Source organism: Furipterus horrens, unplaced genomic scaffold (genome assembly GCF_987537825.1).
Source record: "Furipterus horrens unplaced genomic scaffold, mFurHor1.1.pri manual_scaffold_13, whole genome shotgun sequence".
Taxonomy (NCBI): domain Eukaryota; kingdom Metazoa; phylum Chordata; class Mammalia; order Chiroptera; family Furipteridae; genus Furipterus; species Furipterus horrens.
In genome coordinates, this window is record NW_028327183.1 from 33,116,823 (window position 1) to 33,402,999 (window position 286,177).

At 43.6% G+C, this 286,177-nt stretch overlaps 8 protein-coding genes, 1 long non-coding RNA gene, 1 other non-coding gene and 1 pseudogene across 15 annotated transcripts; 7 read left to right on the forward strand and 4 right to left on the reverse strand.

Moving 5' to 3' along the window:
* Window positions 1–224: 224 nt before the first annotated feature.
* SPG7 (SPG7 matrix AAA peptidase subunit, paraplegin) lies at window positions 225–45,655 on the forward strand. The gene is made up of 17 exons (XM_090259317.1): window positions 225–426; window positions 2,508–2,610; window positions 4,892–4,981; window positions 8,208–8,449; window positions 14,630–14,769; window positions 15,801–15,903; window positions 17,400–17,525; window positions 17,889–18,051; window positions 18,444–18,617; window positions 30,779–30,903; window positions 31,804–31,906; window positions 32,818–32,928; window positions 34,641–34,756; window positions 38,070–38,226; window positions 39,262–39,428; window positions 40,109–40,186; window positions 43,758–45,655. The coding sequence occupies exons 1-17, from the start codon at window positions 244–246 to the stop codon at window positions 43,956–43,958; spliced, it is 2,382 nt and encodes a 793-aa protein (XP_090115443.1). The 5' UTR covers window positions 225–243; the 3' UTR covers window positions 43,959–45,655.
* Window positions 24,244–24,687, reverse strand: LOC149994426 (dnaJ homolog subfamily C member 15 pseudogene; annotated as a pseudogene).
* A 2,531-nt stretch (window positions 45,656–48,186) lies between the features above and the next one.
* RPL13 (ribosomal protein L13) lies at window positions 48,187–50,744 on the forward strand. Its single transcript, XM_090260507.1, has 6 exons — window positions 48,187–48,271; window positions 48,433–48,553; window positions 48,851–48,992; window positions 49,197–49,370; window positions 50,009–50,065; window positions 50,557–50,744. Exons 2-6 carry the CDS (start codon window positions 48,450–48,452, stop codon window positions 50,713–50,715), a joined length of 636 nt encoding a protein of 211 aa, XP_090116633.1. The 5' UTR covers window positions 48,187–48,271; window positions 48,433–48,449; the 3' UTR covers window positions 50,716–50,744.
* LOC149994428 (small nucleolar RNA MBII-202) lies at window positions 49,056–49,139 on the forward strand. The gene has a single exon (XR_016507945.1). It is a non-coding gene; the product is annotated as a small nucleolar RNA MBII-202 (small nucleolar RNA).
* A 7,553-nt stretch (window positions 50,745–58,297) lies between the features above and the next one.
* PDCD5 (programmed cell death 5) lies at window positions 58,298–65,792 on the forward strand. Its single transcript, XM_090260077.1, has 6 exons — window positions 58,298–58,478; window positions 59,387–59,424; window positions 61,472–61,533; window positions 63,582–63,673; window positions 65,099–65,170; window positions 65,586–65,792. The coding sequence occupies exons 1-6, from the start codon at window positions 58,413–58,415 to the stop codon at window positions 65,631–65,633; spliced, it is 378 nt and encodes a 125-aa protein (XP_090116203.1). The 5' UTR covers window positions 58,298–58,412; the 3' UTR covers window positions 65,634–65,792.
* Window positions 65,793–70,281: 4,489 nt separating this feature from the next.
* On the reverse strand, window positions 70,282–73,026 carry LOC149994430 (uncharacterized). Its single transcript, XR_016507858.1, has 2 exons — window positions 72,852–73,026; window positions 70,282–71,759 (listed from the first exon to the last, which is right to left on the reverse strand). It is a non-coding gene; the product is annotated as an uncharacterized LOC149994430 (long non-coding RNA).
* Window positions 73,027–73,075: 49 nt separating this feature from the next.
* ANKRD27 (ankyrin repeat domain 27) lies at window positions 73,076–125,994 on the reverse strand. Of its 4 annotated transcripts, none has more exons than XM_090261095.1 (27): window positions 125,911–125,994; window positions 116,911–117,042; window positions 110,646–110,756; window positions 108,732–108,888; window positions 107,857–108,011; window positions 106,904–106,963; window positions 106,763–106,816; window positions 106,601–106,666; window positions 106,437–106,513; window positions 105,627–105,748; window positions 104,509–104,587; window positions 103,887–104,019; window positions 100,492–100,584; window positions 99,307–99,434; window positions 98,650–98,732; window positions 97,650–97,765; window positions 97,140–97,232; window positions 95,769–95,966; window positions 93,431–93,490; window positions 93,214–93,333; window positions 91,451–91,495; window positions 89,342–89,464; window positions 78,670–78,867; window positions 77,680–77,799; window positions 75,101–75,262; window positions 73,938–74,049; window positions 73,076–73,178 (listed from the first exon to the last, which is right to left on the reverse strand). In XM_090261095.1, the coding sequence occupies exons 2-27, from the start codon at window positions 117,010–117,012 to the stop codon at window positions 73,096–73,098; spliced, it is 2,850 nt and encodes a 949-aa protein (XP_090117221.1). In that variant the 5' UTR covers window positions 117,013–117,042; window positions 125,911–125,994; the 3' UTR covers window positions 73,076–73,095. The 4 variants fall into 4 exon arrangements, with proteins under 4 accessions (XP_090117221.1, XP_090117223.1, XP_090117220.1 ...); XM_090261097.1 differs by lacking the exon at window positions 125,911–125,994 and adding an exon at window positions 124,951–125,084 and having other exon boundaries at window positions 107,857–108,008; XM_090261094.1 differs by lacking the exon at window positions 125,911–125,994 and adding an exon at window positions 124,951–125,084.
* RGS9BP (regulator of G protein signaling 9 binding protein) lies at window positions 125,769–127,128 on the forward strand. The gene has a single exon (XM_090261099.1). It carries the CDS (start codon window positions 126,163–126,165, stop codon window positions 126,868–126,870), a length of 708 nt encoding a protein of 235 aa, XP_090117225.1. The 5' UTR covers window positions 125,769–126,162; the 3' UTR covers window positions 126,871–127,128.
* An 11,186-nt stretch (window positions 127,129–138,314) lies between these two features.
* On the forward strand, window positions 138,315–147,914 carry NUDT19 (nudix hydrolase 19). The gene is made up of 3 exons (XM_090260549.1): window positions 138,315–139,255; window positions 146,415–146,622; window positions 147,471–147,914. The coding sequence occupies exons 1-3, from the start codon at window positions 138,542–138,544 to the stop codon at window positions 147,674–147,676; spliced, it is 1,128 nt and encodes a 375-aa protein (XP_090116675.1). The 5' UTR covers window positions 138,315–138,541; the 3' UTR covers window positions 147,677–147,914.
* A 22,011-nt stretch (window positions 147,915–169,925) lies between these two features.
* On the forward strand, window positions 169,926–245,719 carry TDRD12 (tudor domain containing 12). Its single transcript, XM_090259064.1, has 34 exons — window positions 169,926–169,949; window positions 177,933–178,091; window positions 179,029–179,165; window positions 181,029–181,148; window positions 183,877–183,932; window positions 185,166–185,251; window positions 192,279–192,468; window positions 194,987–195,079; window positions 199,362–199,459; window positions 199,979–200,055; window positions 202,663–202,743; window positions 204,427–204,487; window positions 204,842–204,949; window positions 207,665–207,850; window positions 212,006–212,162; window positions 212,883–213,010; window positions 218,712–218,903; window positions 219,151–219,279; window positions 220,456–220,573; window positions 221,165–221,304; window positions 221,409–221,629; window positions 223,424–223,523; window positions 227,736–227,923; window positions 228,660–228,870; window positions 230,483–230,575; window positions 232,667–232,839; window positions 234,188–234,358; window positions 238,430–238,539; window positions 239,525–239,585; window positions 239,676–239,789; window positions 239,878–240,031; window positions 240,116–240,182; window positions 240,612–240,722; window positions 245,495–245,719. The coding sequence occupies exons 1-33, from the start codon at window positions 169,926–169,928 to the stop codon at window positions 240,707–240,709; spliced, it is 4,101 nt and encodes a 1,366-aa protein (XP_090115190.1). The 3' UTR covers window positions 240,710–240,722; window positions 245,495–245,719.
* On the reverse strand, window positions 240,790–263,856 carry SLC7A9 (solute carrier family 7 member 9). Of its 3 annotated transcripts, XM_090259431.1 has the most exons (14): window positions 263,767–263,856; window positions 263,032–263,181; window positions 259,937–260,084; window positions 259,395–259,637; window positions 258,895–259,020; window positions 258,562–258,661; window positions 257,506–257,550; window positions 256,882–257,005; window positions 255,994–256,097; window positions 248,214–248,310; window positions 247,101–247,250; window positions 246,000–246,174; window positions 244,073–244,181; window positions 240,790–242,604 (listed from the first exon to the last, which is right to left on the reverse strand). In XM_090259431.1, the coding sequence occupies exons 2-13, from the start codon at window positions 263,116–263,118 to the stop codon at window positions 244,117–244,119; spliced, it is 1,464 nt and encodes a 487-aa protein (XP_090115557.1). In that variant the 5' UTR covers window positions 263,119–263,181; window positions 263,767–263,856; the 3' UTR covers window positions 240,790–242,604; window positions 244,073–244,116. The 3 variants fall into 3 exon arrangements, with proteins under 3 accessions (XP_090115557.1, XP_090115556.1, XP_090115558.1); XM_090259430.1 differs by lacking the exon at window positions 240,790–242,604 and having other exon boundaries at window positions 243,689–244,181; XM_090259432.1 differs by lacking the exons at window positions 240,790–242,604; window positions 255,994–256,097; window positions 256,882–257,005 and having other exon boundaries at window positions 243,689–244,181.
* Between the last annotated feature and the right edge of the window lie 22,321 nt (window positions 263,857–286,177).

The following is a 286,177-nucleotide window of genomic DNA, read 5'->3' on the forward strand; positions in this document are numbered from 1 at the left end:
ACCTTCCCGCTCGGGCTCACCAGCCTGCAGCTATACTCGCGGCCTCCTGCACCGGGTGGCACCACAATAAACCGCTAGGAAATCCCAGTCAGACCGGCGCCAATAGGCCGCGTAACCTCGGAAGCCGGGTGCAGGGGAACCTGAGCGTTAGGGGAGGCAGCCGCGCAAGCGCCCCGCTGAGGCCCCGATCGCGCAGGCACACAGAGATAGTTCCGACTGCGCCGGCGCCGCTTCTGGCCCAACATGGCGGCCGCGTGGTTGCTGTTGCGTTCCCTCCGCCAGAGCCAGGGCCCGGGTCCTGAGCGACTATGGGGCGCGTGCCCAGGCTGGCGCCCAGGCCTCTACGCCGGGGCCGGGAGCAGGTGGCCGTACTTCCTCCACAGGACTCCGATGGGTGTCGCCGGGGCTGGAGGCCGAGCCTTGCAGGTAACCCCGGTCGCGTAGATGCCTCTCTGGTCGCTTCCTGGAGGAGGCAGCGCATCCGCAAAGGCCCCGGCTTGGGTGTTTCCAGCCTGTACTTAGTGTGTTGGTATTTTTTGTCCGTCTTCCTTGCATTTTAAAATTGAAAACAATAAGAGTTTCACCATTATATACCAGAGAAGTATTTTACACTTGACTCACATAGATCAGAACCCATCTGGATGAATTCTAGCGCTTTCCATACAGTAGCTGGCCACACAGGTCTGTCTGTGGACGCCTGAGGGATTTGTGTGAGCAAAACACCACGTAGTCGTATTTAACTTTTGTCGTGTAGCTGCAGACGTTATCGACACAAATTCAGGAGCACCCTCTGTGTGAGGGCTGTGTTTCAGGCTCTGCTAAGGTTGACATTTCATCCTGAAAGCAAACCCTAAGTCCTGGTGCGTTTCTTACTTTTTTTTTTTTTTTTTTTTTTTTTTTTTTAACCAGCCCTCTCTTGGGAGGTCAGCCCTCACATTTTAGGTCGAAATTTATTATTGGTATTACATTTTTACGTAATTTGAGGACCAGTTTTAATTACAATGCTATTCTAGATTACTGGCCACTTCCCTGAATCTGAGAGCAACTATAGATGTATTACACTTAAAAAAGATTTTATTATTTATTTTTAGAGAGAGAAGGGAGAGAGAAAGACAGGGAGAGAAACATCCATGTGAGAAAAATATCTATGGGTTGCCCCTCCTACATGCCCCTACTGGGGACAGACCAAAACCCAGGCATGTTGATTCCCTGACTAGGAATCAAACTGGTGACCTTTTCCTTTGTGGGAGGATGGCCCAACCAAGTGAGCCACACAGGTCAAGGTCAGGGCTTTTTTGCTTTTAATTTTACTGAGAAGGAAATAATTATATTAAATCTAATCCTTTGTTTAGTATATAAAAGTAAGGGCTGAAATAGACAATTTACGCATACTTATGAAATCTAAGTAAATTATCTCACCAATGGCTATATTAGTAATAAATTAAGCTAATTTAAACAGTCTTTGGAGCTGACTTTGAAGAATAATGATATTTAATACACCAATGTTACTTATTAGGCCCAGTTCACACTCTGTGGCCCTCCCTTATATAGCTTTGGTCATTACTGAGCCAAGAATAGTAGTATTAATTAAATGGGGCAATAATTGTATAGACTGAGAATTTTTATTCTATTGCTAAAAGAAAGTGCATGTAATGTACTCCTCATGGAAGAGCAATTGAGCAAGGCAAGGTTTTACTTTTCACCACAGCAACAGCAGACCAGGAATAAGCTAAAGAAAAAAATTAAAAATGAAACAAATGAAGAAATTGCTGACACAGAAAAATTTAAATTGGCTCTTCAAGAACATGAAACCCATTCAAATGGGAGAATTTTCATCTTGAAAACAGAACTTTGGAAACAGAGACTGGTAAACAGCTATGGTACCTGGAAGTGTTTTGCAAGGAGTGGTTGTCTGGAGATGGCAGGAGCAAAGGTTCTGAGCAACCACTGTGTCCTTTAAGAGCCCTCTGCTCTTTTTGTCCTGCAGGGGAGTTGTCCTACAGAAGAGAGGCACAGAGTGGTAGTCAGTGCTCTGTTCCTTTAGTTCAGCCGTTTCTTTGACTTGCTCACTTGCTTTTGATATCTTTTTTTTTTTTTAATTCTCACCTGAGGATATGTTTTTATTGATTTTAGAGAGAGAGGAAGGGAGAAAAAGATAGAAACATCAGTGTAAGAAAGAAACATGGGTAGTTTGCCTACTGTATGCACCCTGACCAGGGACTGAACCCACAACCCATGTATGTGCCCAGACCAGGAATCGAACCTTTTGCTTTGTGACGCCCAACTAACTGAGCCACAATGATCAAGGGCTTTTTTTCTTTTGCTATTATGTCAGAACTTGAAATAATGATCAGACTATTACCTCACATTTCAGGGCAACATAAACATTACAAATAAATAAATATTTGAGCTTTTAGAAAAGATTTTGCATCAGAGAATTAGTCCACATTGCTTTGGTGTGCTGTGATGTTGATGTGACTGATCCTGGATATGTTCTTTTTTTTCAGAGTTCGCAATTGCGACTGATAACCCCTACCTTTGAAGGGATCCATGGATTATTATTGAAACAGCATCTAGTCCAAAATCCATTCAGACTCTGGAAGCTTTTAGGTGTGTATCTGTTCAAAGACAAACGTGACAGACAAAACCTGTGTCATTTGTGAATAAATTAGGCTAATGTTGATGGTTTGACATTGACAGAAAAATGACATCACTAATAGGACCTTTGGCTTCTATTTATTGTGAGCCCTTCGGTGCTCTGATATGAAGTTTACAAAAAGGAAGATGGTCTAAGGTCAGAACAGGCCATTTTGCTTATTTTGATCTTTTTCTTTTTAAAGATTTTATTTACTTATTTTTAAAGAGAGGGGGAAAGGAGGTAGAAATACAGGGAGAGAAACACTGATGTGCAAGAGAAACATTAATCTGTTTTCTCTTCCATCCACCTCCACTAGGGACCAAATCTGCAACCCAGGCACATGCCCTAACTGGGAATCAAACCAGTGACCTTTCAGTTCTCAGGCCAGCATTCAATCCACTGAGTGACACCAGCCAGGGCTATTTTGAATCTTTAAATAAAAAATTTTTTTTTAGTTATTGATTTAGAGAAAGGAAGGGTGAGAGAGAAAAACATCAATTTGTTGTTCTACTTATTTATTCATTGGTTGCTATTTTTATGTGCCCTGATCAGAGATCACCTTTTTGGGGGGGGGGGGCGGTTCTGGTGTATAGCAATAATTGGGCTGCTTGAAAAGTTTTGTCATGTTCTCTAGCCAACTCCAAGAAAGTTGGTAAGGATCTATAGAGTGGCTTGTATGTTCTATATTCAGAAGGCAACTAAAGCAGCCTGGAAGTAATTTGATCTTACAATAGAGTTGCACTGTTCAGTGAGACCCTGTACATCTTGCTCTCTTGACCTTAGCTCAAAGGATCTTAAGAATTGACATGTATAATTTTACCCCCCCTTTATACAGTTGGAATAGGGAAAAAGTAAAATCTTATGATTCCTAATGTACATTAAACAGCCTGATGCCCACACATGGTCGGAAAGAGCTATGACTTGGGGGCAGTTTGCACATCTGCTGTCCGTGTTTTCTCATTTGAATCTGCACGTGCACCCAGTGGCAGACTCTTCACCTTCCAAATAGTCAGAACTGTGTCAAGTGGCCATCAAGATAGTTTTCACTTGTGATTCTGTTAATGTCTGTGAAGAAAAATATAGCTCAGCCATATTTTGAGAATCTTTTCTCTCCATTTTTTTAACACTGATTTGTTCAGACCTTGGGTAAGACAGAGCTTTTTGTTTGAGGAGTGTTATGTGGTTCTGTCTTAGTGATGGTGACAGTGGCTTGCTGCCTTGCTGCATGTGTCAAAGTCACTTGTGTCATTCATTTGTTTAAGTTCATTTAAAGTGACTGGATAGGCCCTAGCCAGGTCACTCAGTTGGTTAGGACATTGTTCTGATACATCAAGGTTGTGGCTTTAATCCCTGGTCAGGGCACCTATAAGAATCAACCAATGAATACAGAAATACAGTATTCCCTCACCGTGGGTATTACGTTCCTTAGCCCCCTGCGAAGTAGGAACCTTACATTTATTCTACACTCTTAAACCTACGTAACTTTTAACATACATATACAGTACCGCAAAATCCCGCAATATAGTGAAAAATTCGCGATAAATAATTACATATGTTTTTTAAAATCCCGTGATCCAGTGAGGCTGCGATAAGTGAACCACATTACAGTGAGGGACTGCTGTAAGTGGAACAGCCCTGGCTGGTGTGGCTCAGTGGATTGAGTGCTGGCCTGTGAACTGAAAGGTGTCTAGTTCAAATCCCAGTTAGGGCATGTGTCTGGGTTGCAGGTCGGGTGTTTAATTAGGGGTGTGTAAGAGGCAACCAATCAATGTATCTCGCACATTGATGTTTCTTTCCCTCTCTCCTCTTTCCCGCTCTCTAAAAGTAAATAAAATCTTTTAAAAAGAAATAAGTAAAACAATTAATTGATATTTCTTTCTCTCTCCCCCGTCCTCTCCCTTTAAAATCCATAAATAAAAAAAATTAAAGCGATTATATTAAAGGGATTGTTTTCCAACAAACTTGACACTTTCTCAAATTTATGTTCATAACTAATTTTCATTTCCTCACATTGACTAATTTAAAGTACAAAGACACTTCATAAGTTGAAGTAGTTTATTATTCTATGATTTGTAAACTCTACGAAGAATGATGGAAGAAAATGCTTTATCTCAAACTTGCAAATCTTATGGATATAGGTTTTAGATAGTTTCTCTTTTGATTAGGTTATTCAAGAATATACTTTTCTCTTAACTGTTCCCCTATAGTTGCAGATCTTGATTTTTAAACAGTTTCCCTATTCCTTCCTTATAGGTGGCACTTACTATTTTAACACCTCAAGGAGGAAGCAGAAGACTAAGGACCATGATAAGTCTAAGGCGAGGACCCCTGAAGATGATGAAGGTAGCTCTGTTGGATCTTCTGGAATAATGACTAGTTTGGTTGTCTTCCCATGTACATTCTAAGCAACAGGAAACCAGTCTTAACAGGAGGGCAAACCCAGGCACCTGTGTTCTCCTTGCCCTGAGCACACCTGCCACAATCTCTAATGCCATTGCTGGATCCTTCCTGTTGGTTCTTTTAGAGACATTGCTATCAGCGCCTGTGTCCCTTGTCTTCTTCAAAATGCCTAAAGGCCGGTGGCAAATTTGTTTTCTGTGTGGAAAAAGTGAATCTTGGATCTACCCTGAATTCATAGAGTTCTGGGGTGGGAGAAAGGCACCAGGACTCCTTGGCAGAACCCACCCCCCTATACACCTGGTTAGTATTGCCACTGCCCCAGGCTTGAGAAGCAGCCCCCAGAGGGGAGGAGGGTGCGTTGTGTAGCCTTGAAGGAAGTAGATCACCGTCCTATAAGAGGACCACTGTAATCCTACGTCAGCCCCAGCCCCAGCTCACAGTGAACTCACTTGCAAATCTTAAATCTCATTTCTACTTTGGAATTAGGACTGGATGATCATGTAAAGGGTGAGGGAAATAAAAAGGTAAGCTTGAACTGAGTTGATCTCTAAGGTGAAAGATGGCTGCTAGGAGGTGATAATAATGAAAATGAATGAATGGAGGGCAGCCTGTGCTAAGGGTATGGCTGTGTGTGTGTGTGTGTGTGTGTGTGTGTGTGTGTGTACACACCATGCTGGTTTTTATTTGAGAAGAACTGGACTTTTGTGAAGAAAACAGAACAGGTGTTTTTTGGAGTCCAGATCCAAGCTTTTCTTGTATTGTTTTTAGACATTCTTGCAAAGCTGTCTTATTTAACACCAAGCCGTATCTTTTGAAAATTGTAGACACTCTATGAACAGATGGTTGTGAGTCACAGAATTGCTTTAAATCCCTTTCATGTGGGGTGTGGGTTATATGCAGAGGATGGAGGTATAACAGTTGATTTGTAAGCTGCAGCCACCCATCCAGGAACAGGGGACTGACTCACAAATTCAGCATCTTAAACGTATTGAAAATAGACATTTTGATCATATAAAGCTTCTAAAGGATAGATGTTAGCATGAGCCTCATTCGTGTCAATGCGTTGTAGTTGGTTTAATGACTATCAACATTGTTAATTAGAAAACAAGATTGAAAATATTTGAAGTACATGGTTTCTAAATAATTAGTACTCACTTGAGAACATAAATTCGCTTTTCAAAATAAGTGGTAGCCTTTATTTAGCTGCCTTTTGTGAATATGAGCTTTACATATTAGTTACATTACTATAATCTATTATAACAAGATATGATATCTCAGATTTATTTTCATGTTTTCAAAATGATTACTAGGAGCCTCAGTAGTTCTTGTTTTTTTTTAATTGATTAATTTTTTGAGAGAGAAAGCGGGAGGGAGAGGGAGAGAGAGAGAAACATTCATCTGTTGTTCCACTTATTTTTGTATTCACTGGTTGCTTCTTGTATGTGCCCTGACTGGAGATCAAACCTGGAACCTTGATGTATCCGGATGACACAGTAGCCAACCTTGAGCAGCCTGACTAGGGCCTCGATAGGTTTCATTTGTGCCCTTTTTTTTTCCCCATAGCTTTTGAATTTCTTTATTTGTTCTACTGTTCTCTGTTTTGTCATTTATGTTTTTAAGCTGATTTTAAAAACCTTTTGAATTCCTCTAAACTAATTGTTGGAGAGGAAGGTGATGTGTTTGTGGGTGACACCTCCAGGCAGTACAGAGAGGAGCAGGTGCACACTGAGTTCCAGCGGTGCTCTTGTCCTTGGAGAAGTGACCACATGTGCAGCTTGGTGTGGACTTTTCACCCCAGGCTTTGGGCTGAGCCCTACGTCTGTCTTGGCTCCTCTCTGCTTTTCCCCTGAGCAGACGAACATGTTTGTGCACAAAGGAGCACGTGGATTGTGGGGAGGACAAATGAATGCTTGAAACTTGGCTGTTGAGGTAGGTCTGGACCCCTCTTGGTCAGAACTGGTGAAGGATTGTGCTTATATTTCTCAATGGGCATCATTAACAATAAATCTGGTAAAATCTAGTCATAATATTGGGAAGGGTGGCCCACATTACACAGATGAGCTCCACAGGAATAGTTCTAGGGCCTCCTTGTTGTAAACACAGGTACCTGATGATTGTAAGGACTGGGATAAGTTGGGCCACAACCACAGAAAGAACCACATAAATAAAATATAGCACCTCCCCTCCATCTCAGCAGAGGAAGTGACTTATCTGATTGGGGGATTTGGTCTAGCCTTTGGTGGGTCCCTAAAATCCAGCTGTGCTCTGGGCCAGAGGGAAGTGACCACGGTACGTGTTCCCTGTCCCTCTCCAAAAGTCTTTCCCTTGTTCCCTTCTTCCTGGATTGTTATTCTCTCCACAGCCTGTTGAGGTCAGCTCACTTCCTCTGAGATTTCCTTATGTCTTTAGATCAGAGGCGGAGTCCTCTGTCTTTTTCTATCCCCAAGAACTGAGCTTGAAGCTATCTATATTCTAAGTAGGATATTAATAACCGAGTAATGTTATTTGGGAAGGATTCATTTGATCGATCTGAGAAAGAATTGTTCAAGAATATTCCAGAATTAAGTGGTCCCTAATATATGTCTAAAGACTAAATGATACTATTTTCAAATGTTATTGTGATGAATGACGTATAACCTATTTGCCACTCATGATAAATAAGTTCAAAATAGTGGTTGGGGGGAGGGCACATAGGGTCTTCAGAGGGATCGAGAAGGTATTTCTTAAGGCAGGTGGTGGTAAAGGTATTTGTTTTAATGTTATTAATAACTTACACATGTATCAGGCACTCTACTGATGATGTTTAGTATCTAATCAAACCTGGAGTACCTGATTTCTTTATAGCTTGGGTCAGATGTGTTTTCAGTGAAGGGTTCACTGTGTAGCTGCACTGTGTGATGGTCCTGGGAAGCTTTTTCACTTTAAACATGGTTTCATGTTATCTGAGCCAGTGGGACTTCTAAGTGGAATGTTGGTGACTTTGAGTGGCTTATGATTAGTGTTTGTCTCAAATCACTTTGTTGAAAAATAGGCCAACATGTAGGATCTTATGGGAGATGAGACACTGTCATCTCATTGTTGAGCTTTCCTGACAAAACTGAATGTAAAGCATTGAGGATGGGCTTGGCCTGCAGCCTGTGTCTCACACTCCTCTGGTCCCTGCTTACAGAGGAGAAGAGGCGGAAGGAGAGGGAGGACCAGATGTACCGAGAGCGACTGCGCACCTTGTTTGTCATCGCCGTTGTCATGAGCCTACTGAATGCACTCAGCACCAGCGGTGGCAACATTTCCTGGAATGACTTTGTCAACGAGATGCTGGCCAAGGGCGAGGTACAGCGGGTCCAAGTGGTGCCTGAGAGCGACGTGGTGGAAGTGTACCTGCACCCTGGAGCTGTGGTATTCGGGCGTCCTGTGAGTGATGGCAGGGGCACAAGCTTGAAAAGATCTGGAGACGCATGTGTACCCTCTTTTCACTCAGTCCCTTCCCACCAGCATTTTTTTAAAAATCCTCACCTGAGGACATGCTTATTGATTTTAGAAAGAAGGGAAGGGAGGGATAGAGAGAGGGACAGAAACAGCTATGTGAGAAATATCGATCGGTTATCTCCCGTACACACCGCAGCTAAGGATTGAACCCACAATGCAGGCATGTGCCCTGACTAGGGATCAAACCCATGACTTTTTGGTCTATTGGATGATGCTCTAACTCATTGAGCTACGTGGCCAGGGCCACCCTCATTTTTTTGGTTGTCATTTTCATTGAAGGTTTACAAGTGGTGGCTCATTAAGAGCTTGAAATGGGAAGAGGCAGTGTTGTCTTCAGATAGAAGCTAGTGGGGTTCACAGCTGCCATGTGTCTGCACACCAGGAGGAGGAGATGGAAGTAGTGACAAGAGTGGCCACAGTGGTGGACTCTGGTACTAGAGACTAAGGAGAGAAGAGCCAGCTGCAGTCCTGAGGTTTTGCTCAGTCAGTCTGGGTAGGTGGTGTGGTGCTGGCCAGAGGTCAGCAGACAGGGTAGCTTTGGCAGATATAAGTGAGATGAAATGACTAGGGGTTGGTCAAGCAGAAATCTCTTGTGGGGTAGCGGTGTGGGCAGGAAACTAACAGCACTGCAAGGAGGTGACTAAAAGACTAGAGTCGGCAAGAACTGGCCCTTGGACAGGAACAGGAAACAAAGAGAACGAGGTACCTATTTCATCTCCCAGCTCAGGTACCATCCCCCACCCCAGGAGAGAACTCCAGCATGGTCAGAACTGGAGCTTGGTGCCCTAGCCATAGGAGAGGTGGCAGATACAGCAGAAGGGTCAGGAGGGTGGGATTTCATGCCAGGCAGGGAGTTGGGCATAAAAGATGGGAAGAGACATACCTAGTGACAGTGGCCTGCTTGTCTGGCACTGCTGGGAAATGAGGTGGGCATATGGAAACTAGGCCCCAAAACTTGCCCACGAAAATCCTGGGGGAAGATGAATCACTCTCCAATCTTCGATTTCCCCCTTCTCATTTTCCATTAACCACAGCACGGTAGTTAGGCCCAAGAAAGGTCACATTGATATCAGAATATTTTCTTTTTCTTTTTTCATTCATGACTGTAAATTCTTTTTTAATTAAAGTATAGTTGACATACAATATTATGTTAGTTTCAGGTGCACAACACAGTGATTTGACATTTATATACCTTTCAAAGTGATCACCACAAAAGAGTTTAGTATCTTCTCTCACTGTACAAAGTTACTGTGCTATTAATGACTGTATTTCCTATTCTGTACTTGACATCCCCATGACTTATTTATGCTATAACTTCACATTTTAGTTCATTCTTGCACTTCCCCAGCAACTATCAGTTTTTCTGTATCCATGAGTCTGCTTGTTTTGTTTGTTCATTTGTTTAGTTTTTTAGATTCTACATATAAGTAAAATGATACAGTATTTGTCTTTCTCTGATTTGCTTCACTTAGCATAATACCCTATAAGTCTATTTATGTTGCCACAAATGGCAAGATTTCATTCCTTTTCATGGCTGAGTGATATTTCTGTATGTGTGCATGTGTGTGTGTTTGTACACACACACATATATTCATTTCTTCTTTATTCATTCATCTACTGATGAGCACTTATGTTGCTTCCAAATCATGGCTATTGTAAGTAATGCTGCAGTGAATATAGGATTGCATATATCTTTTCAAATTAGTGTTTCATTTTCTTAAGATAAGTGCCCAGAAGTGGAATTGCTGGGTCCTTCTTTGTCTCCTGTTTTAGCCTTTGTTTTATAGTCTAATTTGTCTAAGATAAGTATTGCTAGCCCAGCTTTTTCTTTTTTTTTTCATTTCAATTTTCATGAATATCTTTTCCCATTCATTTACTTTCAGTCCATGTGTTTCTTTGGATCTGAAGTGAGTCTCATATAGGTAGCATATGTAAGAGTCTTGGTTTTTTAACCCAGTCATTTTGTGTCTTTTGAATGGAAAACTTAGTCCATTCACACTTAACATAATTATTGATGAATATGTACTTATTGCAATTTTAATTGTTTTCATACTAAATTTGTAAGTGGTTGGTCTATTACCTTTACTATGTTTGCCTTTACTAGTGAGATTCTTTTTCTTTCATATATTTTTTTATTTCTAGTTTTGGCCTTTCCTTTTCCACTTAAAGAATTCCCTTTAACATTTCTTATAATACTGGTTTAATGGTGATGAACTCCTTTAGCTTTTGCTTGTCTGGGAAAGTCTTGATCTCTGCTTCAATTCTAAATGATAACCTTGCTGGATAGAGTATTCTGGGTTGTAGGTTTTTCCCTCTCATCATGTATAATATGTTTTGACACTCCCTTCTGGCCTGCAGAATTTTTTATTTTTATTTTTTATTTTTTTACTGATTTTTAGAGAGAGGAAGTGGGGCAGAGATAAAAATATTTATCTGCCATTGCACTTATTTATGCATTCATTGGTTGATTCTTGTATGTGCCCTGACTGGGGATCAAACCCACAACTGTGGCATGTCAGTACAAGCCTCGAACAAACAGAGGCTGCATGGCCAGGGCTGGCCTGCAAAGTTCCTGTTGAAAAGTCATCTCTTCATTTTATGGGCATTCCCTTGTATGGAACTAGTTGTTTTTTTCTTACTGCTTTTAAGCTTGTATCTTTAACTTTTAGCAATTTATGTGTCTTGGTGTGGGTTTCTTTGGGTTCTCCTTGTGTAGACCTCTCTGTGCTTCCCAGACTTGGATGTCTGTTTCCTTTGTTAGGTTAGAGAAGTTTTCAGCCATTATTTTTTCAAATAGGTTTTCTGTCCCCTTCCATTTCTCTTCTCCTCTGGGACCCCTATGATTAGAATATTAGTACATCTGATGTTGTCCCAGAGGTCCCTTATGCTATTTTCATTCTTTTGTCTTTTTGATCTTACAGTTGGGTGATTTCCACTACCCTCTCTTTCTGATTGCTGATCCATTCTGTATCACCTGATCTGCTCTTGATTCCCTCCAGTGTATTTTTATATTTAAGTTTTTATATTCTTCAGTTCTGATAGGTTCTTTTTATCTCTTTGTTGAAGTTCTCACTGAGTTTATCCACTTATCTGCAGAGTTTGATGAGCATCTTTATAACTACTTGAACTCTTTATCTAGTAAACAGGTGGCATTTGTTTCATTTAGGGTTTTGTCTTTTTGTTGTTGTTGTTTGGAACATATTCTTTTCTCTCATCTTGCCTATTTGTTTCTATATATTAAGTAAATCAGCTGCATCTCCTGGTCTTGAAAAAGTAGCCTTTTTTTAGAAGGTGTCCTCTGGGCCCCAGTGGTGGAATCCCTTTTGTCACCAGAGCCAGGTGCTCCAGAGGTATGGACTAGTGTGGCCTCCTGGTGTGTTTGGGTCACACTGTTGACACACTGGTAGACGAGGCTGGTCCCTGGCCCACTGGCTGTGAGGCCTGGCCACAACTGTTGTGCAGGGCAAGTCTTCAGAATGGTTGTTGGCTGAGAGGCCCAGCCACACTAGTGCAGACACACTGCTGTATGCAGGTGCCGACTGAGGTCGCCCACTGGCTGTGGCAGGGCACAAACCACTTTGGAGGGGTAACAGCCTGGATGAGTCCTCAGAGAAATGCCAGGGTGGGGTGAACAGTGTTAGCGAGGTTAATGGAGAGTGTCAGAAATGGTTCCTGCCCGCGTCAGACCAGCTAGGTGGAAGGAGAGTCAAGATGTGGGGGGAATGGCACTTTCCAGCACCTCTGACTCAGGAGAAAGTTCCAATAGTCACCCTGTCCCTCCAGCACACAAACTAAAATTAGTCAGTGTATCACCTTCGCGCATGACTTAGATGCTTTTCAAACTGCTGCCTCTGTACTGAGACTCAGGAAGAAACCTGGGTTTCCTACAGCTGGTTTCCAAGGCCCGATGCTATGGAGGCTCCTGTTCTGTTGTGGGTCCCCCAGGCTAGGGATTGGACCCCTCACTCTTTGGGGATGACTTCTGCAGTTGTGCTGTCCCTCTCACTTTTGAGTCACCACATGAGGAGTTTGGAGGTAGGGTGATCCTAACTAGTCTTAGTCTCTATCCCTCCTGCCCATCTCAATGCTGTTTTTTCTTTGTATCTGTAGTTGTAGAAAATCTGTTCTGCCAGTCTTCCAGTCATTCTTAGAGATAGCTGTTCTATATGTAGTTGTAGTTTTGGTGTCAGTGAGAGGAGGTGAGCTCAGGATCTCCCTACTCTGCCCTCTTGAACCTGAGGCCAGGAGCCTTGCTCCTGGATGCCAGTTTAGCTTGTCTGTGAAATTTTCCTTATGATTGGTGCACTACTTCTGCAACCCAGAATATTTTCTAAAGTACTTCCCCTGTTCATGTTACTCAGTTGCCTCTGTACTGGCCTTAAGAGCTGTTTTTATTAGTGTCTTAATCCAGGATCCAATCAAAGATTATGAATTATATTTAATTGTCATGTTTCTTTAGTCTCCTTCCTATTTTTTGTTAAAAGTTTGGATGTTAGGAAAACTAGACCAGGTAAGAGACAGATGGGTGTCCTGGTTTTGATTCACTCGGTTCGTATAGAACACGGGAATACTCTTTTCCATGGTGTATTCTCTCCCTTACAACATGCTCCCAGTGCATGCCCTCTGTGCACTCCAGTATTTACTGCAGTTTTTGAATAGGGTTAAGATGTCAGTGGAGTGCTTATTTGACCTTAAGATGCTCGGCTCTGGGTCCAATGCAACCCAGCAGGTTTCTCTTTCAGATCAGATTGCAGGTGTGGTGTTTGCAGCTGCTTGGCAGTTTACAAGGCTTGTAATTTAGTTGGGGGTGATAGGATCAACACATAGTTTGCTAAATAGCAGAAGTTAAATTCCAGCACAGTTCAGAAATGAGCAGTGATGATGGATGCTGCCTGTCTCTGAGTACTGAGTGATCTGGCTGGCTACTGCAGGGCCTTGCAGAAGTGGGAGGGTGATCCGGGCCCAGGTGACTGAAGAAAATTTCACGGAGGACATGGGCATTGAATTGGTTTTTGGAATCATACATTGTGCTCTTGGGTCTTAACATAGAAAGAGAGTCATTTCTACATTTTTCCCTTCTATGCCAGTTATGACCCCATTTACATGGCCAGGCCTGTGATTGAGGCATTGAAGTAGTCCAGATCAAACATTTGGGGTCTTATTAGGTTAATTCAGCAACCGAGGCCACTAGGTGTTCCAGCACAGGTCATGGTCACTATGTTGTGACTTGTGGGTCCTCTTGTGTACCTTTTCATCTGGCCTGTTGCCCCCCGAAGTGGAGCCTAGCTGGCTGCTCTCATAGTGACAGTTATTCCCCAAGAGATTTTCTGAGGCTCTTAAGAGCCAGAGGAAATCTGGTTCCTCAATTTAGATTACAAGAGTGTGTTTAGAATCTGAGCTTGGAACAGTTTATCTTTGGAAAGCATGTGGACTGGGCTCTTAGGAAAGTGATGTGGGATCGGTAATGCCATAGTCCATGTTGGTGGGGAGAATGAGGAGTACCCTACCTGTGCTCCTCTTGTGGGTTTCACAGAAATGATTGATCCCTTTGACGAGGTCAACTCACTGAGATGGGACTTGGGAACTCAATGTGGACTCCTAGACTGGTTTTGAGCTTCCTTCTCCATGATGCCTGTATACTTGGGGTAGGTGCTGAGTCACTTTAGGAAACTTTCCATCTGCTCACTCTTCCTTAGTCTCTTCTCTATCCAGGAAAGGTTTACTGAGAAAAAAGACACCCACTTAGTTGAATTTCAGATTCAGCCAGTGCTTAAACACAGCACCTGCATTTTTTGCCTTAGTAAGTGGACTCTGCATCCCCAACCCAGTACTGCAGACTTGTCACTGCATCTCTGTGCTCTGCACACACGGTTGAGTGGGACAGAGTGCTGAGTTTAAAGTTCAATGCCTCCATCCATTTTCTAAAATGTTCCTATTTGTGAAAATAAGAGAAAGTATATCTATTGAAATTTTGTTGTAATTGTGTTTTAGACAGTTACAATTTTTTAGATATAGAAAGTTTCTGAATGACATCTGTACGTTTGAGGGATTGGCAGTCTGTCCTCTTCATCACTCTCACCGTCCCTCTCTGCCTTCTGCCCCCAGAGGCTGGCCTTGATGTACCGAATGCAGGTGGCAAACATCGACAAATTTGAAGAGAAGCTTCGAGCGGCTGAAGATGAGCTGAATATCGAAGGCAAGGACAGGATCCCGGTTTCCTATAAGCGTACAGGATTCTTTGGAAAGTATGTTGGTCAATTTTATTAGCCCTTGAATTAGACCATGCTTGGCTTTATAATGTAAGAAACAAACCACAAACAGAAATCTGAAACTGGCCTTCCTACAGCTAACTAGACCCCCTTGTGGGAGGGTAAATAACCTATGGGTGAATGACATAATGCTGGGAAATTTGGAAATGTATGAGCCTGTTGGAATTTGTTGTAGTCACTTGCTTTAGTTTTCTGGTTGCGTTTTTGAACTTAGCACATTGTGGGGTTCGTATCTTCTACCAATAGGAAAATGGAATAGAGAGGGGAGAAACACAGATATCCTGCAGAAATTCTTGGTTCCATGAGAGACTGTGGGCCATGGGCCTGCAGACTCCTTAGTGGGAGCAGATCAATCAGGGGGCTTCAACTGCATTCTGGGACCAACAGTGGCTAAAATCTGGGTAGAGAGGTTTGCTGTTGAGTCGTGGACATGCTTTGTAGTTCTGATAATACTCAGTGACTGGCGAGCACATCTATGAAGTGATGTGTCTCTAAATTCTACAATCCACTGACTCCTGAAGGCTCAGGGCTCTGAGGCTGCACATCTGGTTTATTGTAGGAATAACAAGGGTATAGAGCAGTTGGGTGGCTTCCCCTCTTCATGCGGAGGGCTGACATCCCAGGGTCTACTCTTTATTCTAGGCTAATTCTGCCTTACCAAAATTAATGGCCTCCTTTTGAAAACAAAATTTATTGAACATGGATCTTTAATTATCACAAGACTCTAGGTACCAGGGTGAGTGTGAGGCATCAACTGTTCTGGCTTCATGCCAAGATTACATACTGTATCTCCAGCATTTCCACACTCCATGTGATAGCTTGGGAAACTTTATGAAAGAGGGCAGTTGGTGAGAACTGGACAAGGAGATCCATTTTCACAAACATTTGTCCTACAAGTTGCTCTCTTGAAATGTCCATGGTCCCTGGTCCCTGCCTTTGTAAGGCGTGACTGTCAGCTGCCTGGCGGCCACTTTTGAGCCTGTAACTGCCTCTCTTTCTCTCACTAGTGCCCTCTATGCCTTGGGGATGACAGCGGTGGGCTTGGCCATCCTGTGGTATGTTTTTCGTTTGGCTGGAATGACAGGAAGGGAAGGAGGATTCAGTGCTTTTGTAAGTTATACAAATGACATCTTGCTGACCCAGCAGTCTTAGGATTTGTGTGTATGTTCTTGTTGAATGCTTTTCTCATAAACAACAGAATAAGTGTATAGTGGAAATTAACCTCTTGCAGAGGCCAGCCTGGAGCCATAATTAGGCAGTTCATCTTTCCTTGTGCTTGACTCACTGGAGGGTGTACAGGAACCATCTTTAACTGGGGCCCCTTTTCCTTGACTTGTGGGGTGGCTGAGCCCAGAGAGTTTATGGGGCAGCTTTTTCTGCATTTTCAGCATTAGTTGGGCATGACTGTTTTTGGTTTCCCTACTAGCTACACTGAGAAATTTTAAAGGTTGTCTTTAAAAGAACATCCACAGTACACTTTAAAAATGTTCTATTATTGTGGCATTCATCATAACATGCACTTCTTCTTCCCATTAGGTTGTAGATAGCCAATTAGCCGCATCAACAGAGGGGCCGGGGAGTTGGGGCCAGATCTGCAGAAGGCATCTCCTGCTTCCTACCTGTGCAGCATGGTGTCCCAGTTTGATAATTCTTATGTATTTTTGGCTTTTTTTTTTTTTTTCCTAAGATTCTTATTTATTTATTTTTACAGAGAGGGGAAGGGAGGGAGAAGGAGGGAGAGAAACAGCAATGTTGGTTTTCTCTCTCATGCCCCCAACTGGGGACCTGGCCCACAGTCCAGGCATATGTCCTTACTCGGAGTTGAACTGGTGACTCTCCGGTTCGCAGGCTGGCGCTCAATCCACTGAGCCACACTAGCTAGGGCTTGGTTTTTTATTTTTATTGTTGTGTTTAAATAATACTCTGATGAATTCCATGCACATGCCTCTTTTGAGAGCCTGTCTAATTATTTGCCTAGTGTGTCTTCCTAAAAGTAGATTGGTTGAAGTTTACGCACCTCACTAAGACTTTTAGTTCTCTTGCCTGATTGCTGTCCAGAAATTTACCAACTAACATTTCTACCAAGACTCCCCAGAATTGAGTGTTATTACATTACTTTTAAAAAATATTTTTATTGAATTTATTGGAGTGACATTGGTTAATATAGGCTTCACATGTGCAATTCTATACTATATCATCTGTATTTAATTACTTTTATAATCAGAAAAATAAACTACACAGTAGTGGGGAAAATCTTATAGAAATATAAGATAATTTATGCAAAAGACGTTGTTAAATTACCTAGTTTGTGGGGGAGAGTTTTTAGGCTTTTTTTAAAGCCAAATTGTTAGATGCTAGGTAGCTTTCTTACTTTTGATAGTGTAAAATAAACATTTCTTCTTATATGTCTGAAATGTGACCTTAACTGCCATCTGCATGAGTGGAGAGGCTGTGGGTTGGTCCCTCTGGGTGGTGGGAGGAGGGTCCATGAGATCCTCTAGCAGAGGGGATGTGGGGACGCAGGGCAGGACAGGTGGAGCCAGCACTGAGGCTCTCATCTAGCTCTGGGAGTGCACAGCACCCTGCCCTTTGTTCTTTCTGCCCAGAATCAGCTTAAAATGGCTCGTTTCACGATTGTGGATGGCAAGATGGGGAAGGGAGTCAGCTTCAAAGATGTGGCAGGAATGCATGAAGCCAAACTGGAGGTCAAAGAGTTTGTGGACTATCTGAAGGTACGTAAGCACATGTGCGGAGCAGGAGATGGGTGTGAACGCTCTCCCAGAAGGGAGAGCTACATTGATCAGGCAGATGTGCTGCGTGGTAAGCTCTCTGTGCTGAGGTGGAGACACACATGTACAACACGTGCTGATGCCTGTTAAACTGGCAGTGCAGGCTAGTGGACAGTTGCTGACCAGAAAGGCTGAAAGTTGATCATTGATCATACTCAGAACCTCTGGGACGCAGCCTTTTCCCAGAACCATGTGCATCATAGCTAATTTATGTCAGCACATGAATTGATCTTCAGGGGATTCATTTCTTGAAAATTCTGTTAGAAAAACCTGTAGTTACTGTAACATTATCTGCTGCGTTTCTAGAGCCCAGAGCGCTTCCTTCAGCTTGGTGCCAAAGTTCCGAAGGGTGCACTTTTGCTTGGGCCCCCAGGCTGTGGGAAGACACTGCTGGCCAAGGCTGTGGCGACAGAGGCCCAGGTGCCCTTCTTGGCGATGGCTGGCCCAGAGTTTGTGGAGGTCATTGGAGGTAGGTATTGCTTGGAGGGCTGCAGACAGGCTTGGCTGACCAGTTGTCCCAGACGGCCCTCCTTTCACATATTCTCCCTCAGATGGCTAAATTAATGAGGAAATGGGGAGAATAGAGAAGAAAAAACGAAACCTGTATTTTGGGGAACATCATGTTTTTATTTTGAGAATTGGGTGATGATGTTTTCTGGAGCTCCTTCTTTTTGTGGTCCAGAAAGGCCAGGAGGGTGAGCATCCCCTAGGGTGATCTCTGCTGGGACAGGACCTGGTTTTGTTTGCATGAGTGGATGCTTGCTGAGATTCTTCATCCTTACGGAGCAGCTCCGGCCTTTGGCCCAAGAGTAGGGTTCATCTCTCATGACATGTCTGCTTCCTGGTCCTCTGTCCTCTCAGGCCTTGGCGCTGCCCGTGTGCGGAGCCTCTTCAAGGAGGCTCGTGCCCGGGCCCCCTGCATCGTCTACATTGATGAGATTGACGCTGTCGGAAAGAAGCGCTCCACCACCATGTCTGGCTTCTCCAACACAGAGGAGGAGCAGACTCTCAACCAGCTTCTGGTGGAAATGGATGGTGAGCACTCTCCCTGGCTACTTCCGCACAGGGAGAAGGGTTTTAACTCAAAAACATTCGTTTTCTAGTTGGATCGCACTGCTTATATTTGTTGTTCCAGAACTTTACACTAATGCTCATAGGCATTTTATTTTTCTCCATTCTCTGGTCTGTACCTTTTCTCCACCTTACTGCCTGCCACAGATGATGGTGATAGTCAGCACACCGAGAATTATTGTGTAGCAGACACGTAATAAGTAGAAACAAGGTTGGTTTAAGAAGTGCTCTTCATCTTGCTGTACTTAAGAAACACAGCTTTTTAAAAAGTCAAGGGAATAATAGAGAAAAAAAAGAAAAACTGCTAGGAGTAGAAGTGGCAGGTCAGACCTTGATGAAGTTTTTCAGTCTTGATTGATCCCAGTGGATTGTGCTGTTTTCTGTGTCTCTATATGCTCTCCTGGTTGAAGGGTGACCCAGATGGAGGGTGGAGTAGGAAATTCATGGAAACCGATGTGTCTGTTGCACTGAGGGAGGTTCTGGGTTTGCCACCCTTGAAAATGACCTCTAGACTGGCTTCTACATAAACCTTTCCTTCCTTCCTTCCTTCCTTCCGTCCTTCCGTCCTTCCTTAATTTCTTCCTTCCTTCCTCCCTCCCTTCCTCCCTTCCTTCCTATGACTCAGTAAAGGTTATGTGGAATTGTTTTCTTTTGAGCTACTTTGGTAAGATCCTCTTTTTGTGTTTGTATGTGTAGATATGGTATGTTTATAATTTAAAGATTCTACTTATTCATTTTTTAGAGAGAGAGAAAGAGAGGGAAAGAAACATCAATTGGTTGCCTCTGGCACACTCCCAACTGGGCACCTGGCCTGCAACCCAGGCATGTGCCCTGACTGGGAATTGAACTGGTGTCCTTTTGATTCTCAAGCCAGTGCTATATCCACTGAACCACACCAGCCAGGGTGTGGTATGTTTATTTTTATTGTGGTGAGATGTATAATTATTTTCAGTGTACAGTTCAGTGGGATTAAGTACATTCTTCTTGTTGGGCAGCCACCACCACCATCTATCTCTAGAACTTTCTCATCCCAAACTGAAACTCTGTCCCCATTAAATACTAACTTTCCATTCCCTTGCCCTTGTCCCTGGCACCCACGCTTCTAATTTCTGTCTGTGAATTTGACTACTCAAAGGACTTCATATAAATGGAATCATATAGTATTTATCCTGTTGTGACTGGCTTATTTCACTGTGCATAATGTCCTTAAGGTTCATCCATGGTGTTGCATGTGTCAGAGTTTTCTTCCTTTTTAAGGCTGAATACTCCATTGAATAGGTAGATTACATTTTGTTTATCTATTCATCTGTTGAGGAGCACTTTTGGCTATTGTGAGTAATGCTGCTATGAACATGGGCATGCAAATATATCTTCATGTTCCAGCTATGTAAGGTCCATTTTTAGCTTTTCTTTTAATCAAGATTCTATTTGTATTTTAGTTATTGTAGGTGAGGGAGACACTTTTTTCTCATTATTTTTGGTTTTAAAAGACCCAGTCATTTTTATATTTGTTTTCCCTTTTAAAGTGTTCTTGGGCCATGGCTGGTGTGGCTCAGTAGATTGAGAATTGGCCTGCAAACCGAAAGGCTACCGGTTTGAGTCCAGGTCAGGGCACATGCCTGGGTTGTGGACCAGGTCCCTAGCTGGGGGCGTGTGAGTAGCAACTGATCAATGTATCTCTTGCACATCGATGTTTCTCTCCTTTCTCCTTCCCTTCCCCTGTCTCTAAAAATAAAAAAATTAATCTAAAAAAAGAAAAGTTTTGGGGATGTATGTCTGTTGTCTGTGAGTCTAGCATACAGGCAGGTGAGCTTGCTTGTATGTGACCAAAGGCAAAACTTTTTTTTAACCTATTATTTGGAAATAATTCCAAACTTAATAAAAGCACTGCAGAAACAGTCAAAAGAGTTCCTTCATCCCTTCCCCCGAAGCTTTTGAAGGCTCACGTGGTTGTGACCAGGATGTATGTGTCCATGAAGGCTACCTCTGAGCCCACCGTGTGCCTTTTCTGGTCCAGGATCCAGTGTAGCCAACATGACACATTTAGTTGTTTCGTCTCTTCAGTCTGTTCAAGCCTGGGACCCGTTCTTGTGACCATGACACTTTTATAGTCCAGTCCCATTAAAGGACATCCCCACTGAGGCTGTGCTGTATCCTTGGAGTTAGGTCTAGTTGGGCATTTTTGTCAGGAAAACACAGCAGTCTTGGTGGCCTCGCTGCACGTGGCATTGCTGGTGCTGAGACTCTGACTGAGACAGCTTCTGATGGGCATGGCGAGGCCTTTGTTGAGCAGGTCAGAAGGACTGATGAATATAATATGGAAGCGTTCTGTAAGCTCTGTAAGCTCTCCAGTTTTAAAATTAAAGTAGAACTTCTAGCTGAGGAAAGGACTGTGTTGTTACACTGTAAGAACGGTTCCCCCTCCAGCTGTTTTGCGGACCTCCTGCATCCCCTCTCTGTCTTTCATCCAATAGTCTGTCTTACGGCACAAATAGTCAAAATCTGAAGAGCCATCTTCCACGTGAAGAGCAAGCTTTCCTGAGAAGGAGTTTTCCAAATACCTCAGTGTCTTTAGAGATGTAAGTGAAGCGAGCTGTCGAGAGACACACCCTCAAGGATGGGACCCTTCAAGAGTGCTTTCCAGTCCAAGTTCCAGGGAGCCCGACCCTAAAGTCATGTGTGCCTGACCCACTCGAACTGTTCCTCCAACCAATGCCTGAATGTGGCAAATGAAATCTGCTTTTCAAATGAGACACTATTTTATAGTTTAAAAAGTTACGTTCTGCCCTGGCCGGGTAACTTAGTAGATTAGAGCATTGTCCCAAGGTTGCAAATATGATTCCTGGTCAGGGCACATACAAGAATCAATCAACGAATACATAAATAAATGGAACAACAAATCAATGTTTCTTTCTTTCCTTATCTTTCTCTCCCTCTTCTCTTTAAAATCAATGAGTGAAAAAAAAAAATTAAAACATTACCCTCTGGGTCTCCAACTTTTTCTTGGTTATTTATCTTTTATTATTATACAACTTAATGGTATGATATTATTTATAGTTAGCACATGCATGAACATGATGACAGTGGTGGTTTAGATTAAATTTGCAGGACTTGCCCTGGCTGGTGTGGCTCAGTGGATTGAGCACAGACCTGACATGCCTGGGTTGCAGGCCAGGTCCCTAGTTGGGGGCATGTGAGAGGCAACCACACAGTGATGTTCTGTCTCTCTCTTTCTCCTTTCCTACCCCTCTCTCTAAAAAATAATTTAAAAAAATAGTTTGCAGGACTTTATTTTTTAAGCCCTCCCTTTTTTTCCTTCTCAGTAGTCCTTGAGTATCAGTCAGTGTTTTGTGGTTTCATCTAGCAAGTCTTTTGCTTCATTTTTTAAAGTATATTTTATTGATCATGCTGTTACAGTTGTCCCAATTTTTCCCCCTTTGCATCCCTTCACCTGGTATCCCCCTTCCCTCCAGCAATACACCACCCCTTAGTTCATGTCCACGGGTAGTGCATATAAGTTCTTTGGCTTCTCCCTTTCTTATATTATTCTTAACATCCCTCTGTCTATTTTGTATCAACTGATTATGCTTCTTAGTCCCTGCACCATTTCCCCCTTTCTCCCTCTTCCCCTTCCAGCTGATAACCCTACATATTATCTCCATACCTATGATTCTGTTCCTGTTCTGGTTGTTTGCTTAGTTTATTTTTGTTTTTGTTTTTTTAGATTTTGTTGTTGATAGTTGTGAGTTTGTTGTCATTTTAATGTTCATAGTTTTGGTCTTCTTTTTCTAAGTAAGTCCTTTTAACATTTCATGTAATAATGGCTTGGTGATGATGAATTCCTTTAGCTTTACCTTTTCTGGGAAGCACTTGATCTGCCCTTCCATTCTAAATGATAGCTTTGCTATACAGTGGAATCTTGGTTTTAGGTCCTTGCTTTTCATTACTTTGAATACTTCTTGCCAGCCCCTTCTTGTTTGCAAAGTTTCTTTTGAGAAGTCAGGTGATATTCTTTTGGGAACTCCTTTGTAGGTAACTCTTTGCTTTTCTCTTGCTGCTTTTAAGATTCTTTTTATCTTTAGCTTTTGGCATTTTAATTATGATGTGTCTTGGTGTGGTCCTCTTTAGGTCCAACTTGTTTGAGACTCTGTGCTTCCTGGACTTGTATGTCTAGTTCCTTTGCCAAATTAAGGAAGTTTTCCTTCATTATTTTTTCAAATAAGTTTTCAATTTTTTTCTCTTCCTCTTCTCCTTCTGGTATCCCTATGATTCAGATGTTGGTATGTTTAAAAGTTGTCCCAGAGGTTCCTCATTTTCTTGAATTCTTATTTCTTCTTTCTGTTCTGGTTGAATGTTTATATCTTCCTTTTGATCCAAGTTGTTGATTTGAATCACTGTTGGTTCCTTGTATATTTTTCTTTATTTCACTTTGTGTAACCTTCATTTTTTTTTTTTTTTGCCATACTCTATGAGTTCTTTGAGCATCCTTATCACCAGTGATTTGAACTCTGCATCTGATAGGTTGCCTATCTCCATTTTGTTTAGTTCTTTTTCTGGGGTTTTGTTTTGTTCTTTTATTTCGGTGATATATCTTTGCCTCCTCAATTTGGCGGCCTCCCTGTGTTTGTTTCTGTGTATTAGGTAGAGCTGCTTTTACCCCCTGTATTAGTAGCGTGGCCTATGTAGCAAAGACACATGTAAATTGTGTGGGGTGGAGCCTTAAGTAATTGCCAGGGTGGGGCCACTCGATTAAATGCTTTCTGGCTCCTTTTGTGATGGGGCATTAGAGAAGGGACAAGGCAGCTGCTTGGCTTCTGACGATTTGCCCTGCACTCACCCTGTTTGCAGTCACCTCATTCACTTCTTTTATGTGATTTGGCACTCTTCCAGTTGCTTCCCTGGGGTTTGCTATGTTCTAAGACCAGGCAGGTCCTCTATGTAGCAAAAATCTGGCAGTTTCTTCTGCCGCTCCAACCCCCACTGGTTTTTAGAGCCAGAGGTAATGAGCGTTTATATTCCTGTTGCTGGAACCGTGGGCTGTGCCGTCTGGCCTGTGGCTGGGATCACTCGCTCCCAAGGTATCCCTCCCGATTTTTATCCCCCACATCTGAATGAGGGACTGTCCGATCCACCACCGCTGCTGCCACTTGTCCAAGCCACACCACCTCTGTGCCCTGTGTCTGCAACTCTGCTCCTTCTACCCATCTCAATCAATGTGGCTTCTTTAAATACTTGGTTGTCAGACTTCCATGTAGCTCGATTTTCTGACGGTTCTGGTTGTTATTTGTTTTTGAGATCTGGTTGCAATTCTTTCTTCGGTTGCATGAGAAGGCGAAGCATGTCTACCTATGCCTCTGTCTTGACTGGAAGTCTGCTTCATTTATTGTTGATTGATGTATTTATTTCTGTTCTCACCTGAGGACATTTTTTTTCCATTGCTTTTTAGAGAAAGAGGAAGGGAGAGAAGGAAACATTGATGTGACAGAGAAGCATCTATTTGGTGCCTCCCATACACACCTATACTAGGGCACCTGGATGAGGGATCACAAGCATTCACAACCAGATAGGGATCGAACCCACAACCTTCTGGTTATGGGACAACACTCCAACCAACTAGCCACACTGGCCAGTGCGCTTCATTGATTTTGGTTGCTAAGTAATGATATCCACCTTTATCTGGGTGATTCACAATCATGATTCTCCTGTGAGCTGTTCTAATTTTGGCCTTGCTAGCAGATGGGCTTACACCCAAAATAAGACTAGCTGCTCACCTACTCATTTTTTGTTCAAATCTTAGATGAAAGGCTAGAAGTTGAAGTCTTTGAAATTTCTATGATTACTTGTTCTAGAGGTTTCCAAATTTGAAATGCATAGGGAACTGCAAATGCAAAAGCTGCAACAGCAGTCTTTCAGCCATTAAGCTTCTTGCCAGTCCCTAGCTGATTTCCACATCTTGCCTTTTGGTTGAGGGTGGTGAGTACTCAGTATAGTGCAAGCCCTGGCTGGCCGGGGTGCTGCCACGGAGGGCAGCCATGGCAGTGTGGCCAAGGGAGACATGGTGTGCCTCAGCGCTGCCTATGAGTGCGTTCCAACTTTTTATTTTAAATTTTTTAAAATTGATTTTAGAAAGAGAGAGAGGAAGTGAGGAAAGAGAGAAGAGAAAGAAAGACCTTGATTTGTTGTTCCACTTATTGATGCATTCATTGGTTGATTCTTGTTCGTGCCTTGACCAAGGATCAAACCTGCAACCTTGGCATATTGGGATGTCACTCAGACCAGCTGAGCTACCCTGCTAGGGTCCACGTGGGTCTCCAACTTTTAAGAAACTGTATTGAGACCTGGCTGGTGTGGCTTAGTGGATTGAGTACTCACCTGCGAACCAAAAGTTCTCTGGTTTGATTCCCAGTCAGAGCACATGCCTGGGTTGCATGTGCGAGAGGCAAGCAGTCAATGTTTCTCTCCTTCTCTTTCTCCCTCCCTTCTCCTCTCTCTGAAAATAAATAAATAAAATTTTTAAAAGAAAAAAGAAATGTATGGAATTGCTTTTCTTTTGAACAGCTTTCCATGATCTCTTAGTGGTGTTTCACCTTCAGTGTGGCTTTGGTGATTGCTTTGAAGGTGTTTTTTGAGTCCTAAAGGAATCTGAAAGACTCCTCTGGTACTGGCCATTGATGGGTCAGGTGTGCAGATGGCAGAGATGGGCCAGGCCTGAGGGTGCCAGAGCCTGAGGTCTGCTGTCAGCTGTGACAGACCATTCTGGGACTCAGCACTGTGCATGTGATGACTACTATCAGAAGTGCCAGATTTTAACGAAAACTTCTGGTTATCTCTTTAAGAGAATGAATAATCTTTGTGAAATTGAGTTGACAAAAGGGAGAAGTCATTTGAAAGTTGTCAGATGATTAGTTGGCTGTCTAATCCTGATGTGTCATCAAGTCCCATTGCCCTGCCTGATACAGTGATGGCTGTCCAAGCCTTGGACCCCAGGTGTGCTCGTGGACTGTGGAAGGATGCTGTGGGGTTCACACTGGTCTTCTTTTCTCTGAGCCATGATTTTCTAATATTACAATGAGGTTAAAGTTCATAACCTCACTTGTGGTTTTGTGCCCTTCTGAGTGTGACAGTGTCATTCCTGGTGATTACGAAGAGATTCCCACTGGCTGTTACTGTGACTGAGCACTCAGGACCATGGGAAGCGCTGCACGTCTGTCTCTTTCTGCTTACATTGGTTTTTACACTGAAGACAGAGACCACCTTTTTAGGCAGGCTTGAGCCCACCAGGAAGCATTTACCAGATGGCATCTTCCTCTGAGCTGAACTTCTCTTTGCTGCCGTAAAAAGAACTGCTTCTGCCCCAGGATTTGCTTATGCCCGGAATCCCTGACTGAAGGCCTCTTGTTGGGCTAGGCCAGTAGCAAACAAGTCTCTGTGTGCACAGACACAGCTGAGCATTCTCAGCCATTCAGCTGTGTCTGAAGAGTCTTTGTTACTCCTTGGGGAAGAGCAGTTTCTATTCATGGAAGTACAGAACGCAGAGCAGATGCTGTGCTGGTCGTGGGAAAACCTCGCTAGGGAAGAGAGGTCCCCACCCCATGGATCAGGCAGAGGAGGCCTTGCAGGACCACCAGACCATGTGCAAAGGGCACCTGCATCTAAGAACACTGGGCCCAGCTGAGCGACCTACAGGCAGTCACCTTTTTACAGTTCAACTGGCAGAAAGAAGGCTTTGCACTGAGTGTCTTGTGATGGATGTGTCTGTCCGAACCTCTCTGTTAGAAAGTGTGGGAGGACGTAAACTGTGGTTCTGCATGGAGTCTTTAGAAAACCCCAGCTACCGTGCACGTGGCCCTTTCCATTCTAATCTAGGATCTGTTTTACCATAATACTTGTATAAGGTGTGAAGTTTTGGTCATGGTTCATATTTCTGCCCATGTGTCATGCTGATGCAGCATTACTTGTTTAAAACACTACTTCCTCCACTGAACTGCTTTTGCACCTTCACCAGAGCTCAGCTGGCATATTTAGGAATGTCTGTTCTGGGCTCGTTGGCCTATTTCTTGGTCTCCAAGTCTGTGCTGCACCGCACCACACAGCTTCTTCACTGACAGCCCAGTGAGTCTCAATGGAGAGGGAGGAGTCCTCCCGCTTTGTTCTTGGCCAACAGTGTTGAAGCACTTCTTTCTTTGCCTTTTTTCCTGTAACTTTTTTTTTTTAGATTTTTTTTATTCATTTATTTTTAGAGAGACGGGAAGAGAGGGTTATAGAGAAGGAGAGAAACGTCAATGTGTGATTGCCTCTCACACTCCCGCAACTGGGGATCTGGCTCGCAACCCACGCATGTGCCCTGACTGGGAATCGAACCAGTGACCCTTTGGTTTGCTGGTCGGCACTCAATCCACTGAGCCACACCAGCCAGGCCTCCTGTAACTTTTAGAATAAGCTTGTTCATATCTACCAAGTCATCTTGCTGAGATTTTGATAGAAACACTCACCTAATAGGACAGCTAGAGTAAAAATTTCTGGCAACACCAGGTGTTGGTGAGGACATGAAGGAATTGGACCTCCTACACTGCCAGTGGGAATGTTAAATGTGTAGCCTCTCTGAGAAACAGTCTGGCAGATTCTGAAAAAATTAAATATATATTTGCCATATAACACACTCCTGGTTGCTCATCCTAGAGAAATGTTTACACAAAACACCTGTGCAGCAATGTTCATTTATTTTTAATAGCTGAAAACTGGAAACAACCCAGATGTCCTTCAGTTACATGTATAGTTAAAGTCTGGTATGTTCTCATCATGGTTTCCATGTAGCAATAAAAAGAAACTTAACTGTCCTTTTTTTTCTTATTTTTTAAAAGATTTTATTTATTTATTTTTAGAGGGAAGGGAAGGAAGGGAGAAAGAGAGGGAGAGAAACGTCGATGTGCAAGAGATACAGTGATCGGTTGCCTCTCGCATACCCCCAGCCAAGGATGTGACCCACAACCCAGGCCTGTTCCCTGACTGAGAATTGAACCAATGACCCATCATTTCACAGGCTGGCAATCAATCCACTGAGCCACAGCAGCCAGGGTGAAACTCATAGTCATTATACACAACTGCTGGGATGGATCTCAAGGGAACTATGCTTAATGAAAAAAACCTACCTCTATAGGCTTCGTATTATATGATTTAGTTTATATGAGACTGTGAAAAAGGCAAAATTCTCAGGGTGGAGAACAGATTAGTGGTTACTAGGGGTCAGAAAGGCAGGAGAAGAGGAGAGTGGGACTGTAAAAGGAAGGTCTTTGTGGTGGTGGAATCTACCTGGATCGAGGTGGAGGTTAGAGGAATCTTGTGATAAAATTGCAGAAAACAAGGTGCATACAGAGAAATAAGTGCATGTAAGACTGTTGATATCAAATAAGGCTTGTGGACTATGTATGCATTGTGCGTTTTGACATTGCACTGTAGTTACTTAACATGCCACCTGGGAAAATGGGGTAAGGGACTTCTTTGCACTATTTTTGGACTTTGCTGTGTACCTACAACTATGTCAAAATAGAAAGTTTTTTTTTAATGTATTGATTTTAGAGAGGAAGAGAGAGAGAGAAACATTGATTTGTTGTTCCACTAGTTTATGCATTTGTTGCTTTATTGTTTTATGTGCCATGACTGAGGATCAAACTCACAACCTTGGTGTATTGGGATGATGCTCTAACCAACTGAGCTACTTGCGTAGGGCTGTCAAAATACAAAGTTTCAAAAACGAAACCCTTGTGTTCCTTAGGACCAGGCCCTGGAGTGAGGGGTCTGTTATGGAGGGAGGTCAAGGTGACTTGTGATGGCAGAACTGTGAGTGTCACTGCATTCCTTTCTGCTTGGAGCTCACTGATGTGGTGTCTACCCTTGCCTTGCTGTTGTTTTTCTTCTACACCCACTGTTCCTACTATTTTTTAACATTTTTTTTGCTGCGTGTATAACTTCAGATCTCTGTATTTATAACCTTGATCTGTGGAAGGAAGGAATTTCAGAAATGTGAATGGTGAGCCCTGGCAGGTCCTCCCAACCGGCACTTGGGGAGGAGTGGCATAGGCTCCTCCTGGCACCAGGGAGGCTCCCGGGAAGTGAAGCTGCATCTGGTGGAGGCGCCTCCCTCCAACTGCTTCTCGTTCCCCATGTCCGTGTTTCACTTTTCCTAAAACAAGAGAGTGAGCAAATGGAGCAGAGAGGCTGCTGTGTCACATGTGTGGGCGGTGCTCGCTCTTGTTTCTGAATTTGTTTCTAAAGTCAGAGTGATTTTAAGACATCATCTTTACATTGGCAGAGTGGATACTTCTCTGCACGTTTCACTCTTGGCACATGAATGGGACTGGGCTCATTGTGGCATCCTGGCTTATCCCATTCCATAGTCCAGATTCAGATGAGAGTGGTGTCACATCTCTGTGAGACATTTCTTTGATGTTGTGGAGTTATTTTCTTGGGAATGACATGTAGTTTGGGCTATTCTGGTGGCTGCTTTTTAGTGACACGGGTGGCAGCCCCTCTGTTAGGTGAGTGCCGTCCCTGTACTGGTGTGCTCGGCTGGAACCCTCGCCGTTGTCATGGGATCCTGGAGTGGAGTGAATGACAGTCTGCTGTGAGGTGTCAGTGCCTGATGTGCTCTCAGGATTTAATTCTGTAATATTTCTTATAAATTTCACTTTTGTTAAAAGACTTTATGGGTGTTTTAAAATTGTATTTGTCAATGTCAGTATATTACGGACTTTTTTAAGTTAGGAAAAGATAGGTCATGGCATCTTTATTTTTTAAACTATATATTATGGAACTTTTCAAACATCCACACAAGCAGAAGTGTGCAGTGAGCTGCTATGTCCCAGGCCAGCCCAAGTCCATGTCCACTGCCCTCTCTGTCCCCTCTCCCCAGTGGGTTATTTTGAAGCCAGCCCAAAGCTCTGAATCGTACATACTCTGAATGTATTTCTCTACATTCAGAGAAATATCATGTAACTTAAATTAAAAATAAGTTCTTCAGCCCCAACTGATGTGGCTCAGTTTGTTGGGTGTCATTCTTCAAGGCAGAGGTCGCCTGTTTGATTCCCCGTCAGGACACGCGCCTGGGTTGCAGGTTCGGTCCCTGGCCGGGGCATGTGCAAGGAGTAACTAGTTGATGTTTCTGTCTCACATCAATGTTTTTCTCCCTCTTCCTCCCTTGCCTTCTCTCTAAAACTAACTAAATAAAATCTTTAAAAAAAAAAAGTTCTTCAGCCTTGGCCAGGTAGTTCAGTTGGTTGCAGCGTCATCCCGTACACCAAAAGGTTGCCTGTTTGATTCCTGGTCAGGGCACACACCTACATTGTGGGTTGGATCCTCAGTTGGAGAGTGTATGGGAGGCAATGAATCGATGTTTCTCTCTCTCTAAAAATAATAATAATAATTTCTTCATAGCATCTAATATCCACTGAGACTCAAGTTCCCAGTTGCTTCATAAATGTGTTTTTCCAGTTATAGATCTGGACCATTTATTGGGATGGTTTCCGGACACACTTAAATTCTCATGTGAAAAACCTGGGGTAGAAAACGCAGGCCCTCAGACCAAGTATTAGAAGGATGTAGGAAGTCCCAGCTGTCACTGTAGTGGTCACTGAGGCCCAGGGAAAATGCAGTGATGAAGCAAAGGAGGATGTCCCTTGCTCCCGGGGATTGCCCTATTAGCAGTTCCCTTCAGGGCTGCCTCTGGGGAAGTAAAACAGGCAAGTTCTTGCTCTTGCGATGATGTTGTAGAAAGCTCTCAGGCCCTGGCCAGGTAGCTCAGTTGGTTAGAGCTTTGTCCTGATACACACCAAGGTTGCAGGTTCGATCTCTGGTCAGGGCACATATAAGGATCAGACAATGAATGTATGAATTAATGGAACAACAAATTGATGTTTCTCATTTCCCCTCCCCTGCCTTCTCTTCTTTCCTCTCTCTTTAAAATCAGTAAATACAAAAAAAGTTCTCAGGGAAGGATCAATACTGGATCAATGCTTATGGCCCTCTCATGGACCCTGGCAGAAATTTTCTCCTGTCCTGTGTCTTGAACCTCATGGGGAAGGCCACAATGTTGGGGACCCTCACCATAAAGGCCACTGTCTGTCCCTCAGGAATGGGCACCACTGACCATGTCATCGTCCTGGCATCCACCAACCGAGCTGACATTTTGGACAATGCTCTGCTGAGGCCTGGCCGACTGGACCGACACGTCTTCATCGACCTCCCCACACTGCAGGTCGGTGTGCCCTGAGACTGCCCTCCTTGGTGGGGATGCAGCTGCTTGTTGTGGTGCTTGTCTGTCCAGCCCTCCTTTAGCTCGCTGCTCTTCTCACGGTTTTGCAGCTTATTTTTTGTTTATCCACATTGTTTTTTCCTTTATCCTTAAGTGTCTGGGATTGAATGGACTGGTCTCCGTTGAATTTTGTAGCACATTCTTTGGAGAGCCTCAGAATTCTCATCTTGACCAGCTTAGGTCCTTGGTGCCACACGGTTGTGGAGCATGAGCTGTGCAGCTGCCCTGAAAGCAGGTGGAAGGGGTGGAAGCAGTGACCTTTCAGCCCCACCAGCCTCCTCTGTCTCAGGCCTCTGGTGGAACATTCACCTCTGTATGCCCAGGCCTTTGTGGTGGCCCCTGAGGGCGCAGGAACCCAGGGTGTGGTGGGGACCAGCATGGATAGGGACAGGGCTTGGAGGGTGAGCCTGATGGCTGGTTAGCTGGTTATTGTTCCTGGAGGTGCACACATAGGGACGCAGGGCTGGGGCTCCTGGCATACCCAGTGCTCATTCTGGGATCTCCTCTCAAACTGTTGCTCTAAGAAGCGGTGGGAGGCTGCCCTCTGACACTGCCTACGCAGGAGAAAGGCTGTCCGTCTTCTGACTGTGGGAGATGTTTACATCAGGATGAGTGTGAATCAGAGGTTCCACAAAATAACGTTGTTGTTTTGATGTACTTTATTATCTATTCTGTTATCTTTTTTTTCCTTTTCATTTTGCAATGCTGCTTGCAGCTCTAAGTGGGTTTCCAAACTACAGTTGTGACTGATGATGAAGAAACTCTGGAGAGTCCTCCCAAGTGGCCCCTGTCTGCATGGCGGGTGTGCTGGCCCACACCTATGTCCTCCCTTGTCTTTGGTAGGAAAGGCGGGAGATTTTCGAGCAGCACCTGAAGAGCCTGAAGCTGACCCAAGCTAGCAGCTTTTACTCGCAGCGTCTGGCGGAGCTCACGCCGGGTTTCAGCGGTACGGGGGCCATTTTCCGTTGGTCCTGAGGGTGGAGGTCAGGTGGTCTTTACTTGGTGCACGAGTGCAGGCCTCCCCCTGGTGCCCGCCATCCCCTCCTCTGTGCAGCACAGCCTGGCTGGGAGTGAGGTAGTGCACGCAGAGCCAGCAGGAGGTAGAAGAACTGCATGGCACTTGACTTTTCCTCTCCCGGTGATGGAAAACCCAACAATGGCTCTGCCACCTGCATTAGTCCTAGAAGTTCTGCCTTTAGGGCTCTGCACACAGGCTCTTCACTTCTGTCCATCTCGGGTCGCGAGATTCCACTGCCCCCACTGGGTGCCACCATGGCTAGGCCTTGTCACTGCCTGGTGTACCGCTGCCCTCTCTCACGGTCTCAGTTTTCATAGACACCGACATCACAAATCAAGATATTTTGGGAGCATTTTCTCGATCTTGACATTTTGCTTCCCAACAGTTGTCAGTTTGGTTCAAACTCATAAAATTTCAAAAGAAAAGAAAAAGTATTTTTTTCTGTATGGTTCTCATTTTTTTCTTTTTTGAGTTTTTTAATATTCTTAATGAGAACCTTTTGGATACTAGAGAACCTTTAATTTCTCATCCGTACACTCAGAAATTATTAGGGGATAAAACACCAGATGGTACATGGAAGCCGGCTGGTTACAGTTGTGGAGCACAGCAGTGGGGAGGGCGGGAAGGCTGAAGGAGGCTGGAGTGAATGTGAAGAGATGGTTCTTTGGGTCCAAGAGAGCCTAAGCACTGGCACCTGGCCCCCGCCATGCCTTCCCCTCCTGCATCACTCCCCTGGACCTCTCTTCTTCATTTGCCTGTGTGCCCCCCCCTTTCCTTCCCTCCTCTCAATCTTTGAGGGGTAGAGCCAACACCTCTGCTCTCCCCTCTTGTGCTGACAGGTGCTGACATCGCCAACATCTGTAATGAGGCTGCTCTGCACGCTGCCCGGGAAGGTCACACGTCTGTCCACACATTTAACTTTGAGTACGCCGTGGAGCGCGTCATTGCAGGTGGGAGGCACAAATCCCAAAAGTGAACTTGAGAGGGGGGGTGCAGGGAACAGGTTCTGCTTAGATGTCATAGGGTGGACCTTATTGGCAAAGAGGGAGATACGTAAAGTATTTCTGTGTTTAATAAGTCAGGGCTTTACAACGTGAGTTACTTTTGCATAGTTTAAAATACTGCAGATTTGCTTAAGAACAGACACTTTTCAAACAGAAATATAAAAGGATCTTGCAAACCCAAATGTGAGTGGCGCTCAGCCCACTAGCCATCATGTGATGCCTGAGAGGCAACTGCAAACGTACATGCCAGTGTGCATGTTGTCAGGGGTCCACACTGCTGCTGCCTAAGGCCGAGGGCTCTCCCTCTGCTGAAACTCGTGTGCTCTGCTCAGACAGGAACGGGAGAGGTGTTCAGATCATGGAGGGCTGGGGTACTTCTGGCAGTACCTAGCCATTGCTGCTCAAAGTGGGGTCCATGGGCTTCTAAGAGGAGAGCAGGACTGAAACTGAAAGAAAGTATCTAGAAGCTTTCTTAACTCCATGTGGCAACATCTAGACATGAGTGGTGCATTTTGTCTTTGAACAGGGTTCAGAACAAGAGTATTAGTCCAAGACACTGAAAATTTTTTTAAAAAGGGAAACTGGTTCTTCCTATAGGTCTTTGAGAAGCACCGGCCCTGCACGTAGATAGTGAGTCCTCTGTCATAAGCCGTTCCTGTGCGAAGCGTGTTCCCATCACCCTCAGTTTTGAGTTAAAATCTAGGTCAATGTCACCAGGTTCCCAGGCTGCAGCTTTGGAAAGAAGCAAACTTGCATAGATAGAAGGAACTAAAGTTGCTGTTTCTTACTATAAATTTGGGTTTTGTGTAAGTCATTTATTTTCACATAGAAATTGATAGCTTATAGTCATATTATCAAAGTGGGAAAGACCAAAGAGGATACTAGTAGAATACTATCCCTGCCCCCTCCAATGTATGCAGCACTTATAACGAGACAAGCTCTCTTGTCCTTACTTGTGAGTGGTCTGCCTGAGCTGGAACACATATGTGTTCAGGTTGTATAATCAGCTCTGGTTCAAATGGTTTGTCTGCCCCAGCCAGTGCACCTTATGGTAACTGTGGTAAATGATCCTACTAGCATGATATAGTTAATGCCCTGAACCTAGACCTTATTCAGGTTGCATAAAACAGAAACTTAAGGATATTTGGCAAATTTGGGGCAGTGAATGAAACCTCAGCAGTAATTTGAACAGGGGAAATGTAAGATAAAGTCACCAAGGCAAGAGGTAGTCAACTCCTAAGGGTGAAAGAAGTGTAGAGTCGCAAAGGCTGCACTTACCCCTGCTAGTTCTGGGAAAAGGGTCAACAAGAAACCTAGAGCTTGGAGTGGACCCCTTACTAATCTTTAAGCCCTGCAGCCCCACCCACAAAGCCTGCAGGAGCTTTTTTTGGCCTGTTCTACCATTTATGGAAGTGGGAACAAACATGGCCCCCTCCAACACCTCTCTTGCCTAATGAGTTTTCCTTCAAATTGGAGTAATAGTAAGGTTAGTTGTGGAAGGGGTCAGCCTGAGGCAGAAACACAGGAGTTGAATGTCCTAGGAGGATCTCAGTTTAATAACACAGTAAAAAACTTGAAAGGTTGAGCAAGGAAGGTTACTGCATGCTTACACAGGATGATTAGTGGGCCCAAACTCAGAGTTCTGGGTTTTCTTCCAGGGACGGCCAAAAGGAGTAAGATTCTCTCAAAGGAAGAGCAGAAGGTAGTTGCATTTCATGAGTCAGGCCATGCTTTGGTTGGCTGGCTGCTGGAGCACACGGAGGCTGTGATGAAGGTAGGGTGTTGGAGGGTGGGAGCCAGGGAGGGTCTGGGGTCTTGGAGGGTGGGAGCTCAGCTGGCCCTTGAACAAAGCTGACTTTAGGAGCTCCGTGTGTTTGTGCTTGGTGAAGAGAAAGCGCAGCCTGAGGTGGACCTGGGGACAGGTGGAAGGTGAGACTGTGCAGGAGCCCTCAGCTAGGGCAGAATGAGGTCTTACATCTAAACCAGTGGGGTCCAGTTAGGAGCATGACCATTGGAAAGCCACATGACCATTTGGTGTCTTGCTCCCATCTACAGTCAGCCTTGGAATTAAGAACTACCAAGTTTACTATCAGCTATAAAATGTGTTGATCTAATGATTCCTAATCTTAAAAAGAAGTAACTTGAGTACACTTTTTATTTTTTAAGATGAAAGACATTCTCTTTTTCTTAGATTTTATTTATTTTCAGTGCGAGGGGAAGGGAGGGAGAAAGAGAGGGAGAGAAACATATATAGATGTGTGAGAAAAACAATTGTTGCCTCCTGTACACCCCTAACTGGGGACCTGGCCCGCAACCCAGGCACGTGCCCTGACCAGGAATAAAACCAGCAACCATTTGGTTCACAGACTAGCACTCAGTCCACTGAGCCACACCAGCCATGGTCAAGTACACTTTTTAAAAAACACTACTCTTATAGACACTGTGAGTTTGATGAAAATTTATTTGTATCAAATGGTAGTATAGATAGTCCCCCCAAAATGTGTAGGTTTGTGACCATGAGATCCTTGAATGATCATTAAGGAAAATGTAAATGTTTGGGATGTAGGTGTCTGGTCTGTAAAGGTAAGGGCGTGGATTATAATTTTACCCCCCACCAGAGTGAGTGAAGCCACTGGCAAATGCAGGTGGTTTGGTTTTACTAGCTGGGAAGGAGCTGCATTGCAATTCCCTAAAACCCAAACATGGGAACAATGTAGCAATTGCCAGCCTGGTACATTAGTGTTTAATGTCTGACAATCAGTGTTAGTCTGGTTATGTTTGATGATGTCCTGCTGATCAGGCCAGTTCCTTTTATGTGCTCATCAGAGGGCTGAGTCTAGTATTTTGTGACAGAGATCAGTGGATGCAGCAGTCACTGAGGTAGGGGATTGGGACTGGGCCCAGGTTGAGGCAGGTGGGACAGACACCTAGGGTGTGATATTTATAGGACATTAAAAAAATTCAGTAATCAGAATAAATATTTTAATGCAATATCTCAAAAAAATATTAGTGCAGAAATATCCACAATGAAGTAAAAACCACAATTTTAAACTTCCTTTTCTCAGAAATGTTGCTTTATTTGATGGCTGAAAGTCATAAACTGGTCATAATGTAACTGCACACAGGTCTGACTACCTGCCACAATGAAAGCCAAACTCATGAGACAGGTACTAGTGAGAAGGAAAGTGGTTTATTCAAGTGCTGATCACCTGAGAAGATAGGGGACTCATGTCTCAAAGTCCATCTTAGCATTTCAGTGCAGGCAGAAGTTTCTGTAAGGAGTGGGGGAGGTGATTGATGAGCACAGTCCACTCTGATAAAGCAAGTGATGTTGCGGTGTGCATCATCCTGGCTCTACAATTGAAGGTCAGCAAATATTCCAGAGCTGGGATGACTGAAGAAGGTCAGAGTCTGTATCTTTTGAAGTTAGTTCCCAGGATTGTTACACAAACATGCAATTTATGTACAAGCTACATATTAGGCAGTCAGCACTTAACAGAAACAATGTCAAAACAATGGTAGGTCCCTGGCTGGTGTGGCTCAGTGGACTGAGTGCCGGCCTACAGACCGAAAGGTCACTGGTTCGATTTCCAGTCAGGGCACCTGCCTGGGTTGTGGGCCAGGTCCTCAGCTGGGGGTGTGCAAGAAGCAACTGATGGATTGTTTCTCTCATATATCAATATTTCTCTCCATCTCTTTCTCCCTCCCCACCTCTAAAAATAAAGAAAATAATTTTTTAAAAAATGAATGGTAGTGTGGGTTACAATTCCCCACTATTACAATAATGAGAAAACCTCCCTCCTGCCCTGGCCGGTGTGCCTCAGTGGATTGAGTGCTGGCCTGTGAACCAAAAGGTCACAGGTTCGATTCCCAGCCTGGGTTGTAGGCCAGGTCCCCAGTTGGGAGTGTGTGAAAGACAACCAATTGATGTATCTCTCACACATCAACGTTTCTCTCCCTCCCTCCCCTGTCTAAAAATAAAGTCTTTTTAAAAAAAGAAGGCAAAGCTTTCTCCTGAGGCTCAAGGCTCATACTTTGCTAGGGAAAAATGAAGTTCCCATTGCTCTTTGGTTTGGCTTTTATTTATAGCCTTTTCAGTTGTAGTTTACTTTAGTGTTGGATTTAAGCTCCCCCTTCAATTCTCAGGGCACTGTGAGGTGGTTCTGCTGCTGTAACCCTCAGAAACGGCATCTGTAGCCCAAGTCTCTCCTTGTTGCTCAGGAGCACACCTTGTCCTGCTGGGCTGTACACACACCTGGTGTTGGGCTGTGGGGGGAGGCTAAGGCAAGGATGGTTCCATGTCCTCCATATAACCTCCTGGTGAGGGATAATGGTGGGGGTATCCTTGGTGGCGTTGGTCCTTGCACCTTTTTGTTGGTTTACCTAAGAGCTCCTATCTTTGTTTTGTTTACTTCATATATACCTAGTAATGTGCAAGGAAGACACGCCCACCATGTGTGAGCTGCTCTCTTCAATGATAGGATCTTCTTGTTATAAAAATGGGGATAGTGTAAATGTGCTTAATGGCTTTGAAACCTTCTGATTAAAGACTTTTTTTTTTAATCCTCACCCGAGGACATTTTTTTCATTGCTTTTATAGAGGAAGGAAGAGAGAGAAACATCAATGCGAGAAAGAAGCATCAATTGGTTGCCTCCCATACATGCCCAGACCAGGGATCTTATGTGCCTGGACTGGGGATCAAACCCTCAACCTAGATATGTGCCCCATCTGGGAATTGAACATACAACCTTTCAGTTATGGGATGATGCTCCAGCCAACTGAGCCACACCAACCCGAGCTGAATATTGCTTTAGCTTCATCCCTAAACCCCACATTCTGCCCTGGCCAGTGTGGCTTGGTTGGACGTCATCCTGCAAAGCAAAAGGTCATTGGTTCAATTCCCAGTTAGGATACATGCCTGGGTTGTGGGTTCGGTCCCCAGATGGCTCAAGTGCAAGAGTCAACCAACTGATATTTCTCTCCCTCTCTTTCTCCCCCCCTTCCCCTCTCTCTAGAATCAATAAATGGAAAAAAACAAACAAACCCACATACTGTCTGCTAACTCGGGCCATCTGACATTCTATAGGTCTCCATCGCACCTCGAACAAATGCTGCACTGGGCTTTGCTCAGATGCTCCCAAGAGACCAGCACCTCTTCACCAAGGAGCAGCTGTTTGAGCGGATGTGCATGGCCCTGGGTGGCCGTGTATCGGAGACCATCTCCTTCAACAAGGTCACTTCTGGTGAGGAGCTGGCCCTGCAGGGTCTGGAGTTCTCACAGTACTTTCACATCTATTATCCCTCCGTGGGGGGACGGCGGGGGAGGGCAGTAAATCTGATGGAAAGATTTGAATAGTAAGATACAAATATACTCTGAATTTCATTAAGTGGTTTTTTTTTTAATTAATTTGTTTTATTTTATTTTTAGAGAGGGGAAAGGAGAAAGAGAGGGAGAGAAACATCACTGTGTGGTTGCCTCTCACTCACACCCCCAACTAGGGTCCTGATGTGCAACCTAATAATGTGCCCTGACTGGGAATCGAACCAGCGACACTTGGCTCACAGGCCGATGCTCAATCCACTGAGCCACAGCAGCCATGGCCCTCATTAAGTGTTTTTTAAAAGATGAGCTATGGTCAAAGGAGATTTGAAACTAAGCAAGACTTTTTAAATAATTTGTTACAAAAAAATTTACATACATGTAGACTATAAATGCATTTAATTGATAATTATTGGTAATTCAAGCAACCTCACTGTTCTCAAGTTGCTATTTCACTGTTATGTCCAGAGAGCAGGTGGAAGATGTTCCCTGCTTGATCCCTGTCATTGGGGTTCAGTGTTGACAAGTGTGCCTCATGTACACCTGGACTTGTGCTGGAGAACTAACTGTTGGTGAAATGAATGCAAATATGCACCCCAAGTACTTTTTTATTTTTATTAAAAAATTTTTATTCATTGATCTTAGGGAAAGGAATATCGATTTCTGTTGTTCCACTTATTTATGCATTCATTGGTTGATTCTTGTAAGTGTCCTGACCGGGGATTGAACCTGCAACCTTGGCATATCGGGGTGACATTAACCAACTAAGCTATGTGATCAGGGCCAGAGTAATTTTTTAAACAAAACAACATTTCTAAAAGTTTTGAGACTCTTTTAGGAACAGTAACAGGATACAGTTTTCCTCTGGGGACTCTGCTCTCAGGCTCAGGTGTGTGCCAGTGCAGACCCTGACTCTGCATCTCTAGCAAAGAAACCTTTTCTTGACCTCATGCTCCAGGGGCCCAGGATGACCTGAGGAAGGTCACTCGTATTGCCTATTCCATGGTGAAGCAGTTCGGGATGGCACCAAGCATTGGGCCCATCTCCTTCCCTGAGGCTCAGGAGGGCCTTTTGGGCATTGGACGGCGCCCCTTCAGCCAGGGCCTCCAGCAGATGATGGATCATGTGAGTATGCAGACCTCACTGCTGCACCTTGTGTGGGACTCTGCTCCATCCCACCCCACAGGGGTGGTGGGGGGAAAATCTCTATTCAGAGGAGGCCTCCCACTGAGCTTAGGCCTGCCCATATGCCCCGACATTGTGGCTGTTCCTCTTGGCTTCTGTCGCTCTGACATGCTGAGTGTGTGTTCTTAGATGAGGACCTATGTGGCTCCTGATGAAACCATAGATGACTGTGAAGAGAATCAAATAAATGCATCAAATTACAGAGCCAGTGCCAGTGATCTCTGTGGCCAGCAGGGACGTGTGGCATTGTCCACAGGAGACTGGAGCAGCACAGTGTTTGGCCTGTTCCGGGGCAGCTTTAGTTGGCCTGGTGCACGAGCATGTGAGGCAGCTGCGGGCATGAAGGGCTGACACAGGGTCCCTGGCCTGCAGGAGCGGTGGGGCACCTGTGGGTGTAAATGGCTGCTGATGGGCCAGCATTCTGAACTAGGGTATTCCCAGAGTGTGGGGTGGGGGCGGGGAGCTGTTGGCAGCTGAGCTCTCCTGGTCATTGTGAGAGACAAAAGGTTCTGTTTCTGAACCGGTCATTTTCTGGTGAGATTTGGTGTCAGAACCAGCCTGTAGACACTTTGAGCAGTGGTCAGCTGTGCTCATTACAGATCTCTCCTTTAATCACACAGGAAGCTCGACTGCTGGTCGCTAAGGCCTACAGGCACACTGAGAAGGTGCTGCAGGACAACCTGGACAAGCTGCAGGCGGTGAGACTTACTGCTTTCTGACCTCTTATCTCCTGTCTGTCTCTCCAGAAGTTGTGGGGGGGAGGGGGGGAGTTGCCGACCATCACTACCCTGTACTGGCACAGCTGGTCACTCTTCCATGGACTAGTTCAAATGAACACAGAGCTTTAGGAAACACCAATGTGTTCCACCCAGCTCAACTGAAATATTATATTTTCCATTTTTTTACTATTTTATAATGAACATGTCAAGCCAATTCCTTTAAAGTAGAAGAACGTAGTAAACCCTCATGTGTCCATTAGCCAGCATCCGCAATTATTAATGTCAGGCCAATTTTTTTAAATCTTTTTCTTAACTGTATTTTATTGATTATGTTGTTACAGTTGTCCCAATATTTTCCCCCTTTGCTCCTTTCTGCCCACTACTCCCCTTCCCTCCAGCAATCCCAACCCCCTTAATTCATGCCCATGGGTCATACATATAAGTTCTTTGGCCTCACCCTTTCCTATATTATTCTTAACTTCCACCTGTCTATTTTGTACCAACCAGTTATGGTTTTTAGTCCCTGCACCATTTCCCCATTTCTCCCCCTCCCCCCTCCCACCTGATAACCCTCCAAATGATCCCCATACCTATGATTCTGTTCCTATTCTGGTTTGCTTAGTTGGGTTTTGCTTTTATTTTTTAGATTCAGTTGTAAGTTGTGAGTTTGTTGTCATTTTAATGTTTTTAATTTTGATCTTCTTTTTCTTAAGTTCCTTTGACAATTCATATAATAATGGCTTGGTGATGATGAACTCCTTTAGCTTTACCTTGTCTGGGAAGCACTTTCTCTGCCCTTCCATTCTAAATGATAGCTTTGCTGAATAGAGTAATCTTGGTTGTAAGTCCGTGCTTTTCATCACCTTGAATACTTCTTGCCAACCCCTTCTTGCCTGCAAAGTTTCTTTTGAGAAATCAGCTGATAGTCTTATAGGTACCCCTTTGTAGGTAACTCTCTGCTTTTCTCTTGCTGCTTTTAAGATTCTCTCATTATCTTTCCCCTTTGGCATTTTAATTATGATGTGTCTTGGTGTGGTCCTTTTTGGGTCTAGCTTGTTTGGGACTCTCTGTGCTTCCTGAACTTGTATGTCTATTTCCTTCACCAAATTTGGGAAGTTTTCCTTCATTATTTTCTCATATAAGTTTTCAATTTCTTGCTCTTCCTCTTCTCCTTCTGGTACCTCTATGGTTTGGATGTTGGCACATTTAAAGTTGTCCCAGAGATTCCTAAGCCTCTCCTCATTTTTTTCAATTCTTGTTTCTTCATTCTGTACTGGTTGACTGTTTTTTTTCTTCCTTATGTTCCAAATCCTCGTCACTGAGTTGTCCCATTGGAACCTTGATCCGTTCCCCCTTTTGGGCCATACTTCTCTCTCTCCTCATTTTGATGGACTCCTGTGTGTGTTTGCCTCTGTGTCTTAGGTAGAGGTGTTGCTCCTGTTACATTGTGAGGGGCGGAGCCTTAGGTATTCCTCAGTACAGGGCGACCCGTTTCACCACGTTGTGGTGCTGCATGTGGGGGAGGGGTCTGAGAGGGAACAATGCTTAGCACTCACCCCTTTTCCAGGCACTTCTCCCACTTCTATATGGGACTGGCGCCTCTCTAGCTGTTGCCCTGGCTGCTGTTCCCAGAGTGGGTGGGTCTGCGGACATTCTAGGACTGGGGGGCCCTTTAAACAAACAGACTCTGGCATGTATGTCCCTGGCTGGCTGTGCGCCTGACTCTGCAGACTTGTGAATAAATGCCGTGCTTTGCTGCTGAAAAAATACATAAATAAAATAAATAAACAAACAAGCAGACTCTGCTGAGAGACCAGCAGTTTCTTCCTCTGCCCCAACCCCCACTGGTTTGCACAGTCAGAAGCAATGAGGCTTTATTTTCCCTGGTGCTGGAACCGTGAGCTGCGCGGTCTGGTCTGGTGCTGGGAGTGCTCCCCGGTGTCCCTCCCAACTTTTATAACATGTGACTGCACTTTCCACCAGCCTGCCACTGCCACCGCTGCTACCGCCATCATACTGCGTCCTCTCCGCCCCATCTCCACCCCTCCTACCTGTCTGGATGAGTATTGCTTTTTTATTTCTTTGTTTTTTTGACTTCCATGCAGCTTGGTTTTCTGGAACTTCTGGTTATCTCTAGTTTTGAGGTAGTTGTATTCCTTCTTAGTTGTGGAGCGAGACACAGGGTGTCTGTCTAGGCCTCCATTTTGGCTGGAAGTCTGTTTAGTCTTTTTTTACCTCAATCTTTTCCTTAAAATTTTAAAGTAAATTTTAAAGTTTAGAATAGTTCTGGATTTACAGAAAGGTTGTAAATATAGTAGAGTTCCTTTTTACCTCACACCCAGTTTTCTCTATTGTTAATATCTTCTGTTAATATGTTGCCTTTTTCACAACCCAGTGAACCTATATTGATATATTATTATTAACTAGATTTCCTTAGCTTTTCCCTAATGTTCTTTTCCTGCTCCCTGCCATACTTACATTTATTCATCATGCCTTTTAGGGTCCTCTTGGCTGGGACAGTTCCTCATTTTTCTGTTATTGATGGCCTGCTATGGCAGTGTTAGGAGGATGGGTCTGCTGTCTCACAATAAGACTAGGTGTTGGTTTGGGGTCACCTCTTGACACCAGAGGTGAAGTTAATGCATCCCTAGTTCAGGTAGGCAGCGTTTGGTGAATGGGCTATTGTTTCATTAAGGTGAGGCTCTGTCAGCCTGCGAGTTGTACATGCTAGGTCCCCCAAGTGTTGCCACAGACCAGCAGCTGTGGCTTCCCCGGAGTTGGGAGCAGTGTAGAATGTCAGGCCTACCTGACATGCTGAGCCATAAACTGCCGTTAACAGGGTCCTTGTATCACATGTGTGCATTGTCACTGACCCTGGTTAGGACTCAGGCTCCCTGTGGTGGGCCGAGGATATCCTGCCTTGTTTTGCACTTTGATCAGCTCACACCATCAGTGGGATACAGTGCTTAGCAATATATTAGAGGAACCACACAGAGGAAGTGATCACCCCACTCTGAGGATGACAGAAACAGTCCGAATGACTGTGGCAGCATTCCTTGTAGTTGGGACTGAGCAGCACCATGCTAACAGGGTTCACTCATCATGTTTTCCACCACCATATCCAGAGAGGCAGAGGTCCCTTCCCAAACTGAGCTTCCCCAGCTCACACCTCAGCGCAGGCATTCCTCTCCCCAAGGGGTTGAGAATATTTTGCATTTTAGTCCCCCACCCCCATACAGACACACATACCTTGTTTGATAAAGGAAGTCAAAGTTGCCCAAAATAAGCAGGGATTTGGAAGGGAAGCAGAAAATTAATGAGGCTGCAGCTGGGAAATCATCTCCAAAGTTGAAACAGGGAGTGATTCTTTGCTTAAGCTGCCTGTGTGTGCTGCTTCCCTGGGAAAGTAGCCTGTCTTGGGGCATCCTGCTCATAGACATCCCTTCCTGGGAGGCTGAGGGGCCCCTCCTTCTCAGTGCTCTGCTCTCAAAAGGCTCTTGTCTTCTGTGTCCTTGTCCTCCTGGGTTCACACACTGTCCTTTGTTCCTAGCTGGCGAATGCCCTGCTGGAAAAGGAAGTGATCAACTACGAGGACATCGAGGCCCTCATCGGCCCACCTCCTCACGGACCCAAGAAGATGATTGCGCCTCTGAGGTGGAGCGACGCTGAGAGGGAGAAGCAAGATGCTGGAGAGGAGGAGGCGCCTCAGCATCCCCCGCTTCGAGGCGAGGACTCATCTTGGCCCAAATAGCTGGACCCAGGCAGTGAACTCTTTACCTAGCTGTCCCTCAAGTTCCTTTTCACCTGAGACTTGTACCTTCTCATAGCCCTTACCTGACCTTGCTGAAGGTCTTAGGAGATCTGTTGGTTTCTCTACTTGTGATTAGTAAAGACTTTGCAGAGGGGAACCATTTAGTTTTGCTTTTGTAGATGGTTTTCCCTTTGAGAAGGGCTGTCGGTACTTGTTATAGGTGTGTGTGGAGGAATTCCCAGGTTTATGATACTACCGTTTTGTGGGTGTTGGGTGGATCTAGGAGCAGCCCAGCAGTCAGGCTCATGCTGGAGCTTGTGCAGGGGCTCTTCCCAGCTCCTATGACTTTGTCGCTATGCTAATGGGATCCTCTATGAAAGCACATTCTGAGCCAGTGTCCTCATCCTCAGTCATCAATGGAGTTACAGAATAGGGGACAGGCTCTAGAGGATTAAAACACTGCCACCTACTGCCATGCAGACAGATGCATGCAAGAACCTCTCATTGGTCTGGTGGCACTATGTGGGAAATACCTGAGGACTATTGATACTTTACAATGGAGAATCCAACCTTGTACCACATGGCCAGCTCTAACCTAGAGGGGCTATTGGGTCTGTCCTGGATCATGGGATTGTGTGTTTGCAGGTTATAACTTCAGCAATTGACGAACCCCTTTTGTAGGAATCTGGGATAAAGGGCCCAGGATACCCCATCATTGCAAGTGCACCCAGCTCCCTTCTCCTTGGGTGTGTGAAACACACAGGTCCTTGTACATGCTGCGCTCATCACTTCCGCCCTCCCAATTTGGTGGCATTTGGAGCCATGGATTATGGGTATTTCCTGGCGGAATGGTTGTTCTGTTCCTACTCCCACACTCAGTGCCAAGGAAACGCCTGCTGAGCTGTAGGTGAGCAGACGCAGGTGTGGTTATACACCCGAGGGTGGGCAGCTCTGAAAGAGCATGGCTTTTTGAGGACACTTTGCCTTTGCCCCAGGTCCTCAAATTCATTTCCAAAGATCAGCATGTAGTGAGGAAAATTGTTGCTGAAGTCTTTGAGTACAATATCCTTTGTAACTTGTAACAGTGAATTTGGCCAAGTTCATCTCTTCTGTTTTATCCATTATGTCTGTACATCCTTTGGAAAATAATTTGCTGAGCACCAGAAGATGCTTAGCCAGGAATAGGATGTAAATATATGAAAGGGATGCCTTGCTGTAGTGGGGAGAGGGGTAGTTGGCTTCCTAGCACTTCCTGGCCTGAGTGGGCTCATGGCTCCTCAGCCCAGTGGGGGGTTGCTTTGTGCTCTGATTGATAGGAGTTGTTTGCCAACTTTGGCCCTCTAATTGATCAAATTATGTCACCTCCCTGTCATGAAACACATGGCATTTGAGAAGAGTGCCAGGAATTACCCCTCTGTCTCATGTGTGGATGATGCTTACACCTCCTTTAAAGTGGATCCTAGAGATGAAGAGGCTTCAACAACCTCATATCGTCCCTGGAGCAGCCAGATCAAGCCCTGCAACCTGTGTGCTTGATGCTGGCACCAAAACCTTGACCCTCTGCCTTCCACCCAGCAGAGTGGGTACATCAGAGCCTGATTATAGCTTCTGGAACTGTCTTTGTCTAAGTTAGGCATTTGAGATCTCCCATTGAGATAAACACCTGTTACTTAAATAAACCTGTATATTTAACACAATCAGAGAGAGCCTCAGATCATTAAATAGTAAAAAAAATTAACTTGTAGTTCTTAAGTCAATGCAAATTGTTCTTCATTCTGATCTATACTCACAAATATGATTTTTTTGGTTTTGCTTTTTAAAAAATTTTTATTTTGGTATAATTGACACATTTGTTATAGGTATACAATGTAATGATTCGGTATTTGTATATATAGCATAATGATAGGCACAGTAAATCAACGTTCAACATCACACATAGTTAAAGAATCTTTTTTCTTGTGATAACTTTTAAGACTGACCCTCTTAGTTACTTTCAAACAAAACATTTATAATTATGATAATGTGCTTCCAGTTGTCTTTCACTGATGTGTTGCTCATTACAGGAACCTGAGTTAGCCTCTCATTTATGTTTAGGCCATAATTTTGTAGTTTAGAAACTGGATGGTGATAAGTTCTGTGATGAAGCAGTATAACATTATCCTGTTCTTGTTATTAGGCTACTGCTTTGCCTAATTTAATCATCAGCCCAGATTTATGGGACAAAATTAACATGTTAAGTTTTGCAAAGTGCTATAGGGGCATGACTCACCCCTCCACCCCCCCAAAAAATTATCAACTCATTTTTCTGCTATGATAATAATTTAAAAAATCAAGACTCAAAGGATTCCAGAAGCTATTGTTGATTATTAGATTTCCTTGAGGTTGACCCTCAAAGCACCACATGAAGGAGGCCAGTCAGGTGTGGGTGTGCAAGGAGCAGGCACTGCTATGAGTAACTGGGACTCAGTCTTGCAAGGAAATTCTGGGTGTGCAGAGTATACTCCCAACACCTCGAAGGGCACATATCCAGGAATCTTTGGTCCCCTTAGTTAAGCGCTGCTTCCAGGAGCATTAGATAGCACTTTCAGGCCGAAACCTGGGACAAAAGCCCTTGAGTTGTGGCTGTTGAGCTTTTGTGCCAAGGGACAAGTTGGCCCTATAGGTAAAGGTTTTTAAAACCCTTGAGCCAACCAAGTCTTTGTATAGTACTCCTGCGTGACAGTTCCTAACAGTTCACTTTATCCTTTCTTAGTGGGAAAGCTGAACATGTTTTCAGCAGAATTTTCCTATTTGAAAATTTTTTGGCTCACTACTTTGCACACTTCTTAAAGGAAATAAGTATGGAGTATTCAAGCATGAAAAATTGGATTCTATGTCTGGCTTGGTTATGTGCAGAATAGTAAGGTCCTCAAATGATAGCTTCACCTTACTATACCACTATGTTCTTAATGGTGTTTCCAATTTCAGACCTCTAACCTTCACCCAGTGACCCAAGACAGCTCAGGTGGAGGTGAGGGTTAGGGCCGGTGGAGTGGAATGACTGTCCAGAGAGAGAAATTGGGAATGGAGACAAATGTTAGATTACAAAGCAAGGTATCTTGGTCCATGGTGAGATCATTGAAAGGAGTCTTAGATATTTTAAGAAAAGTATGGCTGCTATTGCCCTTGTTTCATAATTGAACACATCTATTAAATGGCACAGTCAGGGTTTGAACTTTCCATGTAGGCTCAGTGCATTTGTCTGAAAAGACTGTGCCTCATATGTTACCCATGTTCTGTCTTCCTGGTCATAAACTGAGTTTTTCTAACAGCTATGGATGTCCCAATAGGGAAGAAAACTATCAGCAACCTGTTTCCTCAGTGCAGGTCACAGACCCTCCAAGTCTCAATTTTTGTGTCATGAAAAAAAAGTTTTTTTAAATCTTATTTTCAGAGAAATGGGGAGGTTGCCTCTGGCACGCCCCTAACCGGGGACCTGGCCCGCAACCCAGGCACAAGCCCTGACCGAGAATCCAGGTGACTTACCGCTTGGCGGGAAGTTGCCCAACCCACTGAGCCACGCCAGTCAGGGCTGTCATGAAGTTCTTAAATGTTTTGCTAGAAGGAAGCTTGGTGATTGGGGTGAGGGTGGGAAAGAATGAGGTTTACTGGGATGTAAAGGTTTAGATAGCAGTGGGGTTTTGGAGAGTTCCCAGACTTGTCCTGGAGGACAGAAGACGATGCCTGGCTACCTACTGTTCTGATGTTCCTCTCTGTGAAGGAGGCAGTATACATAGTGGCACGTGTGACGTCCACAGTGAGCCACGTGGATTCTTAGTGCCACCACTTACTACTACTGCCCTTCCTCAGAGAAGTTACCCAATCCCTCCGCCGAACAGAGGCAGTTGTACGGTTCCGCGTGACGTTACTGGCTGCCCACACAGCAAGCGCTCTTAGTTTTGTCTAAAGAATGAAGCACAGAAAAAAAAAACACAAATCTACCAAATGGATGAGAGAGACCAAAGACTAGGACACTAGGCTTTAGGTGTTGGGGAAAGGTATCGAATCCTGCAACGTGCGTGACTGTAAAGGCTCGGCGCTCCCAGGTACTCACCAAACCTACCCCACCCGGCCCTCTCCGGACCGGAATTACATTTCTTATCCATCCGGTGGCCGCAAGGGCACCTGGGAGTGTGTTTACGTCACTTCCGTGATTCCCGGCTCTGATTGGTTAGAACACCCCAGGGCTTCTGATTGGCCCGGCCCACTGCCATCCCGGGGAGCTTTGCGCCTCCACTTTCTTTCCGGTTGCTGTTCTCCTACGGAGAAGTGGGGTATGTGTAATCTTGGTTCTGGTGTAGGCCATCGGGTGCCATCGGCCTCCATCTGCCGCAGTCGGCGTAAGGCCCTGCCACAGCCGGTGCCGGGCCGTGGCCAGGTACCGTGGCCACGCCGTCCGGCCGGAGTTCGAGCCCTGACTCGCTTTCCTCCCTAGGACCGTAGGCAGTAGCCATGGCGCCCAGCCGAAATGGCATGATTCTAAAGCCCCACTTCCACAAGGACTGGCAGCGACGCGTTGCCACGTGGTTTAACCAGCCGGCGCGGAAGATACGCAGGTGAGCAGGGCGCGTGAAGCACACAGCAAGGTGACTAGTGTCCGGAATCGCTGTACCCTGCACTCAAGCTCTTTAACCACCTGATAACCATGAAGCCCTGTAGCTCCACGTTAGAGCCGACGTTGTGATGGTGTATTTAGGGGCGAGCGGGTGGTGACTTCGGGATTGGGGTCGCAGGCTGACTGCATAGTCTGCGCTCTTCGCGTCCCCGCTGTGGTACAGGGTAGTAGAGAACAAGCCTGAATGGGAGGTAGGCCTTGGGGCGCGGTAACTGCCGCCTGGCTTCTGTCTGCTTAGGCGCAAGGCCCGGCAAGCCAAAGCGCGCCGCATCGCCCCGCGCCCTGCGTCCGGACCCATCAGGCCCATAGTGAGATGCCCCACGGTGAGGTACCACACCAAAGTGCGCGCCGGTAGGGGCTTCAGCCTGGAGGAGTTAAAGGTGAGTAGCTGCAAAACCGCATTGTCAGAGACGCATGTTTTGCCTGCTGGGCTCACAGTCAAGTGATGACATTCTCCGGAATCGCTGTACTGCCTTGATGAAAGTACGCTTGAACCCTTTTCCATCTGACGACTGAGCCCGTTTATTAGGGTATGGAAATGAGAGGCTCCTTGGGACTTCATTGTGCCTTGTCTCCGAGGGCAGGCGGCCGGCATCCACAAAAAGGTGGCCCGGACCATTGGCATCTCAGTGGATCCGAGGAGGCGGAACAAGTCCACTGAGTCCCTGCAGGCCAACGTGCAACGGCTGAAGGAGTACCGCTCCAAGCTCATCCTCTTCCCCAGAAAGCCCTCGGCCCCCAAGAAGGGCGACAGCTCTGTGAGTAGGGCGCTGCGGGCTCCGGGTGGGGCAGGAGTGGGTGGTGGAGGTCCCAGCCTGCGGATCCGCAGGGTGGGGAAATTTGGTTCAGGTAGTGGCGCCTGTCAGGTCCAGCTGGAGTGGAAAAGGAAACATTTGCCTGTAACCATTTTATCCCCCAAAACTTGGCCTTCGTGTCTGGGTCGTGGAGAATCGTTAATGAGAAGAGCAAGCCTAAGAATTCCCAAATTAATTCGTCAGACCTGCCGAGATTCACTTTTGTGCTTCCCAACAGGATCTTTATGATTTGTGGTAATGGCTAAGGCTTTTTTGAGTTGGAGGTAGTTTTTTTACATTGAAAGTGTTTTGCTCTCTAAAATCCTTTATATACAACACAAATGTTTCTTGAAGAATGTTTTAGAACAGAGCTGACAGTGTCCATTCATGTGGGCTTCCTGGGAGTTGTGTTGGGGGGGTGGCTTCAAGCTTGACATTTTGCTCTGTCTGCATCTCCCATTCAGACATGGGTGCTCTTTTGCATGTGTCTGCCAGTGAGACAGAACAGGAATTCCATGACTTGCCATTAGAGGATGATAAGCTCTGAGCCCTTAGGGAAATCAGCTGAGCCCACTTGATTCTCCCTTCTCATTAATAAACAGGAAAAAGAACTCAAATTGGCCACCCAGCTGACAGGACCAGTCATGCCCATACGGAATGTAAGTGGGGGTGTTGGGATAATGCCCAGTGAATGTTTCTTGGGGTTGGGATTGGCTTGAGGGAGTGAAGGGTGGCAAGAGCATCCTGCATTCTTAATAGATGGATTCCTTGAGGGATGGCCTTGCCCTCCCTTTTGAGGAAGCTTTGGAGATCCATACTTTTCTCCCTCTTTTGGGTTGTTTTCCCTTCTTGCTGTTTGGAAAGCACAGGGCATCAAGGGGCTTGGCCCAAGCCTTCCTTTGTTCAGGTCCTTTTGTGTCCGAGCACAGCAGCCCACTCATCCTTCATATCTAAGGAGGTTGCTTCTGCCTCTGCTCTGAGTTTGGGTCTGTTTCTGTTTAAATCCAGAGGATATTTCTTCTTTGGCAGCCTCTGTGTAGCCTTGAATCCCCCCCTCCAAGGCCTCTCCAGATTCTGGTAACATTTGGGCCCTGGGCCTTGTTACAGGCCTCACTGCAGGCGAGGGTTTGACCCCTTTCGCCCCTTTCAGGTCTACAAGAAGGAGAAAGCCAGAGTCATCACAGAGGAGGAGAAGAACTTCAAGGCCTTTGCCAGTCTTCGCATGGCCCGCGCCAATGCTCGGCTCTTCGGCATCCGGGCAAAACGAGCCAAGGAAGCAGCAGAACAGGATGTTGAAAAGAAAAAATAAAGTGCTGTTGGCAATTTCTGATAAATTTAGTCTCCATGTGACATCTGTCTGGATAAAGAATGGGGACGGGACCTATTTTTCTGGAGGAGATCCTGGGAGTTGGGCAGGGGGTGAGAGTGTTATTGCAAAGCAGCCCAGAGACTGGATTTCATTCTACTTCCTTTGTTTTAGGACTACTGCTTGATTAGTTGATTGAAGATTTTTAAAAGATTTTATTTACTTTTGGGGGGGTGGAGAGGGAGGGAGAGAAATGTTGTGAGAGAGAAACTTAAGTTGGCTGCCTCAAGCACACCCTGAACAAAGGACCTGGCCCTCAACCCAGGTGTGTACCCTGATGGGGAATTGAACAGGTGACCTTTCGGTTCACAGGCCAGTGCTCAATCCGCTGAGCCACGCCAGCCAGGGTGTGGTTGAATACTTTAATAGCTTTAAGATTCCATTTATTTTTAGAGAGAGTAATGAAGGGAGAAAGAGGAGAGAAACATCTGTGTGTGGTTGCCTCTCACGTGCCCACAGCCCAGGCATGTGCCTGACTGGGAATCAAACTAGCAGCTTTTTGGCACTCAATCCACTGAGCTGCACCAGCCAGGCCTTTTTTTTTTTTTTTTAAAGCCAGGGTAGTTCCTACTGATATTAGCACCTCAGGACTTGGGGCCACAGCCTTGCTTTTTGATTCACACCCAGCTTGTCCCTGGGCTTGTCTGCACCCTTGCTGTACTGAGTAGCAGTGGCAGACTTGTAGGGCTTGCATGCTCTGGTGCATCAGGCTGTCCCTTCACGCAACTGCCTGGCCGTCAAGTGGCAGCCAAGGAAGGTATTCCACTGCCCACCCCAGACGGAGGCTGGAGCCTAGCCAAGTGGCCCCCTTTTGCTTTGCCTGAACACCTGATGGCAGCATGGTGCCCAAGTTTCTTTGAAACCAATCTGGTTTCTCTGCAAGTGAGATGCCCGTTCTCGTCCCTGGTCACAGCAGGGCCTACTGTGAAAAGCAACATGGAGACAGTTGTGTGCTTAACATGTTTTCTTGCCTGGATTGTCCAGGTGCAGGTCTTAGTAAATCACAGCTGATGTGCGTTCCTGTACCTGACTGCTACAGGATAATTTGGGGCACTTTTAACATCTAAAATTAACAGTTTATAAGGTACCAATTTCTTTGGGAATAGTGTACTATATAAAGGTTAGTTGAGGTGGAGCTGTGGGAGTTTGAGCCTAAGCTGGGTCCGACAATCCATCTATGGAAGGGACAGCCTCATGGCACCCGTACTATTTGCTTTGTATTTGGCCTGGTGAGTCAGAGTCACAAGCAGCTCTGCCCATCTGCCAGAGCTCTGGCTGTGGTCTTCGCAGGTTGGAAGCACAGGCCCCCACTGCACTAGTACCAAGTTCTGCCTTGGTGGGTGAGGGGAAGAAACACCTGCCTCCCCTTAGACGTGGTTTCCACCTTCAGTCACCTGTGCACACCTGTCCACCTTCCAGCCCTGTGCCACCAGCCAGACCACACCAGAATATAGGGTGTGCAGTGCCAGTGAACAAGTAAATGTGCTCAGGGTAGGAGTTGGGTGTGGAACCCATGGGTTAGAACCCTGTTACACAGCCCATTGTCTACATTTGTGTAACCTGGTCATGCCTAGTAGTGGTGGCAGCGTTACAGCATCATGCTGAAAAAGCTGTTTCTTTGGGCCCTTTCCACCCTGTTAAGTAAGCCGGATGGGCCCTTTCCAGCAGCAGGTAAGCTGGATGTGCCACCTGATGGAGCCAGGCAGGAAACAGGTCTGATCCCTGCATTCAGAGGAACCTTGAAAGGTGCTAGGGTTCTAGCTTGTTCTCCCAAATCTGCTTGGTCCACTAAAATCCCTGACCTAATGGCTGAAGGGCTACTATCCCCTGCAGTCTGGGAATGCTTTTGATGTGGGTTCATGGATTTATTTTTAGTTTCCTTTAGGTGAGCCTGATACAGGAAGTGATGTGATTGGGCAGCTCTGCTCCTGTCCCTCCAGGAAGGAGTGAGGCTGAGGAGGCTCCTGAAGGCAGAGCTGGAGGTCTGGAGGGTCACTAGTGAATGAAGCCTGTGGGTTGTGACCAAGACCTTGCAGCTGGGGAACAACAGGAACAAACTCATTCTTGGTAGAGGATGTGGCTCCTGCAAGGGGGCAGGGGCCTTCCCCAGGGCTTCCTGTGTGTGTGACCACTACCAGGATGGGGTCCTTTGTCCACTGGCCATCCCCTGGCACTGGGGTAGCAGGATACTAGGATGGTCCTGGGATTTCCTCTTGAGCATGGGCAGAAATGTGAAGAGGAGGAGAGACCAGTCCCGATTTGGTGATATACCCAATGAAAGGCAGAGGACCTCTGCAGGCCTTGCAGGAGCCACAGAAGAGCAAAAACACAAACAACCTCAGTTCTCACCTCGAGGAATTGAATTCTGCCATCAACCAGGACCTCCAATGTGATGGCTTCTGAGCAGAGAACCCATGTTGCTGTGCCATGATCCTGCCCGCTGTTTTAGCCACTACATTTGTGGTACTATGTAGCATAGAAAACTAACCCTAGTACACATACTGATTCCTTATCCCTTTCTACAGCTGGGTAATTCCATCAGCAGATGTGTGCTCTTTATCTACCCATCTCCTCTAGGCACACTTGGCTGGGGTCTGAAGCATATTTAAAGGATTACACACTATGAACAAGTGAGATTTATTCCTAGAATACAAGGAAGTTTCAACACATGAAAATTAATACATCACAGTAAAAGAATGAAGGGGAAAGAACCACATCATCTCAATTGATGTAGAAAAAGCACTTGACAAAATTCACTTTTTTCATGATAAAAACACTCAACAAACTAGGAGTAGAAGTAACTGCCTCTAAATAATAAAGTCCACATATGAAAAACCCACAGCTAAAATCTTACTCAATAGTGAAAGACTGAAAACTTGCCTCTAAAATTAGGAACAAAGTGCCCTGGCTGGTGTGGCTCAGTGGATACTGACCAATGTTTCTCCCCCTCTTTTTTGTTTCCTTCCCCTCCTTCTAAAAATAATAAATTTTTTTAATTAGTAAACTTAGGAACAAAGTGTAAGAATGCTTATTTTCACCTTATCTATTCACCATAATACTGGAAGTTAGCCAGAGCCAGTATGCAAGAAAAATAAAAGGAATCTAGATTTGAAAGAAAGAAGCAAAATTATCTCTGCTTGCAAACAACATAATCTTATATGTAGAAAAGCCTAAAGATTCCACTAAGAAAAAATTAGAGCATATTCAGCAAAGTTGCAAGATACAAAATTAACATGCAAAAGTCAGTTTTATTTTCCTGGCTGGTGTGGCTCAGTGGATTGAGTGCCAGCCTGCGAACCAAAGGGTCACCAGTTTGATTCCCAGTCAGGGCACATGCCTGGGTTGCAGGCCAGGTCCCCAGTTGGGGGTGCACGATAGGCAACCACACATTGATGTTTCTCTCCATCTCTTTCTCCCTCCCTTCCCCTCTCTCTAAAAATAAATAAAATAGATATTTTTAAAAAGTGAAGGTCATATCTGAAAAAGCTATTTTAAACTTTTAGAATCAACCTATAGACAAACCACAAACAATTATAATTACAGATCAGAATATAATAAGATATAGAAATAAAACACATAATAGAAGCTAGGAATGCAGAAGAAAGGATATTAAAATTACTGGATGGATAGAGAAGCTAGTATCTCCATCTTGTAGAGAGATGGGGGTCAAGAGACACCATCTGGGGGTGGTGAACACACTGCAATATACAGATGATGTAGAGCTGTATACCTGACACCTATATAATTACATTAACCAGTGTCAGCCCAATAATTCAATTTTTTAAAAAGAGACAGCATCTATACTTGATGGAATAAGAAACTGATGTACCTATATTACTTACAGATATAACAATAACCAACATTAGAACTAAAAATAGTCATGTATTTTAGGAAACTAAGAAGGACGGGAGATAGGGGTTCTGGAAATGTGTTAAATCTTTATTCATCATAGGAGGTCATTTATAAAATGTCTGAACTATACAAATTAGGAAATAACAGCCCTGGCCGGGTAGCTCAGTTGGTTAGAGCATTGTCCTAATACAACAAAGTTCCAGGTTTGATCCCTGGTCAGGGCACATGCAGAAAGGAATCAACCAATGAATGCATAAATAAGTGAACAACAAGTCAATGTTTCTCTCTCAAAAAAGGAAATAACAATATAGGTATATTATTTAAATATATAGCCTCTTAACTCATTTCCTGATTCTGCTTTGCCTTCTTCTCTACTCTCAAGTTTACAGTCTAGCCTCAATGGCTCTCTTGTAGTTCCTTAAACATGTCAAGACATGCTCCTACTGCAGGGTCCTTGTATTTCTGTTCCCTCTGCCTAGAATATGCTTCCCTAAGATACCTTTGTGATTTTCTTATCCTCTTCTTTCAGAACTTTATTCAAAAGTCACCATCTCAATGAAGATTTCCCTGACATACCATTCCCTATTCCCACTACCTGCTTCATATTTTCCTCTGTAGCACTTCATTTATCACCATCTAATAGTCTGTCTTTTACTTATTTATATATTTATTTGATTCCTTCATCAGTACTATGTAAGAGGGGATAGGCAGTGATGTTTGCCTGTCTTTATTTACCTCTATATACACTGGTACATAGAATAGTTGTTTGGCACCTAGGAGGAGGCAGGCACTGGATAAATAGTTGTTAAAAGAATGCATGAAGATAATACTAGAGGAACAGCTAAACAGCAAGCTACAGGAAAGGTTTTTACCTTTGGGAACTGAGACTGGATTGGTTAAGAGTGGGCCAGGCAATAGCTGTCTTTCCTCACATATCACTGGCTTAAAAAACAAACAAACATTTTATCAAGGTTTAAAGAAATGATTATTACCTCAAAACAACAGAAAAATGTTTTAGAACATTATGATAGAGGAAAAATGTGAACTCTGAAAACTATATATGGGATGTGACTAAAACTGTACTCACAAGTAAATTAATTCCTTAAATGTTTTCATTATTCAACAAGAAGAAATAAAGAGAAACAAATAGAACATCCATCTGAAGGAACTGAAAGAAAATAATGAAAATTTAAAGAGGTAGAAATAAAGATAAAAGCAGATAGTAATCAATTATGAAAGAATATTGATAAATTTGAGTTCTTTGGGGAAAAAAAAACAAACAATGAAACGTTAAAATGTCTGGAAAGCATAATCAAGAAAAACAAGGAGCCCTGAGCAGTGTTGCTCAGTTGGTTGGGTGTCATCCTGGAAAGTGAAAGGTCGCTGGTTTGTTGCCAGCCCCAGCACATGCGTGGGTTACGGGTTCAGTCCAGTTCAGGAGTATATAAGAGGCGACTGGTGGATGTTTCTCTCTCACATTGAGGTTTCTCTACCTCTCTTTCTCCCTCCCTTCCCCTCTCTCTAAAACTAAGTAAAAGAAAACAGAAAAGAAAAACAAGGAAACAACAACCTAAATAAATCAGCAATCAAACCAAAAGTCCCTAAAAAGGATCTAACCACACATACAGGTGTGATAGCCAAACATTTCTAAAATGTGAAATCCTGATGGAAATGAATGATTCTCTAGAAATTAAAATTATCTGGAGAAGAAACAAGAAAACCTGAACAGGCTGATGACCCTAGAAGAAAACTAAAAGCTGTCAGAATATATTTAAAAGGCCCAATCCAGATCGTTTTATGAAGATTCCTTTCATTTCTGCCATTAAATAGTCACACGAATACATACAAATTCATCATGGTTTTGTAATATATTTTTTAAACTTTTAAATGTTTGATCCACTGGGAGTGTGTTCTGATTTAAGGAATGACATGACAATACCTGTTTGCTGATTTTCTTTTCACATGATTCTGCTTTCCTCCCTTCCTTGTGAGTGTCACTCAGGCATCAGCCCAGGTATGGCTGTATCCCTCCGGACCTAAGGCTGACATTTATGAGTGGAAATCATGTGAGCCATCCCATAACCCATTTCACAAACGGTCCACAAAGGGTTCCAACTATGACACACTGAAATGGAAGACTTCAAATTACCATTTTAACACCCCCTCCACACCCCAAATCTTGCCTATTGATTTACATATTAGAGAAAAGGCATTATTAATGTTTAAGAATGTCGAATTCGCCCTGGCTGGTGTAGCTCAGTGGATTGAGCACCGGTCTGCGAACCAAAGGGTCGCTGGCTCAATTCCCAGTCAAGGCACATGCCTGGGTTGCAGGCCAGGTCTCCAGTTGGGGGCGCACGAGAGGCAACCACACATTGACGTTTCTCTCCCTCTCTCCCTCCCTTGCCCTCTCTCTAAAAATAAATAAAATCTTAAAAAAAAATAAAGAATGTCGAATTCAAAACACCTGGATTCTCTATCCCCAAGAATTGAAAAAGATATTTATATTCCAAATAATGTTCATGGCAGCTTTATTAACAATAGCCAAAAAGTGGAAACAACCCAAGTATCCACTAATGGACAAATGGATAAACAAAATGTGATATATACATACAGTGGAATATTTTTCAGCCTTAAAAGGAAGGATATTTTAACACATTCTATCACATGAATGAACCTTGAGGACAGTATGCTAAGTAAAAATAAGCCAGTCACAGAAGGACAAATATTGTATGATTCCATTTATGTGAGGTAGTCAGTCAAAATCATAAGGGACAGAAAATAGAATGGGGGTTACTAAGGTTTGGGGAGAGAGGGGAAGGGGATTGGGGAGTTGTTGTTTAATGGGTATAGAGTTTCAGTTTTACTAGATGAAAAGAGTGTATGTGAATTTACGTAATGGCACTACTGAACTGCACATTAAAAATAGTCAAAATGGAAAATTTTGTACTATACTTATTGTCAAAAATTGAAAAAACAGCAGGTGTATAACTTAATAACAGGTTACTTCACATAGACCAATGCCCCACTCCAAAGCTGCTCCCTCTCCACACCACCCCCGCCAGGGGCTTCATGCAACCACAGTTGCCCACCTCAACAGCATCTGACAGGCCCTCTGGAAAGGGGTGTCCAGAAGTTGGCTTCAAATCTGGGAGGAAAGGGCCGTCTGTGCCCAAGTCTCACTCTCCAAGTTTGCCTTAACTTGGCTTCTTAATGACTGGAGCGCTGGTGCCCCTTTAACCCAATCTAAGTGTACAATTTAATGTCTTCTTGGCAAACTTAAGAGTTGTGCAGCCCTCACTACAATCCAGTTTTAGATAATTTCCATCACTCCACTTAGCCTTTCTAAGCCCTCGGATACTCATCTATAAATGGAGATAACACCAGCCTAGCAACAGACCACCAACAAATTTTGCCTATTATTACTTGCTTATGACGGCCTGCTTTTAGATTTCTATCTTATCCCATCCGCAGCCGGGTCCTAGCCCGGGTGATACCAAGTGCAGAGCTTCGAATCGGGGAAGGGAGGTGGGGCCGCGCTGGAGAAGGCTCCCGCCTCCGGTTCTGTCTCCCGCCCCGCCAGAGGCGCGACCCCTGCGATCGCGGAATCGGGTCTCTTCAGGCGCCCTGGCTGCGTCCGGCGGCGCGGCTCCGGGCTGGATTGGTGATGCCTGGGATTGCGGGCGCCTGCGCAGTGGGGACGGCCGCGCTGTCCCCGCGAGGTTGCGGGAGATAACTCCAAGCGGGCCAGAGTCGGTTTGCGGCTGTTCCACCGGGACGGTCGCACCATGGCGGACGACGAGCTGGAGGCTCTGCGGAAGCAGAGGCTGGCCGAGCTGCAGGCGAAGCACGGGGTGAGTGCCCCGCCGCCCGCCCTGCCCATCCTCCTTCGGGGCGCCGCCCTCGCCCGACCGCCGTCGCCCGAGGTGGAGGGCGCGGCCCCAGGCGGAGGCTCTGTGCGCCGGGGCCGTTGCGGGGCCCCCTGGCGGGGAACCGCGCCGCTTTCCCTGAGGCCGTCCTGGGCCTCTCTCCCTGTCCGGGTCGCGTGGGGTGTCAGGCAGCGAGCCGACCACGTGCTGTCCAGGGTGGGTCCGGCTCGGGGCCCCTCTCGGGCAGAGTTCGTCTCACCCCACAGTTCGCGCCGGGGCCAGAAGCAGAATGTTTAGGTTCTCGGGTCTCGGTACTCCTTGCTAGCCTGTTTTGGCTACTGGTTCCAGCGGAATTGTTTTCTAGAACTCTGACTGCAGTAGTCGACCAACATTTGTTGAGGGTCTGCTGTGTGCCAGGTACTGAGGTACAGTGGGGAGCATCCCATCGCGTGGCTGAATGACAGCCGCGGGGAGGAGCCAGACACTGAACACTAGTCTCATAGATAGAATACTCAAGTGATGACTGGACCGTCAAGTGAAGGAGAGACTGTGTAAGGGGTGGAACGTGATAGTCTCCAAGGAAGCGCCATTTGAATCATCAGCGTCCCCAGAAATTATTCTTGCCTCGTAAAATACGTTTTCATTGTACAGGGACTCCCCTCCCTAATGGTTGTATTCTAAAACATTCCATTAGATTGTGACCTGAGAAGCTTATCATAGCATTTTAATAAGTGGAAACCATCCCATTGACTTTTGGGAGGCCTAGCTTTTAATTATTTGGCAATAATTTGATCTCTACCACTGCAGGACCCTATTAGGTATCTGAAACAAAATACCTTGTTCTTTTCCTCTGTTAAATCAATAACTTGACTAAGAGAAAATTATTTTTTCAGGATCCTGGCGATGCAGCACAACAGGAGGCAAAACACAGGTATGGGCTGGAGCTCTGAGGGGTCGTTTCACCAAATGTCTTTTTACTTTATTTATTTTAATAGTGTGTTAGTCTTAAATTTTTCTTCAGTCACCAGATAAATATTAACTATTATATCATTCTCACTGTTATTTTATCCTAGCACATGGCAAAACACCTTGCACTTGGCACGTTTATTGAATAGTTATCCCATCATGCTACCTTCTTATTTTTGTGATGAAAGAACGCATAACATTTTATCTATGTTCTCATTATTGTGCAACAGATCTTTAGAACTTTATCATCTTGCAAAATTGAAACTATGCTTATCGAACTCCCCATTTTCCCCTCTCTCCATCATGCTCCCTTTTAACTCATTCAGTGAGTATTTATTGAGCACCTGCTGTAGATCAGGCGCTATGCTGGGTCTATAGAATTTGGCAAGGCAGAGAAGGTTCCTGTGCATACATGGCTTATTTTAGGGGGGAAGACAGTTGGAAACACCTGGGATAGTGCTTAGAAGAAAGTGAAACTACGTGAATTTCATTGATTCTAAGATGTTCCTTTTTTTTACATTTTAACATATCTGAAATTGGAGTGGGTTTCATGATCAGTTACTGTTGTCCTGGATTCTTCCAGAGAGGATTTACTTTGCTTCTGCCATCACTTGGGTACATTTCTAATCTAAGACATCTTAAAATTAAATTTTATTCTTGCAGTTCCCACCCCCTCCCTCCACCTTCCCTGGTGATGTGAATTCAGATGGTAAATCTGCATGACTAAAGCTTGAAGTTCAAATCCTCAAAGGGACTTTTTCTTCCTCCACTCAGGGCCAGGTCTGATGCACACATCCTTACTTGCTGTCCCTTTCTGCATGGCAGGTTTATTTCCTGTTTGCCTTGTGGTTGTTGTTCTTTGATGCCCCACTTTGAGTGCGGGGTCTCCTATTAGACTCCTTCCTCATTTAGGCTCTATTTTTTTGTTCTTAGAAGTACACAACACTGTGGTCCATCTTATAATCAATGGTATCTTAGATACAGTGAATATAGTAACAGGTGTGTTTGATAGGGTTGAAGTACTCAGGTGCAATAAGGAAATGCCCCATGGAAGTGGACTTCAAATTGTGTTCCATGAGCCCTAGTGCTCCTCTGATGGGGGTGGATAGGGCATAGCCAGCCCCATTTCCCCCTCATTCAGCCAAAGAATTCCTGCTTTTGTCTCTGTTGAGTATTAAGTTCCTTAAAGGACTTCACTTAAAAGAATTGTTGCTACTTAAAATAAAGTTTGAAACCACTGTCCTATGAATATGAAGTAGTTCCTACTTGGATAGGTAGGAAGGTGCAAAGATAGTTGCAGAGTTATGATATCACTCCCCCTTCTCACCCCAAAAATAAAACCGAATCTTGAAACAATGGGATTTGGTTCTAGCTTTGCCGCAATTACCTATACAGTATCCCCTTATAGTTTCCCTAGGTCTCAGATTCTTCATCTCTGAGATAATTACATGGATTAATCATTTAGTCTTTTAATCTCACTACAAATTTCTAGTACCTCTCACACAGTAGGTACTTTATAAATGTTGGTAATGGTGGTTGAACTAAAACTCTTCCATAAATTATGGAAATGTAAACTTGTACCTTTCAGCCTGGTAGGTTTATACCCACACCTATAAAGCTGGCTTTTGAGGGTAAGCATGGACTCCTCTTTTTTAAAAAATTGAATCTTTATTGTATTTTTTTTCCATTACCATTTAGTCCTCTCATACCTACCTCCCCTCAGCAATCACCACACTGTTGTCCATGGCCATGAGTCCTTTTTCCTTTTTGCTCCATCCCTCCACCCCCTCACCTCCCCCCGACTAGCTGTCATCCTGCTCTCCGTCTGTGAGTCTGTGAGTGGACTCTTCTACTGTAATAGCCGCTGCCATCCACACAGCACCTACTATAGCACAAGCTGTATGCAGCAACCTTCCGCCTTGGGAAACGTATTGAGTGAGTTACATTTTTGTGTGTTCAGTAGGAATGCTGACAGCTTAGTTCTAATTTTGCTTGACCTGTTTTTGTTGTAGAGAAGCAGAAATGAGAAACAGTATCTTAGCCCAAGTTCTGGATCAGTCAGCCCGGGCCCGGTGTAAGCATCTTCAGTTTTCTTTTAAGTTATTTCCATAAAATTGACTTGGTTTAGTTGAATGGGGAGACATGAAATTATTGCTCTCTCTAGATTAAATACTTATTTAACCTAAAAAACATTTAAAATGCTGATATTTGTAAGAAATGTGAAGTTTATAAGCCTAAAGAAATGGACTTAAATTATTAAATGTATCAGCTTGTTTCTCTACCAAGGAGATGATCTCCCCAGTAATTAGCAAAATTTACAGGCAGCAACTGTTAAGTCAGTTACAAAGTGTTGCTGGTAGTTGACCTCGGTGATAGGAGCTGGAGGGGTTGTATTCTCTGTTTTAGTTAATAATTTTTCATAATTAAAAACCAAATAGAAAACCATGTGTTTGTTTAGTTAATTTTTCATAATAAAAACCAAGAAGAAAACCGTGTAGAAAAACAATTAAATTAGCCAACTGGAATGAACTAGTATTGTAACTTGAAGCCCAGCTTCGAAGAGGCAGCCTTAGATGAATACTTATTAAATATGTAGTTATATCTAGCTTATTTCATAATTGGTTGGCCAAAAAGTTCCTTCGTTTTAGTGTGAAGATGGCTCTAGTAGCGCTTAGTTGTCTTTAACTTCATTCCAGTCAGTCTTGTTAGATTGTATTGTGACAGCTATCATATCAATGTGCATTCGAAAAAAATTTATCAAGCCCTGGCTGGTGTGGCTCAGTGGATTGAGTGCTGGCCTGCAAACCGAAACGTTCACCAGTTCCATTCCTAGTCAGGGCACATGTCTGGGTTTTGGGCCAGGTCCTCAGTTGGGGGTATGTGAGAGGCAGCATCCCTCCCTCTCTTTCTCCCTGCCTTCCCCTCTCTCTAAAAATAAATTTAAAAAATCTTTTAAAAAAAAACCTTATCAAAATTGGTGAATTTTTGTGTAGCCATTTTAATATGGAAGATGGAAGAAAATGTGCAACAGTTTTGGCATATTATGCTTTATTATTTCAAGAAAGGTAAAAATGCAACTGAAACAAAAAAAAAGATTTGTGCAGTGTATGGAGAAGGTGCTGTGACTGAACGTGTCAAAAACAGTTTGTGAAGTTTTGTGCTGGAGATTTCTCGCTGGATGATGCTCCATAGTCGGGTAGAGTAGTTGAAGTTGATAGCAATCAAATTGAGACATTAATTGAGAATAATAAACATTGTACCATGCGGGAGATAGCTGACATACTCAAAATATCCAAATCGATTAAGTTATTGGTGAAAATTAAAAATGTGCCCTTTACAGAAAAAAAAAAAATGTGTCCTTTAGGGAAAAAACTAAATGGACTTTTTGGCCAACCCAATATATATATATATTTTAAAAGCATGGGGCTTAGACTCTGAGGACCCAAGTTTAGTCTTGTCTCTGCCACTACTTGTGTGGCCTTGACTGAGATTGACATGGCTGAATTTTAGTTTCCTTGTGTTTTTTTTTAAACACCAAGAATGTAGAGGCTTCTCCCTCATTTTATTTTTTTAAATATTTTATTTATTTTTAGAGAGAGGGGGAGGGAGAGAGAAAAAGGGAGAGAAACATTAATGTGTGGTTATCTCTTGTGTGCCCCCAACTGAGTATCTCTTCTGCAACCCAGGCATGTGCTCTGACTGGGAATCGAACTGGTGACCCTTTGGTTGTAGGCTGGTGCTCAGTCCACTGAGCCACACCAGCCAGGGCTCCTCTTTTTTTTTCTTTTTTTAATCCTCACCTGAGGAGGATATGTTTATTGATTAAAGAGAGACGTGGGGGAGGGGGAGAGACTGGGGATCAAACGTACAATTTATGTATGTGCTCTGACCAGGAATTGAACCTGCAACCTTTTGTTGTATGGGATGATGCTCCAACCAACTGAGCCATCTGGCCAGGGCAGTTTCCTCATTTTTATGAGCGTAACAATACCTTCTGCCATTGTTACCTTGGTAGTCTCAAGACATAAATAAGGCCTGTGAAGTGCTGTGGAAATGTTGCTTAATTTTAAGTTATAAGTACATATAGTTTTGATGTCTTTTCATATATCTCTTTCTTTTTAGTAAGTAACTTAGCACTTGTAAAGCCTGAGAAAACTAAAGGAGTAGAGAATTACCTTATACAGATGGCAAGATATGGACAACTAAGTGGGAAGGTAAGCTTGGACTGCTTTGAGGCAGTTTTACCTGTTGTTACCTACTTTATGAAAACATGTCTTCAGAAGGTCAGTTTTGTCCTGGGTGGGTAGCTCAGTTGGTTAGTGTTGTCCCAGTATGCCAAGGTGGGGGTTCGATCCCCAGTCAGGGCACATAAGAGACCCAATCAACCAAAGAATGCATAAATAAGTGGAACAACAAATTGATGTTTCTGCCTCTCCTTTCCTCTCTCTCCAAAATTTTTTTTAAAAAGTCAATTTCATCTTCTGGGTACAGAAATCTTGACTATTTCAAGGAAGCAATTTTTAAAAGGGAGAATAGTTGTATCAACCATAAATCCTAAAAAATAACTAATTGCCTTTCCTAAAGTCCTTTGCTTCTTTTCTTTCCTGACATTGTTGTGGAACCTTGTAGGTGTCTGTTTGACCCAATGACTTACTGAAAGGAAGGTTTCTCAATAATACGTATTGAAACACTACCAATGTAGGTAGATGTTACGCTTGTTTTGCAAATGAGGAGGCGCTAAAATTCCTGGTTATTATGTGTGTTGTTGTAATGTCATGATGGGTATATTCTTGCAAGACTGTCCCTTAAGATGCAGATGTGCCCCACCTGCACTGGGAAGCCATTTGCTGCCACCCCACCCCCGCAGGGGTTGGTCCTGCCCTGAACCCCTAACACTGAAAGTGGTATGTGGAAGACTCAGTGACTGGTTCATTTATTTTGAGTGACTTACCTCCTGCATTTAAGCTTCTCAGGGTCTCAAGGGCAGAGGTGGTGTATCTTATCACCGACACAGCAGAGGGGTGTAGGTGGTTGTCCCTTTCTGCTAGTGGTGGTATAGGTGTTCTTAAATACCTGTTAACTTTGGATTTTTCTGGATACTTTCCCCTCAATTCTACTTGAAACTTAAACTAATACAGGTATACCTCAGAGATATTGTTGAGTTTGGTTCCAGATTACTGCAATAAAGCAAGTCATAATCTTTTTTTGCTGGAGGGTCTCGTTTTCACTTTGTAAAATATGCAACACCTGTGAAGCACAATGAAGCAAAGCGCAATAAAATGAGGTATGCCTGTAATATGTATAACTGGTAGTTTCTTTCTTTCTTAATTTTATTTACTTTTTAGAGAGAGGAGAAGGGAGGGAGAAAGAGAGAGAAACATCAATGTGTGAGAGAAACATCAATCAATTGCCTCTCGCATGCCCGCAATTGGGGGCCTGGCCCGCAGCCCAGGCATGTGCTCTGACCAGGGATCAAACCAGCAATCCTTCAGTTTGCAGATCAGCACTCAACCCACTGAATCACACCAGCCAGGGCAGTTATAACTGGTAGTTTCAACCTCTTTTCCTGCCCCTCCTCTTTTTCTCAATCTGCTGAGATAAATTCTTTGCTTAACTGTTTTTCTTTCTGGTTATCCTAGGTAACAGAACAAGGTTTAATAGAAATCCTTGAAAAAGTAAGCCAACAAACAGAAAAGAAAACCACAGTAAAAGTAAGTCTCCCCAAATGCATATGGTAAAAGAGAAAGATTGGTATTTTAAATGTTGTGTTCAATGTAATCTGCATCAAAATATGTTCCAGCCCATAGACATTCCCATCGTGTAACACATGGGAGTTTGGGTAGCAAGGCTGCATATGTTGAGGGGTCTAATTTGTAAGGCTCTGTGTCATCGTTCCCTCTCCCCTTGGATCTAAAACACTTAAGTTGTTTTATTTTTCTTATTTTTTGAAGAAGATGGTTTGTTGAGTATTTGACATGGCGGGCTGGGGTCTTGGAGTCAGACTCCAGCCACTAAGTTGTCTTAAAGACAGATAAAAATGACTTGTTGTAGTACATAGAAATATTTCTTCTGAGAAAATAGGAGTTATGCTTTATTAAACACTTGTTTAATCTCTCCTACCCCCAGTTTAACAGAAGGAAAGTAATGGACTCTGATGAAGATGATGATTATTGAATTTAGGATCCTTAGGCACTGGGACTTCATGGAACAATTGCAGGACAGATGATGCTTGGCAGAAGTTAAGATCCAATTGAATGTTTACTTTGTTAATTGTTTATATACCTTTAGAAAAATAAACTTGTTATGTAAAATAAAACAATTTGGGCAAAGTTATTTTAGTACTGTAGCTCAATAAACAAGATCTGTATTTTACATTTTTTTCCTTTCCTACCAAAAACTTCTTAAACATGTAGCAGCACGAATGCACCCTTAGGTAGGAAAATGGCTATAGCAGAAATAGAAGTTGCTTGAGTAGTCTTTGGTAAGAAGAAAATAGTTAAAACCCATGGAGTAAGCTGAACCAACCTTTTTTTTTTAAAATATATTTATTGGTTATGCTATTACAGTAGTCCCAATTTTTTTCCCCTTTCCCACCTCTGCCTGGTACCTTCCTTCCCTCCAGCAATCCCCCATCCCTTAGTTCATGTCCATGGGTCATGCATATAAGTTCTTTGACTTCATTCACCCTTTCCTATATTCTCAACTTCCCCCTATTTATTTTGTACCTACCAGTTATACTTCTTGATCCCTGCACTTTCCCCCCATTCTCCCCCTTCCTGCTTCCCACTGACAACCCTCCATATCTGTGGTTCTGTTCCTATTCTAATTGTTTGCTTAGTTTTTGTTTTCTTAGATTCATTTATTGTTACATGATTTTGTTGTCATTTTACTGTTCATAGTTTTGACCTTTTTCTTAATGTGTCCCTTTAACATTTCATATAATAAGAGCTTGGTGATGATGAACTCCTTTAGCTTTACCTTGTCTGGGAAGCAACTTATCTGCCTTTCCATTCTAAATGATAGCTTTGCTGGATAGAGTAATCTAGCCTGTAGGTCCTTGCTTTTCATCACTTTGAATACTTCTTGCCAGTCCCTTCTGGCCTGTAAAGTTTCTTTTGAGAGATAAGCTGACATTCTTATGGGAACTCCTTTGTAGGTAACTCTTTTCTTTTCTCTTGCTGCTTTTAATTATGATGTGTCTTGGTGTGGTCCTCTTTGAGTCTAGCTTGTTTCGAACTCTGTGCTTCCTGGCCTTATATATATGTCTGCTTCCTTTGTCAAATTAGGGAAGTTTTCCTTCATTATTTTTTCACATAAGTTTTCAATTTCTTGCTCTTCCTCTTCTTCTGGCACCCATACGATTCAGATGTTGGTACGTTTAAAATTGTTCCAGAGGTTCCTAAGCCTCTCCTTTTTTCAGTTCTTGTTTTTTCATTCTGTACTGGTTGACTATGTTTCAAATTGTTGATTTGAACCCCAGCTTCCTTCTCTTTACCATTGGTTTTGTGTGGATTTTTCTTGATTTCAGTTAGCATAGTCTTCACTTCTTCTCTTATGCGTTTGCTGTACTCAATCATGTCTGTTATCTCTGTGACCATCATTATCACAAGTGTTTAGAACTCTGCACCTGTTAGGTTGGTTATTTTCTCCTCACTTAGTTCTCCCACTGGAAGCTTGATCTGCTCCCTCTTTTGGGCCATACTTCTCTGTCTCCTTAACTTCACAGTCTCCTGTGTTTGCCTTTGTCTTAGGTATAGCTGTCACACCTGGCATGTTGTAAGGGGCAGAGCCTTAGGTATTCCTCAGTACGGGGTGACCCGTTTCATTATGTTGTGGCGCTGTATGTAGGGGAAGGGTCAGAGGGAAAAATGCCGCTTGCTCAGCACAGGCCCTTTTTCCAGTCACTTCACCCGCTTCCCGTATGCGACTTAGCACCCTTCTAGCTGGTTTCCAGAGTAGGTGGGTTTGCGGACGTTCCAGGACCATGAGGGCCTGTAAACAGACTCTCATGAGAGATGGGCCATTTCTTTTTCCGCCCCAACCCCCACTGGTTTTCACAGCCAGAACCAATGAGGCTTTATTTTCCCAGCACTGGAACCATGAGCTTCATGGTCTGGCCTGAGAGTAGGATTGCTCTCAGGTGTCCCTCTGGGCTTTTATAATGTGTGACTCCTCTTTCTGACAGCTGGACACTGCTGCCACACTGCATCCTCTCTACCCCAACTCTGCCCCTCCCACCCATCTGGATGAGTATTGCTTCTTTATATATTTATTTGTTAGACTTCTATGCAGTTCAATTTTCTGGTAGTTCTGGTTGTTTTTTGTTTTGAGGTAGATATGGTTGTGGAAGGAGGTAAAGTGTTTCTGCCTATGCCTCCATTTTGGCCAGAGGTCTGAATCAACTTTAATATCTAATATTTCCAGGACAGATTCTGAAAGCAAGTAAGCTATTTTCCTTCCTGCAAATATTACTTACATTTAATGTAAGAACATTCTTATCTTTAGCTTCATTTTATAATCTGCTTTTCAAAGGCATTGAGATATATTGTTATCTAACAAATATTACTTCTATCTAAAAACCTCTATAACTAGAATGATACTTCCATTGAAAAGAATTCCCAGAATAGCCCTGGCTGGTGCAGCTCAATGGATTGAGTACCAACCTGCAAACCAAAGGGTTGCTGGCTTGATTCCTGGTTGGGGCACATGCCTGGGTTGCAGGCCAGGTCCCCAGTCTGGGGCACGTGGGAGGCAACCACACATTGATGTTTCTCTTCCTCTCTTCCTCCCTTCCCCTATTTCTAAAAATAAATAAATTGAAAAAGAAAATCTTAAAAAAAAGAAAAAGAATTCCCAGAATAACTAGGACATACTGGTAATAATACTTAAACAATAATAAACATGTTTTAAGTAAGATAAATAACTTCTAATGATTAAAATCTTGTTCAGACAGTAATAACAGTTAAACATTTTGGTATAAATGTTCTGGGTTCTTCAATAAAGTTTCAGCTAGCTTAAAGCAAATGTCATGTCTTACACTGTGCTTCACTCCCCTTTGCTCATAAATTTAAGTTATGAATTTAACTCTCAAGTGAGCTGTTTGATATAATCTTTTAGATGTCTTAGTTCTGTGAAACCCAGACCAAGAGGAAGTTAACGTTTAACGTGATGAATAGAATTAGTCGCAGAAAAGTGATGGGAGATGTGGCTCAAAGTTCCAGTCTCTGCTTAGCTAGTGTACTGCCAGGTTTAAACTGTTGTACGTTTGAGAATTTACTCAGAGTCTTGAAATTTCTAACTGTAGTCAACAAACAAAGTCACTGTTGGAATTAAGTGACTAGCATTCTTTTTTTTTAATTTTTAAAAAGATTTTATTTACCTTTTTAGAGGGAAAGGAAGGAGGAAGAGAAGGAGAGAAACACTAATGTGAGGTTGCTTCTGGCATGTCCCCAACTGGGGACCTGGCCCACAACCCAGGCATGTGCCCTAACTGGGAATTGAACCAGCGACCTTTCAGTTTACAGGCCGGTTCTCATTCCACTGAGCCTCACCAGCCAGAGTAGTGACTAGCATTTCTGAATGAGCAAATAAGTGAGTAGGACCATTAAGAACATCAACATTTTTAGAAGGAACAGTATTTAACAGTCAAAAGTAAATTTTGATCAAGGATTTTTAAAAATCCAATTACAGGTAAATTTTGCTTTAAGTCTCATTTATATAAAAATACTGGAGGGAAACTAGACAATTCTCAGGAATTATTGTTAACCACTGTCAATTGTCAATGTGAATGTGTTTATAAATATTGTCAAACTACTTCAAAGACACTTTAGAATGGAGAGTGGTTTTGTATACAGGGATAGAAGTTCTTGAAGATGGGTGGAATACATTTTGGTCTAGGGAGTGGGCAGTGGTTATTCTAAACTGACAATACTTTGAATTCAAAACATTCAAAATTGAAATTTGGGCATTAGCAACTTCTAAGTTGCCAAATCAAGTTTAGTTTTAAGTGCAAAAGCGACAGGAGGAAAAAACAAGTGTTTTTAAATAAAATCAGGAAATCACTTCAGATGGCTCACCTTGCTGATTACCAGAATAGCTCAAGAGGGAACTCCTCCCCTAAGATTGACAGTTCCATTCAGGCTATTTCTATCTCCAGGTGAAGGATACAGCAAGCTTGAAACTGCCAATTCTGATGATACTGCCAATTATTGCCAATTGTGCTTTCTCCCCAGCTCTTGATAGTGCAAGCAAATTAGCCCCCTTATTTCTCTGAACTTATTTTCTCACTTGACTATTCTGCCTGCCAGAGCAATTGTTAAAATTATATTGGACCATCCAAAAATGTGGTGGTATCGCTGCATACTGGAAATGCCTGTGTGGGTAAACTAGAGGCTATAGTTTCTTAATTAGGATGGTGAAGAACCATAGCAACTTAAGTCAATGAGTTGTTTTGTTCAGAAGTGGAGAAAAGCATGAAAAATGAATTAAATTGGCAAAACAACAGTGCTCATTTCCTGAGTGGGTGGACTAAGAAGCTGTGATATATTCATTTCTGTTCTGAGTTTAAAAGAAATCATTTTTGTGGGCCCTAGGTACTGTGTCTAATATATTATTGTCAGCCCTACCAGGGCAGATGGGTAATGATCTGCTTTGAATGATCCAGTTTACTTTTCAGTCACAGACCTATAACTGAAAAGTAAAATGTTTATCCATCCAATGGGGAGAGATTTTCCACACACAAAGCACATCCTTATAGCAGAGAGGCTTAGAAACATTTATCTCCATAGCAAAACATAAACTAAAAAAGTACACCACAACATACTCAAGAATCATAAAGTTTACTGTTTCTTTTCCATCATTTGGCACATACCCAAGGCACATTAGAAAATTAGAAATCATAAATTACTTTGTAGAAAAATAATCAGCCCCTCCCTTCTGTACACACACAAGTATTCTTATGAACATGCACAAAACCATTTCCGTATTAAAAAGTTATTTGAAAATGTACTCAGGACAAACTCATGTTTGTGGATCTATACCAATTAACATAAAAAAATAAAGAGTATAATTTATAGAAGTTCATAAAAAGGAATAAATGGCATTAAATTCTAACTGAAAGTTACTTTGACCTGGTTTGTGCTGTAAGTTTTGAATCTGAATCAAAAGACTTAAAAGATGTGCCAAATATACTTTCTGTTACCACCATCCTCAGATGTGACATTTAAGGAAAGGTTCTTAATGGAAAGGGATGTTTCTAAAGACATTACTACAGGTGCACATGTGCAGTGATCAATATCTGTACTCTGTTGTTATAAAGATTATACCCACCTTTTCCCACATACATAGCGTAGAACAGGTCATGTCTGTCCTTTTCACTAAAATGAACATCAAAATGGCATTTAGGCATGTTGCTTTGCAGAGGAACGTTTTCCAGGCCCTATTTTCTTCATTCAAATGTGACATTTCTGCCTGGCCTCCACAGTACCGTAAAACCTAAACTGCCTCTCTTCAGTTCATCCCAGATGGAGGAATTCTTTTAGTTTGTGGCTAATTTATATATGTCACAGAGGTTTAGCACCTTTCAGTAGGAGGAGGTCAGAATGCGGTGATGAAGCCTCTCACTGTAACCAAGGAACTCTAATACTCAAGAAGAAACAGCCCTGGCTGGGTAGCTCAGTTGGTTAGAGCATCCCAATATGCCAAGGTTGTGGGTTTGATCTCCAGTCAGGGCACATAACAAGAATCAACCAATGAGTGGAACAACTAATTGATGTTTCTCTCTCCAAAGCAGTTTAAAAAATAATTTGAGAAGAATCATACACCTTGGTCTTAAGGATCTAGACACCACTGGAATTGTCCATTCCTTTTCAGGTGTATTCATTAGCTCCGAAGAGGAAAGAGATGGTGATCATTTTCTTTGTTGTATTCTTTCAGTCACAGGAAAACTTTAAGGAACTTCCTGCTTTCTTTCAAGCCAAACAGAAAGTACATTTAGTTCTAAGTTGTATTCATGCTTGGCATCTTGTTAAGGACTCACTTCTTGGCAGCAAAATTAATTCCTTATTCCTGTTAAGACTGGGAAACACTAGCCTCTTAGGGAACAGTTAGGTTGCTGGCTGTCCCCAGGGTCTTCGGCACAATTGCATCGTTGACAGTGTGTCTGCGGAGCATTCGCCTGTTTCCAGGAGCAGTTGGTTTCAGTCCACGTCTCTCGGGCTGATCACCATCTCCTTTGTCAGCAGCCTGAGATCTGTTCTGGTCTGACAGGTTCTGTTGCTCTGTGACTTTTTGCCTCCCTGGCTAAAGAGAAGGTACAATTCAAACCGTTCATGTGTGCACTATACTTTAAACAGCCTCCACGACAGTAACAGCTCCCCTTGAGTGCTTGTATGTGCCATTCAATGTGCTCAGTGCTTTTCAGACATAATGTCAACTCTAGCATCCCTGTGGTGTGTCTGAAATGTACACACTCCATGTGTAAGACACAGCGTAAGTGCTTCATGTGTTTTCACATTTAATCTTTACAATCCCAACAAGTGTGGACCATTGTTATCCCTGTTCTACAGCTGAGAAACAGGACCAGCGAAGTTAAGCAATGTGTCTAAAGTCCCATGGCTAGCTAGGGAAGCACTAGCACTGACTGAACCCACACAGGTTTCCAAGTCTGCCAGTTTCCCCCTCAGCAGCAGGTCTATTAGCAAAGCCATGGAAGATTAAATATGAACTCAAAATGAGTCATGTTAACAAAAATCACTTTAATTCTCTAAAACAAGAATTGAGAACATTTGTAGCCTGTTCTAATAAGCCTATGCCACACATGCTATAAATTCAAATTTTCATCAATAGTCATGTATTATTATATTGGCAAGTAGCAAAGAGAAAAGTCATGTTTTTGAGAAAAGTCACCTATCAGCACCACAGAATGTAAAACAGGCTTCTTTTTATGACTGACTGATTAAATAGTGCTGTAGGAAGATGGCCACATACAGAATTGTCTACCTGAGCAACATGACACCATATTTAGAGAAGTTTTTTACCCATTTATATACAAACTTGTTTTCTTCCTCACATTACTGGTTAACAAATTAGCTAATTTGCTTAGTGAAATTTGAGATATTTCACCAAGTATACACACCACGAACTGCAGTGTCTTTCCATGCGTGTAACTATTTTCCACTTTTCCCTCACTTTCCTTTCTCAGCTCGGAAATATAGTTAAATATAATGATAAATGAAGTCTATGCTCTTGACCATCCCACTGAGAGCTTGTTTTAATTGTTATTAACTCTTACAGTGAAGGGAATAAAAAATGAGAAATGTGTTTTCCATGGGTTAGTTTTGAGAAAGTCAAGCTTTAAAAAATATGATCATAATCCAGTGTTTAACAACTCACCTCATGCAAAGAATCTTCAGTAAAATTAGGGACACTTTTATCTCTTGCTATAATCTCCCTTGAAGTCCTTCCCCTGAAACCCAAAACAAACTAATTTAATGTTTGAGATAGTGGTGCAAGTTTTGTGGTTGGCCACAAGGCGGCAGCACTTGATGAGCAGATTTGTCAACTGCATATACGCACGCTGCTTCTGTTTTCAGTAAAGTTAGGGTCAAAAGCATAGGAATCAATTCAAATTTTATACTCACTTAAAATGACCAAGTGGGTGGACAAAGTAAAACTGTCTTGTGAAAGGTTCATCTTGTAAATTATACAGTTTTGAGTTCCCTGTAGAGAAAAGATAAACATCTGAAAACTTACAAAATACTTTGAATTGTTTTAATATTATGGTATAGACAAAACCTTTCAAATTTCTTCAACAAAATTTTGAAAATAAAGTACTACATTTGTTTAAAGAAACATATTTATCTGTTACTGTGTGAATCCCCATGGAACAAAGAAAAATCCTTAATACACTGATACTCACTAGCCAATAATAGTGAGATAGCCTCGGGATTATCCAGATATGTGCATGGGTTTACTCACATTATTGCATGGCAGACTCACATTGTAATTTAAAAAACAAAACAAAATAACCCACATCTAAACTATAACAACTTAAACAAAATAAATGAAGGAAATACTGAGCCCTACCTGTTTGGCAAATGCTGTTCTAATTACCATTAACGAAAAAAATTATTTAAAGGTTAGCATTTATCCTGATGTTCAGGAAATGCTTAGGGAAAGGGCTGGCTTTGGAACATGAGGCAGGAAAGAACTACCAGAGGTTGTGCCTCCCCTCCAGTTGGTAAGTGGAGGCCTGACCTTCAAGGTAATGCTGAGGGATGTCATCACAACCAATCAGAAAACCAGTATCAAAATACCTGATAAATTAGGATATAACATACATTTTTTTGGTGCCTCATCCCACCAACAGTCATCATTATAATTACATTTTACATTCACAATTAAATGAAAACCAGCAACAACCCATGAACTTTCAAATAAACCCAAGTTGAGAATTACAGAAAGAATATAACTTCTTACATTTTTTCCTGATCTTAACTGTAACGTACTCCTTGTGGTCTGTTTCACCAACATCATCTAACGTGGCCACACAGCTTGGTACTACCTGAAGTAATTCCATTATTTTTGAATTCTACAATTTGAAAGGGAAGAGTTAGCAGTAATATTTTTTATTCTTTCTCAGCAGATAATTGCATATTTTTTATCTAAATGTCCGTATTAGTGTAGCTGGACAGAAGAGCTAAGAAGCAACTACAGATAAAATTTGGACGTTGCAAAGCCGAGTGGTCAAGAGCAACCCTGCATTTGGAGCCTAGCTCTGCCCCCCGCTTGGTGCTCAGGGCCAGGTATTTCACTGCTCTGTGCTACTAGGTTGACAAACAGGATCTATAATTTTAGAATTGTCATGAGGTTGTTGAGGACTCAACGTATAGTAAGCAATCAATAAAAACATTCACTAGTATCATTTTTTGAGAAAGTGCTAAATTGAAAGTTTAAAATATTTGAATACTGTTAAGAAATGTCTGAAACTTAAAAGTTAATATAATTAGCCCATGAATAGGTTGGTTTATGATAACTTTAACATGTCAGTAGTATCATTTGGCACCTTACTAGCTGTCTACCCTGAGTAGAAAACTAGGTAAAGATTCAACATGAAAACAGGAAAGTAAAGAGCTACCTTCTCCCCAGGAGAAAAAGACTCTCCCCTCACCATCTTTCCATGGCAAACGTGCACAGGAGAGTGTACACTGGTCATCACACTTCTCCATGCAGAACTCAAGGAGTTTAGAGCCACCGCTGAACACACTTTTTCCATCATGCTGCTTGGACCACAGGTGTGTTCCCAGTGCAGGGAGGGTGCAACCAGAATGCTGTCTCAACTTGCTCCTTCACTGTGAGGACCTGACTGTTCATTAGGGGGCCAGACTAAAACCCCAGACCTGCGGCTGGTGGGGGAAGCCTCTCTCCTCAGGCTTTTGAATACTGCTTTGAAGGACTGACTCCTGGCTCCCAAGCAGCCCACTTTTGACCAGGTGACCAAGGACCAGGTATTCAACCACACTGGCAGACTTCAGGCACAGCAATTCAACGGTCTTGCTACTGCAAATTCAGATCTGGTTTCAACACAAGGATTATCCGAATGAAGTGAGATGTGAGGGAGCTTGGGATGTCCTCCCACTCACCTGCTCAGCACAGTCTATAGCTGTGCACTGTCTCTTGTTCAAGAGCTGAACTGATGCTCCATGAAGCAGTAGCAGCTCCACAACGAAGACATGCTTCTCTATCACAGCCTCGTGCAGTGCTGTGTTGCCCTTGTTGTTAGAGGCATTGATGGAGGCCCCATGCTAGAGGGAGAAGCAGTACAATCACAAGGAATGCTAAGGGCTGTTAATGCAGAATCTAGATGAGGGTTCACTATAAAATTCTTTCAACTTTTCTGTATGTCTGAAATTTTTCTTATAATGTTGGGGTTAGAATAATATTGAGAAAAAGGTTTATGTACAGAGATTTATCATTATGGCAGAAAAAAATAGAAGTAACCTAAATGTATAGATTAGGAACAGTTAAACAAACACTATATGGTACATCATTGGTTATGCAACAATTAAAAATAGGTTTTTAATGTCCATACTACCCAAAGCAATCTATAGATTCAATGCACTATTTCACTGATCTAGAAAAATACTCCAAAAATATATATGGAATCAAAAAAAGACCCTGAATAACCTCAGCAATCTTGATAAAGAAGAATAAATTTGGAAGTATCACAATACTTGATATAAAACTATACTACAAAGCCACTGTAATCAAAACAGCCTGGTACTGGCATAAGAACAGACACAGATCAATGGAACAGAATACAGATCCCAGAAATAAACCCACATCTTTATGATCAATTAATATTTGACAAAGGGCAGGAGCATAGAATGGAGTAAAAATAGCCTCTTCAATAAATGGTGTTGGGAGAACTGGATTGGTACATGCAAAAAATGAAACTAGACCAACAACTTACACCATACACCAGAATAAAACTCAAAATGGATAAAAGACTTAAATATCATAAAAGTCCTAGAGGAAAACATAGGCAGTAAAATTTCAGATATCCCATGTAGCAATACTTTTGCTGATACATCTAGGGCAAGAGAAATAAAGGAAAAAATAAACAAATGGGACTACATCAAATTAAAAAGCTTCTGCATAGCTAAAAAAACCATCTTCAAAATGAAAAGAGAACTGACTGACTATATGGGAGACTATATTTGGTAATGATACCTAGGACAAGGATTTGATCTCCAAAATATATAAAGAACTCCTATGTCTCAACACCAGTAAGATAAGACAAACAATCCAATTAAAAATTGCTCTATTTATCAGAAAGGACCTGAATAGACACTTCTCCAAGAAAGACATACAGAGGGCCCATAGACATATGAAAAGATGCTCAACATCACTAGCCATCAGAAACATGCAAATTAAAACCACAATGAGATACCACCTCACACCTGTCAGAATGGCCACCATTAACACATCAACAAACAACAAGTGCTGGTGAGGATGTGGAGAAAGGGGAACCCTAGTGCACTGTTGGTGGGAATGCAGACTGGTGCAGCCACTGTGGAAAACAGTGTGGAATTTCCTCAAAAAACTAAAAATGGAACTGCCTTTTGACTCAGTAATTCCACTGCTGGAAATATACCCTAAGAATCCTGAAACACCAATTCAGAAGAACCTATGCACCCCTATGTTCATAGCAGTGCTATTTACAATAGCCAAGTGCTGGAAACAGCCTAAGTGTCCATCAGTAAATGAGTGGATAAAAGAACTGTGGTACATTTACACAATGGAATACTATGCATCAGAAAGAAAGAAGGAACTCCTGTCTTCTGGGACAGCATGGATGGAACTGGAGAACAGTATGCTAAGTGAAATAAGCCAATCGATTAAAAACAAATATGATATGATCTCACTTATAAGAGGAATATAATGAGCAAAACAGAACCAGAGACATGGAAACATGGAACAGGCTGACAGTGGCCAGAGGAGAGGTGGGAGAGATAAGGGGAAGGAAGGGGAAGGGACTAATTAAAGAACAAGTATGACTGACCCATAGACATGGACAAGTGTGGGGATTGATTGTAGGACTGGGCAGAGGAGGGCAAAGGGGGAAGAATTGGGGCAACTGTAATAGAATAACAGTTTTAAAATCCTAAAAAGTAAAAAAGTGGAAATTAAATTTCTTGCATAAAATAGAGGTGTTAAAAAAATCTATACCTTAAGTGAAAATAAGCAAAACAAAAAACAATACTGATCTAAATTATACACATTTCTTATAGTACACCAACATGAGTTGCCTTTGAGTAACAGGGTTTTATGATAGGCAAGATGGGTTTTCCCCTCCTCTAAATCCTTTGTTCTACAATCAACACATATAACCTTTATCAAGAGATGAAAAAAAGGGACAAAGGACATTCAGTCACACTAAAGGTAACAGTTCAACTTACCTTCACACAATTCAATCTACCCTGAAGGTAAATAAGGCAAGATCCAAACCTTCAGCAAAAGCAGTGTCTGTGTCCTTCACTCTGCACCCCTGATGCAGCGCAGTCACTGAGACCCACTTCCCATCAGGGAACCACCGTATGGAAACCATGTGCAAAGCTCCTCTCCCCAGGGGCAGCTAATGGAAAGGGGCAGCTGGCCAAGTGACGAGATGCCCGTCCCTGACCAGGGTCAGCAGCTCCTGGGCTGTGGGGGCCCTTACCTGTAGCAACAGTGCTGCGACCTCATGGTGGCCACGGGAACAGGCATACAGGAGGGGTGTGTTGCCACTTACATCCTTTTCATCAGGTTTTGCATTGGAATCTAACAGATACTTCACCACCTAACCCAGAGAAGGACAATTTTCAACCTTAATTAAAACTGGCAGGAAGAAATTCTCTAACTTGGTATTCTTTGGCCTCTTCTCTAAGTTTACCTAGAAGGCTCTGTAGACATAAGTCTGACCTCAGGAGAAAGCGGACCAGCTGAAAGGGCCTGTGGGGTGGGGGGCGGGCTTGGGGGGGCTTGGGGCAGTTAACATTTGCTGAGGGTTGCCTGTGTGCCAGACACTTTTTTAAAAAAATTTAATCATGCTATCTACTGCATGGAGAGCTGGAATTACTACTCCTGTTTTACAGATGAAGAAATTGACTCTTGAAGCACTATGTGAGGTATCAGGAGAGAGATGGAAGACCTAAAATGTGGTTCCTGACTTACATACATTACATTACATTAGCTTACTTACATTAGAATAAGGAGAAATGAAAATATACAGGTAACTTTCAAAATGGAAAATGGGACTTTACAAAAGGCAGTCACTCCACGGCTCCCTCCTGGCCCTCCTCCAGGCTGAGCTCTGCAGTGCTGACCTGTCTGGCACAGGCCACAGGCTGCAGAAGCGCCAACGAGCTAACATGTAGCCAGACCCTCAGTGAGCAACACTCAAGCACCAGGAAGAGCCCCTCTGGGGTCAAAATCAGAATGACAGCCTCTGGGCAGTGGGAGGGGGGTTAGCTCCACCCCCAGAAGCATCAAAATTCTGTGCTCTGTGGCTGAGTGGTCCATCCATGTGCACCTCTGAACCTCGGGGCTGGGAGGAAGGAAAGGGGCCAATGCTCTGGGCCAGCTGTCACACCCTTGCCCCTCTGCAGCATTCCCAAGTGAGGTTCTAACTGAAAGCAGGCACCCTAACACTGCTCGGGAGAGCCCGTACCTGAAAGTGGCCTTGCTGGCAGGCTAGGTGGAGTGGGACGGCTTGGTTTGTGTTCCTGGCACCCACACTGGCACCGTGCTTCAAAAGGAGGGGCATGAGGTCCGCCCGACCATTCAGGGCAGCAATGTGCAGTGGGGAGGAGCCATCCTGGTTGGTCACATTCACACCGAGCCCACTGGCAGGAATCTTTGCCAGCTTCTAGTAAGGCAGAAGGTGGAAACGGAAATGTCATTAGTATTTAAGAAACCAGGCTGAAGGGACTGAAGCCATGTGCCCCCTACAGCCCCTCACAAAATCTGAGCTCAGGGAGATCCAGAACCAGGCTGCCCACAGGTGAATTCCAATGACTTTAGAAAGGTATGGAAGTCAAAGGATTAACTTTCATTTTCAAGAAAGCAACCCCTAAAATAATACCGTATTATGCCAAGGCAATTCAACAGGGAAGAGCAAGTCTGTTCAACAATGATACTGGAACAACTGAGTATCCATACATGGAAAAACTGCCTATCAACACTTACCTCACACCAGAGCAAAAATTAAAATGTATCACAGACCTAATGTAAAAGCTACAGCTATAAGACCTAAAGAGGCCCTGGCTGGTGTGTCTCAATGGATTGAGCCCTGGCCAGTTTGATTCCTGGTCAGGGTGCATGCCTGAGTTGCAGGCCAGGTCTCCAGTTGGGGGTGTGCGAGAGGCAATGGATCGATGTACCTCTCCCCTTTCTCACTTCCCCTCTCTCTAAAAATAAATAAAATCTTTAAAAAAACCTTGAAGAGAACACAGAAAAAAAAATCTTTGCAACATTGAGATAAGCAAAGATTTCTTAGACTAAGACACAAAGCGAAAACATAAAAGAAAATCTTGATAAAGTAGGCTAAAATATTGTAAATCTTTGCTCTCTAAAAGAGACAATTAAGAAAATGAACCTTCCCGCTTTCCATGGGAGAAACGTGGCTGGGAGCAGAGGTGCCAGACTATGGGCCAGGTAGAGATTATGGATGACGACTGGCCAGGGTATCCCTGAATTTATTCATGTACCCATAGCACTGTTCTGGAGATGTGGAATATGTCCTCATACCTCATGGCATCATTGTGGACAGAACTGAGTGGCTGGCTAAGGATGTTATAAAAGATGTAAGATACTGTGACATTACAGTCCTGTGCGTGCTCAGAGGAGGTTACAAGGTCTGTGCTGATCCTGTAGAACACTGTAAGAACATCAGTCCAAATTCAGATAGATTTGTCCCTGTGAAGGTTGATTTCATCAGACTAAAAAGTTACAGGCAATACATTCATATGGATGAACAGACCAAACAGAGCCAGAGATCATTTGATTGTGGCAATTTTATGGAATAGACAACTTGAAAACTCTCTTGTTACAAAAATGCTATGTAAAATATAATTTAAGAGCCCTTTAAATGCTTACTGGAGCTCACAGAAGATAAAGAAACTGAGATCTGATATGTTAAGTTACATGTTCAAAGTCAAACATCTTGTAATGGGGGATCTAATATTCAAACCCTAGGTCAACTCCAGAGCCCAAGACTGAGAGCTTTAAAACATACTGTGTCTCTGGAGATGTGTTTGATGTATTGAGCTATATTAGGCTACAGGGAAGAAAACGTCACAAATAAATCAGCATCATTTTTCCCTGAGCTTAACTTTGAAATTTACTGAACCTGATTAAGCTAACTCCCATAATTTCTTGAAGAATGGCAATATCCATAAATAGTAAATTGCTCATTTTTCTGAAATATTTTATTATATTAATAAACTATGAAAAATTACCTTCTGAGAAAATAAATAATATTAACCAAAAACAATAATAATAATAAAAGAAAGAAAGAAAGAGAAAATCAAAAGGTAGGAATATTTGAGATCCTGACTTATGGTGTCAATTCGGCTCAAATAAACTCAAAAAATTCTCACTCCCGGCCAAGCTGGAGGCCTAGACAGATACACTGTGTCTCCCTCCACAACTAAAAACAAATAAAACTACCTCAAAACTAGAGACAACCAGAAGTTCCAGAAAATCGAGCTGCAAGGAAGTCCAACAAAGATATAAAGAAGAAATATTCATCCAGACAGGCAGGAGGGGCGGAGCCGGGGCAGAGAGGATGCGGTGTGGTGGCAGCAGCAGTGGTGGCAGTGGCAGGCTGGCAGAAAGCACAGTCACTTAAAAAGTCAGAAGGGACACCTAGGGAGTGCTCCCAGCAGCAGGCCAGACCACGCAGCTCACGGTCCTAGCACCGGAGAAAATCAAGCCACATTGTTTCTGACTGTGCAAACCAGTGGGGGTTGGGGAGGAGTAAGAAACTGCCAGTCTCACAGCAGAGTTCTAGAACATCTGCAAACCCACCCACTCTGGGAACGACGGCCAGGGCGACACCTAGAGAGGCACTAGGCCCGTATGAAAGTGGGAGAAGTTTCTGGAAAAGAGGCGAGTGCTGAGCAAGCAGCATTTTTCCCTCTCAGACCCTTCCCCAACTCACAGAGCCACAACATGGTGAAAAGGTCACCCTGTACTGATGAATATCTAAGGCTCTGCCCCTTACAACGTAACAGCTGCGACAGCCCCACCTAAGACACAGAAGCAAACAAACACAGAAGCCTGTCAAGATGAGGAGACAGAAAGGTATGACCCAAAAGGGGGAATGGATCAAGGTTCCAGTGGGAGAACTAGGTGAGGAGATAAGTCAACCTAACAGACGCAGATTTCAAAACACTGGTGATAAAGATGCTCACAGACTTGACAGATATGCTTAAGTATGGCAAATGCATAAGGGAAGAAGTGAAGACTACGTTAAATGAAACAAAGGGAAATCCACACAAAACCAATGGTGAAGGGAAGGAAACCGGGGTTCAAATCAACAATTTGAGACATAAGGAAGAAAAAAATAGTCAACCAGTACAGAATGAGGAAACAAGAATTTTTTAAAATGAGGAGAGGCTTAGGAACCTCTGGGACAACTTTAAACGTGCCAACATCCGAATCATAGGGGTGCCAGAAGAAGAAGAGGAAGAGCAAGAAATAGAAAGCTTATGTGAAAAAATAATGAAGGTAAACTTCCCAAATTTGGCAAAGGAAATAGACATACGAGACCAGGAAGCACAGATAGTCCCAAAGAAGCTAGACTCAAAGAGGACCACACCAAGACACGTCATAATTAAAATGCCAAAGGTGAAAGATAATGAGAGAATCTTAAAAGCAGCAAGAGAAAAGCAGAGTTACCTACAAAGGGGTGCCTATAAGACTTGACTGATTTCTCAAAAGAAACTTTGTAGGCAAGAAGGGACTGGCAAGAAGTATTCAATGTGATGAAAAGCAAGGACCTACAACCTAGATTACTCTATCCAGCAAAGCTATCATTTAGAATGGAAGGGCAGATGAAGTGCTTCCCAGAAAAGGTAAAGCTAAAGGAGTTCATCATCACCAAGCCATTATTATATGAAATGTTAAAGGGACTTATTTAAGTAAAAGAAGATCAAAACTATCAACATTAAAATGACAGCAGACTCACAACTATCAACAACTGAATCAAAAAAAATAGAAGCTAAAACAAACTAAGCAGACAGCTGGAACAGGAACAGGAACAGAATCACAGGTGTGGGGATCATTTGGAGGGTTATCAGCTGGGAGGGAGAAGGGGCAGAAATGGGGAAATGGTGCAGGGATTAAGAAGCACAATTGGTTGGTACGAAATAGACAGGGGGATGTTAAGAATAATATAGGAAAGGTTGAAGCCAAAGAACTTATATGCATGACCCATGGACTGAACTAAGGGGGGTGGGATTGCTGGAGAGAAGTGAGGTGCTGGGCAGAGGGGAGCAAAGGGGAAAGAAATTGGGACAACTGTAACAACATAATCAATAAAATATACTTTAAAAAAATAAAAAGAAATAAAAGAAAAAATTCTCAAAAAAGAAAAGAAAAGAAGCCAAGTCATTGAATGGTAGAAAATATTTGCAATATGTATATCTGACAAAGGACTTGTACCAACCAGAATTTTAAAAATACCTCTTACAACTCAATAACACAACCCACTTTTATTTTTAATTTTTAAATATCTAACTTAAAAAAAAATTGGCAAAGATTTTGAAAACACTTTTTACAAAAGAAGACAGGTGAATGGCTGGTCAATGGTCCATAACCGTAAAATAATTCTTTAATTCTCAGGGAAATGCAAATCAAAATCAGGAATGACAAACCTAAGGGTAATGCCTGGCTAGTGTGGCTCAGTGGTTTGACTGCTGGCCTCAAACCAAAGGGTCACTGGTTTGATTCCCAGTCAGGGCACATGCCTGGGTTGTGGGTCAGGTCCCCAGCTGGGGGCATGGGAGAGGCAACCACACCCTTGATGTTTCTCTCCCTGTCTTTCTCCCTACCTTCCCTCTCTCTAAAAATAAATAACTAAAATCTAAAACAAAACAAAACAACAAAGAGTCAGAAAACAGATCAATGATTATTGGGGCGGGGTGGGAGTTGGGGATAACTACAAAGGGGCAGAAGGGACTATTTTGGGGTGATAGAGATATTCTGTATCTTCACTGTGCTACTGGTGGTTATGAGACCTTGATTTCATTTGTCAAACCTCATAAAATTGTTTGCATCTTATCTCCATAATTCACCTTCATTTTTGAAATGGAACTACCTTATTATTCACACTGGTTTTAAAATCAATCATGTGATATAGAATAACCAATCAGTAATTAAAAGGGTAAAATAACTGACTTATAAACCATGTAACTAAAAAGAAACAATTTGTGATGTTGAATCATACATTTTCATAATGGAATTAATCTGTCAATGTTCTCTGTGACTGATCAAGGATTAAAACTTTGGTTATCTAGCTCACTTTCCGATGATTATAAATGTCATCACTTAAAAAACTAAGCTAAATTTAAAGGGTGAATTTTACTGTATGTAAATTATATCTCAAAAAAGCAAAACAACTTAGGTTGGTGATGAGAACACAACAAAAAAATGCCACTGCACTCTTACCAGGATGCTGACTAAAGTTAAAACGTCAAAATACCACGTGCTAACAGGATGTGGGGCAACTAGGACTCTCACACACTGCTGGCTGGAATGGAAAAAGGCTACAGTCACTCTGGAAAGCTCACTGTTTCTTATAAAGTTAAGTGTATGACCCAGCAATTACACTCCTAGGTATTTACCAAGTAAACATATTTATACAAAGATGTACACAAATTATTCACAAAGCCAAAAACAGGAAACTACTCAAATGTCCATCAACAGGTGATTAGATAAACAAATTACAGTGTATTCAACAAAATGCTATCCAACAATAAAAAGAAATGAGCTACTGATGCAACATGGATCTCAAGAACATTCTGCTGAGTAAAGAAAGCCAAACTCAAAAGAGTGTGTACTGTACAGTTCCATTCACAGACAATTCTAGAAAATGCCAATGAGCCTGTAAAGATGCAGAGCAGATCAGTGGTTATGTTTGCAATCCCCATACCTGACGAACTGTCTGTGCCTGGGACAGGGAGGAAGGGAGGAAGGAAGGGAAGAGCTGGCTGCACAGCAACACAAGGACATTCTCGGAGGCGATGTGAATGCCCTCTATTTTGACTGTGGTGATGGCTTCATGGGTATCACATCTGTAGGAACTCACCAAACTGAATACTTCACATGGATATATAGTAAGTGCTCACTTAACATCCGATGCTAGGTTCTGCGATGCTAAGCAAAATGACATATAACAAAACCAATTCTACTGTCGGCTAATTGATATAAAGAAGAGTTAAGTTCCTACAGCACTTCATCAGTGTTATATTGAAATGACATTTTTTTGAGGATCTGCTGTACTTTATTGTATGTGAATTCACATACTTCATATACTTCAATAAAGCCTTTTTTAAAAAAAACTAAATACACCCGAGAATGGGGTTGGGGAAAGTTTTAATTTAATCACAGACATGAAGCAATTTAGTTTTGTGTCTCTTTGAGATATTATAGAAAGAAGAAAAGTTTTTTAAAATGCAGGGAACATCAGACTTTATCTAATAAATTCAACAGATATTATAATGTGTTTTAAGCTTCTTGTTATTGTCCAATGAATGAACTGAGGTGGGAAAGAACAGTGTAGAAAAACAAGAAAAGAACAACAGAGAGATACAGTAACTGCCTCTAGCTGCGCGCACTCACTGACTGCATCTGGGGGCTTTGTTATGTCCCATCATATCTTTTAAAACAACATCTGGACTTCCGGCCAAGATGGAGGCTTAGACGGATGCGCTAGGTCTCCCTCTACAACTAGAGAGGAATACAACTACTTCAAAACAAAGGATAACTAGAAATTCCAGAAAATAAAACTACACGGAAGCCCAACATATGAAGTTATAAACCAGCGGCGCTCTTTGGGCAGGTAGGACAAGCGAAAGGGGGCGGTGCTGTTTGCGGTCGCACCTGGGACAGCGGCAGGGAGAACAACCCCGGCTGCAGTCGAACCCCCGGCAGCTCGCGACCCCAACGCTGGGGAAAGCAGCCACCGCATCGCCTTGAACGGTGAGGCCCAGGGGGGCGGGAGGACGGATCCCGGTCTCCTAGCGGAATAACTGTGTGAATCCATCTTGGACCCCCGCCCCCAAAGAAAGCGCCACAGGGCTGCGAAATAGGTCGCGGACAGGCGCCGGTCGCTGGCTTGTGACGAGTACACAGGCACTGCCCCCTACAGGCGGCCCAAGAAAACAAAACGCTTCTGTCAAAATGAGGCAGACAACTATAGAAGTCCCGGTGGCACAGCTCACCAGGCAACAGATGGAGAACCTGACAGATGAACAGATAAGAAACCTGTCAGAGGCTCAGTTCTGGGCCATTGTTATCAGGTGGCTTACAGAATTCACAAAAGATCTGGAAAAAGATGAGAAAGAAGCGAAAAACACTCATAACGAAAGGAACAAAACCACATACGAGACAGATGGTGAGGAAATAAAATCCAGAGTTCATTTCAACAAACCGGAATATGGAGAAGGAACAAGCAGTCAACCAATGCAGAGAGAGGAAATGGGAAGCAACGATGAGAGGATCAGAAACCTCTGGGACAGCTATAAAAGGCCCAACATAAGAATCATTGGTTTGCCAGAGAGTGAGGAAGATGATCTAGAACTTGAAAAATTGAGTGAAAATATAATAAAGGAGAACTTCCCAGACTTGGGGAAGGAAATAGACTTACAGGTCCAGGAAGCACAGAGAGTTCCAAAAAAACTGGACCCAGGGAGAACCACTCCAAGACACATTATAATCAAAGCAGCAAGAGAGAAGAAAAGAATTATGTACAAAGGGGTCCCAATTAGACTATCAGCTGACTTCTCAAGGGAGACCCTGCAGGCAAGAAGGGACTGGCAAGAAATATTCAAAGTAATGAAAATCCAAAACCTACAACCACGAATACTCTATCCAGCGAAATTGTCATTCAGAATAGAAGGACAGAGAAAGTGTTTCCAGGACAAAATAAAACTGAAAGAGTTCATTAGATCCAAACCACTGTTATATGAGATGTTAAAGGGACTGGTTTAGAAAAAGGAGGATCAAGACAATGAAATCTAAAATGAAAACTGCATCACAAGAAACAACAGAAGCTAGGGAATTGAAACAAAGGCAAAACTAAACAGGCAACGAGAGTGGAAAAAGAACTATAGGTACGGGGAACATATTGGGGGGAGGTCAACAGGGAGGGGGAATGGGGAGAGGGAGGGAGATGATATAGGAATTAAGGATTATGGTAGGAGGGAATGGAATAGACAGAGAGAGGTTGTGAAGAACTGTATGCACAACTAATGGACATGATCTAAAAGGGGGGGACAACTGGAGGGAGGGGGGCCACCGGGTGGAGGGGAGCAGAGGGAAGGGAAATTGGCACAAATGTAATATTATTATCAATAAAACACAAAAAAATAAAAAATAAAAAAAATAAAACAACATCTGCCCTTTTAATCCTATGTTTTTCATAGCCACCCACCTACGGAGTCAGTTTTTGGACTGTACATATCCAGCAGCATGGGAACAGAACAAGAGTTGCACAGACCAGTACACACATCACCCTGCAGCCAAAAAGCTACACATGAATGAAAAATATAGTCATTTCAGTATTCTTAGGTTAGAGAAACCCACAGTGAAGCTTTTAAGTTAAGGTAGTATAATTTTGCAATTCAAAGGATAACACCATTATATTTATTTTGTAAAGTCAAATTGATTTCTTAGTATGGAACTCATATTAAGTTAGAGAGCTAGCACACAAGTGCATACTATGTATACAGTGGTATTTACAACTGCTCAGAAGAAAATGAAATACTTAGGTACACATTTAACAAAACATGGACAGCCCTGGCTGATGCGGCTCAGTGGATTGAGCACTGGCCTATGAACCAAAGGGTCACTGGTTTGATTCCCAGTCAGGGCACATGCCTGAGTTGTGGGCCAGTTCCCCAGTTGGGAGTGCACAAGATGTAACCACACATTGACGCTTCTCTCCCTCTCTTTCTCTCTCCCTTCCCCTCTCTCTAAAAATAAATTTAAAATATTAGGAAAACAAAACAAAACATGGCCAGGACCTGTATACTGAAAATCACAAAATGTTGATGAAGAAATCGAAGAAGGCCTAAACCTAAACACTTGAGAGATATGCCATCTCCATAAAGACTCAACCTAGTAAAGATGTTATTTCTCTCCAAATTCGTCTACAGTTTTAATGCAACTTCTATCAAATTTTAACAAGGTTTTGTGTAGTAATATACAGGCTTATTCTAAAATTTATAGGAAAGCCACAGGCTGTAAAATAGCTAAAACGATCCTGGCTAAGAAGAATAAATTAGGAAGAATCATTCTACCCAATATTAAGGCTTACTTCCTAGCTGCAACAATCAAGACAGGGTGGCACTGGTGGGGGGAAGAGACACACAGCTCAGTGGAACAGAATAGAGAGCTCAGAAATAGACCCACACCACACATAGTCAGCTGAGGTCCAAAAAGCAAGTCAGTAGAGAAAGGCTGGCCTTTCAACAAATGGTGCTGGAGCAAGTGGACATAAACTGCAACCTAAATTTCACACCCTGTACAAAACTGAACCCAAGCTGCACTAAGAACTTAAATTATAAAACTTTTAGGAAAAAAACAAAACAAAACAGGAGAAAATTTTCAGAATCTAGAGCTAAGCAAGAAGTTCTCACAAAAGCAGAATTTATAAAAGGAAAAATTGATAAACTGGACTTCTAAATTAAAAACTGGTTCTGTGAAAACCCACGTGAAGAAGCTACAGGCAAACTACAGACCAAAATAAAATATTTGCAAACCATGAATCTGACAAAGAGCTGGAATCTAGACTATATACAGAACTCCTATAACTCAATAGTAAAGAAAAAAAAATAAAAACCCTAAAAAAGTGGGCAAAGGAAATGAACAGGTATTTCATCAAAGAACACATACACATCGCGAACACATAAGAAGAGGTGCGATGTCATCACCCATTAGGAAATGCAGGAATGGCTAAAATAAAAAATAGTGACCACACCAAACATAGGTGAGGAGGGAGAAACTGGACCGCTCATACATCACTGCTGGGAATGTAAAATGGTACAACCACTCTGGAAGTTTGTCAGTTCCTTACAGAACTAACCAGAGAATTACCATGTAATTACCATGAGTCAGCAATTGCATTCTTGGGCATTTACCTTAGAGCAATGAAACTGTTATGTTCTCACAAAACCCTGTACACAAATGTACATATCAGCTTTATATGTAATATCCCATATCCAGAAACAACCCCCATATCCTTCAACACGTGAATGGTTAAAACAGCAGGGGCACGTGCGTACCATGGAGTGTTGCTGAACAATAAAGGAATAAACTGTTAGCTACATGCAGCAACTTGGAATGATGCTCGTGAACAGAGCCAGTTCCAAAGGTTCTATGCGTTTGATTAGATTTACATAACACTTTAGAAATGGAGAACAGTGGACGGTGGGGTGGGGGCATAGAGAGGTGGGTGTGGTTACAAAATGTGAGTGATTCTTCCTGTGGTGAGTGAACTGCTGTGTACCGTGAATGTGGTGGTGGATACACAACACTACATATGTGATAAAACTGGACAGAACTACACGTACACACACACACACACACACACACACATGAGCACAGGTAGAACTGGGGATATCTGAATAAGGTGGGTGGACTTTAGTAACCATGTCAATATCCTAGCTGTAACACTGCTCTGTGGTTCTGCAAGCTGTTGCTGCTAGGGAAACTGGGTGGTGCAGGGGACCTGTCTGCCACAGAAGACATAGCAACCCGGGCAAAGGCAGTGGCAATGAAACTTGAGTGCAGCCTCCCTAGGGGAATGCAGCCACATGCACGGAGACCCTTGGGCATGTCTCTTTGTAACTCCTGCCTGTGACTCAGGGACCCAGAGGGCAGGCGAAACAGTAGGCACATGTGGATGTCCCTGCTCACTGACCTCCTGTTCAGTGAGCAGGTCCTGTACTAGCGTCAGCTTCTCTCCACGCTGAGCTAATAAGCCCCACCACATCCCAGGAGTACCCAACACCAGCCACTCAGAAATGAGCTGGCTGAGAAACAGACAGCTTTTCCAAGGGGGGAAAACGATTTCCCTCCTAGCACCACCTCCCTCAACAGAAGCAAAGCCAAACCTTTTGAGCTGGAGCACATTTTGGGCATTGGCACAGGGGGTGACAAAATTCGAGATCTGTAGCACTGACAGCATCGTCCATGTCATCCATGTCCTCCTCTGTCCACTCCAAAAGGTAACGCACCTGGGTTGCATAGTAAAGAGAAATAGGAACTCAAAACTCATCCTCTACTCCTTTACAAGCTGCAGTACCTTAATCGATCTCTCTCTCCCTCCTACATCCCTCCCGCTCGCTCGCTCTATTTCTCAGGGCCTATATTTCTTTAACCATTGAAATAATTAAAAAACGACAGCTGCTGCTCACAAAGACTCCAGGGCGCCCACATAATCAAGCCTTTCTAAATCCTTTCCATGGTGATACAGAGAGCTTAAGCTACCATTTCTGTAGCTTGTGTTAGTGGTTCTCCTCCTCTACCTTAAGAAAGGGCCAGGGTGGTGTTGCTTCACACCCCGGGCCTGGAGCATTTCGAAAGCACGCTCTCCTCTACATAGCTGTACACTTTCAAAAACCAGCCCCGCCCTTGTCCCCTGGGAGGAAACTCACTCCAAGAGGTCAACCACTTGTTCAGGGCCACACAACCTGGAAGTGGTGGCTGTAACTCCATGCCACTGTCCTTTCCATTAGCATGCACTAGCCCACAGGTGGGAGCACTGAAAAGACCCCCAAACAGTGAAGACTAGTTTCTGGGATATTAAATTTGAGAAAACAAACAATCTAAATACATAGCTAGGCATGGTTCTAAGCCCTGAGGAAGTCAGCACATGCCTGCAAGGACTGTCAAAGGGTTCCAGCGACCCCTCTTTGATCCCAAGCCTCTCTTCTCCAGATCCCTGCATGTCCCAGACAACAGACGCTGGTCAGGGTGGAAACACCGAGGCCTTGACTCAGAGGCCTCACTGGCTAGGCTAGCTGAGAGAGACCAAGGGCAAAGGGAACAGGAAGAGGGGCAGGTGGGCCCAGGCAGGGGGTAGGAAGCCCTCCCATCAGTAAATTGGTTTGGATGGGTCCCCAGGGCACTGGGCAGTGTGTCTCTGCCAGCCCCCTTCACATGACCTCAGCCCCCTCACCCTCCCACAGAAGGAAGAAGAGCAGATATGTCACGACAGGGACAGTGGTACTCTCTCCTCCACAGAGGCTATGGCCCTGGCTCACACCGTGACTCTCGGGGTGTCTGACAGTATCCTCCTTTGTTTCCCTGAAAGAACACTGGGTTCTCCTGGGCTGTACTCAGGAGAGGAACAGTGCAACACCAGCCAGATGCAGACACCGCGTCAGCCCCACGGATTAGCAGCTGCCTCTGGCAAAGGCTAGCACTCCAGTCACCATGCTCAGGTTCTTGCCATCTGAGGTGTTAGAATCAGACCCCAGCACTTTCTGTCTACCACTTCAAACCTTCAGCCATCAGCGAAAAGCACTCTTGAAATACACATCATGGTAAAGCTCTCCTGTAAGCTCCTAATTTGCTGAGCACCTAATTGACTCCTTCTTCTAAAGTGGAGGACGAAACCCATCCCTTCAGGGAACTACAGGCAAGCCAGGGAAACTGCCTGTGGGAATCTCATGGAGAGGGCCTCCGCTCTCCAGTGGTCTCATCACAGATGTTCCCTGTCCCCTGACACTGAGGGTTAAGACAGACACCTTCCCTCCTGCCAGGATGTCCTCAACAGGTGCAGCCCAGATCAGTCAGCACCATGGCATCCAGACACCTGCTTATGACTCCTTGGAGCCCCGAGCCTCAGACCCCAGGCTCCTGGCCCCAGCTTCCCGCTGTCCACAACTTTTGCAGGGCCGTGCAAACACCCTCTTGCGCTCTGCCCTTGCTGCCCCCACCTCCTCCTTGCCCACAACCCTGTCTGCTCACCCTGCTCCTGGCCAGTGGGCCAGGCTTTGAGCCCACACTCTGTGACCTCGACATGCTGTGACCTTGCATCTCACCCCCCTCCCATGTGAATCCCTAAGGGGCAGGGACATGCCCACTGTGCTGCTTTCTGTCCACTTGTCTCATTACTTGTGGCGGAAACGTCACACTGCTGTTACCGAGACAAGAACACAAGTATGGCAGTTTTAAGCTGAGGACAAGCTTTTAAAAATGAACTTTTATAAACTCACCATTTCTAGATCTCCATCAGCAACTGCTCTTAAAAGTTTTTCTACCTTAATAAAAGGAAAAAGAATGTTATAAAAATACTTTTAATAAAATAATAATAAAAACAATAAATCCCAGTCAGGTAGCTCAGTTGGTTAGTGTTATCCCAATATGCCAAGGTCGTGAGTCAGGGCACACACAAGAAGCAACCAATGAGTGCATAAATAAGTGGAACAACAAATCAATCCCCCCTCACCCTTCCTCTCTCTCTAAAATCAATAAATAAAAAATAAAAATAAAAACAATGTTCTGAAAGCCTAGTAGCTGTCATTTGTCTTTAAAAAAAAGATTTTATTTATTTATTTTTAGAGAAGAGGGGAGAGAAGGGAGAAAAAGAGGGAGAGAAACATCAGTGTGACATAACATCAATCAGTTGCCTCTCGTGCACCCCAACAAGGGATCTGGCCTACAACTCAGGCCTGTGCCCTGACTGGGAATCAACCAGCAACCTTTCGGTTTGCAGGATGATGCTCCAACCACTGAGCCACACCAGTCGCGGCTCATTTGTGTCTTGATTTATGGAGTGTTGATTCAGTATTTCTTAAAAAATTTTTTTAAATGTGATTATTGATTTTAGAGAGAGAAGAAAGGTGGGAGGAGAGAGAAACATTGACTGGTTGCTTCTGATATGCACCCTGACCAGGGATTGAACCTGCAACCTAGCTATGTGCCCTGACCAGGAATCAAATCCCCAGCCTTTTGGTGTATGGGATGATGCTCCGACCAATTGAGCCATCCCAACTAGAGCTTGGATTCAGTATCTTTCAAAGATGTCCTTAATACTGCTCAGACAAGGACATCCTAGGAGGGTGCCAGTGTGCACCGAACCCATTCAAGGTATATAAAATGACACTGCTATTTATGTGGCAAAGTGAGATGACAGCCACCTTGAAGCACAAGCCCTCCCTAGGAGGCCAGCCACCTTTTGGAACTGCATATATTCAGCTCTCATTATCTGGTAGCTGAGGCACACAAGGCGGATACCCCTCCCAAGAATGATCTCAGGTCTCTGTTAGGATCCGGAGCATGTCTCCTGATCTTCTTTGCTGTGCTTTTGCATCAAGCTAAGCTTGCTGAGCCCACCAAGAGCAAGTCAGGGCTTGGGAGTGACACAGGAAGAGGGGTCTTAGGCAGAGTCAGTGAGGGTCCCCTCCTCAGGAGAGTGAGCAGAGGAGCTGTGGCACACCATGCAAAGGTCTGTTCTGTGGGCTGGCGACAAGTGCTAAGACAGACTAAATGGAGAAAAAAAACCCAGGCTATAAATCAGCTTTTACAAAACTCAGTGTATGAGTGCATATACATGTCTACATACATTTTTTTACAAGAAGTCAGGAAGGACCCACTTCAGTTTAACAGGGGTGCTCATGGAGTGGGAGGTAAGGGCAGAGAAAATGTACTTAGTAAAATGATTTTACATCAGTGGATCTATAGATGACTTATACTTTTCTAAGGATTCTCATTCTCTCTCTCTCTCTCTCTCTCTCTCTCCCCCACACACACACTGTTCACAAAGCAAAGAGCCGCAGAGAGAGCAGACCATAAAGGGCAAGCAGGGTGAGTGGCTTGGGCTTCTCTCCAGGCACTGATTCCACTGCCGCCGCCGAGGCCGTCGCAGTGATGGCGAGGAGGCCGACTGGGTGGCCCACGTCAGGCCCTGGCCATTTAACGAGCGCCATAACACAGGGCCACGCTGCCCTCCTCTTGCCCTCCCATCTGGGGGCCTCACCTCTCTGTAGTCCTTCTTGGGCTCCTCTTGTCTGGAGGTGGCAGACACAGAGGATAAGCTGGAGGTGGAAGATCCCTGGCTGGTGGAGTCCATGGAACGCTGAGGGGGCAGCACAGGGACCTGCAGCAAGGGAGCCCGACAAGAGAAGAGATAGGTGAGGGTGAGAGAGGATGCACTGGTCATAAATGGGCCAGGGAGTACAGCCCCGGTCACTTACCTCTGAAGCCTGTTGCCTCCTTTCAAAGGACGGATGGTGGGCTTCCATTATAGACAGAATCTAGGAGAACCAAGGGGACAAGCAAAGTACTCAATGAGATGCGTCACAAAAGCACCATCATCCGTAACACCCCAGTGATTGCCCATCTCCTGGAAGGTCAGGCAGCTCAGCCATGCCCATGGAGAGACAGAGAAACGGGGGCCTGGACTGGGTGGGCACCAGCTCAGGATCACACTGATTACGTCTGAGCTTCCTCCGCTGTGCCATCGTGCCTGCTGCCTCAAAGGAGCAGCTGCTGCTTCGCATGAAGGGGCTCAGAGAACACGAGAAGCCATACACAGAAGGGGCCTCAGAGGCTGCCCTGTCCAGCCCCTGGGCTACTTGTCCACAGGGATAAATTGTGACCTTTTCACTGGCATCCATGAGCAGCCCCAAGCAGGCAGCTGTCTCCCTCCCTCTGCAGACCTCCTTGGGCAGGGGCCTCTGATAGAAGACACGGGGCAGGGGAGCCTGCAGGTCCTCCAAGGCATCGCAGGCCACGGGCCGCACCACCCAGTCCTGTCAGCTGCGGGGGCTGCAAAGCAGAGACCCTGTGAGGGCATAGGAAGTTGGGCTCAGCGCCCCCTGGGGCCAGGGGCAGGGGTTTCGCCTTCAAAAACTGCTACTGTGGATCGTCAGTGTTCTTGTCACCCACAAACATACTAATAAAGAAGACAAGGGGAAACTTTTCAAGGTGATGGATATATATATTTTAAAAGGTTTTACTTTTATTTGTTTTTAGAGAGAAGGGAAGGGAGAAAGAGAGGGGGAGAAACAAAAAATTGATGTGAGAGAAACATCCATCGGTTGCCTCTCGCACACCCCCAACTGGGGACCTGGCCTGAAACCTAGGCATGTGCCCTGACCAGGAATCAAACTGGTGACCTTTCACCTTGTAGAATGATGCCCAACCACTGAGCCACCCAAGTCAGGGCAGGGATGGATATGTTTATAGCACAGATTGTGGTGATGGTCTCACAGGTGTGTGTTTATCCACAAACTCATCAAGCTGTACACAGGCACACCTAATTTTATTGCGCTTTGCTTCGCTGCACTGCACAGACGCTGCATTTCTTATAAATTGAAGGCAAGACCCTCCACCAGCAAAAAGACTATGACTCATTTTTTTGCAGTGGTCTGGAACTGAACTTGCAATATCTCCAAGGTATGCCTGTACATTAAATATGTTCAGCTTTTTATGTGTTAATACCTCAATAAAGTGATTTTTAAAACTGTGCTACTCCTAAAAGATGACATGAATAAACTGAAAGGCCTCCCTGGAAGAGTCGGAAACTGTAAGGGGAAGCTGATAAAACATCAAGCAGCAGGGAGGAGGGCCTGTGCAGAGACCCAACTGGGGATCTGTATTAAAATGGAATCGTTTATGTGAGTCGCGAATCAGCAATGTTCTAGACACTCAGCCTGACGACCTGGGGCTTCCCTGCACATGGCTCTGTGCTTCCTCTGCCCAGCTGGCCGAACACGCGTCTCTGAACACATGCCTTCAACCCACTGGGAGACGCAGTACAAAGAACTGGTCTCTCTAGGCCCCCAACTCCCCACCCATTCATGAAGCAAGCACTTTTACATGTTGCCAAAAACTACATGTTCCCAGAAATTACTCCCAGGAAAGGATGAGTAGCTCATTAACAAATCACTTACGAAAGAAACAATACCCTATGATGTTCAAAATTGGCCAGATAGGACAAGGATTTTAGGAGCTGAGGATGAAGTAACAGGAAAACAGAGCTCTGACCCTTCCTGCCGCCATGTCCCATTCCCTTTCCCCACTTCCAGGTAGAACTACTGTCTGGTTTTCAGCTGCTGTATCTGCTCAGCACTCAGAGGCCAGGGCAAACTCTGCTGGGAGTAGCTCTTGGAACAACACATAAAAAAACCTCAAAAATAATATAAATAAATAAAACCCATTAACAACCAGGTTCCAAATGCAGCAGAGAGGGTATGGGCCAAGTTCTGCCCTTGGGCGCTAATGCAATTTGTCCAGCATGGCCAAGACCTAATCTGTGGACACTGACTTTTAAATTTATTTTTACTTTATAGAGGAGGGGAAGGAGGGAGAAAGAAATTGAGAGAAACATCTATTGGCTGCCTTTCATATGCACCCCAACTGGGGAATGAACCTGCAACCCAGGCATGTGCCCTCACTGGGAATTGAACCGGTGACCTTTTGGGTTGTGGGACAATGCCCAATCAATTGAGCTACACCAGCTGGGGCGACACCAATTTTTTCTTTTTAAGTCATATTTCTTCTCTGAGATTAAAAACAGAAAAGATCTACCTTTGAGTTTAATGCACACTTGAGGGGCGTTTCTTTCAGTCTGTTCTGGATCTCTGTGGATGCTCCATTTTGCAGCAATGTCTCTATGATGCCTTGGTAACCCCAGCGTGCAGCTATGTGGAGGGGAGTGTCTCCTTTTTCGTTGCCAATATCGAGTCTGCACAACTGCACATCATAGTAGACCAAAGCTTTGACACACTGCAAAGAAATTGGGAGATGCCACCATTAACTCCCATGCCAAGCCTCGGGCAATATCTGTGCATTCCACATGTCCCAGCTTAATCCAGGCTCCACTAACCAAGCAACTGTGCAGTAACTGAGAGTTAGAACTCGCCGGTTCCAGGTTACCTGATCAGAACACATTGCTTTTCCAAAAGAACTCAACTGTCCATCCATAAGAAATGGTTGAACAAATTGTGACGTATCCACATGAGGAAAGGAGTTACCATAGCAGGCCGGAGACAATCCCTTAAAAGGCCTGACTGCAAGGTTGGCCCTTGACCTGCAGTATTCCTTGGGAGCTTGGATTTGGGAGTGTGTCCATAGTCCCCAATCTGATACAAGGGGCTCACTGCGCCTAACCTGTTTGTACAACAATGTGGTTTGTGCTGAACACCTGCTCTCCTCTGAGAGTCTGGAATTTTGATTCATGCCAGGCAGAGGGTGCTTACATGACTAGCCTCCAATAAAATGTGACCTGAGTGCCCCAGTGAGCTGCCCCGGTAGACCACGCTTCATAGGTGTTGTCACAACTCACTGAACAAGGGATAGTCTTAGGAACACTGATGCCACAGACAGAATTGATTATTGTAGCTATTAAAAAACGGGCTAGACCTACATTTACTGCCCTAGAGGATGTCCATAAGGTACTCTTAAGTTAGGAAAGCAAGTTGCATACGAATGTGTAGGGATGACCTTGTTTTTGCACATCACCCACCTAACCCAGCCACAACTCCGTGTGTTTATAAATCTACCTGTATGTTGCAATGAAGAGAATGGGGAGAGAGAATGAGTAGGAACAATAACATACACTGTTAAATATTAAGTGAAAATGGAGATTATAAAAATTCCTTGATAGTACTATAAAAAAGTAAAAGGTAAAACTGAATATGAACAAAGGTAAGAATCAGATGGTAGCAGCAATGAATGAAAACAACTTAATTTTACAATAAGATAATGGGCAATTAAGCTTCTGGTTTGTTATTTCAACACAGCATCTATAATAAACTTAAAAACTTTAAATTAAACATATTACACACCAAATCTTCCAATAATTATCAACACAAAATACTACACTGAACCCATTAGCAAGTCACAGTCCTTCTTGAGCCAGAACGGGTAAACACAGCCAGGGGCAGCAAGCACACTTACGTCTTCGTGGCCGTAAGTGCAGGCCAGGTGGAGCGGGTTGTTGCCATTATTGTCTTGCACGTCGGTGCCGGCCTTGTAGTGCAATAGCAGCAGCTTCCAAAGGGGAGGAGAGAGTGGATGAGCAGCAGCGAGACCAGGGCAGGCGCACGCTTCCTCAGGAAGCCTGACCTGCAGTCTCACAGGCGGAAGCCACTTGTTTCCATTCCCAATTTACTTACCTATTCTATAATTAAATGATATCGTCACTCTCATCCTTCCTTACAAAAAGTTTAGAGACTAAAGAAAAAACGTCACAGCCCCACCTCTCTGTGCCCAGGTTATCCGGACACTTCAAATACAGACCTCACATTTTTGTCCGGGGTGGAGGGGCCTCAGACTCACAGCCCCTCCTGTGTAGCCACAGCACAGTCAGTGTGGGACAGAGGGGCACAGCCAGCACAACTGAAGTTAAAATGCAGAGGCCAGCTCACCTGAGCATGTGCATGGGGTGGCACCGTCCCCCCTGCTCACCGTCACGCTCTGATAGCCCTTCTGACACGCAAGATGGAGTGGCGTTGACCCATGATAGTCCGTGGCATTCACCACAGCGCCTTTGGAAACCAGGAGGTCAATGAGGGATGCCTGTCCTACAGAACAGAAGGACTTCACAATGGAGAAGGAAGAGAAGAGGCTTTTCAAACCCTAAGCGTGGAGCCACAGAATATTTTACCCTCTTATTTCCCAGCATGAGCCATGCCAGGAGGAACTTTTCTGCTTAAGAGAAACCAGAGCTAACATCAAGTCAGACTCTGCAGATTCCGGGCACTTTGGGGTGGCTTTTAGAGGGGACTCAGCTCCAAGGCACTTATTAGCAACAGAAGGTGGTAGAAAAGAACTTTAGAGGCCCACAGAAGATTCCATGGTTCATCAGTTCATAAGAAAGAATACTGTACAGCCATTTAAAAATACTGACAAGGAGAAATGTTCTTGTAATTTCCAACTGCAAAAAGTACAGTACAGAACAGTGACCCCCACAATATCATATACTTCATATTCACATACACACAAACACGGGGAAATTCCGGATACTCATAAGTCACAACTTTCTCTGGGAGACAGAGGATGGCAGGTGATACTGAGAAGTCTGTGTTTTCTACTTTGAATGTGCACTTTAAAAGACAGTGAAGTTATTTTTAAAGTGGCTTATGAGATCCCCAATTCTAAGTTCATCTTCATAGCACAGATTATAAAGCCTTCCCTCCCTGGACCGCTGGCCCAGGGCAGCATTAGAGGTCCACACAGTGAGAGCATGGGTAGGTGCTCTTTCATCCCGAGAGCAGCACAGGAAGGCCTGCAGAATGTCTGCTATTCTTCTGTTCCAGTGAAGCCCCTGGGGGTGGGCCCATGATGCGGCCCCTTCCACATTCCCAACTCCACTGCACCCCGTCAGCCAGGCCTCAGTCCCCTACTGGGCCATCCTTGGCTCCTCTTTGCCTTGACAACCACAATAGGCCAACTTAAGACCACATACCACAGAGGGCAGCCACATGGAGTGGAGTATGACCCTTGTCATCTCTGGAGAATGGAGTGACAACTGAGGGATCATTCAGCCTCCTAAAATAGAGAAGGTTAAAAAAAAGACACCCTAGGAATGACATGGCAAACTCCCTCCTGAAAGGCTGGCCATGCCAGGGTCTTGGGACCACAAGACAGATCTCAGGGTGTGATCTCAGCTAGGCCTCTCCTGTGGTGTCTTAGAGATAATCCAGCCCCTGCTCACAAGGTGAGGAACTGAGCATCTAGTGCCAGCGTCCCTCCCCGCTGCCCCACTCCTGTAGGCCTTGACACCCAGCAAAATAGCCTGACGAGGTTAAGGGGAGACCAGAAAGATTACTGGGGGAAGCTGGCATTCCTCCCATCCTAAGCCCACTTGCCAAGGCTGGGGTAGGCCCTGTATCTGCCTACCCTAGTATCCAGCCCAGCAGTTTGCTAAGGACTTTTACAACCTTTATTCTATCTGATGCTCCAAAGAGGCAGAGGTGAGTGCCCCCACTTTACAGCAGAGAAAGCTGAGAGCAGCCAAGGTAAGTGCCTCATTCAAAATCCCATGGGAAAGAGGCAGAAAAGTTCCAGCAAGGCCCCGAGTACCCTGCTTCCTGGCGTACTGAGCCTCCACGAGGACTCTCACCCAGAGAGCAGTTTCTCACAGTCATCGCAGAAGCACAGAGGGTGGCACATCTCTTGGACGGCATCTTTGTCTTGGTCTTCTTGGCTGAGAAGTCTTTCCACTTCTTTTTGGTTACCTGAAGCAATGTGCTGAAAAGTGACATCAAAGGTACTACCAATATTAAGAAATTATTTGCTTTTTGAGCCATGAAATTTTTGAGTGTCCTTATAGAAACACTTATGTATATGTGGATGATGAGTTGATTTGCTCTCTGGGATTTGTTTCAAAATAATCTGGATGGATGGGGAAAGTGGGTGGGGTAGAGATGAACTAAAATGGAGAGATGCCTATCTGGGAGTTTGTTCATTACACTACTCTTTTATTTTTTGTAATTTGTAATGCAGGAAATTTCCCATAATTAAAAAGCAACAATATGACAGAAGTCCCAAAGCAGCAGGAGTAGGGAGGCAATACATCAAGAATCTCAGGCTGGATTTTGACACCTCACTAGAACAAGCCTCGGTCCTGTGCTCTGGTATCTGCTAGAGCCTCAGTTTGGTGGGGAGGGAACAGCTGCAATTCGCAAGAGATCCCATCAACAAGCAGACCCACAGGGCTTACTCCTCTGGTTCCTGGATGTGTCCCCCCAGGAGTGAGATGTTCTGGGGAGAAGGAGCACATTGCCCCAGGAGGCGCTCTGCGTGGCCTCTTGAGATTTGCCCCCACCCAGTCCTCGCTGACTGCCAGCAGGGCACCTCGACAGCCTCCCAGGGGGACCTGAGAGGAGAGCTGCATGCACATGCTGCCACACGATCAAAACGCCACTAGGTAGTATACCCCCAAAAGCCTGCAAAGAGGGTCTTCTGGAGGCGAGAAGAGGCATCAGTGCTGCAGGGGCCACCAGTAAAGTGCCACTGCCACTGAGCTGGCCTAAAGAAAAACTGTGTTTTTCTGAAAGGAGGTCAGGTGGGCAGAGGGTTCCCTGCGTGGAGGCCCAGGGCCCCCAGTGAAGTGACCAGAACAGCTACAGCATGGCGCAGGCTGTGGAGATGAGAGCACACTCTGATTCCACCTGTAATACCTCAGCATCTTACCACCCACTCAGCGCGAGGTGAACTTGAGTGCTGAACTACGTAGACTACCTGTGGATTCTGTCAAGAGGCTGAAAAACGGAGGGCTTCTCACAAAGACTTACTGGTGTCTTACCTTAAAGAGGCAGTCAGTGGGAGTTGAAGTCATCTGAGACAGTACGCTCATTCTCTGCTTAAGGAACAGCCTGTCACCAAATCCCTCAGACTCCTGCAGGAAAAACCCAGTAACAGTCACAAAATGTCAATGCAGATCCTTTAAAAGAGAGGAGCCCAGGAATAGTCCTTGCCATTTCCTTAGAACAGGGCCGGCCATGCCTCACTCCCCCTCTCACTGAGCCAGACACCTGACCCTCATCAGGCTGGGTGATGGGCTTCCTGTCTGTCTCACTCTGACGACCGTTTCCCAGTGGGCATCTGGGAGAGTGGCGGCACACGGGCTGTGCGTGCGTGTGCAATGTGTCATCTCGAAGTGTGGAATGTTGCATGCACACACCGCCATCCTCCAGATGGAAACCTGGACTTTCCCGGCCTCCTCCTCCTCTCAAATTTCTGTCCTAGCCTGCACAGCCCTCTCCCCTGCCATTTAAAAAAAATCCTCACCCAAGGATGTGTTTATTGATTTTAGAGATACTCCTGGGCTCTTTCCCCAGAAAATGAACGACATTAATACATAACGGTGACTTGAAGCATTCCTGGAGGGAGCTGCACTCCTGAAAAGAAAGCAGTCGGCAGCTAAGGCAGAGGCAATACCACAGACGGACTCCCCACACTGGCACCACAAGAGGCAAGGAAGCCACAACACCTGCTCTGTCAACAAGGTGAAGAGCATCTCTCAGGTCTGATCCACTTAAGACCCAAGGGACAGGCTTCACAGAAAGCCATGAGGATGACACACACCTTGTCCCATTATCTGATGGGTCCAACCACCTCCCATTCAGAAAGGCAGGATGGGGGTCAGACACAGCCCCTTGCGCACCCACGCAGAGTGCGCCGGAGGACCAGGGTCAGACACAGCCCCTTGCGCACCCACGCAGAGTGCGCCGGAGGACCAGGAAACAAAGACCCGTAGGCGCAGGGCATCAGAAAAGCAACTACAAGCACTGGTGTCACTTCACAACTCGAAAAGGCACTTTAGAATATTCCATTTGATTCTTGTAACAACCTAGAAAGGGGTGAAATATACAGTATCATCCCCAGGGTACACAGGAAGATGGGCCGAGGCTTAGAGAAACAAACAGACTTGCCGAACCACAAACGGAGGCGCCGGACCCCAATCACACCAGCACAAGAGGAGCCACCCCTCAAACACGCTCTCAATCCCACTTGGAATATTTTCTGAAGTTAAAGTAGGTGTGGAAATTCGACTGATACTGTTCGGTCAGCCTCCTCCTCACACTCTGGCCAAAGGACTTCAAGTGTTGGCCTTCCTGCATACAGGAAAATAAGAAAGCATGATGGCCACAGTACAGTAGGGAGGCAGCAAGGGGACAGGAGCATCTTCAAGAGGTGGACACCTCCCTCCAGGTGACAAGGGCACTCCTGACCCCATCAAGGAGCACCAGGCAATTCTTCTGCAGGGAGAGGGTGAGCTCTCAGACCAACGAGAGGGAAAGAATGAGAAGGGCAGGACCATCATGGAAAACCACTGCAGGCACCAGGGAAACAACACACTCCTAGGTTGACTTATTTCATTGAGCATAATATCCTCTAGGCACATCCACGATGTTGCAAATGGTAAGATTTCATTTTCTTTTATGGCCAAGTAATACTGCATCGTATACATGTACCATAGCTTTTTAATCCACTCATCTATTGCTGGGCACAGTACCATAGGATTTCACTTACATATGAAATCTAAAGAATGAAATAAACAAACAAAACTGAAAACAGATCAGACTGGTTGTTGCCAGAGGGCAGCAGGGCTGGGGGCCGGGTGAAAGAGGTGAAGGGATTTAGAAGTACAAATTGGTGGTTACAGAAGTTACTGGGATGTAAAGTACAGCCCAGGGAATACAATCAATAGTATTATAATAACTGTGTGTGGTGCCAGGTGGGTACTGGAAATACCGAGGGGAACACTACTTACAGCATATGACTGTCTAATCACTATGCTATGTACCTAAAACTAATACAAAATAAAATTGAAAGAAAAATAAAATATTTAACTATGATCACATTAAAAAAACAAAAACCCAAACCCCACACTCCTAGAACCTCACGCAGGATGATTTTCAAACTAGGAAATCCTACTCCCTTACTATGGACGTGAGCGACAACTGATTCTGCAGATACGTTTGCATGTGGAGTGAACACACATGTTCATTCTAGAATGTCACCGATTTTCCCTAAATGAGAAACACTTTTCACAAGAGTCACAGCCAGCCACGTCTGCTGGACAGCCTCTAATTTCATCTGCAGAGATGTGGGAGATCAAATCAAAACCCAGACAAGAGCAGAAGGCAGTTCTTCGGCAAGTACCACGCTGCTGTAGGGCCATGTGCCAACAAATGCAGCACAATCTCAAATTTTCGTTGAAAATACAATTGTATGGCACAGAAAAAAGACATATGCCAAAATGTTAATGAGAGCTACCCCTAGCTAGTGAGCTTACAAGAGACTTTTGTTTTCTTCGCTATAACTTTATAGACAGTAAATATTGTCAAAAGCAAATATGAGTCTTCTAATCAGAAAAATAAAACTATTGTTTTGGGGAAAAAACAATACATAGTACTGTATAAAATATAATTTCAATTATAAAAGTACATGTGGATAGGAAAGACTGGAAAATACATAAACATGTTGATGAATGGATTCAGAGAAACTGCTTTTACCAAAGGGCACCTGTCTGCACAGGCTTATGTTCTTTTCCAGATGTTTTAACTTATTATTTTGGGAGATTCTAACACCAGTAGAAAATTAGGATCAAATAAATGTTCAATCCTTGGGACTCTTGGTTGCAATATAGAAATCTCTTCACTTTATTAATTTCAACTTTGTGATTTCTGTGAGTACTGTCACGTTTTGCTGGTTGGTATGTAGTGAAATAGGCCAGCAATACCATCTTGGTTTAAGATCCTTACAATTCACATAGAAATAAAATTGTCTCCCTTATTCAAAGCTCACCAGCCAACCAAGAAAATAATAATAAGGCCACTGAGTCCTAAAATTGCATACAATGATCTAATTCTTGCCTCTCATGTCCAAAATATCGAAATCCACTGTTTCTAGCTCCCCCTCTGCCCATGTGCTTTTGAGGATGCCAAGGAGCAATGAGGCAGGACGTTAACAACGTAAGTCCCAGTGAAAACCCACAAACTTTCAGAGCCAACTAGGTGCTCAGTGTTCAGTGTGCTAGGTTGCTAACCAGCCACAGGGCCTGTAAGCAGCGGAGGCCCCATTCTCAGGAGACTGCTTAAGAATCCCCTCCCCCACATCAACCTCAGAACCCTACCAAATGTGCCAGGACACCCCCCCTTCCCAAAGAAAGGCTGGGGCAGGAGGGGATCTTACCAGAGGTTTAATGGAGAGGCTTCCTTGCCGAATATATTCGATTGCAGCTTCAACTGAGGTCAGGCAGTATCCCAGTTCATCTTTTGCTGAGCTGCTAAATCTGAAGTTTTTGATAAAACTTAAATTTGCCAACCTAACAAAAGAAAAGAAAAGTTTTATCATTGCACACAATTAACACTTGCAGAAACAATGCTATTGGCTTGGGTGACTGGAGTTGGTTAGCTCCAGGGAACAATGACTGCTACCCCCTTGCTTTCTAGTCAGAGTATGTGCAATTAGGAAAATAAGTAAAACTACTTGTCATGTTCCCGAAATAAGCTGTTTTGTTTTGTATTTTTAGAAAGTTGATTATTTTAAAGTGAGCTGTGGGCTCCTAGGGGAAGAAGATGAGCTTTGGGGCTGCACAGCTTCCTGCTCAGCTACTGTGTTCCAGAATGAGAACTGTAAGCTCTCTGGCCTCAGCTTCCCCATCTATAAGTGGAATGAGAACCCCCACGGCCTAATGAAGGCAGGGCAGGCACAGCCCCGAACTCCTGAGAGGTGCTGTTTCCTAGAGCTACACTGAAACCGCAATAGTGCAGTGCTGTTGTTTTGAAAAAAGTATTTTAACAAAAACTATTACCAATTAGGGATCTCTGTTTTCACAAGCAAATATAACAGGACTGATAGCAGATCATCAGCACACACAGTCTCCAAGTTAACTGCAACAGGAAACATGTTCAAAGCCATCATGAGACTCAAATGGACCGACAATCGTATCAACTCCCCACACCATTCAACCCACAAAACCGCAATCCAGTAAGATTACACATCAGGGAGAAATTTAATTGCACAATTTCCTTGACAGTGTCCTGAACCGATGTCAGGCTCATGGGAAACACACACGCCTAGCATTCTCAGAACATGCACAAAAGGAGGTGAGTCCAAGCAGACCACCCCTTGCCACTTTCCTGGATAGGCAGAGCCCAGGGAGGACGGTGACAGTGGACACAAAGCACAGGTGTGCCCAGAGCCACTGCCAAAAGCCTTTTTCCTCCTGAGATCATTTCTGTTTTACACACTGTGGAGTCTAATGCTGACAGTAGCCTGACTTAACTTTTTTTACTTTGAAATTTTGTTTAAGTAGTTCATTCACATGTTTAAAAATTCAAACAGTATAAAAGCAAACTGTGGCTGGTGGTGCCCTCCCTGTCACCAGGGCCTTTTTCCCCTGAGATAATGCTGCTGCTTCCCACGTATCTTTCCAGAGACAGTCTGTGAACTCACTACCATGTAAGTGGATATACAGCCGCCCCCTCTTTCTGCAATGCTGCTGGAAGTATACCATATACACTCCTGTTTACTCCATTTACTTTGAAGACCATCCCCTATCAGCATACACAAATCTGCCTCCTCATTACTTTTTTCTTGGCTTATTTTGTTTTTATAATGGAAAAAATTTAAACATATCCATAATGAGGGCAGGCTAACGAACAGTTAAGCCCCTACACAGGCACCACCAGCTTGGCTCATTTCTGAGGCTGAAGTTCCTCTGCCACCATTTTCTTACCCGAGTCATGACACCCCAGCCCCCACCCCCGTTAGCAGGCCCCCACTCAGCAGAGCAGACCCCGGGACTGGAATGCTGTGATGCACACACCAGCCCATCTGTACAGTCCTTTAAGACAGCACTGCTCCTTAACAGACTTTTGCACCCAAGTGGATGCAACCACCCTCTGGCCCCCCTTCCCCAGCACACACCTCTCTGGCTAGGAGACTGGGTAATCAGCTGCACCACCTTGTGCAAACAAACCAACTTCTGTTGCGGGGAGGTACATTTGTTCAGCTGAGCCAGTTCTCTCTTTGCACGAGGTATGTTGAAGCTGTAAAATAATTTGGCAAGTGACAACTTAAGACCACAGTGTGAGGGCCCTGCTTCTCTGATCTAATAGTGTACCTCTGATTTACATTTCTTACAACAAACTGTACGTAATGAAAAATAAAAATAGAAACTCAGAAGCCGTCTGACTTAAGTCAGTGGTAAGACACAACACCTTTAAATGTCTCATTCAGGCTGCCCAGTGAAATAGCAGCATCAGAAAATTAGGGGAAAAAAGTCAAAAGTCCTTAGCCCTTGAGTGAAACAGCCCAAAGCGGAGAATAAAGTTTAAACATAAACACTTTAGATATATTTTTTATCCTAATGAAACTTAAATTAATTCAAAAGGAGGTGCCTGTTTGGCAAGGTTCCCTCAGGTGGCAGATGAGAAATGTCTGCATGCAGAACCCACCTGGGTGTTACGTGCCTACCTAGAGACCAACCGTGCGAAACCGCAGCTCCTTTAGCTCCCACCCAGCTGGCACATGGGCAGATGGGTGCAGGAAGGTGCGGTTATAAAACAGTCATCTGCCAGTGTCAGCCCTTTATCTTTGGTCACAGATAACTGCACTGTTCCTCAGTACGAACCAAGTCAAACCAGCCTGTCGCCTCTGTTGCCGAGGGTCCTGCTTCCAGGAGGAACGGCGCCCCCGCCTCTGAGGATGCCGAGCTGCTGCAGTGCAAGCCCTTACCTGAACTCAGATTTCACACCAATATCTTTCTGCTGAAGATCTTGAAGGCTTCTTGTGATTTTGTTAAAGGCAGCATCCTAACAACAGATTTTAACGAAGCTTCAAATTTCTTAGAAAGCACAGAATAAGGCTTCCACCCTGGGTGATGAAGAGTTAGAACGTACCTCACTTGCTTCTATGGTCCCCACATATTTAAAGATCAGATCATAAATATCGTGTTGGACGTACATCTGTGAAATCAACAAACCCCAGTTCAGGGTGTGGGGGGCAGCAAGGAGAGCCTGCAGCACTGCCGCTTTCTCTCCCCTCACTGCCCCGCCTCTTACCTCTACCGCCTGCTTCATCAGGTTCATCTGGGCCTCATGCCTGGCAAGCATTTTCTAGAGGACAAGAACGGTACAGTTAAAGAGCTTGGCTTTGTGTGTGGGCAAACTGCAATTCTCTCTTTTGAAATTCCTGCTGCTTACCAGGTGCGAGTCCCTCAGAAGGTGTTGGAGGCATTTGGTGTAGAGAGCATTCACCGAGTCCTGTGCGACAGAGCAGAGACAGGTCACTCATAATCTGAGGCTATAGCACAAGACCCAGGACATGCACATGCCCTGGAGTGAAGGGGACATTTCACAAAATATACTTATTGGGTGACAAATTTAAGTGCTAATGCAAGCTTATCAAATCAATTATGTGATTTTTTTCAACTCTTTCTTTTTTGAGGTGCACATGCATTAAGAGTAGAAAAAAATTCCTCTAGGGGTTAACACAGATGATAATATTCATTTTTAAAAAGACTTTTAAAAATTTATTTTTAGAGACAGTGGAAGGGACTGAGAAAGAGGAAAAGAAACATTAATGTGAGAGTGAAGCACTGACCGGCTGCTTCTCGTGTGTGCCCTGACTGGGGAATTGAACCCACCACCCAGGCATGTACCCCAACTGGGAATCAACTGATGACCCTTTTGCTTTGTGGGACAATGCCCAACCAAGCCACACTGGTCAGAGCGGCAATAGCCGTTTTTATATTTTCCTGTGATTTTCCAGTGTTTTCCGGTGGCTTGTGCCACTTTTAAAATTTTTTTAAAGATTTTATTTATTTATTTTTAGAGAGAGGGGAAGAAAGGGAGAGAAACATTGATGTGCAAGAGAAACATTGATGCCCCCAACTGGGGACCCGTCCTGCAACCCAGGCATGTGTCCCGACCAGGAATCAAACCGGTGATCCTTAGTTCTGCAGGACAACGCCCAACCCACTGAGCTATACTAGTCAGGGCATGGCTTGTACTACTTTTATAGTTAGAAAGAAACATTTCAACAAAACTTCCAACAGTGGAGGCAGCAAAGCTTCAGAGTGAACTGAGAGGGATCCTGGGGCTCTAGACTGGCCCGAGACTGGGCAGGCCTGGCAAAGCAGGACACAGCTACTGACTATGTGATGACGGAGGCTCTTCCTTTCACATTCCCTGAATGTTCTCTGGAAAGAGGCAATGATCTTGTCAAATCTCTCTGTGTGTCTTCCCAAAAACTCTCTCACATCTTCGATGGTTTTCAGGGAAAAGGAATCTGAGGGTGTTGAAGGCTCTGCTGAAAAAGAGACAGAGGGTCATGCTGACTGAAGCTTTCACTGTTCCCTAACAGGGGAAGTGCCATGTCCTTTGCCCTCCTGCCCCAGGGTCTAGGGCCTCATCTTCCAGGGAGAGAGGAGGATAACCTTATTTTAAGATATTGCCCAAGTGCAGTCCAGTTACAGGGTCCACAGAGCCCGGTCCTCTTGAAACCCTTTCCTGGGGCCAAAGCTGGACTATCTGGGACCAGGGACATGACCTGTAAGGCTGTGGTGAAGAAGCCCTGAGTTCTAATAGTAAGAGCCTCAGAGTGCATTTGGCACACTGCTGCCTCAATTTCCTGGAGCAACTGAACAATTATTATTCATTAAAAAGCCACCTCATTGGGGCTAGATGGGCAATAATGCTGTAAGAGCGAGCCCTAAAGCGGGGCCCAGAGACAAAGCCAGGGCTATGACTTTGCACAACTCCAGGGGGCAACATCTACAGTGAGGTCTATGTGAATAGTGCCTCCCGGAATTGTGTAATATCCAAACTGCGCAACCACGTGCAGCAGCCCAGTCCACACCTCAGCTCAAGATGACTTTCCGATTAAGTTCTATGGGGAATTATATAAACCATATGCAGGTTTCTAGTGGGCTCGTGAATATTTACAAGATGTTTGTAACAGTTATGTGACGAGGAAGTTCAACAAACATAGTTCTCCAAATCATGAGAAAGGGGTTTTCTCCCAGAATACCTGAACTCTCTCTCTTTTCCAAAGGGTGGGCTATACACAGTAGGCTGAAACTTTCTTCTTTTTCATTGTAGAAAGTTTCTTCAAAGAGAATGGGCACTGAGAGAAGACAGGCGAAACCAGCTCCTAATTTAATCCTGTTTCCTTGTATAAAGATGTCCTGGAACAAGAGACCCATCACTGCACCACTGGCCAGTGGTGACCGCCGACCCCCTCAGCCTGGACCCCAACACAGCACTTTACCCCACCTGTCTCTTCTTGCGCCCATGTGGGTTTGTAGAGCAGGACCATTCTTTAATTTTGCTTTTTGATACTAAAATGTTTTTCTTTCCTCTTTGTTCCCCCTATAGTTGTGGCTGCATAGGATCCTTTTTAAAGGTTGCAGCAGAAGAAGCACTAAGCTATTCTTTAGAGAAGCAGAAAACCTCCGGGAAAAGGAAAGTAAGAAGGCTCTCCTGTCTGAACAAGAGACCAAAGTGACCAGTGTTACAACCCGTGCACTGGACAGTGCACACTGCAGTCCCCTTCGTGGCTCTCCACTCTGGCCATGACCAGGGTGCCCAGGGCAGACCCATCACGATAAGCCTGACTGCTCTGCTCTCTTTGCAGATCTGGGTACCCCAAAGAGAAGGAAAAAAACTAACAAGGGACTGGCAGCTGTGTTGAGCAGATCCCTGGCGGGAAAACAGTGGCATGCCCATGAGCTCAGGGCTGCTGACCCCCACATCAGTGTCTGGGCCACCCCATGCCCCATCCAACCCTCATGTCCCCTGCAGGGTGGGAGAGGCCAAGCTGCACCAACACTGGTGAGAAGGGCAATGTGGCACCCCTCCCCTGACCATGGAAGACTGTGGACAGTCCTGACTAGGAATGGAAGCTCCCTCTGTCAGGACTTACCTGTTTTCACTTAAAAAATAAGAAAAAGCATATCTCAAAGTTAACATTGACAGTGAGATAGACTGACATCATGCGCCTCCTGACACGATATACTGAGAAAGATAAAATGCCGTTGGAGGCATCCCTACCAAAAATGCTAACTGCTCATCTCATCGTGAGGAAACATCAGCAAGCCCACATTGAGGGAGAGTCCACAAAGCAAACCAAAAATATCAGTGTCATTAGAGACAAACTGAGGGACTCTTCCAAATGGAAGAAAACTAAAAAGGCATCCTGTGATCTTAAATCCATAAGGATAGTGTTAGTGTAATTAGCATATTTTGGATAAGAACAGTATATTAGAGGACAGTGTTCTATCAATGTTAAATTTTCTGAGTGTGATCACTGTACTGTAGTTATGTAGGAAATACAGATTGAATTGTTTTGGAGCAAAGGAACACGGTGTCTGAAACTACTTCTTTCTGAAAACGGTTCAGAAAAAGTAATACTAATATGTATTACATAGGGTGATAAAATAAATGTGGCCAAAATGTGAACAGTTGACCAATCTAGGGGAAGGGTCTATGAGAGTTCTTTGTACTTTATTGAAACTTTCTGTAGGGTTGAAATTATTTTAAAGCAAAGTTTTTTAAAAATTAAAAGTTCCTCCCTGATCTCCAATTTGAGGCCAGGATACCAATGAGCTTTCAATGTCACAGGATAAAATAGCTTACTCTGACAGAATCTCAATGAGGAGGTGTTTCAGGGACACCCCCAACTCACTGGCAAGAACCCCATGGGCCGAGGGAGATATGCCCAGCCCTCCTCACTAGCAGGCCGCTGCCAGGGTCCCGCTCATCACCCCCATCTCCTCTCCCCTCAAAGGCAGCGGACCCTCTGGCCCCATCCCACGGGGCTGCCATGTGTGTCAAAGCCATCATTTAGCACAGATGTAAAAGGGTAACAAGCAGGGTTCTCTCCCCTCCACCCCACCCAAACACTGAGTGAGCAGCCCTGGTTGACCCACAAAGAAATAAATACCTTTCCATTTAAGGTCTGAAAGTGTTCCTCCACTGGTTGCAAAATATAGGACTCAAATTGACAAGTAGACTGAATATTGCTTGTCAGGCTTCCTTTGCAGGGTACTAAGACCTGGAAAAAAATAATTAGGGTGAATACTAGAGAGGTGACATTTTCAGCTTCAGCAGAACAGGATGTATCAAGAAACAATCCAGCTGGAACTGATGTGGGGACTTACTGGCAGAGAGAACACCTGGGGTCACTTGGTAAAATGGCAGCAGTTGACGCTAGCTGACTTAACTTGTTGTCGCTGTGATGAAGCCCAGGCAGAGGGAGGTGGCGTCCTCTTCCATCAGAGACCTGCAGACGCGAGGCTCATTCCCACTTTGAAGGGTCCCTCCCCACAGCCAGACCAAGTGTCCTACTCAATCCTCCATAGGCTCAGGAATAATTATAGATGAAGAGAGGATAGTTTGGAAAGTACAGAAAACTGAAACTAAAAAGTCACAGGTAATCCCACCACCTAAATGATAACTACTGCAGATGAAGGCAGTTTCCTTCCTATCTTCTTTCTATGCTTTAAAATAAAAGATTTTATTTATTTACTTTTAGAGAGAGAGGAAGGGAGGGAGACAGAGAGGGAGAGAAATATTGATCCATTGCCTCTCGCACATCGCCAACCAGGGACCTGGCCCACAACCCAGGCAAGTGCCCTGACCAGGAACCGAACCAGTGACCTTTTGGTTCACAGGATGATATGCAACCCACTGAGCCACACCAATCAGGGCTCGATTCTTGTTTTTAAGCCTAGTTGTGATCAAGCTTTGTAACAAGCTGCAGAAACTCAGTTTCCTATAGCAGGCTGTCATCTCCACCAGAGATGCCTCAGGGGGCCAGACTCTCTCTTTGGGGCAGGTGCAATCCAAAACCTGAATTTTTAGCCCAACAGTGGCCACCTCACTGACCAGACACCAGTTTCTCAGCTCTACGCAGCAACAGGAAGGAGCTGGACTCAGCACTGCCGACTGCCCTGCCTGTGGATCTGAGCTTGGCTCAGGGACTCGCGTTCAAGAGGACTCTCAGACTCATGTGTACCTGGAAGGAAGATGACAAAAGGCAGCCAAGTCCCGCAGAGCCTCATCTCCTAAAGCAGCCCAGCACTAAGCAAACTGCTCCTGCACCATGCCCACTGTACAGAAGAGGAAACTGAGGCTCAAAGGAGTAACTTGTCCAGGGTCACACAGGCAGTGAGTAGCAGAGCCGTGATTCAAGCTCCAGCCCCTTCCTAACCATTGCCCCATCTTGCTGCCTCCTGGAGCAGAGCCCAGCAGCTTCTGGAGGTTCCTCAGGAGCCCTTGGGAGCAGCTGTCACCAGGGGCTTCCTCAGGCAGGTTAGAACAAGCTGTGCAGCCTCTCTACCCACAGAGAGACACACCAATTCCCACAGCAGAAAAGGGAGGCACTGATTCATGGAAGAGCTCAACCCTTCCTGTGAAGTGGCCTTGCCCTGCCTCAAAACATCAAGACTGAATCAGATCAAGATCTAGATTTAACTACCAATTTCAGGAAATACAGAGAACAGAGGACCACATTCAACACCACCATGGGACTGAAATTGTCAAAAGCCAGAATGCAGGACACTCTACGGGATAAATGACCTGGATAAATGAACTACAAAGCAAGAAAATGAGAAGAAAAAATTTAAAAGACACTTAAGATCTCACATGAATTATGTACATTTAGTGTACTTCAGTTTAGCTCAATAAAGACAGGAGAAAAAGAAAGACTTAAAAGACCTATCAATCCAATATAACATGTAGATCTCTTTTGAATCTTGATTTGAACAAACCAATTTTAAAACAAACAAAACAAAATTATGAGATGCTTTGGGAAATTTGAACAATGACTAGATGTTAGATAATATTGAAGAATTATTAAGGATGTTTTTTTTAGCTGTGATAGTAGCATTGTGGTTATATTTTTTAAAAAGGCGTCCTTATCATTTAAAAATATAGTCCTAAATATTTACAGATAAAAATCATATGACTACCTTATATAATTTTCTGGGATTCGCTTCAAAATAATCCAGTAGCTGAGGATAGAGGGAAGAGGGATAGAAATGACATGAGACAGGCCACTGACCTGATCACTGTGATGGTGCATAATAAGAATTAATTATTCTTTCTACTCAATTATGTTTGAAATTAAACATAATTTTTATTTAATTTATTTTTTCTTTCTTTTCTAACATTGATGTGTAAGAGACACATCGACTGGTTGCCTCTCACATGCCCCCAACCAGGGACGTGGTCCCCAACCCAGGCATGTACCCTAATCGGGAATAGAACCAGTGACCTTTTGGTTTTCAGGCCAGCACTCAATCCACTTTTATTAAATCTTTTTTTAAAAATAATCTATTTATTTGTTTGTTTATTCATTTATTTTATATTTTTAGAGAGAGGGGAAAGGAGAAAGAGGGGAAAGGAGAAAGAGAGGGAGAGAAACATCACTGTGCAGTTGCCTCTCACTTGTGCCCCCAACTGGGGACCTGGCGTGCAACCTAGTCATGTGCCCTGACTGGGAATCGAACCAGCGACACTTGGTTCGCAGGCAACACTCAATCCACTGAGCCACAGCAGCCAGGGCCTATTAAATCTTAATAAAAGTATGAGCCTGAAATGAGAAACAACCTCAATGCTCCCAGTAGGCCTCGCGCAGCAGCGGACACACATGAAGACACTGTCCTGGGGAACATCATGAACCAGACTTAGGGGATGCTTAATGTCAAACTCAGAGAGGCCAAGAGATGGTCCCATCCAGCTCTGCGAATGAAGGAGTCACATGGTCCCATATAAGGAAGGGCCTCTGAGGACCAGGAACTTCTGCGGTGCTTGGGTGAACTCCACCCTGAGGGTGATTACATCCCAAAAGCCATCTCCTCCTCCCTAACTTGCAGAGCATATGGGCTCCTGCTGCAATGTATCCTCATTACTCAACACACTGCTTGAAGTATAGAAGGTGCCCAATCGATGTTTGTTAAATGAATAGAGGGCCCTTCAATTTCAGGGATCCCCTCAGTTTTCAGGCAGACAATACTGCCCAGAGCATTTCATTGCAAGCAAAAGCCAGTGGCTGGCTCTTGGTGGCTCCATCCATCTCCATCAGAGTCCTGAGTCCCGCTGTGGGGTGTGGGGGGAGGGGTAAGCTATGAAGCTGCCCAAGGGAGGGGCGGGTCAAATGCCTGGGGACTCTCATAAGATGGAGCCTAAGGCTACTTCTGGAATAGACATGGAGCAGGCCTTCAGTTGGAGACCTACTCATTTCATTTTTAGTATAGCTCCTTTATAAAAAACTTTAAAAATAACAATAATTAAAGAGAAGACAAAAGAATAAAGGCAAGAATCAGCAGTAGTGACACCCACTCCAGGGTACCCTCCTGAGCCCTCCCCAGGTTGGGTTACACACTCTGTGGAACTGTGCTGACGTCTGTGCTGATGCTCACTCCTCTGTCCTACAAACAACCTGTTTCTGGCATTTCCTGACGGTATGCTGTGCTCCCCACTCATCCATGTGGCCCTGTAGACCCAGCGCAGGGCTGGGCATATACAATACTCAATAAATGTTTGTTGGCTGGATGCATACTAAGTCAGTCCTGACAACTGGAGTATGGCCATCAGTGCCACGAGCTGGCTGTCTACGTATTTTACTTGAAAGTTAGTTCTCTGAAACTTAAAATACATGCTGCTAGGTTCCCAAGCTGGCTCTCAAAATCCTACCTATCCTATAATTAAAGGACCACATTTAATCTCCTTTTATAATTGTTTTTCCTATAGGCAAATGGACTCACCCCCAACCTACCTAGGAAACGCGCAGGACTCTCCAACCACCACCCCCATGCCCCATGGACAAGAGCCCCAGGGGTGCTGCGAAGCCTGCTCTGACACAGTCACATTGTATAATTAGCTAGGTGGTTGTAAGCAAAGGGGTGGCTATTAGAAGCAGTGTGTGGGTCTCACAGGCTTTTGACTGGAAATGGGAGCATGGGGAAAAGAGCTCCCACTGTCTGGGATGGAGAGCAAGATGCTGGCAGGAGGAACCTGCTTGAAAAATGAGGCACCCCATTAAAGGAAAGCTTAAAAGGAAGTAAGACTTGAGGAGCAAGGAGCAGTCGGGGCTGGAGGGGAAAGCAGCCAGGCTGCACCCTCAGCTGCCACACACACTGCTGAGGATAAGGGGCCTGCCAGCTTGGCTTCTAGGGAGAGGTATGAGGGGCAGTTAACCGTAGGGGACACACATCTCAAAAAGTGTTGGTTTCATATTTTTTAGAGCCCAATACAGGACTCATCCCTAGAGCAAATTCAAGGGCAGCCAAATATGGCCCAGTGGCCAAGTCCCATGGAAATAAATTTAGCATTTACCAGCTGAGGCCATGTGGATCCTATAGAGGTGGCAGTACGGATGAGTGCTTTTCTAGAGGCAGCTAGAATATTCTACTTTTTCATTCAACCAACAGACATGAATGGAGCACTGTTATGAATTAGACAGGGATGAGCCAGTGTTCATATCACAGGGCCGACAGGGGGCAGGAGCTGGCCAGCAAAATCTGACCAGGCTGAGCAGGACAGCTCCTTCCCACCGTGGCCCAGTGTGGACCCTGAGCAGCTCTTGTGCATCTCACGGCGCTGGAAGGGCTGGAGTAAGCGGCCTAGGGTACCACTGGGAACTTGGGATGGTGCAGTTTAAGAAGAATCTTCAGTTCCTCAGTGTACCTGAGAGGAAGGTGACCAAGATGCCCAAGTTCTTATTCAAAATTCCCCCTTTGCGCAAGTGAGCTCAAGTGTGATTCTATTACTTGCAGCTGGAAAAGTACCCACAGGATGACAAGAACTGTGCTAGTGCTGGCAACACAGAGGTGAAAAGACAGACAGGTCCCACAGAGCTTACTGAGAAATAACAGCATTCAGCAGTGAGGCATTTTTAAAAGCACGAGAAAGTTACATGTTATCTAGACATTATTTAAAAAACACCATAGACCAAAGATGGAGGGAAATATTTCCCAAATTATGTCAGGTCTTCCCAGTTAACATGATTGTTTCACATCCTGTACTTTTTCTCTGTGACAGTCAACACAACTATAATCCATATATATTTGCCCAGGTATGACCATCTCTCCCTCTAGAATTTAAGTTCCATAAGGATAAAGATGGTGACGTTTGGTAATGTACAGTCATAATTTTTGCTGAATCCTCAGCATCAAACATTGGCCTTGCCTAGAGTAGCATTTAATAAGTAGTGTGAAATAACAGATAACAATGAGTATCTTGGTGAGCTTTTATGAGATTTTTATTTTCTTCTTTAGCAACAGTTGTTTCCTCCAATTATTTTGATAATGAACTTTATGACTTCTAAAATCCAGAGTAGAAAAAATTCCGGGAAAAATGTATGAATCACAAAATCAATCATAAAAATCAGAAGGGACTTCAAGAAATCAGGCTTCTGATGGCACAGGGATGGGTTGGGTGGGGTGAAAGTCAGTCCCAATTTTCCAGAGAGGCAGCTGAGAACATGACATCATTGGGCTAAACCGACTTCTCTTTGGGTTCAACCGGGGGCCTCCTGACATGTCCGAGTAAAGCCACACCAGTGGCAAGAAAAGCAGGAGCACAGTGTGAGACAAGGACAACACACAGAAGGAAGACAGAAGGGCCCTCAAGCAGAGGCTGGCACAAAGGCGCCTACCAGAGTGCAGACATGCTGCACACGAGGGCCTCAGAGCCGGGCAGACCCGCCATGCGGCCTGCCCTCCTGCCAGGCAGCACCGGCCCCAGTGAGAGGCTGCGGAGCCTCTGCCACACTCCCCTCATTCCTGGTGCCTGGTGCCCGGGAAGGCTTTTGAGGTTGTGGCCTCTTTACAAACATTCTTTCACCACAGTTCTTTCCCTTCAGGAAGAGCCTTTGAAAGCGGCACATGAATGTGCTCACATGTTCTCTTACTGTGTGGGAGGGAGCACCCGCCTCACACCCCAGGGCTCGGGAGGCTCCAAGAAGGAATATGCATGATTTCTGCTCCTGAGAAGCCCTCACAGGCAGCATGGAAACAAAAAAAACGGAGGTGAATACCATGAGACCCACGTCACCATGGGCTGACTGCACCCTGGGCGGGTACTTGTTCACAGACTGAGCACAGTCTGGGGCTGGGTACATGGCGTGGGTTTGTAGCTGACTCTATTCCTGGCCTCGTCAGCACACCTGGTGGAAAAGGACAACTCAGGATTGATATACTCACAATGCCATGGATTTGGGCCACCTTGTTGCACAAGTCAGGACGCCACTTTTGAAGAGCCAGATAGAAAGGATTTTTCTGAAGATCTTCATCATAAAGAGCCATATGGACTTCAGGTGGGGCAACGCAAGACTCCTGGGACAAGGGAGGGAAAAGGCAGTAAATGACCGCTTCAGATTTATACAACACATGAAAGTCTTGATCTAGTAATTTCAAAAGACCATCCCTGACACTTAGTATTTTCTCCTCTACAGACCTAAACTCTCTAGCAGGAAATATCAAAGATAACCCATCAATTCTAAGAAGACATTTTTTTTTTACTGGTTAAATGTATATATTATGTTCAGAAAATTAGACTCTAGGTCATTGCAAATGTAAAGATGGGTCTTTTTTAGAACATCCTACATGACCAAAATTATGACACTTTAAAGATATGCATGTATTTTTAATGAAATATTTGAAGCATGCAGAAAAGTAAAAAGTAATAATATAAACTACCACCCAGAATTACCAACTCTTAACTCTTTGCCATATTTTCCTGATTTTCTTTTTCTTTTTTAAAAAATATGTTTATTGATTTTAGAGAGAGGAAGGGAGAAACATCGATGTGAGAGAGAAACATTGATTGGCTGCCTCCCATAGGTGCCCTGACCAGGGATCAAACCCACAACCCAGGCATGTGCCCTGACCGGGAAATGAAACCCCAGCCATTTTTTTAATACTCACCCCAAGGACATTTTTTTTCCCCATTGCTTTTAGAGAGAGTGGAAGGAAGAGAGGAAGGTAGAGAAAGAAACATTGATGCAAGAGAGAAGTATCGATTGGTTGCCTCCCGTATGTGCCTGAACTGGGGATCATATGCATCCTTGGGCTATGGGATGTTGCTCCAACCGAGCCACACAGGCTAAGGCAAAGCCCTAACCTTTTGGTGTACAGGATGACGCTCCAACCGAGCCATAATGGCCAAAGTGTCTCAGATTTTCTTTTAAAAAGATATCAGAGTAGACTGGAATTCCTGCTGTGCCTGCCCCGATCCCATACTCTCCCCCATTTCCAGAGGCAACCACAATCCTGGAGTTGTGATATGTCCTCCTTATTCATGTTGCCATTTCTTCAATACTTATGTATTCATAAATAATCTAGAATATTGTTTCATGTGGTTCAAAATTTACATAAATGCTATCACACTCTAAGTCTGTGAAACGTACCCTTTTCAATTAACATTGTGTTTGCAAGTTCTATCCATGCTGATCCATGTAGCTCTCATTCATTCACTGATTTCTGTACAGTAAACACGACATAATTTATTTATCTAATATCCTATATTTAAGGTGCTTCCACATTTCCAATATTACAACAGTGCTGGAATGAACACTATACTCCTGAGCACGCATTCAGGTATGTCCCTAGGAGGCCCCACAGGGCGCTTCCACCTGCGCCGTCCCCAGACGCTGGCAACGCTGGGTTGCTTTCTACCTCCTTGAAAAGTGCATGGGTTTTCCCCTTCCTCACATCACATCCTAGCCAACACTTTTAGTATCGTCAGAGTATCTTGTTTCTACCCATCTGTGAATATAAAATAATATTTTACAGTTTTTAGCTTTTCACTTCTCTAATGAAGTTGAATATCATTTCTTTATGTTCTAAAAATTACCTTCTCATGTCTTTTGTGCATTTTTCTAATGGGTTGTTGGCCTTTTCCTCATGGTTTATAGTGCTTTATATATCTGGTTACTAAAAGATGTTGCACATATATTCTCCCCGCCTGCAATTTTCAGTGGGTGTTTTCAGAAATTGAAGTGTCTGATTTTAATGTAGTCGAACTTGTCAGTCTTTGCCTTAATGGTCAGGGCTTTTTGAATTTTAGAGCATCCTATCATTTGGCATGTCCCTTTGCAAAGTGACTTAACCATTCCCCTAGTAAGAAAGTGGTGTCTACTTCCCCACCCCCTGAATCTCAGCCTGCCTGTGATTTGCTTTAACTAACCAACAGGCAGAATTGATGCTCTGTGATTTTTAAAAAATTTAGTCTTTATGTTATTTTTTCCATTACCATTTAGTCCCCTTATACTCTCCTGCCCCCAGCTATCAACACACTGTTTTCCGCGTCCATGAGTTCTTTTTCCTTTATGCTCAATCCTTCCACCCCTAACCAACCCCCCAAACTAGCTGTCATCTTGCTCTCTGTCTATGAGTCTATCCCCATTTTCCTTGTTAGTTCAGTTTGTTTATTGGATTCCACATACGGGTGAAATCATATGGTATTTGTCTTTCTCTAACTGGCTTATTTCACTTAGCATAATGTTCTCCAAGTACATGCAGAACATTATGCTCTGCCTCTCCGAGCCTCCATTTCAGTCTGTGCAATGGAGAATACAGATATCTGTCTTGTAGGACTCCCATTTACATCCCATCCTCATTAGTTTTGCCATACTGCACACCAATATACCACTACTTACTGCTAGTCCACATGGTTCCTTTGTGAGGATTAGAAAGGCGTACAGTCTTGTACCACGGTTTGGCACACAGTTTGGTAAATAGCTCACAGGCTACATGTCAGCCCCAGTTTGCCAGTAGTTCCCCTCCCCTGGGCAGGGCACCTGTGCAATAAATAACCTGCACAGTATATACAACAGCTCTATTGTTAATCATTGACATTTTCCTTTAAACACCTACTCCCTTTTATAATTTATTTTTAAAAGAATTCTTATTACACCCTGGCCAGTGTGGCTCAGCTGGTTGGAGTGTTGTCCCATAAACCAAAAGGTTGTGGGTTGGATTCCCAGTCAGGGCACATGCCCAGGTTGCAGTTCGGTCCCCAGCCAAGGCGCATGCTAGAGGCAACCAATTGATGTTTCTCTCTCACACCGGTGTTTCTCTCCCTTTCTCTCCCTCCCTTCTTCTCTCTCTAAAATCAATAAGCATGTCCTTGGGTGAGGAGTAAAAAAAAAATCTTATTACTACTTAAATGAAAAAAAATCTTATTACTACTTAAATGAAAAAAAAAAAAAACAAAAAAACAAACCAGTATCAATTCCCATAAAGAGAAGATAATCTTAAAACTAAAAATTATAAAAACAATGACATTATTTAAAACCTTGCTAGATACCATTTCCTGACAAAGATTCTAAGCTTGAGCTTGTGGTCTCTTCATTAAAAAGAGAAAATTAGCAACTATTAAGGAGCATCAAGTAAATTTATCCTTGATATAATCAGATGAATGAAATATGAGTGCAAACTGAATTACTTTCTTACTATGTAACAATATTTCAATATGCTTCTTTGGGAAAACACTGAAACAGTATGCATAAGTATATTATGAATTTTATCTTTTATAGTTAATGATAAAAACAGCACCAGTTGAGAACATCTTTGGTCCAGGCACTGTGGTTACTTCTATACAACCTCATCTCATTTTAATGCTCCTGATAACTATGGGTAACTAACAATAATTAATGGTCGCAGTAACTATAGGTATCGTTAGACCCATGCTGCAGATGAAGAACTGAGGCTCCATTGGCCAACTCAAGGGTATTCTGACACCCATCCCTTTAACCACCACTACATCTCATGTAAAATAAATATGCCTGGACTAGGGATTATTTCATGAGCCATGGATGCAAGGATTCCACACTTCACTTCCTCCAAAGCAAAAGTCCCCCTGACAGATAGCCCCACAGGCCTCACATGGAATCCCGTCAGACTGGTATAGCCAGAGCTGCCTTGGCTGCAGGTCCTGGGGACTGCCTGGAGGAGGCCCCTGAGCTCCCTGCAAATCCGTTTAGGGAGAACAGCCTAGCATGAAAACAGCTACATATAATCCCTTCCTAGATCCCAGAGATAGCTCTGCAACAATGTAGGTATTTGAATTGTTGAGTTCAATTATTACCAGAGCCCTGATAATCGTTTTATGAGACCCTACCAGAACAATTGAATTATGTAATTTTGCTGGGACAGAGTCACAAGAAAACATACTCTTCCAGGTTCCTGACATAGTTGGTTCTACATGGTTCTGCATGGCAGAGTGCAAAAGTAAAGATGCCTCGGACAAAAACCACATGAGAAGCAGGATGTGATAAAGTCAGACTAAAGCTGTGAAGGTATTCTCCTTCTGCTTTTTGGATAAGATGCTGGCAGAACCAATACCTTCGCCCCCAAGGTGAAGGTGAGGAGGGCTGGCTTTGATTGAGAAACTAATAACCTGGCTGTTATGCAAGGAATGTGCACCAGAAGAGTAAAACAGACTCAGGGCAGTGCTGGGAAGAGTGAGGATGAGAGAGGGATGGGAACAGCAGTGAGGGGCTTAGGGCCTTAGGGGTGAGAATTGGAGGCAGCATCCTGGCAGGGACCAGAGCAAGGCCAAAGGTTCAGGAGGCAGAAAAAGGTACTTGTGGGCACAGAAAACCCAAGCAAACTTTTTATGACTAGCTGAGAAGATGAATCCAGGGAAATAATAAGAATCCAAACAGAGCAAGCCAGAGAGGGGCTGCAAGGTAAGAGGAGGCCGCTGAATGCCACATTAAAACATTCAGTTCAAGCGCATAAACTGTGCAAACATGTAAGACTCTTAGCAAGTATTGCTGGTGAATGGGATGGAGCTTACTGTTTTTCAGTCCCACGTCATCTGCTCTCTCTTGGACATCAGTCCTCCTGGTTACCAACGACTTAGCCCTCTGTCCGGGAGTAGGGATTCAAAGAGCTCTGTCCCGTACTTTTCTCAACCTTTCTGTCCTAGAGTTAAAACTATGTAATAATCACATACAATCTGGTGCTCGATGACAGAGTTAATTCTTATCTAGGGGTAAACACTTAAAAATAATATTTAAGCCCTGGCTGGTGTGGCTCAGTGGATTGAGTGCCAGTCAGCCTGTGGACCAAAATGTCACTGGTTTGGTTCCAGGCAGGGCACATGACTGGGTCACGGGCCAGATTCCCAGTTGGGGGCATGTGAGAGGCAACCATACATTGATGTTTCTCTCCCTTTCTTTCACCTGCCCTTCCCCTCTCTAAAAATTAATAAAATATTTTTAAAAATAATATTTAATACCCTGACAAGTTTACTTGCAAAAATTAGTTTTATATTTCAAAATATCATGCAAAGTAAACTGACTTTTTCCTTGTAAAACTAAAAAGATGAGTGAATCCTCTTATAAAACTCCTTAAAAAAAATTGCACTCCTGCCTAAGCTCAAATAATGGAATCATTTACAGAAAATCTAGTAAAGTTAGTCCGAGATCAAATACCCCTGAACATGAGTTACCTAAAGTTACTCTGTGATTAGGACAGCCAGGAAAGGACTCAGATCAGTACAGGCATTTCAGGAGGTGGTGTGCACACCTGTGGTTTTGTGGTCTTCAACCGTCTTGCCAGCCTAGATGACTATGGGTGGTCAGGGACCAGTTGGTGACAGTGTGCTGCCTGTCTCAGCAGAATCTAGCATAGGAAAGTCTGCGCCTCCCAGAGATGCATTCCCTTCCGAAATCTCAAGGCTGTGGCTGCTCCCACCCTTCCAGAGACTGGACCAAAGACCCTGACCAGGCATATTTTCCAACTAATGAGCCATATTCTCTGGCTAATTTAATTTGTGATTCAGAAGGAAAAGGCAGAAAGGGAAAACTTTCTAAACATTTATGTTTAATATCAAATGGAAGTATTTTGATAATATAATGTATGGTGTCACGGTCACTTGTGTCCTTCGGGCCTATAACATCTTGGATCGCATACATATTTTTCTCAAAGCTCCTCATCGAAGGACCCAGCTTGCACTTGGCTTCCTGGCTCACTGTAGGCGTGCAGTAACTGTTCTCCCACTTGAATAAAATAATAGTGGGGTGTTAGAGGAAGCTCAAGCTCCCATATCCAGGGGGAAGTGAGGTGCTGGCCCCAGGCAGCCATGAAGGCATTGACTAAAAGACAGAAACAGTGTCCTCAGAGCTGGCTAAACAGTGACAGCTGGACTGTGGAGGGTCACAGAGGGAGAGAAGGCCTCATGGCTGGAAAGGGCTGTGACCACCAAAAGAGCAGGCAAATTTGGAGGAGCACAACTATTCCACAGAATGCCACTCCACCACCTTGCTCCTGGAGCTGCAGGTGGAACTACCTGCACCCACCTCCCCGCCAACCTTGGGCAGAAAGCCAGGAGCTCAAAGGGCCACTTCTCTGTATCTCTCAGATCTGGAAGCAACCTCAGGACAAACCAGGCCTGGATTCTTCAGATGTAAATCCTTTCTAAGTCAGGTATCTATCATCACATGCTCACATTCCTCTAATCCTCTAAGAGAAGATAAAGTGACTGAAGACCAACCTAATCCTGGAAGTTCATAAACAGAGGGAAAGCTGGGAAAGACACACTAACAGTGCACAGACATATGAATAACAGATGCAGCAGCTGCCCTCATGAGGGCAACACAATCTGAGAGCCACAAGGAAGCACAATCGGGACCTGATTGCAGGCCCTATGCAGGCCTAACTGCTCGCTCCCCCAGCAACACTGCCCTGCAGGATTATTTCCGATGACAAACCAAAGTCAGGAGAGCTCACCCAAAGTGTCTTCTCAGCTTCACAGCCCTAACTGTTTGTTTGCCACCAGGGCTAGTGAGAAGTATCTGTTCCTGCTCCCACATTACACGTCCCCCTTGGAAGACTACAGGCTCTGCCTCCTGATGTCATTCAAACCTGGTCACCCACAAAGTGATCTTTCCAACACGGAGGTCTGTGCAGGATTCCTCAAAGACATCCTCTCCACTCCCTACTAGATGAACTCTCCACTCCTCTGCTTGGCATTAAGGGTCTCTCATTTCTGGCCTCCCATTCACCTCTGCAGCCTCATCTCCCTCTGCTGTCCGCACAGCTTCCCGAGGAGATGGGTTCTCCTTCCTTCTACTATTCTGTCCTAAAAATTACTCTTCCTCTGTCAAGGCACCCATTTGGCAGGTGAGTAGCTGAGACCGTCACCGCAAAGAATGGTCAAGGTCCAGAGAACCTGAACCCTCGCCACAACTAGCCACTGAATCAATGGATTAAAGGACAGACTGCTGAATGTCAGCAAGAGCTGAGGCCCAGCCCTCTGGACCCTCCAAAATGCCAACGCCAGGACCAGAGAGGCGACCTAGAAACGCTGATATCCAGCTAATATCCACTGCTCTTTTCTAGCGCTAGCGCGATGGTGCATTACTTAAAACAGGGGCCTCTCTATAGGAAACACATTACTTGGAAAATCCCAGCTGGTTATATAAACTAATACTCTCCCCAGTTTGGCCTACCCCTCTTTATAGAACGGCCTAAATCCTCAGTGAAGACTTGACACTTGCTCACAAACCAGCAAGGGCCCCAAGCCCAATCCACAGTACCTCGAGGGGCAGCCAGTGGGGCTCGGCCTATCTCTAACACCTCTAGGTAGTCTATTTCCAACGAAAAGAACGGAACAGACCCCGAGTCCGGAATATCTCTCGGTGCTTAAGTTTTCCTGGAGTAATCTTTACCGAGTAGGACGAGGACACCGCCCCTCGAGAGGCGGGCAGGCAGGAATGCCCTTCTCCTTCCCCAGCGCCTTCATCACGCTTCCTGGGGGACAACAAGTGCCCGACCTGAGGTGTTAGACCCCCTTCTACAGCCTCCCTTCCACCTTCACAGCCAGGCTGCTCGCAAACCCCGGAGGCCACTCAGCCCAGGAGCCACGGTCCCACCCACTGCCCCCAACTCAACTCTGGAGACCCCGGACTTGATGAACCCGTCCAGGAGCCGCGGGGGGCAAAGGGCGCATTCTTTCCCAGCCCACCCCACCCCGGAAAGAAAAGGCAGAACGCGTCCAGCTGCAGATAGGACCGAGAAAGCGCGGGTGGGGCGGTCCATCGGCCACGGACCGGGGCCTAGGGGGGTCGTCCAGGGGATACCATACCAGCCAGGGGCGCAGTGGGACACCAGCGGCGGAGAGGAAAGCGCACCTCCCCTTCCCGCTCCGGGCCTCGCCCGGCCTCTGGGCCCCGAGGCGCAGCCATCCCGAGGGAAGAGAGGCACGGGAGCAAACAGAGAGAGGACACTTACTTAAAAGGCTACATAGTTTCGCTCTCTGCCCTTCCTGGAGCGGCGGCGACACCTCCCGGCCCCTGGGATCAAGCCTCAGGGACCACCACCCCAGCGTGCGGCCCCACTCCACCACCCACCCTCTTACTCCACCGTTGGGCGGAGCCGTATATCAAGGCCCCGACTCAGCCCAATGACCGGCCGTCGTTATCCTGAGTGACGTGCCCTCAGAGCAATCACTAAGTCCGCCCAGATGGGGGAGGGGCTCAGGCGGTGCACAGAGCTTCCTACTTAGATTGGACTCGCCTAGAACTGCGGACTGCGCGTGCCTGAAACAGGAGAGGGCGGGGCCGAAGGCAGTTCTGACACTAGGGAAGGGGTCCAAGCCTGATTTCTGGAAAGCGGGCTGAACCGAGATGGGGAGAACCGGGAGCCATACTGCCCGATGGATTACCCTTTACTTCTAGCTTTGGAGAACGGAGATGCCCAGTCCTACGAAGCACCCAACTCCGTCGCTGGCAGAGGCTGGGAGTCATGGTCTCTAGATTCTAGTCCCCTCACTTGCAAGGACGTTGAGTGACCTGGCCGCCCCTCCCCACCCACACTTTTCTTTAACTGGGCCTCAGTTTCCCAATCCGTAAAATCGAGGGTTAGGTCTGCCAAACGCTAATATTCCAGAACTGCAATGGGGTGCGGAGGAGGAGGAGGAGGAGATGGGGGACCTACACGTGACCTCCCTGCGCGGGGCCCCGCTTATTCCTTGTCCAAGGGATAGAAGCGCTCCACGAGGACGCGCGGAGTGGGTGGATCCTTCGAAACACGACCCGGCCGCCCTTGGCAGTGGCTAAGGCGGAGCGCGCAGCTCGCAGGCTAGCCCTGGCGACGGCACCAGATGAGGATGGGGACAGCAATCCGGTCTTCGCAGGGGGCCACCGTGGAGGCCAAAGGGTGCAGAAACTCAGCGTGTGACTCGAAACGTACCTGGGAGGATGGACGAGAGGACGGGAGGCAGCTAACGGGGCTCCCTCTCTGAGCCCGGTCCTCGGGGTCTCACATCGCGGGTCCCGAGTGGGCTCCGTCGACAGCACTGCAGTGCGAAACTAGTCTTGGGCCATGAGGAGAGTGCCAGCGGCCCGACCCGGGGCTGCGGTCGGCGTTGGCCGCATTCGGCCGCTCTGAGAATGTGAGGCCGAGAGGGGCGCAGGCGGCCAGGTTGTACAAGAGCGCACCGACATGGCGAGGGAGGAGTGCAGAGCGCTGCTGGATGCGCTCAACAAAGCGACCGCATGCTACCACCAGCTGGTGCTGAGCGTCGGCGGCTCGGCTGATTCGCAGAACCTGCGTGAGGAGATGCAGAAGATCAGCCAGAAGGCACAGGAGCTGGCGGCGGCTACCGGCGCCCCACTGACGACCGCGCTGCGAGACAAGGGCCTGGGCGCTGAGGAGCGCGCCGAGTTCGAGCGCCTCTGGGTAGCCTTCTCCGGCTGCCTGGAACTGCTGGAAGCCGACATGCGCCGCGCGCTGGCGCTGGGCACAGCGTTCCCACTGCACGCCCAGCGGGGACCGCTCGTGCGCACCGGTGAGGTGGGCGGCTCAGCTGCCGTAGCGGCGCGCGCCCTGAGCGTCCGCAGCCTGCGGCACGAGGCGGAGCGCGACTTCGACGTAGGCGAGCTGCGAGAGCTGGAGCGGGAGGTCCTTCAGGTGGGCAAGATGATCCACGACATGGAGATGAAGGTCAACGTGCCCCGCTGGACAGTGCAAGCCCGGCAGGCGGTGGGTGCGGAGCCTATGTCCGGTGCTGGCGACTCCGCCGCGGGCTTTGTGTCGGTAGAAGAGCGTACAGGGCCCTGCGACCCGAGCAAGGCCCTGGCTGCCACAGTTTTCAGCGCCATACTGCTGGCGGCTGTGGCCCTGGCGGTGTGCGTGGCGAAGCTGAGCTGACCGACACATGAGGGAATGACCTCTACAGTCAGGACTCAGGATGAGAGTGGAATCTGACATGTTTAAGGGGAGCAGTTCTATAACTCCATGTGTGTAGGTGTACTCGCGTGTTTCAAGCACACATCTGCCTGCAGAACGCGGTTTCCTCTTGCTGGGCGGGAAGGAGTTAATTTCGTGCGGGCTGGCAGGGCATTACCGCTAATGTCTGCAGGAGCTTTATGGCTTTATCCCCTATTAATAGAAAACCGTCCACAGTGACCCCAGATTCCTTTGAGTTAATGGGTTACCGCGTGTGCTGCTGGGGCGTGTTTACAGTGAGTCCGGGCTTGGTGCCACTATCCCTGCTGGCGACTCCCACTTTCTGCATGGGGCAGTTTGAAGAACCGGTTGATAAAGTGAAGTGTGGAGAAGCGGGGCTGTTTTGCTGGGGCGGAACGGGTTTTCTTCCTGAATGAGAGGCAGATTGCAACAAGATATAAGCAGGGTTTTTTTTTTGTTTTGTTTTGTTTTTTGTTTTTTTTTAATTACTGTAATCCTTTGGGCCCCTACATTTAGGAGATTGCAAATAGAAGTTCATGCAAAGTGCTTTCTCGATGGTTTACGATCGCGCTTCTTGACAGAGCTTATCCATTAGTCAGTCACTAAAATCAGTTAGAAGGGGTTTGGTTCTGTTTAGGAAAGCGAAGGGCCAAAGAACCTACCTTCGGGTGATTGGAACCCCTGCGCACACTGCCTATTTATAAGGGATCTCCCCCGCCAGCCTGGGAACGGTGCAAGCCAGGGACTTTCTCCTTCGCTTTGGCTTATTTTTGTTCCAGAACTAGACCAGTTTTTGATTCTCCTTTGAGGGAGGGCTGGGAATCCTCTTTGGAGCCCTTTATCTTATCTATCCCTTGGAATTTGCTTGTCAGCCAATAGGAGCTAGCTTTGGAAGGGGTGCAGAGCTCTCTGACCCCAACAGTGCCCCCTAATGGCCTATAGTGGCATCACTGGCGCACAGAGTTTTGAACCAATTAGCCAAGACTGAGAGAATGTTAACACCTTTAACTTGGAATTTAAGAAGCGTTTTAAAAATAATCATTTAAAAGAAAAATCACATAAAAAGATTGTGTACTATCAAAGCTGGATTTTTTTCCTAAAGAACATTTGGCCACGAATTTATATGTGCCAAAAAGTCAAACATAGCAGTCTTTTCTTAGATACTTTGGTTACTAAATATACATCTGCATCTGTTTTTAAAATTGATCTTGAAGGCAGGAGGTAATAGCAAAAACTACCAAAATCATAAGTGTAGATGACATGTGACCTTTATTGATTTTAGATAGGTGAAGGGAGGGAGAGAGAGAAAAACATCAATTTGTTGTTCCACTTATTTATGCATTCATTGGTTGCTTCTTGTATGTGCCCTGACCAGAGATCACACCCACAACCTTGGCGTATTGTGATGACACTCTAACCAACTGAGCTATCCAGTCAAGGTGGTCCTTGCTTCTTTTGGTCAATAAATAAGGCAATGTAGAAAACACCCTGGGTCTTAGGCTGGAATTATCCTGAGCAGCGCTACCACCTCCTACTTGTTTCAGAGAGAGCATCTGTTGAGGAAAAAGATGCATTTAACTCCCTACAGCGCTTTGGTTTGGCTGAAAACTGACAAGAATTTTTTTTTCTTTTTTACCCCAGAAGTGAGAAAAGGGACCAGGAGGAGGGAATTTGAGGTTTTGCATGAGGGCAACTTGCAGGGCCAAGGGACAGAAGCAAATAGCAACAGGAGTGCTGTCTGGGCACCCAGTCCTAACTAAGGATGACACTTCCAGCCCAGCCCAGCTCACTCCCACTCCTTGGTGTTTGGGGATGATGCTCTAACCAACTGAACTACCCAGCCAGGGCCTCTGTTCTTATCAAGGTGTTTTGTTCTTAAAAAAGAAATTGTTCAGGCCCTGGCCAGGTAGCTCAGTTAGAACATTATCCCAATACATCAAGGTTGTGGGTTTGATCTCTGGTCAGGGTACATACAAGAATCAAATAATGAATGCATAAATAAGTGGAACAACAAATCTCTCTCTCTCTTTCTCTCTCTCAAATCAATAAATAAATTTTAAAAAAGAAAAGAAAAACAAAATTTTCATCAGAACCTGTTAAAGAAAGAGCCCATTATAAATTGAGTAATCCGCCCTGGCTGATGTGGCTCAGTGGATTGAACGCCAGCCTGTGAACTGAAAAGTCCCCAGTTAGATTCCTGGTCAGGGCACATGCCTGGGTTGCAGGCCCATCCCTGGTTGGGGGCTTGTGAGATGCAACCAATCACACATTAATCTTTCTCTCCCTCTCTTTCTTCCTTCCCCTCTCCCTAAAAATAAATAAAACTTAAAAAAAGAAAGTTGTGTAATCCATAGAGAGCAATTGGGACTATTTTTTTTTTTTTTTTTTTTTTTTTTTTGCTGTCACTCCACCTACTTGGCAGATCCTTGAGTATTTACTTACACCAAAATTAGTGATAATGTTGCAACGAGGCTGAATTACAATTAACATATTTATCCTATAGACCTGTTAGCCTAAACAATTCTGAGTTTGAAAAAAAATTTTTGATTTTGACAGTATGTTTATTAAATCTGAGGACAGTAAAACAAGGAAGGGATTAGGATGGAAGAAGCAACAGGAGAGCCTAGACTGGGCTGCTTTGGCTCACTGGGAGGTCAGAGAAAAGGGGCCTTGGAGACAGATTCAGGGGGTTAGCCTAGGATGAGCTGCCGCTTGCCCATTCCTCCCTAGAGGGAGATCACCTCTGAAAATTTTAAATATTAGTAATATTTGGCATTATTTGTAGTTATAACATTGCCTGATAGAACTTTTGCTCTATGATACAAGCAAAATCACTTTCTGTGTGAGTAATAGCCTGCTCTCTCTAGGTTTCTGCTCTCATTTCTATATATAATTCGAGAAATTGCTTTCTGGTAGAAGCCTGACTTAATTTAGATATTTAATATCTGTTACTATTTTTCTAAAAAACATTTGGTATCATCTTATACCATGATACAAGTAATAGAAAAAAAAACACAAAAGTTCAACATGTTTAATATAATATATACATGAAGAGGTCAACGTTAAAGCCTATGGCTGAGAACATCTACTTCCCCAAATTAAAGCTACAAGTTAAAGGATAGATCTTTGCTTCCAAAGTAAAATGCTATTGTGAAGTAAAATCTCTTGTGAAGTTAAATACCTATAAAGACAAAACATCCTTGGCTTCTCTTTTGGGAAAGCAGTACTGCTTTATGTGCTACTACAAAGAAGACAAAAACTTGGAATGTCAAGACTCTTATCATGGGAACTTTGAACTACTGCTATTAGTTAAAAAAAAGTAGGAGAAAAAAATGCCTACTGGCAATTTTTTTTATGTGCTCTAAGAACTTATACTTTTAAATGCCATAAGGGAAACTATTTTTGGTAAATAACAGTAGAGTATAAATTTCATGGTGTACCTAAGGTTTACAGTAAGCTACATATGAGATGTGTGATGTCGAATGACTAAAAAGTAGCTCTGCTTGAAGAGAGTTCACGTTTGCATGCAGACCCTGATGATGCTGCATTTTCCTTTTCAATGTGCACATTGATATGTTTTTAGCGACTTGGTTGCTTTCCAGACTGTAGTTCTCTGTTCTGTAATGAATGCTTGTCAAGGGTGCGAGCCTCAGAGTGTCGGTCTCTATGTCAGTCTGAGAAATGAAGTGCTGTAGGACTGGCTTCTGTGTTCTTTTAGGGCAGGCCTCCTCCGAGGCCTGACCAGCTGCAACTGGCAGGGGCTCTGCCTCTCTCTCCAATACCTCAGACAAGTCACTGACCTCCCTGTGCCTCACTTCCCTCATTTGTGAAATGGGGGTTCCTCATTAACTCAAAGGTCCCTTCCAGAGCTTAAAACATTTATCAGAATGCAGTTAAACAAGAAAGGGTTATTTTGTTTGTTTTTTGATGTTACTTGTTTTGGTGCATATTGAAATGGAATCTTCCAGTTTGGTGGTTATTGTCTAAAATTAGTTGGTAAAATTCCATGTGAATTTTAAAAATCAGAATGAACTAAGCTTACTGTGATTTTAGTCCATATCAGAATTAGTGGATGGACTTAAAAGCAAATTTGTGTAAATGCTACTTATTTATAGTATTTATTTTAGATTAGGAATTTAAATTCAGACTCTAAGTCAAAGTCCAAGAAAGCCTAGTATTTATTAAACAGTTTGTTGTACTCAGAAGGAGGACCACCTGAACTGATTCTGGGAAAATAGATGTGAAAACCTGTCCTTTGTCATGGAGGCTGGAGAATCCTATTCTGTAAGTCACCCGATGCCCTCAGAACTGTAACTACATTGGCTGTCTGCTGTATGTGGCATCAGATCCAAAGTGGAATGAAAAGTTTTGTGTCCCCTATTTGAACGATGCTTCTAACTAAAATGTTTATTAATAAGTAAAAAATTAAAGATAACACGCATTTATAACTTTGTCAAAAAAGGCACCCACAAATGATTTAGCTATCAACTAGTGTGATTTAAAAAACATATTCTGAATATTCTTCATACCCGCTTGAATTGAAGTGAATGTCCTGATCAACATATTTACCCTTCACAGATTTCATTACACAAAGAGGTGTTCAGAAATACTCCAGGATTATAAATTGTCGATTGTTGTTCTACAATATGATTATACTCACTTTTTTTTTTTTTTTTTTTTTTTTGGCTGTGGTCAACACAGATCAGTCATATTCAGATATTGTTTATTTGGCTCTAAGGAAGAGACTAAAAGAACAGGAGCTGCCCACATGCCACAGCCTTGTGTCCATGAAGACTAAGCGGATTTCCGGAAAAGCATTCCTCTCTCTCATTCACGTGTTTTATCTCATTCCACAGAGGATTCTGAGTGTTTTCATTGCAGTACTATGAGATCTTGGGCATCTTTGTTCTTTGGTGTGTAAGTTTAGAATTGTATAAGCTTAAGGGTTATATGACAAAAGTAAATAAGCCAAATGAGAGCTCCTGTTGGCATACTGATTTTGAAAAGTCCTTTTAATATGCTGTTGTCAGAAGGCAAAGTTGAGTGTCCCCTGTTTGTATGTATGTGTGAGGTATATAGAAAACAATCTTCAAGGAAATATACAGAAATGAAAATATTTGCTAAGGTGGTGGGACTGTGAATGGCATTTTTCAGTATTTTTATGTAGTGTTGTTATATGGTTTTTACAATAAAAACATGAATGCTCTTATCACCTAGAAAATGTTATTGTTATTAAAATATATTTTTTACAGTTAGGATCTCAGTTATAATGAGAAACAATTTCAGAACCTTCCCCCACCCCAAAGAAAAGCAAAAGCACACTTTGAAATATGGTATCAAGGCATACAGGTTAAGAGCACTGCCTATGAGGCCCTGGCTGGTGTGGCTCAGTGGATTGAGCAACAGCTTGTGAACCAAGGGGTCGCCAGTTTGATTCCCTGTCAGGGGCACATGCTTGGGTGGTGGGCCATGTCCTGCATTGGGGGCGTGGGAGAGGCAACCACACACTGATGTTTCTCTCCTTCTCTTTCTCCCTCCCTTCCCCTCTCTAAAAATAAATAAATAAAATCTTTTTTTTTTTTTTTTAAAGAGCACTGCCTATGGCACACCTAAGTTAGGATCCGACGACCTTAAAGGAGTTCCTTAATCTCTCTGACCTCAACTGCCTATCTTTACAATGGGAGTAATAATAGGGTAAACTTCATAGGAATGTGGAGATGACTTTTTCCAGGCGCAGGGCTCAATAAATGTTGGCTACCACTGCTGTTATTGTTTACCATACCACTTTGGAAGCCAAAAAATGGGATGGTTGCCAAAAGAAAAACACCAAAAGTCAGTTTGAAGATTAAAACTAGAAAAACTTGTTAAATGAGAGGAGATATTTAGCAAAAAGGTCACGACTACAGAGGGAAATTTAGGTTGATGGAGAAGTTGGAATCCATACATTTATGAAGTCAAACTTATTGAGGTATAATTTAAATACAGCAGTTTTGAGTTTTGACAAATGTATATAATTATGTAACTATCACCCCAGGCAATCAGAGAGGGAAAACTCTACTCCAAAAAACCTCCGCTGCCTTGCGGCATACCTCCTCAGGGGAAAGGCTAAGGGAGTAAACCCCAACAGAAAATCCGGAGCCGGAGTCCCTAAGGCGGTTTGACGTTGTAGTCAACACCGGCAACTCCTGCGGCGCACCTGAAGCCAAGCTGTATTGACTCCGTCTTTCCCTTGGACCCTTCAGCTGCGAAGAGACGGGGGGGTCTGCTGCATGGGCAACAGCAGACCCTCCATATCACCCTGCCCAGGCTCTGTAGCTTCAGCTTCACTGGAGAGGACACTCCAGCGTCATCGCAAGATGTCGATTCAACACGGGAGGAGACAGATACCGTGTCACTCCCGAGTCGGACTGCACAGCCATTCTCGGCGGTGCAGATAGACTCTTAAGAAGCTACACCATCGTCTCTCGAGATGGACGGCTGCCGACGACGACCCCAGGCAATATACAGAATGTTTCCATCAACCCCCAAAAGTTCCCCATGTCCTTTTGGAGTCGACTCTTTCTCCCACTCTAGGCTCTGGCAACTCGTCGTCGTCGTCGTCGGCAGCCGTCTGTCTCGAGAGACGATGGTGTAGCTTCTTAAGAGTCTATCTGCACCGCCGAGAATGGCTGTGCAGTCCGACTCGGGAGTGACACGGTATCTGTCTCCTCCCGTGTTGAATCGACATCTTGTGATGACGCTGGAGTGTCCTCTCCAGTGAAGCTGAAGCTACAGAGCCTGGGCAGGGTGATATGGAGGGTCTGCTGTTGCCCATGCAGCAGACCCCCCCTCTCTTCGCAGCTGAAGGGTCCAAGGGAAAGACGGAGTCAATACAGCTTGGCTTCAGGTGCGCCGCAGGAGTTGCCAGTGTTGACTACAACGTCAAACCGCCTTAGGGACTCCAGCTCCGGATTTTCTGTCGGGGTTTACTCCCTTAGCCTTTCCCCTGAAGAGGTATGCCGCAAGGCAGCGGAGGTTTTTTGGAGTTAGAGTTTTCCTTCTCTGATGTGCCCTGACTGGAAGATCGAACCAGCGACACTTAGCTCGCAGGTCGACGCTCAATCCACTGAGCCAAACCAGCCAGGGCTAGCTCTGGCAACTACTGATCTGATTTGTCTCCATACTTTTGCCTTTTCCAAACATCATATGAATGGAATCCATACAGTTTTGAGAAAACAATGTTGTGAACCTTTTAAAAACGCTGAGAAAGGTTTTACATGGTGATTATTGGTGCACAGGATGTTACTGGTCATTTACAGGTGAGTTTTGTTTCACTGCGGTGACGTCTTGGTTTCTAGGCAGGGGGAACCAACTCTCCTGTTACTGTTGAGTCTCCAAGACAAAGCCACTTCTGCATGGCTAGCCCTGCAGATCAAATTCTCTTCTTTTCAACTGAAAAATCCCTGATAAGTAATGGATAACAGAAATGAATTTGGGCTTGCTGAATGAGAGATTGAAATAAAAGCCCACTTGGAGCTATAGGTAAGAAGCAATATGACATGTTTGTAACCTTTTTTCTTTTCAGGATTATGCATGTTCTAATAAATCAAATCAGGAAATTTCTTATTGTAAAGATAGCTAGGGAGGACAAGCAGAACACAGGAATGAAGAGTCAACTTTCCTTAGCTATGAAGTAAGCAACTGTCATCATTAACAAAGTAATTCACTGTCTTGTGACTGAATGGCACATGGTAACTGCTAGCACTAGTAGGGGATGGCTGTGTGCACTTACTGTCAGGCCTAAGGTCTAGCTCTGTGCCCATGGCAGTCAGGGCTGAGCAGGGCACTCTGAGAACATGCCAATAGGTTTGGAGACAGATTTTGATACTTGCTGGTGTGAGACCTTAATTAAATAGCAATGAACTGTCTTTTCATGATCTCTTGCCCACTTTTCTACACAATTGGAGTTTTTTATCTTTTCCATGTTTTTCTAATTCTTAATCCTTTTTAACAGGCATTACAGATCATTTTTCCATTAAAAAAAAAATCTTAGGTTGTCTTCTGGTGTTTCTGTCATAATAAAGTGATATATATGGACAGAAAGTATGCCAAATTCACAGCCATGTGATTGAGCCATTGTAGAAATGGACTTCCCAGCCCTCAGTTAAGTCTCAGCTGACTTGCTGACCACCATCTCATGGGAGACATGAGTCAGAACCACCAAGCTAAGATATTCTGAAATTCCTGGTCCAGAGAAACTGTGAGATGGTAAATGTTTATTATTTTAAGCCACCAAGTTTTAGAAGAATTTAACAGCAATAGATAAGTAATATATCCATAAATTTTCCCTGTGAGCAGAATGCAATAGATTTGAATATATTTGTATCTTGTTCGCTGCTCAGGCTCTATTCTTTGCTTCTGTTCTGGTCCTTGGCTACAGTTCAGATGACTGATCTTTGGATACATACATAAAGTGGTACTGCATCATCATAGAGCCACCCAAGACCCACATGGCAATGTGAGGTTCTGGGGACTGTTCTGCACTGGTTAAGATCTCGCCAAGTGCATCACTTTGCTATGTATTCCAGGACTTGGCCATCTCACTTAGGAGTGGCCAGCCTTCGGGAAAACCAGTTAATATAGAAATAAACATTCATACCTATAAAACCACGGTGCTACTTTATAGCGAAGAGTGTGTACTTCCTTAAGGCACTGAACCCCTCTGTGAATGATTTCTTTTCTGTGAAATGGCAATAGATATGTCCACCTTACAGGGTTTCGAGGATTATACAGCTAATCGTTACAAAGTTCCTAGTGCCTCACAGTAAGTGCTTAGTAAATATTAATATTATTTCTCCTAGGGTTGCAGGACTGTTACTTCAGTCTCCTAAGCTAGAACCTTCCTCTTCCTTGCTCTGCATATTCAACCAATTACTACATCATATCAAGTTTTTCTCCTAAATACTCTAAATCATTCCCTTCTCCCCACATCACCCCCTCTTGTTACAGAAACAAGGGAGTCCAAAAATCCCCAGAGCTTGCAGCTGGGGGATGGGGAGAAGGAAGCAGCTTTTGGAATGCCTCCACATGCCTGAGGCTGGTGGCTAGTGTCTTTCTTATGCAAATGGCTTTAATGCATCCAAAGCCTCAGGCAGATGGGAGGAGTCTTGAACCACGGGACAGTATGGAGAAAGCACACAGAGCCTACGTAAGGACCTGTGAATGGTCAGAACTGTTTGCAACACCCACTGCATCAGATGACGCAGTCAGGGATATATAAGCAGCTGCAGACATTTTAGCGGGGTCTCTCAAGCTCTCGTTCCGGCTCTGGCTCTCACTGGCACTCTGGCTCTCGCTCTGGCGCTCGGACTCGGACTCTCTCTGGCTCTCGCTCGTGCTCTCACTCTGAGACTCTCGCGCTCTGACTCGGGCTCTCACTCTAGCTCTCGGGCTCTCTCGCTCTCGCTCTCTCGTGTGTGCTCCCTCCACATGGCTTGGTGAAGGGGCCTTCTCCATGTGGCTTGGAGAAGGGGTCTCCAGGCTGCGTTAAGAGGCTCTCGCCATGCAGTTTTGAGAAGGAGAGAAGATCCACACGGTTTGCAAGAAGAAGGCAGTTTTGCAAGGAGGCTGAGAATCCAGGTGGTTCTGCATTGAGAGCTGGAGGGCACCACAGCACAGAAAGGACCTCCCCAATCAGGATTGAATGATTGGCAGCTGCTGGTAAAGCTGAACTGTGTTGGGAAAGTAGGGAAACGGTTTCTCTGACTTCCCTAAAACTAGCCTGGTTTGGAAGGGGGGGAGGCAAGGATATGTGTTTGTGGTTATTTTAAAGAGCATAAGACTTAATAACAGAAATCCACAAATAACTAAATCTATATAACTGTTAAATAAACAATTCTTTTTCTTTTCACCAAACTCTGGTATTGAGAGTTATAATTTTGGCGGCGGGCAATCGGGCCCCTAACTAAAGAGCCCATGGGTTTGTTTTCAACTGGAGCAGCCCAGGGGTTCTGTAACACTCTCGGCAGCCATTCTCCTAGTCCAGGCCCTCATTATTTCTTACCTAGCACATTCCATGGGCCTCCAGTTCAGCCCCATTCAATCAAGTCTCCACACTGGTGTCAGGGTGACCTTGGAAGATACGAGTTTGATCATGTCACTGTGACCTTTTACAGCTTTCCATGGCTCATAGCACTGGAACCCCTGGGGTGCAGGGTACTGTTAAAAGCACAGGTTCCAGGATGCCACCCAGACGCTACGATTAAAAGTGATTCCCAGAGCAGAGAGCCACAGGGAAGCAGTTCAGAGAGGGGGCTCAACTGTGGATCCTGCAGACACAAGGTGGATGAAAGTTTGCAGACCCTGTTGGGGCATGTGCCCTCCCTCGGCCTCCATGTGTGCTTTTCTCAGTATGAGGCCCCATTTTCTGTTGCTAGGATGCGGAGAGTACACAGGGATTTGCACCTTTAAAAAATAATGCTAACAAAAATCAACCTAAATATTGGCAGTGTCATCTGTGGATTCTCCCCCCAGGAAATAACCCATATTAAAATGATAGCTTGTATATGAGGCTCAGCAAGAGTAGAGTCTGTAGCTCATCCAGAAAACATAATGAATGTGAGATCAACCAATTATAACAGCAAATGTGGGAGAAGCTGTTGGCGACTTATCAGGAGTCGTAAAAGAGAAGACTCAGGTTTAAACAGGCTCTTTACAAGAGATAGTAATGTTTCTCTTGGAGGTGAGAATGTTATAGCTACTAAAAATGTGGAGCAAAGAAAAATTCCCAGCTCTAGGCCTGGATTAAATATCTCCCACGAAAATGGAAATCTTCAAATGACCTAAGATGCTTAAAGTGATCCTAGGTGCCTTAACAGGTTAAAAATACAGGTTCCAGGATGCCACCCCAGACTCTGATTCTGAAATGATTCCCAGAGCAGAGATCCACGGGGAGCAGTTCAGCGGTGGGGATCCCCAACTATGGATTCTGTAGACTCAAGGTGAATGAAAGTTGGCAGACCCTCCGGGAGCATGTGTCCTCCCTTGGCCTGGAGGCCAAGGTGTCCCTGATGACCTTGGGAGGCATGGATTCAAGGAGGACCTTTCACACTCAGGCCGAGCAGTGGAAAATTTATGATTTGGCATCTGGTTCATCCATCAGTTTCTCATTGGTGCGGTTCACATGAGCCTGCAAAGCTTGGACACCTGCCCTTGGACACCTCTCCTCCCCTCCCCTCCCCTCAAAAAGGAAACACATCCTCTTGTCAACAAAGGCCTAGTTCTCAGCTTTTGGTCGGGTAGGTGCCACCAGGCCTGGCGTTGCATTGCACTTTTACCTGGGCAGGTCACGTGCGCCCCTAAGCATTCTTGTTCTTGGTCCAGTGTCCTGAGTGAGGATCGTGCGGCTTTCCTTTCCCGCGGCTGTGACAGCTCTGGTCCCGTGGACAGCGACCTGGATGGAGACGAGAGCACTGGAGGCGGTGCTTGCCCGCGTCACGCCCCTGTCATAGGCAGGTACCAGGGAAAGCCCAACAGCCTGGGTTCACAGAGCACCCGGAGTTCTACGAGCCGCGGGCTTCTGTCCTCAGGCCCAGAAGGACCACTGGGGTCGTAGGGTCGGTGCGTTGGAGCGCTTGCCCCGAGGCCAAAAGCCATGAGCGGCGTCCTGCGGTCGGGCTCAAGCCGCTGGCGGCAGGCGGCCACCATGGTGCTGGCGGCGGGCTGGACGCACCCAAGCCCCACCGCCCCGTCGCTGCCCCGGCCTCCAGCTGAGGGTTTCCGGCTGCTGCTGGTGCAGCGCTCCAATCAGCAAGGCTTCCTGCCCGGCGCGCACGTCTTCCCGGGCGGCGTAGTGGACGCGGCAGATCGCTCGGCCGACTGGCTGCGCCTCTTCGCGCCGCACCATGGACCGCCGCGTTTCGGCTTGGGCCCCGCGCCACCCCAGCGCATCACTTTCCCGGTGCTGCCCGCCGCGGCTCCGGACACCGCCGGTGAGGACGGCGCTGCGCTGCCGGATGACGTGGCTTTCCGCATCTGCGCCATCCGCGAGGCCTTCGAGGAGGCCGGCGTGCTGCTGCTGCGGCCCCGGGCCTCGCCGACCGCGGCGCCCGAGCTGGGCCGCGCTCATCCCCCGCAGGCGGACCTGGCCGCCTGGCGCTCCCGCGTCCGCCGCGACCCGCGCCAATTCCTGCACTTGTGTGAGCACCTCGACTGCACCCCCGACATCTGGGCGCTGCACAGCTGGAGCGCCTGGCTCACGCCGTTCAGTCACCGCGGCGGCCGCCGCTTCGAGACGGCTTTCTTTCTGTGCTGCCTGCGTGAGCCGCCTCCGGTCTACCCGGACTTGGCCGAGGTGGTGAGCTGCCAGGTAGGGCGTCCTTACGACGCAGAGTGGGGACCCCGGCGGGAGGCTAAGAGCCACCCAGAACCTGCCAATAAGGGCGGTACAGCCAGTAAGTGACTGAGCGGGCATGGGACCCAGGCAGTCCGTCCCCCAGCCCTGCAGGCCAAAGCTAGGACCTTCTGGTGAAGCGCTTTCCGCGGCTTCACAGCCCCCAGGCCTTGACTCCACTGGCGGAGCCGCTCCGGCGATTCCAGGCGCCGAGCAGACCGCCTATCAGGCTCCAGGCGCCCTCCTAAGCACTTTACATACATGAAGTCATTTCACCTTCGCAGCAGTTTAATTCTGTCTTCAGAAGACACACTTTATGTGATTTAAATATTTTTGAATTTACCCCTGACCTGTGTGGCTCATTTGGTTGGGCGTCCTCCCGCAAAGCGAAAAGGCCTATGGTTGGATTCCTGGTCAAGGCACATGCCTGGGTTGCGGGCAGGTCCCCAGTTGGGGTGCGTGAGAGAGGCAACCGATGGATGTTTCCTTTTCAAATTGATGTTTCTCTCCCTCTTTCTCTCTCTCCCCTCCCCTCTCTCTAAAAGTAAATAAAATATTTTTTTTCCCCTAAAGAAAGCGGTTTACTTAAAAAAATCTTTTAAAATTTATCGAGTCTTGGTTTAGGGCCATGTGTATTGCATATTTTGGTGAATTATATGCTTTGCACCCAAAAAGAATATTCTGTTGTGTTTGAGGGAGTGTTTATAAAAATGACAATTAGGTTAGATTCCTTGATAATGTTTCAGGTTTTCCATTTTTACTTGTTCCATCAAATACTGTACTGAGAGAGGAATGCTTAAATCTTCAACGAATAATTGTAGACTTGTCCTTTTTCTTTTCAGTTCTGTCAGGTTTTGCTTTATGTATTTTAGAGTTTCCTTGTAAGGTGCTGCATAGATATTTAGGACTCTTAAAGCTTGATGGACTCACCCTTTGATTATTATGAAATAGCATTCTTTATTTCTGGTAATACTCTTTATTCTGAAATCTGAAGTTTACTCTGCCTGATACTAATATAGCTACTCTGCCTTCCATTTGATTAGCAATTGCATAGTGTATCTTTTCCCAACCTTTACTTTTAACCTATCTGTACCTTTATATTTAAAATGTGTTTCTTGTAGGTGGCATATAGTCTAGCTTTTTTATCCAATATGACAATTTCTCCCTTTTAATTAGAGTGTTTAGATCATTTATATTTAATGTCATTATCAATAAGATTAGATTCAAGTCTACTATCTTATTGTTATTTATCTGTACCATTTATTCTTTATTTAAAGATTGTATTTATTTATTTTTAGAGGGGAAGGAATGGAGATAGGGAGAGAAACATCGATGTGCCAGAGAAACATAGATGAGTTGCCTCTCACACGCCCCCAACTGGGTACCTGGCCCACAACCCAGACATGTGCCCGGGCTGGGAATCGAACTGACGACCTTTCAGTTCACAGGCCTGCACTCAGTCCACTGAGCCACACCAGTCAGGATTGTCCCATCTATTCTTTGGACTGTTTTTCTTTTCCTGACTTCTTTTGGATTAGTTGAGCATTTTTAGGACTCGGTTTTATCTCCATTATTGACTTACTAACTATATCTCTGGTATATCTCTTTGCCCAATGCTCCCCTGGTTGGAAGTCTAGTGGTGACCCTTACAGTTTAGGAGACGAGTGCCTGAAGGGGAAGAAGGGGGGATGGGGAAGGTGCTGGTGTGCTCCCTGCTGGGTCTTTTGTTTTGTGAGTTTATTTCTTTCTCTCTTGCCGGTGGGAATCTTAGAGGAGATGTTCAGGATGTTTTCAGCAGAATGTTTGCCAGTTTGCCAGGTGTGCTTGCTCAGGGTTGTGGTCTTCACTGATTGGTCACTGCCAGGGCAGTGGGTTGTTAGTCATTGCAGCTGGTTTTACTGTTTTCTAGGCCTGTAGCTGAGGCCTAGATGTTATTTCTGGGAGGTGACCTTCTGCATCTGGCTGTAAATTGTTTGGCCAGTTTGTTCAGCTGTCTGTTTCTCTTTTCCACTTGCTCTGGCCGGTCTCAGAACTCTATACTCAGTTCACCTCATTTGTTTTTATTTTCTCACGCATTCGTCGGCAGCCGTCCGTCTCGAGAGACGATGGTGTAGCTTCTTAAGAGTCTATCTGCACCGCCGAGAATGGCTGTGCAGTCCGACTCGGGAGTGACACGGTATCTGTCTCCTCCCGTGTTGAATCGACATCTTGCGATGACGCTGGAGTGTCCTCTCCAGTGAAGCTGAAGCTACAGAGCCTGGGCAGGGTAATATGGAGGGTCTGCTGTTGCCCATGCAGCAGACCCCCCCTCTCTTCGCAGCTGAAGGGTCCAAGGGAAAGACGGAGTCAATACAGCTTGGCTTCAGGTGCGCCACAGGAGTTGCCGGTGTTGACTACAACGTCAAACCGCCTTAGGGACTCCGGCTCCGGATTTTCTGTTGGGGTTTACTCCCTTAGCCTTTCCCCTGAGGAGGTATGCCGCAAGGCAGCGGAGGTTTTTTGGAGTCAGAGTTTTCCTTCTCTGATGTGCCCTGACTGGAAGATCGAACCAGCAACACTTAGCTCGCAGGCCGACGCTCAATCCACTGAACCAAACCAGCCAGGGGCTTCTCACGCATTACGATTCTGCATTTCTCAGTGTTCAAAATGGTGGTTTTATAGGTTTTGTTCACTTATTTATTTATTTTTTCACAAATAAAATAGTGCTTTAATTATATTCTCTCTTTGGTTTTCTTTTGTGTCTTTAGTTTTAAACCAAGTTTCTGTCTATACACATAAGAAAATAAACAACAGGGAGCTGTTCCCTGCTCGCCCTTCACGGAGGCAGGCAGGGTGGCTCTGCCAACGTGCAAAGAGCCGGACAGGTGCCACCACTCGTGAGCGCACATCACCTCATAAAGGGAAGGAGCTGAAAGTCACTGAAGTCACATAACAAACGCTCCCTTTGGCTTTCAGCAATGCACAGAGGTGACAGCAAAAAGGTTTTATGTTTATTTATTTTTAGAGAGAGGGGAAGGGAGGAAGAAAGAGAGGGAGAGAAACATTGATGTGTGAGAGAGACATAAATTGGTGGTCTATCACACATCCCCAACTGGGGACCTGGCCTGCAACCCAGGCATGTGTCCTGACTGGGAATCGAACCAGTGACTTTTCAGTTTGCAGGCCAGCACTCAATCCACTGAGCCACACCAGCCCCACTTATTTATTTTTCACATTGTGTTGGAGGAAGGTAATATGGCACTCGTGGCTAGGAGAGGAGGTTCTAATAAATAATTCTTAACTTGGTTAAGTCCAGTGGTTCTCAATAGGAGATTCACCCACCCCACACCCAGGTACATTTGACAATGTCTGGAGACATTCTGGGTTGTTAAAACTCAGGGATTTCTTCTGGCTTCTACCCAGTAGAGCCTAAGGGTACTGTTAAACATCCTTAAGTACACAGGACAACCTCCCACAACAAAGCGTTATCTGGTTTAAAGTTGTCAATAGTGCCGAGGTTCTAAAACCTAGTGGAAACAGTGGAATTTAGAGCCACTCCCTGCCTCTCCCCAAGTCTGAAGCCCAGATTTTTAGATGGAGTAGCTTCCTGAGTTTCTTCATCTGTAAAATGATAGTGTGCATAGTTGACCTAAGGACTGGAAATACTTTACATAAAGTACTTGAGCAGTGCTTTACTAGTAACAAGTAACCAATAAATGGTAACTCCTTTTACTCTATGGTCTGGACTAAGTGGGTCGATGCCTGTTTTTCAACCCTTCATCTTGATTATTATTACTGAACTCACATAGAAATGACAAAGCAGAATGATTTGTAAATAACTTAAAGATTGGGTGGTCCTGTGAGGCCCAAGCTTTGTTTGTAAAATGCAGTCACCTAACTTGAGAATAATCTGGGGTGCTTGTTATACATAAACTGCTGGATCCGCTAGACTGAAGATTTAACAGGTTTCTTAGGGGATGTATAAGCGTGTACAAGCTCGTAAACCTTTGGCCTATTATTATCCAAGGTAGAAATCAGTATCAACTCCCTGGGGTTGACTGTGGGAATCAGTTTTCCCCAGCGTAAATGGATATCACAGGGGAACAATTTCTGACATAATTCCTATTGAGTTCTATTTTTCAGCTGTTTTAGACTTAACTGGCATGCTGATTTCAAAACTGCAGACAGTTTTCTTCTATCACGTCAAGTTTTTCTGTACAGCTTATCTTAATGTGACCACTCTAGGCTGGATCTAGCCTGGATCGCGGGAAGCACTAGTGCTCTCCTATTGACTGAGAGCAAACCTCCCTCAAGTGGGAAGGGGTAGGGGATGACCTTGGAGACCAGCGACAGGTTCACACTTGTCTAGGCTATTCAGTTACACATGAGACAGTGTGGTGAGAGGTTGTGTGCCACTCTATATAGTGAATTGTATTCCGAAGTGTAGTCCGAGTTTTAGTCGTATACAAGGAGTTAGCAGAATTTATTTTTTTATTTACATACATACTTATTTTCTTCCTTCAGATCATGTCAGCCTCTGCTATTTCTCATCCTAAGTGCCTAAACAACCCTGATTCATTTTGTTATATCTGTGGCAGTTTCACCATTCCCAGTCAAAGGACAAACATCAGCGCAATTGTCAGGCAAGCCTATTTGCATATTTTAAAGTAAAACTTGGTGATCAAAATAAGTCTGGGGCCCCTCAAAAGTTTGCAAGCAGTGTGTTGAGAGTTTACAGATGTGGATGAAGGGAACACATGATCAATTGCCATTTGGTATACCTATGGTTTGGCGAGAGCCCAGAGATCATTCAAGTGCCTGTTACTTTTGTATAGTGAAAACGTCAGGATAGAACAAGAAAAATAAATGCAAAATAGAGTATCCTAGTTTACCATCAGCTCTACACCCAGTGCCTCATTCAGCTGAAATCCCAGTGCCAGTTTTCATTGAACTACCCTCTTTCGAAAAACAGGAGTATGGTGAAGAACTGACAGCAATGATGAAGATTTTGAAATTGAAGCTGACTCAGTTCGTAAGGGATTTGATCAGCATTAGTTGAATGATTTGGCACGAGATTTGGGACTACCCAAAAAGGCTTCGGAACTCCTAGCATCAAGACTGCATGAGAAAAACTTGCTTGAAAAAGGAGCACAGGTATCCTGCTTTTGATCAAGAGAAAGTGCATTTCTGCAGTACTTTCAAAGAGACAGTGGCTTTGTGTATTGCCATAACATACATGGTTTAATGGAGTAATTGGGAATTCTAATCTATAATGCAACTGAATAGCAGCTGTGCATCGATAGCTCAAAGTGGAGCTTTGCCACAATGGCAATTTATTTGGTGCAGTCCCAATTGGCCATTCAGTTTATTTTCATGGAGAATATGAAGACATAAAGAGAGCCACTGGTCTTTTGCAATATCACAAGCACAATTGGATCATCTGTGTTGACCTTAAAATGGTCTGCTTCCTTCTTGGTCAGCAACGTGGATACACCAAGTATCCCTGCTTTCTGTGTATGTGGGACAGCAGAGCTCGTGAGAAGCATTGGGTGGAGTCAATTGGCTTCCAAGATCTGACCTCAACCTGGTGATCCAAACATTCTACATGAGCCACTTGTTGACAGAAAGAACATTATTTTCCCACCTCTGCACATAAAACTGGGTCTCATGAAGCCATTTGTTAAAGCTTTGCCAGCTGAAGGAGACTGTTTCAAGTATCTCATTTTGGCATTTCCTAGCCTGTCATTTGAAAAGATAAAGTACCTTAATGCAGTATTCCCTCACTTATCGCAGGTGTTATGTTCTAGACCAACCCGCGATACGTGAAAATTCATGAAGTAGGAATCTTACATTTATTTTAGTATTTATATATATTTTAAGGCTTTATAAACTCTTCCCACACACTTATAAACCATTCCCAGTCCCTTATTAACCGTTTCCACACTTTCATAAACACTACTTATGTTCTTAAACATATTCTACACTCTTAAAGCTACGTAACTTTAACAACATACGTATACAGTAACGCAAAATCCCGCGATATAGCGAAAAATCCGCGATAATTAAATATAATATTTTTTAAAAATCCCACGATACAGTGAGGCCGCAATAAGTGAACCACAATATAGAGAGGGACTACTATATGTATGTTTGGTAGCAGAACTTTACTACTTGTACACAATTTGACTTACAGTAACAATATATAGCCTTTATATGAATAAAATAACTCAATAAATATTCAGGTAATTTTTTCGTTATTTTTCTTTGTATGTACATTTTGTATGATTTTGGGGACAAAGGAAAGGTATCCTGTACCTTAAAAAGTTGACGTGGTAGAGAAAAACGGGTTATTTTTTGATTCAGATGCCAAAAGTTAGTAGAAAACAAGTGTCAGATCTAACTCAACAAAAATTATGTTCCCCAGTGTATTTAGTAAACCAGTTAAACAAAGACCTTTTGGAGTTATTCCATAGTCTTTGAATCATCTTTTTTTTCCAAATGTGTATGGAAGGAAGGCTCTGGAAGGAGGGTAAGTCACAGCACTGAGGCCACTTAAGTAAAATAGGCAAACACTGGCTGGTTGACACTCTGATGTTACGACATTCCTGTGACTGTAGACTGAGTTATGCCTCTTGGCTTTCCCTAAAGCTCCTACTTCTCCCGACTTTTTACCCTGTTATATAACACATGTATACATCACACTACATTTGGGTTGCTGAAGGCCCCATAGGGCCTGAGAGAGCTTTGTCTTATCCACTACCACATCCCTCAGGGCCTAGCCAAGGCGCTTATTTATGGAAGGAACAAATGGGCACTAAGTTCTCAATCTGCTGCCATGAGTTTACACTTCAGGGTCTTCTTTCCTTTGGAAATGACCAGGACTACTTTGCCTTCTAGGCATCTCTTGCCTTTTATGCTGAATGACTGTCAACCCTTGGTGCGCTATCCTGGTTTATTTACTAGTTCTCAGGGTCAGTATCTGAATAATCAACCTCTTAAGGGGATCAACCCAGTTTTCATCACCAAACCTTTTCATGTTGTCTCAGAGGAATTAACTTTATATCTTCAGTTAGATCTTAGGTACTGATCTAATGATCTCAAATCTTCTGTTGTCTCCGGAGTAAACTTTAGGAAACCCTACGTTTGTCTTCCACAGTGGTCATCTCCGTCAGAGGCAACTGAAAGTTTCATATCAAAAGAAATTTGGTTGGCACCCCCACAGTTCTATGAAATAAGAAGACTCGAAAACTTTGCCTCTCTCTCTGACTTGCACAAATTTTGTTTGGATCGCATATCAGAAGGGGTGGAAAGATGGATGCCAATCTTGTTATTAACTGCTGATGGACAGATCATCCTTTTACCAGGTAAGTCAGTGAAGCATCAATGCTTTTGTAGTATTCACAGTTAATTCATTGCGCTGTGTGGCAGTATTGCCCAAAACAGAGACATGATTTATAGTCTGTTTTATATACTGCAGTATTAGTAATTAAATAAGGTCAAATTCTATAAAATCCTTTAGTATTTATTATAACCAGAAGTTCTGAATAAGTTACTTTATATCCTTTTATATTTATGTAAATGCATTTTCTAGATATTGATGAAGTTCTTTCATATTAACTCACTTTTTTACATTTTAGTTTTGAATTATGAAAACTTGTAAACTGTCAACCTATTTGAATTAGGTAGTTTGTTGGCAGTCAGTTGTTGGGTATGTGTAGGATGGGGATTTTGTGGCAGTTTAGAGTGGGGCTTTGTGACTGTCTTACTTATGGCTCCCTGTCTCAGTTCCCACAATAGTGATAGTATTTGTTACTTGTCCTGTAGTGGGAGAACTTAGCAACTTTGATGTATAAATGATGATTTCTCTAATTCAATCTTAGAATTACTAGAGCAGTCCACATTAAGGCCAATATTAATATTGACGAGGATAAAGAAAGTCATTAACTATATAAAAGTTATAGTTATGATGAAAAAATGCCAGTCATAAATATTTATGTGCCCAAAGAAAATTCTTGACTGGGGAATTGGCTAGGGAATGTGGGTATTAAAAACACAAGAAAGAAATAGAGGTAAACTCATACCATTAGGGTTAACAACTCTCTCAGTTCTAAGCACATGAAATAGATTTAAAAGCATACTAATTTATATATCACTAATGTATTGGAATGTTTTATAAAATAACACTTTGTGGAATTAAAATATTATTTTTCAGGAGATGAGCTGTACTTAGAAGATTCAAAGTTTTTAGAAGATTCTTTGTCCAATGAAAAAAAGACTAAAGAAATCATGAAGGAAGGCAAGAAATTTCACCGAATAGTGGTACACAGTGACTATCTTTATAGTGTCCATGTGACTGTTCAGTCGAAGTATAAATGGGTTTATCCTAAGACCTATGTAGTAAATAAGAGCCATTTATAATGTATTGCTTATTTGTAAGCTGGCCTACTTGAAGGTGTCCTAATAAATAATGAGGGTTAACTAGTCTTGCTTGGAACTTAAGGAACTTTGTGCTTATAAAAGTTATAGTACAGTCTTTAATATTTCAAGTGTATTATGGAGCTCTCTTTTATTCTGTAAACCTTACAGTGTCACATAAGTATACAGTATTAATGATCTTGTTACTGAAATAAGAAAATAAATTTCACAAGGGTTTCCACTTCTGTATTGTTTTATTATCAAAAGTTTAAATAAGCTGTTCTACTGCCATTGTTTTTTGAATGTCCATTGTGTTAGCACTTTCACTGACGTGTTTAGGAGATCATGCATGAATTCCTTAGACTTTCTGTTAGAGTTAATTTAAGGGTGTCTCATTACATGATGAACAATAGACTTATACAACTTCCAGGTGACAATGTCATTTTTTGGTAATGTCTTTAGCTTGATGATTGAGATATAATTCTGTTGAAAACCAAATAGCGTTAGTTATTAGGTTTATTACCAAATTGGAAATCTATTTTAGTTAATATTTTAAAGAAATATGAAGCCATAACTGTTTTTACTTTGTAGTGCTAGTTAATTAAACAGAGAGGTTAGAGAGATATAAAATTACTCATCATTCAATAGTGTTTTTAATGATGTTTATTTTCGGTATTTTTAATATGGGTAATTTTTTCACCTCTTCTTAGGAGGAATAATGTTTATTGATTAAAGATTAGAAATGGTTAAGATGCCAATTGTATTTAAGATTTTTGTATTGTGCATTGTAAAACGGATTTCATATTTTATGAAAGGTTTTAATTTTTCTACTTATAAAATAGAGGTATTGATGAATTAAGTTTATGTTTATTATTTAATCCTGATTAGGGGAATATTATCTAGATCAGTGGTTCTCAACCCAGAGCACTTTTGCCCTTCTGGAGATACTTGACCATGTCTGAAAACACTTTTGGTTATCACAACTGAGAGTGAGGTGCTACTACTATCTAGTGGGAAGGGACAGAGATGAAGTTAAATATCCCACAATACACAGGACAGCTGCCCACAGCAAAGAACTATCTGGCCAAGGCTGAGAAACTGATCTAGAATAAAATGCACTTTTTTCAGTAAATGATTCCAATACGTAACTTTTTAAAAAATTACTCTTTTAATTGTTCTTTACAGTTGTCCCAATTTTTCCCCCGTTGCTCTCCACTGCCCCGCCTACCCTCCCCACTCCCGAATTCAGTCCCTACCCTGATGTCCATGCCCATGGGTCATTTATACTAGTTCCATGATGAGACCCTTCCCCTTCTTCCCCTCTTCTCCTCCTCCTCCCTCCCCTTTGATCTCTGTCACTCTGTTCCCTGTTTCCATGCCTCTGGTTCTATTTTGCTTGTTTGTTTTTTTTCATTAGGTTCCTATATTAGGTGAGATCATATGTTATTTGTCTTTCATTGCCTGGCTTATTTTGTTATAATAGTTTTCCAGTTCCATCCATGCTATCACAAAAGGTAGGAGTTCCTTCTTTCTTTCTGCAGCCTAGTATTTCATTGTGTAAATGTACCACAGTTTTTTTATCTGCTCATCTACAGATGGGCACTTAGGCTGTTTCCAGCACTTGGCTATTGTAAATACCACTGCTATGAACACAGGGGTGCATAGGTTCTTTTGAATTGGTGTTTCAGGATTCTTTGGCTATAATCCCAGCAGTGGGATCACTGGATCAAAATGCAGTTCCATTTTAAATTTTTTGAGGAAATTCCATACTGTTTTCCATAGTGGCTGCACCAGTCTGCATTCCCACTCTCAGTGCACCAGGGTTCCCATTTCTCCACATCCTCTCCAGCACTTGTTGTTTCTTATTGTTAATGATGGCCATTCTGACTGGTGTGAGGTGGTATCTCATTGTGGTTTTGATTTGCATCTCTCTGATGGCGAGTGATGTTGAGCATCCTTTCATATGTCTATGAGCCTTCTGTGTGTCCTTCTTGGAGAATTGTCTCTTCAGGTCCTTTGCCCATTTTTTAATTCAATTGTCTGTCTTCCTGGTGTTGAGTCATATAAGTTCTTTATATATTTTGGAGATCAATCCCTTGTCTGAGGTATCATCAGCAAATATGTTTTCCCATACAGTTGGTTCCCTTTTCATTTTGCTGATGTTTTCTTTAGCTGAGCAGAAAATTTTTAGTTTAGATGTTTTCCTCTGGGATTTTTATGTTGTCATGGCTTACATTTAAGTCTTTTATCCATTTTGAGTTTATTCTGGTGTGTGGTATAAGTTGCTGGTCTAGTTTCATTTTTTTGCATGTCCCTGTCCAGTTCTTCCAGCACCATTTGTTAAAGAAGCTCTTTTCACTCCATTTTATGCTCCTCTCCCTTTGTCAAATATTAGTTGACCATAGAGACCTGGGTTTGTTTCTGGGCTCTCTATTCTGTTCCATTGATCTATATGTCTTCTCTTATGCCAGAACCAGACCATTTTGATTACAGTGGTGTTGTAATATAGTTTGAGATCAGGTATTGTGATTCCTCCTACTTTGTTCTTCTTTCTCAAGATTGCTGAGGCTAATTGGGGTCGCTTTTGGTTCCATATAAATTTTTGAAATATTTGTTCTAGATCTGTGAAATATGTCATTGGTATCTTAATAGGAGTTCTGTTGAACCTGTAAATTGCTTTCGGTAGTATGGGCATTTTAATGTTATTAATTCTTCCCATCATGAGTGTGGTATATGCTTCCATTTATTCGTATCTTCCTTAATTTCTTTCCTCAGATTCTGTAGTTTTCTGACTACAGGTCTTTTACCTCTTTGGTTAAATTTATTCCTAGGTACTTTATTTTTCTTATTGCTATAGTAAATGGAATTTTTTTTACTAGTTTCTATCTTTGATATTTTATTTTTGATGTACAAAAATGTCTTCGATTTCTGAATATTGATTTGTATCCTGCTATTTTGCCTAATTCATTTATTACATCAAGTAGTTTTTTAGTGGAGTCTTTGTACACTATCATGTTGTCCACAAATGACAGTTTTACTTCCTCCTTTCCAAGTTGGATGCCTTTTATTTCTTTTTCTTGTCTGATCACTGTGGCTAGAATTTCCAAAACTATGTTCAGTAGAAGTGGAGACAGTGGATACCCTTGTCTTATTCCTGATCTTGAGGGAATGCTTTTAGTTTTTGCCCTTTGAGTATGATGTTGGCTGCAGGTCTTTTGTATATGGCCTTTATTATGTTGAGGTATGCTTCTGTAGTCCCACTTTGCTGAGTGTTTTTATCATAAATGGGTGCTCTACTTTATCAAATGCTTTTTCATCATCTATTGATATGATCATGTGATTTTTGTCTTTCATTTTGTTTAGGTGGTGTATTACATTTATTGATTTTTGAATATTGTACCATCCTTGCATCCCTGGGATGAATCCCTCTTGATCATGGTGTATGATCTTTTTAATGTATTGCTGGATCCGGTTTGCCAGTATTTTTTTGAGGGTTTTAGCATCTATGTTCATCAGCAATATTAGCCTGTAGTTTTCTTTCTTTCTTGTGTCTTGACCTGGTTTTGGAATTAGAATAATACTAGCCTCATAGAAAGTGTTTGGGAGTCTTCCCTCTCCTTGGTTTTTCTGGAATAGTTTGAGAAGGATAGAAGTAAGTTTTGTTTGGTAAAATTCACCTGTGAGGCCATCTGGTCCAGGGCTTTCATGTGCTGGGAGTTTTTTGATTACTGCTTCAGTTTCACTAGTTGATATCAGTTTATTCGGGCTTTCTACTGCTTCTTGATTCAGTTTTGGAAGATTGTATGTTTTCAGAAATTTTTCCATTTACCCAGGTTGTCAAATTTCTTGGCATATAGTTGTTCTTAGTAATTTCTTACAATCCTTTGTATTCCTGTGTGTTGGTTGTGATGTCTCCTCTTTCATTTTTTATTTTATTTATTTGGGTCCTCTCTCTTTTTTCTTGATGAGTCTGGTGGCTTGTCAATTTTGTGTACCTTTTCAAAGAACCAGCTCCTGGATTTATTGATCCTTTAAATTGTTCTTATAAGCTCTATGTCATTTAATTCTGCTCTGATCTTGATGATTTCCTTCCTTCTACTCCCTCTGGGCTTTGTCTGTTGTTGTTCCTCTAGTTTGTGTAGATGTAGGGTTAGGTTGTTTATTTGAAATTCTTCTATCCTTTTTAGATAGGCCTGTAATGCTATGAACTTTCCTCTCAGGACTGCCTTCACTGTGTCCCATAAGTTTTAGGCTGTTGTGTGTTCATTTTTATTTGTTTCCAGAAACTTTTTGATCTCTTACTTGATCTCATTGTTAACTCATTCATTATTTAATAGCATGTTATTCAGTCTCCATGAATTTGAATGTTTCTGAGTTTTTTCCTTGAGGTTGGTTTCTAGTTTCAAGACATTGTGGTCTGAGAAGATCCTTGATGTGATTTCAATTTTCTTGAATTTGTTGAGGCTTGTTTGTGTCCTACCATGTGGTCTATCTTTGAAAATGTTCCATGTGAATTTGAAAAGAATGTATATTTTGCTTCTTTGCCACAAAAGGTTCTATACATATCAATTAAGTCCATTTAATCTAGAGTGTTGTTCAATACCACAATATCCTTGTTTCTTTGCTTGGAAGATCTGTCCATTGTTGACAACCAATATGTAACTTTTGAGAACCATGGACACTGTTAACATTCCATCTGGTCTCTGAATGTACAAAAGTTCTTCCTGACTTTTGGCCTTGGGTATAATATTCTTTTATTCTTACAGAAAATGAAATGTAGCTGGAAGAGACCTCAGTGAACACTATTGTGTTGCCGAGAGGCAGATTCACATAGCTAGGGCCACAGCCAAGAGTAGAACCGGATTCATTGTCAAGCAAGTGACATCTGTTGCCTGTCACCAAAAACAGGTATCTGAACACTACTGCCCACTGCATCTTGGTAGCATAGTCGCCAAGCACTGGATGGAACAACGCTTTACTCACATAGAGAAGAGGCAGAGCAAGATCAGCTCCAGTAGTATACGTTGGTCCCCCATGGCTAGCAGGTCCCCTCCCTGCAGCCAGCACAAGACAGCTGGCTTGCATATAGCCTTCTCATGCTGCAGTAGAAGGACCCCATCTCTTCCCTACATGGGACAGAAATAGTAGCTGGGTTGCCTGGTACCATAGGAAGCACATGCTTTAGCAGAAAAGCAAAGAATACACATTGAGTCTGAAATGGAAAGATTTCCACACAAGATGTCTAGTCTACTGCAGGCTATGAAGACTCTGTCTTTTGATAAGAAAGTGTTAGAGGCCCAAGGCCCATTCTCATGCAGCGAGGGAAGGTTGACAGACTGTGTACAAGACACTGGCTTTCCCAGCACTCCTAGCCCCACGTCCTTCACTGGCATTAGATGGCTCAATGTGTAATTTTAGGAGATGTAGTGAGAAAGTAATATGACTGGTTTCTTCATAAAGATTTACTTTTTAAAAAATCTAAATGAACCTTGTCTCCATCCAAGAATTCCTTTGGCGAGACTGCCATGTGACTTCCTACTTGTGGTACTATCCTGCCCCTCTCAGGGCTGCCCTCATAATCTATAGAAGTGTGTTGAAGAGCCCAGCTTGCTAGTGTTTGTAGCATTTATCCTGTTGTCTTCCTTACCTCATATATTTAAGCTGCCTCAGCCTCAGATACAGAAGCAAAAATCCAATTCCTTGTCCCTATTTTTCCTCCTAGTCATCTTCCTGCCCACGTTGGTATCCCTACTCCGTTCCATCTTGTGCAGGAAAACTTGTTTTCTATGATACTGTACAGTCTCTTGAAACTGCAGTTATAAGCTCAGGAATAAATACTAGGTCGGTACACATTTTCACTGCCTACATCTGCTGATTCTTTTGGATGACCTCCATAAGAATCCAAAACTGGACTGGCATCAGCATTTCAGGCTATCATGTCTTTTCCTCAGAGTTCTTTTTAAATAAAAATAAAACAAGAGGGTCCTATAACATGGCAGATATAATAAGAACTCAAATATAAGGGGACCTTTTTCTCAGAGCTAATTTGTGTGTACGTGTGGTGGGGGGAGGGGCTGGGTAGGGAGCCCTCACATTTGAGCATATGTAGTTATTTCATAGTTTCTCCTTTGTCCCAAACCTCTATTTTTCAACCTTTCTGCGAATTTGACGGTCTTTCATTCCTCCTTGCTCCCCCTGAGCCACTCCTCTGGCCTGTTTAATTTCTTCTTCTCAAACTGACTTTTAGATGTTAGAGTACCTCAGTACTTACTCTCAGACCTTCTCACCTTGGGTGATGTTCAAGCCACATTCTTTGAAAATGAAATCTCTTGTCCTCTACAGATGTTAAGGCATCTGCCTGTCAGACTTGGACTGCTCACCTCTTGCTTATTATGTGAAAGAAAACGTACTTCTATTTTATGTAAGTCACTAAATAGGGGTGTGCAAAAGTAGGTTAATAATAATAACAAATAATACAATAATAAATAATACAAGAATAAACTTTCACATACTCACAACTGTAAACCAACTTTTGCCTACCCCTGCATTTTTAGGTCTCTGTTAAAAACTTTAGCTTGTTTCCTAGCCTACAATTTTTCCTACCTAAGCAGTCTTCCCTATATCAGAAACCTACTAGTTATTTAAGCTAAAAATCTTAAGTCATTTTTGATTCCTCTCTTTTCTCCATTCCTATGTCCAGGTGACTAGCAAGTCCTGTTGATTCTGTTACACACAGTTAACTTGAATTTCTCATCTTCTGAACTCTGCACTATCACCTTAGTCTATGCCACAGTTATCTCTTACCATACAACTATAATAGCCTCTGAGCTGGTCTCTCCATTTTCATTCTTGCGCTGCATTCTCCCGTTGAACTGGAAAAGTGATCTGGATATTGACATTTAAGTCATGTCCTGTGACCGCCCTCATTAAAACCAATGGGTTTTCTTCACATTTAAAAACTAAGTTAATTTACTGTGGCCTCTAAGCCCCCCCCCACCCCGATCTCATCATTCACCCTTTCCTCTACACTCCCATCAAAAGGATCTTCTTTTTTGTTCCTTGAGTACTCAAAGTTCTTCCCCACTGCAGAATCTGCGCTTACAGTTGCCTTCAGATAAACCTGGATTTCTGCACTATTTTGTTCTTGTTGCCTCCAAAAATCAGCTAAGGATGGTCATCCAATATGTGGGTTATGTCATGTCTAAAAGAAAATTCTAGCACAAATTGAAGAAAAGCATTATTTAGAGAAGAAAGTAAAGTTTTCTTGAGCTGAAGAAAAATGTTGATCTTCAGGTAAAAAGGTCCTGTTGTGGTTAAAGCAAAAGTAATAAAAATTGTCCAATAGTTAGATGACATTTTGAATTTCAAAGATAAAGAATACACAGATTTTCTGCAAGGAAAAGGAAAGATTGCTCATGAAAGTACAAAATCAGGCTTCTGAATATGTCACAGAGTAACAGGATACATCGGGGAGCCTATATACTGTGCTGAGGGTAAAGGATGTGTGGGCTCAGTTCTACATCAACCACGTGTGGAAGCCACAGATATAACTCACTTATATATAGACTGAAGATTCCACCCATTCTGAAAAAGGTTCACTTCATAGAACTACTGTAGATAAGATAGAAAATTAATCAAAATAAAAACTTTCAAAGTAGTAGAAGTGCATAATAGAAGTCCTGATGGTGAGTGTGGAAGTCAATTAAATATAGGCAATAAATATGAATAATATGTGTATAATATACTGCAAATGATAAAAATAATTCAAATTTTAACATATTCTGGCCCTGCCTGGGTAGTTCAGTAGGTTGGAGCATCATCCTGTACAACAGAAAGATTGTGGGTTTGATCCCTGTCAGGGCACATACGGGAGGCAACTGATGTTTATCTCTCACATTGATGTTTATCTAAAATCAATAAAAATATATCCTCGGGTAAGGGTTTAAAACATTTTCAATCTATTGTGCAGAAAATTCCTTTTTGTAAAAATAATTTTGTTCAGCTCTAGCAGGTATGGCTCAGTGGATTGAGCACCAGTGTGCGAAACCAAAAGGTTGCTGGTTGATTCCCAGACAGGGCACATGCCTGCGTTGTGGGCCAGGTCCCCAGTGGGGGGCATGTGGGAGGCAACCCTCATTGATGTTTCTCTCCCTTTCTTTCTCCCTCCCTTCCCCTCTCTCTAAAAGTAAATAAATAAAATCTTAAAAATATAATTTGGTTCAATAATTCCAGATTATGTTACTATAAACAAGTAAGTAGCTATGGGAGGAATAAGAAAAAAAATGAGAGAAGGAGGGAATCAGTAGCTGCAGTTTTGTAATAAATACCTATTTAAATGTTTTTAAATGCAAAAATAGCTAATAGAATTAAAAATGGAATGATCTCTTCAAATTAGTCAAAAACAAAGCATAACTTCTAATACAAAAGACAGAACATAGTGGAAATGGCAATGAAATGAAAGTCAAAAGCTTGAATAAAATGACTCAGGTAGGAATAAATATCAGCCATGACAATAAACAAAATATGGGTTAAATTTATTAAAAGATAAAGACTCAGAGTAAATGTTTTAAAACCAAATTATGTAAAGAAACTAGAAAAAGAAAAACTAACCCCAAAGTTAGCAGATGGAAGGTAGTAATAAAGATTAGAGCAGAAATAAATAAAATAGAGACAGGAATAATATGAAAAAGATTAACACAACTAAGTTTGGTTCCTTGAAAAGATAAAGTTGACAAACCTTAGCTAGACTAACCAAAAAAGTAATGTGATCCAAGTCAATAAAGTTATAAATGAAAGAGGAGATATTACAATGGATACCACAGAAAAAGGATCATAAAAAACTACTGTGAACAACTATATGCCAGCAAACTGAACAACCTAGAAGAAAAGGATAACTCCCTAGACAGATAAACTTACCAAAACTGAATCAGAAATAGAAAATCTGACACACTCCTATAATAAGTAAGGAGATTTAATCAGTAATGAAAAACATCCCAACGAAGAAAAGCTCAGGACCAGACAGCTTCACTGGTCAATTTAACAAAGCATTTGAAGAATTAATGCCACTACCTGAACTCTCCCAAAAAAATCAAAGAGGAGGGAATGCCCATGCTATAAGGCCAGCATTACTGTGATACCCAAACTAGATAAGGACACTACAAGAGAAAAAAACTACAGGCCAATATCCCTGATGAAGACAGATGCAAAAATTAGAAACAAAATACTAGCAAACTAAATTCAGTATCACATTAAAGGGATCATACACCATGAAGTTGGATTCATTTCTGGGATACAAGGATGGTTCAACATATAAAATTAGATAAATGTGATACATTATGGTAATAGAATGAAAGGCAAAAATCATAAGATTATCTCAGAGGCAGAAAAAGCATTTGACAAAATTCAAAATTCATGATATAAACCTCAACAAGTTAGGTGTAGAAGGAACATAATAAAAGCCGTGCATGACAAGCCCACAGCCAATATCATGCTCAACAGTGAAAGGTTGAAAGTTTTTCCTTTAAGATCAGAAACAAGAAAAGGATGCCTACTCTCACCATTCTTATTAAACATAGTACAGTAAGTCCTCATTTAATAGCATCTATATTCTTGGGAACTGCAACTTTAAGTGAAACAACGTGTAACAATACCAATTTAACTATAGGTTAATTGATATAAACAAGTATTAAGTTTCTATGGCATATTTCTGGTCACAAAAAACTCACCAAACCCCTAAAGACTGCAAACACTTCTAATATTAAACATTGATATAAATGTGATCCATACATACATATAAGAGATATTAAAATGGAAATCTCACAGGTAGGGCCAAGGATCGATCCTTCAGCACAGGTGAACACATCTCAGTGCAGGCAGAAGTTGGTTTTTTTTTTTTTTTTTAATAAGGAGGAAGAGGAAAAGCAGAACAGAGACCAAGGGGAAGGGGTTGAGAGTTCTCTGTTGAGGCGACTACATGCAGTTCAGTACAGTCCATTCTGATAAGAATTTCAAAACTGGTCAAATGGTGGTTTGGTGTGTGTCACCCTGGTTTTAGTTTGAAGGTTAGCAAATCTCCCAGAGCTGGGATGACTGAAGGTCAGAGTCTGTATCTTCTGAAGTTAGTCCCTAGGATTCTTATACGAACATGCTGTTCTCTACAAGCTACATATTAGTGTCAGCATTTACAGAAACAATGTCAAAAGAATGGTGAGGTGGGTTACAATTTCCCACTGACAAATTTTCTTCCATTTCTATGGAAGTTAGGGAGTTGTAGCCAAAATATTTCAGAGAACTAGGAAAAATTCAGGATTCAGTCTAGTTTAGTGGTGAAAAATAAAATTTTACAGAAAATTAACTGAACTAGTCTAATTTCCACAATTATGTATGAGTATAATAGATTTTATTGAAACACAGTTTTTCCCCTAAATCACCTTCCTCTTTACTAAAGAGCCAAATCAAGACCAATTCATTTACTGCATTAAGTCCAGTTTAAATTCTTCCTAATTATTTGCATGAACATAACAGGTATAGCAATTGATTATATAGGTTTAAATCTCCTTTGCTGGAACCTTACAAGGAATTTTCAGATTGAGCTTTAATTTGCCCATTAGGGCAAAGAAGCCAAACTACACAGCTGCCATCAGGCTTTGCCTGCAATACCTATAGATCTTGTTGAGTTCCTCAAGCTCTTGAGGTCCCCAAAATGTCTTGAGGTTCTTCCTTTGCTATCTTCCAGAAAACAAACAAACAACAGAAAAACTCCACCTTTGTTCCTTACCTGGAAAGAGTGCCATGAACCATAAGACTAAGTGAGGTACCAGGCCACAGTTTTTTATTATCTTCAAAGTCAGTCTTCATTCATTAAGGCTTTCTGGTGACATCCAGAGTCGAGGCATGTCTCTCTCAGACATGACATTCTAGTTAAAGTTTTGGTTAATAAAACCACAATTGGAAACTGGCTTTATGTGTCCTGTTATGAAGAAATTAGATTACTATTGGATTCATGCAAATAAACATATTGCTATGAAAATAATATTCATTTATTAAGAGTTTTTAATTTCTAGAGGGATCAAGTAGGCAGAAAAATATAAATGCTTCAGTGTTGTTTATTAAGGTACAACTTACCAAATTGCCCTAAGAAAACAAACAAGTTCTCTAAAATGAGCAACATTTTGAACAAAATTATAAGAATAATAATTATCTTCAGTTCATTCAGTCCCATTCTTTATTCTTTTTTTTAAAGGGTTTTATTTATTTAGTTATTTACTTATTTATTTTAGAGAGAGGGGAATAGAGCAAGAAAGAAAGGGCTGAGGACTGAACCTGCAACCAGGCAAGAGCCCTGACCGGGAATTGAACTGACAACCTTTCACTTTGTGGACTGATGCCCAACCACTGGGCTCATAATTAATTACTGTTTACCCTTATTATTTGCCAGTATTCTATGAATTAAGTTATTTCTTAAGAGTTCTATAAATCTACCTAGGTTAAATGTATGATCTGTAATTTATTCTCAGAAATTCACATTTTAGAATAAGTCAACATTCTTTACATGGATCTTCCTGAAGGTGTAACATTTTTACAAATGCATCAGAGTAAAACAATGACTGTCTCTAAATGACAAAAAATATTTAAAATGACATGGTTATAGATCTGCTAACAATGCAATTGACAAAGAAATTTGTTTTTTTTAATAACATTTTAAGATAACACTCAGAATTACAAATGAAAGTATATCAGACTTAGAAATCAATTAAGTTGTACCCCACTGCCAATTGTACCTGGGGTTTGTGGGGAAATCATGATTGCTTTTGAAAAATTAAAGGGAGCTTCCCAGCTTTTTCAGGAAATTACCACTCTGTTTTGCCATTGATCTATGTGCCTTTTCATTTTTTTCTTATTTCTTTTTTCCCGTTTCCATTTCCCTTATCGAGTTTCTTCCTCCAATATCCTTTCTTCCTTTAATATGTATGCCTCTTTCTTTTATCCTTTCTCATCATTTTTCACTTCCTTAATTCCTTCTTTTTTTGCTTTTTCCCCTCTACACAATCCTTCTTTAACTTGCACAAACCCTCTGGATTTTACACAATCTTTCCGCAACTTACACAGAACCTCTGCAACTTACACAGCCCCTTTTAGTTTCTTTTTTTTCTTTTTCTTTATTTTTCAGTTGTCCCATCTTTGCCCCATTTCTCCCCTGCCCCGCCCCCTCCTCCCTCTCCCACAGTCAGTCCGCACCCTGTTGTCCATGTCCATGGGTCATTTACAATAGTGCCTTGACTATATATAGTTTGTTTCTTTTTAACTCACTCAGAAGTAAGAACAATTTACGTTCAAGTCTATATTAACAAAACCATTTCCAACTTATTTAGAATTCTTAATTCTTATAAATCTTAACTTAAAAACTTTTTATTTTTTTAGATTTTACTTTTATTTTTAGAGAGGGGGGAAGGGAGGGAGAAAGAAAGGGAGGGAAATATTACTTGGTTGCTTTATGCACACCCCCAGCTGGGGAGCTGGCCTGCAACCCAGGCATGTGCCCTGACAAGGAATAGAACCAGCAACCCTTTAATTTGCAGGTTGGTGCTCAATCCACTGAACCACACCAGCCAGGGCTAAATCTTAACTTTTAGTAATAACTAAATGTAAGTAATTAGCATTCTTTAGCTGACAAGTTTATGACCACATTTCATAACTTTCAGAAACAGTTTTTCACCCATTGGCAAATACATATATTTTTGAAGAGACATAACAGATATAACATGAACTTTTGTTTCCGTAAACCCAGGCAAAAATAAATATATATTCCATGTTAATAACTTTAAAAGACACTAATTACCCATTTGGGTTCTTGGTGATTCATTCCTTTAACGTGCTCAAGAGTGAACTGTTTAATTACCTAGTGTCCTTGGCAACTTTTAAGAAGAGGTGAGGGGATGGGGAGAAGGGGGTGGTGGAAGGTATCAAGATTGGTGGAAAGTGGCTTGAGTTTAGAAGTGCCACTTTTTCCCTTCACATTGAGGTGGGCAGTTGGCCCTGCTGCTTCTTCAAGGGGTGGCATTAGTTCTCCCATTGTTCCCAGGACTGCAACAACTCCCAGGTGTCTAGGAGGAGGATATGTGGGATTTAAAAGACTGAGTTCCCCTTTTTTCTTCTTCCTGAGTTTTGCTGTCTGGTAGGGGAGGCTTTCTAGGTTCCCCTGCCCTCTGTACCATTAACTTGTATCCTTTTTTTTTGCTGCATCCTGATTATGTAGAGACAAGAAGGTTTGTACATATGGGATTTCATCCCATTTTTCCAGAACTTGACAGAACAGTTCAAGCTGTAATATAATAATGCAAAGATTCATTCAGGGGCTATTTTTACCCCAAATCAAGTATGTACGTAGGCCAGGGAGTACTGCAATAAAAAACATTTTTTTGGCTAAAATGTGGCCGAGGCGACTGCCTTTCAGGATAGATGACGCTGCTCCTATGGTTACCAGCCAAGGACAGAACCAAAAAAGATGTAATTTTTTTTTATAAAGCAGAGTTATATTGGCACTAAAAACACAGAAAAACCATAATATATATATACACAATCAGAACCAGAAGTCCATATACAACCATAACAGAGCTAGTCACCTTAATAGGTCCTAGTACAGGGGTCTGGGGTTTTGCATCACAAAGCCTTGTCACACACCAAGTAGTGTCAGTTGAATCCCAGACAGTTCAAAAGACCCAAGATGGCAGGGCAGAGGGCTTTTGGTCATGTACACCAAGGACTTACCTAATCACAGACTTATCAACCCAGCAGAGACCTGTTTCCTTCCCCCAGCACCAAGAGAGAGTGAGGTATAGCCCCCAAGTAAACTTATTTGGCAGCTGCTAGAAACTCCTAAGGTCTTTCCCAGGGTCGGTCAGCCACAGGCAGGAACCCCCTCTAAAGTCCAAGGACTTACTGCAGGTTCCCATTTGCTCCTGGCTAGCTTGCCAAATCTGAAACTGGAAAAATGACCCCCCAGGCTTGACTGCCTGCTGCCACAAAAGTCAAACTCGTGAGACAGGTGCTGTTAAGAAGGAAAGTGGTTTTATTTCAGGTGCTGACAACTGAGAAGATGGCAGGCTTGTGCCTCAAAAACAATCTTAACATCTCAGTGCAGGCAGAGGTTTTTATAAGGGGGGGGAGGGAAAGCAGAAGAGACCAAGGGGAGGGTGTTGAGAGTTCTCTGTTGAGGGAGGGGACTACGTGAAGACCAGCACAGTCCATTTCAATAAGGACCTTGAAACTGGTCAAAGAGTGGTCTGGTGTGTGTCGCCCAGGTCTTTGTTTGAAGGTCAGCAAATCTCCCAAAAATGGGATGATTGAAAGTCAGAATCTGTATCTTTTAAATTAATTCCTAATATTCTTATACAAACATGCTGTTTTTCTACAAGCTACATGTTAACCAGTCAGTGTTTAGAGAAACAATGTCAAGAGGATGGTGGGGTGTATTACAATTTTCCATTGTTACAGGGGTACAAGTTGCAGGGACAGATACTGACCCCCTTTAGCCTTAAGGGGACTAGGTGGCTGGAGCCCCAGGTTAGTGAGCTCCCATCACAACAGCCTTGATTCTTCATCCCAGTATGATGTATAAATATATCCATTTTTGGTGAGCTGTGTTGTGTAAAAGTTCGGCAAGTACTATATCATAGCATGGGTTTGTGAGAAACGCTCACAATAAAAACTGGGACACAGGACTTGAGCAGTAAAACGAGGCCTTTATTCACGAGTCTGCAGAGCCGGGCGCACCCTCACAGCCAGGAGAATGTGTGCACCAAGTAGACAAAGATGGCTGGTTTTATAGTCTTGGCTTCCCCACCCTGAAATTGCCACAGCAAAGCGAAATTGACCAGCCTCCTCGCCCTAAAGTGAGAGCGCTCCCCCTCCCTAACGCAACTAGCTCCCCCTCCCCTCTCCTCCTTCCCCGTTTCTCCATTACTGGTTACTCCGGAGTTACGATCTAACACGGTTATCTAAATGCCCCTTCTGTGGTTTGTAGATATGCCAGTGCTGTCAGCTCCCTTCTCAGAGATCCTCTAATTACATTTACCCTTTGTTACTAATGACTTTTTACTGGTTTGGGAGTCACTATGTCTTTGTTTCTAACAATTCCCCTCTGTCTCTTTTGGAAAATTGACTACTCAAACCATTCTATTTATCCCTTCAAATCTAAGGAGGATTTCTCGTCTTTCTTCCTCATAGTTAGGATTCCCTTTGGTCTCTCGGAGGAGGAGATTATGAAAAGTTGCTGCATCTGTTTAGTTAGTGCAGTCTCAATTAGTCTCTGAACTAAACCTCTGACGCATGGAATAATAAAACAGCCTAAAGCTGTGAGGACACCTGCTACCACTGTGAGGGATACCAGAGCGGATGAGATCATTCCTTTCCAGTTGCCAAACCAATTTTCTAACCATCCTGTTATGGGATTGTCAATGCCTGAGTTTTCCACTAGCTTATTTGCTAAGGTAGTTAGTTCCTGCAGAGCCTTAGTGATAGATCCATCAGGGGCAGTATTATTAGGGATAAAGGTGCAACACTGCCCCCCGAACATGACACATACACCTCATTTTTCTGCCAGCATCATATCCAGTGCCATCCTGTTCTCTCAAGCCACCCGGCTGGTGGCATCTAATTGTTGAGCGATTCTATCTATAGCATTCCTAGTATAATTGATAAACCTCTGTTGGTTATAATAAATACAGTTTATCCAATCAACAGAAGAGTACTGACTCAAACCCTGCTGCTGATTTCTAGCCTTAAACTTATTTGGAACTCCTCTGGGGACTCCAATTGCGTCAATATAGATATGAGGATCAAAGGATCCACCAGGTGCCATTGACCTCTTTTTCCTAACAGGACAGTCTGGATTGGTTTTGGAAATGCTAGGGTAAATGGGATAGCCAATTGAGCCAGGGCACAGGTTCCACTTCACCTGTCAGGATTTTCCAGAGACTCCTTTGCCCACAATACCACCAGACATCTGCTCTGGGGATTCGGAGGGGAATACAGTCGCCGGCCCCACTGTGAAGGTGGCTCGCATATCTGGTATGAGTGCATGTTCGGAGTTCTTCTGCAGGGGTACCCAAATTCGCTTCCCACCTAGAGAGGCAGGAAGAGTAATTCATGGGCCCCACTGAGTATGAAGGGAGGGATTGAGTCCCATTACTCCTTATAGAGGGAAGAGGAGAGACAAGCTTCTGCAGGTCTCATTTCCCCATGCATTCTCATCCTGGTAGAGAGTGAGCATACAGGCCATTCCCGAGGGGTCAGAGTCCCAGCCTAGTGGAAATGGTATGACCTGTGCCTGGGGTCTCCCTGTGGTACAAGCATAACAGTTGCTTTTATTCAGGGATTTAACAGCAAATTTGACCCATTCTACCCAAGCATTTGCGTCTCCGTACCCAGTCTCTATCTCTAAGGTTTGTCTGAGATCTAATACCTTAAAAACTTTTACCTTGGCTGGATCATTCTGGAGTCTTTTCTGAGGTGTAGCTGAGAGAAGTTAGATTTTCTAGGGAAGGAGTAGTTGTCACTAAGTGAAGACCTAGCCACCCTACTGGATTTATGCCAGATACATTAGCTTCTAGGCCATAAACTCTGGTAGCCACATGGGGTTCCTGACTTAAGGTCTGTGGCTGGTTCAGTGTCAGAAGAAGAGGGTTGCACTGAAGAGGCTGGCAGTTTGGGGGAGGAGCTCCTTTGCTGAAAGTTATTTTAAGCAAAAGAGAGACCAGTTTAAAGTGAAGCCCACTGACCAACCCATACTTCGCCAACCCAACCACTTAGTTCAGCCAAACTGTTGAGTCTCAGGGGGCGGCAATGCAGATGGGCTTCTTAAGTGCAGCTTCTATGTACAGACAATCACTCAGGTAATGAGATTATAGGCTTATACCCTATGAAAACAGAAAGAACACACACATGTTAATTCACACAACACAATTCACAAACCAATCTCTAAATTTGCAAGACTGTCTTATTGGGAAGACATCCAGTTGCAAGGCATTTGACATTCTTCTTGCCTGTATTATTGATAATGTCACAGACCTGGTTTAACTTTTGAATGAAAACAAACTTTCAATTAAATAAAACTTTATAGACAGTTAGCTGCACTAGTTTATAGTCTACCACTGATCATTGTGATTTTCCTCAAATCACGATTTTTCTCCTTAAGATTACCCTCCTTGTTATTAAAGGGACTGCATTAAGTCCAATGTTAATTTAGCCTGTTCATTTGCATAAATACAAGAGCAGCGATTGATATCATAAATCTTTTAAGTCTGCTTTGCTGGAACTCACACAAAGAACCTTCAAGTTGACCTTCAGTCTGCCCTCAGGGCGCAGAAGCTGAGCCACACACCTGCCTTCTGGCCTTGCCTGTAAAACCCATACTTTTTACAAGTTCTTCAAGCTTTCCATTGTGCCTTAAGTTTCCTCCTAGCCATTTGTCAGGGAAGCAACCTTCGTTTCTTCCCTAGAAAGATTGCCATGGACCGCACAACCAGCCAAGGTGGCAGGCCTTTCCTTCATGGGCTTTCATTAGCCTAGGCATGCCTCCTTCAGGCATGACATTCCAGTCAAAGCCTCGGCCGACATCACCACCATTAGCAACTGGTCTTATCAGTTTTATGCAAAGGAACCTTATGTCACTTCTTACTTCTTTACAATGCCAAATACTGGAGGGTTCCGGTAGGGAGAAAAATATAAAGGCACGAAGGAGAATCCTTGTCCTTCAAAACTGCATTTGTATGCATTATACCTTCTATTACTAAAACCATATAATTTCTTCTCAAAACCTTTATAAATTTCTAACAAACCTTTTCATTTACATGCCTTATACTTCTTTTGGTTCCCTTTCTTTCATGTGAAGTTTTAAAATTTTCCTGGGAAACCTCAATTTTTTTCTAACCTCAATTTTTTTCTTTCAGAGCATAAACAGAACACAAGCAGCTGAGGTTTCCTTTTCCCAAGTTTAAAGCTTCCATAACTTTCCTTTTTATTATTACAACTTTTCTTAGACCTTCTGTAGCATTCACAAACTTTCTAAATACCTTTTACTGCTTTAGACTTAACCATAACATGCTTCCAATCCTTGTTCTTTTCCACATGGTGAAGGACTGTACTCAAACTCAGTATCTGGCAGCTAAAAGTTCCTAGATTTGCAGAGATATTCTGCAGCTTTTTGAAGTTCCTGCTTCTCCTCCTCTCTTCTAATATACACTTTCTGATTTTTCCTGAGGAGTTTTTTTTAATTGCTTTATTTGGCCCATTCATTTACTTTTTGCAATTTCTTACAAATATTTGGCCAGTTTCCGTTACAATGGTGACTTTTAAGAGTCCCTGTCCTACAGCATTCCCTGGATTTAGACCAGAATACTTTCTCATTTTGTCCCTGAGCTTCTGCAGGGATCTGATGGAGCTGTATTTCGAATGCCTTGGAGACATTCTGTGCATGGGGAACGGACTCCTTGATTCCCCTGATGACGAGGCTCCTAAGGTCTTTCATCTGAGCTCTAGCCTCCGGCCTGTTATCCCAATCAAGGTCTATACTGGGAAACTTCTGTTAGGCCAGGACAATTCCCTGATCGGGGGGGATGTTCCCTTTCCCATATCCTCATAGCAGCTCGTCTGATCACTCCCTTCTCTTCCCCACTGAAGATGTCTAGTATAGACATTAATTCTGTCCACATGTATATGCTGGGTCCGGGGAACTGATCTAATTATTCTGCCAGTCCAAGGGGGTCCTTTACCAAGTGCTTCATATTGCGCTTGAAGTTTCTAACTTCAGTGCTTGTTGAAGGAGCATTTGACATATCTAATATGTCCTGGACCCCTGGAGACTTCCCTAAGGGGAAACCAGCTGCTCTGAGGGAATGGGGAAGTTCTTTAGGTCTTGCTTACATTGTTTCAATTCCTTTCTTAATTTAGATAAGTTGCCACCAGCACCGTAGGTGTCATGGGGGAGGATACTGGTGGGGTATCTCCTAGGTGTTCCTGGCCTCTTCCATCTGTACTGTCCGTCCACGGTGCCTCTGCCCAGTTGGCTGCCGGCTGGCCAGGGCTATAAGGCAGTGGGAGACAGGACAGAGGGTCCCAGGCCTTATCTTTTTCTTTTTTACAGGGAAGAGACCTGCGGATCTGCTGGTAGGTGGTGATCAGCAGAGAGCATATTCCCTCTCTTCCTTAAAGGCTGATGCCTGGCCCTGGCTGTTGTGGCCCAGTGGACCCAGCACCAGCCCGCGAACCAAATGTTGCCGGTTCAACTCCCAGTCAGGGCACACGACCAGGCCACACGCCAGGTCCCCAACTGGGGGCACGAGCAAGAGGCAACCACACAGCGATGCCCCTCTCTTCTCTCTCCAAAAACAAACAAACAAACAATCCAAAAAAGCTGAACACACATGTAAGACCAGGGCTTGACAAACCCAACATTCATCAGACCCAAATCGGGGCTAGAAGACAGATTTCCCCTAAATGGGTTCCTTTGGCCAAAGGAAACAACAATAATTTGCCATTGTCTGGTTTTCCTTACTTTTGGTCCAGGGATCCTTTCCCCAGTGCTCTAACATTCTCCCAAATGGACTGTTGGCTGGAATGTTTGTGGGGCCTTTCTTGGCCCCACCCCTAGGCCTAGAATTTCTGTTTCCTATCCTCAGCTGATTCCTGTGGCTGAATCCGGTTGTGTTCTCAACCTCCTTCACCAGAGATCTATTGAGAACGGACCCAGCGGAGGGGCACTCCACACTCGCTTACTTGCACACAGACCGAGATGCTTCGTTCGTCTCCGGCCGCTTCCCTCACAGAACAACGGACCCAGCGGAGAGGCACTCCACACTCGTACCAGCCACACACACAATCAGCTCCCCAAGGATGCCCAACCACCAAGGCAGTACTTAAGTCCAATTTTCCTACCTTGGCCTGTGCACGAGGTTGCCTGGTTGCTACGGTGTTTGCTTTTGTTTCCCCCTGCGTCGATCCACTGCTGTCCCAACAAGAAGTCTCGGGTCGTTTCCGGCCACTGTGAGGCGGGTGGGCCCTGGGTCAAGCGAGCCACCCAAAAGCCGGTAGGACGCGTCTCCCTGCCTTGGCTCAGAGCCCTTCCCAAACACAGGCGGAGGATCCCGGACGAGCCCCCAAATTGTGAGAAACGCTCACAATAAAAACTGGGACACAGGACTTGAGCAGTAAAACGAGGCCTTTATTCACGAGTCTGCAGAGCCGGACGCACCCTCACAGCCAGGAGAATGTGCGCACCAAGTAGACAAAGATGGCTGGTTTTATAGTCTTGGCTTCCCCACCCTGAAATTGCCACAGCAAAGCGAAATTAACCAGCCTCCTCGCCCTAAAGTGAGAGCGCTCCCCCTCCCCTCTCCTCCTTCCCCGTTTCTCCATTACTGGTTACTCCGGAGTTACAATCTAACACGGTTATCTAATTGCCCCTTCTGTGGTTTGTAGATATGCCAGTGCTGTCAGCTCCCTTCTCAGAGATCCTCTAATTACATTTGCCCTTTGTTACTAATGACTTTTTACTGGTTTGGGAGTCACTATGTCCTTGTTTCTAACAGGTTCTAGTCAAAAGAATAAAAACATTGGCCCCACACTAAGAGCTGGGAGAAGGCTGTATTCTGCATCTTCTTCAGAGCTTGGGAACTGTCTCTGGAACTTCCTATTTAAATCAGTTCTGGAGGTTTCCTATCTCTTTTTGACAAGGTCTGGAACTTCCAGGTGACTCTGTTGGGAGTGAAGCCTGATTAGCTCAATTCAGCAACAGGTGAACTTCGTACCCTTTGCTGTTTTACTCCTGACTGGAAGCCAGCACACTTCTTTCCAACTCTCCTGCCTCCAACTGTAAGCACATACTTGCTCAATCTTGTAAAATTAAACTTACCTTTCAAATTGGATGCTTATGTAAGTATTGTTTCCCAAATATACAACTCCACAACTAGCATGCTTTCTCTAAGTGATGCCATCCGTTGCCTTCTTGTTGGTCCCAGTACTAGCAAATTTGACACCGGCTTAAGAAATTGTTTTTTCACAGTTGAAATATTAAAGAATTTACCTGCAAAACCACTTAGGCCCATCACCTTTTTTAGCCATGGTTCCTTTCGATATTTAAGAAATATTCTTTCACCTTTTCTCCTGTTTGTTGGCTTATTCAAATATTGTTTGGCTTACTACCGAGGTAATAATAAAGCTAACCCTCCCCGAGTGCTTCTTGGGTGTCCTTTGTTTCATACAGTGTGACCTTATCTAATTCTGAGACCCACTCTCTGAATCTGTTTTCAGGTGAGAAAAGAGGCTTCCAAATGCTCAAAGTGTGGAGAACTCTGTGGTGCCTCAACAACGGCAAAAAACACACGTCTGGGGGAAGAACCCGGCTGATGAGGCTGTGTGTGGTTTGTGACCTTTGGCGGTGATAAGAATGCCTGTGACCGAGACTTGGGATACCTTGTTCATTGAGGGCCAGATGGGAGGGAAATTGGGACTGAGACGCTTCCCAGAAGGAGGAGGGCTTAGGGGTGGAGGAATGTTGCCTGGAGGCTCCGAATTACCAGGCATCAGTGGCTGGCTAGTTGTGCCTCTCCCTCTCCCAAGGCTGGGAGGTGAAGGATGGCCACAAGGAAGTCCTAGCACAGACCCTCCTGGCAGCCAATTCGGCTCACAGGCGGCCACCCCGCCCATCCAGACCCGTTAGAAGGTGGATGTGGGGGCGCACGGGCCGTCAGAAGCCCTGACTCACCTCCAACCCAAAGACCCCTTGAACCACCTGACGCCTGACGCCTGCGGGCTCGGGGCTTCTGCGTCGCAGCTCCTCCCCCTGCGCCGCGCCGCGCCCCGCCCCGCCGCAGGGGGCGCCAACCGGTGGGCGCCGGCAGTTGTGCTTGCCGTTGGCGAGCCAGGTGGTTTCTGGAAGTCTGGAGGCTTGAGAAGGTGCAGGTCGGTCGAAGGCCCAGGCGCGCCCGCCGAGGCGTCCGGGTTAGAGAGACGAGAGCCTGGGCTGCGTGGCCGGGTACCTGGGGTGCTGGAGCAGTGTACGCGGGGTCCCCGGCAGCCAACTTGGAAGGAGGCACGCTCCCGCGGAGGGCGACGCAGGCACTCCTAGAAATTCAGCTTTTACCCCCAAAGTGCACGCGGAGTGAGTAGAGACGGGAAGACTAGGAAAGGGGCGAGGCTGCTACGGTGCTTAATGTCACAGGACGAGCCTAGGACCTGCCAGCTAGACGCAGGGAAGATGCTCGACGTACTGGTGCTAAAGGTGAGCGAGCGCGAAGCCTCCGGACTGGGCGTTTGGCCCAACCCCAGCCACCCCCGAGCCGGTCCGCCCGGCTAGCAACGCCGGTGCTTGACCGCGGGTAGGGGTGCTGGATAAGATCCTGATCTCTTTAATTTCAGCAAAACAACACATTTTTAGCTTAGTGGTGGCCCCTGCAGTATTTGGGACATAGTGCAAAAAGTTATTAGCTGTGTTTCTGAAATTAAGATTTAACTAAATGACCTGCTCTAGAACCTTAGGGGGAAGGGACGGACGGTAACCTCCTCTCCACGCACCCCCGCCTGGGTCCGCGCTGGTTGAGGGTTCCTGTGAGTGCCAGGTCGTGGATACGGGGACCCTGACCTGTTCTCCTCCCCCACATGGGTCCTCTCCAGTGGGACACCACCCCCCGCTGGACAGGGGCTGGGATGACCTGCACCTCCCTTCGTCCAACCCCGCACACATGCACATTTCATCTTTATTCGTGGGGACTCCTGCCTGCTCGCGCCCCGGTACTCTGGCTACCAGTTCCTAACTGCCTCCAGTCCTTGGAGCAGGAGTGGTGGGGGGTGGGAGTGGCCGGAGCGAGGGCTCTCTCTGCGTGAGACCTGCTGAGCGGGGACTGACTGCTGCAGCTTCTCGTCCTGGAATCAGGTGAGAGTGCTCCTTGGCCATGCCAGAGACTCGGAAGGCCTGCTGCGTTCACCATGTTACTTGGAGGAAGGAGTTTACAAACCAGAGCAAAGGAGTGGGTTTTTTTATTATTGGGAAAAGGAAAAATAAATAAGTTTAAAAAAAAAATCTCATTTCAGTGGGCAAAAGAGAGGACTATAGCGAATGATGGGATTTTTTAAAAAAACAAACTTTCCATTTCTATTTTATGTTGTGTTATTTGGAGAGTCACAAACTGACTCTTACAGAGAATTTGCTCTGAGACTTTTAGGGGTTTCAGAGCCATCTGGCAAACTCCTCTCCACCATCAGACCTAACATAGGCTAGTAGGATTTCTCCTTTAGAAAGACAGGGCTCTTCCAAGGGTACAGATCCTTCACATGCCAGTCTGTCAGGGCAGAACTCTGGCGGAGGAGCTGCACTCTACACTGCCTGGAGCTTGGGAACCCTTCTCTTCTCATTGGATCCAGGAACCCTTTTATCAACTCCCTCAGCTCTGATCTGTCCCCACTGCCTGCACTTATCGTACTCACACTGAGCACACTTTTATCCAGTATAGGAGTATTTATTTCCCCAAATGTGGTTCAAGTAACAGATGTAGTTCTTCAGATTAATTTAGCTTTTACATGGATAAAATATTTTCCCCTAAGTATCCATTAACAACAGATGAATGGATAAGCAAAGTTTGGATCATACCTACAATGGAATATTATTCCAACTTTAAAAAGAAAGGAAATTCTAACACAGGTTACAACATGGATGAACCTTGAGAATAGCGTGCTAAGTGAAATAAGCCAGGTTAAAAAAAAATACTGTATTATTCCACTTATATGAAGTTCCTAAAGTAGTCAAATTCAGAGATAGAAGTTAAAAGGGTGGTTGCCAGGGGCTGGAGGGGACGGGGAGGCGACTGGGGAGTCTGACTTCTCTGACTTAGTATAATGCTTTTGAGACTCATTTATGTTGTGTGTTGTGTCAGTTTCTACTTTGTATTGCTGAGAAGTATTCCATTGTATGGATAAGAAACAATTTATGCAGTCACCAGTTGTAGGTCATTTGAGTTGTTTCTCATTTTTAATGATTATAAATAGAGTTGCTGGAAACTTTGCATACAGGTTTTTATGTGAACGCAAGTTTTTATTTCATGGGTAAATAGGTTGTGATTACCTGTTTGTTTAACTTTTATGAGGAACTGTTTTCCAAAGTAACTACCATTTTGCATTCCTATCAGAAATGTATAAGAGTTCTAGTTGCTCTACCTCCTCATCAGCGCTTGATATTGTCAGTTTAATAGATCTTATCCATTCTAGTAGGTTTTGATGGAAGCCTTATTCTTCCCGATGATTACATTTCAAAGGAATGGCTTTAAGGCCCTGAGAAAGACTTCTCCCTGAGTACTGGAAGGTGCATATATGTATTACTTAACAAGGGCTTGCTGCCCATGAGCATAAAAGCCAATACAGTGGCATTGGCTTTTGAGAAAATAGAAGGCTTTATTGCGAGATCCACTGACTAGGAGACGGGAGGCAAGGCTCAAATGTGTCTCCTGGAGACTTCCAGTCAAGATGGAGGCATAAGTTCTGGCCAAGATGGAGGCCTAGACTGACACACTCCATCTCCCTCCACGACTAAGAAGGAATACAACTACCACAAAACCAGAAATAACCAGAAGTTCTAGAAAATAAAGCTACATGGAAGTCTAACGTGCGAAGTTATAAAGAAGCAGTACTCGTCTGGACGGGTAGGAGGGGTGAAGCCAGGGCGGAGAGGTCAAGCTGTACTGGTGGTGGCAGCTGCGGCGAAGGCGGTGGGTAGGCAGCAAACACAGCCACCCATATTTAAGGGGAGGTGAGAAGTGCCTGGGGGGTACCCCGGCTGCAAACCAAACCTGTCAGCTCATGATTCCAACACCGGGGAAGGCAGACTCCCATTGCCTCAGACTGTGAAGGCCGGAGGGGGTGGGAAGGAGGAGGAGGCTCCTGGTCTCTCAGCAGAGAGTGAACGATAGGAATCCATCTTTGACTCCTGCCCCCACATAATATGCCACAACGTGGTGAGAAGGGTCACCTGGTTGTGACAAATGCATGGGGCTCCGCCCCCTGTAGCGTAGGAAGTGTGACAGCCCCGCCCAGGAAGCAAAGGTAAACATAAAACTCTCAGGATGGAACAGATCATGATAGAGATCCTGGTGATGCAGCTGACCAGACAGCAAATATCTAATCTAACAAAGCAGCAGATAGGAAATCTTTCTGAGGCACAGTTCAGAGCTTTGGTTATACCAATGCTTACAGACCTAACAGCATACCTTAAACAAGATGGGAAATGAATGAAGGCTAGTCCTGCTGAAATAAACAAAAACACATACGAAACTAGTGGAGAGGGAAAGAAAACCAGGGGTCAAATCAACAAATCGGAACATAGGGAAGGAATAAACAGACAACCAGTGCAGAAAGAGGAAATGAAAAGTGAGGAAAATGAGGAGAGGCTCAGAAATCTATGAGACAGCTATATGCGGGCCAACATCCAAATTGTAGGGTTGCCAGAAGGTGAAGAAGAACAACTAGAAATTGAAAAGTTACATGAAAAAATAATGAAGCAGGACTTCCCTAACTTGGGGAAGGAAATAGACTTACAGGTCCAGGAAGCACAGAGAGTTCCAAAAAAACTGGACCCAGGGAGAACCACACCAAGACACATTATAATCAAAATGTCAAAAATTAAGGATAAAGAGAGAATCTTAAAAGCAGCAAGAGAGAAGAAGAGAATTGCCTACAAAGGGGTCCCAGTAAGACTATCAGTTGATTTCTCAAAAGAAACTCTGCAGGCAAGAAGGGACTGGCATGAAATATTCAAAGTAATGAAAAGAAAAAACCTACAACCATGAATACTCTGTCCAGCGAAGCTGTCATTCAGAATAGAAGGGCAGAGAAAGTGGATCCAGGACAAAGTAAAATTGAAGGAGTTCATCAGATTCAAACCACTGTTATATGAAATGTTAAAGGGACTTTTTTAGGAGAAAGAGGATCAAAACTATGAACATTAAAATGAAAACTGTGTCACAATAACCAACAACAGAAGCTAGGGAATCAAAACAAAGGCAAACTAAGTAGGCAATGAGAGTGGGAAAATAATTATAGGTATGGGGAACATTTTTGGGGGAGGTCAGTGGGGAGGGGGAAGAGGAGAAAGGGAGGGAGATAGTATAGGAATTAAGAAGCATAGTAGGAGGGAGTGGAGTAGACAGGAAGAGGTTGAGAAGAACTACATGCACAGTCAATGGGCATGGTTTCTGAGAAGGGGGACAACTAGAGTGCGGGGGGTTGCTGGGTAGAGGGGAACAAAGCGAAAAGAAATTGGGACAACTGTAACAGCATAATAAAGCATATTTAAAAATTTTTAAAAAGATGGAGGCATAGGTAGACATGCTTCTGCTCCTTGCACAACCATAAGAAGGCTCATAACTAACCTCAAAACAAAAAACAGCCAGAACTGCAAGAAAATTGAACTGTATGGAAGTCTGACAACCAAGGATTTAAAGAAGCCATATTCATCCAGACGGGTCAGAGGAGCGGAAATGGGTGCTGGGGCACAGAGGAGGCCGTGTGGTGATGGGGGTGAGGTGGTGGTGGCTGGAGGAACGAGCTGTCCCACATTCATGCATGGTGGATAAAAGTTGGAAGGGATACCTTTGGAGCGTGCAATCCCAGCCCCAGGCCGGACTGCGTAGCCTAGGTTTCCAGTACCTGGAAAATAAAGCCTCATAACTTTTGGCTGTGAAAACCAGTGGGGGTTGGGGCAGCAGAAGAAACTGCCAGTCTGTCAGGAGAGTCTGTTTAAAGGAACCAAATGGTTCTAGCAAATATACAAACCCACCCACTCTTGGAACCACCACCAGGGCAACAGCTAGAAGGGCACCAGTTGCATATGGGAAGCAGGTGATGTGACTAGAAATAGGGTGAGTGCCAAGCAAGCCTCCAGCAGCCGGGCAGCAACATTGTCCCCTCTCTGGCCTCTCTCCCACATACGGAGCCACAAAGTGGTGAAGTGGGTTGCCCTGCCCTGCCCTAAGACTCCACTCCATACAACCTAACATGTATGCTAAGACAGGGAGTCAAAGCAGCTCTACCTAATACACAGAAACAAACACAGGGAGGCTGCCAAATTGAGGAGGCAAAGAAATATGGCCCAAATGAAGAACAGAACAAAACCTCAGAAAAAGAACTAAGCAAAATGGAGATAGCCAACCTATCAGATGCAGAGTTCAAAACACTGGTAATAAGAATGCTCAGAGAACTCTTTGAGTATGGCAAAAGCATAAGGGAAGAAATGAAGGCTACACTAAATGAAGTAAAGAAAAGTCCACAGGGAACCAACAGTGAAGGGAAGGAATCCGGGGTTCAAGTCAATGATTTGGAACATAAGGAAGAAGTAAACATTCAACCAGAACAGAATGAAGAAACAAGAATTAAAAAAAAAAATGAGTAGATCATAAGAAGAGTCTGGGACATCTCCAAAAGTGCCAACATTCAATCATAGAGATTCCAAAAGGAAAAGAGGAAGAGCAAGAAACTGAAAACTTATTTGGGAAAATAATGAAAGAAAACTTCCCTAATTCAGCAACAGAGATAGACATACAAGTCCAGGAAGCAAAGAGAGTCCCAAACAAGCTAGACCCAAAGAGGACCACACCAAGACACATCATAATTAAAATACCAAAGGTTAAAGATAAAGAGAGAATCTTAAAAGCAGCCAGAACAAAGCAGAGAGATACCTACAAAGTAGTTCCCATGAGACTGTCAGCCGATTTCTCAAAAGAAACTTTGCATGCAAGAAGGGACTGGCAAGAAGTATTCAAAGTGATGAAAAGCAAGAACCTACAACCAGGATTCCTCTATCCAGCAAAGCTATCATTTAGAATGGAAGGGCAGATCAAATGCTTCCCAGACAAGGTAAAGCTAAAGGAGTTCGTCATCACCAAGCCATTACTATATGAAATGTTAAAGGGAGTTACTTAAGAAAAAGGTCAAAACTATGAACATTAAAATGACAACAAACTCACAACTATCAACAACTAAGTCTAAAAAACAAAATCCAACTAAGCAAACCAGAATAGGAGCAGAATCATAGATAGGGGGATCATTTGGAGGGTTGTCAGCTGGGAGGGGGAAGGAGGAGAATGGAGGAAAAGGTGCAAGGATTAAGAAGCACAGTTGGTAGGTACAAAATAGACAGGGGGATGTTAAGAATAGTATTGGAAAGGGAGAAGCCAAAGAACTTACATGCAGGATCCATGGACATGAACTAAGGGGGTGGATTGCTGAAAGGAAGGGGGGGTACCAGGCGGAGAGGGGCAAAGGGGGAACAATTGGGACAACTGTAATAGCATAATCAATAAAATATACTTTAATTATCTACCCATCGAGGGTTTGGTGAGGAATTTAAGGGCTTAGGGAAGGATGGGCTGGTATGCAGAAGCGCTGGCGAGGCAGGTTTTGTTCGGAGGGCTTCAGCCTGGGATCTTTCTGGACAAGGAATCCTTCACTTCTGAAAGGATTTTGGTGATCCAGTTTCAGTTAAGTCTAGCTTTTTGGGTCCTAGGTGGGGGTCGACTTTGGTTCTGGGTGTTATTGAAAGTGAAAACTCTCTCCATTGCCTCTGCTATGGCTACATGACTTAGTATTTTTTAATGTTTGTTTTTTTTTCTATTGTCCCTGAAAAACAACTCAGTATCTAATTAGAAACAGGATAAGGCCAGTTGGACCTGGTTCTAGGGTTACATACATCTCAAAGGGACAGGAAGGATTCACAAGCCCTTTAGTAAAGGGAGGGCAAGAGCCCCTGTCAGGTGTTGGCTGGAACAAACAGTGAATTCTCCTGGGAGCCTTCCACAGGTTGGCATTTTGGAGGAATGGGGGTCATCCCAGGAATACAGCCTTATGCTGCTGGAAGCCATGCTAGAGTTCAGGTGGCCACTTAGCGCAGAGGTTGGGATGAGTCTGTGCCAAGTTCCGCAGTTCTCGTGGGAAGCAGCTGTAAATAAATAAATTAATTAAATAAAACTATTTCTTTCGGCCTTCCAATTGTTGCTTTTCTCTGGACTCCCTGGAGTCTCACTTGTGCAGTTCAGGGACTGACAAGGATTTGAGGGGTTTTCTGATGCAGACTTCAGGTCTCTCTGTGGCTTTTTCAGAATCTCTCCCCTTAATTAGCTGCTCTGGTAGGCCCATGCCCTGTTCTCTGGCCTCAAGCCACAGACATTGTGGCTTTCTGTCTGAGTTGGTAGCTGCTCCAGACCACCAGGACTAAGGCTTCTTGGGAAAGCTGCATATAAACATGGATCTCACTCAGTGACAGGTCTTCTTCTGAAGGATTAAATCCCCTCCAGTTTGTACCTGCTTTTGATATCTCTTAAGTGTCTTAAAGTTGTTATTTTGTAATTTTCCCAGGATTTATAATTGCCACCTGCAGGTGGATTAGTCTGCATACACTATTCTGCCATTATTGAAAGTAGATGGCCAACTGTTATTTTTTTTCCAGCTGTTTACTAGAATGTTCCCACATTCAGAAAAACAAATACTAATGGGAACACCTGTATTCCTGCCATTTGGTACCTAGAATCCAAAATCTTGGGATGTCATTGCTTTTAGGCCCTTTCAACATGAGTTCCTATTGATATTTTCAATTTAAATTTAACTTTTCATTTGATATTTGTACCTTTAACAATGAAAATCTTAATTTGTAAGATAACATGATACATTCAGAGGAGTCTGACTTTCATCCATCTGACTTCCCCTGTAGGTAATAATTTGTATTTGATTTGGTTTATCTGCCATCATGTATTTCTTTTAGTATAAGTAGAATGTATATTTCCTCCTCTTTCTAATGAAAGACATAGGATACTAAAAGCATTATTCTGAACCTTACTTTTAATTCTTATTATGGATATTTTCAAAAGACAGGAGCTCAAGGATATTGACCTCTGCTTTTTGAGTCACAACATGTAATTAAAAGTGACATATTGTTGGTGACATGTTTTAAGACTTTATCTTTGTGTCTTTTATCCCCAGTTTTATTGAAATGTAATTAACATATAACATTGTGTAAGTAGAAGGTGTACAGCCTGATGATTTGATATACATAAATATTGAGGGTCTTTTATCTTCAACTGACCATTTAAGACAGGGGTGCTTACCAAGAATTTGTTAGATCAACTTAAATTAGAACTAATCATTGTGATTCTAAGGTTGATTATTTTAGGGTTCTACTTTTAAATCATGCATTGTTTTGTTTTGTTTGTTTTTAAACATTTTACAGATTGAGAATCCAGGTTGCTTCTGGGTTATTATAAAAGGATGTAGCCCCTCTGTAGATCATGAAGTTGACTATCAAAAACTAAATAGTGCCATGAATGACTTCTATAACAGCATGCATCGAGACATAGAAATAAAACCATTTATGTTGGAGGAAGGGCAGGTATGTATCTAAATGTGCTTTAAGCACCATTTCTTGAAATACTACTCAAAATGTAGACTATTTTGGCAACTAACATGATAAAAGTATTCTAACTGCTTATAAGCATTGCCTTGTGTTATGTTCTTTTGGTTGCACAAGATTTAGACTAATCATGGAATATGGCAGTTGTTGTATAAGGTTCATATGGGGCAACAGGAGATGGAGTGTCATCTAAATTCAGGCATTGGGACCATCCTCCTGTGGCTGGGGACCAGAGGGCTTACTCTAGATTCAGCATGTTGGCACTTCAGCACAGGGGGCGTGGTGGTTTTCAGTCTGGGGCTGCTGCCTCCCTTGTGGTTTGCTCATGACGTTGGCCAACTCGAACTTCTTTATTCTCCTTACCCTAAACCTTTGCCCCTCTTTTCTTTCTTGCAGCCTCGACTCCCAGTCCTACTGTCTGACTCTGTGTACAGATCAGTTATTTCGCAGAAGAGTTTGCATTTTTCAATAGCACGATAGGAAACGATTTATAAACCAAGTATGAGAAAAGTTATAAGTAATTTAAATTCCTTTTCCTCTCAAAAATCATCATGAATCACATTTATTTTTTCCCATACCATTGACTTAAGAAATGAAACCAGGCCAATTGTCTTTTTAAAATATTCTACGTTTTGGGTAGACTCATTGCTTCCTGGTGGTGGTGGTGAACTTTCCTTTTGTTCCCTGTTTTTTTGTGGTCCGAGAGACAAATATGAAGCTTTGATTTGATTTAGGGTCACTTCCCCCCGCCACAAGAATGACAAGCAGTGTTTAGCTTGGGCAGGGTTAGCCTCCTTGAATATCTTTCCTCTTCTAAAAGGTAAAGTGCAGGCTGAGATGATTTTGAGAGGACCTTTTAGTCCTCCCATTATATGGCTAGAGGCTTTAATACTGAAGTTTTCTTTTCATTGTGTAGGCCTGTGCGGTTTATTGTCAGGAGCTCAAGTGCTGGTGCAGGGCTGTTATTAAGTCAATTGTGTCCTCAGCAGACCATTACCTGGCAGAATGTTTCCTTGTGGATTTTGCCAAGTACATCCCAGTGAAATTGAAAAAGTACGTATGGAATTTTTTTTGTGTGTGTGTGTGTGCCTTCTGCTCTCTAAGAAGACAAAAACCAGTTTTGAAGGAGTGTGTTTTCAGAGTAAGGGGATAGAGGTTGTAAGTGGGAGTTTTGTGTTTGTTTTTTTTAAGCTTCAAGAAGTGAGTGTAGGAGCAAGTGGTCAGAATGAAGACTCAGCAGGCAGCTCCATCCCTCCTTCCACCTCCTTCCCGAAAGGACAGGTGTTCTCCTCACCTCACCTCTTAGTTTTTTCACCTGTTGGAGTGGGTCCTTTAGGGAGGCTTGTTTGGAAAAAGGTGCTACCAGGAAGCAGAGAGAATCTCCTGTCTCCACAGAAGGGGCAATTTGCTGGTATAGCCTCAGATTGCAGAGAGCAGGGCATATATTCAATTGCATATTCCTGGTTGTCTTGCTTAACAAAGGGAGGGTGTGACTGTCAGGTAAAGTGGGAGACCATTCAGAATGAACCCTCACTGATTTCAGGACCAACATGTCACAGTTCATTAGAAAATGCTGTCAACTAGTATTTGAGGCAACTTCTTCATGGTTTCCCATCCCAGAATAAGAGGATATCCATTTAATAAATAAATATGAGGACCCTTCTTCCAAAAGAACACCACCAAATAGACTTCATCTGCAATAGGAGATTTATCTTAGTGAATTACCTTAAGAATTTCATGGCAGAGCAGCTTATCAGATATTGAGAATTTGCAGATACTGAAGAAAAAGATGCATTTCTAACTTGTGGTTCTGCACCTTTCTAACCATAATTGTTAAAAAAAAAATTACTGTGTTTAACTGTTTGGGGATATTTTCTTTTAGTATTTGATGTTTTAAGTTTAGTTTGCTTTAGGCAAGAGAATCATATGATTAAATAGAGCACAAGGAGGGCTTGAGGGGCAGTTAGTACAGCCACAGTTTTCTAAACTGAGACAAAGGACCTAGCCTGTGTGGCTCACCTGGTTGGTGCATCGGCTTGTGACTGAAAGGTTGCCGGTTCGATTCCCGGTCAGGACACATGGGTAGATTGCAGGTTTGATCCTTTATCCCTGATCCCCAGTATGTGCAATCTGGGCATGTATGGGAGGCAACTGATGGGTGCTTCTCTCTCACATTGATGTTTCTCTCTCTTCCTTCCTCCCTCTCTAAAAGCAGTGAGAAAAGTATCCTCAGCTGAGGGGAGAGAGAGAGAGAGAGAGAGACACACACACACAGAAGGGGCGGATAGAGAGATGGGTGGGCGTGCGCGCGCGCGCGCGAAATGTACTGAAGCTACCCATGTGGGCACCCTCATAACCAGTTTGTGCCGAAATGGTATGTTAAAGTCTATCGTTGGCCTGAAAGAAGGGAAATAAAAATGTTGAACAACTTATCAAATCTCAGCCCGTCAGCTCTTTTGTGCCAAGTTGGCAAACACTAATTATTAAAACATCTGCTCATTTACAGAAACTTTTAAGTTAATTTCTCTAGTCATGTATTGAAATTGATACTTAAAATTCTTAAGTATACTTTGCTTCCCAGGTTTGGTCATTATTACCCAGTGTTTCTCAATCTAAGGAGCCTCACTAGACATTATTTTTCCAATCCCTCTTCTCTCCCATGCCATGAAATTTTAACAGCAAAGATATACTATCTGTGTATGTACTATATGTATATCTGTGCTTTATACATAAAAGAGTAAGATTTCTACCCCTCACCAGAACCAATTTTCATTACCTTGGGCAAATGTCTCCAAGTATTTCTTGCTATTGGTGGCCATATTAGAAACAGAAATTATTTGTGTGTGTGTGTTTTTTTTTTTCATGTTATATATCACTTTCCTTTGTAATCCAACTGTTTCTCTTTCACTGTTAAAGCATCCGAGTTGCAGTAGAAACTTTTATGCAGCTTCCCTATAGAGCGAAAAAATTCAGACTGTACCGCACAAAGCCTGTTACATTACATGTTGACTTCTGCGAAGACAGCGCAAAACTTGTGTAAGTACAGCTTCTAACATGTTGTCCCCTTAGTGAAAGTCTTCACTGAGTATATGATATATGTGTGAAATTAATTCCTCTTGAGAGGTGCTAAGGAATTTCATGGGTCTCTCCTTTTCTTCAGGAGGTGTCTTCTGAGCCCTGGTGTGTCAAGCCCTGTTGGGAGTGTGATTCCCTGGGCAGCCCCATCCAGAGGCTGCAGTGGAGGGGTTTAGAGTAGGGCCTGAACTCTGTGCTTTTTTGGCTTCTTTTTCTTTTTTCAACTTAACAAAAAGTAAAAAATCAGCTGTAGAGAATAATAGTATGTAGGATCATAGCGCATAAAAACAAAGTTCATTGCATTTTTCCCTAGCCTCACTTCCTCCCTCCTGGGAGGCCCCTGTGACCTGTTTAGGCTCTGAAATTACAGACCTTTTTCAGTGCTTTTGTATGTATTCATATATGCAGAGTTTTTAATGAAAATTAGAACATACTGTTTGATTTGCAAATTTAACTTAACGCGTATTGAAAGCTCTTAGTACTCCCTTGTACTTTTTCATGGGTGAATATAGCGGCATACTTGCTGTATTTAACCATTCCTCTTTTAATAGCCAGCTAGATTTTTTCCACACCGTTTTACACTGTACATTTCTGTCAGAATATAGATACTTTCACATAAGGTATATAGATGTAGCGAGGTATACACGTGTGTGCACACAGACACACACATGCCTCAGCTTTGCTTCCCCCCCCCCCCCCCCCCAGTATTTGTTCCCATTGCCAGTGTTTATACAGGAAAAGTCCCTGCACTGGGTGGCACTGTGTTGAGGGTATGGCTGTGATCTTTGCTGCCATGAATGAGCACTACCTGAGGTCCTAGGGACAGCCCCATCCTTCCACCTGGGACTCCTCCCTTCTCCCTCCAGGACTGCAGCATTGTTGGGAGAAAAGCTACAGGAGCACACTTCAGACTCGCTTGCTCTACTTGCCCATCCTGGTGATGCTGCATTATGTGCTCTGAACTTGGAAGCTGCCTCTCCTGTGGATGCTTTTAGGGGATGTCTGGAGACCCTCCCATTCCCACTCCTCCAACTCCCATCACCTGCAGTTCCCTGGAGGTGGTGAATGCACCCTCTTGTGGCTGGCCTTGGAATCTGCACTGAGAGAGAGGATGCCAAGCCAGCTTGTCGCTGCTGAGGCCGTTGCACTCTGCCAGGCTGTTGAGCAACGCGTGCCTCTTCCCTTGTCCCTCTTTCAGATCAGCCACTGCTTACCCTCCTGGGGTGACTTGCGTGTCCATCTCTCCATGCTCTGCTCTCCCTCAGAGGCAGCCTGCCTCCCCTCTACTTTCTCCCTTTCCCAGCATACATGGTTCCTCAAGGACCTTCGCAGCCTGGGACACCCAGCTTTATAGGACCCCCTCAGTGTAGGTGAAGGGCTTTAAGTAAGTGATCTCAATGGGTTTGATCACCTTCTCTGACATGTGTTCTTCATCTAGAATGTGACCTCAATATGCATATTATAATTTTATAGGTTTTGTCAAATTTCCCCTCAACAGGAGTAGTGATTTATATTTCTATCATTGGGGTATAGGAAGTGCTGCTTTCCCCACGCAACATTGAATATCATCAGGCTTTTTCATTTTTGCTTGTTTGCTGGGTGACAGTGATACTTTGTTTTAATTTGTATTTTCCTGACTTGTAAAGTTGTGTACCTATCATGTGGTTATTCTGGGTGTGGTGTGTCTTACAGACAGACATGCAGACACGAGCACTAATTGATTGATTTACTTGTGAGAGAGACTGATTTATCTGTTCATTGCCTAATTGATTTTTTTTCTTGGGCCTTTTTCTTATTAGGATTCTACTAGTATTTTATTTTTTAAAAAGCTGATTAGCTAATTTTTTTGTGTATAACAAAGTTTTAGAACCACTGTCTTATTTTTAGAAACCCTTTGTAATTCTCTTAAAGTAATATGCTTAGTATCTTTCTTAGTAAAAATAAAAATAACTAATATTTTAGGCCAGGCACTGGGCCATGTGCTTATGTGCATTAACTAATTTGATCTTTAAAACAAGCCCTGGAGGACACAGGTGGCATCACTGATAAATAAAACCACTGGAGAAACAGAACATTTCACTCTAACCATATTTTAGTTTTGTTCCTTACTTCCAAATACTGGCTTCTCCTGACCTCCCGCTGCCTGCAATGTTTCCTGCTATTTTCTTTCCAAGCATAGGGATGGACCAGATGGTAGAGGATAGGCGCCAGTGAGAGGGTGTTGCAGAGTGAGGGGTGGCATGAGACCACAGTGCTGGCTTGCCCACAGCATGCTGAGGATGCTGGTTGGACCAACATGTTTGGAGCGCTCGCTCTGTGCCAGCCTCTGCTGAACCCAGCACACTCAGGATCCCTGCCCCAGGGAGCTTGTGTTCTGGTGTGGAGGCAGATGTGTCCCAGGGACAGGCAGTGCCATGGTGGTGGACATGGGTCTCTGAGGAAGCCCCAGAAAGGGTCCATTCTGGCAAGTCTCCTCTCAGGTGCAGGTGCAGGTACAGTGGTGAGAGGAGCGCACTGCAGGGTGCAGCTGGAATCATCAGCCAAAGCAGAGGTGGGCCACGCTCCCCCTTACCTGCATCATAGGTTCAACAGTAATGTCAGAAATGTCCCATGTATGGTTTACGAAATGGTATTAGTGGAGTAACCTCAGATTTTTATTTAATGAAGTTACATCTGTTCACTGTTCCAGACCCGCCAAGAAGTGGGGTACTGCAGCCATTCAGTACTTTCAGAACTTCCTGAAAGGTAAGGCAAGTGTGGGATCACTGATGCCCAAGGTGGTTTAACCTTTGGTTGGGGAAGGGGTTTGACATGTGCGCGCTTAGCTGTTTGACCCTCCTCAAAGGTTCATGAGCTACCTAGAATTTCTCCCACTACTTTATAGTGACTCTGCAGCCCTGGAATTTTGGGGGTGGATGTGGACATCAGTGACTGACAGGTGACATTAGAAGAGGGCAATTTGGGCGAGAGACCCTTACCCAGTAACAGTGCCTGCCTCTTGGTCTGCATAGACTCTGGAGCACTGCAAAATAAATTGATGTGCATTTCACTGAACTGACAATTGATGAAAAACCTAACTTACTGCGTAATCATAATTTCTAATTCAAGATGTAGAGAAAGTCTCAGAGCACCTATGCAGTGGGCTGTCTCTACATTGTTGACTGTAACACGGAGTCTCATTTGTGGCATCTTTCCTAAACCCTGGCAGTCAAGAGCCAAATAACTGTGCCTGCCTCCTGGGGTTTTCTGAGGAGTAGTGGGTGTGGAATGCCTGCGGTACTGCCTGTACCTCTTGGGGTCCTATCCCCTCTCCTCTGCTGCCCCACTACCTGGGAGAGAGGGAGGGTGTAGTAGGGTCACAGGTTTTGGAGTTTGGGTCCTGGTGAGCCCATCAGGGAATGTGGGGATACAGAGGTTCGGGAGAGGCAGAGAGCTTAGGTTTGAATACTGCCCTGCTGCTTCTGCGGAGCCTTCTCTGAGCCTGGACTCTTCACTTGTGCAGTGACCCTCAAAGCTTATGGAAAGAGTGAAATGAAATACATTTGTAAAGGACTTAGCATAGTATCTGACGGGTACCCATGCATGGAGCTGCTGTTTGGAGTAGTGTCTGAGACAGTGGCTAAGAGCTCTCTCTGCTCTGTGGGTGTTAGGGAGGTGGAGTGCACTCAGATGAGAGTCTGACGAGAGGTGATTTGTGAGTCACTGTGCTCGGGGTGTTCATAGGGCGTCAGGAGGAGGATGCTGTGGGTGGGGACAGAGGATACAAGGCTGACTTCATGCCAGGAGAGCTTCCACCTCGACTTGCCCACCCCCAGACACCTCCTGCATTAAGGCCCACCTGCAGGAGGAAGCTGTCGGACATTGTGGTGCTGGGTAATCGTTAAATGGTTACCAGAGATTAATAGGTGGAAGACAGCCGAATTGTTTCAGGTATACTTTGAATATCAGCTAATTTATGTTTTCATTTGTGCCACTTAGCAGCTACACAGGTGGAAGCCGAAATATATGCTGTGGAAGGAGATACATTTGAGGTTTACCTTTATGTAACTATAAAAAATGAAAAAGTAAGTGAAAAAATTGTATTTTTAAAATATTTATCATTATTTAAAATTTTTATTTTAATAAAACGAAGAATAAACATCAAGGGAAACAATGTCATTCACACAACAGAAATTTTCTTAATCTTTCAAGGTCTGACTTAGATCAGAAGTTAGTGGGACTGTGTTTTCCTTTTTTTTTTTTTTTTATTGTTTATTACAGTTGTCCCATTTTTCCCCCGTTGCTCCCCCTCACCCAGCCCACCCCTTCCCTCACAGTCATTCCGCACCCCGTTGTCCATGTCCGTGAGTCATTTATACACGTTTCTTGACTAGACCCTTCCCCTACTTAGCCCCCTTCACTCCCTCCCCCCACCCCCCTGATAACTGTTATTCTGTCCCTTGTTGAATTTTGTTCATTTGTTTGTGTTGTTAATTAGTCTCCTGTATCAGGTGATATCATACAGTATTTTTCTTTCATTGTCTGGCTTATTTCGCTAAGCATAGTTCCATCCATGTTGTTGCAAATGGCAGGAGTTCCTTCTTTCTTTCTGCTGCATAGTATTCCATTGTGTGGATGTATCACAGTTTTTTTTCTTTAATATGCTTTATTGATTATGCTGTTACAGTTGTCCCAATTTCTTTTCCCTTTGTTCCCCACAACCCAGTGACTGCCCTCCCTCCAGTTGCCCCCCCCTTAGTCTATGCCCATTGGTTGTGCATATAGTTCTTTTCAATCTCTTCCTGTCTACTCCACTCCCTCCTACTATGCTTCTTAATTCCTGTACCATCTCCCTCCCTTTTTCCCTTCCCCGTCCCTGCTGACCTCCCCACATAATGTTCCCCATACCTATAATTCTTTTCCCATTCTCGTTGCCTACTTAGTTTGCCTTTGTTTCAGTTCCCTAGCTTCTGTTGTTGGTTGTTGTGATAGTTTTTATTTTAATGTTCATAGTTTTGATGTTCATAGTTTTGATCCTCCTTCTCCTAAACAAGTCCCTTTAACATTTCATATAACAGTGGTTTGGATCTGATGAACTCCTTCAGTTTTACTTTGTCCTGGAAGCACTTTCTCTGCCCTTCTATTCTGAAGGACAGCTTCGCTGGATAGTGTAATCATGGTTGTAGGTTTTTGCTTTTCATTAGTTTGAGTATTTCTTGCCAGTTCCTTCTTGCCTGCAGAGTTTCTTTTGAGAAATCAACTGATAGTCTTATTGGGACCCCTTTGTAGGCAATTCTCTTCTTCTCTCTTGCTGCTTTTAAGATTCTCTCTTTATCCTTAATTTTTGACATTTTGATTATAATGTGTCTTGGTGTGGTTCTCCCTGGGTCCAGTTGTTTTGGAACTCTCTGTGCTTCCTGGACCTGTAAGTCTGTTTCCTTCCCCAAGTTAGGAAGTTCTGCTTCATTATTTTTTCACGTAATTTTTCAATTTCTAGTTGTTCTTCTTCACCTTCTGGCAACCCTATGATTCGGATGTTGGCCAGCTTATAGTTGTCCCATAGGTTTCTGAGCCTCTCCTCATTTTCCTCACTTTTCGTTTCCTCTTTCTGCACTGGTTGACTGTTTGTTCCCTCCCTATGTTCCGATTTGTTGATTTGATCTCTGGTTTCTTTCCCTCACCACTAGTTTCGTATGTGTTTTGTTCATTTCAGCAGGACTAGCCTTCATTCTTTTCCTGTCTTGTTTAAGATCTGCTGTTATGTCTGTTAGCATTCGTATAACCAAAGCTCTGAACTGTGCCTCAGAAAGATTTCCTATCTGCTGCTTTGTTAGATTAGTTATTTGCTGCCTGGTCAGCTGCATCACCGGGATCTCTATCATGATCTGTTCCATCCTGAAATTTTTGTGTTCACCTTTACTTCTTGGGCGGGGCTGTCACACCATCTACGCTATAGGGGGTGGAGCCCCGAGCACTCGTCACAACCGGGCGACCCTTCTCATCAGGTTTTGGCGTCTTCTGTGTGGGTGGGGGCCCAAGATGGATTCCTGCCGTTCACTCTACGCTGAGAGACCAGGAGCCTCCTCCTCCATCCCCACCCCCTCCGGGCCTCACAGTCCAAGGCAATGGGGTTCTGCCTTCACTGGCATTGGAATCGGAAGATGATGGGTCTGGTCTGCAGCTGGGGGTGCTCCCCAGGCGTTTCTTGCCTCCCCTTAAATATGGCTGTCTGTGCTTACCGCTGTCCTACCACAATCGCCGCTGCTGCCGCTGCCAGCACAGCTTGACCTCTCTGACCGTCTTCACCCCTCCTACCCATCCAGATGAGCACCACTTCTTTATAACTTCATATGTTGGACTTCCATTTATTTTCTGGAACTTATGGTTATTTCTGGTTTTGTGGGAGTTGTATTCCTTCTTAGCCGTGGAGGGAGATGGAGTGTGTTGGTCTAGGCCTCTGTCTTGGCCGGAACTCTCCTGTGTGTGTTTGCCTCTGTGTCTTAGGTAGAGCTGTTGCTCCTGTTACGATGTAAGGGGCGGAGCCTTAGAGATTCGTCAGTACAGGGTGACCTGTTTCACCACGTTGTGCGCTGTATGTGGAGGAGGGGTCTGAGAAGGAACAATTCCGCTTGCCCAGAACTTGCCCCTTTTCTAGGCACTTCTCCTACTTCTGTATGGGACTGGTGCCTCTCTAGCTGTTGCCCTGGCTGTCATTCCCAGAGTGGATGGGTCTTCAGACATTCTAGGACTGTGGGGGCCCTTTAAACAAGCGGACTCTGCTGAGAGACTGGCAGTTTCTGCCTCTGCCCCAACCCCCACTGGTTTGCACAGTCAAAAGCAATGAGCTTTGATTTGTGCTGGTACCGTAGTTTGGGTCTGGTGAGGAGCTGGGTATGCTCCCCAGGTGTCACCCTGACTTTTTAAAACATGTAACTGCTTTCCACCAGCCTGCCGCTGCCACTGCCACTGCTGCTGCCGCCACCACACCGTGTTCTCTCCACCCCGGTTCCGCCCCTCCTACCTGTCTGGATGAGTATTTATGCTTTATATCTTTGTTTGTTGGACTTCCACGCAGTTTGATTTTCTGGAACTTCTGGTTGTTTCTAGTTTTGAGGTAGTTGTAGTCCTTCTTAGTTGTGGAGGGAGGTGCAGCATGTCTGTCTACACTTCCATCTTGGCCAGAAATCCTCCTGTACCACAGTTTTTTAATCCACTCATCTGCAAATGGGCACTTAGGCTGTTTCCAGCACTTGGCTTTGTAAACAGCGTTGCTATGAACATAGGGGTGCATAAGATCTTTCGAAATGGGGTTTCAGGATTCTTTGGGTATAATCGTAGTAGTGGAATCGCTAGATCAAAAGGCAGTTCCAGTTTTAGTTTTTTTGAGGAAATTCCATACTGTTTTCCATAGTGGCTGCACCAGTCTGCATTCCCACCAACAGAGCACTAGGAATCCCATTTCTCCACATCCTCGCCTGCACTTATTGTTTGTTGATTTGATGATGGCCATTCTGACCGGTGTGAAGTGGTATCTCACTGTGATTTTGATTTGCATCTCTCTGATGGCTAGTGATGTTGAGCATTTTTTCATATGCCTGTGGGCCTTCTGTATGTCCTCCTTGGAGATGTGTCTGTTCAGGTGTTTTGCCCATTGTTTAATTGGATTGTTTGCCTTCCTGGTGTTGAGTTGTATGAGTTCTTTATATATTTTGGGGATCAAACCCTTGTCTGAGGTATCACTGGCAAATATGTTTACCTGTATGGTTGGTTTCCTTTTAATTTTGCTGATGTTTTCTTTAGCTATGAAGAAGCTGTTTAATTTGATGTACAGTAGTCCCTCTCTATATCGCCGTTCACTTATCGTAGCCTCACTGTATCATGGGATTTAAAAAAATATTGTATTTAATTATTTATTGCTAATTTTTCGCTATATCGTGAGATTTTGCAGTACTGTATACGTATGTTGTTAAAGTTACGTAGGTTTAAGAGTGTAAAATATGTTTAAGAACGTAAGTAGTGTTTATAAAAGTGTGGAAAAGGTTAATAAGGGAGTGGGAAAGGTTAATAAGGGACTGGGAATGGTTTATAAGTGTGTGGGAAGGGTTTATAAAGCCTTAAAAAATATATAAATACTAAAATAAATATAAGGTTCCTACTTCGCAGATTTTCACCTATCACGGGGAATCCTAGAACGTAATACCCATGCTAAGTGAGGGAATATTGTAGTCCCATTTGTTTATTCTTTCCTTTATTTTCCCTGTATGAGCATAAATACTGCTGAGTCGGGGATCTGAAATTTTCCTGCCTATGTTTTCCTCTAGGACTTTTATGGTGTCATGGCTTATGTTTAAGTCCTTGTCCATTTTGAGTTTATTCTGGTGTGTGGTGTAAGTTGGTGGTCTAGTTTCATTCTTTTGCATGTACCAGTCCAGTTCTCCCAAAACCGTTTGTTGAGGAGGCTATTTTTACTCCATTTTATGTTCCTTCCCCCTTTGTCTAATATTAATTGACCACAGAGACCTGGGTTTATTTCTGGGCTCTATTCTGTTCCATTGATCTGTATGTCTGTTCTTATGCCAGTACCAGGCTGTTTTGATTACAGTGGCCTTGTAGTATAGTTTGATATCAGGTATTGTGATTCCTTCTATTTTGTTCTTCTTTCTCAAGATTGCTTGAAAAATAAATTTGTCTTTAGCCTTACAGAATGCAGCCAAAACACTATTTTCCAAAGTAACTTAGGTTTGTTCTTTTTTCCCTAACTTCTTCAGTGTAATTATGTTAGTTATTTTAATAAAGTTCATTTGTTACTTTTTGTATTGTATTTTGGGTTCCTCCACATCCTTGTTGATTTTACTATGACTTTTCATTACTTACTTTACTAACTGGTAAAAATGCCAAAATGTTGGCTATAGGATCAGTCTTGTAAAACGTCTTTGAAACAAGTTCTCTACTTAGCTGCTGCTTCTTGCTTTTTAAGAGTAGGCTTCTCTTTCTCTCTGTGTATGGTTGTATATGGATGACAACTTGCTCTTTCTTCAAGGTGGTGGGGTAAAGGAGGCATACTTAAACAGAGAGAACTCAGAGTGGATGCACGAGGTCATTATTGCCAGAAAATGACAAATAGGGTCAACATTCCTTTCCTAACTCTCAAAGGAAGCACAAGGACATGTCCCAGGGTGTTCTCTTGGTTTGCCTGGTGTCTTTCACTCAGCAAAATTATTTTAAGATGCATCCATGTTGTCCTTTTATTGTCCAGTACTTAGATCTTTTGCCCATATTTTTATTGGATTGTTTGTTTGTTTTTTACTATTAAGTTATATGAGTTTTTAATATGTTTTGGATATTAACCTCTTATTAGATATATGATTTGCAGATATTTTCTCTGGCTCAGTAGGTTGCCTTGCTTTTGTTTTCTTTGTTTTTGGTGTCAAATAAAAAAAAAATCATTGTGAGGTGATTCCTGTGGGCCTGCGTGGGTGACCAGGAATCTCTGTTCCCTCTCCCTTCCCCCTTCCCCCTTCCTCCCTTCTTCTTTCCTTTCTTCCCTTCTCCCTTCCCCCTTCCTCTCTTCCCCTTCCCCTTTTCCCCTTCCCTTCCCCCTTCCCTTGCTCCTACTGACCCTCGAGTTGGTCCAGGAATTTTCTCTTACCTCTAACCCCTTTCCCTCCCTCCCTTCCTTCAGAAAAAAAAATCATCGCCAAGGTTGATGTCAAGGAGCTTACTACCTAGATTTTCTTCTAGGAGTTTTAACAATTTCAGGTCTTATATTCAAGTCCTTACTCTCTTTTGAGTTAATTTTTGCACATGGTGTAGATAGTGGTCCAGTTACATTCTTTTGCATATGACTCTCCAGTTTTCCCAGCACCATTTACTGAAAATACTGTCCTTTCTCTGTTGAATAGTCTTGGCTCCTTTGTCATAAATTAATTGACTTATACGTGTGGGTTTATTTCTAGGCTCTCTGTTCTGTTTCATTGTTGCATATGTCTGTTTTCATGCTAGTACTGTACTATTTGAATTTTTTTTTTTTACAATTTACATTCAGTATTATTTTGTATTAGTTTCAGGTGTACAGCACAGTGACCAGACAATTACACACTTCACAAAGTGCTTCCCCATGCTGTTTTGATTATTATCTTATACCCATTTTTTATGGGTTGTTTGTTTTCTTTTTATGAGTTTTGAGACTTTTTTTAGAAAAGATTTTATTTATTTTTAGAGAGCAGGGAGGGGAGGGAGAGAGAGAGGGAGAGAAACATTGATTAGTTATTTCTTGTATATACCCTGACCGGGGACCGAACTTGCAACCCAGGCCTGTGCCCTGACTGGGGATCTAACCAGCGACCTTTTGCTTTGCAGAATGATGCCCAACCAACTGCACCACATTGGTCAGGGCGAGAGTTCCTTATACATTCTGGATACACATCCGTTCAGATACATTATTTAGAAATATTTTCTTCCTGTCTTTGGATGTTCTTAACAGTAGCAAAAGCTAAGGGCAGAAATTTTAAATTTTGATAGTCTGGTTTATCAGTTTTACCTTTTATGATTTGTGTTTTGTCTTTGCCCTCTCCCCAGATCTTTGCTTGGCAAAGTTGTGTTAGCTCTCTAGTGCTTTTAAGAAGATATGTAAATATATGTATATATTTAATCCTTACCTGAGGATTTTAGAGAGAGAGGAAAGGAGAGAGGGAGAGAAAAAGAGAGACAGATCGATGCATCGATGTGACAGAAACATCAGTTAGTTGCCTCCTGCATGTGCCCTGCATGGGGATTGAACCCACAACCTAGGAATGTGCCCTAACCAGGAATTGAACCTGCAACACTTTGGTGTATGAGATGATGCTCCAAGCAACCAAGCCACCCAGCTAGGCAGAAGATAATTTTTATATTTCATAAAGATTCTTACTGTATTTCTTATCAGGAAGATTGGTCAGAAGTATCTAGATCACCATTACCAGTGTGGTGATCAAGAGATCAATTTCTATCAAATTATGTTCTTTAAAATAATTTTTCTGAAGATTGAAATTTGTGGTTGAGTTTGAAATATTTTCTGAACAGTCATTGGACCATATTTGTGTTATTACTCATGAAATGTTTAAAATTATACAGGTTTGTGTTAATGATGATATGGTTGCAAAGAACTTCGCTTGTTATGTAGCACCCACGGAGAATAAAAATCTTGATTCTTCAGAGAAACCAAGCTTGAATATAAAGTCAGCATCCTTTTCCAATAAACTCAACCCTGCACTTGCTCTTTGGCCAATGTTTTTTCAAGGAAAAGATTCCCAAGGAATGAAAAGTGAGTAGCTTCTTATACTGTCTTATTTATAGGCATCTTAGTGTCTTTTTAAAGTATATTTTATTGATTATGTTGTTACAGTAGTCCCAATTGTTTTCCCCTTAGCTCCCCTCTGCCCAATACCCCCCTTCCCTCCAGCAATCCCATCTCCCTTAGTCCATGTCCATGGGTCATGCCTGTAAGTTCTTTGGCTTCACCCTTTCCTATATTATTCTTAACTTCCCCCTGTCTATTTTGTACCAATCAATTATGCTTCTTAATCCCTGCACCATTTCCTCATTTCTCTCCCATCCCCCAACCCAGTTGGTAATCCTCCAAATAATCCCCATACCTATGATTCTGTTCCTATTCTGGTTTGCTTAGTTGGATTTTGTTTTTATTTTTTAGATTCAGTTGTTGATAGTTGTGAGTTTGTTGTCATTTTAATGTTCATAATTTTGATCTTTTTCTTAACTAAGTCCCTTTGACATTTCATACAATAATGGCTTGGTGATGATGAACTCCTTTAGCTTTACCTTTTCTGGGAAGTACTTGATCTGCCCTTCCATTCTAAATGATAGCCTTGCTGGATAGAGTAGTCCTGGTTGTAAGTCCTTGCTTTTTATCACCTTGAATACTTCTTGCCAGTCCCTTCTTGCCTGTAAAGTTCCTTTTGAGAAATCAGCTGACAGTCTTATAGGCACCCCTTTGTAGGTAACTCTCTGCTTTTCTCTTGCTGCTTTTAAGATTCTCTCTTTTTATCTTTCCCCTTTGGCATTTTAATTATGATGTGTCTTGGTGTGGTCCTTTTTAGGTCTAGCTTGTTTGGGACTCTCTGTACTTCCTGGACATGTATGTCTATTTCCTTCACCAACGTAGGGAAGTTTTCCTTCATTATTTTTTCAAATAAGTTTTCAATTTCTCGCTCTTCCTCTTCTCGTCTGGCACTCCTATGATTCAGATGTTGGCACATTTAAAGTTGTCCCAGAGGTTCCTAAGCCTCTCCTCATTTTTTTCAATTCTTGTTTCATTTTATTGTACTGGTTGACTGTTTTTTCTTCCTTATGTTCCAAATCATTGACTTGAACCCTGGTTTCCTTCCCTTCACCACTGGTTTTGTGTGGATTTTTCTTCGTTTCATTTTACATAGCCTTCACTTCTTCCCTTACACATTTGCTGTACTTAAGCATATCTATCAAGCCTGTGAGCATCTTTATCACCTGGGTTTTGAACTCTACATCTGTTAGGTTGGCTATCTCCTCGTTGCTTCGTTCTCCCACTGGAACCTTAATCTGTTCCCCCTTTTGGGCCATACCTCTCTGTCTTCTCATCTTGACAGGCTCCTGTGTTTGTTTGCCTCTGTGTCTTAGATAGAACTGTCGCAGCTGTTATGTTGTAAGAGGTGAAGCCTTAGGTATTCATCAGTATGGGCGACCCGTTTCACCACATTGTGGCACTGTATGTGGGGGAGGAGTCTGAGAGGGAACAATGCCACTTGCTCTGCACTCGTCCCTTTTCCAGGTACTCCTCCCACTTCCATATGGGACCGGCGCCTCTCTAGCTGTTGTCCTGGCTGTTGTTCCCAGAGTCGGTGGGCTTGCGGGTGTTCTAGGACTGTGGGGGCCCTCTAAACAAGCAGACTCTACTGAGAGAACAGCAGTTTCTTTCTCTGCCAACCCCCACTGGTTTGCACAGTCAGAAGCAATGAGGCCTTATTGTCCCTGGTGCTGGGACATGAGCTGCGAGGTCTGGTCTGGTGCTGGGAGCGATCCCCAGGTGTCCCTTCTTACTTCTTAAAATGTGTGACTGCGCTTTTCGCTGGCCTGCCACTGCTGTAGCCACCACACCGCATCCTCTCCGCCCCGGCTTCATCCCTCTTACCTGTCTGGTTGAGTATTTCTTATTTATATCTTTGTTGGACTTCCATGCAGCTCGATCTTCTGGATCTTCTTGTTCTCTCTAATTTTGAGGTAGTTGTATTCCTTCTGAGTTGTGGAGGGAGATGCAGTGTATCTGTCTAGGCCTCCATCTTGGCCGGAAGTCCTTGTGTTTTGATATAAGTTGTATAGATGTTTCCCCATAGAGACAGTGATTTGGACTCTGAATTTAATATTTTAGTTTTAATCCTAGTGACTTCATTACAAGTTTTGAGGTCCTATAGCTGCTACAGTTTGTTTTCTGAGAACAGGAAAAAACTTTTTTCAATTTCTTATTAATGTGGAGTTTTGTTTTCAGTGTCCATATGTTCATAAGTAAAAGATATTACCAAAACAAAGTTTCATTAGTTGACAGTTTTAGATACTATTAAAAAGAACTAGTTATTAGCATGAAAATATGAGAAGAGTTGATCATGGACAGTGGAAACAGCTGCACATATTTCTCTATACTATTTCTTTAGTCCTTCACATTGCTCCTGGCTGAGAAGCAATGTCACCTGTAACCTTACAGTAAAAAGCGAGCACAAAAGTATACCAGAGAATTCACATTTCTATTTTGGGTTTTACTTCATGCTTTAATCCTGAAACATTCTTCCTGTCAGAGTCCCATGGTTTAATGTCACTGGCGCAGTCTCTCCAGCATTCGTGGCCCACGTGTGCTGTGGGGAACCCAGGGCCAATGGCCCCGATCCTGGGTGAGTTCTCCCTGCTCCCTTCATTTCATAGGCAGCATAAAAGAACACTCTTAATGATCTAAAGGTTATAAGGGCTATGGTAATTCTGTTTTTTCTTAATTTAATGGAACCAATTTATGATGTCTTGCTGACAAAGATAATGTGCCTTGCAGTTTTTATTTACAGGATTTGACTGTAATGTAAGGAACATAACAGGTACTTGTTCAAGGAGGACTGATTTATTCCAGCCCCAGATATAGGCCTGTGGCTATTCTTTATCCTTAGTGTACATATGTATTTATGATTGATTTTTATTTTAAGTAAGATGATGTATACAAATAACAAAGAGACCTTTATGAGGGCAGAAACACCCAGTCTTTAATTCTGTATCTCCAAGATATTAAATGAATTGGAATTGTTGGACAAGGGTGAAATCTGCCGGCATCTTTGATCATTAGCGCACCCTCTGTGGTACTTCCTGCACGGTTTTACTGCTGCATTGGGTGTGTGCATACCTATGCGTATAATATTTCACATGTGTTCATAGTAAGTAAACCTCAACTAAATTAAAGCTTTAGTCAACTAAAATATTCCCTACACTTAAAATTATTTTTAATTAATTTGGTAATGATGTTTATCATAGAAAATTACAGATAATCAGAATTTCAAACACCTGCCATTTTTAATACCAACTAATTAAAATTTTAGACTGTTTTTTTTCCCTAAAGGTTTCCAGATGTGAGGCTGTGTGTACAATTTTTATTCTCAGAAATGGGATCCTACTATACTCTGCGTAGCATTTTTCACTTAATATATGGCTGAACTTCTTTCTTTCTAGGTCCGGTGTGTCCAGTGTAACATGGCTTTAGGGATATGGGCTCTGACGTGAGACTCTTGAGACGTCAGTCCCACTGCCTCCTCTGACATGGGATGCATTATTTTTGTCCCATTGAATTGGTTACGTGGGCCATCCACGTACAGAGGTTGCATGGCACAGTGCCTGTGACCCCACCTCATTCTGATATGCCTCCTGTAGGGTCCTAGGTGAGAATTCCTGCTGACAGGAGCCCCTGGTGCAGATGTATCATTCTATTTGTGTTTCTTTCATTTTCACTGGAGCAGGAAAAATACCAGACATTTACATCGTGTTTAATCTTTGCACAGCTTTTCATTGTATGGCTATGTCATTATTATTTTAAGTAGACCCAGATTGCTGGACAGCCATTGTTTCCGACTTTTCTGTATTACAGTTATTGTTGGAATCAACTATTGATGGTAAACAAAAGAAAGATAATATGAGATTTTACTGGATTATCATGTAAAAAACAATTATTAAATGTTACTTATTTAAGAAAAGATTTCTTTTCACTTCTGAGGTTTATTTTTGGTACTTCTCTCTGAAGTTAACTTATTATTTTTTAATCAAAGTTTAATACTTTTTAATACTCAGTTAAACAATCAAATAATACAGAAAAACTGGCTGTACTAAAAAGCAATTTTCTCTTGTCCAGCCTCTTCTCACCCCAGGCTGTTTTCTTAGCCATTCATTTTGACAGTTATTTCCAGGTTTTAAAAAAATTCTTATTATTTTATTCTTTGTAGGCTTATCAATTTAGACATGGTTTTGACTTCTATGACAGATGAGCTCTCATTCCCCCAGTCCACAAATATGTATTCATTAGAATGTAATGAAGTGCCTACTGTTTTAGGGACCATCAGGGGAGGAAACAAAGTCTTTGTTTTTATTGGGTTTACATCCTTTTTTTTTTTTGCTTAAAAAAATTTTATTGGGGTATAATTGACACAATAAATTACAACATAAAGAGTTACAACATAAGTACACCCATAAAATCATATCCCAGCACAAGTAGCAGACCTCTCAGATTGCTTTATAATTCAAGCACGGTATAGGTGGGGGCTGACCTTGGCATGCACCACCCAGGAAACCGCAGGGCCAGAGCATCCAGTGGACAGCTGTAGGCCATGTCGGAGCACCACCACCCTGCCTCTGCACAGCTGATCCTCCATGGAGGGCAGAGGTTGGTGGTCAGTGGTCACAGCCAGTCCTTGAAGCTGACTGGCCTGCGTAAATCCCTCCCATTGATCTGCCAACAGCAACCAAGTCTCAACTACAAGAGGAGGGTGAATGCAGCCCACATGACGGGTGCATCTCGAGTAGCCAGCTTGGGTGATAGGGGAGGCTGTGCCACTGGGCCCTGCAGGACACCTACTACATTAGGCCACACTACCAAGACATGGGGTCAAACAGCTCTACCTAATACATAGAAACAAAGGGAGGCTGCCAAAATGAGACAAAGAAACATGGCCCAAATGAAAGAATGGATCAAAACTTCAGAAAAAGAAATAAACAAAATGGAGATAAGCAATCAATCAAATGCAGAGTTTAAAACACTGGTTATAAGGATGCTCAAGGAACTTAGGACTTCAACTGCATAAAATGATCCAGTCAGAAATGAAGGATATACTAATAGAATTAAAGAACAATTTACAGGGAAACAACAGTAGAATGGATGAAGCTGAGAATCCAATCAATGATATGGGACATAAGGAAGCAAAAAACAACCAATCAGAACAACAAGAAGAAAAAAGAATCCAAAAACAACAAGGATAGTGCAAGCAGTCTTCAGGGACAACTTTAGGAGATCCAACATTCACATCATAGGGTGCCAGAATAAGAAAAGGAAGGAAATAGATATGCAAGTCTAGGAAGTGCAGAGTCCCAAACAAGATGGATGCAAAGAGGCCCACTCTAAGACACATTCTAATCAAAATGCCAAAGGTTAAAGATAAAGAAAGAATCTTAAAAGCAGCAAGAGAAAAGTAGTTACCTACAGGAAGTAGTCACAAGAATGTCAGCTGATTTCTCAAAAGAAATTTTGCAGGGTAGAAGGGATTGATGAGAATTATTCAAACTCTTGAAAAGCAGGGATCTACAGCCAAGATTGCTGTACCCCGAAAATATATCATTTAGAATTGAAGGGCAGATAAAGAGCTTCCCAAACAAGAAAAAACTAAAGGAGTTCATCATCACCAAGCCATTATTATATGAAATGTCAAAAGGACTTATTTAAGAAAAAGAAGATCTAAACTATGAACAATAAAAAGGCACAAAATACAAATCTGTTTTAACTGAATCTAAAAAACAAACCAAACAAGGAGGACAGAGACAGAATCATGGATATGGAGAGCGTTTTGATGGTTGCCAGGTGGGGGGGGGGGAGTGCGAGGAAATGTGTGAAGAGTTGAGGGGATTAAGAAACACCCAACAGGTAGTTACAGAATAGCCATAGGGATGTAAAATATAGTATAGGAAATAGAGTAGCCAAAGTATGTATGACCCATGGACATAAGTAATGGTATGGGGGATTGCCTGTGGGAGTGGGGGGTGCTGGGTGGAGGGGGTCAAAAGGGGAAAATTGCTACAACTGTGATTGCATAATCAATAAAATATAATTAAAGAAGTGAGATGCAGAACTACCCCAAGCCATTGCTCAAACTGACTTATGATTGATATTCCAGTTATTGCTATATAACAAACAGTTTATAATATTTAGTGGTGTAAAGCAACCAGTTTCTAATGCTCATGGATTCTGTGTTCAGGAATTCAGGATAAGCACAGCAGGAAGGCTTTATCTCTGTTCCTCAGTGTCTGAAAGCCGGTTGTGACAAAATAGTTGGATTCATTTGAAGACTTACTCTGTCATGTCTGGGAGTTGATGCTGGCTTTTGGCTGGGACTTCAACTTGGCCTGTCATATGAAATAGTTGTAGTGGCCTTTCCATATGATTGCTTGGACTTCCTCACAATATGTTCGCCAGGTTTCAGAAGTGAGCATCCAGGAGAGCAAGTCACAGTACATGACATTTTTGTGACCTAGCTTTAGAAGTCATATAATGCCACTTCAGTGTTGTTTATAAGCCCACCCAGACTCACGGGAAAGGAACAGAAAGCTCATTTCTCAGTGGGCAGGTCTCAGTGGGTAAGTGTGTGTTGGGAAACCTGTTACAGCCGTCTTTGGGAAGTAGAGTATGCCAAGTTACGACAGTAAATTATGCTTAGTTCTTGGTAAGCCAGTAAAAGAATTTTTAAAGCAAGGATTTTTTTAAAAAAATAAGAGTTGAAACAGAATTTTAAAATTTAATCCCTTCAAGTAAGATTTAATATAGGACCTTATTCCATAATAATTTTATGTATTAAGATTTTATGATTATACTTTTTAATATCCTTTTGTCCTGTTTTCTATTTATGAATAACACTTTTTACTACTATTTTTATTTTTCAGATAAAACTATAAAATGTAAAATGGATTTCTTGAGTGGTTCACCTAAAAAAATATATGAAGAGAAACAACAGTCCATCTCTTTAAAAGATGTAAATAAGGTATTTTTAAATGTTCATTAAACATAAAGTTCACATAAAGTTAATTTTAGAATAAAATCCTTGACTATGATAGTTTCATTCATGAAAAAATATAATTTGCTTGTTTGCTTTATTTCAAAAGAACAAGAACTGCAGCTCCTCCCTTGTTCTTGGTCTATTTGCCTCTCTACAGAAATCTGATATTTATCCTTATTTTAACAAGGGTGCGAAAATCTGGGATTATGGGACACTATAATAATTAAGTTCAGGACTAACCTCTTCTTCCAGTGCTTTTGACAAGATAGGTGAAAGTAATTCCAGGACATTTAAAATACTGAAATGCCAGCTCCCCGCTATGTAGCCACTTCAGTCTAGTGGGTGATAGCCGTGGTATAATCAGTGCTTTGTCTCTCCATATCTGTGTGGCCTGAAAATTATCTGGGATGTTGGTGATGAGAACAATTCCCGTGGAATTTTGATTCATCAAGAATCTAATTTTGCTAGCATACATATTCGTTCTGGAAAAATTTGTTTTTACAGGGTGTTGAATCTTCAGTGTACTGGCCAACAAAAAGAGGCATAACCATATATGCTGATCCAGATATACCAGCACCCAGGTATGACTTGAAAATTTAGTGTAATTGACTAGAGTCTTAAATGTAATATTGTCTTGTATATGATTGATAGGAAAGTATTCAATTTCAAAAAAAAGACTGGCCCTGGAAATTTTGGTTAAACATATATTTAAAGAAAAATGTTGTGATAGCTGGTTAGCAGCACAGTTGACCAAAAACTGGTAGTGGCTCTAGAGTCTCCTGTTTCCTTGTCAGACAAAGTTGTTGTCATAGGCAGGTCCAGTGAAGTTGTCTTCATGTAAAGTGTGGACAGTTGTGGGCCAATTGGCAATATCTCTTGGTGGAAAGGAAAGGATGGTTGTTATTTTCTTGAAAATGAGTGTCAAAGGCTTTTGACTGTAATGCTGTTCTCATTAACATACATGTCGGTGATAATGAAGTCACACAAAAGATATAATATTATACCATCTCATACACAGTGTAGGGTCTTAAATTAGTATGCTTTCATTTCTCTCCTCCTGGACTTTATGCTAGTGTTGTTATACATTTTATTTATACATTTGTCACAAATGCTAGAATCTTTGGTCATTTGTATTCAAACAGTTATCTTTCATAGAGATTTAAATAAGTAATAAGAAAATAATCTTAAATATTTAACTAGTTAACTATTAATGCTTTTTACTTTTTGTATAGATCTAGGTTTCTGTCTGTTATCATTTTCCTTCTATTTGAAGGACTTGATTACTGTTTCTTGTATTGTGGGTCTGCTTTTGTGTGTCTGAAAAATTATTTTAGCTTCTTTTCTGAAAAAAAAAGTTTGCTAGGTGTATAATTCTGGGTTAACAATCCTTTTTTTCCTATATTTTAAAGCTGTTGCCCAACATCATACTTTCTTGCATTGTTTCCAATGCAAAATGAGTTGTCATATTTTTCCTCTGACTGCAAAGATTTTCTCTTCATTACTAGTTTGAGCAATTTAATTATCATATGCTGTGGTGTCATTTCTCTCATGTTTTTTTGTGCTTGGAGTTCATTAATGTTCTTTGTAGGTTTCTGTTTTTCATCAAATTTGGGGAATAGTCAGCAGCTCTTCTACAAATATTATTTTTGTACCCATCTTGCCTCTCCTTTTCATATTGATGAGACAAATGTCAGACCTTTTGATATTGTCCAAAAGGTCCCTGAGGCTCCTTTAATTTTTTCATACTTTTTTCTTGGTATTTTTCAGATTAATAATTCTGCTTATCTATTTTTAACTTGGTTGACTTTTTTGTCATCTTCATTTTGCTGTTGAGCCTATCCAGTGAATTTTTTGTTTTATGTATTTATTGGTTTTATAGTTCTAAAATTTTCTTTCTTTTTTTTTTTTTTTTTTTTTGCTGAGAACTTTTATTGTTCCATTTGAGAGTGTTCACCTTTCCTTTTCTTATGGAGCATGGTTATAATTGCGGCTTGATAATTCCCACTTGAGTCATCTTGGGGTTGGCACATGTCGATTATCTTTTCCCTTAACAATTGATCTGATTTTCCCAGTTCTTTGTATGTTGAGTAATTTTTGAATTATATTATGGAATTTTGACTATTAAGATATTAGGCTCTGGTTTCTTTCAAAATTCTCTGTAGAATATTAATTTTGTTGTTTTTCTTGTTCGTTTGTTTTAGTAGGAGGTCAGCAACTCCCTAGGGTTCGTACCTCAATTCTGTCTCTTTCTGTGGGTGTTGATTGCAATGTTAGCTCAGTTTCCAAGTCTGTGGTATGCTGTTTTGGGTCTTTCTGAAGATGCTCAACTTGGGGTGAGCTTGGGATGTGTTTTGGGTCATAAACAATAATAAAGGTTCCCCCCACGCTGGCTCTCTCTCTTTTTCCAAGACTTCTCTCACATTCACCATTTTATGGGTGCCCCCTCTCCCTGTTCCTCCAGCCAGGTAGATGGTTTCTCTTGGAGAAACTGCCATGTGGTTCTGTGTGATTGTGGTCGTTGTGGAGCAAGACAGCAATAGAAATAAGAGAGGAAAAGATGGAGCTTTGTCCTCACACAGTCTGTAGACTCCATGGTCCCTGCTTCCCGGTTCCTTAGAGGGCGAGGGAGGCTTCCTTTTAGGGTTTTAGGTGCCACTGCATCGTGCAGCACCGTGAGCAGAGCTGGTCCTGGGCAGGACCAGGAGAGGAAGAGGAAAAATCAGTCGGGATTTCCCACACTGTGTGTGAAGGCTTCTCTTCCCAGTTCTCTAACTTGAAATGAAGGGTTTTTCTGAGATGTTTTTGTCTCTGTCCTCTACACAGCCGCAAGTCTCAGGCCAGCCCCAGTTGTGGGGGAAGGTAAAAACCTAGCAGACTCCCTACGATTCTGGTTGTTTTTAACATTTTGGCTTCTTGCCCTTGTACTTCCGTACTTTATCCAGAGTTCCTAGTGGTAATCAGTAGGGGAGAGCGATGACAGTGGGCTTTCCCCCTCTTGGTAAGCACCAGGACTGTCAAAATGGTTTTATACTTAAAGGGCCCAGCTTCAGTTCCCACATAAATTTACTTATGTAGGTCAACTTGTTCTTCAGTGGTACTTTTAATATTTTGTCCCAGGAAATAAAGATACTTTCAGGATTGGAGTAAATGAGTTTACAAATTAAAAATTTTTTTTTTTTTATTTCTAGTGCTTTATATCAGAAGTCAAATGACAAACCGCTTAAATTGGCTGAGAAGAAAGACTACAATGACAAGGATATCTGTGTAAAGTATGAATTTTTTTCTTGCCCTAATTTTTTATTGAAATAATTGTGATAAAATTGTAAGCAGGAAGAATTTACATTTGATTTTACTATAAATGTCAAACCTGCATTCCCATTAAAAATACACACATAGTGTCTCCTGTAGGCTCTGAGTTTAGTTTTTTCTTTTACATATACATCGGGTAGATTTTGCTGTTTAAAGTTCTCTTCCACTTTAAATAGACGCTTTCTACCTCCCCTTTCTGATTCTCTTGGTGAAGTGACTGATTTTGTGGAACAAATTAGATATAGTTGACCTTCTGGAGCTGTTGATTTTATATGGGTCGGTGTTTGCTTTCTTTCCAGTTTTCTGGTGTTAAATAGGTTTATCACCTGCTGGAGAAACTGTTTAATTATTTGCAGTATGGAACTTGGGTTTTTTGGGTTTTTTTTTGTCTTGCCAGATTCAAAAAGGATTCACTCAAGTTGTTAATCATACAGTAATAATTTCATCTTATACTTGTTTAATCCACAAAATATTTTCATACCTACTTTTAAGATTTCTTACCAGCCTAAAGGCCTTCTTACATTTCAAGTACTGTGGCTGCTCTGAGGCTACCAGCATGACAGAGAGTTTGAGACATTTCAGAAATGGCTGTCGGTCATGCTGTTCACTCACTAGCTCGGGATGATTGGGGAGAGGGTATTGACCGTGCAGTCATTCCGCCTCCCCAGCTTCCCAGAGGCCACGCTGGCCCTGTAACATCCTCTCCTCCAGCAGGAGCTCCTCATGGTGTTTCAAGGCCAGGAGCTTTGAAGGGCTGCTGGTGGTGCCCACAGATCTGGGTGGCACCTGAACTGATGTGCTCTCCCAAGGGCATGCTTGACCCTAGTACCCGAAAGCTGTGGTGCTACAGTGGTTATTTTCCTTGGAACAAAAGACCTTGCATTATCCATGGAGCTAATTTCTTTCTTTCATTACATTAAGTATTACTTATTAAGTTAACCCTGAGATAACTCTGTTGCCTTGTATTTTTGTATTAGAAGGTTGTATCTTACCTCCTGTTTGTCTAAATGACTTTATAGTATTCCCTCACTTATGACGGGTGTTACATTCTAGAACCCCTTGCGAAGTAGGAACCTTACATTTATTCTACACTCTTAAACCTATGTAACTTTAACAACATACGTATACAGTACCACAAAATCCCGCGATATAGCGAAAAATCTGCGATAAATAATTAAACATAATATTTTTAAAAATCCTGCGATACAGTGAGGGCATGATAAGTGAACTGTGATATAGAAAGGTATTTAGAACCCACTGATTAAAGTATATCAGTTCACTGTGGGTTCTAGGGAGCTTGGGAAGTGTTCAAGATTAAACAGCAAAGAAGGAAGGAGCCAGTGGATTTTTTAGAAACCTGTGATGACCTGGTGATTGTGCCTTCAGAGCAAGTGGTCCTGGGATTGGCAGTTCTCTGTCCACAGCCTGAGGCCCAGGGTGGGGGGTGGGGGAAACATGGGACTCACATGACCACAGTGGCCTTTCTATCACAGTGAACAAAGCAAAACAGAGCAAGCAGTGATTTCGTAGCTATCCCTTGGTATATAGTTCAGTTTACCTCTGTCAAGGGGGAATTAAAACAATAACTCAATTGATGAAATAGACATTTTTTCCTTCAAATTATCCTTTTAACTATTTTACAGATTATTGCAGTTTTTAAATCCTGATCCTTTGAGAACTGATGGAATCTCTGATCTACAGCAGGTATTACAACCCTAAAAAAAGTATAAAATAGAAAACTGTTTACTTTTTTAATCCTTCTTCCTCCCTCTAAACTAAAGATGAGAAGAGAAACCCCTTCAGTTGGATACTTTACCTGCAGACATCCTTTTAGAAATTGTCTAGTGAATTAGTGCTTTAGAGAAATTGTTCTTTCTTTTGGGGGAGGGGTCATGTTAGAAGATCTTCCCTTCATTTTGGTAGTTCTGGTGGATTTTGATAAGCATATGTACCTAGGTTTTCATATTGAAATCAAACTCCTGTCCTCATGTCTGTGAAGCTCTCGGCCCCCTGTGCTAACACTGCAGAGCAGAGCCCGCTCACGCGTGTGTTCTCTAGTTGCAGAAGCTGGAGGCGGGCACACAGCAGCCCGTTGTCCTGCTGGGGAACGCAGTGCACCCTTGCCTCTCCATCTGCAAGTCGCCACTTTCGGCAGACCTGAAAAAGGTAAAAGTGCTCCCGCAGCCAAACTCAGGAAGTGCTGGACTGCCCACGCGTAAAGGGATTTTAAATAAACGCTTCTACTAATGTTGCATTTGTATAATTTCTTTGCTTTTGAAATTCTCTTTTAAGCTTTTGTTACTAATTTCTTATTTATTCTTAAGTCCAGGTTAACTTCTTACAAATGAATAATTGTTTTGTGGAGAAACCATGTGTAACTGTAAGTGCTTTTCTGAAATAAGTTTTCAGATGTGCCTGTGGCACTGGGATTGGAAGGAACAAGCTGCCAGGGCAGTTATGGTATATATTTCTTAGTATTCTTTTCAGAATTGCTTTATAGACCTGTGACTTGACTTAGTAAATTGATCATTCATGTTTACTTCCTTTTAGATACAATTTTATAAAGTATTTTTAAAAGATTTTATTTATTTTGAGGGAGAGGAGAAGGGAGGGAGAAAAGAAGAGAAACATTGATGTGAGAGAGAAACATCCATCAGTTGCCTCTCTCACACCCCCAGCTAGGAACTTGGCCCACAACCCAGACATGAGCCCTGACTGGGAATCCAAGCAGCAACCCTTTGGTTCGCAGGCCAAGTGCTCAATCCACTGAGCCACACCAGCCAGGGCTAAAGTATTTTTTTAAAAGATAAAACCATTGCCTGGCCTGCTGGCCAGGTCCCCAGTTGGGGGCGTGCAAGAGGCAACTGCACATTGATGTTTCTCTCCCTCTCTTTCTCCTTCTCTTCCCCTCTCTCTAAGAATAAATAAATAAAATCCTAAGAAATAAAAAAAGATAAAACCACAAGGGTGACGCTTTTCACAGGTTTTAGGGGAAAATAGGCAGTAGAGTGTGACAGACATAGCCCTGAGGAAGGGGTGAAGTGATGGGGGGGGGGGGGGCGGGTCTTGAACTTCCCTACACTGTTTCTTGAACATCCACAGCCAGTTTCTCAGGAAGGAGATTGGAGGCTCTTTTTGGAGAAACCTAATGGCCCTAGAAAATAACCTTTAAATAGTCTTTTTTTTTAAAAAAGATTTTATTTAGTTACTTTTAGAGAGGGAAAGGGAGGGAAAAAGAGAGGAGAGAAACATCAATCATTGCCTCCCATATGTCTCTAACTGGGGACCTGGCCTCCAACCCAGGCATGTGCCCTGACCGGGAATCAAACTGGCAGCCTTTCAGATTGCAGGCTGGAACCCAATCCACTGAGCCACACCAACCTTTAGATACGCTATTTGGCATTCTCCCAGTAAGAATGTCTGCTTGCTGCCCTGTCTTCCTGCAGTGATGTGACCTCACATGGTGCTGAGCTGTGTCCTGCCCACACATCTTCTAGTCAGTTCTCAGTGTCCTCCTCCACATAAACAGAACATCAGAGATCCTTGGGTGTTTGAGGAACGCCCTCACCCCAGGAAAGAGAGAAAGACCAAAACAAACTCTGAAGTAGACAAGCAATGTAGGGAGTAGAAGAAAACATTAGAAAGTAAATATCCTCAGAGATAGGATATATATTGTATGTATTTAACAACAACAGGGCACCATAGAAAGGGGACAGAGAATAAAAAACAGGTTCTTGGAAATTCAAAATGTTATAGAAATAGTAATTGATTTGAGAGGTAAAATAGAAGCTAACTATCAAAGTATTATGGAACAAAAGACAAAGAAATGGAAATAGGGAGAAAAAGAGAAAGTGGGTGTCATTTCAAGGTCCAATATCTGAAATGGGATTCCTAGAAAGAAAGGAGAGAAGGGGGCAGAAAATTCTAAGAAGAGTAACACATGAATGATTTCAAGAGTTAATGGTATGACTCTCCAAATTACGGGAGGCCACCTAAGACAGGCCCAGCACAACTGAGGAACAAGGTCATAGACATGTTGTGAAGCATCTAAACTGGAGGGATTCGGAGATCATGAAAGAGCCCAGAGAAAAGAAACTTGTCCCACACGCAGGATCAGAAGAAAGAATGGCTTCCGACCTCACAGCAATGCCAGAGGAGCATTGGCTCCAAAATTCTAATAAAAAGTTGTTTCTAACCTAGAGGTCTATACTTAAACTATCGACCAAGGTTGAGGCTAGAATGAAGACATTTTCAGACATGCAGTATCCTCAAATCTACGTCTTCTGTACCCTTTATCAAGAAGCTACTGAAATATGTTCTCCACCAGCACAAGCAGGGAGACAAGAAAAGACAGTACGAGCCGCAGACAAAGGGTGATGGTGATGCAGGGTCCCCGCATGACAGCCACATGCCGGGTGCAGAGCGGAGCCGGTCCTGATGGCAGCGGGGCTCAGGGCCTGAGGAGGGGTGACTGACTGCACTGACATACAGTGCTGATGAGTTCAGCCTTTTGGAAAAAGTATCAAAAGTTTGGGAGGCTTTAGTGACAGTGACATAGAAAATAAGCAATTAAAAGCATGTTTTTAAAAAGCTTTCCAAGTGAAACTGATGTTCCGGCAGATTTTGAGGAGGAGGAGGAGAAGCCATGTCCTGGCTCTGGTGAGCTTCAAGCACCTGATTGGTCAATGGACCCTTTACTTTGGTGCCTAGGAAAGCAAGTCTTCTAGCAGGAGTTTGGTGCTTGAAGAGATTCAGTGGGGCTTACAAAGTTAGGTCTTGGAAAATATCAGGCTGTGTAACATACTTTTTGGGGTAAATGAGCAATGAGATTTTTTTTTTTTAATTAGTTTATTGTGGTTTTTGGTTGTTGATATTTTGTAGACTCTTCAAAGAAATAAGTTTCTGGGACCTAGCCACACTGAATCTTACTCTTGGCCTCCTATAGCACGTGGCTGTGATGTGGTTGTCATTTCTCAGTGTGGAAATGACCCTTTGTTGTACCTTCTACCAGTGCTTACGATTTTGCAGACAGAGGGCTGCTACAAGTCATTACCAAGTAGAAACGGAGTAAGTTGAAGACAATTTTGTTTTACAATAAAATGGATTAAATATTTGTTTTAAATTTTACACCTTGCCTTGGGTAAAATTTAGGTTACATTACTCATTTGGTGTTCAAATTGGCAGGAGAGAAACTGCCCTACGAGAAACTTCTCGTATCACAGTCATTGGTTCTCTCACATAGATTTTCACCTTTGACCCCCACTTGTGGGCCATCTGCTGAGTCAAGAGAGCCCTGGCTTTTAGACAAATACTTACTTCATAAAAAGTATTTCATTGATTTAGTTTAATTGTCACGGCAACCCTTTGAGATGGCCAGGCCATGTATTCTTTTCTCCATTTTATAAATGAGAAAATTGAATTCATGAAAAGTTATTGGTATTAATTCTTAACAGCTGACAAGTATAACAAGAAGTGGGATTAGAACGTAGGTTTCTGTTAGCTTGTCTCATATTCTTTTACATATTTTCATAGCACCCCCACACTGCTTTTTTTTAACGTTACTTTATTTTTTTAATATTTTTTAAATATTTATTTTTTAAAATGTGTTTTATTGATTACAGTGTTACATTTGTTCCAATTTCCCTTCCCTCTGCTCCCCTCCACCCAGTGGCCCCCCTCCCTCCCCTTGTCCCCCCCCTTTTAGTCCATGTCCATTAGTTGTGCATACAGTTCTTCTCAACCTCTCTGTCTATTCCATTCCCTCCTACGATGTTTCTTAATTCCTATACCATCTCCCTCCCTCTCCCCCTTCCCCTTCCCTGTTGACCTCCCCCCAATATGCTCCCCATACCTATAGTTGTTTTTCCATTCTCATTGCCTATTTAGTCTGCCTTTGTTTCAATTCCCTAGCTTCTGTTGTTGTTTCTTGTGATGCAGTTTTCATTTTAGTGTTCATAGTTTTGATCCTCCTTCTTCTAAACCAGTCCCTTTAACATCTCATATAACAGTGGTTTGGATCTAATGAACTCATTCAGTTTTATTTTGTCCTGGAAACACTTTCTCTGCCCTTCTATTCTGAATGACAGCTTCGCTGAATAAAGTATTCGTGGTTGTAGGTTTTGGATTTTCATTACTTTGAATATTTCTTGCCAGTCCCTTCTTGCCTGCAGGGTCTCCCTTGAGAAGTCAGCTGATAGTCTAATTGGGACCCCTTTGTACATGATTCTTTTCTTCTCTCTTGCTGCTTTTAAGATTCTCTCTTTATCTTTAACTTTTGACATTTTGATTATAATGTGTCTTGGAGTGGTTCTCCCTGGGTCCAGTTGTTTTGGAACTCTCTGTGCTTCCTGGACCTGTAAGTCTATTTCCTTCCCCAAGTTTGGGAAGTTGTGCTTTATTATGTTTTCACTTAATTTTTCAATTTCTAGTTCTTCTTCTTCACCCTCTGGCAATCCGATAATCCGTATATTCGATCTCTTATAGCTGTCCCAGAGGTTTCTGATCCTCTCATCATTTTCCTTGTTTCCCATTTCCTCTCTCTGCACTGGTTGACTGTTTGTTCCTTCTCTATGTTCTGGTTTGTTGATTTGAACTCTGGATTTTATTTCCTCACCATCTGTCTCGTATGAGGTTTTGTTCCTTTCAGTATGAGTGTTTTTCAATTCTTTGTCATCTTTTTCCAGATCTTTTGTTAATTCTGTAAGCCACCCGATAACAATGGCCCTGAACTGAGCCTCTGACAGATTTCTTGTTTGTTCATCTGTCAGGTTCTTCATCTGTTGCCTGGTGAGCTGCGCCACCGGGATTTCTATAGTTGTCTGCCTCATTTTGACATATGCGTTTTGTTTTCTTGGGCTGGCTAAAGGGGGCAGTGCCTGTGTACTCGTCACAACCCAGCGACCGAAGTGACCGACGGCGATCCGCAACCTTTTTCGCCACGCTGTGGCCCTTTGTCGTCACAACCCAGCATCCGGCGGTGGCCCAGCAACCTTTTTCACCGCGCTGTCGCACTTTGTCATCACTGCCCAGCGGCTATCCGCAACCTATTTCGCAGCGCTGTGGCGCTTTGTGTGGGGGCGGGGGTCCAAGATGGATTCCTGCAGTTATTCTGCTAGGAGACCGGGATCCATCCTCCTGCCCTCTGGGCCCCACCGTTCGAGGTGATGTGGTGGCTGCTTTTCCCAGCGTTGGGGTCGCAAGCTGCCAGGGTTAGACTGCAGCTGAGATTGCTCTCCCTGCCACTGTCCCTGGTGCTACCGCAAAGAGCACCACCCACTTTTGCTCTTCCTACCTGTCCCACCAGCGCCGCTGGTTTATAACTTTGTACGTTGGGCTTCTGTGTAGTTTTATTTTCTGGAATTTCTAGTTATCTTTTGTTTTGAAGTAGTTGTATTCCTCTCTAGTTGTAGAGGGAGACCGAGCGTGTCCGTCTAAGCCTCCATCTTGGCCGGAAGTCCTAAAATTTTATTTATTTGTTTTTAGAGGGGAAAGGAGAAAGAGAGGGAGAGAAACATCAATGTGCGGTTGCCTCTCATGCACCTCCAACTGGGGACCTGACATGCAACCTAGTCATGTGCCCTGACTGGGAATCGAACCAGTGACACTTGGTTCACAGGCCGACGCTCAATCCACTGAGCTACAGCAGCCAGGGCCCCACACTGCTTTTTAAACCTGCTTTGTTTTTCCCGTGTGTAAAAATCTGAAAATAGCTGAGAAAGATGATGGGAAAGAGGGAACTGGGGTGTGAGGATCAGAGGACAGTGGGTAGTGACATCTGCTTTGCTGGGCTGGGCCATTAGGGGAGCTGGCACATGAGGCCTTTGTCACGGATCCTGTCTCAAAGGTGAAAAATAGCAGTACAAAAAGACACTTAAAATTACATTTTAGAAAAGATACTAGTTAATTTTCCTAATTATGCTAGGTAGTTTAATGATTTTCCTTTGGAAATCTACATTGGCTAAATTATTGTGTATTGATTTAATACCACGAAAGGGATACGTTTGTATCCCTCAGTTAGCAGCTAACCCGTGTTGATGAGATGCAGCTTGTGTGGAGACAGAGCCCTGGCTGGGCCAGGAAGGCATGTCCAGGCCTTGTCTCTTGTGTTCACTCAGCTTTCTCTGCATCTCTGTGGTCAGCCTGCTTTTAGGCCTGACCCCTGGAAGCTGGCGCTCACCTGGAAAGCAGAGACTCATACTTGTCTTCAGTTAATTAAGGGCAGGTGTCCAAGGTGTTAGGCAGGCTGTGGGATAGTGCAGAGCAGAAAACTGAGTCTCCTGCGGGAGAGATGTTAACGTTTCCTAAGGCCCCTTTCAGGAAGCCTTTAGTTCACCCTTGAGCTTAGGAGCAGGAGTCCCAGAGCCAGACTGCCTGGCTTCAGATCCCGTTGCTACCATATGTTAGCTGTGCAGCCTTGGGCAACTGATTTCAGCTCTCTGTGCCTCAGATGCTGCCTCTGGAAAATGAGGCAGTGAGAGGTCCTGTCCTATAGGAGGGTGTTAAGGATTAAATGAATTAATACTTGTCAAGTGCTTAGTTGTTTTGTTTTGTTGAGGAATAAGGGTATTTATTTACAATATTTTAGCCTGGGAAGGGCAGTGAGCACTTCAGCTCAGAGCCCTGTTCTTTTAAGAGACCCAGCACTTCCCTTGCTCCCCAAAAGGCTAGAAGCCAAAAACATGCCTAGAAATTCTCCATCCCTTATCTGTCAGCTGTCTCCTTCAGGATCAGGGCACAATGTCATCAGCCTCTGTATAAATAGTCCAGGAAAGAATGTGCCATGTTATAGTGGATCATGGTGAAGTCCCAAGTTTTAACAGAGTCCTTTCTGCCTGTCCCAACTTCCAAAAGTCTCAAAGTCCAGGCTTTGCAGTCTGCTGAAGTCGGCACAATTAAAGCAGCAGCAGCAGCAGCAGTTTGGCTTTCTTACTAGCCTAGGCCGCATGGCCTCCCTTTCTTTCAGACTGCATGGCTCTGTGCCCTTTCAAAGTCCCGTGTTTCTCTCTCAAGTGCTTAGTTTCTAAGCCCTAGGAAAATCTGAGTCAATGTGTCTAAATCCATTTTAGTACAATTACATCTTTTCTGATCTGTTTGTGATTGTAATGATGATGATAAAAATCTATGCAGTGCTTACTCTATACAAGGAGATGTTCTGCATGTTTCACAGGTACTGTGTTCGATTCCTAACTTGTCCAAAAGTATGTGAATTGTTTGTCTTTGCAGCCTCTGGCAGTTATTGTGTGTCCTGGGTGGAAAAAGGCCCAATTTATTTTTGAATTATTGGGAGACTACCACGTGTCCTCCAGGCCTCTTCATCCTATGGTGTTAACAATTGGACTCGACGAAGATGAAGCCAAAAATATGAAGCTTCCAAGAGGCTGTAAGTATCCTTCCAAGCTGTTTGGTTTTCCCTGCAGAACACAGTGGAACCCTGCCCGGGCAGCCTGGGAGCTGCAGGCGTCACGCAACTGTGTAGATGCAGCTGACGGTCACTAGTTCAGACCGCCCCTGTCAATTACCAATGGGGACAGATGATGAAGGTATGATCTTGACTCACGTTGTGAGAAAAAGAGAAAACTACGTGATTTCATTCATTTCTCAGCTATCTACTGAATGCTCACTGTTTGTTAGATGTTGACTAAAACCCTCCCTGCTTTTCAGGAGTGCAAAACTTGGTGGGAGCCCAGGTATTTAATCAGATAAATGAGAGGGGTTGTTAGCTGGACAAGTAAACTTCTTGCCTCACCCACCTGAATAAGAAAAACGGCTTTTTCTCTTCCCTCACTTGAGGACATGAGAGAGGAAGGGGTGGGGGAGTGAGAGAGAAACAGCTATGTGAGAGAGAAACATCAATTGGTTGCCTCTCATATGCACCTTGACTGGAGATTGAACCTGCAACCTAGCTATGTGCCCTGACTAGGAATCAAACCTGCAAACTTTTGGTTACAGGATGACGCTCCAACCAGCTGAGCCGCATCAGCCAGGGCATTTTATGTTTTATTAGAAGGCATTTCTAGAAAGTGTCTGGAATCTTAGGAAAGGGAATGTTAGAAAAACCTGTGGGAAGTCTAAAATGTTAATTTTTTCTTTTAAAATATAGGTGATGTAATTGTTACAACACCACATAGCCTCCTGAGACTTCTCAAATATCAAAGCTTGTTATTTCTCAGACTCTGTCACCTCATTTTGGATGAGGTGGATGTATTATTCTCTGAAGCTAATGAACAGGTAAGTGTGGCATCCATTTAGATGTCATTATTTAGATATATATAATTAAAGTTTTCCTGTTTTTAGGATTCAGGAAAAGTGTCTATTTGGGGTAGAAGCCAGTTAGTCTAAAATTTTTTTCTTTTAATGTCTATAATTAAGAAGAAAGAACGTTTATTCATCCCAGTGTTAAAGTTCTCTTTGAAAAGCAAAATTTCTTGACAGCAAACTCACAACTATCAACAACTGAATCTAAAAAATAAAAACAAAATCCAACTAAGCAGACAACCAGAACAGGAACAGAACCAGAGGTATGTGGATCATTTGGAGGTTTATCAGCTGGGAGGGGGGAGGGGGATAAAGGCGGAAATGGTGCAGGGACTAAGAAGCATAATTGGTTGGTACAAAATGGGGGAAGTTAAGAATAATATAGGAAAGGGTGAAGCCAAAGAACTTATATGCACAACCCATGGACATGAACTAACGGGGGTGGGATAACTAGAGGGAAGGGGGATACTGGGAAGAGGGGAGCTAAGGGAAAAGAAATTGGGACAACTGTAACAACATAATAAAATATACTTAAAAAAAATAAAAGCAAAATTTCTTTCCTATGGAGATTTTCTAAATTATTTAATTAATATTTTTCTAATTTTAAAGCAATTTTTATATTAGAAAATCTGAAAAATAGAGGAGAGCACTTGAAAAACTCCAACATCCATAGTCTTACACTCAGAGGGTAACCACTATTTTACTGTATTAAAGTATTTCTTTCTTTTTTGTAATTTCCATAGGAATTAACCATGCCAGTACTTTTATGCACAAATTTATAACTTGCATTCTTCAGTAAATAGCATTGTATTGTTTGTTACTAGCCATATGGCATTGAATCCTTTGGCTGGAACAATTTATTTTGTAATTGTCTTATTTTTAGACATTTAGCATTGTGTGTGTGTGTGTCTAAAGAACGTACAGTATTCCCTCACTTATCGTGGGTATTATGTTCTAGACCCCCCGCGAAGTAGGAACCTTACATTTATTCTACTCTTAAACCTATATAACTTTAACAAAATACGTATACAGTACCTCAAAATCCTGCGATATACTGAAAAATCCATGATAAATAATTAAATATAAAATTTTTTAAAATCCCGTGATACAATGAGGCCGCGATAAGTGAACTGCGATATAGAGAGGGACTACTGTACATCTTTTTAGCACATTTCTCATTGAGTAAATTCCTAGGAGGAGGATTCATGGATCAAAGACTGAATTTGTATCAGGCATTTGTTGGAAGCAATATAACATGATGACCAAGAGCATTCATTTGGAAGCAGTGATGGCCCAAAGGTTTAAGTCCAAGCCTTGTTACTTACTGACTCTGTGAGCCTGGGCAGGGTTTCTGAATGGCCCTACAATCACACCTCTTATTGCAATACTAATATCTGAAATATTGCACTATGCAGTTGCCTCTCTGAGAGCATAGATGAGTTTACACTCCCTTAGGCAGCTTGTCAGCCACTACACTCCCTGCGCCCCTGGCAGGGGGCCTCAGTCCAGCTTTCTTTTCTAGCCTAATTATTCAAGATGGCTTCTGATTAATTTAATATGTATTTCCTTGATTATATATTGGCCATTTGTACCCATTCTTCTAAGAGCTGCTTGTTTATTACTTTGCTTATTTTCTTTTGTTGGGGTTATCTTTTTCTAATTAGTTTGTCAACGTTTTTTTTTTTTAAGTATATTTTAGATTATGTTGTTACTGTAGTCCCAATTTTTTTTCCCTTTGCTCCCCTCTGCCCAGTACCCCTCTTCCCTCCAGCCATCCCACCCCTTTAATTCATGTCCATGGGTCGTACATATAAGTTCTTTGGCTTCACCTTTTCCTATATTATTCTTAACTTCCCCCTGTCTATTTTGTACCAACCAATTATGCTTCTTAGTCCCTGCACCATTTCCCCATTTCTCCCCCTTCCCCCTCCCAGCTGATAACCCTCCAAATGATCCGCATACCTATGATTCTGTTCCTATTCTGGTTTGCTTAGTTGGATTTTGTTTTTATTGTTTAGATTCGGTTGTTGATAGTTGTGACTTTGTTGTCATTTTAATGTTCATAATTTGATCTCCTTTTTCTTAAGTAAGTCCCTTTGACATTTCATATAATAATAGCTTGGTGATGATGAACTCCTTTAGCTTTACCTTGTCTGGGAAGCACTTCATCTGCCCTTACATTCTAAATGATAGTTTTGCTGGATAGAAGAATCTTGGTTGTAAGTCCTTGCTTTTCATCACCTTGAACACTTCTTGCCAGTCCCCTCTTGCCTGCAAAATTTCTTTTGAGAAAGCAGCTGACAGTCTTATAGGTAACTCTCTGCTTTTCTCTTGCTACTTTTGAGATTCTTTATCTTTAACCTTTGACATTTTAATCATGATGTGTCTTGGTGTGGTCTTCCTTGAGTCTAGCTTGTTTGGGACTCTCTGTGCTTCCTGGACTTATATGTCTACTTCCTTTGCCAAATTTGGGGAGTTTTCCTTCATTATTTTCTCATATAAGTTTTCAATTTCTTGCTCTTCCTCTTCTCCTTCTGGCACCCCTATGGTTTGGATGTTGACATGTTTTAAGTCCCAGAGGTTTGTTCCTAAGACTCTCCTCTTTATTTTCCATTCTTATTTCCTCATTCTGTACTGGTTGACTGTTTTTTTCTTCCTTGTGTTCCAAATTATTGATTTGAACCCTGGTTTCCTTCCCTTCACCATTGATTTTGTGTGGATTTTCCTTCGTTTTATTTAGCATAGACTTCACTTCTTACCTTATGCATTTGCCATACTCAAGCATATGTCAAGCCTGTGAGCATGTTTATCACCAGTGTTTTGAATTCTGTGTCTGTTAGGTTAGCTATCTCCCTGTCACTTAGTTCTGCCACTGGAACCTTGATCCGTTCCACCTTTTGGGCCATATCTCTCTGTCTCCTCATCTTGACAGGCTCCTGTGTTTGTTTGCCTCTGTGTCTTAGGTAGAGCCATCGCTCCTGTTAACGTTTAAGGGGCGGAGCCTTAGGGATTCCTCAGTACAGGGTGACTCATGTCACCATGTTGTGGCGCTGTATGTGGGGGAGGGGTCAGAGGGAACAATGCTGTTTGCTCAACACTCACCCCTTTTCCAGGCACCTCTAGGGGACCAGCACCTCTCAGCTGTTGCCCTGGCTGTCGTTCCCAGGGTGGGTGGGTGGGTCTGCAGGCATCCTAGGACTATGGGGCCCTTTAAACAAGCAGATTGCTGAGAGACCGGCAATTTCTTTCTCCGCTCCAACCGCCACTGGTTTGCACATTCAAAAGCAATGAGGCTTGATTTTCCCTGGCGCTGGGACCGTGAGCTGCAGGGTCTGGTCTGGTGCTGGGAGAGCTCCCCAGGTGTTTCTCCCTACTTTTTAAAACGTGTAACTATGCTTTTGGCCACCTTGCTGCTGCCGCCGCTCCTGTCACCACCACACCACAGCCTCTCCACCCCAGCTCCGCCCCTCCTACCTTTCTGGATGAGTATTTCTTCTTTATATCTTTGTTTTTTGGACTTCCATGCAGCTCAGTTTTCTGGAACTTCTGTTTGTCTCTAGTTTGAGGTAGTTGCATTCCTTCTTAGCTGTGGAGGGAGACACAGCGTGTCTGTCTAGACTTCCATCTTGGCCGAAAGTCTAGTTAGTTTGTCAAAGTTTTTGTGTAGGGATATTAATTTTTTGTTACATATGTTATGCATATTTACCCGGATGGTAATATTTTAGTTTTGTTCACACCAAACATTTTCTCCTTTTTTGTTTTTTCCTTTACTTTTATGTTTGTAAAGATCTTTCCCACTTTGAAAACAGAAAATATACAATCCTTTACTTTTTAAAAAAAAATATGCTTTATTGATTATGCTGTTACAGTTGTCCCAATTTCTTTTCCCTTTGTTCTTCTCCACCCAGTGACCCCCTTCCTTCCAGTTGTTGCCCCCTTAGTCCATTCCCATTGGTTGTGGATATAGTTCTTCTCAACCTCTTCCTGTCTACTCCACTCCCTCCTACTATGCTTCTTAATTCCTGTACTATCTCCCTCCCCCACCTTAATGTTCCCCATACCTGTAATTTTTTTCCCACTCTCATTGCCTACTTAGTTTCAGTTCCCTACCTTCTGTTGTTGGTTGTTGTTATACAGTTTTCATTTTAATGTTCATAGTTTTGATCTTCTTTCCCCTAAACAAGTCCCTTTAACATTTCATATAACAGTGGTTTGGATCTTATGAACTCCTTCAGTTTTACTTTGTCCTGGATGCACTTCTATTCTGAATGACAGTTTTGCTGGATACAGTAATCATGGTTGTAGATTTTTGCTTTTCATTACTTTGAATATTTCTTGCCAGTCCTTCTTGCCTGTAGAGTTTCTTTTGAGAAATCAACTGAAAGTGTTATTGGGACCCCTTTGTACGTAATTCTCTTCTTCTCTCTTGCTGCTTTTAAGATTCTCTCTTTATCCTTAATTTTTGACATTTTGATTATGTGTCTTGGTGTAGTTCTCCCTGGGTCCAGTTTTTTTGGAACTCTCTGTGCTTCCTGGACCTGTAAGTATTTCCTTCCCCAAGTTAGGGAAGTTCTGCTTCATTAGTTTTTCATGTAATTTTTCAATTTCTAGTTCTTCTTCTTCACCTTCTGGCAACCCTATGATTCAGATGTTGGCCTGCTTATTACTGTCTGATAGGTTTCTGAGCCTCTCCTCATTTTCCTCCCTTTTTGTTTCTTCTTTCTGCACTGGTTGAGTGTTTGTTCCTTCCCTATGTTCTGATTTGTTGATTTGACTCCTGATTTTCTTCCCCTCACCACTAGTTTCATATGTGTTTTGTTCATTTCAGCAGGACTAGCCTTCATTCCTTCCCCGTGTTGTTTTATATTTGCTGTTATGTCTGTAAGCATTCGTGTAACTAAAGCTCTGAACTGTGCCTCAGAAAGATTTCCTATCTGCTGCTTTGTTAGATTAGATATTTGCTGCCTGGTCAGCTGCATCACTAGGATCTCTATCATGATCTGTTCCATCCTGACAGTTTTGTGTTCACCTTTGCTTCCTGGGCGGGGCTGTCACACCTCCTATGCTATAGGGGGCGGAGCCCTGTGCACCTGTCACAACTGGCCGACCCTTGTCACCACGCTGTGGCGCTTTGTGTTGGGGTGGCGATCCAAGATGGATTCCTGCTGTTCACTCTATGCTGAGAGACTGGGAGCCTCCTCCTCTGTCCCCACCCCTTCCAGGCCTCACAGTCCAAGGCAATGGGGGGTCTGCCTTCCCTGTTGTTGGAATTGCAAGCTGATGGGTCTGGTCTGCTGCCAGTGGTGCTCCCCAGAAGCTTCTTGCCTCCCCTTAAATACGGGTGTCTGTGCTTACCGCTGTCCCACCTCCATCACTGCTGCTCCCGCCACCAGCACAACTTGGCCTCTCTGCCCCGGCTTCACCCCTCCTACCTGTCCAGATGAGCACCACTTCTTTACAACTTCATATGTTGGACTTCCATTTATTTTCTGGAACTTCTCGTTAGTGCTGGTTTTGCAGTAGTTGTATTCCTTCTTAGTTGTGGAGGGAGATGGAGCATGTCAGTCTAGGCTTCCATCTTGGCCATAAGTCTGCTTCCTTTACCTTTTATTTTCTTTCAAACTCGTTATTCCCTTTTGAAAGAATAATGAAATTAATTATGCTAATTTTTTAGGTGTTTGCTATAATAGAACACTTAAAAAAAATTATTAAAGTTGAAGAAAGGGAATCTGCACCACATCAACTTGTTGCAGTTGGCATTCATTGGAGCAAACACATTGAGCATCTATTCAGGGAGTTCATGCACGACCCCTACATCGTGATCACAGCCTTGAAGGAGGCCGCTCTCTGTGGCAACGTCCAGCAGGTAACGGGACACGGTGATGTGGTGGGGGCGGATCAATACCAGCAAGTAACTTTTGCTTCATGGATTAATACTAATGTTTAAAGATGATAGCTTTAATTTCATACACAAATCTATAGTTGTGAATTTAAATTTATATTGACTTTCTAAACGTTCATTTCTATTAAAATTATAACTTAGCTATGAAAACTGAAACTGGAGCACCTTAAACATTTTAAAAATCACATTGTTTCTGGTATTTCATTACTAGGTTGTACATCTTTGTCTAGAAAGTGAAAAAACCTCTACGTTACTCCAAACTCTTGATTTTATTCCAAGTCAGGCACAAAAGACCTTGATCTTCACCTGTTCCGTTGCTGAAACTGAAATAGTATGTAAGGTGAGCCCTTCCACACATAAAATGTTCTTACTCTTTAAACTATGATTGAATTTCTTAAGGTACTTAAATATAATATTTGACAGGGGAGTAAAATTTTACAAGTTCAACCTCAGTTGTAATGAGTTCTGCTATAAGTAGTTAGTGGTAGCTGTGAAAAAGAAGAACAGGAGGCCTGACATTGAGAGGAGGAGCCAGGTCTGTGGGTGGACCAGCCTTTCCACGGAAGCGAAGGAACCTTCCCCAAGGGGAGCTGGGTCCTGTGTTTTGTCTTGGCAGAGCATTAAACGGATCCAGTTCATGAAGAAATGCCTTCTGTACCCTTTATTTAAGAAAATATAGAAGATTAACAGTAAATATATCATCATGTAGACAGAAAAGCCAAATAAGTTGGCCAGAGATTTATTTAATCTAATTCTGTATAAATTAATGCTAAAATGTAGAAATGAAGCCAAGTACATAATAAAATACAAAATCAGTAGTACATCCACATTTCAGCAATAATAAACTAGCAGGTGTAGTTAAAAAGACAATAGTGCCATAAGTTGGATGTATACATATACAATTAACCCTCAAACCACATAGGTTTGAACTGTGCAGGTCCACTTAAACACAGATTTTTTCGGTGACTACATTCAGTACTGTAAATGTATTTTCCTTATGACTTCCTTAACATTTTTTTTCTCTAGCTTTATTGTTAGAACATAGTATATGATGCATATAATAAGCAAAATGTATTAATTGACTGTTTTTGCTGTCAGTAAGGCTTCTGGTCAATAGTAAGTTATCAGTATTTATGTTTTTAGGGAATCAAGTTGTAGGTGGACTTTGGACTGTGTGGAGGGTCAGCACCCCCTTGACCCATGTGTTGGTCAAGAGTCTACAGTATATGCAAATATCTGTATGTATATGTATGCACACATATATACATACACATACACATGCATGTGTGCATTATTTGGAAAGGAAGGAAATAGTTTTAGCAAAATAATATTTGTTTCATTGGAGCAAGTTTGAAAATGTATTTTTAATTAACAACCATCTCATGAGAATTGTTCGATAGTGAGATAATACCCTCACGGATCATTTTAAGTGGTTTATCTTGATGATTATTGACAGGACAATTAACTTCAAGTTTATGCTCTTGACTGTGAACTGGCCTCTTGGTTTCATCTTTAGGTAGTAGAAAGCTGTTCAATATTTTGCTTGAAAATGCATAAAGAAATGATTTATGATTTTAAAAGTGTATTAGAACAGTGGAAGAAGAAGTTGAGTTCTGGCACTCACATTGTATTAGGTAAGTGTTTTAATTTTTACTTATATCTAGAGAAGGCTGAGCAATTAGGAATTGTGTCTTCATTTATATATTCATCTCCAAATTTCTCATTTTTCAGATTTATTGAGAATTTATTGCTAATCTTAATTTCAAATTGAAAATTAATCTCTATTAAGATTTTAATGTTGAAGTGTATCTAGGTGCTCCCAGGGCTCCCAGGTCATTAGGCGGCAACCTTTAGTCTGGAGTCTCCCTGGAGTTCCAGTTAGAGGATGACTGTCTCATTCATATGTACACATGTGCCTGTGATGAAATAAGTCATAAATGATTATTAAATTTAATATTAGAGATTTAAAAGGCAAATGTATGAAGTATAAAATAGTTATGGGCAGCCTAGATTTGTAATCAAAAGAAGCATTTTTTTTAAGCTAAAAGAAGACCACTTTTCCCTGGGCTGTGACATTTTTGAAAAAAAATGGGAAAGGAGTTTCTTTGCCTCTAAAAAGTAAAATGCAATAAAGAAAGGTGTGAAGTGTGGTTACTGCAATTGCTCAGCCGAGTAAGGGCAGTAAACCCCGGCCTTGCCTGAAGCTGTCCGCCCCTCTTCTCCAGCCCTGACTGACGACTGCATGCCCCTCCTGGCCGTCACTGATGCCACGTGTGTGATTCACTTCAGCTTTCCTTCCTCGCCTAAAATTTTTGGTGAACGCCTATATTGCATGTCTGGTCATTTTCAGAGTTTAACTGAACAGGTTTGATTAACTTTTATTATATTTAAATATTCTGTGTAATAAAAAATTCAGAGTCCACAAGTCCTGTCATTGAGTTTGCTTCTTTATTCACCCCCAATTTTAAGGTTTCTCCTGCAAAACAGGGAAATAAAAAAACCAAATCCATCTTGCTGCTCACAGAGAGGAGTGCATGCCACGCTGTTGGTGTTTTGCACTACTTGGAAAGAGCAGATGCCAAGATTCCATCGGAGCTGTATCAGTTCACTGCAGGGATTCTAGAAGCCAAGGAAGACAAAAAAGCCAGAAGGCCTCTTTGTCCATATCTTAAGGCTTTTGGATTTTGCAAGTAAGCAGTCATCTCTTTTTATTATTGAGATATGCAGTAAAGTGCACAGATGATCAGTTTACAGCTTAATGAATTGTTACATACCCATGCATCCATGTAAACCTGCACCCAGCTCTGAAGAATATATATATGACTATACCACAATGTATATATCCATTCTCTTGATGGACCTGTGGGTTGTTTCCAGTTTTGGCTCTCATGTAGGAAGCTACTATGAACATTCTTGTACCTATGTTTGTATGGAAATATGAACCCATTTCTCTTGGGTATACACTTTGGAGTGGAATTGCTGGGTCATGGATAAGCATATGTTTAACTTTTCCAGAGTGGTTGACCATTTTATGGTTTAATCAGTAATGTGTGAGAAAGTTTGAGTTGCTTCATATCCTCACCAACAGTATTCTGCGCTATAGTGGTAAACCACTGTGATTTTCATTTGTGTTTCCCTAATAATTAATGATGTTGGATGTGTTTTCATATGCTGTGGGACATTAGACCATCCTCTTTTTGTGATGTGCCTGCCTGTTTAGGTCTTTTGTCCATTTTTTAAGGAGTGTTTATCTTTTTCTTACTGGTTTGTAAGGTTAATTTATTTATTCTGGCTATAAGTGCTTTGTCAGATATATGCGTTGAGAATATCCTCTCCCAATCTGTGGCTTGCATTTTCACTCTTAATAGTCTTTTGATGAACAGACATTCTAAATTTTGATGAAGTATTTTATGGCTACTGTTTTTTGTATTCTTTTGTAAAATATTTGCCTTTCTCCAGTTCATGAAGGTAGTCTTCTATATTTCCCTCTAAAAGCTTTATAGTTTTAGCTTTCACATCTGTCTATACTCAATTGATTTTTGTGTATAGTGTGAGATATGGGGCATCATTTCCTTTCTTCCAAATGGGTAATTACTTGGTCTGGCATCATTTATTTAAATCATCATTGTGTTCTCACTGAGTTGGTGCCTTTCATATAAACCAGGTGATAGAATACATGGCCCATTAGTGGATTCTTTCTGTTACATTGGTCTGTTTATATGTACACCAGTGTGTTTTTTTCTCAAATACTGTAGCATATATTATAATGAGTCATGGAATCTGCTAGTATATAAGTCCTCCCACTTTGTTCTTCCAGGTTGTTTTGGCTATTATAAGTCTTTTCCATCTCCATGTACATTTTAGAACAGGTTTGTCAAGTTGTTCAAAGATCCTGCTGGAATTTTGATGGCAACTGCATTGCTTCTATAAATCAATTTGCAGAACATGGATATCCTAACAGTCATAGGGGCCCACTTTCTGATCCAGACACATTGCTATTGCTTGATAAATGGATGGCTGGGACTAGGTAGTAGGTATCTGATATGTATCTATTAAACTGAATTTCATTTTAAGATAACTGTTGACGTTTATTTTTTAAATTTGTGACATTAAACAGGTTATTATCAGCAGTTTCCATTATGCTTTTGAATAGAATGTTGACTTTTGAAACGGAAGCTTCAACTATTTCTAAGTTTGGGTTAAGGAATGGCTTCCGGTTTGTTGTGGGTTAAGGTAATGTGTTTTTGATTCAGCGTCTTTACTTTGGAAGTCCATTTTGTTAATTTATGTGTTGCTTTTAAGAATGTCTAAAGAAATAATTCAACATTAAATTTTAGGGTCCTTTTCTACTTATTTATGTATTGTTAGTGTCATTTGATGTAATTAGTATGATTACTTAACTTTTAAAGTGTTTCAAGTAAAAGTTCTCTGATTTCAATTATAGATTTTTTTCCTAGTTTTAAAATTTAGTTACTTTTTTTCAGAAACAAAAGGATCTGTCCTGATCGACACCATATTAATCCAGACATAGACATGCCAAGGAAATTATCCAACCAGGCTATACCAATGTTTGGATACATTAAAGTAAGTTCTGTTAAAGATCCTTTTGTTCAATGAATGGTCAGCAGAATCTTAATAGACTATATAATTATGACTTCCAGTAGCCAGTATTAATGTCCCACCATTAATCCAAAAATAGGCACTGGTCCCTAGAAGGCCCCTAGTTTGTTTAGAAAACCAAGATCAAATTGGGAAAATGGATGAACCCCTTCAACAATTGGAGTTTTTTGACATATTTTCAGAAAGAAAGTTAGTTTTTGGGGGGAGAAATTATTAAAAATAATGCAGTGACTGCATGAATCTTTTCAGAACATCTGTGATTATTCTGCTGAGGAAAATTCTGAGATGCAGATAGAAATGCTGAGTTAAGAATTTGTCACTTTCTTTTTATTACTTTCTTCCTTCTTTTTTTCAGTTTGTTTTCCTTTTCACCTTCCCTTCCCCTGAAGGCATATCCCTTGTGCTGTCCTCGTTTTCTGGGGCTGCTGTAACGAATACTGTCAAGTGGGTGACTCAGAACAACAAACTGATTCGCTCACAGTTCTGGAAGCCGGAAGTCTGAGGTGCAGGTGTCTGTGGGCTGTGCTGCACCCAGAGAGACTGGAGAGGACAGCTTCTTCTTTGTCTCTTCCAGCTTCTGTTGGCTCTGCATGTAGCCTGTAGCCACATCACTCCAATGTGTGTCTCCATCTTCACATCAGCTTCTCCTCTTCTCTCTGTCTCTTAGTTCAGAATCACCTCCTCATCTGGAGATACTTAATTACATCTACAAAGACCTTTTTCCAAATAAGGTCACTGTCACAGGTCCTCTGGGTGTTTGCATGTGGACATAACTTTTGGAGGGCCGCCATGCAACCCAGTACAGTTTTCATTACTGAAATGATTCTTTTCTTGAATTTCTAATCCTCTCCTGAGTTCTGTCACCTCATCTCTAAGTTCTCTAATTCTGACTTATGTTTTTCTACTATATCATATCATTGTCTTAATTGACAAACTAAAAGGCAGCTCATTTTGAAATTGAAAGTTCAGCTTGACCTTTTTGTGAATGCGTCTTCCTAATGGCTTTCAGTGCCTGTAAAGACTGCTGTTCTGTTCCTGATTCTCTTTTTTATTGTTATAGCAATATGGGATTTGACCAAGATACTTTGCTATTGATTATTTTTAGATAAAATTTATTTTCTTTAAATTTTAGTAGTAAGCGTGCAGATCAGGGCAACTTTTCTAATTTCATAGAGTTCCAGTTTCTGTTGTTCCCATGTCTCGTAAAAAACAAAACAAACAAACCCCACAAAGATGGAGACTTAGCCTCTGAGATTTGTGAGTTTTCATGGCTCTGCTCTCCTCTCCCACTTCTCTTTGTTCATCTCTTTTGTCCCTGGATGAATAGTTTGGAGACTTCACAGGGACACCAGCCTTTCCTCAGCAGCAGAGTAGGTGAAGCCGCCCACTGTCAGTTGCTCTTCCTTGCTGGTCCATGTGTCTTCAGTGATACCTGCGGCCTCCTGTGGAGCTCAGTGCTGGGGTCCATGGGACTCTTTTTCCTCCCTCTGCTTCTTCCTGCACAGACAGTGATACCATCAGGTCTTGTGAATGGTCTTTCGTCATCTGCTCTTATGTAGTTGTTTGAATTAATAGATCTTATTTTAGAACAGTTTTAGGCTTATAGAAAAATTGAGCAACAAATACAGAGTTCCCCTATATCCCTTCCCACCGCAACCAGTTTCTCCTGTTCATCTTGCCAGTTTCTACTTAGAAGCCTGCTGGGATTTGGATTGACATTGCATTGAGTCTGTGGATTCATATGGGAAGAATTGACATCTAAAAAATACCGAGTCTTCTAGTCCATTAACATGGTATATTACTCCATTTTTCCAGGTCTTTTTTAATTTCTCTAAGCAATGTGTTACAGTTTTTTGGTAGACAGATCTTATACTTACTGTGTTAAATTTATCCCTAATATTTCATTTCTTGGATGCCGTTGTCAGGTATTGTTCTTCAACTTCATATTCTAGTTGTTTTAGAAATGCAGTTGATCTTTGTGTCCTTACCTTGTATCCTGTGACCATAAGAAACTGAATTAGTTGTGTGCATGGGTATTGGGGAGAGTGGACTCAAAACAGCCAGGGGCAGGGGTGGCAAGAAGGGGTCCTCCGATGTGCCCAGGACTGAGGGGTTTTCTGGCGAGTGGACTTCCAGTGCTGTAACCAGGGCAGGATGAGCTAAAAAGCAGGACCAGTGGATCACCCTCCTGGCCTGGAGGCTTCGTGCTGTGCTGTAAAGAGGGCGCAGTCTGCAAGCTGCTCTCGTTGCCCCCGTTCCACCAACTTCAGTGTCTTTAGCTGTGCTGATGATGTGCAGAGGGGCTGCCACAGACTGATGCCAGCTCAGGCCTGGGCCATGATTCCCTTTGTGTGCTGAGGCCCCTTTCCTTAACAGAGAGCCTTCTAATTTGGGAACTATGGGGGGAAGCTCTCCCCTTTATTCCTATCACCCTAAAACAGTCACCATCAGCATTTTAGCTTATTTTCTCTGTCAATTTTCTTTGTGAATCTTAAAAAAAAATTGTTATTGGTGGATAGATTGTGCCTGCCCATTTCTTGTATCATTGTTGTGAGAGTTTATCTCAGCCTCTGCACTACCACGTGCTCACTGACCGCCCCAGCACGCGGGCTCATGAATGGAAGGCCAGACTGCTGGGGCCTCCACACCACGGGGCAGGAGACCCTCCTGGGACAGGCTCACCTGCCAGGCAGGAAGGAATACTGATCCCCTGCTGGGGGCGGGGGTGGGCTTGAGTAAGCACTGAGGGTTAATTTTATTTATTTATTTAACATTTTAAAATTTAAATTTATTATTTATTTTTTTAATCCTCACCTGAGGATATGTTTATCGATTTATAGAGAGAGTAAGGGAGGGATGAGTGGGAGAGTGAGAAACATCAATCGGTTGTCTCCTGTACACACCCTGACGGGTGCAACCTAGGTACATGCCCCAACCAGGAACTGAACCCACGGACTTTTGGTGTACAGGCCAGTGCTCCAACCAAGTGAGCTACCCAGCCAGGGTGCACTGACAATTTATTAAGGTAGCTTTCTCCATGGTGCTGGAGAATGACTGGCTCAGGAACCATGACTGACACGTTACCTGTCCTCTTCTACTGACATTAGAGTGGGAATGGTCCGCAGCAGACAGGTGAGTATGAAAGATGTGCTATGAGAGGAGGAAATGCAGTGAAATACGAGGGGCATGCTGGTGTAAGTGTGCCAGGGACCAGGGCCCTTGGAAATCATAGGCAGGGAGGGACTCTCCAAGGAGGGGTCAGCTGCACTGAAGCCCAGATAAGAAGGATCCAACCATGAGGAGATCGGGAAGGAACACTCCAGGTGGAGGAACCAGCAAGGACAACGGCCCTGCGGTAGGAGTTAATGTGGAGCGTCTGTGGAACAGCTCACCGTCTGTGGAATAGCTCACTGTCCGTGGGAGCGGGCGAAGGGCAAGCAGTGCGGTTGGAGGTGGCCGTGGAGAAGGGCCGCAGGCTGTCAGTGTGGCGAGACCTGACACTGTCTTTGGTCACACGGGGTGACCTTGCTCCTGTCTTGCCTGACTGCCTCCCAGTCAGCACCACCCTCTCCGCTGTCCCACCCACTCCCCAGCTCTCACTCCTGCCTCCTGCTCTGGGCAGCCAGGGCTCCTGTCCTCAGACCCACTGTTGGCTCCCTCTGTCTGGAGTGCCTTCTCCACCCACTTGCTAACACAAACGCACGCCAGTGCTCCCCACACACGGGACCCGGCGTACACGTGCCTGCGAAGGCTTGTCCTCTTGAGCACACACTGGCTGGGCCGTATCCGTCCGCTTGCAGGTGGCTGGGGGCCCTGTGGGTACCTCATACACAGTAAGTGGGCTCTTACTAAATACCTGTTATTACACCAACAAAAATCAAAAGCAGATGCTATTTTAAGAAGATTTTTATAAAGTGCAGTTAAAAAGTAGACAAAGGAACACGACTAATAATGCAGTTTTAAAATAATAAAATTTACCCAGAAAAACTTCTATTAAAACTCTCATTTATGGGTATGGTACTGTTTTTATTTTGTTTCATTTGTTTTTTGGACAGTTTCTTAGTTTATTTTTTAAACCCCTATTCATGTGCTTTGGGCTCTTAGGTCAGGTGCTGATTTTTGAGGCAGGTCTCGGGTTTAGCTTGATGTTATTTTCTGGATCTGTTTATGTTTCAGATAATACCCTTTTACATTTTGAATGCAACAAATTACTTTGGTCGTATAGTTGATAAACATGTGGATCTTTATGCAACTCTTAATGCTGAAATGAAGGAGTATTTTGAGGATTCCAGTAATAAAACAACCGTTGAAAAGGTGGAGAAATTTGGATTATATGGATTAGCAGAAAAAACACTTTTTTACAGGTAGAATGTCTGTTATTTCATCTTGAAAAGTTGTGAGGCACGAGGTAACTTTAACTGCTTTTGAGCCATTTTCATCTCTGTCCGTGGAGCCCACTGTTCCTGTGCTAGGCCTGCTGCTGGGAGGGTGGTAGCAGGGCCGTGTCCCCCAGACCTGGCACAGGTCTGCACCTGGGACTCGTCCAACCCCAACTCCTGAGCACAGAGCCTGGATGACAGTACAGCATTTACAGCCCAGCAGTTATGAAGCCATCACTACTGCGTGCACATACATCTTTAACTCACTTTAATTTTCACAGATGATGTTGCATTACTTCCATTTTACATAAGCACACAGAGCCGTGGCAAGGCTGTGTGATTTGTCTAAGGTCAGCTCAATAGATGGCGCGGGTTCCAACCCAGGCAGTCCGACTGGCACGCCTGTTTGCACCGTCACCTCTCCGGTGCCACACCCGGCTCTGCTCGTGTAGCCTAGATTGAGAATTTTGAACATTTTAATCTGCTACGTTAATTTTTAAGGGATTGTCAAATAAAGGCATTTACTCTATTTATACTTAGATGTACTTTAAGTAAACCATTGCTAAGTGCTCTTGACAGCTCTGGTTCTTTTATTTCTAGTATGGAGTAAAACTATGCAGTTAGGGGTCTTATTATAATAGCATTTAATGGGTAAGTTGAGGCAAAGACTATTTCCATTTTAGAATCTCTGTGTTAAATTGATGCCATTATTGTTCTCCAGAGTACAAGTTTTGGAAATGAGCCAGAAAGAAGACCCCTGGGCCCTGGATAAAATCCTTGTGAAGTTTATCGATGAAGGCAGGACTGGACTCGTCGTAAGAGGTCAACTGTTGCATCTCCCAGACAGTTTCCACACGCTGCCCCCTGAAGCAGTGGAGTTTATTGTTTGTAGAGTGAAACCCGCTGACAATGAAATTGAATGGAATCCAAAGGTGAGTTATTTTGGCTTTTTTTAGTTTGTTGACTTTTAGACAATATTTAACCCAGAATATACACAGAATTGTGGTTTATTTGAACTTAAAAGTACTGGGTGTGGGTAGAATGCTCCGTTCCTGAGCAGTGAAAGCCCAGTGTCCGTGGACCCCTGCAGGTGTAGGTGTCCTCACAGCCGCCCTGCATACACCTGGCTCTGGGCCAGGCGCCCTTGTTCGCAGGCGTGAGTCGCCATCACTATCGTCAGCACTCACAGACTTAGAACTGGTGTCAGATACATGCCGTGATAAACTAAGTTGGCAGTCAGCTTAGGGAGAAGAAGCAGGGTAAGAACCTACAAGACGGATATCCCTGTCTAAGGGGGACATGGGTGATGGCCACTTTCTGCAGAGGCCAGGTAATTCCACTGGGGTTGGGATAAGGAGAGTCTGGAAAAGCTCCCAAAGGAAGGGACATTTGCTCTAGGCCCTTTGGGACAGGTAACTAGGATGTCACCAAGTGGACCAGGTGAGGCACTTAGGGAAGAGAAAACAACATGGGCCAAGGCAGGGAGCACAGAAAAGAGGTCTGTGTGGGATCACACGGCTGTCCAGTGCGTGCTGGAGAGGCCCAATGCCACCCAGGGAGAGGCCCATTTCTCAAGGGAAGGCCACACTTTGTATAATCTGATTAGTAGGATATGAAACAAGCTTTTGTAGTTGGCAGAGTAAAAACAGTTTGGGTTATGCTCAAGGTTGAACATTATCCTGGAAATACATAGGTGAACGTTTCCACAATAAACCCAGTGTAGTGAGTTTAGTAAAAATAGCCTTTATTAAATAGCAATCTTTTTTCTTCATGGAAAATATTTACCGAGTGTCCAGTGTGTGCTGGTGCCACATGTGTTCTGGGGATGCAGCCATTAGCAAGAAAGTCATGGTCCTTGCCCTCAGGAAACGTTTGGTCTGTCAAGGTGATCAACGACAAGTATTTCTGCAAGAGGAGCCTCTGTAGAAATGGGGAGAAGTTCTCCTGTGTGTTCTTTCCAATTCACTTACAAAGTTCAAGGGAGAGGGAAACAATCCAGTCACGATGAGCCAGCTCCCTTCCGTTCAGCTTTACTAGAGTTAAGAAGTGCCTGAAAGAGCGCTCAGGTGGGTCTCACCTGCCGCAGCCCTGCTGGGAGGAAAACAGCCATGTGTTCAAGAAGGGGACAGGAAACAGTTCCAGCGTCCCTTGTGCAGAGCAGCTCTGTCCCTGTGCCCCCCTCCCCTGGGCGGCACTTGTGCTTCACTCTCATTGAGCTTCCAAGGAAAGGAACATCATGTCTCAAAGACAGGCCAACAGTCAACCAGGAGACGGGAAGGGGACACACATGTCCCTGGTGGGAAGCGCTCAGTATTAGGAGTCCAAAGACAAGGACCCGTTCCTGGGACTCAGCTTTCGCATCTGTCCTTACTAAGCTCCACTGTTAGTTACCCTTGTCAACATAAGAGGCTAATAACCTACCTCGTGGGGTGGCATGAGGCTCCAGTGAACTGCATGGAAGAGTTTTTTGCAAAACTACGTAGCATGTACAGTATAAAGTATTTTCTTAAAGTTTCAGAGCAGTTACTTCCATGTGTTTTTCAGGTTACTAGGTACATTCATCAAAAAATTATGGGAAAATTGCATGATGCAAAAGTGGTACTGGCTTTAGGAAATACTGTTTGGATTGATCCAATGGTAAGTATATAGTTTTCTTAAAAAGAAATTTGTGTTTGGGCCTCTAAAATAATCCAGAATATCCTAACCTCTTGCTTGAATAACTTTTGCCTCACATAAATGGAGGCTTATTTAGGGTTCTGGGTTTTTTTGGTTTTTTTTTTTTCTTCATGTTATTGGGTCATAAATTTGTGGGTTTTTAAGAGACCTTTTTTCATTGTAACCTAGTGCTAACAGACATGTGTGTGTACTCACACACTCACACATACAGCCAAGACAGAAGCTCCATGGAACTGTCCTCACTGTGTGCGACAGTCTCTAATGTTTACAGTTCTGTTCTCTTTCAAGTGTTGACTGTGCACCATTAAATCGGTTTCGCAGGTCTCTGTCCACACGGTGGGCAGCCTGTGCTCAGGGATGGCCCTGCAGCAGCACAGCCATCCATCTAGTTGTAAATGAGCTTCATGTCCCAGCACCTGATTGGTAATGTTGAGAGTTCCAGTCCCTGGGCCTTCAAAAATAGGTTTTGTTAGCCCTGACTGGTGTGGCTCAGTTGGAGAGTCATCCCCTAACCAAAAGGTTATGAGTTTGACTCCCTTTCAGGGCACATACCTACATTGCAGGTTCGATCCCCGATCTGGGCATGTACAATCTCCAGTCCGGATGTGTATGATCCCTGGTCAGGGTGCATATGGGAGGCAACCAGTCGCTGCTGCTTTCTCACATTGATGTTTCTCTCCCTTCCTCTCTCTCTAGTACAATGGAAAAAAAAAAAAAGTCCTCAGGTGAGGATTTAAAAAATAGGTTTTATTATGTTCAAAGTTTCTGTCTCATTCAGTCACCAGAAATAGATGAGTACCTAGTGTGTGCTAGGTAGGACCTGTATGGGAACTTGGATTCCATTTGTGAACAGACTTCCATCCTGCGGAGCTGACCTGGGGGAGGGTCAGCTGTGAGACAGGACATGCAATAAGGGGTCACGATGCAGCCCCTTGATGCTGGCACCATCTCCTCTGCACCTGGGCCCAGGAACTCTGCTTTCCAATTACGATTACTAATAAGATTTAGAGGACTCCAGTTTGTAAAAACTTCTGCTGGAAATTATTTTTGTAAGATTGGAAATGTCTTAAAACTTTAAAAGGAGTTTGGGATGGGTATGAGATTTAAGAGTAAGAGGAGAAATGATTTTTAAAAGAGAAGGTAGAGATTACTAGTTGATGCTGTAATAATCAATATTGTGGTTCTTATTTATTGGAGAAAATGGAAACTTTATTAAGCAGCAACTTTTAAAACTATAGCTAAGAGAATGAAGCAAAAAGAAAAGAAAAAAACCCCACCCCCTAGCAAACGTGTGTCCACAGGTGCAAAGTGTAGCAGTGCCCTCGGCACGCTGGAGGGTTACAGACCCGGGCCTGCTGCCCTCTGCACCCAGGCCAGTTCAGTCCCCAGTGTGAGTGCAGAAAGGCTCTTCCCAGATGGGAACGCCTTCCCAGGGTTCTCTCAGGACAGTGCCTCAGGCAGGGCCAGCCTGGCCCACCCCCCATTCCAGGGAAGGGATTCCCAGTCCTGGGCACTCATCTCCCTTCAATAGGAATCAGACTGTTGCAGATTTTCATGTTGTACTTAATTTTATGTAAATAGAAATGGGTGAGAATGTTTCAGTTGCAGAAAAGACAAGTGGAGGAAACTGTCCAGAACACAGAATTTAGGGCTTTGGCCTTTCTGGGCACCCAGAGACTCCAAGTGTTAGTTAGGTTTTTCCTTGTTAAGAGAGATAAGAGTACTGGAGCAGACATCAGAAAAATCTAAGACTTGTGTGTGGTCACAGCATTACAGACTGGTCTTGTCTGGGGGTTCTATTCCAGGATTTGATCTTGGTCCCAACCCAGACCTGATCATATTTCTGCAATGTGGGCCTGGGCTCTGGGAGATTCTGATGGGATCTTGATTATGAACTGATCTGGGTATGAGTGGCAGGCCTGTGCACACTGTGGCAGGTGCCCAAGTGCATCAGAGCTGGATCAAGGGGCCATGCGAGCATGCTTGTAAAAATCATTTAAAGTTCAAAGTTTGATTCCTGCAAATGTTGTATTTTTTTTTCTTTGATTCAAGGTGCACATTACAAAACTTTCAAATTTGAAAACTTCTGTTATTGAGTACAATGTTAGAGCTGAAATTTTGTCAATGGGAATGGGCATTGATAATTCAGAACATATAGAACAACTGAAAAGACTATACGAAGGAGCTAAAATGCCAGCTGTTGAAGAAAGCCTGAGCCAGACACTGTAAGTGGATTTTTGTCTCCCTTTTGGAAGAGCTGTTTTGTGGAAATATAACCGAAAGTGTTAAAGACGTTTCTTTAAAGTAAATAGTTTAACCAGTGTCTGTGTTCCCATCACTCAGTTTCAATCGTTACCAAGATTGGGGAATCTTGCTTTATCCAGACCTTAGCCTTCCCCTGTGTATCTCTTACAGAAGGAATTCTTATTAGCTTTTTATTGACAATTAGCACACATACAGAAAAGTGCACACATCATAAGTGTAGTTTGGTGGATTCTCTGAGCCCAGAATTGAGCCCCAGATCAGACACAGGACACAACTCAGGGTGGCCCAGCCCTTCCAAGGGCAGCGCTCTCCTGACACCAACGGCTCTTCTGAATGGACTCGTCCAGTGTGCCTCTTCTGTATTTGGCTTCTTTGGCTCAGCGTTATCTGTAAAATCCTTCTGATTGTGCATTTAGCTGTTGACCATAAATTCCCATTGCTGCATCCCATTCCATTGTGTGAATATACTGTAATTTATCTGTCGGTTCTGATGTTGGTGGGAGAAATCCCCAGTGGCGGGCTACTTCAGGTGGCCCTTGAACCATTCTCCTGCAAGTGTTTTGGTGCACTTATGAGTGAATTTCTGATGGAATGCAACTGCTGAGTCATGATTAGAGCTACTGCCCACCCGCATTCCAGAGTGGTTGTTCCAGTTTCCTCTTCCAACTAGCAGTGAGAGAGAGTGACCGTCGCTCTGAGAAGGGCAGCAGCCACCCCTCGAGGGGAGGATGCCGCAGCAGGTATTGCCAAAGGACTCCAGTCACGAACTCCATTCTGCTTTCTGCCTGTTCATTTACCGTGAACAGTATTTGTCTTTTGTGACTGGCTTATCCCATTTGGCATAATGTTTTCAAGGGTCACCCACATTGGAGCATGTATCAGAATTTCAGTCCTTTTTGAGATTAAAAAATAGCCCACTGCATGGCTAGACCAGACTTTGTTGACTGATGTCTGTGGACGTTGGGCTCTGTGACTCGTGTGACTGGGAGCACTGGTACGCAGACGCCCGCTCACGTCCCCTGTGGCACACTGGGAAGTGGCGTTGCTGGACCCTGCGGTAATTCCGTGTTTGACTTTGGAACTGCTACCCTATTTTCCACACAGCTGCACTGTTTTACATTTCCACCAGCACTGCCCGAAAATGCCCGTTTTCTCCACATCATTGCCTAGACACCAGCCTGAGGTGAAGCTTCAGGTCTTCTCAGGGCTTTTCTGAGCAGGCATTGTGTTCCCTCGGCGTGTGTGGGGCTCTCCAGGCCTCTGCCCCGACCCCACAACGTACTGCTTTTGAATGTCCTCGCTTCCCAGTGAGTCTCACCCCAGCTTCTCTTCGGGGCCCTCGGTGGCCTGCTGTGCATCTTCACGCCTAGCCCCAGCCGTGGGCATCTGTGAGTGTCAGCTTTTCAAGCAGTGCCCACTGCTGTCCTTCCTGTGTTCCAAGATCTGTAACACAAACCAGCACGTGGTATCGTCCCTCAGGTACTCTCCCAGCTAGGTCAGAACAGCCTGCACCTTGGTTTGCAGATAGTCTGCTCTGCTCCATCTGATTTGAGGAGGGACCAGGAATCAAGCTGCTGCCTGCCCAAGACCCCCCAGGCCAAGGGGGCTGGGGCAAAGCCAGGTACAAACGTCATAGAACCTGCCCCAGTTCTGAAGCTGGCTTTCTTGATTGGGCATTCACTGGTTGCTGTAAACCTCTGACTGTTTTCCCGTGCTCCTACAAAGTTGGTTCAGACAGCTTCTGGTGGTTCTTCCAGTGTTTCTGTGGGGAAATGGCAGGAACCCAGAGCTTTCTAGTTTGCCATTTTGCTCGGCTCGGGTTTTGGTAGCAAGATGCTGAGATGTTTCTTCAATCCAACTTTGTTTCACTTGATCTAATTAACAGATACATACTTTTAATTAAAGTTGCCATTAGGTAAAGTGGAAGCTTTAAAATTTATTCAGTAAATATTTCTTAAGTGACTGCTGGAGATAGAGCAGTGAGCAGGGGCCATCTGACATGTTAATAGAGAGATGGGGTAGACAGTCACAAAAATACACAGTAGCTCAGGTGGTGACATGTGAAAGGAAGCAAATTAATGCAGAAAGGAAGGTAGGACAGCTTTGGGGCCAAGAGGGTGAGTAGTGACACACAGGGAGGCATGATGCAGGCAGGTGTCTGAGAGGAGACTGCAGATGGCTTGGTTCGAGGACCAGGAAGGCAGGTACAGTGACTGGAGTAGCAGACACAGAGGACTACAAGTAGGGAGCAGGGAATAGGGTCACTCACGGTCAGGTGCGGAGCGGGGGGGGGGGGGCAGGCTCGGGGTCAGATGCGGAGCGGGGAGGAGCCCTGAGGTCAGGTGCAGAGGGGAGAGCAGGCCTGGGATAGGAGCTTGGTGGCCCCTGTGATCTTAAAGGGGTTGGGCTCCCACTCTGAGGAGGTGGAATTGTGAGAGGGTTTTGAGTGGAGAAATAATCAAAAGATTCTTGGCTTCTGTGTTGAGAATAGACTGGGGTTGGGGACAGAGGCTGTGCTGTGTTGCAGGCAGGATGACAGAGGCCTGGACGATGGGGGTGGTTTTGTGGAGGTGGTAAGGAGTAGCTGGTTTCTGACTGTATTTGTAGTGGCGTGTGGCCCCGTGGAGTCTTGTCAGTGGTTCTTAGGTATCGAGAGCTGGGATGCTGGCCAAGGGTCCTGAAGGAGTGAGTGTAGAGGTCCCAGGACTGAGCCCCAGGCCTCTGGCATTGAGGGGTAAGGCAGTATGGCGAAGGTGCCACACACATCCTAGGCTCGGTTGGAAGCTGCTCTGTCCAGCAGAGGCTTCGTGACCATGGAAGAACAAACTTTTACCCAGGACACTTTATTATCTCTGGGGGAAGGAAGGTGACTGCCTCTCTAGTGGAGAACAGCAATTAGACCTTCTTCCCTCATGCCTTTTATTGAGGAGGGTACACATGAGAGATACAAGGTCAAGATCCATGAATCATCAATAGCTTGGAGACGTTAGGGTTACGACAATAACAGATTACATGTACGAGTACAGGGGGCACAGTGGCCAGTCTGTGTTATGGTTTATTAAACATCTTGGTGCCACACTGGCAGTACGTGCAAGGTTTCATACATTCCTATCTAAAGACTGTTTATATTATACTACAGATAAAGAAAGCAGAGCAACTTCTAAAGCATAATAAGTACTTTTCAAATCTAATTCCCATGGCAACCCTCTGAGTGGTTTTCAGTCACGTCTACACACAGTCTTACGTTGAGACTAAAAGGCACGGTCAGGATTGCTGGCGGTAGTCATGCTCGGGCCGGGGCTACAATTCCCTAAACCATGAGGAGCGGTTGCCCACAAGGCAGCTCTGGGGACACAGACAGGAACTTGGGAAGAGAGCAGCCTGCAGCAGAGAAGGAAGCCTGGGAGAGGGGTGTCCAGGGTGGCCAGAGGGCAAGCCCCGGGCTGTTCTGCACAGCTGCTGAGAGGCCAGGTGAGGTGCAGGCTGGGAGCCGACCAATGGATTCAGTGATGTGACAACTGGTGACCTTGGAAGAGTCCTAAGTAACTGCGGAAGTAGGGGGATTTAAAAAAAAAACCACAGTAAAGATTGAAATACTTTATAGTTCGAAGTTTTTAGGGTTTCTTATCTTAATGAAACTGGGTACCTGTGGGATTAGGATACGTGTTAGCATCTAGACACTTTCAGGAAACAAAAATTGCTTCCTACTTACTAGGGAGTCTTATAAAAATGAAGATGTCATTACAGCTTACAGATTTAATCAAAATCAGGATTGATCAGTTACCTGAAACATAGCTCTGGAGCCCCAGCACTGTGCAGGGCACTCTGCTGGGTGGAGGTGCACCCATGACTTCATGGCTGTGCTGGAGTGTCACACACCTGTGGCCATAGGTGCAGGCAGAGAGAGGTGCAGAGGACTGCAGAGGCACCGCTCCTGGAAGAAGACACTCCATTTGGGAGCTGGGTTGGGACACTGGCAGTAATCTGGGTCCGAAGTGAGGGGAAGGGCACCATTCTTACAGCAGGTTGGGAGAGAGGATACATTCTTGGACGCAGCAGGTCTGAAGGCCACGGGGCTAAGTGACTGACAGGCATAGGGGAGTATGGTTCTGTGACTCGGAGCACTGGTAACTGACAGGACTCTGTCCAGGAGCAGCTGGCCTGATGGACGAGTGGAGATCCTGGTGTAGGGAACCGCTCCTCGTGGTTTAGGGAATTGTAGCCCTGGCCTGAGCATGACTGCCACTGGCATCCCGGCTGTGCTTGTCTTTAAGTCTCAGCATAAGGCTGCGTGGGAGACATAACCGAAAGCCACTCAGAGGGTTTCCGTGGGAATTGGATTTAAAGAATGCTTATTATGCTTTAGAACTTACTCTGCTTTCTTTATCTGTAGTATAATATAAACAGTCTCTAGACAGGAATGTATGAAACCTTGCACCTACTGCCAGTGTGGCATCAAGATGTTTGATAGACCCTGACACAGACAGGTCACTGTACCCTCTGTACTAGTACACGTAATCTGTTACTGTCAACTGTAATCCTAACGCCTCCAACCTATTGATGATTCATGAATCTTGACCTTGTATCTCTCGTGTGTACCCTCCTCAATAAAAGACATGAGAGAAAAAGGTCTAATTGCTGGTCTCCACTAGAGAGGCAGCCACCTTCCTTCCCCAGGCATAATAGTGTCCTGGGTAAAAGTTTGTTCCGCCGTGGTCACGAAGCCTCTGCTGGACAGAGCAACTTCCAACTGAGCCTAGGGTGTGTGAGGCACCTCCGCCTCGTGTGTGTACACAGGTGTACCATGTTTGCATAGGTTTGCTCCTTTAGGCTTGACTTCTCAAAGGATGCACGGAAGATGAATTACATTGTTACGTATGAGGACGGAGTTTGCATGGCTGGGCTACAGGGGTGAGAGGGAGATTATCCACTGTGTAGACTTTTATTTATTAAACCACATGAATGTCATTACAAGCTCAAAAAACCAAAAGAGAAACACAATTTAAAATTTTTTGAAAAAGGAGGCGGTCAGTCCTCTAGGGAGCAAATCTCTGGTTATTAAAAACAATAAAACAAGGGGCAGAAAAATGAATTTAGTAGGTGTCCAGCCCATGTGTTTAAATATGCATGTGTGTGTGTTTGTGTTAGACAGAAAGTTACAGGTAACAGTACTTGCTTTTTTAGGCAAAGGCTTTCTAGAAGCAAACCCAAACTGGAAGGGGCAGTTTCCTGGAAGAGAAGCTGAGAGACCAGGGCCAGGAGGAAAGGAAGCGGCCTTTTCTTTCTTCCCTTTTGCCCTCTTTAAGTGGGTGTCAGTATATGTTATTCCCAAAGTTAAATGATTTGAAAGGGAACTTATGTTAGTAAATGAGCGAATGCATTTATCTGATAACATGCATCAATCCTCTGCTGCCCTGCCATCCTCTGTAAACTGTCCTGGGTCTGTGGGGCTGACTTGTGGTTCACTGCCTGCCAGTCTCTTCTGGCTGCAGTCCCTGCAGAGCCAGATGTGCCTGTCTCCTCAGAGGTAACCTCGCCCCTTCTCTGCAGGGTGCCTCCGTCAGCAGGAGCCGCTGCCCCTCTGCAGAGCACACAGCAAGAAGACCGGGGTTCAGAAAGACATGCGGACTCCGAGACAGACACGGAAAACCAGAAGCACGGTTGGTTACTTAAAAGATGGTCAACAATGTCATTAATTCATAGAAATTCTGTAATGAGGAGCCTTCCCACTTGTAGATAAATTATAGAGAAGGTGACCAGCTTCCTATTTTGACAGTTCAATTTGCAATGATTCACTTTTTTCTTTTTCATAACATTTTTCATTATTATTTGTGGTATAATGTTCATCCAGTAAAGTACACAGATCACTCATGTGATTTTTTACATATATATATGTCCATTAACCAGGTCAAGCTACTGAATATTTCCAGAACCCCGCAGTCTCCCGCAGGCACCTTCCCTGCCCATGAGCTCCCCCAGCAACCTGTTCTGACTTCTGCCTCCATCAGCTTGTTGAGTTGGAAGCACACTGTATCCCTTGTGGCTTCTTCACTCAACATTATGACTGCGAAATTCTTCTAGATTAGTGTGTAGCAGTGGTACTTTTTATTGCTGACTTTATGATATGACTGTTGGTAGATGTTGAGATTTTCAGTGTTTGATTATTGTTATTCAAGCTGCCGTGAATATTCTTACTCATGTTTTTGGATGTTTTCAGATTGAGAAGTTTAGTTGCATTGTTTTAGAAAATGTTATTAGTATTGTTCCTTGGGTAGCCTGCATCCTGTTCCAGAGCCAACTTTGGGGGGGGGGGGTCCTAGCAGGTGAGCACAGCAGAGGAGCCTAACGCTTGTGTCCTGCAGCCACCGCTGTAATGCGCATGTGTTCCAGAGAGTAACCTTAGCTTCCCAGTTGGTTAACTATAATAGGTGTCAAAACCTGTTTTTATTAGTTTTACTAAGTGATGTGCGTTTTAATTTTTTCTAATTATTCTTTGCAACTGTATAATTGGGTCACTATGAAATTTATACTCTTACAGAGTACTTCTCAACTAAAAGTTGCATAAAGTACCGTAAAGTACATATATGTGAGGACATTATGGAGTTCCATATAAATAACCTATAGAAAAACTTGACTTTTATACAGAAACTTCACCTGAAAACACTGGAGATGCTTCCCTTAACAAAACTACAGAGCCTCTGAAAAGGTACACCCACCCATTGCTGGAGAGTCTGCTTTCCCCCTCTCCCCAGTGAGTGAGGGATGGCAAGTATATAAGCCTCTTTCTTTCCCCCAGTTTCCACCCACAAATCAAGTGGTTCCAGAAAGACGATGTGGTGATACTAAAGATAAGACTAAGGGATGTAAAAGATTACAAATGTAAATATTTTAGAGATAGAGTCATTTTCAGGTAGGTTCATATAAATCTTATGAAGTAAAATAGAAATAATTTCTAACGTTAAAAAAAAAACTAACTTTATTTCTTTTTGTAAACCTAGCGCCTGGGTAGGAGAGAAATTTTACCTGGCTGATTTGGAGCTGCAGACCAGCATAATAAAAGATGATTGCAAATGCACAATTCAAAATGATGAGCCTATGATCACTCTTGCAAAAGAGAGAAGGGAATCTTGGAGTGGCTTACTCAAACAGAGGGTGAGTTGATATGAACTGTGGCCGGTCTTATCAACCCGAGTATGTTTTATTCTCTCACTTAATGTAAACTGTTATATTGAACAGAATCCTAATGTGGCTTTTGACTTTGATCACTGGGAAGACTGTGAAGAGGAGAGCCACTTCTCCAAGGGTATGTGGGGCACACCTGTCCCTGTGGCAGGTCCTGAGTGCTGTGGGGGGATGGAACCACTCAGCTGATGTCGGAAGGTGGCTGTGGTGGAAACGGGTCATTTGTGTAAGGTCCTTAGGAATGAGTTTTCTTCTTGTGGTTGGTCTTGGTGCTAAATGCCCTGGCTTGAGGAGGTGTCAGCTCTTCGTTATAAACATACCTTCTTATGACACTTTTACAGTTAATTTTCCTAGGAGAAACATTTATTTATAAGCAGACAAATTTTATCTGCTTGTTTCTTGCCAAAAATAATGAAAGCATAAAATGATTCGCAGAACAGAAGTAGAACCCAAGAGAGTTTTCCTACATTGACTAAAATAATGGGAGGGAAAAAGATTTGCTAGTTAGTCTGTAGTTAACATGTTTTTAAATAATATCTAACTCTTACAGTCATACATGCTAAAAACCTGTCCTGCAAAGTGGCAGAGGTGATTGAGGACAGCGACCAAACTTCAGAGTCTGATGGAAGTGAGAGTGAATCAGAATGAATCAAGTTCTGAGGTATGACTGGGACATGGTGAACAGAAATGGCTACTGCTGTGTGACCAAAAGTCAAGAAAACAAGCAGTCTTATTCAAATCTTTTTATTACTAAGTGTTATCTTGCGGCATTGGAATTGGTGATGGTCATAAATTCTGAATTTATTTAAAAATGGGCTGAAGGCTCTAGCCAGGTTGCTTAGTTGGTTAGAGTGTTGTCCTGATACACCAGGTTTTCAGGTTCGATCCCTAGTCAGGGCACACACAAGAATCAACCAGTGAATGCATAAATAAGTGGAACAACAGGTCAATGTTCCTCTCTCTTCCCTACCCTTCCTGTCTCTCTCTAAAATCAATAAAAAAATAAAAAGGAAAAGAAATGGGCTGAAGACGAGACCAGGAAGGAGGGTGGAAGCAGAGACAGGAAGTGTGATCTAACAGGAGCCCAACTTCCCTGGGCTGTGCTGCCCACACTCTCATTCGCAGCCTGTCCCACACCCTCCAGCCAAGCAACCAAGCGCCTGGTGGCATTTGGATAACAAACTGGACTATCTGGAGCGAGTCTGATTGTTTTCTTCCCTTAAACCTATGTTTGATATTGGGTTGGCCAAGAAGTCCATTTAGTTTTTTCCATAAAATAAGACACATTTTTCATTTTCACCAATAACTTCATTCATTTGGATATTTTGAGTATATTGGCTATCTCCCACTAATGGCTTCCCATGGGTAGAGGCCAGGGCTGCTGCTAAACGTCTTCCAATGCATTAGCCCCACAGCAAAGTATTATTTTGCCAAAATGTCAATAGTACCAAGAAACTTCACAAACCACTTCCAGCATGTTTGATCAGTCACAGCACCTTCTCCATACACTGCACAAATCTTTTTTCGTGTTTCAGTTGCATTTTTACCTTTCTTGAAATAATAAAACATAATGTGCCGAAAATGTTGCATATCCTCTTCAATCTTCAATATTTAAATGGCTACAGAAAAATTCACCAGTTTTGATAAGCTTTTTTAAATGCATGTCGATGTAAGAGCTGTAACCATACAATCTAACAAAATTGTTTTGAATGAAGTTACAGACAGCTAAACACTACTAGAGCCGTTGTATGGAAAAAACTAAACCAAGTTTTGGGCCAATCCAGTACATTCCTAAAAACATCTTATGCATAGAAATTGAAGTTTCCATGTTACAAATCTATACTTAGCAGTGCCTAACAGAGTCTTTCAACCATGAGTTAGTTGGGATTCAACATAACAGTTACTAATACCTCTAGCATTCTTAAGCTATTGACAGCTCTTCTGGGTTGTCCAGGGATAAAAAATGGGGTGGCCTCCATAGCAGCCAGACCCAAGGCTTTCTGGAGGCAAGCTACTGCTTCACAGAACCCTCTGGACCTGAGACTCCTGGGTACGTGGGAGAGAGGTTTCCCTTCAGTGGAAACTGAAAAGGACCTGTGGGTGCCTGCAGGTAACCCTCAGGACACCTGGAGGTAGTGACCCCTCAAAACATTCAGGACCCCATTCTGGGGGCTGGGGCACCCAGGTTCACAAGGTAGTCAGGAGGAAGTGTATTGTCATTACCCTTTAAATGTGGGAACGGCCAGAGCCTGACTTTGCGTGCTAATTGGAAAAGGTGGAAAGGAGCATTACTGGGAAATGCAGATGCTGTGCAATCCTCTCTGAGCTGGGCAGCCTCGCCATGCGGAGGGAAAGCACAGAGCTGGGACGTGACTGTTGTTACTTGCCCCCAAGGTCTTTATTCTTTCCATATGTCAGCAAGCACAGATGGTCTTGTTTGTGGATGTCCCAGGAATAAGCCACTGCTTGAAAGGGAGGTAAACTCTTGTCACCAGGCTGTCCCATGAACACGTTTTGATCACACTGTGGCTCAGTTTCCTCATCTGTAAAATAAGACCTTCTGCTCAGGACACAGCTTGTCCTCAGGAGGTGATTCCTCCCCACCCCCCACTGCCCTGCTGGGTCAGGGCCTCTGTGCTGCAGGGGTTAGGAAGTGCGGTGGCTCAGAGATGGAGGTCAGATGCTGCCCTCCGGTGGCAGCATGTGGTGCACAGCCTGGACCGCCACCACCAGGAGCACAGCCTTGCTGCTGCCGACTCCAGGAGTGGACTGGCAGGTGTCAAATCGGCACACGAAGTACGAAGTGTGGTGATTTTCCTTTTTCTTGACTGAATCGGGTAGGCTTTCCAGGAAATAGGAAGTTCTGTGTCTTTGCTTGCAAAGGTTTTGACTCTGGAGCTCTTACGTGCTCATGAAGGGTTGTTTTCTCTAGATAACAGCCTTTGCTCCTAGTTGGAGAGGCCCTGGGGTGGCGGGCAGGCCCCCTGAGCTTCACTGGCTTGCCCTGTGGGCGCTGTCCACCTGCTGTTTCTGCTCAGTTGTATTCAGCCTTTGGTAAAACGCAGCCAATAATAATAGCAAGTAACAGAGGTGCACAGATGTGTGTTTCCCATGAGCAGATGCTGGGCCCTTCTCTCAGGGAGGACGTAATGCTCACCTGGGTGCGCTTCACATGCAGCGAAGCGGAAGTACTGGGAGGAGGGCTGTGCCTTCAATCTTCGTTTCTTTTTTCAGACGTTGTATTTACTATTTGAAGCTCTGAGTAACATTTTGTAGGACACAGGATACTGACTTGTGAAATGTAAACAAGTACCAATCGTTTTTTTGTTCTATTAATATGTACTGATTTCATGTTTGGGGAACGCGAAAATGCAAAGTAAAAGTACTTCTCTTCATGCCTGTAAAGTTGCTTACACAGTTGTGTGATGCCTTTTGAAGTATATCAATAAAATCACAGTATTTCCTCAGAAAGCACTGATTTGACCAGAAAGCCAGTGAAGGGTGCTGGGGAGCCTGGGGTGCTGGCTGCTGGTTGCCGTGGGGGCCCCGCCATGCCGCCTGGGGCCCACCCGCCAGGTACAGCCCAGGTTACCTAAGGGGCGGCAGTCATCTTGGGAGGAAGGAGGATAAGTGGTAAACATTTTTATTTTAGTATTTTAAAAATATGTTTCAATCAAAGCAGAAGTTTCACCAATTTTATATACAAATATGTATACCTTTTGATCACTGAGTTTCAAGAATACCCTTTATTGAAGTAGGTGTGATGTGTCCCAGTTGAAGAGTTGCTGTTATAGTGGTGGTGGTTTTAAATTCAGCCCTCCCCAGCCATCAGCTGTCTGTAAGTGACGTCTTCGCCTGCTATCTTAGCAAACATCTGTCACCTCTCCTGTGTAGAACACCCGCCCCCCCGGAGAATTAAAAGTACCTAAAAATACCAGTATTATAGACATCTGAATACATTTTAGTTCTTAAGAAAAACATCAGGAAGAAATAAGTACAAATATTGCTTACAAAAATAACTTCATCACAGCTTGGACGTGGCTGAGGAGACTGAGTTACTCTGGAGCTTCCTCCGGTGGGACTACTTCCATCAGCATCTGAAGGTGCATGGTGATGGGCTCTGGAGCAGAAATCAGTCAGAAAGTGCTATCAGGACACTGGTTAAACAAGCTGTGCCGTCTGGTTGGGGAGCAGTAATGTCGCTGTTACTCCATGGGGTGTCCCGCAGACTGGCGCTCAGGGCACGTGGTGGTCGGAGGTGGTCAGAACCATCCTGGCAGCTACAATGGTTTTGCTTAAAACACAGACTATTCTTTCTTTTCACTGCTTAATTCTAACTTCTTACCAGTTTTTGTAGGGAGCTAAATATTCTAGAGCTGAGAAATAAGACACTTGACGGTGGGCAGAAGAAGGTCTGGGGGTAAATGGGGATGGACGGAGACAATGGGTGGTGAGCACACAGTGCAGTACTCAGGTGGGTGTTGGAGAACTGTACACCCGAAACCTATATAATTAAAAAATTTTACTAACCAATGTCACCCTTATAAATTCTATTAAAAATAAAGGAACGGTAGGGGGAATATAAGACACATTTTGTACCTATAAGTTCTAAGTTAGAACTTATATTCTGTCAGTATGATCAAATCCAAGTTTATTTTCAGAAGCGTGGGGAAAAAGGGCTGCTTTTCTTACAGTAATAAATTCTTTCCTTTCTATAGCAGAGTGTCTGCAATTCCTCTCTCAGCCAAGGGTGAGATTATGGTAAAGAGGTTGGGGTGGGTGAGCTGTTTCAGGAAAGGAAAAAAGTCCTTGGTGGAGATGATAGCACTCTATTTTATATTCAGTCTCACTTTGTTCATCACACACCACTGTCAGGTAGGCGGTGGTACCGCATCGCACAGAGGAGGAAGTGGAGGCTGAGAGGACCTGAAACTGGCCCCAGCTGGAGAAAGGCATCCTCGTCCCTGCTGGCTCCATCTAAACCAAGTCTCAGGCAGCCTCACTGCCTGCCCGTTGGGTTTTGCTTTCCTGCCTCGTATGCCTGCCTATGTTGTGTGTATGTAAATAACCACATAGGAGTGCCTGAAGGGAGGGTTGCACTTCCCTGTTCAGACAAGCTGAAGGAGAAAGGAAGAGGCAGATTTTTAATCACCTTTAATATTAAGTGGCTGTTGTATAGATCCTGCCCAATTCCTGCCTCCTAGGAACTCATGGTACAGGGTGAGAAAGACCAGGAAGTGGGCCTGGTGAGGGCACTCGGGGCCTGGCAGGTCCCAGCAGCGGGTGGCATCTGCCATAGAGGACAGCACCTTGTGAATATCCTGCGCACACCAGTCCACTGCAGTGTCCTTGATGTACTTTGGTGCCACTGCTTTCTTTTTCAAAATGAAAGTGGCCAGGTATGTAAATTTGTAAACTGTTGTCTTAAACTAGATGAGGAACCAGGATTGCTGAGTGGACCACAAGAGCTGTCGCTTTGACATTGAAGACTTGGACCCTTGTTTCAACTCTGTGACTTTCTGGGTGTCTCTGGAATGCTGCTTAGCCTCTCAGATGGTGTCTGTGTATCAGGCAAAAGAAAGTGGCGCTCTGGAGATGGGATGCCCAACAGTGGGAATGAACTTCCCCCTACTGGACTGTATACTTTAAAATGGTTAAGATGGTAAATTTTATGTGTATTTCACAATAAAAAAAAGAAAAAGAAAATGGTACTTCCCCTTTCTACTTGTTATAGTAATTGAAACAGAGGAGGAGGCCACAGGTGGACCCCAGAGGTGTCACGCTGAGGGTAAGGGGTCCTATGTCCTCACAAAGCAGAATGAAATTTTCTGACTGCCTGGGATCTTGCGACAGTCTGGGTGGAATGAGGGCAGACATGACTGCAGGGTGCCTGTGTGTGCTTCATTAATAGCAGGGCCACCCCTCTGCTGATACTTACTTGAGATTTTCTGAGCCCATCCGAACTTGTAGTGGACAAAAAGGAAGTAAAATATAAGGCCGCTCAGTATAAATAACACACAGTAGAGATACTCCCATGCGGGTTCACTGATGATTGGCACCAAAACCAAAAACACGGATATAAGAGTCACCAAGATGGGGATGATGATGGGCACCTGGAGACAAAGTGACATGGGGTTAAGGTTGGGCCATGGGCATGCGTTTTCTTGTGGAAATTTCTTATTCAAAACTGAAACATTGATGCAGAAAGAAGAATCAACGAACTCCATGTATCCCTCCTCTCATTTCAGTAATATTGAAGTAATATTGCCAATCTTATTTCATCTACCTTTTTCCATTTCCCTAGAATGTAAAGAAAATGACGGACTTCATATTTCACCTGTAACATATTCAGTATACATCTCTAATTGATTAGGATTTTGTTTTTAACATGTTTTTTCCCCCTTTTTTCTTGTCATGGGTTTGTTGTAGGAATTTATTCTATATAATGTTTTAATTCTAGCTTTGCCTGGTAACTTCCTCCCTTTTCCCTTGTATTTTCTGTAAGCTGGTGGTTCGATCTGGGGGCAAGAAGACTTGGTAGTTTGAACCGGCTCTTGACTCAGTTGGAGGTACTGAATGAATGTCTTCTTTTCCCACTTCTGAGTCAATCAGTGGGTTCAGGGGCGGAAGAGGAACTCATTCCACCAGGTCTGGATTCCTTGAGCCATGCAGGGAGGTGGGAGGGAGCCCAGGCAGATTGCAGATGTGACTGTTAGTGGTCACAGGCACAGGAATGGGTCTGGGGCCAGAATTCTGAAGTCCCCATCAGTCTATGAGAAGTCTACCCTTGAGAGATACTAGAACTGTCAGAACTGGATGTCTTGCTCAAGTTAGAGAGGTCACAGGTATTCTTGATAACTTGGTAAATCAATAATTAGATGGCTGATTGGATCATAAACTATATGAAGTGAATTGAAGAGCAAACTTCACTCTAAAACATGATATTCCAGAGAAGAATCAGGTTGGAAATAGCACACCCCTAGAATTTAAAATAGTTGCTTCTGCAATTCATTCAAGAAATTCAAGGCACTCGACATACCTTGATAGGCCTTTCCAGATCTTTCCTTGTGAACCTCATCACGATTAATCCCAGAGTTGTCAAGCCATAAAAGAACCACGCAGCAAAACTGAAGTAGTTGACTAATGAGTTGATATTGCCAGGGATGATATAAATAATGGCTATGATACCCTAGTGTAAGTAAGAATGAATTTTTGTTATTAGTACATGAAAACACCATCCTTATCACTTCACAGAAGATGGAAGAAGCAGTTCCTGTGGATAAACACTTCAGCATGAAAGAGAGCTCCTGTATCCCATTGTATTTGGGGTAGGAGCAGACTGGCTATGACAGATGTTCTCTTTGAGGCCTGATGGAAAGGACTTGGAAAATGTGTGACTCTTCAAAGCTGCAATTTTAAGCAGAGGGGAAACAGTATAAATGTGTGTATATTGCAGCAGCTTCCTAATTAGGAATTTTCCTTCTAGAGAGTATTCAGCATGGGAAAGGGCCCTGGGCTATGAAACTCAGGCTTTCTAGGTGTGGTCTTGACCTGCATTATCTGTACCTTGTAATTCTGGGACTGTATCCTCATCTTCAAAAGAGAGTAGGTTGGCAGAGGACTGTGGTTCTCCTGTGTGGTGGCAGGAGGAGAACTCTGGTCCTGAGGCTTAGTGGGCTGTCTGTGGGTACCCAAGACAGTTGCACACACCAGAGGCTACTGCCCACTGAGAAGCTCCAATTAGAAGATGTCAAAGGGCCATTACTGCCCAAGGATCCCATGACTTCTAAATTATTGGACCATAATGAGAAGCTGTTGCCAGTAGCCAACTTGTAAAATGCCTTACTCTCCTCCCCGTAAGCTTGTAGTTTGCTACAGGGACCCAGGGCATACAAATGCACACATGAGATGTATAGAGGGTACAAGCTTGGGACATTCGAACTCTCTCACAGACAAATTCAGAACGGGGAGCAGAGGTTAGGTAAGTTGTTTGAATTGTCTTGGGCTTTTTTAACATACTTGTTTCAGGTCGATTAAGGGAACCTGGGTCATTTGTAAACCACTGGGCTTAGCAATACAGGTTTACTTCACAACCAAATTGAGGGACCCTTTGCCTTTAAGGGGAGGTATTCATGGTGCCATTCGTACTTACATAAAAGATGATGGCAGGGGCTGGTGTCAGGCGCTTGACACTAACGTAGGAGAGCACTTCAAGCATGTGGCCTTCCCGGCCTGCAACATAAACGAGTCTGGAAAATACAGAAGTCAGTTGAGAGCGCAAGCTGCTGTAGTGTCACCGGGCAAGTGTGTCCTCAGCTTTACCACCAAGGCCACAGGGGAGAGTTGTGACCCCGGTGTATTCAGGGAGGAGTCTGGTCTCTGGAGGTGGGTGAATTTTGGAGAAGTGGGCAAGAGAGGACTGCATCCTGGTGCAGTGGCGTCACCTAGGCCAGGGAAAGGGCTGGGTGGTGCGGGGAGGCCCTTTCAAGAAGGGTAGAGATACCCAAGCAGAGTCCTGAAAGCTGCGCAAGAAGTAAAGGTAAAAAGTAGTCCAGGGCCTGTTGACCCCAGTGCTTGGAGCACCTGACAGAAGCAAACACGACGTGCCTTGTACATCCTAAATCCAGAACATCTGTATTTTTAAAAATCAAAGAGTAAGTCAGCAGAAGCAAACAGTGGCCTCATAGAACTGGTGGTTCAGTAATCTGAAACTAAATGCTAGAGAAAAAAGGAAGAGCTAAATAATTTCCAAAAAAAGTTACTGTAATGAATTTAATCGACAACAGATAGATACAAGTGAAAAGTAAATTAGAAGGTGGGTCTAAGTATGAAGCAAAGAGAAATGGATAATGTGGACAGGAAGCTGAGAGAAGAAACAGGAAGAAGCTGGAGTACATGGAATGGGGCAAAGTAAATTCAAAGAAGAGCAGAGAGCTTTTATGGAATTGACAAACTGCCTTCAAATTGAACCCAGTTCTAGAAAAATAAAAACATACCTACCCAGATATAAACATTATAGTAGGAGGAAAAGGGGAAAATTTAAAGCTATTGAATTTAAAAGATTACACAATTAGGACAATCAGAACAACAGAAGACATGAGAAATCACTTTTCCAGTGATGAGGGAAATGGATTTTCAGATTACAATTCTCTAAGCTAATTTATCATTTAACCCTGTTGCCAAATCTGTTGCCCCCAGAATACAAGGATGCCAGCCTGTTAAACCAAGCACACTGTTGTCTGGGGACAGCCAACTGGCCTGGAGTCTGCAAGATCCTTCCCCATGGGGGAAGGCCACCCTCCCCTCCACAAACCCACTCTTATTAGGGATTTCGGGACCCAGTGGTAGGTAGGACGACAGCCATGTCCAGCTTGAAGCAGCTAGAGGAGCACAAGACCTTCACCCAGTGTCCTTTATAAGATTATAAAGGGTCTTAAGTCTGAGAGGGGGGAATTGTTACAGAGAAGGGGCTCCCCCCCAAAAAAAATAAATTATAAAAAGACTTTTGGCAAAATAAATACATTTTTAGATAAACAGTAGCTATGAGACATTTACCATTCTTCAATCCACATTGGAAACTATTAAAAAGTCTACAACACGAAAAGAAATTGAACTCAGAAGTTGTTGGTTGAAGAAACAATGTTAAGAACAGCAGTAAAACATGTTGTTATGTATGTAAGTATTGGATTTTTAATTTTTGTCATGATGAACTTTTTTGGAGGGATGGATTTATGAACAAGCTGCAGTTGATACACCAGACCACGTGCAAGGGAGAGGGAAGAGAATGAGATTCTGATACTCTTATCAGGTACTCGTGTGATGTTTTAAGGGTAATTTCTGAAATATAACTTCCACATCAGCAGAATTAAAAAATTAAAGATAATTTGATGGGTAAAAAATCAAGATAAGATTTTTTTTTAACCAAGAAAACCCAGAGGACTATGTTAGAAATTAATCCAGCTGTAGCAGTAATGACATTAAATGTGACTGGATTCACCTTGCCTGGCTGGAGAGTCTTAGGTGGGATTTGTGGAAAGAGACAAGACACAAGCCATAGCCCTGTGACACTGACAGGTGAAGATGAAAGAGATGGGACATGTTACCAAAAGCAGCAGCCTGAAGACGGTGAATTGAGCAATATCAACATCAGAAGAAAGAGCATTGAAGACAAAAAGAGGGAGAGTTTGCACTGAAAAGGGGGACAGACTACCAAGAAGATACCACCACCAAAAAAAAAAAAAAAAAAAAAGGCAAAAATGGACAAATCCAGTATTACAACAGGGGATTTCAACAGTCAAGGTACAACCTTGATTTAAAAAATCTGGAAGTTAATAGAATACATGTTATTTTCAAGATCATAGGAAACATTTACCAAAAAAAAAAAAAAAGGAAAAAAAAATGCAGTAAGCCACAAGGGAAGTCTTAAAATTTATGAAGAAGTGATAGCATAAAAATCACATGCTCTGACTACAGTACAATAAAATTAGAAGTCAGGAATACAAAGTCCAAAAAGGACCATGTATTTAAAACTCAAAAACTATTTGGAAAGCTACAACCAGGGTATGAAGTTGAGTCCTGGAACAGCTGGTGAAAACGGGAGGAAAGGAGTTGCTAGAGGAGAGGGGAGACTCAGATTTGAGATGATGCTGTGAATTCACTCTTTAAATTCCATCAATTCCCCACACACCAATATGTATTGCACTCAAAATGCAAATAGGACTTTAGGAACTCGACAAAATATTGTGTGTGCACCGGGAATGCTACACAGGCGAGGATAAGTCTGACGGGAGCGCTCGGCCTGCCAGCTTTAACACCGCTGAGGCTGTGGAGTGTGTAAGTGTGACAGCTGTACAAGGAAAGGCCTGTCAGTGAAATGACGTGAACCTGGTCCATTGGGAATGATGAAGGCGGCATTTCAAGCCAAAAGAGGAAAGGGTGATCTGTTTAATAAGAAATACTGGGACAACAGGTAAATGTTTGGGGCAGGGGCGGGTGGTGAGATTTATACCTCATATCAGGATATATTCCAGGCCCTGGCCAGGTAGCTCAATTGGTTAGAGCATTGTCCCAAAATGCCAAGCTTTTGGGTTCGATTCCCAGTAAAGGGCACATACAAGAATCAAACAATGAATACATACATAAGTGGAAAAACAGGTGTTTCTTTCTCTCTCTCTCAAATCAATAAATAAAAATGTAAAAATATGTGTATTCCAGACTGATCAAAGAGCCACAGTAAACCGCTGAAAGAAAATGTAGGTGGCTGTTCTGGAAAGGAGTGAGGGCGTTTCATTTATGTGGGACAGAAAACTCAGAAGCCAGTCCGCAGAGGCCTTAGACTTGACCCCATAAAATAAAAATTATATCCAACATAATCCAATATAGCACAAGTCCCTGTCCAACCCCCAATCTGCACAGGTACAGAACTATACAAAATTAACTCAAAATGGATCATATACCCAAATGTAAAAGATAGGCCTATAAAACTTCTAGGATAAAACAGAAGAGAAAATAATTGTGACCTTGGGTTGGGTAGAGATTCTTAGATATGACAGCAAAAGCATGACATGAAAAAAATTGATACACTGAATTTTGTCAAGATTAAAAACATTGCTGTTTCAAAAACACCATTAAGAAAATGAGAAGACAAGTCACAGACTAGGAGAAAATATGTGCAAATCAGATTACCTTGATAAAGGACTTGTATCCAGAATCTATGAAGAAGTTTTACAATTCAATAAGATGACAAGCAGCCCAATTTTTTAAATGTACAAAAGATTTGAGTAGATATTGCACCAGAAGATACATAAATGGGTAATAAGCATATGAAACGAAGCTCAGTATCATTAGTCACTAGGGAAAGGTAAACTAAAATTATAAGGACACACTAGTACCCACTAAAATGACTTTCATCAAAAAGGCATCACCAAGTGTTGGTGAGGATGTGGAGAAACTGGAACTCTCATGCATTGCTTATAGAAATTAAAATAGAACAACCACTTGGAAAACAGTTAAGCAGTTTCTTTAAAGGTTAATCATAAAGTTACTATATGGCCCAGCAATTCTATTCCAAGGAATCTACCAGAGAAAAATGGAAACAAGCCCACGCAATGACATATAAATGTTCATAGCAGCATTATTCATATTATCCCAAACTGGAAACAAGCTATAAATGTCCATCAAAACTGATGAGTGGACAGACCAAATATGATATGTTCATGGACTAGAATATTATTCAGCAATCAGAAGTACTGAACTGACTACATAGCAATATTTTCGCCAATATATCTCCTCAGGCAAGGGAAATAAACGAAAGGATAAGCAAATGGGACTACATCAAACTAAAGAGTTTCTGCTCAGCAAAAGAAAACATAATCAAGATGGAAAGGGAACCAACCATATGGGAAAACAGATTTGCCAATGACACGTCAGACAAGGCATTGATCTCCAGAATATATAGAGAACTGATATGACTTGATACCAAGAAGACACACAACCCAATTAAAAAATGGGCAAAGGACCTGAACAAACACTTCTCCAGAGAGTACATAAGGGGGGCTCATAGGCATATGAAAGGATGCTCAACATCACTGGCCATCAGAGAGATGCAAATAACAACCACAATGAGATACCACCTCACACCAGTCAGAATGGCCATAATCAACAAATCAACAAACAAGTGCTGGTGAGGATGCGGAGAAAAGGGAACCCTGGTGCACTGCTGGTGGGAATGCAAACTCGTGCAGCCACTGTGGAAACAGTATGGAATGTCCTTAGAAAACTAAGAATGGAACTCCTTTTGATACAGCAATTCCATTGCTAGGAATATACCTGAAGAATTCTGAAATCCCAATTCAAAAGAACCTATGCACCCCTATGTTCATAGTAGCGCTACTTACAAGAGCCAAGTGCTAGAAACAGCCTAAGTGCCCACATGTAGATGAGTGGGTCAAAAAACTGTGGTACATTTACACAATGGAGTACTATGCAACAGAAAGAAAGAAGGAACTCCTCCTACATTTTACAGCATGGATGGAACTTGAGAGTATTATGCTAAGTGAAATAAGCCAGATGGTGATAGACAAATATCATATGATCTCACCTAATACAGGAAACTAATGAACAAAATGAACAAAAGCAAAATAGAACCAGAGGCATGGAAACAGGGAACAGACTGACAGTGACCAGAGTGGGGGGAATGGGGAAAGAAGAGGAAGGGTCTAGTCAAGGAACTAATATGAATGACCCATGGACATGGACAACTAAATAGGGACTGACTGTGGGAGAGGGAGGAGGTGGGTGGAGCAGGGGAGAGCAAAGGGAGGGGGGGATGGGACAACTGTAATAGAAAAACAATAAAAAATAAAAGTACTGAATTGATACATGCTATGACATAGATGAAACTCAAAAGTAATATGCTAAGTGAAAGAAGCCAGATGTGAATGACATATGGTATCATTCCATTTAGATGAAATGTCTAAAGTTACCGACACAGAAGCAGGTCACTGGTTACCTAGAGCTGGAGGTGGGAGTGGGGATTAATTACAGGTAAGCATGAGAGAGCTTCTCGGGATGATAGACCTGTCCTAGAATTGGATTGTGATGATGTTTGCACAACTTTAAAACTTACATCATTGAATTATGCAATTACAGAGTGAATTCTATGATATTTACACCTCAATAGACCTTTTAAAATTATATTTCTATGTACTAGCAACAAACTATCAGAAACTGAAATTTTTTACATTAAAAAATACAATAGGGTGGAGGGGAGCAAAGGGGGAAAAATTGAAACTATTATAACAATATACTCAATAAATATACTTTAAAAAATTAAATAGTATTTAACTAATTAATTAATTATTTTTTTAAAAAAGAAGAAGAATATATGAAAGGGTGAGCCATGGGCATGGACTTGGGGAGGGGATTGTCGGGGAAGGGGGGTGCTGGGCGGAGGGGAAAAAATTGGAACTATTGTAACAATATAATCAATAAAATATACTTAAAAATAAAAAAAAATTAAATAGCATCAAAAATACGATATATTTGACATAAGTCTGACAAAACATGTGCATAAACTATATACTGAAAACTAAAAAAACATTTTTGAAAGACATTAAAGAAGACTCAAATCCACAGAGAGACAGTCCATGCCCACAGATAGGAAGAATCAATACTTTGGAGATGAGAGTCTTCTCCAAATTGATCTATAGATTCAACACAGTTCTGATCAAAATCCCTGAAGAATTTTTTAAAAAAGAAATTGACAAGCTGATTCTAAAAGTCATGTAGAAATGCAAAGAATCCAGAATAGCCAAACACTTTGAAAGATGTAAATTTGCAGGACTAGCACTGGCTGTGCTTTAGAAAATGATTTGTGGCATGTATTTTATTTTTTTAAGTGTCGAACCTTTGGCAATTTCCCGTTCAGAAATATATCCACTCATGCCCTGGCAGGGTGGCTCAGTTGGTTGGAGCATCATCCTGTACACCAAAAGGTTGCAGGAGATTTGAATCCTGGTGAGGGCACAAACCTAGGCTATGGTGTGGAGCCCTGGTCAGGGCGGATAGGGGAGGCAACATATTAATGTTTCTCTTTCTCTCTCTCTCTCTTTCTCTCTCTCTCCCTCTCTCTCTCTCTCTCTCTCTCTCTCTCTCTCTCTCTCTCTCTCTCTCTCTCTCACCCTCCCTCAAATCAATGAACATATATATCCTTGGGTGAGGATTTTTTTTCTAAGACTAAAAAAGTATATCCACTCAGAATGCTGGACACCTAGACAAAGATGTGTTCAAGAATGCCCCCTTCAACACAGAGATGGCCAGTGAAAAGATGCTCAACATCACTAGTCTAATCAGAGAAATGCAAATTCAGACCCCACACATCAGAATAGTTATCATAAAAATCAAGTGTTGACGAGGATGCGGAGAAAAGGGAACCCTAGTACATGGTTGGTGGGATTGTAAATTGGTGCAGCCACTATGGAAAACAGTATGGAGGTTCCTCCAAAAATTAAAAATGTAACTATCATATAAATACTTTGGTGTATTTATTTGAAGAAATCCAAACACTAATTCAGAAAGATATACACATCCATATGTTCGTTTCAGTGTTATTTACAATAGCCAAGATATGGAAACAACCTAAGAGTCCATTGATAGATGAATGGGTAAAGATGTTGTACATATATACAGTGGACTACTACTTGACCATGAAAATAATGAAATCTTACCCTTTGCAACAACATGGATGGACCTAGAGGATATGCTGAGTGAAATAAGTTAGACAGAGAAAGACAAATGCCATATGATTTCATTTATATGTGGAACCTAAAGAACAAAATAAACAAAACGGACTCATGGATACAGAACATTTTGATGGTTGCCAGATGGTTTGAGGGGCTGGATGGAAAAAGATGAAGGAATTGAGATGTACAAGTTCTTAATTATGAAATACAGCATAAAGATATGAAGTACAGCATGAGGAATATGGTCAATAATATTTTAATAACTATGTGTGGTGCCAGGTGGGTACTAGACTTATTGGGGGACTACTTCATATGTTACATAAATGTCTAACCACTATGCTGTATACCCGAAACTAACATAATATTGAATGTCAACTCTAATTGAAAAAATTTTGTTATTAGAAAAAGAAAGGAATCCCCTCCAGCAGTGTTTATGAGAACAATTCCCACCTAACCCATGAGTGAAGGTCATGCTAAGTTTTGTCACATCATAACTTAGGCCCAGGCCCAGGCCCGAGTGCAAGCTTCCCTGGGCTTTTTGCTCCCCTCCCAGGACTTCAGGTTTCCTGCTGGTGAGGAGGGGTTTAGCCCGCAAAGCCCTGAGGATGTCGGCCCTGAGGCCTGTCTTCCTCAACTGTGAAATTAGCTCTGGAGGCCCTTTCCCCTGGGGTGAGGGTCGTGGGTCCCTACCTGCCTGCTGTGAAGCAGGTCCCATTAGCAGCACCGATGGTTGAAAACGCCACAAAGAGTGGGACGACCCAAGAGGCTGGGTAGAGTACACGGTCACCATATGTCTGATGAGAGAAGTGAGGAGTCCTGAGGGTCTCGCATGGGGCTCCAGGAGCCCTGGGTCCCAAGAAAGCGGTGCTGTCCCAGAGGGCCCGGCCCCCACCCCCTGAGGTGAATGAGGCCTCTGACCCCTCCTGCAGGGGAAAAGCGGAGAACCACTTGGAAGGGAAATGACGTGGCCTCTTTTCTCCTCATCAGAGTATCTCAGTATCTTTTGATGGTAACAAAACTCTCTCCTCCACCTCACCCCGTCATAACGCCTCATCATCTCCTTATCTCTTGGACACTCTGACCTCTCACTGCCTTGCTCCCTCACTCAGAATGACCTTGTCCTCCCTCCCACCTCAGCAGGATGAACGCAGCTCCCCACGCTCCCCATCCTTGTCACCTCGTTCTCCAGTTCCTGCTTGGTTTCCTGTCCTACCCCAACTCCCAGAGGCACCCAGCACATGGGCCCCCACACCTTTCCCACAGTCCCTCACACTGCTCCCTCTTGTGCTCCCTCCTTCTTACCCAGCTTGAAGTCCACAGCGCATTGTTGTAACTCCTTCCGCAGGGACTCCTTGCACTTTCTCTCCCTCCCACTTGTCTGTCAAAGCCCCGCCCTGCCCCAGGCCACTGGAGTGCTGGAAAGGGAACCTGCCTGTAAGCCGGAGGCCTTTAGCCTCCGATGGGTCTTTGGTGCTGCCCTAACCTGTTCCGCCTCCCATCCCCCAGCCCATGATGTCCCTCCTGCCCTGTGAGGGTCCTGCCTTGCCTGTGCCCTCCCACAGAGACCTGGGCACTCACCACGGCCACTGCCTGTGACTGCAGGAGCTCGGTTGCTGTCATCACAGTGAAGTAGGAAATGTTCATGAGGATGTAGCACGCTGTCACCAGTGGAATCCCGATGATAATAGCCAGGGGCAGGTTTCTGGGATGGGCAGGAACCCAGGGAGCCAGGCTCAGGCCAGGGCACCCTTGAGAGACTCATGAGATTGCTGTTCTGGTTCAGTCTTTCCTTCCCGCTGCCCTGGCCAGCCCTCCCTCTGCTTCCTGCGCTGGGCCCCTGGGCCAGGGACACAGCTGCCCTTCCTGAGGCTCACCCAGCACGGCACTTGTGAAACAGTTCAGCCCAGTGGACACAGGTGACATCTTCAGGGAAGAAAGAACTCTCCCTCTCTCTGCCTCCCAGGCAGTAAAATTGAATTGTTTATATCAAAATAAGCCAGAGATAAATTCTTCCTTCCTCTCAGCAACCCTTGCACAACCCAAAACCAAATGGAACTCTAAGGAATGGAAATGAGCTTATAGGAAACCACTCAGTGTCTGGAAGGGTGTCTGGGATCATGGGAGGAGCTGTTCCCCTTTGCTGGGGAGAAGAGAAATCCACTTGCTGGGCCATTGCCTCCTGTTTTGACCCAGCTTTCTCACCTGAAAGGGTTTCTAAGTTCTTCTGTGATGTAATTGAGTTGATTCCTAGAGAAAGAAAAGTAACACGAGTAACATAATTTGTGAAGACTGTGAAACAAAATAAATATTGGCCTCATTTAAGATTCTCCACCATAGAGAAATTCTCCTGCAGGAATTCTGTGGTAATTTCTTCTTCTTTTTTTTAATCCTCACTCAAGGATATGTTTTTATTGACTTTAGAGAGAGAAGAAAGGGGAGAGAGAGAAAAAACATTGATGTGAGAGAAACATTGATCCATTGCCCCCCAGCCCCACATGTGCCCCGACCAGGGATGGATCCCACAACCTAGGTGTGTGCCCTGACCGGGAATCAAACCTGCAACCTTTTGGTGTACGTGGCCAACAGTCCAATCAACTGAGCCACCTGGCCAGGGCTCTGTCATAATTTCTTTCAGAGAAGGCCCTAGAGATGCTAGGGCTGCAGAGATCTGCACGTCTGTTAGTTGGTCCTTGCCCTCCATGGCAATCATGTGAATTTTCAAGAATTATTAGCAGAAACGAGTCCCCAAGATGCTTTGAAAAAATGAAAAACTCTTTGAAAAGAGAATGAAACCTGCAGATTCTTTGCATAAGGGAAGACCAAGGTCATGGACGACCACACTTCTTCCTTAAAGGTCATAAGCAGAATCTCCATTGACTAAACCTTGTATTTTCAAAGGGGAAATGGAAGTGCTGCTGAATATTCTTGCCTTGTCCAGTGCCTGGGCTGCCCTGATTGCCCCAGATGAGCTAAGCCTGTGTGCTTCTGCAGAAGCTTCTGGCACTGGGGCCCCACCCCTTCCTGCTCCCAGGCCTCCATCAAGGGCGAGTGGGAAAAAGGGGCAGGTGTCTTGCTTGGTGTGTCTGGGTCTGAGAACAGAAGGGTGAGGGGTGCTGTGCTTAACAAAAGGGAGACCTGAAGGTGAATTTTAGGGTCCCACAAAAGCTCCAGAAAGGAGAAGTCATTGCTTTCCACACAGTTTCAGATAAGAAAGCCTGGAGAGCCCACAGTCAGACGCGCTGTATCCGGCGGCCTTACCATCCGTCGTACGCCCAGAGTCCATTGTAAAATGCCAGACTGATGGCTCCCACAGACAGCTTGGTGCTCTCAAAAGAATTTTCAAAATTCTTCGTATTTCCTGTAAGTAAGCCAGAGAGTAAATAGTGGTTGTCAGCTGACCAGAGTGGGACTTTGCATCAGCTCCATGGGAAAGATTTATGACCTCAAGTTATAAACAAACTCTGAGGAGCTGGGAAACTGAAGATTCTTTCTGTTGAGTGTTTGCCTTAGGGATATGCTTAGCAGTAAGAAGTCCAGATGAAAAGGAGGCCCCTGTGTGTGGTGGTCACCCCCCCTCCCACCGAAGGTCACCTTGGGCCAGGAGGACAAGTCCGCTGATGATGATGATGGCCACGATCACAAGCTTGGCCGCTGTGAACACGTTCTGGACATAGCTGCCTAGCCGCACACTCAGCGCATTCACCGTAGTGATGAGTACTGGGAAGGGGGGCAATATTTTGTGTCAGGGGTTCAATATCTCTGTTCTTAAGGTTCCTTTCTATCCCTCCAACCTCCCCTCATGATGATCTTTGAAATCCAAGGGCGATGGAGAAGCAGCCAGACCCCAGCCAAGCGCTACCCTTTGGACAGCCTGCGCCACCCCCTCCCAGACAGCTCCCACACCCGAAGAGCACAGATGACACAGGGTGACAGGCTTTGGGCCAAAGCCAGACACTGCCTCATTCCTCACCTCCCTCCAGGCCTACTTGGCCAGTTTCTGGATGAGCAGGAGCCAAAGCCAGAGCATCCCCACCTCATCTGTGCCAGGTCTTTTCCGATCCCTGCCCAGGGTTTCAGACTTGAGTACTCACAGATGGCAGCGGCAGCCAGGCATTTAATGACAATTTCAGGAGGTTGGCACCCTGAGTAGAAGGGTGCAGCAGCGTATTCCGAAAAGCTGAGGCAGATGATGGCAAAGGATGAGGGTTTTGTGATGAACAAGCTAGTCCAGGAGAAGAGATAGGCAGGGATGGGGCCAAAGGCCTCCATCAGGTAAGGGTATTCGCCCCCCGACTTGGTGATCATTGTACCAAGCTCCGCAAAGCACAGAGCACCTGGAACACAGAAAGAAGGGGATCCAAGGCCCCTGGTGAGGCGTAGCCCTGGTGAGAGAACCCTCCTCGCCTCTGGGAGCCCAGGGTCGGGGCCCTGCTCGCAGGGGCCCACCATGGTGCCCTCTCATTGATTCTGTTGAGTTCCGACCATTGGATGTTTTGGCACAGCCTGATTTACACCTATTGCGCACCAGCATTGAGGGGACTTGGCAGCAGCTAGGCCCAGGTACAGGACAGTGCTCAATAGCTTGGTCCCACATGCCACAAGAAACTTGGCCAGGGAGCGGCATCTTTCTTACCCAGTGTTGCAAGAATCCCACATGCTGCCCATATGATGAGACAGGGCCCCACAGCTTCCGTGTTGCTGAGCACAGACTTGGGAGAGATGAAGATCCCAGAGCCGATGGTGGAGCCCACGATGATGCAGATGCCACTGAGCAGGCCCAACTTGGATGTGGAGGAAGGAGAGGAGAATTAATGCTGCAGCGGATCCAGCTCAGATGGCCAGTCTCAGCCCGCTCCCCGCCTCAGTCCCTCCCTCCTTCCCTCTGTTCCAGCCAACACAGCCCCACAGGAGGCCCTTTCCCAGGCACTTCACCCAGTGCTGTTCCAGGAGTAACACCAGGACGTTGCTCCTGGGGCTTTGCTCACACTAAATCCATCAATCTCCACAACAGCCCCAGAGTCAGGAATATCACGTCATATCCATTTTACAGAAGAGAAAATGGAGCCCCAGAGAGGTTACATTCCTGCCCAGGGTTATGGGGCCAGGGCAGGCATACCTGGCTGAGCTCCCATGCGCCTACACTACCCTTACCACCCTGGATAGAGGGGCTGTGAAGGTTAAGGTTGATTTAGCAAACAATCCCCAACAAGAAAGACTGTAGGTACTAAGAAGAACAAGTTGGCAATTAGTTACAAATTAGTCATGGGGATGTAAAATACAGCATAAGGAATATAGTCAATAATATTGTAATGACTATGTATGGTGCCAGGTGGGTACTAGAATTATCCAGGGGATCACTTTGTAAGTTACATAAATGTCTAACCACTATGCTGTACGCCCTGGCTGGTTTGGCTCAGTGGATTGAGCGTCGGCCTGCGAGCTAAGTGTCGCTGGTTCGACCTTCCAGTCAGGGCACAGCAGAGAAGGAAAACTCTGACTCCAAAAAACCTCCGCTGCCTTGCGGCATACCTCTTCAGGGGAAAGGCTAAGGGAGTAAACCCCGACAGAAAATCCGGAGCCGGAGTCCCTAAGGCGGTTTGACGTTGTAGTCAACACCGGCAACTCCTGCGGCGCACCTGAAACCAAGCTGTATTGACTCCGTCTTTCCCTTGGACCCTTCAGCTGCGAAGAGAGGGGGGGTCTGCTGCATGGGCAACAGCAGACCCTCCATATCACCCTGCCCAGGCTCTGTAGCTTCAGCTTCACTGGAGAGGACACTCCAGCATCATCGCAAGATGTCGATTCAACACGGGAGGAGACAGATACCGTGTCACTCCCGAGTCGGACTGCACAGCCATTCTCGGCGGTGCAGATAGACTCTTAAGAAGCTACACCATCGTCTCTCAAGACGGACGGCTGCCGACGATGCTGTACACCAAGAACTAATATAAAATAATGTTGAATGTCAACTGTAATTGACAAATAAATTTTAAAAAAGAACGAAAGAAAGAAAGAAAAAGAAAGAAAGAAGAAAGAAAGAAAAGAAAGAAAGAAAGAAAGAAAGAAAGAAAGAAAGAAAGAAAGAAAGAAAGAAAGAAAGAAAGAAAGAAAGAGGAAGAAAGAAAGGCTCTAGGAACATGCCTGCTGGCTGGGCTAAGCAGAACAGAGCTTCTCCCCTAGAGCTAATAGCAAAATCAGGGCTTGGGATCCCCGCCAGGGGCATCAGAGGGTGGGATGAGAGATGAGCACTGGAGACCCCCAGGGACAGAAATACTTGGGGGCTGTGAACTTTTTCTGGTGCTTCCGGCTTAGACACACACCGTTTGATTCCACTCCTACCAGGTTCCAGAGCAGACAAACTAATCTGCAGCGATAGAGCTCATGTGAGGGCCTCACTGGGGAAGGGGCAAGAGGGGACTTTCTGGGGTTATAAGTTCATCACAAAGCATCAAACTGAACACTGAAGAGCTATAAGAGCTATACATATCACTACGTGTGAATTATACAAGAATCAAGTAAGAAAACCACCTTTTTTTAAAAAGGGAGAAACTGTCTGATTCGGGCCCATTCTTTTAAGGTCAGCCTTCAGAAGCCACCGACCAGGTGCCTGGAGCCTGAGGTGAGTGTGCTTGTCTGCCTGTGTGGGCAGAGCTGCGCTCAGGGTTAGAGCCCAGGGAACAAAGCTTGCCACAAGGCACACACACGATTGAAGGAGGGGTCCCAGGGAGCAGAGTCAGCTTCAGTTCTGGCCTCAGGGCCAGGAGTAGGCTCCCAGGGCAGTCTCAGTCTCAGCTTTCCTCCTGTATTGGTAGGTGGGCTCGCCACCACCTAGGGGTCCTTCTGAATCCTCCTTCTGCTGAAGTCTGCATTCCTCCTGGGTGCCTGAGTTTAGGACTCGCTGGGGTTAGCTAAATTGTGCTCTTTCCATGGCCAAAAGGGAGGGTGTTGCTGCCTATCAGCTGACTCCTGGGGACCCAAGATCCCAGGCTAACCCTCAGTCAGGCCATGTCCCCACCCTATCAATCCCCAGACCCCTCCTCCCTCTGCTCCCTGTGTTGCTGGGAGTGGGAGCTCAGGAGGCGTCTCCCAGCACTCAGCCCACTCCTCCCACTCCGGAAGCCACCCCGATCTTGCTCAGGGCCCTCAATTCTCGTCCTCTGAGTCTGAAGCTTGTTGCTCCCCATTCACCCGCTGCAGCTGCCGTCTACCTGGGACTAGTGCTGCTCAGTGTGGAGCGTTCAGCTCCTTTTTGCCTCTGCTCACCTGCTCCCCAATGCTAGCTCCACCTTACACAAGCTCAGGGCCCCCAAAGGCTGCAGGCACCTCAAGGCCAGCGCTTACTCTATTCCAACCCAGAGCGCTCACCTATGGCAAACCCATATCAGAGTCAGCACCCAGCTAGACTTGCTAAGCAGGAGTGGGAGTTTCTTATCACTGGAGTTATTCAGACATAAGTGGGACAGATATTTGGTGAAGAGGACATCAGGCTGAGCGAACAGCAGCTCCCCCAGGCTTGCCCAGTGCACAGGAGCACACATACATTAACTTCACAAGAATATGCTGAGCTCACTGATAAGAGGGAAGGAAATTCAGTACAAAGGAAAGAGAAAAATGTTCATTTAGAGCTGTCCTGTACAAATCAGAGGTCAGCGGGGCCTTCACCTGGTGGCTCCGCATTAGCGTGCCCCACCCGGCTGGGGAGGGGCCTGTCCAGAAGAGCCACCTTACCTCCTTTTGGAGACTCGTGGTCTTGGGTTCATTACTCTGGATGGACTTCTGGTCCTCTCTCCTTTTTCTCAGGCTTGTCTCCTCCATTTTCCCCTCCTGTCAGTTCTTGGAGGCTGCAAGGAGGGCCTGGGTCTCGATTCAGCAAATGCTCTAGCAGACAGGATGCAAACGGAAGCTCAGCGAGGGCTCTTCTCTGCTAACACACTGGGTTGGGGGAGCCAACTCCAAAAGCAGATTATTAGCTTCTGTTTTAGGAGAGTACAGATGTCAACCCCTTACGGATGATTTGCTCAGTTCCAGGAATAAGAACTTTTCGTGGTGCTGTTCAGGCCTTGGGAACAGAGCTGGGTTGTCTTGACGCCTGAATCTCTGGGTTCCTAACCCTCAGCACTGACAGGCTTGGAAAGGCATTCTACCTCCATGGATCAACTTCATTTTTTTCCAAAGTGAAGAGAAGTGCTGTATTTAATAGTAAGATTTCTGGAGTATACTTAGTAGAACCAAGTTTGAGGAACTCATAATTACTTCCCCCAAGTAAGGCGCCGCATGCATACTAGATCCACCATGCAAATGCTTTTCATTGGTGGGGCAAGGAATGAAAAAAAGTGCTGAGAAAAATCAGTTCTCAGGCATCACTAGCTGATGGTCTTGTCCTGTACTCTTTCTCTAAATGAAGTCCCTTTCCAGACGCGGACCAGGAAAGCGATGAGCCTGCCCATCACCCATAGGTCTTACCTCCTTGTTGACTTCGCAGAGCCAGGGGGTTGCCCGTGCGGAGGAGCGCCTGTGTCTGCTCGGCTGTGCCCTAGGAATGGACATGTCTCGTGCCCAGGAGTGGAGGAAGCCAGAAGGTACAGAGGTCAACAAAGGTAATTATTAAACGTTTTTTTAAAGCAACGAAGCTTGGATGCACCACAACAAGAGGGGAGGGTCGGGCAAGACAATTCGTCTCCAGAAACGTTTTTGTTTTGTTCATTTGTGTCTAGATCAATTTTTTTTTCTTAATTAAATTCCCCTAAATCAGCTACATCCCATAAGAAGAAATCTCTCTAAAGACTAGAACCAGAGGAAATAAACTTTGGAACCAACTCTTTTATTACCTTAATTGGCCATATTTACAACTCCAGTCAGGCAGTACAAACAAACCACTGAGCTTGTAATTCATCCATTGCAAGAGATGTTTTCTCCCTTACCCTGGAATTTTCTCCGGGAAGCCTTCAAGCTGGCCAGAGGGTGGCGAGTCCTTCCCACTGACCTTTGACAGGGTTTGGGTTTTGGCACCACCTGGAACCGCAACAGAGTTTGGCACGTGCAGACACAGCAGTGCGGTCTCCTGCAGGTCCCCGACTGCCTGCACCTGCACCTGCAGCTGCACTGGTTCAATCTGATGGTGCTGCTGGTGTTCTAGGACCCCAATCCTGTGTTCAGCACTGTAGAGTGGAAAGAGGCACAAAACGTCAATGGCTCTACACTCTCAGTTACCTAATGGGGAAACTGAGGCTCTGAGAGGGAAAGAAGTGCATCTAGGCCACAAAGCTCTGGCCCCAGACCCAGAGGTCTGACTCTCAGAGAGGGGACAGAGGAGCTCCAGCTGTACCTCCTGCTGGGGGCTGACACACACCTTCCCACCAGAGCTGACTCTCAGGTGGCAGCTGTAACCCCTTGTCTCAGAAAAGGCCTTCCTCCGGGACTGGAAGAGCCCAGCCTGAAACAGTGTTCCTGCTATCACAGCCACCTCCTGGGCAGCCTTGCATTGGGGTAAATTTAGCATCATTCAAAATATCCAGATGAGACCAAAGGTCACAGGATAGAGCTAAGCAAGTCACTGGAGATCCCTTAGAGAGGATTTTGGGACAGGCTGATCTGACAGAAATGCAGATTTCTCAAGGTTGTCTCTTAGAGCCATCTGGGGAATGTGGGGACCCTTGCTGTCCCTGATTTAGAAGTTCGTTGCCTATCCCCTGTGTGATGCCACACCTACACAAGGCATCCTCTCCCCTGCCCACCAAGGCCAGAGTCCCCAGCAAGGTGCTCATTCATAGGATCCTGCACCTGGAGCATGGAGGCCAGAGGCCAGGGTGGGACCTGCAGACCCTAGACAGGACCTGCCCACAACTTCACTCAAACATAGCCCACCTACACTTACAAAACTCTACAGAATGCTCCTGCATCAAGGTGGCCTCCAGAAACCAAGAGAGGAGGGTAAGGTGTAGTGGTGGGTGGGAAGCCCTCTGGTCACGTGACTTCAGGGTTACTTAGCCCCTCTCCAAGCATCCAGTTCTGAATCTGCAAGATGGGGCTGCTAGGGCCACAGCCCTCGTGGACCATGAGGACTCCAGAAGGTGACCCATTCAACCCCAGCCCTTGGTTAGCACAGAGGCTCCCTGTCTTCTTGGGCCTCTGCCAAGGCTTGAGTTTGGGACATGGGGTGGGTGAGGATCCTTTTTTGAGGGTCAGAATATATTTCAGCTAATTTTTGGTCCATTGTGGGCATTTCTTTGCTTAAAGCTGTTGTTTCTTTTCTTTTTTCCCTAGCAGAATGAGTACTCAACCAATTACACTGGGGAACACAGTCTTCGTTGAATTAGATCTGACACTTGTTTTTGACTAACTTTTGGCATCTGAATCCAAAAATGACCCCAGTTTTTCTCTATCATGTCAACCTTTTAAGGTACAGGATACCCTCCCTTTGCCCCAAAAATCATACAAAATGTACATACAAAGGAAAATAAAGAAAAAATTACCTGAATATACTGCTTATTTAGAGTTATTTTATTCATATCAAAGCTATATATTGTTACTGTAAGTCAAATTGTATACAAATAGTAAAGTTCTACTACCAAACATACATATTAATGTATTTTATCTTTTCAAACAACAGGCTAGTAAATGCCAAAATGAGATACTTGGAACAGTCTCCTTCAGCTGACAAAGCTTTAACAAATGGCTTCATGAGACCCAGTTTTGTGTGCAGAGGTGGGAATATAGTGTTCTTTCTGTCAACAAGTGGCTCATGTAGAATGTTTGGATCTCCAGATTTCAGGTCAGATCTTGGAGGCCAATTCGAATCCACCCAATGCTTCTCACGAGCTCTGCTGTCCCACATACACAGAAAGCAGGGATACTTGGTGTATCCACGTTGCTGACCAAGAAGGAAACAGACCATTTTAAGGTCAACACAGATGATCCAACTGTGCTTGTGATATTGCAACAGATCAATGACTCTCTTTATGTCTTCATATTCTCCATGAAAATAAACTGAATGGCCAGTTGGGACTGCACCAAATAAATTGCCATTGTGGAGGAGGACACACTTCAAGATCCACTTTGAGTTATCGATGAACAGTCGCCATTCAGTTGCATTATAGATTGGAATTCCCAATTCCTCCATTAAACCATGTATGTTATGGCAATACACAAAGCCACCATCACTTCAAAAGTACTGCAGAAATGCACTTTCTCTTGATTGAAAGTAGGATACCTTCGCTCCTTTTTCAAGCAAGTTTTTCTCATGCAGTCTTGATGCTAGGAGTTCTGAAACCTCTTTGCATAGTCCCAAATCTTGTGTCAAATCATTCAACTAATGCTGATCAAATCTCTTATGAACTGAGTCATCTTCAATTTCAAAATCTTCATCATTGCTGTCAGTTCTTCACCATACTCCTGTTTTTCGAAAGAGGGTAGTTCAGTGAAAACTGGCACTAGGATTTCAGCTGAATGAGGCACTGGGCATATAGCTGATGCTAGACTAGGATACTCTATTTACACTTATTTTTCTTGTTATATCCTGACGTTTTCACTATACAAAAGTAACAGTCATTTGAATGATCTCTGGGCTCTCGCCAAACCATAAGTATACTAAATGGCAATTTATCACGTGTTCCCTTCATCCACTTCTGTAACCTCTCGACACACTGCTTGCACACCTTGTGAGAGGCCCAAGACTTATCTTGATCACCAAGTTTTACTTTAAAATATGCAAAATAGGCTTGCCTGACAAATGCGCTGATGTTTATCCTTTGGGAATGGTGAAACTGCCACAGATATAACAAAACGAATCAGGGTTGTTTAGGCACTTATGATGAGAAATAGCAGAGGCAGACATGATCTGAAGGAAAGGAAATAAGTATGTGTGTAAATGAAAAAATAAATTCTGCTAACTCCTTGTATACAGACAAGAACTCAGACTACACTTCAGAACAAGATTCACTATATAGAGCAGCACACAACCTCTCACCACACTGTCTCATGTGTAACTGAATAGCCTAGGCAAGTGTGAACCTGTCGCTGGTCTCCAAGGTCATCCCCCACCCCTCCCCTCTCGAGGGAGGTTTGCTCTCAGCCAATAGGAGAGCACTAGTGCTTCCCCCGCTCCAGGCTTGATCCAGCCTAGAGTGGTTGCATTAAGATAAGCTGTACAGAAAAAACTTGACGTGATAGAAGAAAACTAACTGCAATTTTGAAATCAGCATGCCAGTTAAGTCTAAAACAGCTAAAAATTGAACTCAACAGGAATTACGTTAAAAATTGTTCCCCTGTGTTATCATAAGTCCTCCAAGCCCCAGAGAATAATCTGGATTTTAAAAAAAACACATTTCTCACTCCCTTTCCCCAGTTCTTCTTCAAAATCTCTGGCTCATATTGCATCTCATTCTTCTACCTCATGGCTGGAGTTTTACCTCATTGCAGTCAATTCCCTCTTATAGTTAATTTCCTAGGAAGTTTTATGTTTTTTTTTTTTCCTATAACCTCCATTATTTAAGTTTCTGCTAAAGCTCTTGACCTTCACTTAAAAATTGTGCTTTTTCCAATTGCAAAGCTGCTTGCAGTTTGAAGATATGAACACCTTCTGCATTTTATTTTATCCTCTTTGATTTGGTGTGTGTGTTTGGTTCCCTTCCCCTGGAATGGTTTTCAGCGATGTGTCTAGCCTAGCAGTGTATACCTCTTTCTCCACAGCCTCTTGTCCTTGTGTCCTCTAAGTCTCCCCCTCCATGATAGAGGCAGAGTGAAACAGACCTGCTTCTGAGTTTTCAAACATTTTTCTGATCCTAAGTTCACTTGGCCTATGTTCCTTCTCACTGGTGCTGGCTGTAGAGCTTCTGGGGGACCCAAAAGACCAGGTAGTAGGTGTTTACTCACCTACCTGACTTCTCCCTGGAAGAACTTGTGGAGTCAGGGTGAGACAAGCAAGTAAGCCAGACCAAATGGAATAGGGAAACTGACACTGATAGTTAAATGGCCAAGCTCTTTATAGCCATCTATTAAATGGCAAAATCCTATCTTCCAATGAAAGAGGAAGTTAAAGGCATAAACCTCATTTTTGCTCATCAGCATAGAGCTGATGCATATTCTGTTGAGATCCTCTCCTAAAACCTCCCCTAAACCCCCAGCCTTCAAAACTCTCAAGACAAAGGACCCAGCGCGCTTCGCCTTCCCCTTCCCCCTCTCTCTCCTTCCCCCACAGGTGTGCATCTCCTAAGCTCTAAGGGTCCCCATGAGACTTGCGGCCAGGGGAGCAGTGGCAGTGGCAGCTCGGCAGCTTGTCCGAGGCTAACCCCCTGAACCTGTCTGCAAGGCCCCTTTTCTCTGACTTCCCAGTGAGCCAAAGCAGCCCCGCCCAGGCTCTCCTGTTTCTTTGTCTGCGTTTAGCCCTTCCTTGTTTCACTGTCCTCAGCTTTATAAACGTACTCTCAAAACCACCCAGACACGTGTTGTGAAATCTTTCCTGCATGAAATCAAGAACCCACACACTACAGGCAGGCCTGAGGCAGACCTGCTCTGGGCCTGGTCCCTTTCTGGAATAAGCAAAGTCTTTCAGTGTCAAGAACTTAACAGTCCAACCATAAAACAATTAGCAAGGAAAGCACAATTTAAAAACTCTTATCTTGGAAACAATCTAAATCTATTATTTCTGGGAACTATTGGAACAGTGCAATACCACCTTTGAACTTTGTCCTTATTTTTGAGATATAATCGACATATTACACTATATTCATTTCAGGTGCAGAACGTAACAATTTGATATTTGTATATATTGCAAAATAATCACCACAATAGTCTGCTTCACTTCTACTAACTCACATAGTTACAGATGTTTTTTGTGATGAGCACTTTTAACATCTAGTCTCAGCAACTCTGAAACATACAATACACTATTTTTTTTTTTAATATACATTTTTAATCCTCACCCAGGGCTATGTTTTGAGAGAGAGAGAGGGAGAGATCAATATTAATTGGTTGCCTCCTCACACACCCTGACTGGGATAGAATATGAAACCTAGGTGTGTGCCCTAACCAGGAATTGAACCCACAACTCTTTGCTGTATGAGTAATGCTGCAAACAACTGAGCCACCTGACCAGGGCTACAGTACAGTATTATTAACTACAGTCACTGTGCTGTACATTATATCCCCGGGACTTACTTATTTTATAACTGGCAGTTGTACTTTTTGAACCCTGGCATCCATTTGCCTCCCACCCCCTACCACTGCCTTTGGCAACCACCAGTCTCTTCTCTATATGTGTGAGTTTGGTTTCTTCGGGTTGTTTACATGTATGTGTGTGTGTGTGTGTGTGTGTGTGTGTGTGTTTAAATTCCACTGTTACAGGAAAGGGACTGGGCTTGAAGCAGGTCTGCCTCAGGCTGGCCTGCAGTACATGATCTCTTGACTTTGTACAGGAAAGATTTTACAACACACGTCCAGGTGATTTTGCGAGTACATTTTTTAAAGCTGGGGACAGTGGAACAAGGAAGGGCCTAGGATTGAAGAAGCAACAGGAGAGAGACTAGGTGGGGCTGCTTTGGCTCACTAGAAAGTCAGAGAAAAGGGGCCTTGGAACAGGTTCAAGGAGGTTCAGAACACACTGCCACTGCCCATTGCTCCCCTGGTTGCAATGGGAACACTTAGAGTTTAAGAGAAAGAAAGTAAAAAGTTTGTGCCCAAGATAAGGCAGGGCATGTTCCAGAGAAAACCTGAGTTAGCTTCTCTGTCTTGAGGGGTTTTATCTTTTTCTCAAAGGCAGAGATTTTAGGGAAATCTTGGGGGAGGATTCCAACAGAATATTCATTTGTGTTCCAGGTGTGCCCTTTCAGGGTCGTGGTCTCTATTGATTGCTTCGCGCCAGGGCCAGGGGTCATCAGTCATTGCAGCTGGTCCTGGTAACACCCACCTGGTTTTGCTGCTTTTCTGGAACTGAAGCTGAAACACAACTGAGGCCTAGATGTCATCTCTAGGGAGGAAAGGGCAGGTGTCTACGCTGCATAGCCAACGATCTGCCAAGGGAGGAGAGGCCACCCTGGGGTGAGGTCCAGCACCAGGTTTGCCTGTTGCTAGGCACTTGGAGCCTTCTGCCCTGTCATCTGTATCTGACATAACTTACTTGGCCAGTTTGTTTAGCCATTTGTCTCAGTTTCCCCATTCCACTTGCCAAGGAATCTTCCTTGCTTCTTCCCATCCTGCCTCACCACATATAAGGAAGATCACATGTAATTATTTTCTTCTGTCAGACTTATTGCACTAAGCATAATGTCATTAAGGTCCTTCCATGTTGCCACAAATGGCAGAATTTCCTTTTTTTATAGCTAATATTCTATTACATATATATATTTATAGATATAAAAAATACACACAACCACAGAGTTATCCATGGATTTAACCAAGGATTGAAAATATTTGAAGAAAAGTTACATTGTTGCCTACAATGGCACACATTTTTTCTTCTCATTATTCCCTAAATAATACAGTGTAACAACTATTTACATAGCATTTACATAGTATTAGGTATTATAGGTAATCTAGAGATGCTTTAAGTATACAGGGAGGTGTGTGTAGGGTATAGGAAACACTATCCTATTTTATATAAGGGACTTGAGCATCTACAAATTTTGGTTTCCAAAGGGGCCCTGGAACCAATATCTGGTGGATACCAAAGAACAACTGTAATATATTTTCTTTATCCATTCATCCATTGATGGAGCCTCAGGTTGTTCCATGTCTTAGCAACTGTGAATAATGCTGAAGCGAGCATGGAGGTTCAGATGTCTTTTTGAGTTTAGTGTTTTCATTTTCTTTGAGTAAATACCCAGAAGTAGAATTGGCTGTATCATATGGTAGTTCTATTTTTAGTTTTTTGAGGAACAAATCTCCATACTTTTTTCCATAGTGGCTACACATTTCCATGAATAATGGACAGGAAATTCTCCACACCCTTGCTAACACTTGTTATTTATTGTCTTTTTTTTTTTTAATGCCCTATGAAAACAGAACACACATGTTAATTTATGCAACATAATCCACAAACCAGTCTTTAATCTGTGAGACTGTCTTATTGAGAAGACATCCACTTGCAAGGCACTTGACATTCTTCTTGCCTGTAAATCTTTGATGATGTCACAGACCTAGTTTAACTTTCAAATGAAAACAAACTTTAAATGAAAATAAACTTTAAAGACAGTTAGCAGCACTAGTTTATAGTCTACCACTGAGCATTGTGATTTCCTTGAATCGCGATTGTTCTTAAGATTACCCTCCTTGTCATTAAAGGGACTGCATTATGTCCAGTTTTAATTTATCCTGTTCATTTGCATAAACACAACAAGAGCATCAAATGATCATATATGATCTTTAAGTCTGCCTTGCTGGAACTTACACAAGGAACCTTTAGGGTGACCTTCAGTGTGACCTTCAGTCTGCCCTTCAGGGCACAGAAGCTGAGCCACATACCTGCCATTCAGCCTTGCCTGTAAACAACTGTCTTTTCCAAGTCTTTCAGGTTTTCTATTGTGCCTTAAGGTTCCTTCTAGTCATCTTTCATGAAAGCAACCTTCGTTCCTTCCCTGGAAAGATTGCCATGAACCGTACAACCAACCAAGGTACCTGGCCTTTTATCTCATGGGCTTTTATTACTTTCAAAAGTCAATCCCAGTTCCTCAGGGCTTTTTGGTAACAACCAGAGCCCAAGCATGCCTCCTTTAGTCATGACGTTCCATTCCAAGTTTTGGTTAACAAAACCTCTACTAACAACTGGCCTTATTTGTTTTATGCAAAGAACCTTATGTCATTACCTACTTCTTCAGGGTGCCAAATTCTGGAGGGGTCAGGTAGGGAGGAAAATATACAGTGTGAAGGAAAATCCTTGTCCTTTTAACATTCACTAAAATTGCATTTCCATACTTTACATTTTCTTGTTCACTTTCCTACATGTGAATTTTTTGGGGGGAAGGGTGGATTTGATGGCTCATTTATTAATTTATTTTGCTTTCATTATTTTCCCTCATTAAAATTTTTTTTCTATTACAGTTGTCCAACTTTTTTCCCTATTGTTTCCCCCTATGCTGCCCACCCCTTCTCCCACAGTTAATCCTCACCCCGTTGTCCATGTCCCATGGGTCATTTATATGTTCTTTGACTAGACCCTTCCCCTTCTTACCCCTTTTCTCTCCCTCACTGCTCCCTCCTTGTCACTATTAGTCTACTCCTTGTTTACATGCCTCGGTTCAATTTTGCTCATTTGTTTGTGTTGTTCATTAGTCTCCTGTATTAGGTGATATCATATGGTATTTTTCTTTCATTGCCTGGCTTATTTCGCTAAGCATAATTCTCTCTAGTTCCATCCATGTTGTCACAAATGGTAGGAGTTCCTTCTTTCTTTCTGCTACATAGTACTCCATTGTGAAAATGTACCAGTTTTTTTATCCACTCAACTACAGATGGGCACTTAGGTTGTTTCCAGCACTTGGCTATTGTAAATAGTGCTGCTACGAACATAGGGGTGCATAGGTTCTTTTGAATTGATGTTTCAGTATTCTTCAGATATAATTCAAGCAATGGAATTGCTGGTTCAAAGGCCAATCCATTTTTAGTTTTTTTGAGGAAATTCCATACTGTTTCCCACAGTGGCTGCACCAGTCTGCATTCCCACCAGCAGTGCACCAGGGTTCCCTTTTCTCCGCATCCTCACCAGCACATGTTGTTTGTTGATTTGTTGATGATGACCATTCTGACAGGTGTGAGGTGGTATCTCATTGTGGTTTTACTTGCATCTCTCTGATGGCCAATGATGTTGAGCATTTTTTCATGTGCTTATGGACCTTCTATATGTCCTCTTCGGAGAAGTGTTTGTTCAGGTCCTTTGCACATTTTTAAATTGGGTTTTCTTTCTTCTTGGTGTTGAGTCATAAAAGTTCTTTATATTTTGGAGATCAATCCATTGTCTGAGGTATCATTGGCAAATATATTTTCCCATATGGTTGGTTCCCTTTTCATCTTGCTGATGTTTTCTTTTGCTGAGCAGAAACTCTTTAGTTTGATGTAGTTCTATTTATTTTTTTCTTTATTTCCCTTGCCTTAGGAGATATAGCAGTGAAAATATTGCTACATGGGGGATATCTGAAATTTTCCTGCCTATGCTTTCCTCTAAAACTTTTATGGTGTCACAGCTTACATTTAAGTCTTTGATCCATCTTGAGTTTGTTGTGGTGTGTGGTGTAGGTTGGTGGTCTGGTTTCATTTTTTTGAATGTCCCTGTCCAGTTTTCCCAACATAATTTTTTGAAGAGGTTCTTTTCACTCCATCTTATGTTCCTTCCCCCTTTGTCAAATATTAGTTGACCATATAGTCCTGGGTTTATTTCTGGGCTCTCTATTCTGTTCCATTGATTTATATGTCTGTTCTTATGCCAGTACCAGACTGTTTTGATTACAGTGGCCTTGTAGTATAGTTTGGTATCAGATATTGTGATTCCTCCTACTGTGTTCGTCTGTCTCAAGATTGTTGTGGCTATTTGGGGTCCTTTTTGGTTCCATATAAATTTTTGAAGTATTTGTTCTAGGTCTGTGAAATATGTCATTTGTATTTTAATAGGGATTGTGTTGAATCTATAACTTGCTTTGGGTAGTATGGACATTTTAATGATACTGATTCTTCCTATTCATGAACATGGTATATGCTTCCATTTATTTGTATCTTCCTTAATTTCTTTCTTCAGTGTTATGTAGTTTTCTGAGTACATGTCTTTTACCTCCTTGGTTAAGTTTATTCCTAGGTACTTTATTTTTCTTGTTGCTATAGTAAATGAAATTTTTTTTCTAGTTTCTATCTCTGATCTTTCATTGTTGGTGTACAGAAATGCCTTCGATTTCTGAATATTAACTTTGTAACCTGCTATTTTGCCAAATTCACTTATAAGTTCAAGTAGTTTTTTCGTTGAGTCTATAGCATTTTCTATGTACACTATCATGTCATCTGCAAATAATGACAGTTTTACTTCCTCTTTTCCAATTTGGATACCTTTTATTTCTCTTTCTTGTTTGATTGCTGTAGCTAGAACTTCCAAGACTACGTTGATTAGGAGTGGAGAGAGTGGACATCCTTGTCTTGTTCCTGATCTTAGGAAAAATGTTTTCAGTTTTTGTCCATTGAGTATGATGTTGGCTTTAGATTTCTTGTATATGACCTTTATTATGTTGAGGTATGCCCCCTCTATTCCCATTTTGCTGATTGTTTTCATTAAATGTGTGTTGTATTTTCTCAAATGCTTTTTCTGCAGATATCTATTGATATTATCATGTGGTTTTTGTCTTTCATTTTGCTTATGTGGTGTATTACGTTTATTGATTCGTGAATATTAAACCATCCTTGTATCCCTGGTATGAATCCCACTTGATCGTGGTGTATAATCTTTCTAATATGTTGCTGGATCCAGTTTGCCAATATTTTGTTGAGGATTTTTGCATCTATGTTCATCAGCGATACTGGCCTATAGTTTTCTTTCTTTGTTGTGTCTTGACCTGGTTTTGGAATTAGGGTAATACCGGTTTCATAGGAAGAGTTTGGGAGTCTTCCCTCTTCTTGGATTTTTTGGAATAGTTTGAGAAGGATAGGAGTTAGTTTTTCCCTAAATGTTTGGCATAATTCACCTGTGAAGCCATTCGGTCCAGGGCTTTTTGTGCTGGGAGTTTTTTGATTACTGCTTCAATTTCACTAGTTGTTATTGGTCTGTTCAGGCTTTCTACTTCTTCTTGATACAGTTTTGGAAGATTATATATTTCTAGAAATATGTCCATTTCATCTAGGTTGTCAAATTTCTTGTGATACAGTTGTTCATAGTAATTTCTTACAATTCTTTGTATATCTGTGGTATTGGTTGTGATTTCTCCTCTTTCGTTTCTGATTTTATTTATTTGGGTCCTCTCTCTTTTTTCTTGATGAGCCTGGTTAAAGGCTTGTCAATTTTGTTTATCTTTTCAAAGAACCAGCTCCTGGTTTTATTGATCCTTTGAATTGTTTGTTTAGTCTCTGTCACTTAATTCTGCTCTGATCTTGATGATTTTCTTCCTTCCACTCACTCTGGGCTTTGTTTCTTGTTGTTCCTCTAGTTCTTGTACTTGTCGGGTTAGATTTTTTTCATTGAAATTCTTCTATCCCTTTTAGGTAGGCCCGTATTGCTATGAACTTTCCTCTCAGGACTGCCTTCGCTGTATTCCATAGGTTTTGAGCTGTCATATATTCATTATAATTTGTTTCCAGAAACTTTTCAATTTCTTCCTTGATGTCATTGTTAACCCATTCATTATAGCATGTTATTCATTCTCCATGAGTTTGAATGTTTTTGAGTCTTTTCCTTGATGTTGATTTCCAGTTTCAAGCCATTGTGATCTGAAAAGATGGTTGATATAATTTCAATGTTCTTGAATTTTCTGAGGCTTGTTTTGTGTCTTACTATTTGGTCTATCTTGAGAATGTTCCATGTGCACTTGAAAAGAATGTATATTTTGCTTCTCTGGGGTGAAAATTTCTATATATATCAACTACATCCATTTGATCTAGAGTGTTGTTCAATGCCTCAATATACTTGTTGTTTCTTTGCTTTGAAGATCTGTCCATTGTTGACAATGGGGTGTTAAAGTCCCCTACTATGAGTGTGTTGCTGTCTATAGCCTTTCTGAAGTCTTTCAAAATTTTCCTTAAATATTTGGATGCTCCTATGTTGGTTGCATGTATATTTACAAGGGTTATATCTTCTTGATGGACTGTCTCCTTAAGTATTATGAATTGTCCTTCTTTTCTCTCGTTATGGCCTTTGCTGTGAAATTTCTTTTGTCTAAGTATTGCTACCCCAGCTTTTTTTACTTGTCAATTGGCTTGAAACCTTTTTTTCTGTTCCTTCACTTTCAGTCTGTGTAAATCTTTTGTTCTGAGGTAGGTCTCTTGTAGACAGCATATACATGGGTCATGCTTTGTAATCCATTCAGCTACACTATGTCTTTTGATTGGTGCGTTTAATCCATTCACATTTAAGGTTATTATTGATAGGTATTTATTCGTTGTCATTTTCCCCCTTTGTACTTGTGTTCTTCTCTGTCTCTGTTTCTTCATCTTCTTAAAGTAGACCCTTTAGCATCTCTTGCAATGCTGGTTTGGTGGAGGTGTATTCTTTTAGCCTTCTTTTGTCTGGGAAACTCCTCATTTCACCTTCCTTTTTGAATGAGAGCTTTGCTTGGTAGAGTAGTCTTGGTTGCAGGCCTTTGTTTTTCATTGCTTGGAATATTTTTTGCCATTCCATTCTGGTTTGTAGTGTTTCTGTTGAGAAATCTGATGATAGCCTTATTTGAGATCCCTTGTATGTTATTAGCTGTTTTTCTCTTGCTGCTTTTATGATTCTCTCTTTGTCTTTGAATGTTGGCATTTTAATTATGATGTGCCTTGGAGTGGGCCTGTTTGGGTTCATCTTCATTGGAACTCTCTGTGCTTCCTGGACTTGTGTGACTTTTTCTCTCATCAAGTTAGGAAAATTTTCTGTCATTACTTTTTCAAACAGGTTTTCTATCCCTTGCTCCTCTTCTTCTCCTTCCGATATTTCTATGATATGGATACTGCTATTTTTCATATTGTCCTGCAGCTCTCTTAAAACCTCTTCATTCTTTTTCAGTCTTTTTTCATTTTGTGGCACTGTCTGGGAATTTTTTTCTACATTGTCCTCCAGCTCACTGATCTGATTTTCTGCTTCCTCTAGTCTTCTTTTAGTTCCCTGTACTGTGTTTTTCAATTCAGAAATTGTATTCTTCATTTCCTCCTGGCTCTTATTGATAGCTTCTATGTCCTTTTTCATGCTTGTGTAATTCCTAGTAAGTTCCTTGTAGTTTCCCTGGAGTTCTTTGTAGTTTTATTTGAGCTCGCTGAGCTCATTGAGCTTCCCTATAATCCACGTTTTGAATTCCATGTCTGATAGTTTGCTTTTTTCTATTTCATTTAACACTCTTTCTGGGGATTCCTCCTTTCCTTTCAATGGGGTTTTTTTCCCCTGTCTCCCCATTTTTGTGACTCTTCTTGTTTGTTGCTGCTTCTTAGATTGATCTGCACTTCCTGGGAGATCCTATTTCTTGTATTTTTGATGATAGCACTTCCAGCAGGTGTAAAATGCTATCTCTCCATGGTTTTGATCTGCAGTGCCCTGATGATTAGTGATGTTGAGCTCCTTTTCATGTAACTGTTTGCTATCTGCATGTTTTCTTTGAAAAAATGTCTATTTAGTGCCTCTGCCCATTTTTTATTTATTGGTTTTAGAGAGAGAGAGAGAGGAAGGAGGAGTGGTGCTGTGGTGAGATTAATTGTTCCACTTATTTATGCATTCACTGGTTGATTCTTATATGTGCCCTGACTAGAGATTGAACCTGTAACTTTGGTGTTTCAGGATGACAGTCTAACCAACTGAGCTACCTGGCCAGGGCCCTCTGCCCATTTTGTAATCAGATATTTTCTTTTAGTTATTGAAATTGTATGGGTTTTAAAATATATTTTGGGTGTTAACCCCTTATCAGATATATGATTTGAAGATATTTTCTCCTACTCCGTAGGTAGCTTTTTCATTTTTTTGATGGCTTCTTTGCTGTGCAGAAGCTTTTTAGTTTGGTGTATTCCCACTTGTTCATTTTTGCTTTTGCTGTCTTTGCTTTTCATGTGGCCATCATTTTTATGTGTTCCTGGTAACATAGTTCACAGATAATCTCCTGGAGGAAACCAGTACTCCACGTTCCAACTATAGTTTTTCTAAAACACGACTTCCCATCCTGCACCTATCACTTTTCATTGTCATTGTCATTTTCCTCTTTTCAAACATCATGTTTGTGCATGATGAAAATGTGTCTCAGCTGGCAAGGCCAGAGAAGGAAGTTTCTGAGTAACCCCATGCCTTTAGTAAAGAGTTATCGTTTTTGGTAATCTTGTTTCTATCTGTCAACATCCACCTCTGAGGGGAACTCACCCCTCCTTTGGGCTGTCACCCAAAGAACCCATTACTCCAGCCATGGGGAGGCCTTGTGGCTCCAGCTCAGCCCAGATGACACCATTTCACAGGATTTTATATCCTGAGTGAACCATGCGGAAGGTTTAAGAGTTTATTTAAGACAAACTAATAACACTCTGGGAACAAAGCTCATAAATGCTCTCGAGAATGACAGTTTTGCAGTTATTTTTATACATTTTGGAATTAAAGAGCAATGTCCAAGAAGATTACTTGAAGGTGGGAGAAAGCAAGTCAGGAAAACCTCTATGATTAGATTCCAGAAGAGTTAATAAGACTATGTGCTCCCTTGAGGGTGGTTACACCTCTGAGGGGTCTGGATGACTCCTGGCATTTCAGAGGCATGTTAGCCTAGACCGGTGATTTTCAACCCGTGTGCTGCAAGAATTTTTAAAACATGTAGTATCTGACTTTTTAGGCCAGGGCACTGACCTCTTTTCTCTTAGATTGTCAAATTAAAAAATGACAACAGCCAACATAACAATGGCTATGTAGTGTGAATGAATCAAAATTATACTGACTTTTTTTGGTCAGATCAGCAAAAAGTATATTTTTCAATGAACTGCAGATGTTTAGTAATTAGCTTATATGTGTCACGAGATGAAAAAGGTTGAAAATTGCTAACCTGGATGCACAAGAGCAATGGACAGAGCTTGCTGAAGGCAAAAATAACCCCTTTATAGGTCTGGGGCATGACCACCAACCATGACCTGCCCCATTAGGAATTTATTATCAGATCACCTTGTGAGGTTACATTTGATCATCAAGATTGTCAGATTTATTACAGAGCCCCCTTTTCATTCACAGGTTGATAGTGTCCAACTACTTGACTCTCCAACGAGAGTCACAGGCACCTCTGGGCAAGCAGTGACTGAGGAGGACCTTGGGGGAATCATCCAGGACACTGACATGCTCTGTATCTTGATTCGAGTGGTGGTTATGTAGGTGAGCATGGTATATACTTCAAAGCTGTACATTTTACCATATCTAAGTATGCTTCAATAAAGTATTGTTTATACTCATTCTCCTGGGATGAGAGCCACCCACCGAGGACTTGTCTTCCTGGATTTCTCCTGTTCTGTCACATGCTGCTCCCAGGTCAGCGGAGTTGGGGGTGAGGGGGTGCTGGACCGCGGTGGGTGTGTGGCCACCTGCAGGTGTGCTCGCACACTGAAGCACTGGGCCCATTTTCCTCCTGTTCCTGAATCCCAGAATGAGTTCCTCAGTGATGCTTCTAGAAAGACAGACTTGACCAACATTTTAAGAACAAAGACTCAAATTCACATAGAACAACACCTTTCATCAAGTAATGACAACACCTTTGATGTTAAGTAATAATAATAATAATAAATATGACAGAGTTCAGGATTAGGAAAATATAGGGCCATGATAAAATTAAATAAAATTAATAAAATTATCTACTTCTGTGCCTTTCTATAAAGAAGCCTCCTCTGAGGAGACTCGGCACTGTGGCCTCATGTCTAGGGGAGGACAGGTATGAAGGACAAGGTATGTCTTCCTCTAAGGCACACGACTTGGCCAGTGCCATCAGGGCTGGGCTCCAGCCCCAAAAGTCACAAAGCCACAAAGGGTGGCCCTGCAAGCTCTGTCCTCTATCATGAGCCGTTGATATAGTTTATTATTATTATTATTATTTTTTGGTTTTTTAATTACAATTGTCCCATTTTTCCCCTATTTCTCTCCCCCACCCAGCCCACCCAAATTTATTTATTTGTTTACTTATTTACTTTTAGAGAGAGGGGAAAGGAGAGAGAGAGGGAGAGAAACATCACTGTGTGGTTGCCTGTCACTGGCGCCCCCAACTGGGGACCTGATATGCAACCTAGTAATGTGCCCTGACTGGGAATTGAACCAGCGACACTTGGCTCGCAGGCCGACACTCAATCCACTGAGCCACAGCAGCCAGGGCTGATACAGTTATTATCCTTTCTCTGTGTTTATAGAACATCTTCCTTCTTGAGTTAAACTGCTTATGTGTGCTCCTTGCCCAGTGTGGGAGGAAAGGCTGCACTGAAGCTCCTCAGGGCCGTGAAGGGGACTTTGGACATGTGAGTCTAAGGCAGGCCCTTCAAAGGGGAGTGTGCAGCGAGAAGACAGGGTTGAAGACCTGGCCTTTAAGGAGAGGGCACCTCCAGGAGAGCAGAGCTGGGGCCGAGGCTGTGCTGAGACTAGAGACTAGAGACGTTTGGGTGTAGGCACATTGAGGGAGGGCTGCCTTGGCTGGCTGCAGGCACCAAGGAGGGGGTAGAGTCTCCTGCAGGACCGCAGGGGTGGGGTGGGGGCTCATGTATGAAAGGGTGTCTCAACTCCAGAGGAAGAGAGGGGCAGGTGAAAATGGGCTGAATCACAGTCCTATCTCTGCCCCCACACTGTGAAGCAGGGCAGCTGGCCCTGGCCTCTTTTCTTCCAGAGACAGCAGGTTTATTCTCCAGAGAATCTATTCTGGTGCTCCCAGACTCCGTGGGAGGCCTGAGAGAGGCAAGAATGAAAACAGAGCCGCCCTCCCTCCCTTGCCCCAGAATTTGGGCAGCTGAGGTTATTGGTACAATCTAGGGCTTGATGGAAGGCCAAAGGGAGTAAATGGACAAGCTTTTTTGTTAAGAATAGCAGAAGTAGGGATCCAGTCAAGATGTGGCATAGGCAGACTGGCTTGCCTCTTCGCACAACCACATCAAAATTACAACTAAAATACAAAATAACCATCACAAAGAATCATCGGACTGAGGTAAAGAAATCACAACCATTGAGACAGGTAGGAGGGTCACAGACATGGAATGGGCTGGTCTCTCACCCATATCTGGTGGATAAAAACTCAGGAGGAATATCTCAGGAGCAAGGAGTCCCAGCTTCACACCAGGCTGCTCCTCCAGCTCAGGGGCCCAGGTTTCCAGTGCCAGGAAGATAAGTCCCCACAACTTCTGGCTGCAAAACCCAGTGGGGATTGAGTCAGTAGAAGAAACTGCTGGAGCCCCAAGCAGTTCATGTTTATTTTTTGTTTGTTTGCTTTTAAGATTTTGTTTATTTTTAGAGAGGGGAAAGGAGGAAGACAGAGAGGGAGAGAAACATCAATGTGTGGTTGCCTCTTGTGTGCCCCCTACTGGGGACCTGGCCCACAACCTAGGCATGCGCCCTGACTGGAAATTGAACCAATGACCCTTTGGTTCACAGGCCAGTGCTCCATCCACTGAGCCACACCAGCCAGGGCCAAGCAGTTCACCTTATAGAACCCACATATGGACTCACCTATTCAGACTCACTCCCTCTTTGCTCCAGTACCAAGGTAGCAGCTTGAAAGTCACCAGTGGTATAAAGGGAGAAACTGAAGTGTCTGTCATCAAGGCCAGCAGAAGCCATTGTCTCTTTCTGAGCCCTCCCCCACACAGAGCCGGAAAGCTGGTTACCTATCTGAGACTCCATCAACCTTGCTAACACTGTTTGACCTGCCTTGTAGATCCCCAGACTCAATCCCACCCAATTTATGGGCCCACCCAAGCTGTTAACAGTGACTTATCCATATGAATGGCTGGTCTTTGCTCAGACGTTACAACTTCCTAAATCCTATTAAAAAAGCAATAGCAGACCTCAATGAGCTCCAGGCCTGACACTACCAGCAGCCAGTTTAGATTCACAACTTGGCTTTGCCTTGGAATCTCCAAGCCCAGCACAAGCAACAGCCATTTTAGGTTGCTTTATAGCTCAGGCAGGTTGCCCTGGGCAAAACACAGGTAGGGGCTGACCTTGGCCTGCACCACCCAGGAAACCCCAGGGCCAGTGCACCCAGTGGACAGCTATAGACCACATTGGAGCACCACCACCCTGCCCCTGCACAGCTGATCCTCCACAGAGGTTGGAGGTTGGTTGTCAGGGGTCACAACCAGTCCTTGCAGCTGACTGACTTGGGTAAATTCCTCTGATTGATCTGAAACAGCAACCAAGGCTCAAATACAAGGGATAGACCTCAATTACCCAGCTTGAGTTATAGGGGAGGCTGTGCCACTGGACCCTATGGGACACCTACTACATTAGGTCATACCACCAAGACACGGAGTCAAAACAGCTCTATCCAATACACAGAAACAAAACACAGGAAGGTTGCCAAATTGAGAAGGCAAAGAAATATGACCCAAATGAAAGAAGAGAACAAATCCCCAGAAAAAAAAAAAAAAAACTAAACAAAACAGAGATAGCCAACCTGTCTGATGTAGAGTTCAAAACACTGGTGATCAGGATGCTCTGAGAAATGATTGACTATGGCCACAATATAAAGGAAGAAGTGAAGGTTATCCAAAGTAAAATAAAGAAAAATATACAGGGAACCAACAGTGAAGGGATGTAAGTTGGGATTCAAATCAATGATCTGGAACAAAAGGAAGAAATAAACATTCACCCAGAACAGAAAGAAGTAATAAGAATTGAAAAAATGAGGAGAGGATTAGGAACCTCTGGGACAACTTTAAACATACCAACATCCAAATCATAGAGATGCCAGACAATGAAGAGGAAGAGCAAGACATTGAAAACTTATTTGGAAAAAGTATATATAGAAAACTTCCCTAATTTGGAGAAGAAGATAGACATTCCAGTCCAGGAAGCACAGAGAGTCTCAAACAAGTTAGATTGAAAGAGGACCACACCAAGACACAGATTATTAAAATGCCAAAGGTTAAAAATAAAGAGGGAATCTTAAAAAGCAGCAAGAGAAAAGAAGAGAGTTATCTACAAAGGAGTTCCCATAAGACTATCAGCTGATTCCTTAAAAGAAACTTCGCAGGCAAGAAGTACAGTAGTCCCTGTCTATATCGCAGTTCACTTATTGCGGCCTGACTGTACCGCGGGATTTTTCGCAATAAGGTTAATAATGGACTGGGAACGGTTTATAAGTGTGTGGGAAGGGTTCATAAAGCCTTAAAATATATATATAAATACTAAAATAGGCCCTGGCTTCTGTGGCTCAGTGGATTGAGCATTGGCCTTCAAGCCAAGTGTCGCTGGTTTGATTCCAAGTCAGGTCCCCAGTTGGGGGCGTGAGTGAGAGGCAACCACACAGTGATATTTCTCTCCCTCTCCTTCTCCTTTCCCCTCTCTCTAAAAATAAAATAAACAAACAAATTAAATTTAAGAAAAAGAAAGATACTTAAAAAGAAAGAAAAACATAAAATAAACGTAAGTTTCCTACTTTGTGGATTTTCACCTGTGGGGGGGGGTCTAGAATGTAATACCTGCGATAAGTGAGGGAATAATGTATTCAAAGTGATGAAAAGCAAGGCCATATAACCAAGACTACTCTATCCAGCAAAGCTATCATTTAGAATGGAAGGGCAGATGAAGTGCTTCCCAGACAAGGTAAAGCTAAAGGAGTTCATCATCACCAAGCCATTATTATATGAAATGTCAAAAGTACTTACTTTTTATAACGCCGAAGAGGTTGCACCACTCCAAGATGAAGGGTCGCCCACGCATCAACACCAGTTGTGCCAGCAACCCAGTTAAGACCCAGCAATTCATCAACAGGATGGAAGATGTACTCGGCGAGGGAATGGCGGCAGATGACATTATCGAATCCAATTGGCCACGCCTTCGCGACGCCATATACAACTCTGCCATTATTGCTTACGGGAAGAAAGAGCGGAAGAACGCTGACTGGTACGAGGCTCACTGGGAAGAAATGGAACCCGTGATCGAGGCTAAGAGGAAGGCCCTACTGGCTTACAAGGCCACACCCACTCCCAGTACACTTCAAGCTCTATGGGCTGCCAGGAACAAAGTCCAGAAGACCGCCCGCCACTGTGCCAACACCTATTGGCTAAACCTGTGCAGAAGCATCCAGGAAGCCGCCGATATAGGCAACGCACGAGAAATGTATGAGGGTATCAAGAAGGCAACAGGCCCAATCCCCTCCAAGATCGCCCCCCTTAAGTCCAAGACAGGTGAGGTCATCACTGACCAGGAACAGCAAATGCAGTGGTGGACCGAGCACTACCTCGAGCTGTACGCAACGAGGAACACCGTAACAGACACTGCTCTTAATGCCATCCCAGACCTACCAGTCATGGAGGAGCTAGACACCCCACCTACTGCGGCAGAGCTCGGCAAAGCCATCGACCGCCTCGCTTGCGGGAAAGCACCAGGAAGTGATGGAATCCCTCCAGAAATCCTAAAGAGCGGGAAACCAGTCCTGCTACAGCCGCTCCACCATCTACTCTGTCTCTGCTGGAAGGAGGGTTACATCCCCCAGGATATGAGAGACGCCAACATTATCACCATGTACAAGAACAAAGGAGACCGCAGCGACTGCAACAACTACCGGGGCATCTCTCTCCTCAGCGTCGTTGGCAAAGTATTCGCCCGGGTCACTCTTGCCCGCCTGCAGACCCTTGCTTCCCGCGTCTACCCAGAGTCCCAGTGTGGCTTCAGAGATGGCCGATCAACAGTGGACATGATCTTCTCCCTACGCCAGCTGCAGGAGAAGTGTCACGAGCAGCATAAACCACTCTACCTCGCCTTTATCGACCTCACGAAGGCGTTTGATCTGGTCAGTTGAAGCGGACTCTTCAGCTTGGTACGGAAGATTGGCTGTCCATCACATCTGCTTGCTGTGGTCATGTCCTTTCACGACAACATGCACAGCACGGTGTCCTACAACGGCGCAACCTCTGAGGCCTTCCCAGTCAGCAGCGGAGTAAAGCAGGGCTGCGTCCTCGCGCCTACGCTGTTCGGAATCTTCTTCTCCATGCTCCTCCAATACGCCTTTAAGGACTGCAGCGAGGGTGTCTTCATTCACACCAGATCCGATGGCAAGCTCTACAACCTGGCCCGTCTACGAGCCAAGACCAAAGTCAAAGAGGTGCTCATCCGTGAGATGCTCTTCGCCGACGACGTAGCCTTGACATCACACTCTGAAGAGGGACTCCAGCAGCTAGTCACTTGCCTTTCCCACACATGCAAGGAGTTCGGACTAGCCATCAGCCTGACGAAGACGAACGTTATGGCTCAAGGCACGGGGACTCCCCCATGCATCACCATCGACGGATACACCCTGGAGGTTGTCAACGACTTCACTTACCTCGGGTCCGCCATCTCGAGCTCTCTGTCAGTCGACTTGGAGGTCAATCGGAGAATCGCCAGAGCAGCCACAGTTATGGCCAAACTGAACCGGCGAGCGTGGAACAATTCCAGCCTCACTGAGAAAACCAGACTGCGAATCTACCAAGCCTGCGTACTCAGCACTCTCCTCTATGGCAGCGAGACGTGGACCACCTACGCAAGGCACGAAAGGAAACTCAACAGCTTCCACATGAGGTGCCTGCGACACGTCCTGCATGTCGCCTGGAAGGATAAGGTCCCCAACACCGAGGTGCTGAAGCGAGCCAACATGAGCAGTTTGCATGCAGTTCTTAGTGAGAGATGCCTCAGGTGGCTCGGCCATGTCAAAAGAATGGATGCAGGCCATATTCCCAAAGACCTTTTCTACGGCGAGCTAGCAGAAGGCCAGAGGATGACAGGGCGCCCAAAACTGCGGTTCAAAGACATCTGCAAAAAGGACATGACACAATGCTCCATCAATCTCAACACATGGGAAGTTCAAGCAGACGACCGCCTAGCCTGGAGGCTCGCGGTCAGGCAAGGTACATCACGCGCAGAGGCTGCGTGCAACGAGGAGGCGGTCCAGAAAAGATCGAGGCGGAAGCAGCATCAACAGCAGCAACAACAGCCATCTGCCTTCACCTGTAACAAGTGCGGCAGGGATTTTCACTCCCGAGTCGGACTGCACAGCCATTCTCGGCGGTGCAGATAGACTCTCAAGAAGCTACGTCATCGTCT

Excerpts from the sequence above, each read along its gene's own strand:
- RPL13 (XM_090260507.1), top strand. The coding sequence starts at position 48,450 with ATGGCGCCCAGCCGAAATGGCATGATTCTAAAGCCCCACTTCCACAAG. Across the intron at positions 48,993-49,196 it reads TCAGCCTGGAGGAGTTAAAG|GCGGCCGGCATCCACAAAAA; the intron begins GTGAGTAGCTGC and ends CTCCGAGGGCAG. Across the intron at positions 50,066-50,556 it reads CAGTCATGCCCATACGGAAT|GTCTACAAGAAGGAGAAAGC; the intron begins GTAAGTGGGGGT and ends CGCCCCTTTCAG.
- SPG7 (XM_090259317.1), top strand. The coding sequence starts at position 244 with ATGGCGGCCGCGTGGTTGCTGTTGCGTTCCCTCCGCCAGAGCCAGGGC. Across the intron at positions 30,904-31,803 it reads TCGACCTCCCCACACTGCAG|GAAAGGCGGGAGATTTTCGA; the intron begins GTCGGTGTGCCC and ends TGTCTTTGGTAG. Across the intron at positions 38,227-39,261 it reads CTTCAACAAGGTCACTTCTG|GGGCCCAGGATGACCTGAGG; the intron begins GTGAGGAGCTGG and ends CTCATGCTCCAG.
- PDCD5 (XM_090260077.1), top strand. The coding sequence starts at position 58,413 with ATGGCGGACGACGAGCTGGAGGCTCTGCGGAAGCAGAGGCTGGCCGAG. Across the intron at positions 61,534-63,581 it reads TCAGTCAGCCCGGGCCCGGT|TAAGTAACTTAGCACTTGTA; the intron begins GTAAGCATCTTC and ends CTTTCTTTTTAG. Across the intron at positions 63,674-65,098 it reads ATGGACAACTAAGTGGGAAG|GTAACAGAACAAGGTTTAAT; the intron begins GTAAGCTTGGAC and ends TGGTTATCCTAG.
- TDRD12 (XM_090259064.1), top strand. The coding sequence starts at position 169,926 with ATGCTCGACGTACTGGTGCTAAAG. Across the intron at positions 221,630-223,423 it reads AAGGCTTTTGGATTTTGCAA|AAACAAAAGGATCTGTCCTG; the intron begins GTAAGCAGTCAT and ends ACTTTTTTTCAG. Across the intron at positions 239,790-239,877 it reads AGAGATAGAGTCATTTTCAG|CGCCTGGGTAGGAGAGAAAT; the intron begins GTAGGTTCATAT and ends TTGTAAACCTAG.
- NUDT19 (XM_090260549.1), top strand. The coding sequence starts at position 138,542 with ATGAGCGGCGTCCTGCGGTCGGGCTCAAGCCGCTGGCGGCAGGCGGCC. Across the intron at positions 139,256-146,414 it reads CCGAGGTGGTGAGCTGCCAG|TGGTCATCTCCGTCAGAGGC; the intron begins GTAGGGCGTCCT and ends TGTCTTCCACAG. Across the intron at positions 146,623-147,470 it reads ACAGATCATCCTTTTACCAG|GAGATGAGCTGTACTTAGAA; the intron begins GTAAGTCAGTGA and ends ATTATTTTTCAG.
- ANKRD27 (XM_090261095.1), bottom strand. The coding sequence starts at position 117,012 with ATGGCTCTTTATGATGAAGATCTTCAGAAAAATCCTTTCTATCTGGCT. Across the intron at positions 106,667-106,762 it reads TGATGAAGCAGGCGGTAGAG|ATGTACGTCCAACACGATAT; the intron begins GTAAGAGGCGGG and ends TTGATTTCACAG. Across the intron at positions 91,496-93,213 it reads CCAAGAAGGACTACAGAGAG|GTAGAAAAACTTTTAAGAGC; the intron begins GTGAGGCCCCCA and ends CCTTTTATTAAG.
- SLC7A9 (XM_090259431.1), bottom strand. The coding sequence starts at position 263,118 with ATGGAGGAGACAAGCCTGAGAAAAAGGAGAGAGGACCAGAAGTCCATC. Across the intron at positions 246,175-247,100 it reads ATCTGGAAAGGCCTATCAAG|GTGCCCATCATCATCCCCAT; the intron begins GTATGTCGAGTG and ends CTTTGTCTCCAG. Across the intron at positions 244,182-245,999 it reads ATGGGCTCAGAAAATCTCAA|AGCCCATCACCATGCACCTT; the intron begins GTAAGTATCAGC and ends TTTCTGCTCCAG.
- RGS9BP (XM_090261099.1), top strand. The coding sequence starts at position 126,163 with ATGGCGAGGGAGGAGTGCAGAGCGCTGCTGGATGCGCTCAACAAAGCG.